Source organism: Ranitomeya variabilis, chromosome 2 (genome assembly GCF_051348905.1).
Source record: "Ranitomeya variabilis isolate aRanVar5 chromosome 2, aRanVar5.hap1, whole genome shotgun sequence".
NCBI lineage: Eukaryota > Metazoa > Chordata > Amphibia > Anura > Dendrobatidae > Ranitomeya > Ranitomeya variabilis.
This window is the reverse complement of record NC_135233.1, coordinates 730,903,600-731,191,957: the sequence shown is the minus strand read 5'-3', so window position 1 is coordinate 731,191,957 and position 288,358 is coordinate 730,903,600. Positions and strand designations below refer to the sequence as shown.

Genomic DNA, 288,358 nt, shown 5'->3' with positions numbered 1-288,358 from the left:
GGTGGTAGGGAACCATTTGTGTAGCTGAAGAGGTGTTGTGTACCAGTGGGTGATTATTTTGTAGCTATTTTCTTGTGCTCTAACACATTGTGAAGGGCCATATGAAGATTTGTAAATAAGTTTAATTTGGGAGTTAGTGAAAGAATGGCCTAAGTCCTTTTCCCATTTCAACAGAAATGCTCTTTTTGAAGGGATATCTCTTGTAAGTAGAGCATTATAAAGGACGGAGAACACTTTTTTTGGAGTTTTTATCTGAGAACATAGGGTTTCATAGGTGGTGAGTGGTTGTATCTGGTCTCCATCAATCACGGCTTAGCGCAGTGTCTTCTTGAGGTACTCATAATGGATGAAAGTGTAATTTAGACATTATGCGGAGTGCCTTCAAGTCTTGGAAGGATATGAAAGTACCTTCACTATATAACTGGTCTATTAGGGGTGATGAGTCAGTGAGCGTTGTAAGGTTTCTCTTACTGAGAGTGTTGGGGGACACTCACTTGGCCGCGATATTCAAGCACACGGGCACGGGTTTATAAAACAAAGCAGTCCATGCGGTTTATTAAGCCTCATAAACCGGGGTACGCACAGTTCATAACATGAAACACAACAGGCACCAACTGGTCATATTTACTTGCAGCTTCTAAAACTTCAGTGTACGGCTTTGCCTCACGGTCACTAACACGCTGGTCCTCCCTTAACCAGTTCCCAAGGGAGACCACACAGTTCATAGAACTTCACAAGCACTACCGGCCTGTACGATACCTGACGGGAGCTCCGGCTCCACCTGCTGACTCCTTGCCAGTCCGCACCTCCGGGTAAGCTGCCTTACAGGGATCACCAACTTGCCTGGCCGGCACGCACTAGTCAGTCCAGACCTCACAGAAGGACTCCAGCTTCCCCAGACTCCATTAACACTCTTCTGGGTAAGCTGCCTAACAGGGATCCCCAACTTGCCTGCCCGGCATACAGTAGTCAGTCCAGACCTCACCGAAGGACTCCAGCTTCCCCAGTTCCACTGTGCACTGCTCCGGGATCCGGTCCTCCTACTAGGACCTCCCACGCCAGCAGGTGCTTTCCAGGAAGCCTCCTCTCAGGCTTCCAACACAGGAACACACCGAGCCCTCAGGAACTCCCTCAGGGATTTTGCGCTTGGACCCTTCAGGTCCAAACACTGGAACCACACAGGAACATGTGACCCACACTCTGGTCACGTTATGTACCTGTAACCACACCCACAGTAATGGATCACATGGACTGGTCACGTGATCCTGACATCACTGCAGGTCAATTCTCACGGCCTCCATACAACTCCGTGCACATCCCGGGGAGACCATGCAGCGCCCCCTACCTGTTACAGGGGTTACTGCATCACATATATCACAGCGTAGATTTCACTAGATTAAGAGCAATGATGTCCGATACCCGGGTTAGTGGAGAGAGAGGCGGGGATAAATAGGATGCCACAGACTTCCAGCATTTAACCATTGCCCGGGAAAGCAGATTTGGAATCGCAAGTTTCTGCGATGTAATAGGAGATAGAATGATAGATCGCAATTGTGTTGAGGACATATGTTCTTCTATGGAGAGCCATAGTTTCCCCCCCCAGAATTCCTGACCCACTCAACAGTTCTTGACACTGTGGCAGCCAAGTAATAGTTATGGATATTAGGAGCTCCCATACCACCCTGTCTCTTAGGTAATGAGAGTGTGTGGGAGTTAAGCCTTGGACGGTGTTTATTCCAAATGTAATTAAAGAATGAACTATTGATCTGAGCCAGGAATGCTTTGGGTAATGCTACAGGTAGCATTTGAAATAAATAGATACGTTTAGGCAGAAGAACACTTTTAATCAGGTTTTTTCTGCCCATCCAAGAGAGATACAGAGCCCTCCATTTTTAGTATGATCTATAACTAGGGTGAGGAGTGGTTTGTAATTGAGGTTGAATAATTCTTTATAAGATGAGCTAATCCTAATATCAAGATATGATATATATTTACCCAGCCAGCGGAAAGTGAATTGAAATTTAAAACGGGTTAAAGTGCTAGCAGGTATATTTATTCCTATGGCTCCCAATTTGGATAGGTTTATTTTGAAATTGGTTAGAGAACCACATTTTTCTAAGATATGCATGAGAGCCTGTATACCTCTTTGAGGGTTTGTCATAGTAACTAGCAGGTCATCAGCAAAGGCCATAGTTTTATGAGATATTCCTTGTATATTCACACCTATTATGTCTTTGCTCTCATTGATGGATTTAATCAAGGGTTCCATTACCATTATAAATAACAATGGCGAGAGGGGGCAGCCCTACCTTGTCCCATTGTGGATAGCAAATGACTTGGTAAGGGAGTTATTAAGTTATTTTAGCCGATGAGCGAGAATACATCTGAAGTATGGCCGCTGTCATTAGGGGAGGGAAATTAAAGCAGTTAAGGATTTCTTGTAGCAAGATCCATTCCACTCTGTCAAATGCTTTCTCCTCATCGGTATCCAGAAGCACTAGTGGAAGTTTATGAAGATTAGAATATTGTATCAAATGAAGGACTCGCCAGGCGTTTTTCTTACCCTCTCTACCCTTAATGAAACCCGTCTGATCTTGGCAAATATTCCGCTATGCGCTTTGCAAGCATGGTAGCATAGGTTTTGAGATCCACATTCAGTAGGGAAATCAGTCTATAATTGCTACAAAGTTCTGGATCTTTACCCTTCTTGTGTATAAGAGAGATATGGGCCTCCAAGGTTTGAGGGGGGGGAAAGAATTGCCCTGAAATATTTCATTACACATTTTAAAGAAGTGTGGTTCGAGGGTCTCGGAAAAAGTCTTACAGTATAATAATGGGGAGTCCATCAGGGCCAGGGGTTTTCCCGTAGGGCTGTTTGCCAGAGTGGATCGGACCTCACCCAAGGTAAAAGGTTTAGAGAGGGACATTTGTTGTTCTGATGAAAGTTTAGGAGAGAATAGGCTTTTGAAGCATCACCCATTTACACTGTAGACTTGGAAAAAGGAAATGTACATACTCAAAAGGCATGCAGATAAACAAACACCCTAAAACACAGGTTTCACAAACAATTTCAGACTGCATGACATCTAATGTAAATCAACAGCTTGTCTAGTGAGATAATGTTTAATAGAGGGCATTGATAAAAAGTTTCCTAGGTCTTAACGATAACGAAGACTTATCACCACATTTAGAAAATTTAGAAAAGGGGATGAGGGAACAGTTAGATTAGAGAAATGAGGTGATAGACGTATCCAAAGAGATGTGTTTCAGAGCACGCTTAAAGGGAACCTGTCACCACAAATTGGCGGGATATTAAAATTAGTTTTTACCGGTCCGATGGGTGGCGTTTCCTCTTTTATCCACCCCATCCGTCCCTGTTTTCCACAATATTTTAGTGAATTAGAGTATGTGTGCGCCATAGTTGGGCAAAGCCGAAAAGCATTACTGCGCATGCACCCGCGCACTATGTCCTGGAAGTACCATCGGACCGGTAAAAACTCATTTTAATATGCCGCCAATTTGAGGTGACAGGTTCCCTTTAACAATGTGGGGTCTAAATAGTAATCAAGTTATCTGTGGTGGTGCATTCCAGAGAACTGGTGCGACACGAGAGAAGTCTTGGCAACGGGAGTGGGAGGAACAGATTACAGAGGATGTTAGTCTTAGATCAGATCCAGAATGGAGAGCACAGGTAGAGTGATAGATGAGAGAAGAGATGCATGGTAGTGCAGAACTGTAAAGAGATTTGTGAGTGAGAGAAATAAGTTTGTATTGTATTCTGAAGTGGATGGGCAACCAGTGTAATGACTGGCATAGGAAGGAGGCGTAAGTGTAGCAGCTGGACGGAAACAAGATCCTGACTACTGAATTCAGGATGGATTGGAGAGAGTGTTTAGTTAGAGGGAGCCCGATCAATAGAGAGTTGCAGCAGTTCAGACAAGAATGAATATGAGCCGATTCAAAGGTGAGAAAAGGTCGGATTTTGGAGATGTTTTAAAGGATGAAGTACTGAGCAATTAAATATAGGGAATAAATAAACATCTCCTTAGAAGGTCTTAAAATTAGAGAAATACAACCTCAAATGAATAACAGCGTGACAAATTATACACTGTCCTTATTTATTTAACAAAAATTAGGCCAAAATGTAGAAGCAGAGTGTGAAATATTAGGTAGACCCTTAATGCGTCCATTGGAATTAGGAGGGTAAGTTGCAGTCAGATGCTATTAATCAAATGCCACCACTATGAAAGCAGAAGTTTTGGAAATTTGCTGGTGTGGATCATTCAGGTGTGTGTTAACACAATGCTGGGAAGGAAATATGAGCAATGATCTTAGAGAAGCAATTATTGCTGCAAATCGATAGGGTAAGGGCTATTGGGCCATTTCCAAACAATTCAGAGTCCATCATTCTACCGTAAGAATGATTATTCACAAGTGGAAAACATTCAAGACGTCATATTCAGCTCGACATCAGCCCATGCACTGCTCAGAGAAACTGAAAAGAATCTACAGATTTTCCCATTTCTGGGATAATACATGGCAGTTCGTACTAATAAAATTATATGTAGATGGGAGAAGGAGGGAAGAGCTCTGCCAGAGGTGTATCTAGGGTTTCTGGCTCCCGGGGCAAGAATTCATTTTGGCGCCCCCCCCAGGACATATGCCCCCGTCAACCCCATCATTGCCCTCTCCCTGTCAGCCCCATCATTGCCCTCTCCTCCACCATCCCCATCATTGCCCTCTCCTCCTCCACCATCCCCATCATTGCTCTCTCCCCGTCAGCCCCATCATTGCCCTCTCCTCCTCCACCATCCCCATCATTGCTCTCTCCCCATCAGCCCCATCATTGCCCTCTCCTCCTCCACCATCCCCATCATTGCTCTCTCCCCGTTAGCCCCATCTTGCGCCCTCTCCTCCTCCACCATCCGCATCATTGCTCTCTCCCCGTCAGCCCCATCATTGCCCTCTCCTTCCCCCACACACACACGCCATTCACTTCTCTGCACATTCCCCTGCAGCGCGATACACACACACACACCCAATACTGAGCCTCACACACACACACATTCACATACACACATTCACATACACACATTCACATACACACACATTCACATACACACACTCACATAGACACACATTCACATACACACACACACACCTCTCACCTCTCCTCGCGCTCTGCCGCAGCATCTCATCGCCTTCCTCTGACACAGCCGGCCGCTGAATGATGACGTCATCCAGCGGCGCGTCTGTGTGAGAGGAAGCAGGAAGACAGATCGCTGGGCAGGGGAGCTGCGGGGATTTCTCCATGCCCGCCGCAGCCACCCTGCAGGGGCCCCCCTCTACCTCTGCACACGTTGGGAGCCGGCGCTCTGCAGCTTCTCTGTGCCGGCTGTCAGCTTGATAGTCGGCACAGAGAACAGCTGACTCCCAGACCAGGGGCGGCAGAATGCAGCCGCCGGGGGAGACACTGCGGACCGCCGAATTAGGCGGCCCGACTGCGCCCCCCCCTGCCGGCTGTGCCCGGGACACATGCCCCGGCTGCCCCCCCCTAGATACGCCACTGAGCTCTGCCCATAGTTTCTTCTCTCTACATAAAATCTCAGCAGCTCTAATCTCCTATTTCAGAAATGGGAAAGTCTGTCCTTATTGAATACAGATTTTACCTCAGATTTGAGAATTGTGATAGTGACTGATCACTCCTGGCAGAGAAAGAAGCAGATACAGTGGGGCAAAAAAGTATTTAGTCAGTCAGCAATAGTGCAAGTTCCACCACTTAAAAAGATGAGAGGCGTCTGTAATTTACATCATAGGTAGACCTCAACTATGGGAGACAAACTGAGAAAAAAAAATCTAGAAAATCACATTGTCTGTTTTTTTATCATTTTATTTGCATATTATGGTGGAAAATAAGTATTTGGTCAGAAACAAAATTTCATCTCAATACTTTGTAATATATCCTTTGTTGGCAATGACAGAGGTCAAACGTTTTCTGTAAGTCTTCACAAGGTTGCCACACACTGTTGTTGGTATGTTGGCCCATTCCTCCATGCAGATCTCCTCTAGAGCAGTGATGTTTTTGGCTTTTCGCTTGGCAACACGGACTTTCAACTCCCTCCAAAGGTTTTCTATAGGGTTGAGATCTGGAGACTGGCTAGCCACTCCTTCGTTGCCCTGGCGGTGTGCTTTGGATCATTGTCATGTTGAAAGACCCAGCCACGTTTCATCTTCAATGCCCTTGCTGATGGAAGGAGGTTTGCACTCAAAATCTCACGATACATGGCCCCATTCATTCTTTCATGTACCCGGATCAGTCGTCCTGGCCACCACCATGCTTTACAGTAGGTATGGTGTTTGATGGATGCAACTCAGTATTCTTTTTCCTCCAAACACGACAAGTTGTGTTTCTACCAAACAGTTCCAGTTTGGTTTCATCAGACCATAGGACATTCTCCCAAAACTTCTCTGGATCATCCAAATGCTCTCTAGCAAACTTCAGACGGGCCCGGACATGTACTGGCTTAAGCAGTGGGACACGTCTGGCACTGCAGGATCTGAGTCCATGGTGGCGTAGTGTGTTATTTATGGTAGGCCTTGTTACATTGGTCCCAGCTCTCTGCAGTTCATTCACTAGGTCCCCCCGCGTGGTTCTGGGATTTTTGCTCACCGTTCTTGTGATCATTCTGACCCCACGGGGTGGGATTTTGCGTGGAGCCCCAGATCGAGGGAGATTATCAGTGGTCTTGAATGTCTTCCATTTTCTAATTATTGCTCCCACTGTTGATTTCTTCACTCCAAGCTGGTTGGCTATTGCAGATTCAGTCTTCCCAGCCTGGTGCAGGGCTACAATTTTGTTTCTGGTGTCCTTTGACAGCTCTTTGGTCTTCACCATAGTGGAGTTTGGAGTCAGACTGTTTGAGGGTGTGCACAGGTGTCTTTTTATACTGATAACAAGTTTAAACAGGTGCCATTACTACAGGTAATGAGTGGAGGAAAGAGGAGACTCTTAAAGAAGAAGTTACAGGTCTGTGAGAGCTAGAAATCTTGATTGTTTGTTTCTGACCAAATACTTATTTTCCACCATAATATGCAAATAAAATGATAAAAAAACAGACAATGTGATTTTCTGGATTTTTTTTTCTCAGTTTGTCTCCCATAGTTGAGGTCTACCTATGATGTAAATTACAGACGCCGCTCATCTTTTTAAGTGGTGGAACTTGCACTATTGCTGACTGACTAAATACTTTTTTGCCCCACTGTATATCTGATAAGATATATTACAAAGTTGCTTATTTTCTTTGTGCTATTGATTTATTAAATAAAAATTTAAATGACAGTTACGGTTTAATCCCTCCAGCCCCAAGCCTGTTTTTACCTCCTTGACCAGGCCAAATTTTACATTACAATTCTGGCCAGTGCCACTTTATATGGTAATAACTCTGGAATGCTTTAATGGATCCCACTGATTATGAGATTGTTTTTTTCATGACTGAGGGTATGTGCACACGTCAGGATTTCTAGCAGAAATTTTCCTGACAAAAACCGGACATTTCTGCCAGAAATCCGCATGCGTTTTTTTTGCGGTTTTCATGCTTTTTTGACGCGTTTTTGACACGTTTTTTGTGCGTTTTTTTCCTAATGCATAGAATTGCAGGAAAAACGCGGAAAATCCGCAAAATTAATGAACATGCTGCTTTTTTTTACCGCAATGCGGTTTTTTTCGCAGAAAAAAACGCACCATGTGCACAAAACATGCAGAATGCATTCTAAATGATAGGATGCATAATGTATGCGTTTTTAATGAGTTTTTATAGCGTTTTTATCGCGAAAAAACCTGAACGTGTGCACATAGCCTTATTGTACTTCATGATAGTGGTAAAATTTCTTCGATACAGCTTGCGTATATTGGTGAAAAAAAAGAAAATTTGGCAAAAATCTTTCAATTTTTTATTTTTATGCCCTTAAATCAGAGAGTTATGTTGTACAAAATAGTTAATAAATAACATTTCCCACATGTCTACTTTACATCAGTACAATTTTGGAAACATAATTAACCCCTTCATGACCTTGGGATTTTCCATTTTTCCGTGTTCGTTTTTCACTCCCCTCCTTCCCAGAGCCATAACTTTTTTTATTTTTCCGTCAATTTGGCTATGTTAGGGCTTATTTTTTGCGGGACGAGATGTACTTTTGAAAGACGTCATTGGTTTTACCATCTCATGTACTAGAAAACAGGAAAAAAATTCCAACTGAGGCGAAATTGCAAAAAAAGTGCAATCTCACACTGGTTTTTTGTTTGGCTTTTTTGCTAGGTTCACTAAATGCTAAAATTGACCTGCCATTATGATTTTCCAGGCCAGTACGAGTTCATAGACACCAAACATGACTAGGTTATTTTTTATCTAAGTGGTGAAAAAAATTTTCAAACTTTACTTTACTCGTAGCGTCTCCATTTTTCATGCTCTGGGGTCGGTTGAGGGCTTATTTTTACAGCATTCTGTAATGCTGTAGATAAGCCCCGATGTATCCTGAAAGATGAGAAAAAGAGGTTAGATTATACTCACCAAGGGACGTTCCTGCTGTGGTCCGGGTCCGATGGGTGTCGCGGTCCGGTCCAGCGCCTCCCATCTTCTTATGATGACGTCCTCGTCTTGTCTTCACGCTGTGGCTCTGGCGTAGTTTGTCTGCCCTGTTGAGGGCAGAGCAAAGTACTGCAGTGCGCAGGCGCCGGGAAAGGTCAGAGAGGCCCGGTGCCTGTGCACTGCAGTACTTTGCTCTGCCCTCAACAGGGCAGACAAAGTACGCCTGTGCCAGAGGCCCAGCGTGAAGACAAGAAGAGGACGACATTGTAAGAAGATAGGAGGCGCTGCACCGGACCGCGACACCCATCGGACCCGGACCACAGCAGGAACGCCCCTGGGTAAGTATAATCTAACCTCTTTTTCTCATCTTTCAGGTTACATTGGGGGCTTATCTACAGCATTCCGGAATGCTGTAGATAAGTCCCTGATGCCGGTGGGCTTAGCTCACCTTCGATTTTGGGGGTGACAGGTTCCCTTTAACACAAAACTGAAAATAGTCTACGTTGACATTTGCGGCCTGCGCCGCAGCGTCGGGCGCCGCATGCGTCATGCGCCCCTATATTTAACATGGGGGCGCATGGACATGCGTTGTACTTGCGTTTTGCGACGCATGCGTCACTGCGGCGCACGCGTCCGGGCGCAGAGGACGCAGCAAGTTGCATTTTTGCTGCGTCCAAAATCAACCAAAAAAAGGACGCATGCGTCGCAAAACGCAGCGTTGTGCATGCGTTTTGCTGCGTTTTTGTTTGCGTTGTGCGTTGCGTCGCCGACGCTGCGGCGCACAACGCAAATGTGAACGTAGCCTTAAAGATTAAAAAACAACCACAAGATGGATTTAATCAACCAAGGTTTCATTACTGTGCACAATCCTGCTGACAGGTTCTCTTTAAGACCAAAATTTGGCTTTAGCCCCAGATTTTACATTTTCACATGGGGAAATGGTTAAAATGGCACCAAAATATGCCCCACAATTTATGCTGAATATAAAAATACCCCTTATGTGTCTGTATAATACTGCTTAGCCATATGGCGATACTCGGGAGGGACAGAGCGCTATTTGCCTCCGGAAGTGCAGATTTCCTAAAATAATTTGCAGACTCCATATACAGTGCTAGGAGAGCAGAATTCCCCTTCAAGTGACCCCATTTTGGAAATTATAACCCTTTGGGAATTTATCTACAGGTGTAGTGATGATTATGACTACATGCATGTTTTCCAGAAAGAAGCAGTAGTGGATGTTGCTGAGTGAGAATTGCAAACTGATGTTCTAGTGACCAGTACGTTGTGGTGCCCATCTCATGCTTCTGGAGACACGCACCCGTAAATTAGGCGGACTCTCATTGGTAGAGAAATGCCAATCATGTGGACGCTAAAATGGTTTAGGCACACTGGATTTCAGAAGGGACAGGGGCATTTGTATTTGGGAGTGCAGAATTCACTGAATTTCTTTGGGGGGGGGGGGGGGGGAGACAAGAAGCCATTTTGCTTTTCCAGAACCTTTGTACTACCAGTAACGTGGAAGCCCCTATATTTCCATTCAAAGACGACAGAGGGGCCTTGCATTTTTGTGGACTGAGTTGAAGCTTTTTTTAGGAACATTTTACATAACATTTATCCGGCCCTCTACTCTGACCACTTACATCGTTTACATCTAAATCTCTGAGTGACGTGATTCAGATGAAACACTTGAGGGATCCATTCACTATAATTATTCAGCAGAGTTATTCTGGACTCTGCCCGGCCTCTGTTCAGCAGTGTCATTCTTTTCAGAGGTGCACAAAACTGTAGCCACTGGCACTTTTATGCACTCCTAAAAAGACAGACACCGCCGAACAGGGCCGGTTTTAGACAAAGTGGGGCCCCAAATACTCACATATTCCACATCACACAAACATTTCGGCTGTATTTACAGGTGCAGAGTTCAGGCCATTAAACGAGCATGATCACCGGCATTGAAGTTGTGTGACTCTTGTTCCCGAGTTTCTTTACACCAGCTGAGGAAGAATGATGGGGACATATAGTCCTCGATACAGTATAATGCAGCTCCTCATTGTCCTTGATAGAGTATACCGCAGCCTCCCTCATAGAGTATACTGCAGCCCCCTTCAGAGTATACTGCAACTCCCTTCAGAGTATACTGCAGCTACCCACACATACTGTATAATGCAGCCCCACTCCACACACAGTATAGTGCAGCTCCCCTCAACACTTAGTATAGTGCAGCTCCCCCAACGCACAGTATAGTGCAGCTCCCACAACACACAGTATTGTGCAGCTCCCCATCACAGCATAGTGCAGCTCCCCCAACACACAGTATTGTGCAGCTTTAACCAACAGTATAGTGAAGCTCCCCCCCGCACAGTATAGTGCAGCTCCACCCACAACACACAGTATAGTGCATCTTCCCCAACACACAGTATAATGCAGCTCCCCTCCAACACACAATATAGTGCAGCTCCACCCCAACACACAGTACAGTACAGCTCCCCCAACATAGTATAGTGCAGCTCCCCCATCACACAGTATAGTGCAGCTCCCTCCCCAACACACATTATAGTGCAGCTCCCCCAACACACAATATAGTGCAGCTCTGCCAACACACAGTATAGTGCGTGCGCACACACACGCACAAACACAATAATGCATACACACACACACACTCGCACAATACTCACCCCTCCTCCTTGTTCCCCGTGCTGCTCCAGGCTATGCTGCTTTGGTCTCATCGGCTCCACTGCTGTTGTGAATTTGGATTCTGGGCTCCCCCGGTGGCCGCTTGTGGAATTGGACTTGTCATCCTCTTTCCTGTTTCACCTGGTTCCATCAGTAGTGGGTGTCGCTATTTAAGCTCATTTCTCTGGTGGTTTCTTGCCGGTCAACAATGTTATCTGATGCCTCTCAGTGCTTGTTCCTGCTTCTAGACAACTACTAGTTAAGTTGGACTTTTGTCCATGTTTTGTTTTGCCTATTTGTTCCAGTTCACAGCTGAAGTTTTGTTACTGTGTCTGGAAAGCTCTCGTTGATCAGGGATTGCTACTCTGGCGTTATGGGTTAATGCCAGAGTTTAAGGTAATCTCTGGATGGTGTTTTGTTAGTGTTTTTCTGCTGACCATGAAAGTATACTATCTGTCTTCTGCTATCTAGTAAGCGGACCTCAAATTTGCTAAGACTATTTTCCTGCTGCGTTTGTTGTTTCATCTGAACTCACCGTCATTATATGTGGGGGGCTACTGTCTTCTTTGGAATATTTCTCTAGAGGTGAGCCAGGTCTTATATTTCCCTCTGCTAGCTATTTAGGTCTTAGGCCAGAGCTGGGCATCTAGCGATAAATAGGAAATGCTACCTGGCTATTTCTAGTTGCGCGGCAGGCTTAGTTCATGGTCAGTATAGTTCCATCTTCCGAGAGCTTGTCCCTCTATAGGCTTGCTATGATCTCTGCCTGCAGAGATCATGACAGTTTGACCGGCCCAAGCTTGGGTTCGTCAAAGACGTCTTGATAATCAGAGAGGAACTCAGGGACTTCAGAGGGAATGGACGACGAAATAAAAACCAAAGGTACGTCCCCATGAATACCCTTACATCCCCAGCTCAACACAGACATTGCTCTCCAGTCCAAGACTGGGTTGTGAGACTGCAACCATGGCAATCCCAGTACCAAATCGTCATGTAAATTATACAGCACCAGGAAACGAATAATCTCCTGGTGATCCGGATTGATACGCATGGTTACTTGTGTCCAGTATTGTGGTTTATTATTAGCCAATGGGGTGGAGTCAATCCCCTTCAGAGGAATAAGAGTCTCCAAAGGCTCTAAATCAAAACCACAACGATTGGCAAAGGACCAATCCATAAGACTCAGAGCGGCGCCAGAGTCAACATAGGCGTCCGTGGCAATGGATGACAAAGAACAAATCAGGGTTACAGACAAAATAAACTTAGACTGAATGGTGCCAATGGAAACAGACTTATCAAGCTTCTTTGTACGCCTAGAGCATGCTGATATAACATGAGTAGAATCCCCACAATAGAAACACAATCCATTCTTCCGTCTAAAATTCTGTCGCTCGCTCCTGGACAGAATTCTATCACACTGCATACTTTCTGGCGTCTTTTCCATAGACACCGCCAGATGGTGCACCGGTTTGCGCTCCCGCAGACGCCTATCAATCTGAATAGCCATTGTCATGGACTCATTCAGACCTGCAGGCAAAGGGAACCCCACCATAACATCCTTAACGGCATCAGAGAGACCTTCTCTGAAAGTTGCCGCCAAGGCGCACTCATTCCACTGAGTAAGCACAGACCATTTACGGAATTTTTGGCAGAAAACTTCAGCTTCGTCTTGCCCCTGAGATAGTGCCATCAAAGTTTTTTCTGCCTGAAGTTCCAAATGAGGTTCCTCATAAAGCAAGCCCAAGGCCAGAAAAAACGCATCCACATCGCGTAACGCAGGATCCCCTGCTGGCAATGAGAAGGCCCAATCTTGAGGGTCACCCCTGAGCAAGGAAATCACAATCCTAACCTGCTGAGCAGGGTCTCCAGCTGAACGAGACTTCAGGGACAAATAAAGCTTACAATTATTTCGGAAATTCTGGAAGCTAGCTCTATTCCCTGTGAAGAACTCCGGCAAAGGAATTCTCGGCTCAGATACCGGAGCATGTACCACAAAATCTTGTAAATTTTGTACTTTCGTGATGAGATTATTCAAACCCGCAGTTACACTCTGGAGATCCATTATTGTCAGGTGCACACAGAGCATACAGAGATAAGGAGGAGAGAGAGAAAAAAGACTGCAGCAAGGCAGACTGGAGGAAAAAAAAAAAAAAAAAAAAAAAAAAAAAATTCCAGCAGACTTCTTATAACTCTCCTTTCTCAACCTGGGTCTTTAACACTTTATTGGCCGGTCAAACTGTCATGATCTCTGCAGGCAGAGATCATAGCAAGCCTATAGAGGGACAAGCTCTTGGAAGATGGAACTATACTGACCATGAACTAAGCCTGCCGCGCAACTAGAAATAGCCAGGTAGCATTTCCTATTTATCGCTAGATGCCCAGCTCTGGCCTAAGACCTAAATAGCTAGCAGAGGGAAATATAAGACCTGGCTCACCTCTAGAGAAATATTCCAAAGAAGACAGTAGCCCCCCACATATAATGACGGTGAGTTCAGATGAAACAACAAACGCAGCAGGAAAATAGTCTTAGCAAATTTGAGGTCCGCTTACTAGATAGCAGAAGACAGATAGTATACTTTCATGGTCAGCAGAAAAACACTAACAAAACACCATCCAGAGATTACCTTAAACTCTGGCATTAACCCATAACGCCAGAGTAGCAATCCCTGATCAACGAGAGCTTTCCAGACACAGTAACAAAACTTCAGCTGTGAACTGGAACAAATAGGCAAAACAAAACATGGACAAAAGTCCAACTTAACTAGTAGTTGTCTAGAAGCAGGAACAAGCACTGAGAGGCATCAGATAACATTGTTGACCGGCAAGAAACCACCAGAGAAATGAGCTTAAATAGCGACACCCACTACTGATGGAACCAGGTGAAACAGGAAAGAGGATGACAAGTCCAATTCCACAAGCGGCCACCGGGGGAGCCCAGAATCCAAATTCACAACACACTGCTGGCACAGTGTGGTGCACAATTAAGTGATGTCATCGCATGCCCACTGAGTCAGAGTCACAAGCAGAGCGGGAGTGATGGGAAAGGGAGCGTCAACAGGCGCTCTCTCCTCCATCACTGCTCTCAACTGTATTGGCATCTATGATGCCGATAAGTTGATTCATTGATGGGGGTGGCGCCGGGCCTCTCAGTGGCCATGTGGTGTGCCCTAGGCAGCTGCCTTGTCTGCCTGCCGTAATGCCTTCCCTGTTGCCGGATCATAGGCCAAACAGCATCCACAGTGCCTCTATCTGCCTCTTTAAAGAGAATCTTCTCCAGGGGTTCTGTCTGAATCACATATTTCAGAGATTTACACGGAAACCTCAGCGTAGAGCGCAGGATAAATATGTGCCAAGCCTTAATGCGATGGGACGCAGAATGAATAAAACAGTAAGTGAATTGGTTTTATTTTTTCTCTGTTTTTCATGCTGTATAAATGATTGGATAACAGTGTAAACTTTCACAATTGACACCACTTTGAAAACTAGACCCCTCAAAGAACTTATCTAGATGTGTGGTGAGCACTTTGAACCCCCAGGTGCTTCACAGAAATGGCTCCTCGACTTTTCAAAAGAAATTCAGCAAATTCTGCTCTCTCGAATCCAAATGCCACCTCCTTTCTGAGCCCAGTGTGCCTACACCACATTTAGTGGTGTGTCCACATGTTTGTCATTTCTGTAGCAATGAGAGCCCACATAATTTACGGGTGCATGTATCCAGAAGCACAAGAGGGGCACAATGAACTGGGTACTACAACGTACTGGTCACTACAATGGCTGACTTGCAATTTTCACTCAGCAACATCCACTACTGCTTGTTTCTGGAAAACACCCATGGAGTCAAAATTATCACTACACCTGTAGATAAATTCCCAAAGGGGTATAATTACCGAGATGGGGTCACTTGGGGGGTATTCTGCTTTTCTAGCACTAAGGGGCTCTGTGAATGGAGATCGCAAACTATTATAGGAAAATCTGTATGACCACACTTGTATGACCTTTTTGTTGATAACCGTGATTTTTCCGATTTGTCCGATTTTTGTAAAGCTAGGGGAAAGAATGTGTCTCAAACTGGGAGCTTTTTTTGCTATATATTTAATTGGTACCAAAATACTAAATATATAGTAAAAAAAGCTCACGTTTGATAGACATTCTTTCCCCTAGCTTTACATCAAAGAAACCACGTGCCCCCCATCAAATAAATGGGGGGAACCCCACGTCATTTTTTAAATTATTTATTTAGTAGGCTACTAGAAAGCTGTACAATAAGCTACACACGCAAGGCACTAATTATACATCTAATGGATATCTTTATATTAACTTTGCACATCTTTTAAGCACCACTTCACCAGGTTTTTTTTTTTCAGGCCTGGAGTGCCGAATTAAAAGTAAGCCCCCTGCCCCTGATCATATACTCACCCTCTGACGTCTTCACCAGTTTTTGGCACCGCTCTGGTCCCGCAAAGCCATCTTGTGACAGTAGCTTCTGACTGGGCGGAAGTCAGAAGATACGTCACAAGCTTTCGATGTAAGTCTATGAGAGCCAGAACAAGGCCAGAATGAGACTCTCATAGACCTGTATTGTAAAGTGACCTCCACACAGCTCCATGAAACACTGGAGCAGTCGGCAAGTCACTTATCGCCGGAGAAAAACAGAAGAAAACGCCGGAAGTATGATGCAAGGGGCTTACATTTAGGCTATGTGCACACAATGCATTTTTGCGGCATTATTTCGACGCGGAAATGGGCCAAAATGCTATGAAATCCTTTTGCGAGCTTATTCAATGACAATCCTGAAGTGTTGTGCACATGATCAGTAAATTTCCTTTGAGTATTTGCAGTGCGGTTTTTTCTGCAGCATGTCAATTCTTTGTGCGTTTCTGCAGCATTTTTCACCCATTGATTTCAATTGAGTCAGTCAAATCCGCAGCAAAAACGCAGGTATAAAATGTTAGCGGATTTGCTGAGTTTTAGTTTTGCGTTTTTCCGGCTTCCTATGCTGTTTCCCACGCTGTCATCTGTGTGACAGCGTGGGAAACACTGGCACGGAGGTTTTATCAGCGGTACCGCAACCACCGGTAAGACCGTCTGTCAGAGAGCTGTGGGGTCATGCTGTCAGATGTCAGTATGACTCCGTAGCTGTGACCCGCAGTGGTGACCTGCGGTAAAAAGCTTACCGCAGGTCAGCAGGCGTGGGCTGATGAGACTACTGCTCCCATCAGAATACGACTGGTCACTGATCACAGTGACAGCAGGTGCAGCTGATGGGAGACGCAGTCTCATCTGCAGGGGCCTGTGCTCACAGTTGAAAAAAAAAAGTTAATTACATACACATTCACATAAAAACCCATTAAACTCACCTACTGCCAAATCTCAGATGCCCTCTTGTCCTAGAAATAATGTAAAATAATAAACCACCATATACTCACCTGTCCGCCGTAGTCCACATAATTCAGAGTGTCCCACGTCAATCTAACGTGTAGAACAGTCACATCGGGAGATCTGACTGCTCGACCCGGCCACCGGCGATGCACTGACAGGAGGTAATAGCTCCCGCAGTGTATCACTGAGCTGCCATTAGAGAGTTCATCAGCTGATCAGCTCCAGTGCTCTCACAGCACCGCTGCGTGAGAACTTTCTCACGCAGCAGTGGTGCCATAAGGGAGATCACCGGAGCTGATGATAAACTCTGGTGAAATTTCTCACGGCAGCTCAGTGATACACTGCGGGAGCGATTACCTCCTGTCAGTGCATCACCTGCTGTCTTTGAGAGCAATGATATCAGTGACTGCTCTCAAAGTGATCAGGATCGTCGTGGGACATTATGGATTACCTTCTCTGCGGACAGGTGAGGATTTTTGTGGTTTATTTTATTTTTTGTTGCAGGAGACATTGGCATCGGTGGATTAGGCGTTTGGTGAGTATGGTTTAATTAAGATTCATTAAAGGAGTCTGTGTCATTTCAAATAAAGGACTTTATTCTCGGTGTCTGTTTTTATCAATATCACCATGGGGGCGTCTTATAGACACCTCTCCATTATTAACCTGCGGGTTTGATGCTTTCCCTCTGCTGGTCATGAAAATTAAGGTTGTGTTGAACCAAGAAATTACCTCACAAAACCTTTTTTTTTTTTTCTTAAATATATTTAGCTCAAAAAAGCTTTCATTGCTGTACAAAAACACAGCAAAAACGCATGTTTTTTTCTGATGAGTTTTTCCTGCCAAGAGATGCAGAAATCTTGCAAAAATGTCTGCAAGCAAATCCTCAGCCTGCACACATAGCCTAATGCTCCTCTCCAGAGCTGCAATATAAACTGCTGGAGTGGCGCTTTCACTCCTAAAAATCAGTGATCCGGTACAAGTCACAAGGACGGCCAACAGAACGGTAAAAACGGACCGTCTCATGCAGACTTCATCGTACGTACTGGATGTCCCCACGTTACAGGAGACGCTCCTGCTATAGTGAGCACTGCCGTGGTCTATGACAGAAAGTGACAGCACAGAACCGCTGCTCGAATGCTAGCTGCTTTTTTTTTTTTTTTACAACTAACTTTATTACTACAAGTACCGCGAGCACACACCTTCCGTCTGGATGGCTTCCCATGAGGCCGTGCGTCGGCGGGGACTGAATGACGTCCTTCCGGCGGTGTCATGGCGGCTGGGCTTGTGTCTTACAGCAGCGGGTCTGACTGTGAAGAAGACGAGCAGGCTGGGTCTCATTTACAGCCGGGCTGTGGAGTACTACGGGTGGTGGACTCCGCGCCCGAGGTGGCAGTGAAGGTAGGTGAGGGAACGGGCGCTCTGCTCACCGGTAGCCGCACGGTCCACATCTGAGGAACCGTGCTCTGAGCCGTGCTGCAGGAAGGAGGGGTCGCCTCTGTGGCCTAATTAAAGGGGTTTGCCAAGGATTGGACAGGCACTTCCTATGGGAATAGATCAGTGTCTGACTGTGGGGACTAAGGCTACGTTCACATTTGCGGTGTGCGCCGCAGCGTCGCCGCATGCACCCCTATATTTAACATGGGGGCGCATGGACATGCGTCGCACTTGCGTTTTGCGCCGCATGCGTCGCTGCGGCGCCCGCGTCTGGGCGCAGAGGACGCAGCAAGTTGCATTTTTGCTGCGTCCAAAATCAATTAAAAAAAGGACGCATGCGGCGCAAAACGCAGCGTTGTGCATGCGTTTTGCTGCGTTTTTGTTTGCGTTGTGCGCTGCGGTGCCGACGCTGCGGCGCACAACGCAAATGTGAACGTAGCCTAAAACTGTAGAGTGCAGCAAGGGGGCGCAGTACATGGCTGAACGCTGCCTTTAAAGGGGTTGTCCACTGCCAGGCCAATCTGTAATGCTGCTGGTCACAGCCGAGTGGTCCTTATCTCCATCAGTCCTATATAGTGTGGCGTTACACATGTGCTTTACATGTTCAGTCATTCCCACCGAGCACCACAACTAGGGGTCCCAAGCATTGAAACCCTTTTTTGACACATTATATCCCCTCTGCTGGGGGGTCTGTGCCCCACTGTGTTCCCATTCATTAGATATTTACCTCTGCCTTGCTGTTTCAGAGATCAGTGGGTTTCTCCTGGCTGTTGCAATTTAAAGGGAACCTGTCTTGTAAATAAATGCTATTAACCTGCATATATAGGGTTAATCTGCAGGTTAACAGTGTCCTGGAGGCCCCATTGCCGAGAGGAAATGAACTTCATTCCTCCCAGCAGCTTCAGGCTTTCAGTCATCACTCAGTGCATAGTGACTGTATCTGCGCCCCCCACATTGAGTGACAGCTGGGGTCCCAACCTTGTCTTTTGTAAATGAAGAGGCAATGTGTGTCTCATTATTGGGCTGATCACTCCCATAGGGGTTTTTCCAGGACCCTTGTTCCCACGACCCTTGTTCCCACAGTCAGTGGGGGTGGCTAGATAGGTGGCTACACCGCCCTGTCACCTCATCAAGACCGTTGTGAAAAACCCTTGCATTGATGTATTGGGACCTAAAGTCTTTTTTTTTTTTCCGAAACTTCCAATCTGTCATTCGCTGGTAGAAAAAAAATGATGCAATTTTGGTATCCTCATAATCGTACTGAGATGAAGAGTCACGTTGCCAGGTCAGTTATAACACACAGTGAACCCCATCAAAATAACGCCCAATAAGCAATGGCGAAATTCCTCACACGGCACTTGGATTTTATTTCCCATTCATCACTGCATTAAATGGTAAAATGAATGGTGACATTCGTAAGTACAACTCGTCTCACCAAAACAAGCTTTCATTTGTCTATATAAGCAGAAAATTAACGTACAGCGCTTGGAGGAAGGGGAGGTAAAACCGAAAATTGACCGCCATAGTTTTTTTTCTGATAGAAAAAACTGAGGTTTGGATCTGAATGCTTTATGATTTTTTTTTTTTTTTTCCACTGACCCATAGTATTGCATTGACAAGTTTAATCCAACACTCAGAACAACAGCGGACATATCTCCATGATTTTGTGTGGACCACTCCGCCACAAAAATGTATATGGACATGTGAACAGTTAGGATTTAATAGGTAAGAGTTCTATCCGTGAAAAGCACTGATGGAACTCGTATGAGAAAGACTAAAGCTGCATTGAGCCGTCCATATGCTGTCTGTATTTCTCTTGGACAGCTCATGGACGTGGAGGTGAATAGATCTGTTCACACATCAGTAAAAATCACGGATCTGAATGTGCGATCTATGGTTGCGGATGGTAACACTCGGGCATATAAATTAACGGATCCATCAGTGAAATATGTTACAAGTTGCTTCTGTATCTCATGGATTTTCTGCTTATTAATAAACTTGGATAAAAATGTGACTTTTCAGGGAAAACCCCAGTCCATTTCTCTCAATGCTAATACTCCAAGGGATGTATGAGTGCAGCCTATAAGGCATAGGTGCGGTCAGACACTGAGGTTGGATGAGAAGGTCAGTGGCATGTTGTTGCTGTTAGTTGATCCTAGAAGTGTATGATGGAGCTGAGTATGGGGTTCTCGGCAGGCCACTGAAGATCCTCCACACCAAACTTCTCATGCAATGGGGAATTTATCAAGACTGGTGCTTCATACACCAGACTTGAATCCAAAGCCCAGTGGTGGACGGTACTTGACATATCCTTGGGCCGTCTATATCAGTTGTGTGGAGTCAGTCGGTGTACAATGGTTCGACTCCGAATATATATATAATACATTGAGTACAGTAGTACAGCGCAATATAGGGAAAAAAATTTATTCAGCGCACCATTAGATGAATTTCTCTGGCTTTGGGTGCGGACTCCAGGATGGTGCTTGGAAAAAGCAGCTGTGTTGTAATCAAACAAAAAAGTTCCAGCAACAAACATCCAAAATCAGGTTATTGAGTGGACGTTAAAAACGTCATTTTATTGCAATTCCTTTAAAAACATGCTTTTAAAATAGTGAGTGCGAGATTACGCGTTTCAAACAAAAGTGTTCTTAATCATAACCATGTCAATAAATGCTGTAATTGTTTTCATACGAATTTGGGAAAGTGATGAAATGTCCTGTAAAAGTCTGTTCTGTTCCTGATCTAAGGATCTCTGCCTTTAGTTGAGCGGAGTCCTGCTGCACTTTATGTCCATGCTCAGCAGTGAATCTCTTCCTGCCAGTTCTGTGGAGTCGAAGGTTTGGCTTACCGGCTCCACAGCCCTGGCCTATATGTCAGAATATGAAACCTACGCCACCTATGAGTGGATGATATCCATGGGCATCCACTAAACGAAGATTTGTTTATCAGACAACCTGATGGTAAAATGCCAGTCATCACTTCAAAGGACATGTCTCCACCACCCCAGAGTTCATGGTAGCATGTTTTACACCACTCCAGCTGATCCTTACCATGAAGCTCCTGCCACAGTTCTGCTTATGTCATTTGCAGAGGCAGGCTTGAACACTAGTGGTGATGTGGCAGGGGGTAGCCGAGTGTTAGGGTATGCGCACACGCTGCAGATTTTGCTGCGGATCCGCAGCGGTTTTGACGCTGCGATTCGCAGCTGTCTTCCATGAGTTTACAGTACCATGTAAACCTATGGAAAACAAAATCCGCAGTACACATACTACGGAAAATACCGCACGGAAACGCTACGTTGTTTATTCCACAGCATGTCAATTCTTTGTGCGGATTCCGCTGCGGTTTACACCATAATAGGAATCCGCAGGTGTAAATCCGCACAAAAACCGCGGTAATTCCGCAGGTAATCCGCAGTGCGGTTTACCTGCGGATTTACAAAAACAGGTGTGGAAAAATCCGCAGAGATCCAACCTACGTGTGCACATACCCTTAAAGATCCTGTCACCAGGTTTTTATTCCCACTGCCCCCTCAGTATTCCATTGTATTATTTTTTGGTTTGCCATATGGTTTTAGATATGAGGGTTTATATTTAGTGTTCATTTTTAATTGTGCCAATGCTCACCGGATTCTCTGCAGGTGACTTTGGACTTCTCCGTATTACTACCCTGTGTGCCACACTTCCTTGTAAAGGGAATACTTCTATTTTTTCTCCTGTCACAGCTGTGGAAATTCTTGTACTTTTGATGCCATCCATTTCACCATGCTATGTACAGGAAAACGGGGAACAAAATTCCTAGTGAGGTAAAATTGCTAAAACAAAAATTCAATTGCAACTTTTTTTTTTATGGCACTCGTGCGGTAAAAATGAATGACCTGGAAATATGATTTTCCATGCTATTAAGATTATGGCAATCCCAAACTTGCATATTTAATAAATTTTGCTTATGTCAGCATTTTTCAAGACCTGTAATGTTTTCATTTTTGCTCTGTGTGCCGACCTTTTTATTGATCGTTATTAACTGGGGGTAGATCCTTGTTTTGATTGTTTCTTGTTTGCATTTTTTTTAAAGATTTGCATAGAATGCCAGTCACACAGGTATGTGCGGTGCAAAGTGTTCAACTTACAGCCTATTGATGACACCCATAGTATTATCAGGCGGGCTGCCCAGCACTATATATATATATGCACCCCACAGGGACAGGCACCCCAGTACACCAAGCCAACAAAAGAGGCTTAGCTGCATCCTGCAAAATAAATGATAAATAGTGCGAAAAATAAATGCATATGATAAATACATGAAATTAGGTATTTGTTAATACTTTGGCCAAAATAGATAAGCTCGCAGCCCAACGTCAAGGGTCTCCATGCTTGCGAGTCCTAACACTAATTTCAAAAACGTCTAACATAGAAAAATTAAAAAAAACACATACGAGCTTATCTATTTTGGCCAAAGTATTAACCCCTACCTCATGTAATGTATTTATCATATGCATTAATTTTTTTGCTTTTTTTATAATTTTTTTTTTTTGCAGGATGCAGTTAGGCCTCTTATTGTATTTGCTTGTTGTATTAGGGTGCCTGTCCCCGTGGGGTATGTGGGTATGTGTGTGTATATATATATATATATATATATATATATATATATATATATATATATATATATATATATATATATATATATATATATATATATATATATATATATATATATATATACATTATTTTAGTACTAGACGCCCATAGTATTATCAGGCGGGCAGCCATCAATAGGCTGTAAGCCGGACACTTTGCATGACACATACCTATGTGACTGGCGTTCTACGCAAGCCCTATTTGTGTGCAATTTGTCCTACTAGGCAGCCAACCGCTCCATAATCTGTTAGGTGTGTTGGGTGGCTGTTTTTATCAGTAGTTTTCACCTGTGCTGCCCCTGCCTTTATTAGTGGGGGCCTGCTGCATCCTTTTAGAGTGCATTTGTCATCAGACAGGATTTGGGAAGGCTGTATCTTTATGGTATGTGTTTTTTTTTTTTTTTTTTTTTTTTCTATGTTAGCCATTTTTCGTTCTTATTTGTTTTTCTTGATGATTTTTTTTATTCTGATAGATTAGACTTTCATGGACATGGCAATACCAAACATGTATTTTTTATTTTTTTTTTAGAACTTTCTTTGGTTGGGGTTGATTTTTTTTTTTTTTTTTAAACATTTTTTAATATTACTTTGGTAGTCCTCATAGAGGACCCGAACATTTGATTGTCTGATCATGTAGTAGTTAGCAAAAATTGCATAAAGCATAAGGCCGGTTTCACATTAGCTTTTGTAGCAGCTGCGGACTTCCTCCATGAAGCCCTGCCCTCGGCCGCACCTCCGCCGCTAGCTCCGCCTACTGCATGCGGCCTGCGTACCTATCTTTAACATTAGGTACGCAGGTTATGCGGCTGTATGCGGATGCTTCCGCATGCGTCGTTTTGACGATGCGGCGACCAGCGTAGAACGCAGATTGTAGCAATTTCTTTTTTTTTTTCCGCATCGTCAAAACGACGCATGCAGAAGCATCCGCATACAGCCGCACGACCTGCGTACCTAATGTTAAAGATAGGTACGCAGGCCGCATGCAGAAATAGGCGGAGCTCGCGGCAGAGGTGCGGCTGAGGGCAGGGCTTCACGGAGGAAGTCCGCAGCTGCTACAAACGCTAGTGTGAAACTAGCCTTAAGCACAGTCTGTTTTTTTTTTTTTTTTTAATAAAACAAACCACCTGGTGATGTGCTTTCTGAAGACAGGACACCTCTTTACATTTCTTTGATTTCATTGTATAGGACTTTAAACACCTGAACACAATAATGGATGCCCATATACTTTAGCCATATTATATCATGCGCTTCCTTTCTTTCGTGTCATTGGGATGTAGCAATGTTTAGTGCATGGCTTCACAAATACCCCCATTTATGTGTATGGGAATTGTATAAAAATTGCAGTCTAGCTGCTCTCAGATGTATTCAAAGCCCCACATCTGATGGACGGGTCCTGGAAGCAGCAATTCCCATCCTTGGATGTTGAAGGCTGAGATGGGAATAACCATTTAACCTTTTCCTGATACTATCATTTCTTATTTTTCACTTTCCCCGTCTTCCAAGAGCCATAAGTAACTTATTGTTTCCATGCTGTGGGAGCTGTAGATTTTATTGGTCAGGTATATACAATATCACTTTATATTACTTGTGATATTTTTGAGAGGTAAGGTAACTAGAAAATGACAATTCTGGCATATTTTTTTTCATTACAGTATTCACTTTGCAGGATATTTGAAAGATAACGTGACATAATAATAAATAATAATCTTTATTTTTATATAGCGCTAACATATTCCGCAGCGCTTTACAGGTTGCACACATTATTATCGCTGTCCCCGATGGGGCTCACAATCTAAATTCCCTATCGGTATGTCTTTGGAATGTGGGAGGAAACCGGAGTACCCGGAGGAAACCCACGCAAACACGGAGAGAACATACAAACTCTTTGCAGATGTTGTCCAAGGTGGGATTAGAACCCAGGACCCCAGTGCTGCAAGGCTGCTGTGCTAACCACTGCGCCACCGTGCTGCCCATAGACATTTTAAAATGTTGGAATTGCACATACTCAGCCATAAATATGTATCTCGTCTTTAGATTTTTGGTGGGTTTATTTGCATAATGGGAACACGGGGTTAGTTTGAAAATTTGCGGTTTTTATCATTTTAATATTCTGTGTTGCTGTGTATCGCCATGTTACTGATCTGCTATGAAGCTCCTAAGCCTGCTCAATACACCTGCATCTACCATTCCCCTTACATATACAGAAATTTATATACCGTAATTTTTTTTTCAGCCAGATTCATTTATGGCTTTGGCTTTAAAAAAAATCAACACCAAAAATGGCATAAAAACTGCACGTGATTCCATATGCAGAAGCCCCATATGTCATGCTTAGTTTGCTGATGCCTATAGTTTTGAGTTTGGATAAATACCTGTTTTTGAAAGGGTTCCTCTATCCACAGAAAATGTTCTTTTTGATGGAACAGTGGAATTTTAATTTGTCACCTTGGAAACACGCTGCTCAGTTAAAAGCCGCTCTCCCACGCACAGCAGTTAACAGCTTTTCACTTTGTGGAGGCTGATAATTCATTGCCTCGCTGTACACCTATTGTAACACTGACATTTGATGGATTTCAACTCTTCGGGGATATCTGTTGCCATTGTTGACCTCTAAAAAGAAGCAATGTTTAGCTGCTCGGAGAACTGGTCAACGTATAGAAGGTTACATGCTTCTTTTGTGTCATTAACATTAAACTAATTGAAGGAGTTATTAGACCAGAGACCAGGGTGGATAAAAATCAATGTTTTTTTAAAAAAATCAAAAAAATCGGATTTTTTTGATTTAAATCGGATTTTTTTGATTTAAATCGGATTTTTTTCAATAAACTGCTTTTTGAGGAAAATATTTTACCATCCAAAGGTTCTTCCATCATGAGATAAAGCTGAGTTGTTTAACTCAGTAGAATAAAGGCTGTATATGTGTAACATTCACAATGCCATGCTCTTCCAGAGGTTTCTGTAGGATTAGTGGGCAGTTTCTCTCCTATATTATAACAGACGCTCGCTTTACTTACGCAGTTCTCAAAACTGAATTTGACTCCGCAGAGGTCCCAGCCTCTTCTTCATGGCAAAAATGTTACAACATGAACAGAGTTGAGAAAAAGACCTTAATCCTATTGTTCTACAAACCTATGAATACAGAATCAACCCCTTCAGTGCCAAGTCCAAGAAGTTAGACAATATGTTTCTGATTGTTTGGAGTGGAATAGATCTGCACAACACAAGAAGAATGTGAATCTAAGTGTTTTGAGGAGGAAGGGCAAGCAGACAAAAAAATGAAAGTGAAACTTTGAGCACAATACTGCAGCATAGCCACAGACAGACAAGTCTGGATCTGTTTGTGTGTACGATCTGAGGTTTATTACATTCTTTCCTTATAATGGCAGCAGGCCGTAAAAGAGACCCAGTTTGGGAATATTTTAATGAAGCTCCTTCGCCTATCGGTAAGGCAGGCATGCGTGCAAAATGCAAACGATGCAACAAAGAGATGCAAGGCCTGGTGGCGTGAATGAGGCAACATCATGAGAAGTGCGGTGATGAAGATGACCAAAGAAACACTTCACTATCAACATCTTCATTTCCCTTCTGGTTGCAGTTTTCATAATGTGATTTTAAACGGCAAACAAGTCCTTGGATATCCTTTTGACAGTATTTGCACTTTGCTCTTGCACCTTTCTTTCCAAGATCTGCTGCTGGCATCTCAACAAAATGAACCCAAATAGGGTCTCTCTTACGACCTGCCATGGCTCACACAGATCACTTATGAAGTTTGATTGTTACTACAGCCAAGTACTGCTGACTATCCAACAAGTTTGGGCATGTCAACTGAATGGAAAAAGAAACTAAACCAAAAGTGAAACCAAGCTAGAAGTGTGGAATTAAAGGGGCAGTATGAACAAAATGTGGAGGCTATTAATAGTTTATACAATTAAGACATGCTGCTTTTAAACACCTACCTATTGCCATATAGTAAAACAAAAAAGATTTTTACTTACTTTGGGGTCCCCCCCTCACCCTGGCGTTAGATCGTTGCCCCTAGTTTCGTCCGTGTAACTATGGGCGCACATGCGCACTGCTCTCACTTCTCATTTTAATCGTGATTTATATTAAAAAAAAACCTTTTGATTTAAATCAGTGATTTAAATCATGATTAAAATCATGATTAAAATCGATCCGATTTAAATAGAAAAAAATCTTTTGATTTAAATTGTGATTTAAATCATGATTTAAATCGGCGTGATTTAAATCAATCCACCCTGCCAGAGACACCTCCTGTAATTCACTTCCATACGTGAAGGTGTTAGTGTTCCGAAATATTTCTTTTAAAAATGCAAAAGTGACAAGTTATTGGCCCATGCCGTCACTGAGGCTCAACTGAACTCCTCGTGTTCTCTCCCTCTACTAACCTACCTTTGCCTGACATTGCCATCTCCGTGTGCGGTTCCACCATTACTCCCAAGCAACATGCCTGCTGCCTTGGGGTCATCCTTGATTCCGAGCTTTCATTCATCCCCCACATCCGATCACTGGCTCGCTCTTCTTATCTGCATCTCAAAAACATTTCTAGAATTCGCCCTTTTCTTACTTTCGACTCTGCAAAAACTCTTACTGTCTCACTTATTCATTCTCGTCTGGACTATTGTAACTCTCTACTAATCGGCCTCCCTCTTACCAAACTCTCCCCGCTCCAATCTGTCCTGAATGCTGCTGCCAGGATCATATTCCTCACCAACCGTTACACCGATGCCTCTACCTTGTGCCAGTCATTACACTGGCTACTCATCCACTCCAGAATCCAGTACAATACTACTACCCTCATCCACAAAGCACTCCATGGCTCAGCACCACCCTACATCTCCTCTCTGGTCTCAGTCTACCACCCTACCCGTGCCCTCTGCTCCGCTAATGACCTCAGGTTAGCATCCTCAATAATCAGAACCTCCCACTCCCGTCTCCAAGACTTTACACGTGCTGCACCGATTCTTTGGAATGCAATACCCAGGTTAATACGATTAATCCCCAATCCCCACAGTTTTAAGCGTGCCCTAAAAACGCATTTGTTCAGACTGGCCTACCACCTCAACGCATTAACCTAACTATCCCTGTGTGGCCTATTAAAAAAAAACAAACAAAAAAAAAACAAAACACAATCAGGTCCCTCGCATCATGTTCTCATACACTTTATGCAGTTAATAGCCTCGGTGTCTGTACTGCTACATACTTAGGCAGTTAACTGGTTCATGCAGCTTTACATGAACACCTGAGCCTTACACCATGGCTGGTCCAAATAACTAAAGCAATTGTTACCATCCACCTCTCGTGTCTCCCCTTTTCCTCATAGGTTGTAAGCTTGCGAGCAGGGCCCTCATTCCTCCTGGTATCTGTTTTGAACTGTGATTTTCTGTTATGCTGTAATGTCTATTGTCTGTACAAGTCCCCTCTATAAGTTGTAAAGCGCTGCGGAATATGTTGGCGCTATATAAATAAAATTATTATTATATTATTGCTGTGCGAATTGGCTGTCCCAGGGCAAGTCTAAAAGTTATAGATGCCTGCTTAAAGGGGTTTAAGAAGAGAAATCTGCAGTCACTGTACATGACTGAAGATCGCACACTTACAGTTCCAGTGCTTTTCACAGTATCGCTTACATGTGGGCACGTGCTGACTAGTCTCATCTGGTTTCTATCAATTTTCTTCTATTGATTGCCAAATGTTGTGCTCACAGTGACTCTACCGGAAATAACGTTCTCCCATGGCACCTCAGATACAGTTTTTTTCCTATTTCTTGGCCTGTACGTACAGTATCATAAGTAGTGAACCATTAAAGACTGTAAGGGTATGTGCACACGTCCGGATTTCTTGCAGAAATTTCCTGAAGAAAACCGGAAATTTTCTGCAAGAAATCCGCATTTTTTTTCGCGTTTTTTTTTAGCATTCTGCAAGCGTAATTAGCTTGCAGAATGCTAAAGTCTTCCAAGCGATCTGTAGCATCGCTTGGAAAACTGACTGACAGGTTGGTCACACTTGTCAAACATAGCGTTTGACAAGTGTGACCAACTTTTTACTATAGATGCAGTCTATGCAGCATCTATAGTAAAAGAGAGAATGTTTAAAAATAATAAAAAAAATGCTTATACTCACCCAGACGATCTCCTCAGCGGCGTCCGTTCCTCTTCCTATAGCTGGTGTGTGCGCGCAGGACCTTCCATGACGTCGCGGTCATGTGAGCGGTCACATGACCGCTCACGACCAATCACAAGACAGTACCGAAGAAGAAAGTATTGGACCATAACAGGCACGCACGTTGTGCGTGCCTGTTATGGTCCAATACTTTCTTCTTCGGTTTGGTCTACATTATCATTGGACTAGGCACTGCACCCTTTTCTTTGATTATTTGCTTTATAGCCTAGGTGCACCCTTCCTCTAAATCTTCAATCACAAGACAGTGACGTCATCACAGGTCCTTCACCGCACACCAGCTATAGGAACCGAAGCGGCAGCATGCAACGGTGAGGTGGGAACACTGCGGGGGACATCGCAGGTGAGTATAGGACTATTTTTTTTATTTTAATTCTTTTATTTTTGACCAATTATATGGTGCCCAGTCCGTGGAGGAGAGTCTCCTCTCCTCCACCCTGGGTACCAACCGCACATAATCTGCTTACTTCCCGCATGGTGTGCACAGCCCCGTGCGGGAAGTAAGCAGATCAATGGACTCCTAGGTGTGCGGAATCCCCGCAATTCCGCATTTTTAATGAACATGTTGCTTTTTTTTTCCGCGATGTGATTTTTTTCGCGGAAAAAATTGCAACATTTGCACAAAAAATGCGGAATACACTGTAAATAATAGGAGGCATATGTTAGCGTTTTTCGCGTTTTTATCGCGGAAAAAACGCGAAAAAACGCAAATAATCCTGACGTGTGCACATACCCTAAGGCAGCTTTTGTTTTTCAAAGAATCGTAATTTCAGCAATGTTACACAGATGTGTTTTGCTTTACATAACACTCAAAAATTCCTATCACTGCTAAGCCTGTGTGCACACGTAGCAGATTTTTTTGCTTTTTTTTTTTTTGCAGTTTTCCGCTATAAAAACAAAAAAAAGGCATACATTATGCATCCCATCATTTAGAATGCATTCCGCAATTTTTGTGCACATGATGCATTTGTTTTCTGCGAAAAGAAAAAAAGGAATCGCAGTAAAAAACGCAGCATGTTCATTAATTTTGCAGATTTTTTTTGCGGATTTCCCACTATATTATTGCATTGGGAAGCTCTGGAAAAAAACGCACCAAAAATGTGGTAAAAACGTGAGTAAAGCGCATGCAGATTTCTTGCAGAAAACGTTCAGTTTTGCTCAGGAAATTTCTGCAGGAAATCCTGAACGTGTGCACGTAGCCTAATGCCCAGGATACTCTACAGTGTTTTCAAATCTGCAAAGTAGTGATTTTCATGTATTTCTTTTTAGATTTATATTTGCAGCATGTCATTTGTCAGTGTCTTTACTACAGATTTCATCAATATGGAGAAAAATCTACCCCCAAAAAATGCATAAAAAAATGCAGCATTTTTCCTGGCAAGAGACGCAGAAACTTGTGCACCAAATCTGTAACGTATGCACATACCCTTCCATAAACTAGGAGTGGACAGAAGTAAGCGCAGTCCCATCACCATTCAGCGGAGACCTACAAGTGTATAGAAGCCATGTGCTGTAATCCTGCAGTGTGCTGTAATCCTGCAGTGTGCCATATCCATCATTTTTCCATACTGAACATTTTGCTAGCACGCCTCCTGAATAGATCCAAGATTTGGGCAAAACTGTAATAAAATAATACAAGTATTGGAACGTAGCCCATGATTGTACATTGCATCCTATTATTTACTATGGACTTTGAAGAACATTATCCAAACTTGTATACAGTTTTCGATTTTGTTTCTATTTTCAGTAATAAATCTGACTATTGTGATGAAGCTCTGCTTATAATTTGTGCTTAGGATGTGCTGGATGGAAGCCGCTGAGCTCTACAAGCTGCCTGTTTCAGCTGGCTAATGCAATAAATACATGTTCTCGTTTATTGTAATTAAGCAGCTTGAATTTTAACTTTTCCTCTTTTAATCATTATGATACACTGTACTTTAGTGGTTGTTTTCCAGTGGTAATTATCAGCTTCCCATTACCGTATTTAATCATTGTCATGCAGAATAAGGCCTTCTTAATTTTATCTGCTTTCTACATGTGAATGATTAAGCGGGCATGCTCTGTAATTTTCATAGCTCCCATCCAAGGAAATACTGTAGGTTTTGGCCACCTCTTCATGACCAGCAGGGCAAGACGGGGCCCGGGAGTGGATAGATGCAGGTCCCAGTGGGGACACACTTATACCAGCCCTATCACCTAGCCTAGAATTGGCTACATTAGTCTCATTGAGAACAGAAGGGAGGTTTTACTTTGTGCTGTACGGAATATTATTGTGCATGATCAGTGCAAGTTCTACAACCAAAATTCTCAAATCTGCAATGTCTGAACGTGCCACAAAGGTCATATCTAATTCTATAAAAGCTCTAAAGCTACTTGTAAAGTAATGACCGGTGTTTCACCACAACCTTTTTTTTTTTTTTTTTCATACTATCTGATGTGCTTTCTTTAATGTAATTACTCTCGGATGTTTAGTTTCACTGCAGTGAACACAACCTTATTTCTTTTGCAGGAAAATGTTGATATCGGAATTCATCTTGACCCCTCTCTTAAAGAAGTACAATACAATCCAACATATGAAACCTTGTTTGCGCCTGAGGTGAGTTTCTAACTTTTCAAAATCACTGTCTCAAGCTCTGGGCTGGATCTTCTCCAGGCATTTTTTTCATTGTGAGTTTATAATTTTTTTTGTGTTCTTGATGAGAACACAATAAAATGCATCTTTAGAACTGCATTTTTATTTTATAAAGTCAGATTTTCACGGGTTTTGGCATGCGGTTTTGGGTGACATGGGTTCTTACAGATTAATCACACTTTTTGAATGTTTTTCATGTGTAAAAGCATTGTTTTTAAGCTTCAGCAACTCTCTGTAAAAACTGATGCAATGTGTAAGGTGAAGAAGCAAAACAAATGTAAGGCTATGTTCACATGCAGCATTTTTTGGTGCTTTTTTTTTTTTTTTTTTTTCATTGTCCTCAAAACTTGTTCTCTTTACAATTAAAACATTGCCTTGAAAACTTTTGTATTCCAAGTGTTTTCAGCGTCTTTGACTTTTTTTGTATAGGTTCTTTGGTGTGGATTATGCTTTGTCTACTGTCTATACTTAAAGGGAACCTGTCACCCCCCTCAGGCGTTTGTAACTAAAAGAACCACCTTGTGCAGCACTAATGCTGCATTCGGACAAGGTGGCTCTTTTAGTTATGATGCCTGCACACGCTGAAATAAACAATTATAAAATGTGCCCCCTCATACCGTGAAATCGCCAGGGAGGCAGGACTTTCCTTCCTAATCAGACGCAGCACAGCCATCACTCCGGGCCTGTGCGCTCCGGGCGGCGCCCCTTCTAGCTTCATTATCGACGATGATGAGGGGCACATTTTATAAGTGTTTATTTCAGCGTGTGCAGGCATCATAACTAAAAGAGCCACCTTGTCAGAATGCAGCATTTGTGCTGCACAAGGTGGCTCTTTTAGTTACAAACGCCTGGGGGGGGGTGACAGGTTCCCTTCAATAAAGTTAGTTTTGTTCACTAGAAACACCGCAAAACATACCATTTTGTTTATTTGCGACGCATTTTGCACTTTTCTCATTGTTTTTATGGGTGCAAAAATGCTGAATGGATTGACATACTGCAGATTTAAAATCCTATGCAGTTCACAAATTCAGTCAGGAACAAAAAAGCGTGTGCATGAGATCTCTGAAATCAGCTTTTGCTGATATTTTAATAAGCAGCTTTTAGGTTGCATAAGAGAGCTGCAAAAATGCAGCATGTGAACAGAGCGTAAGGGTACGGTCACATACGGTGAAATTACTGTGGGAAACAAATTCCACTCAAAACCACAAGGACATTCACTAGAAAAAATAGGCACAAAATCATCTCGGTTTTTGTAGTACTGTACATGGGTAAAAGTATGTATAAAAAAATAACTATACTTATCTTCCCTGGTAATACCAGCCCTTTTCCAGATTTTTGATAAACTTTGCCCTCTGTGGTGACTTTACTTAGGTGACCACTGCAGCCTGTGATTGGTATAAGCATTTATCTGGGTTTAGAGATTCAGAGGGAGTCAGGTTCTAAAGAGACTCCGAGAAGACCAGAGATGGGCGCAAGAGAAATCTCAAGGGAGGCAAATCTTAAATGTAGTGGTTTGTTTGCTTTTCCTTTTAGGAATTTTGAAGAATATGCAACAATTTACATTCGTAGGAGACTTTTGACTTTCCCCATTGAAATCAGTGGTTTAGAAGGGGTAAATCTGCAGGATTTCTGCAGAAGATTTCAGATCATCAATGGATTAAAAATTGCACATCGATTTCTGTGGGAATATACTACAATTATTTGGTATCACAGCATTCATAAAACCCATAAAATATATATATATACACTCACTGGCCACTTTATTAGGTACACCTGTCCAACTTCTTGTTAACACTTAATTTCTAATCAGCCAATCACATGGCGGCAACTCAGTGCATTTAGGCATGTAGACATGGTCAAGACAATCTCCTGCAGTTCAAACCGAGCATCAGTATGGGGAAGAAAGGTGATTTGAGTGCCTTTGAACGTGGCATGGTTGTTGGTGCCAGAAGGGCTGGTCTGAGTATTTCAGAAACTGCTGATCTACTGGGATTTTCACGCACAACCATCTCTAGGGTTTACAGAGAATGGTCTGAAAAAGAAAAAAAATCCAGTGAGCGGCAGTTCTGTGGGCGGAAATGCCTTGTTGATGCCAGAGGTCAGAGGAGAATGGGCAGACTGGTTCGAGCTGATAGAAAGGCAACAGTGACTCAAATCGCCACCCGTTACAACCAAGGTAGGCCTAAGAGCATCTCTGAACGCACAGTGCGTCGAACTTTGAGGCAGATGGGCTACAGCAGCAGAAGACCACACCGGGTACCACTCCTTTCAGCTAAGAACAGGAAACTGAGGCTACAATTTGTACAAGCTCATCGAAATTGGACAGTAGAAGATTGGAAAAACGTTGCTTGGTCTGATGAGTCTCGATTTCTGCTGCGACATTCGGATGGTAGGGTCAGAATTTGGCGTAAACAACATGAAAGCATGGATCCATCCTGCCTTGTATGGAGCATCTTTGGGATGTGCAGCCGACAAATCTGCGGCAACTGTGTGATGCCATCATGTCAATATGGACCAAAATCTCTGAGGAATGCTTCCAGCACCTTGTTGAATCTATGCCACGAAGAATTGAGGCAGTTCTGAAGGCAAAAGGGGGTCCAACCCGTTACTAGCATGGTGTACCTAATAAAGTGGCCGGTGAGTGTGTGTGTATATGTGTGTGTGTATATGTATGTATATATATATATATATATATATATATATATATATATATATATATATATATATATATATTTATTTTTTATCCTGGTTGGTCAAAAAGATGAATAACACTGTCAGAATTCCCATTCCTATATGTGTGTTGTTTCTGAAAGTTAATAGAAAGTGATCCAAAAGTCACAAGTACCCCAACTACTGCCCCAGAAAACTACTGCTAATAAAAACAAAACACAAAGCCCTCACACTTTTCTTTAATAGCTCTTAGATTATGATGACGGATACAATGTTTTTTTTTTTGTGTGTTCTTGTGAAAAAATAGCAAAACACAAAAAGAAAAATATAAATTGAGTATGAAGATGATCATTTGGAACCACCCTTACCCCACCTTGAATAAACGTAACATGTCAGTTATGCTGAATGCTGTGAAAAATAGGAACTCTAGATATATTTTCTCTTTATCAATCTTACAAAACAATGGAATTAAATGTGAATCTAAGTCTTATGTCCCCCAAAAATGGAGTCTGCGAAGACTACAGATTGTCCTGCAAGAAAACAAGCTGTTTACCAAAAAAAGGTTATTGTCCTAATTGAATGCACCCACAGAATAAAGTTACTGAATGAGTTGTTAAATAAAATCAAATTCAGAACTGATGTGTAATAAAGTGATCAGTCATGCATGCCACAAAATGCTATTCCACCATAAACTACATCTTGTCTTGCAGAAAATAAGCCCTCACACAGCCAAATTGACAGAAAATTATGACCACACAAGTGTCGTGGTCATGTCACTGGCCTGAACTGAGCACGTTCCCATGCTGCTAGTAGAGGTCGCTTTGCCTCTGCATTGCGCTGAGGGTTTTTTAGGCTGTGTGCCTACAATCAGTAATGTTAGCGTTCTGGATGCAGCATATTTTCGCTGCTTCCAAAATGCTTTGTTACACAATACAAGCACAGTGGATGGGATTAATAGAAATCCCATGCCCACTGTGCTTCTTTTTTACACTGCTTAAAATCACCTGCGATGCAGGTTTCCGAGCCACAGCATGTCAATTTCTCATTCGGGAGCGCTCAGTCTTCTATGCGGATTTCCCCATAGACTTTCATTATGCGTAAATCCCCAGTTAAAAAAAAAAAGCACAGGCGTTGTAAGTGCGTTTACGCAGGTGTTTTTAGCCTGGTTTAACCTAATAAATAAATTAAAAAAAAAAAAACAAACATGTGGAGCCCCCCCTCTCTTTTTTGCTAACCAGCCAAGGTAAAGCAGACAGCTGTAGGCTTATATTATCAGGCTCGGAAGGTCCATAGTTAATTTACCCTTCTGAGCCTAAAAATACTGGCTTGCAGCCACCCCAGAATTGGCGCATCACATTTTTTTATTAAGTTAATCCATGTACAGTAAACTACACACACACACACACACACACACACACACACACACACACACACACACACACACACACACACACACACACACACACACACCCAGCACTAATTATATATCTCACGGATATGTATCTAGCCCATATCTTTCTAGCAATCTATCTACCCCATAACTATGTATATCTTTGCACATCTAATAACATACCAAAGGGAGACACAAACGCAAGTGAGCTGAGGTGCAGGATTCATGCGGAAATTCAGCTGTGTCTGAACAAACACTGATCTTGGGAACGTACCATCAATAGAGGTAATTCACAAAGTTGCTTGTTTCTTGAAGGACTTGGCAACGTTAACCAATTAATACAAGTCTCTTACAGCATGCCTACACTTTCACAAGGGCTTTATCACAGGGCAGGACTTTGCAATATATATCTTTGTTTTCTTTTTAATCACTCTATTAGCAATTTTTGCTGATAACCCACAACATGAACATCCTGAAGTCTGTGTGGCATGCTATACAAAACTAGGTAGTATCCTGCTGCTAAGCTGCCGTCTTATAATAATAACTAGATTGTGGCCCGATTCTAACGCATCGGGTATTCTAGAATATGCATGTCCCCGTAGTATATGGACAATTCTGATTCCAGAATTCGCGGCAGACTGTGCCCGTCGCTGATTGGTCGAGGCAACCTTTATGACAACATCGTCGCCATGGCAACCATGGCAACCTGGCGGCCTCGACCAATCAGACGCGGGATTTCCATTATGACATCATCGTCGCCATGCTGTCCCCGTCGCTGATTGGTCGAGGCCTGGCAGCCTCGACCAATCAGACGCGGGATTTCCAGGACAGACAGACAGACCCTTAGACAATTATATATATATATATATATATATATATATATAATGTATTATGTTATATAGATAATGTTTGTTATATATAGCGCTAACATATTCCGCAGTGCTTTACAGTTTGCACACATTATCATCACTGTCCCCATTGGGGCTCACAATCTAAATACCCTATCAGTATGTATTTGGATTGTGGGAGGAGACCGGAGAACCCAGAGGAAACCCACGCAAACACGGGGAGAACATACAAACTCCTTGCAGATGTTGTCCAGAGTGGGGCTTGAACCCAGGACCTCAGCGCTGCAAGGCTGCAGTGCTAACCACTGAGCCACCATGCTGCCCCTGTCTTATATGCAGGAGTGAGCGACATAGTATGTTACTGCAAACCCACCCTGAAGTCAGTAGCTTTGCAGCAGGACTAGACCACTGCTTAGTTTATTGTAGCCGCAGCATGGTGAGAAATGAATATACTGCAGAGTGCTTGGCTGTAAGACTATGTGCACACGTTGCAGATTTTGATGCGGTTCCGCAGCATTTTTTGGACCCGCGGAATTGCATCAAATCTGCAGTGTAGTGCGCAGCCAATGTTCTATGTGAAATGAAGAATTGTTGTGCACATGCTGCGGAAAAATCAAATTTGCAGCGTTTTATTTTCCGCAGCATGTCAATTCTTTTTGCGGATCTTAAGTGTTTCTGTACCCATTGATTTCCATTGAGTCAGACACATCTGCAGCAAAACCGCAGGTTTAAAAAAAGATCTGCAGATTTGCTGCGGATGAGCCTGCGAGAAACACTGCAGATCAGGAGGAGGGAAGTGTGTGGGCGGAGACTGTGTCTGTGTGCGGGGATCTGTGTGTGTGTGTGTGTGTGTGTGTGTGTGTGTGTGTGTGGGGGGGGGGTCTGCGTGTATGTGTCCCTGTGTGCGCGGGTCTGTGTAAGCAGCCATTGTCTGATGGGACTACTGCTCCCATCCGGCTATGAATTCTTACAGTGACAACATTGCTGATGATGGGAAAGTAGTCCCATCAGACAATGCATGTGTTCAGTAGTAAAAAAAAAAAGAACATACAGCAGACATACATTACAGACAGTACATATAACATACAGTACATACTCACCAATCACCTAGTCCCCGAAGCCCTAGATCTCCTGTAATAAAAAATAACATAATAAACCAACCTATATTTCCCTTTCCGCCATAGTCCAGTTAATAATGAGTGTCCCACGATGATCTCCAGTGTAGAACAGTGACATCAGGCGATGTCACTGCTCTACAGGAGCCCTGCGATGAACTGACAGCGGAGGTAATCCTCCGTGATGTATCCCTCCGCCGCTGCCGGGAGAGAGGTCACCTGAGTTCTTTCTCTCACTGGCAGCGCTGTGTGAGAAAAGTCTGTCTGTGTCTATGTCTGTCTATGTCTGTCTATCTGTCTATGTCTGTCTGTCTGTCTATGTCTGTCTGTCTGTCTATGTCTGTCTGTCTATGTCTGTCTGTCTGTCTATGTCTGTCTGTGTCTATGTCTGTCTGTGTCTATGTCTGTCTGTGTCTATGTCTGTCTGTGTCTATGTCTGTGCGTGCTTGTGTGTAAACATTATTCTTCAGAGGAGTATGTAAATGAAGAGGTTGTACAAAGAAATGACATCACAATTCTTTTTTTTTTTTTTTGTTAAATAATAGATCTCTATTTAGGTTACAAATCCGCATCAAAAACGCGTGGATTTTTACCTGTGTTTTCTGCCAAGAGATCTGCACAGAAAATTCCACAGGCAAATCTGCAAGGTGTGCACATACCCTAATTATTTGCTTGTGACAGTGAAGGTACACTGTGAGAGGTTTGTGCTTTGATTTAAAGTAGTCTCACATTTGACAGCGGAGTCGAAGGACTAAAGACATCTCACATATTACTATCTATCTATCTATCTATATATATTGTGTATAAAAGCTTGATAAAATGGTGTTCAGAAAATTGTTTTTTGTCTCTGCAGCTTGGACCCAACAATCCATTTAAAAGTCAGCAGATGGCTGCTCCAAGGAACATGCTTTCAGGATATGCAGAACCAGCACACATAAATGACTTCATGTTTGAACAACAGAGAAGAACGTTTGCAACATATGGTAATCTATAGTTGTATATGAAAATCACTTTGCAAATATGAGAAGAAATTTGTTGATGTATATCTCTACTATGCATGTAGACTGGAAGTATGTTATGCATGATTCTGATATGCTTGATCTATTTGATCTTATCCAGTCTCTCCTTATGTTTAACCCCTTCCTGACGTCGGATGGGATAGTACGTCCGACGTCAGGTCCCCTGCTTTGATGCAGGGCTCCGTGGTGAGCCCGCTTCAAAGCTGGGACATGTCAGCTGTTTTGAACAGCTGACATGTGCCCGCAATAGCCCGAAATCGCGATTCACCCGCCGCTATTAACTAGTTAAATGCCGCTGTCAAACTCAGACAGCGGCATTTAACTACCGCATCCGGCCGGGCGGTCGGAAATGACGTCATCGCCGACCCCCGTCACTTGATCGGGGGTCGGCGATGCTTCAGTATTGTAACCATAGAGGTCCACCCTGTGGTCGGCGCTCACAGCACACCTGATTTTCTGCTGCATAGCAGCGATCTGATGATCGCTGTTATGTAGCAGAGGCGATCGAGTTGTGCCTGCTTCTAGCCTCCCATGGAGGCTATTGAAGCATGGCAAAAGTAAAAAAAAAAATGTGAAAAAAATAAAAAAACATAAGTTTAAATCACCCCCCTTTCGCCCCAATCAAAATAAATCAATAAAAAAAATCAAACCTACACATATTTGGTATCGCCACGTTCAGAATCGCCCGATCTATCAATAAAAAAAAAAAGCATTAACCTGATCGCTAAACGGCGTAATGAGAAAAAAATCCGAAACGCCAGAATTACGTTTTTTTGGTCGCCGTGACATTGCATTAAAATGCAATAACGGGCGATCAAAAGAATGTATCTGCACCAAAATGGTATCGTTAAAAACGCCAGCTCAGCACGCAAAAAAATAAGCCCTCAACCGACCCCAGATCATGAAAAATGTAGACGCTACGAGTATCGGAAAATGGCGCAATTTTTTATTTTTTTTTATTTTTTTTTTTAGCAAAGTTTGGAATTTTTTTTTCACCACTTAGGTAAAAAATAACCTAGTCATGTTAGGTGTCTATGAACTCGTACTGACCTGGAGAATCATACTGGCAGGTCAGTTTTAGCATTTAGTGAACCTAGCAAAAAAGCCAAGCAAAAAACAAGTGTGGGATTGCACTTTTCTCCTTCGCCTCATTGGGGGACACAGACCATGGGTGTATGCTGCTGCCACCAGGAGGCTGACACTAAGTATTACAAAGAAAGTTAGCTCCTCCCCTGCAGTATACACCCCTCTGCTGGCTCCCAGCTAACCAGTTCTTGCTTAGTGTCCGTAGGAGGCACACGGACTGGTCTGCTATTCAGACCCAAAGAATCTTTTTACTTTTACCTTTTACCGGACGAAGGGGCGACGGATTCTTTCATGTTCCGATCTCCCCCGAACCAACAACAGGCGAGCACGGGAGTTTCACCTCTCTGTATCCTCTCCTGCGACGTGGGAAGCCACTGCCTGAGCTGATTCTAGGGGCGACGGGCCCCTTCATGGCACCGATCTCCCCCCTCCCTTATCAGACGAGCACTGGAGTGTCACCTCCAGTATCCTCTTCTGCAGCCAGGCCTATTGCCGGACATCAGCCCTGACCACCAGGTTTTACCCTCGGCTGTTCAGAGGCACAATCCAATGTGGCGTCCGAGCAGCCCCCACTGCACCACCACTATTAAGAGCGGATGGTACAAGGAGGCGGACGGTTCCTCTCCTCCTCCCTAACAAACGGATGATGGATTGAGGTTTATCCCTGCACCGTCCACGCTGCACAGAACAGCGCTGAAACCCACATCCGCGGCGGCTCCATGCCGGGACGCACAACGATGGTGAGTGGATCCATCTTCAGAGGGATATCCATAAAGGCGCAGGCAGCCTTAGCCACTTTCCTGTGGCCCACCTCTCTGAGGTAACGCTCTGGCCGGCTACAAAAATTTAGCCCCTGGCTTCGGCCGATGTGTAGGCCGCATCCCGGAAGTCTCCTGAAACGCCCCGCTGGTGTCCCCGCCTGCTACAGAAATTTAGGCCCCGGCTTGGGCCTATTCAGCATCGTGTCCGTCGCTCCGCCCCCCGAGTTGGCGCTTCTCGCTCTCTGCGAGATTTTATCTAGTCTGCAGCTCACAGTGGCCATCTTGGTCCACCCGGCCGGCTCACACTGAGGCAACGATTTTTAGCATTAAGGGGGCACAACCACTCTACATCAAGGCATTAAACGCGCAAGTATTCTCTGTTCTTAAAGGCGCATGTAGTATTGTCTGGTTTTTAAAGGCGCATGTAGTATTGTCTGGTTTTAAAGGCGCATGACCAGTATTCTCTGTTCTTAAAGGCGCATGTCCAGTATTCTCTGTTCTTAAAGGCGCATGTCCAGTATTGGCTGGTCTTAAAGGAGCATGTCCAGTATTGTCTGGTCTTAAAGGCGCATGTCTAGTATTGTCTGGTCTTAAAGGCACGTGACCAGTTTTCCCTGGTCTTAAAGGCGCATGGCCAGCATACCCTGGTCTTACGCACATGGCCAGTATGCCCTGGTCTTAAAGGCGCATGACCAGTATTCCCTGGTCTTAAAGGCGCATGACCAGTACTCCTTGGTCTTAAGGGCACATGTCCAGTATTACCTGGTCTTAAAGGCACATGACCAGTACGTCCTGGTCTTAAAGGCACGTGACCAGTATGCCCTGGTCTTAAAGGCACATGACCAGTAGGCCCTGGTCTTACGCACTTGGCCAGTATGCCCTGGTCTTAAAGGCACATGACCAGTATGCCCTGGTCTTAAGGGCACATGACCAGTATGACCTGGTTTTAAAGATACATGACCAGTATGCCCTGGTCTTAAAGGCACGTGACCAGTATGCCCTGGTCTTAAAGGCACGTGACCAGTATGCCCTGGACTTAAAGGCACATGACCAGTATGCCCTGGTCTTAAAGGCACGTGTTCAATATGCCCTGGACTTAAAGACACATAACCAGTATGCCCTGGTCTTCAAAGCATATGACAAGTATGTCCTGGTTCTTACAGGCACATGACCAGCATGCCCTCCTCCTAAAGGCACAAGACCAGTATACCCTGGTCTTAAAGACGCACGACCAGCATTCCCTAGTCTTAAAGGCGCATGACCAGTATTTACTGGTCTTATGGGCACATCATCAATCCTAAGCTGGTCACTCTAACTGAGCTCTGGAGCCTTCCGCCGCTCATCCCTAACCGCAACCCAGATATACATGGTCCCTCTCCTACATGGGAGCGTCCGCTAGCAGGGGCCGCAAGTGTTCTAGAAAAACGTACAGGCGTCTGCAAAACGGAAGTTTTCATTTCCTAATCTCTCCCCTATGATTGGTTAAGAACAACGCTGAATATGGATCGCATATTGCCTTGGATTGCAAGAGCTTCAGAAAAAGAGGGACTCTCCTATTTATACCATCAACAAATCGACGAGCAATTCAATGGACAGAAGCCGCTAAGTAGGTTGCCATACCTGGTCTGATTTTTATGGGCGACGGGTCCTTTTAAGGGCACCGATTCCCCCCACATCTTCAACAGACGAACACATGCAGTGTCGCCTCCATGTATCCTCTTCTGCATCCAGGCCTAATGCCAAACAACCTGCCCTGTCCACCCGGGGACCTCAACTCTGGGGATGTACAGAGGCACACATCTTTGGCGTCCAAGCACCCCCCTTTGTATCAATTTAGGGGATGATGCAAGAAAGCGGACGATTCCTCTCCACGTCCCTGTTAACGGAATGGTGGATCGAAGGTTCCTAATTTTCTACTCTGCACGAAGATGGCAAGAGGCCTGCTGGTTGCAGCCCCGCATTCTGCCACTTGGCAGTCTAACCGGATGGAATTTCTTGTGGTATACCTACCAGTATCCCTGCCCGATGTATCATCAATTAAAAAACCACAGACGGTTGGATAGCAAATCTGGTTCGTTCCGTCTTGTGGCTTCGGGTTCAGCGCTCTACCCTTTAGCGCCACATGATGTTGCTTGACCAATAGTCTCCTGGTCAGAGACCTTAACTACTTCAATTCAAATCAAATCTTCTGAGCGGGAGACTAACAAGGGATCGTATTTTTTCTACAGACCCATCCAGCAGTAGAAGCATTGTCCTGGACAGTGTAGATCTAAGGGATCTTGGTTTCACGAAGGAGAAAATGAAAAGTATGATCATTCCTGGACCTCAAACTTCTAACAACCTTTGATAAGGCCCTCCTTTTTCAGATGCAGTTCCTCCGCTCAGCCATTACTTCAACAGAAGAAAAAAAAAAAAAAAAAAAAAGTGGAGTTTTCTGGCATCCATCGACATTCGGCTTTCTTACCCTCACATGCCTACTTTTTTCCCCTCTACAATTATCTCTTCTCCTTTCCATTCGCGAACAGCATTTTCAAGTCACGACCTTACCCTTCAGCCTGGCTACCGCACCACAGTGGTCGCAACGCTCATAGCAGTTGTCATGTGCTTCTTGCACCCTAGAAACATGGTCGTCCTGCCCTACTCGGTCGACTTTCTAGCCGCTCTACAAGGACTACGCTAAGTTGTCTATATCACTTGCAATACCCTCTCACTAGGAAGTTTTTTCCTCATTCCCAGCCCAGCAGATCCTCTTTGACGATGATCCTACACAAGAAGGATGGTAATTCTCTCTCTCGAGTCAAGGTCGTGGCCCTTCAACACGGAGCTTGTGCACTTGATCACTCATTCCCTCGGTTCATTCAATTAGCTAGGAGGGTTCTGAGCAATAAGACGAAAACGGAAGTAGTTTTCTTTTGCTCCGCTCGTTTTCAGCAAGTCAATCAGGCTTTCAAAAGGTAGTCTCTAAGCTCCTTCCTCATCCAGAGCCTTCTTCTGGTCCAATGGTTATTAGGGATACCAATGCCCGTCTTCTTCTCCCGATCATTTCTCTGGGGATCCGAACAGTACGGCTAATCCTACAGCAGGTCTACTGCCCTTAGGCGGGTCAACCATCCGTCTTCAATTTGGATAATGTCACGGCTGTGCCATACGTCAATCATCTCGCAGGTACCCACAGTCAAGCGCCATGGCCGAGGTACCTCGCACTCTCTGATGGGCCGAGATCTATCATTCGGTGATCTCAACAGTACATGTCCCTGGAGTAGAACACTGGGCGGCTGACATATTCAGCCGTCAGGGTTTTCTCCTCAAGTGAGTGGGAACTTCACTCGGAAGTCTTCCTTCACATCTGCCTTCACTGGAGTACTCCAGATGTAGATCGGATGGCGTCCAAGCTGAACGCCTATGTACTCCAGTTCATGGTTTGGCTTCAAGATCCAAGTCCATCGCAGTGCATGCTCCGTTTCTTCCACGGTACCAATTTCCATAACTCCTCTTCCACTACGTTTGAGATCTTTTTGGAAGCAGAAAAGGCCCCCAGTGATCCCGGGAGACCCGCACTGACCATGTCAGGTTTTCTCGCTTGCGGTACTAGTATTCTCCGTCTTATTTCGACAAAACTGGAAATATGGATCTTCTCGCAGGGAGCCTTCACCTGTAGTTCTTCCCTACCGCGTACCGTTAGATCTGGGGGACCTTAATGGTCCTGGGGATCTTACAGTAGACTCCTTTTTCGATCCAGAAAGACTTTACTATCAGGGAACGTCACTCCCCTTTTTTCTCTGCGTTCTTGTCATCCTGATGAGTCTTCAGAGCTTGCCACTCTGTTCCTTTCAGTCTTTTTTCCTTGTTACCATCAATGCATCGTTGCCCTCAAGCCATCCCCTTCCCTCGTTGCCAAGGTGGTTTTGTATTCCCACTGTTGCAGGGGCATCGTCCTCTCATCTCTTTCGGCTCCAGTCCACACAACGGAATGGGTTCTCCATAATCTGGAAGAAGTGAGTGCTCCAAGTAGGTACGTATCGAGGACGGCGTCCTTCCGAAGGTTGGACACTTTGCTTGGGCTTCTCGATGGTAAGTAGGCTTCCCGACGGTCACAGGAAGGGTTTAGCCGTGTTCATCGGCCACGTTAGCCTGGTGGATTCTTTTCACCATCCAGGAGTCCTTCCGTGCTAGAGGTCAGCCTATCTCCCTGTCTCAGGGCTCTAGGCACCAGGCGTCGGCAAGCACGACCGCAAGCTTGCGAATTCCTCCAGTCCGCATGCATTCTTGAAGCACTATAATTCACACACTTCCACAGATGTGAGTCTGGGCAGGCGGACTTTGCAGGCCGCCTTGGCGCACTTGTAAGTAGCGGTTACACGGCCTGATCTTATGTTGTCCCCACCCAGGGACTGCTTTGGGACATCCCATGGTCTGTGTCCCCCAATGAGGCGAAGGAGAAATAGGGATTTTTGTGTACTCACCGTAAAATCCTTTTCTCCGAGCCATTCATTGGGGGACACAGCTCCCTCCCTATTATTAGTTGTATTTGTTTTTATCATTTGATATGTTATACTCTCATATATAATGTGACATGCTATACGCTTATATGTTGTTATTGATCTCCTACTGCTTTTGCACCGAACTGGTTAGCTGGGAGCCAGCAGAGGGGTGTATACTGCAGGGGAGGAGCTAACTTTCTTTGTAATTCTTAGTGTCAGCCTCCTGGTGGCAGCAGCATACACCCATGGTCTGTGTCCCCCAATGAATGGCTCGGAGAAAAGGATTTTACGGTGAGTACACAAAAATCCCTATTTTTTGCAATTTCACTGCACTTGGAATTTTTTTCCCGTTTTCTAGTACACGACATGGTAAAACCAATGATATCGTTCAAAAGTACAACTCGTCCCGCAAAAAATAAGCCCTCACATGGCCAAATTGACGGAAAAATAAAAAAGTTATGGCTCTGGGAAGGAGGGGAGTGAAAAACGAATACGGAAAAAACGGAAAATCCCACGGTCATGAAGGGGTTAATGATGCTAATAACTGTATTCAAGGCTAGATGTGAAATTTATTATAGAACTGTTTTATATAAATGTAGCCGGAACAATAGTAAATGAGAAAACGCTGTTTTTGGTGACTCTCTTTAAAAAGCACCTTTCTTCAGTTTTAGAATGTTAAAGTGGCTGCATAGCTAAATAAAACATTTTTTTTTTCATCTTTGTTGTAGAGCTATTATTTATTTTTGAAAAGCAAGAAAATAAACGCAGCACTCACCGGCACCGTGGTCAAAATGTTCTCTTTATTGCGACATGTAAGGATAAATCTTCACGGCACGGGGGAGTCTGACAGGTAAGGAGTGTGCAGGACGGGACAACAGCCGTTTCGCGCTGAACAGTAGCGCTTCTACGGGTACATGTCGCAATAAAGAGAACATTTTGACCACGGTGCCGGTGAGTGCTGCGTTTTTCTTCTTGCTTTTCATACATGAAAGACTTCTTTGCTCCCACGCAAGCACCGCTGTTAAATACATCTGTGTGTTTACCCCACATCGACAGTACACTGTGATATATACCCTCTGAAAATAAGCTGTGCCACTTTGTTTTTTTTCTTTTTGTCTATTTATTTTACTCACTTATATAGTGCTGTAAATTCCACAGCGCTTTAGATATCATCACTGTCCCCATTGGGGCTCACAATCTAGATTCCCCATCAGTATGTCTTTGGAATGTTGGAGGAAACCCTGACAATCACGGGGAGCACATACAAACTCCTTGCAGAAATTGTTCTTGGAAGGAGATTGTATAGTTTAGAACCTATGGTAATTATTAGTGATGAGCGAGTGTACTCGTTGCTTGGGTTTTCCCGAGCACGCTCGGGTGGTCTCCGAATATTTGTTAGTGTACGGAGATTTAGTTTTCATCACCGCAGCTGAATGATTTATAGCTACTAGCCAGGCTGAGTACATGTGGGGGTTGCCTGGTTGCTAGGGAATCCCCACATGCACTCAGTCTGGGTAGTAGCTATAAATCATGCAGCTGAGGTGATGAAAACTAAATCCCCGAGCACTAACAAATACTCGGAGACCACCCGAGCGTGCTCGGGAAAACCCGAGCAACTACACTCGCTCATCACTAGTAATTTCCCCTTCAACCAAGCGTGGTGTTAGCAATGAGTCGCCTCCGGAGGGGTAGGCTTTTACTGTTTTCCCCTGTATGACGTTAACTAATTATAAGCAGGAGGTGGCATGCGGGGGAAAAAAAACACATTTTCCCAGAGGATTTCCAGAACCGTTTTCTGTGTGGGACGTGTATTGACACACAGCCCTGCTCTCCTCATTGGTCTCACTGCCAGCATGTACTGTGATTACAAGCTCAGGAAGGGAGTAGAGCAGAGATGGGCATCTTTAAACACCTGCATCTGCAGCTCTCATCCCACAGCACTGTTGGCTCTGTTCTACTCTCATTTTCCCCACGCTATCAGTGCTTTGAGATGAGAGCTTATGTGTGAATAGGTGATAACTTTTTTTTTTTTTCCCACTGAATAACCCTTCTAAGAAAAAAAAAAAATTGATCACAAAGGTGGGCAACCCTTTTAAGTTTGTGTGTTGTTATACCATAAGGAGATGGATGCTCTGCTGGATGTTTTTGTCATTGTTAATGTAGTTATATGATAAGTTATTTATGGGAAATCCTTTTTATCTAAAGAATAGATGACAAATGTAAGATTTCTGGGACCCTTATTGATTACTAGTGTGGGGTCCTCTGTTCCTCCTCCATGCACATTTTAAGTAAGAAGGTGATTGGATGGAGAGGTGGATTGAACCTGGACCCTGCCGCTTCATTCATTGTGATGGAAACTGCCTCGGATTGAGGAGCAATAGAGGACTTGAAATTTTTATGTTCTAGTGACTGGTGGGGTCTCATAAAGCTTGAAGATTTATGATCTAGCAGAGACTGTGGATAAATAAATGTTATTTGTTGGAAAACTCCTTAAATAAAAGTGTACATACAGTAATATAATTGTTAGGCTTCTTTCACACTAGCGTCGGGCTCGGCCTGTCGCAGTGCGTCGGGCCGAGGTCCCCGACGCTAGCGTTGTCTCCGCCGCACAGCGGGGGCAGCGGATGCATTTTTCCAGCGCAGCCGCTGCCCCATTGTGAGGTGCGGGGAAGTGCGTGGAGGTGGGGGCGGAGTTCCGGCCGCGCATGCGCGGTCGGAAAAAGCGGACCGTCGGGAGCAAAAAACGTTACATGTAACGTTTTTTGCTCCCGACGGTCCGCCACAGCACGGCGCAACCGTCGCACGACGGTTGCGACGTGTGTCATTGCATCGCAAATGCGTCACTAATGTTAGTCAATGCAGAAAAAACGCATCCTGCAAGCACTTTTGCAGGATGCGTTTTTTCGGCAAAACGACGCATTTGCAACGTAATGCAGTTAACGCTAGTGTGAAAGTAGCCTTACTCACATTTTATCAATAAAATCTTCTTAGAATTAAGATACTTTTACAAGAATAAATTTCTAGATATTTACAAAATTTTCAAAATAATTACATTCTAATCATTTTCTGTTCCAGGCTATGCCCTTGACCCATCACTGGATGTTCAAGAAACATCCACAAAATACATTGGCTCAGTTGATGATGCCGAGAAGAATCAAGGTAAGAACATATGTTGTAGCAATGTATTTGAAGACTATGTTGAGAACTCCACATTTATCAACATTTTAATTGTACACTCAAAAGTGAATTAACCACTTCACCCAAGGGCCATTTTCGCGCTTCTGTTTCTTGCTCCCGTTCTTCTCAGAGCCATAATTTTTTTTAATCTTTCCATCACTATGGCTGTGTGAGGGCTTCTTTTTTGCGGGACGAGTTGTACTTTTGAACGACACCAATGGTTTTACCATATAGTGTACTGGAAAATGGGGAATAAAAATTCCAACTGAAGTAAAATTGCAAAAAAAAAATGCATTTCCACAATTTTTTTTTACCATGTTCACCAAATGCTAAAACTGACCTGCCATTATGATTCTCCAGGTCATTACGAGTTTGTAGATCCTAAATATGTATAGGTTCTTTTTTATTTAAAAAAAAAAAATCCAAAGTTTGTTTAAAAAAAAAAAAAAATTGTGTAATTTTACGAGACCCGTAGCGTCTCCATTTTTCGGGACCTGGTGCTGGGTGAGGGCTTATTTTTTGCTTGCTGATCTGACGTTTAGTAGTGATGAGCGAATATACTCATTACTCGAGATTTCTCGAGCATGCTTGGGGGTCCTCCGAGTATTTTTTAGTGCCCGGAGATTTAGTTTTTCTTGCCGCAGCTGAATGATTTACATTTGTTAGCCAGCTTGATTACATGTGGGGGTTGCATGGTTGCTAGGGAACCCCCACATGCACTTATGCTGCGACTTTTACTTCCTCTAGATAGTCAAGTTCGATCGTCTTCTCGGCTCTCCGCCAGGGGCCGAACCAAGGACCTCACTAAACCATCCAATCGGTAGTAGAGACAGGCGGTGTGTACAAAGGGCAGAGACTTAATCAACGCGAGCTTATTACCCGCACTTACTGGGAATTCCTCGTTCATGGGGAAGAATTGCAATTCCCGATCCCCATCACGAACGGGGTTCAGCGGGTTGCCCGCACCTGTCGGCGAAGGGTAGACACACGCTGGTCCGTTTACCACATCATTGTATTAACATTTAATAACTGGCCATCAAAACATCGTGTCTACACCAAAACGAGTATCAATAAAAACTAGTGATGAGCGAATATACTCGTTACTCGAGACTTCTCGAGCACGCTCGGGGGTCCTCCAAGTATTTTATAGTGCCCGGAGATTTAGTTTTTCCTGCCGCAGCTGAATGATTTACATTTGTTAGCCAGCATAAGTACATGTGGGGGTTGCATGGTTGCTAGGTCACTAGTTTTTATTGATAACTCGTTTTGGTGTAGACATGATGTTTTGATGGCCAGTTATTAAATGTTAATACAATGATGTGGTAAACAAAAAAAACAAAACGTAATTCTGGCGTTTTGAATCTTTTTTTTCATATGCTGTTTACCGGATTAATTCTTTTTATATCTTGATCAGGTGATTCTGAACTTGACGATATCAAATATTTTTTTTCTCCTTTGCCCCATTGGGGGACACAGGACCATGGGTGTATGCTGCTGCCACTAGGAGGCTGACACTAAGTGAATATATAAGAAATTAACTCCTCCTCCTCAGCAGTATACACCTACCACTGGCTCCAGTCCAAACCAGTTCATGCTTAGTGTCTGTAGGAGGCATATGGGTCTGCTTTCAGACCACAATTTTTTTTAATCTTTTTTTTTATTCTATTTTTTACCTTTTTTAATATTTTTTCCAAGATTTATGGGGGTGACGGATCCCTTCAGGGTTCCGATCTCCCGCAACCAACAGGCGGGAACGCGGAGTGTCGCCTCCACGTACCACCTCCTGCACCTTTCAAGCCATGCCTGAACTATTTTAGGGGTGACGGGTCCCTTCAGGGCTCCGCTCTCCCCCAAACCAGCAACATTCGGGAACATGGAGTGTCGCCTCCATGTACCCCCTTCTGATCCAGGCTTACAGCCGGACAACTACCCTGTCCTATCCTAGGGGAGTGAAACCTTAGGATGCACAGAGGCTCTGATGGCGTCCGTGTGGCTCCCACTGCATCACCGCTGATAGAACAGCAGTGATGAAAGGAGGCGAACAGACCTTTTCCACCTCCCTGACAAAGGGATGGTGGATTGAGGGTTCCTGCAAAGTCTATACTGCAGCCCCCTGACCTGCAGGCAGAGCAATAGATCTGTGTTTCTTCTGCTCCGGCGAACATGTGAGTTCCTAGGTAAGGCTACTTTCACACTAGCGTCGTTTTGAATACGTCGCAATGCGTCGTTTAGGAGAAAAAACGCATCCTGCAAAGTTGTCTGCAGGATGCGTTTTTCCCCCATAGACTTACATTAGCAACGCATTGCGACGTATGGCCACACATGTGCGGCCGTAACTCCGCCCCCTCCTCCCCGGACATTACAATGGGGCAGCGGAAGCGTCGTAAGACTCCTTCCGCTGCCCACGTCGGGCATTACTTTCACAACGCGCGTCGGCACATCGGGCCGACGCATAGCGACGGCCCCGTGCTGACGCTAGTGTGAAAGAAGCCTTAGGAAGGCTCTCTCAGCGCACATCACGGCTCTCTGGGTGTGTTCCCGGCCGGCGCTGAAAATTTAGTCCCTGGCTTCTGCCTGTACTAGGCTGCAATCCAGTAGCTCCGCCCACTCGCTCTCGTCACGTCATCGTCTCCGCCCACCTGCTTGTCTCTTTTCGTTCAGAGCGAGAGTGCCTTACCCGATCCCTGTGGCCATCTCTACTCGCCGGCTGCCCCTATGGGAACCCTCTTCTGCACTGGATTCCCTGCGCTGCCGCAATCTGCTGATAATGTTCCCAGCGGATCCCTGACACCTGGAGGATCGCTCTCAGGGCCTTAGGACCTGGGTCAGAGCTGCGCTGCTACATCATGTCTCTCTAAATCATCCAGGAGAGCTAATAAAACACATACTGTGTTTTTCACCTTATGTACCACCTGTCAGACTTCCCTGCCTCTTGGACAGAATATCCCACATTGCGAAGCCTGTGATCCCGAACGCGCCCAGGAGCCCTCCGCTGCAACCGATTCCAGTATACATAGTCTGTTGTGAATTTGCTTTTTGCTCCCTCTAGTGGTTACTAGTTTTTTGACTCTGGTTTTTCTGTCATTCCTTTTATCCGCACCTGGGTCGTTAGTTAGGGGTGTTGCTATATAAGCTCCCTGGACCTTCAGTTCAATGCCTGGCAACGTAGTTATCAGAGCTAGTCTGCTGTGCTCTTGTCTACTGATCCTGGTTCCAGTTATATCAGCTAAGTCTGCCTTTGCTTTTTGCTATTTGTTTTGGTTTTGTATTTTTGTCCAGCTTGTTCCAAATCTATATCCTGACCTTTGCTGGACGCTCTAGGGAGCTGGTGTTCTCCCCCCGGACCGTTAGACGGTTCGGGGGTTCTTGAATTTCCAGTGTGGATTTTGATAGGGTTTTTGTTGACCATATAAGTTACCTTTCTTTATTCTGCTATCAGTAAGCGGGCCTCTCTGTGCTAAACCTGATTCATTTCTGTGTTTGTCATTTCCTCTTACCTCACCGTCATTATTTGTGGGGGGCTTCTATCCAGCTTTGGGGTCCCCTTCTCTGGAGGCAAGAAAGGTCTTTGTTTTCCTCTACTAGGGGTAGCTAGATTCTCCGGCTGGCGCGTGTCATCTAGAATCAACGTAGGAATGATCCCCGGCTACTTCTAGTTCTAGTATTCTGCAGACTTCCACGTTCCTCTGAGACCCTCGCCATTGGGGTCATAACAATAGTCCCCCTGAGTGCGCTTCATCATTGTCGCAGTCCATAGCTTCCCTAGCTAAAGTGATTGAGTCCCTTCAGGATCCCTTCTCGGGTCGGGGCATCCATCTGCCTGTCTAGAGAGTTCCTCTACCACATGGGAACCTTAGGCCTGCAGGGGCCATTCTCAGTCAGAATATACACAGGCATCTAGAAAACGGACTCCTAGCACGTCTCCCGGGCCTTCTTGTGCCTTGGCATCCGTGAGCTCCGTTTCTCGCTCCCCCTCACCAGGGGTTTGCAGCAAACAGAACAGAAGTGCAGTGGTTCTTCTGCTGAATTTTTTATACCTGGTGCATTACTCTGCTGTGCATTGCAGCAGAGAAAGCTAAGTGTTGTTTGCTTATACCTTGTTTGTCTAAACTTTCCCTTTGTGTTTTATTAGTGCAGCGGTGGGACCAGTGCTCTCACTAGCCAATTTCCTACCCAGGGATAGGTGCCCGGCGAGTGAGGGCTAAGGTATCCTGCTCGGCGACAGGTTGAAAGAACCTGTATAGGGACATCAGGAAGATTAGGGCACATCCTTAGGAGAGTGCAGGAGGTGTCTATTTCCCCGTTCCCTATCGCAGAGCCCAGCGTTGTTATTGTGTTGCCGGTGTTCCCTTGTGAGTTTCGCCGTTTTGTGACTGACCACCTGTTCGGTCGTGTCACGCTTGGACAGTCACTTCCTGACAATCGGGCGACGGTGGATAGTCTCATGGAGGCCATCAACCAGACGTTGAAGGTTGATGAGGACTCTTCTTCCACCCTGGATCACGCGGTGTCCTTCAAAAGGACCAAACGTTCTCATAGGGTGTTTGCCAATCACCCTGATTTTCAGGACACAGCTCGACGGCATAGAGAGAGGCCAGACAAACGCTTCTCAGGTCAGAAGCCTCTGGAGGCGAGATACCATTTCTCACCGGATCTGCGTAAGCAATGGGCGTAATCCCCTCCGGTTGACCCACCTGTATCTCGTATGGCATCCAAAACCCTTCTATCCTTACCAGTTGGATCCTCACTTAAAGATCCCACCGACCGTCTGATAGAGAACCTTGCCCGTTCGTGTTTTTTTTTTTTTTTTTTTTTTTTCTGAAGCATCGGGTTCAGCACTCTCTCCCTCTTTCGCTGCGACATGGGTAGCCAAAGCAATGGCCTCCTGGGCAGATACCCTGAGCAGAACCATACAAGGTAGTGATCTCCCCCCGGAGGCAGCGGATCTGGCTAATCAGATCGTTTTGGCCGGAGACTATTTGCTACATGCGTCTCTGGATGCGGCTAACTGTGCTGCGCTTGCGGCCTCAAATACTGTCTCTATTAGGCGGGCATCGTGGCTCAGGGATTGGCGAGCAGACTCTGCGTCCAAAACTCCCTAACCTCCCTGCCTTACCAGAGAGTGGTTGTTTGTTCGGAGAGAAGCTGCATCAACTTATCTGATGCCACAGGTTTGGAAGAGTAAAATCCTCCCCCAGCGGAAAGTTAAGTATCCCTTTCACCGCCCGCAACAGTCTTGTTTCCGATTCTTTCGTAGCAACCTGGTTGGTCCACCACAACCAACTCTTCTGGATCGGGGCTCTCCCCTCATAGGGACAAAGGTCCCCAGGTTTCGTGGAAGAGCCGACCTAAGCAGACCAGATCTCAGGGTTCCCGGTTCCATAGATTCTCGCCCAAATGACTCATGGCTTTACCCGATTGACACCAGCAGAGTAGGCAGCCATCTACTTCGGTTTCGTCGTGCCTGGCTCTCTGTCGTTCATGACGAATGGGTCAGGGACCTGGTGTCCTCCAGATAGAAAATAGAATTTTCTTCCCAGCCTCCAGCAAGGTTCTTCCACTCTCTCTCGAGATGGAACAGTGAGGCCCATACTGGACCTAAAACTCCTAAACAAATTTTTCAAGGTCCGGCACTTCAGGATGGAGCCAGAAATTCCTGCGCTTCGCTGTCCTAGAGGAACATTTTCAGTTCACAGCCTTGCCCTTCGGCCTCACTATCGCCCCCAGAGTGTTCAAGAAGGTCATGTCAGCCGTCATGTCCATTTTGCACTCTCGGGGTATGGTCGTGTTGTTTTACCTAGACCACCTTCTAATTAAGGTCCTGTCTTACCAGGCCTGTACGTGCGTATCACTATGGATACTCGTTCTCACCTGGGCTGGATGATGAACTTAAGCAAGTCTTCCCCGCCCCCCCCATCACAGCTCAGCAGGTATCCTTGACTCTGGACACTTCCCGAGGGTTGGTGACTCTCCCTCGAGACAAGGTCCTAGTCCTTCAACAGGGAGCCAGGGCACTTTGTCATCCTTATCCTCACCCCGTCCGCTTCGGCATGGGGGTCCTGGGCAAGATGGTGGCAGCAATGGAAGCTGTTCCCTCTGCCCAGCTACACCTCCACCCTCTGCAGCATGTGCTTCTGGCAGCCTGAGACAGGAACCCGTTCTCCCTCAACTGGCGGTGCGCTCTGGTGGTGGACGCGGCGGTCCTCCCTCATCCAGGGGAAATCTTTTCTCCTGGTTCATTGGCTGGTAGTCACTACTGACGCCAGCCTCCTCGACTGGGGAGCTCTCTACCACCACACTGCCCAGGGGCGTTGGTCACCTTGGGAATCGAGCCTTGCAATCAGCATACTGGAGATTCGGGCGATATGGTTGTCCATGCGACGTTTCCATCATCTTCCAGCGGGTCGTCCCATCCGAGTTCAATCAGACAATGCCATGGCCGTTGCATATATCAACTATCAGAATGGCAATGCGCAAGGTGGAACACATCCTCAGCTTGGCAGAGAGAAGCCCCTCTGTCATCTCGGCAGTTCACATCCTGGGTGTGGAAAACTGGGCGGCAGACTTCCTCAGTCGTCAGGGTCCGGCCTCGGGAGAGTGGTCACTTCATCTGGAGGTCCTCTAACAAATTTGTCATCGCTGGGGGACTCCGGGTGTGGATTTGAAGGCATCAAGACTAAACGCCAAGGTGCTAGAGTTCATACCTCGGTCCTCGGAGCCAAAAGCCATCGGGGCTGACGCGCTGGTTTTTCCGTGGCATTGGTTTCATTTCCGTACATGTTTCCCCCTCTTCTGTTGCTCCCAAGTCATCAGGAAGATCAAGGCAGAGGGGGTCCCAGTGACCCTGATCGCTCCGGACTGGCCACGCCGGGCGTGGTACACAGAGTTGATGCACCTTGTCGTCGACGTCCCCTGGCGATTACCAGATAGTCCGGACTTACTCTCCCAGCGCCTGATTTGCCACCAGAACTCAGGGACCCTGTGTTTAACGGCCTGCCATTGAATCCTGGGTCCTAACCCAAGCGGAGTTCTCCAAGGAGGTAGTGTCCACCATGATTAGAGCTCGGAAGCCTGTTTCAGTGCACATTTATCACCGCACCGGGAAAACTTTTTTCGCATGATGTAGAGAACGCGGTCATCTTCCTCTTGTCTTCTCCATTCCCACCATATTTGAGTTTCTTCAGTCCGGTCTGGACTCAGGTCTAGCTCTTAGTTCTCTCAAAGGTCAGGTTTCTGCCTTATCTGTTTTGTTCCAGCGCAGGATCGCTTCAAAGCCGCAGGTGAGGACTTTCATTCATGGGGTTTCCCACATGGTGCCTCCCTATAGAATGCTCTTGTATGCCTGGGACCTTAACTTGGTCCTGGGTGTTTTACAGGAGTCTCCTTTTAAACCTCTACGGGACGTTTCTCTAACCCACTTTTCATGGAAAGTCGCTTTCCTTATCATGGTGACTTCAATCAAGCGGGTTTCAGAGCTGGCCGCTCTGTCCCGTCGAGCGCCTTATCTAATTTTTCACCAGGACAAGGTGGTTCTCAGGCGGTCACCTTCCTTCTTACCCAAGGTGGTTTCCTCTTTTCACCTTAATGAGGACATTGTCCTGCCTTCGTTTTGCCAGGTACCAGTACTCCGGGTGGAGAGGGCTCTTCACTATTTGGATTTGGTGAGGGCTCTCAGGAGGTACATCTCACGGACAGCATCCTTCCGTAAGTCGGACTCTTTATTCATCCTTCCTGAGGGTCACAGGAAGGAACTCGCCGCTTCAAAACCCACTATAGCCAGGTGGATCCGCTTGGCTATTCAGGAGTCTTAAGGCCCCGTCTCACTAAGCGATTTACCAACGATCACGACCAGCGATATGACCTGGCCGTGATCGTTGGTAAGTCGCTGTGTGGTCGCTGGGGAGCTGTCACACAGACCGCTCTCCCCAGCGACCAACGATCAGGGGAACGACTTCGGCATCGTTGAAACTGTCTTCAACGATGCCGAAGTCCCCCTGCAGCACCCGGGTAACCAGGGTAAACATCGGGTTACTAAGCGCAGGGCCGCGCTTAGTAACCCGATGTTTACCCTGGTTACCAAAAAAAACAAACAGTACATACTCGCCTTTCGGTGTCCAGGTCCCTTGCCGTCTGCTTCCTGCTCTGACTGAGCCGCCGTACACTGAGAGCAGAGCGCAGCGGTGACGTCACTGCTGTGCTCTCACTTCTCACTGTACGGCCGGGAGTCAGTGAGAGCAGGAAGCAGACGGCAAGGGACACCGAAAGGCGAGTATGTACTGTTTGTTTTTTTTGGTAACCAGGGTAAACATCGGGTTACTAAGCGCGGCCCTGCGCTTAGTAACCCGATGTTTACCCTGGTTACCAGTGAAGACATCGCTGGATCGGTGTCACACACACCGATTCAGCGATGTCAGCGGGGCCTCAACGACCAAAAAAAGGTCCAGGCCATTCTGACACGACCAGCGATCTCGCAGCAGGGGCCTGATCGCTGGTACGTGTCACACATAGCGAGATCGCTATGGAGGTCGCTGTTGCGTCACAAAACTTGTGACTCAGCAGCGATCTCGCTAGCGATCTCGCTATGTGAGACGGGGCCTTTACCATCTCAGAGGTAAGCCTATCTCAGGGGGGATTAAGATTAAGGTGCACTCTACTCGGTTGATAGGCGCTTCATGGACCATTTGCCACCAGGCGTCGGCGGAACAGGTTTGCAAGGCTGTGACTTGGTCCAGTCTGCACACATTCTAGAAGTACTACAACAGTCACACATAGGCTTCCGAAGATGCGGGCCTGGGTAAGGCGAGTCTTGGAGGCGGCGGTAGTGCATCTATAAACAGCTGATACATAAGGTTTGATCTGTTGTATCGGTTCCCCTTCCAGGGACTGCTTTAGGATGTTGCATGGTCCTGTGTCCCCCAATGAGGCGAAGGAGAAACATGGATTTTTGTGTACTCACCGTAAAATCCTTTTCTCCGAGCCACTCATTGGGGGACACAGCAGCCACCCTATTGGCCTGACCGCTATGCTTGTTCTGCGGTTTGACATGTTGTACCAGTATTTGATAGTTTTGTTCTCTTACTGCTTTGTCACTGAACTGGTTCAGAATGGAGCCTGTGGTAGGTGTATACTGCAGAGGAGGAGGAGTTAATTTTTAATATATTCACTTAGTGTCAGCCTCCTAGTGGCAGCAGCAAACACCCATGGTCCTGTGTCCCCTAATGAGTGGCTCGGAGAAAAGGATTTTACGGGGAGTACACAAAAATCCATGTGTTTTCATTGTTTTATTTTGAATGGGGCAAATGGGGGATGATTTAAACTTTTTTTTTTTTTTATATATTTAAAAACTTTTGTTTTTTTTTTTTTTATTTAACACTTGCTTCAATAGTCTCCATGGGAGACTAGAAGCTGCAATCATCTATCTGATCGCCTGTGCTACACACAGCAAGGCTGTAGCTGTGCTCTGTGTAGCAGAAATGCTCACTTGCTATGAGCGCCGACTGCTGGGCGGTGCTCATAGCTATCTCCTGAAGACCCTGGGTTGTCATGCCAACCCATTGGCAACCCACGGTCATGTGATACGAGTGTGGATGGACGGGATTGGTGACGCGCTCCATGTTTAAATGCTGCAGTCAGAGATTGACAGCCGCATTTAACAGGTTAACAGCCACGGGTGGATTGCGATTCCACCCGCGACTGTTCGGGGCACATGTCAGCTGTTGAAATCAGATGTGGGCTCAGAGATGTGGGCTGAGAGCTGGAGCTCGCGTCAAACTGGGAGACCCGACATGCGCCGTACATGTATGGCGCATGTCATAAAGGGTTTAAGAATGACAACACCTTTATTTATTTTGGGATCCCCTGTTACTGTTGTTTGTCACAAACCATGTTTCCTACATCACACTTATTTCCCTTCATGTTGGTTCCTTGCATATTTGCTTTTCCCTTGCTTACTGCATTGTTTGTTGTCCCTTTTTAGGTTTAACAGTATTTGAAACTGGTCAGAAAAAAACTGAGAAGCGGAGAAAGGTGAAAGGAAGTGATGCTTCAGATATTGACGGCTTCTTGGGTCCTTGGGCAAAATACATTGACGAAAAAGATGTTGCGAAACCATCTGAGGTTAATATTGAGCCTTGCACATGCATATTAATACATTTCAGAACTGATTTTATACATATACTACTTTATTAATTCTAGGAAGAGCAGAAAGAGCTTGATGAGATAACAGCAAAAAGGCAGAAGAGAGGCAAACTGGAGGATGATAAACCTGCTGATGAGAAGACCATTTTACATGGTAACTTATTCATAAATATCCACTTTAGTTTTGTCTACAGCATATTTTTAGACCACCTTCTAGATACTATATATTTAAGCGATTAAAGTTTATTAGTAAAAAGCCCTGGTATTTGAATAAGGATGTGACTGTAGTCTGCTATTCCCAGCATAATTCTAGCTACCGCTTAAAGGGAATCTGTCACCAGGTTTTTGCTATGCCATCTGAGCAGCATGATTTAGGGGCAGAAACCCTGATTCCAGGGTTGTATATCCTACTTCACCAGGTTACTGCGGTTTTGATAAAATCACTGTTATATTCCTGCAGATCTTCTGTTTCTCTGAATTCTGAGCTCTGTATAACCTCATCCACACCACTGTTTGGCAGCTTTCTGTATACACTGTGCATAGGCAGAAAGCCGGCAATACGTTAACAAGTTTACTAGTTCTCTAGTGATAATTGCTTGCTGTTAAACAGTGATTTTCTCAAAACTTTACCAATCAGCCCAGTAAAAGATACATTGCTGGAATGAGGTTCTCTTTCTCTACATGATGTTGCTATCAAATTGGGTGGTGAAAACCTGGTGACAGATTTCCTTTAAAGGGAACCTACCACCCCGTTTTTTAAAAATTAGATAAAAATAGTGTGAAATAGGGGCAGAGCTGGGCTTTACATTAGGGCCTTTTCGGTGCCTTTACACCCCCGTTAGGCTGCCCAAATACCTTTGTGAAGTGGCCGTTTTCTGCTGTCACTCAAGTGGGTCAGGTCGGATGGGCGTGGTCACAGCGCTGTTTGTCCCCCAGGATCCTGCTCATCATTACGTTGGTGGCGTAGTGGTGTGCGCATGTCCAGCAGGCAAATCCACTGCCCAGGAGATGAATAACGGCGCGGTCTTCGCTATTCAGCCGTTTACCGGTGGGCGCGGCCATCTTTCCTGTGGCCGCGCCTGCGCAGATGGAGCGCTCTGCTGCCCGGGACTTCAGGAAAATGGCCGCGGGATTCCGCGCGTGCGCAGATGGAGATCGCGGCGGCCATTTTCCTGAAGCCCCGGGCAGCAGAGCGCTCCATCTGCGCAGGCGCGGCCACAGGAAAGATGGCCGCGCCCACCGGTAAACGGCTGAATAGCGAAGACCGCGCCGTTATTAATCTCCTGGGCAGTGGATTTGCCTGCTGGACATGCGCACACCACTACGCCACCAACGTAATGATGAGCAGGATCCTGGGGGACAAACAGCGCTGTGACCACGCCCATCCGACCTGACCCACTTGAGTGACAGCAGAAAACGGCCACTTCACAAAGGTATTTGGGCAGCCTAACGGGGGTGTAAAGGCACCGAAAAGGCCCTAATGTAAAGCCCAGCTCTGCCCATATTTCACACTATTTTTATCTAATTTTTAAAAAACGGGGTGGTAGGTTCCCTTTAACTTTGTTAGAAATTATCCACTGCTTAAATAGATGGTATACATTAATTTAAAAGGTTATTGAAACAAAATAAATAAATATATTGAGAAAGGGGTGAATACATATGCACGCACATGCCAAATTTTAGTTATTTCCTCCCATAAATTTAAAGGGCCACTGTCACCCCCTCCAGCCGTTATAAACTAAAAGAGCCACCTTGTGCAGCAGTAATGCTGCATTCTAACAAGGTGGCTCTCTTAGGTTTAGGTGCATGTATTCCCAAAATAAAGCTTTTTATAACTTCTCAATAATACCTGTCTTTCGCCAGGGAGGCAGGTCCTCACCCCCCTGCTTGAAACGCCACACTGCCGTCACTCAAATCTTCAGGGGCGCCGCCCCCATCGCGCTGTTTTCGCATGAAATCCGGCGTCTGCGCTGTGTAATACTGTCTGGTGCAGGCGCAGTGAGCTCTGGCCGTCTGACGTCACAGCCAGGCTTGCAGACTGCGCCTGTGCGGCCGCCCTGCTTGTGAATCCCAGCCCCGCGCATAATGCATAACACACTGCGGGGCTGGGATTCACAAGGTGGGTGGCCGCACAGGCGGTCTGCAAGCCTGGCTGTGACGTCAGACGGCCAGAGCTCACTGCGCCTGCACCAGACAGTACTACACAGCGCAGGCGCCGGATTTCATGCGAAAACAGCGCGATGGGGGCGGCGCCCCTGAAGATTTGAATGACGGCAGTGTGGCGGTTCAAGCAGGGGGGTGAGGACCTGCCTCCCTGTTGAAAGACAGGTATTTTGGAGAAGTTATAAAAAGCTTTATTTTGGGAATACATGCACCACTAACTAAAAGAGCCACCTTGTTAGAATGCAGCATTACTGCAGCACAAGGTGGCTCTTTTAGTTTATAACGGCTGGAGGGGGGTGACAGTGGCCCTTTAATTTATGCCTATATTTTTCCTCACTTCACCAAATTAGACCATTTAGTACTTATGCATGACACGCAAATCAGATTACGACCTGTGTTTAAATATTTTTGTAATGTAACAAATGGGATTCTTGTAAATGTTTTGGTGCAGCGTAGTCAAAACCCAGACCTTAATCCAACTGAGAATATGGGGTCATGCTTGAAGATTGCTGTTCACCAGAGGAAACCAACTACCGTATATATTCGAGTATAAGCAGAGATTTTTAGCCCCTTTTTTTTTAGGCTGAAAGTGCCCCTCTCGGCTTATACTCGAGTCATTGTCCTAGGGGGTCGGCGGGGGAGGGGGAGCGTCAGCAGTCACATCATACTCACCTGCTCCTGGTGCGTCTCTGCATGTCCCTGCTTCTCCTATAGTCTCTGGCGCCGTCAGCTCTTCCTGTGTTCAGCGGTCACGTGGTACCTCCCATTAAAGTAATAAATATGGACGTGACCCCACTTCGATAGGGGTGGAGCGCATATTCATTGCTTTAAAGAGCGGTACCATGTGACCGCTGAACACAGGAACAAGCTGCCGGCGCCAGAGTCCATCACATTGGAGAAGCATGGACCGCGCCGTGAGGGTGAGTATGACGGGGGAGGGTGAGCATTGCAATATCCACCTGTCCCCGTTCCACTGCCAGGCGCCGTCTTCCGTGTACTCTGGCTGTGACGTTCAGGTCGGAGGGCGCAATGACATGGTTAGTGCCTCCCCATCTGCCTAAACAGTCACTGCAGAGAGCCAGAAGACACAGCAGTGCGTGGCGGTGGAACGGGGACAGGTGAATATCGCAAGTGCCGGTGTCCCCACGTGCTCAGGACAAGAGGTGAGTACCGTATATCTTTTTTCTATATTCTATGGAGCATCTTATGGGGCCATAATCATAATCAACCTTTGTGCAGCATTACATGGGGCAAATGTTTCTATAGAGCCTCTTATGGGGCCATAATCAACCTTTGTGCAGCATTATATGGGCCAAATGTCTGTATGGCGCATCTTATGGGGCCCTTATTAACCTTTATGCAGCACTGTATGGGGCCATAATCAACCTTTGTGCAGCACTATATGGGGCGTATTTTGTATGGAGCATCTTATGGGGCCCATCATGAACTGTATGGAGCATTATATGGGGCTCCTGATTCAATATGGATATTCAAAAGCACTTAACCTACTGATGTCTCAATTAATGTAACTTTTATTGGTATCTATTTTTACTTTTGACATTTACCGGTAGCTGCTGCATTTCCCACCCTAGGCTTATACTCGAGTCATTAAGTTTTCCCAGTTTTTTGTGGCAAAATTAGGGGTCTCTGCTTATACTCGGGTCAGCTTATACTCGAGTATATACGGTAACTTGAAGCAGCTGATGCAGTGTTGCTTGAGGAATGGGCAAAAATCCCAGTGGCAAGATAAGGAAAGCTCATAGAGACATATCCAAATTAACTTGCAGCTGTAATTGGCACAAAAGGAGGCACTACAAAGTCATGACTTTAGGTTTGAATAGTTATGCACACTGAAGTTTTCATTTATTTTGTCTTATTTGTTGTTTGCTTCACAATAAAAAGAAAACTAAATGTTCGGAGTTGTAGAAACTAAATGTTCAGAGTTGTAGGCACGTTCTTCACATGAACTGATGCAAAACCCACAAAAATGGTGAAATTCCAGGTTGTGAAGTAACAAAACCCGAAAAATGACAGGGAGTGAATACTTTGGCAAACCACTGTAGATTTTGCTCTCCGCTCAGCCGCACCCCCAATCTGCACAGATCACCACATGCTCACTGCACTCTCTAATCCTCTCCAAGCTATAGGTTCTGATGGTCCACAAATCGGTTTCTAGTTTTAGTTAGTAGAAATATATATCTAGAGATATATTGGTGGTACATTCCCTCCTAAATTGTAAATATGCAGAGACAAGCTTTCTGCCAAGAGTCTTGTAGGGATTTCCCTTGTACTGTACATCTCATCTTGGTAGGCAGGTAAATCAACAGTACCGAGTGCTTGTTACACCTTTATGTGTATCATGTGTCTTAATACTGATGCTGAAACTGATGATTAGGGAAACTAGAAGATCACCATGTCTTGTCACTCTGCATTTGCTCCATATGTCCAATGTAAGGGCAAATATCCAGTAGACAAAAAGGAATTGTGGCACATGCAAGATAATCCGTAAAATTAGTTTTATCTGGAATCTATTAGGCTATGTGCACACGTTGCGGATTAGGCTTAGGAATTTCTGGTGCGGATTCTGCCTCTCCTGGCAGAAAACGCACCTGCGGTTTTTTGTGCAGTTCCGCAGCGTTTTTTTGTGCTGATTTGCTGCGGTTTTCTTGCGGATTTGCTGCGGTTTTTACCCCTGCGGTTTTCTATAATGGAGTGGGTACAAAAACGCTGCAGATTCACAAAAAAGAAGTGACATGCTACTTCTTTTAAACCGCAGCGTTTCCGCAGCGGATTTTCCGCAAAGTGTGCACAGCATTTTTTTTTTTCTCATTGATTTACATTGTACTGTAAATCAATTGCGGATCTGCAGCATTTCTGCACATCAAAAAATGCTGCGGATCCGCAGAGAATCTGCAACGTGTGCACATACCCTTAGGGTATGTTTCCAAGTTCAGGATTACATCCGGATTAGCTGCGGATTGAACGCTGCGTACAGCCGCAGCGTTCAACCCGCAGCGTCCAGATGTTACAGCATAGTGGAGGGGATTTTATGAAATCCCGTCTCCACTATATGTGTGAACACGCATCCGGCGGCCCTGCGTTTCCGGACATGCGGCGCCTCTTTTTAGAACGCAGCATGTCTGTTTACCTTGCAGTGACGCTCCGTCTCCGCAAGGTAAATCACAGGGCCCTATGTATAGGGTGCAGAGATTCCGGATATGTGCAATGAACATATCCGGAATCACCGCGCTTATAGAAGGGGGCGGCGCTTTGGTCGGAGCAGGGTTTCCGTTCCGTAAAAAAGCACCGACAATACGGCCCATGGAAACGTACCCTTAAAATCTCACATTTGTAAGATGAAAACTTGGCTTAAGGTGAACCTGTCAGCAGGATTTTGCTAAGTAACCTACAAACATTGTCAGGTTGGCGCTATTCTGCTGATTACAATGATACCTGGGTTGATTAAATCTGTCTTGTGGTTGTTGTTTAATCTTATTGAATAACAAAGAGGTAAAATATTACCTTTATTTATGTAAATAAAAAGGTTACCAATTAACCTCAGAAAAAAAAATGGATGTAAATTTCTCTTCAAAATCAGTGTGTGGGTTGACTTTTCTCAATAAAGCTTATATTCTTATTTTTACAGCTTTTTTAATAAACCACTGGCGAATGTACCAATCCAAATGTGTGTGTGTAGAGTGGTAAAGTCATTGTGATACAATGACCGAATGGGCATTTATTCAAAAAACTGCAAAAATAAGAATATAAGCTTTATTGAGAGCAGTCAACCCACACACTGATGTGGAAGAGAAAGTTGCGTCCATTTTTTACACATTAGTTTTACATATTATTGGCACATGAGCACTTTTTATTAGGTTAATCAGTAACCTTTTTATAATAAATTTTTTTTTCTTTTTTTTTTTTGGTGGGGGGTACACGTCTTAGCTAAACTATCATGTTGTTGTTTACTCTGTATACGTAGTTTTCAGTTAATGAGATTCTTGTGCTCCGGGGCGGCCTGTGGGGTGGATGTGGGCTTTGTGTGCAGCTCTGCATACATATGAATCAGTATGGGCTTATGACAGGTCACTGATCCTCAGTGACCCATCTCCTGTTTTATATAATGCATAAAATGTTTATTGTGTTGATAATGGATATAATATTGTTGGCTATTGTGCAGCTAAGATTTTTTTATTTTTTTTACCTCCAGCAAAATGGGGTCAGCACAGTAGCGTCTATCTCTTACCAATAGATGCCACTGTGCAAGCTCTGCCAGCATTTTTTTTTTTCCCCCTCCAGCGAAATGGCAGCCATGCATGCACAGTAGCATCTATTGGCAGATGCTACTGTGCATGCGCCATCGCCATTTTGCTGGAGTAAAAAAAATTGGCTGTAGCACAATGGCGCTGGCTCTTGCACATTAGCATCTATCGGTAACAGATGGATGCTGCTGTGCAGTCGCCACTGCTGGTGCAATTTTGCTGGTTGTAAAATGTTTTTTTTTTTTTTTTTTTAGTAAGCCTCACAATAGCCACAATTTTATATGCATATCAACAATATTATCAACACTATTATATGCATTATGTAAAATAGGGAGGGATCCGTGACCTGTCATAGGCCCATACAGATGCATATGTAAGCTGAGGACCACATGAAGATGCCCCGGAGCACGAGAATCTCATTAACTAAAAACTACGTATACAGATTAAACAACAACCACAAGACAGATTTCATAAACCCAGGTATTATTTTAATCAATATAACGGCGCCGACCTGACACTGTCTGTAGGTTACTGTGCACAATCCTGCTGCCCCCTTTAAGTTTTTATCTCTTGTATATGATATTTTAATGAAATCCAAATAAAACTGGGATTTTATGGATTATCGTGGATGTGCCACATTATTTTTTTCTCTACTGATGCTCCTGCTAATAAGATTGTGGATATATACTGCCCATGTCTGGAAGATACCGTGTATACAAGCTTATTGCAAGCGTATGTTACATTTCTGCAAAATGCATCACAAATATCATCTTTCACTTAATACTTACTATTCTCTATTACACACGTGTGTATGTATAATATATATCAGCAATGCATATAGCTGTAGATTTTTTTTTTTTTTTTCAGTCAAAGAAATGTATGACTATCAAGGTCGATCATATTTACACATTCCTCAAGATGTTGATGTTAACCTGCGTTCTACTGAACTGCCTGAGAAATGCTATCTACCCAAGAAACAGATTCATGTTTGGTCCGGACATACAAAGGTAGTGTTACCATTAATTCGTGTTAGGCTACTTTCACACTAGCGTCGTGCACTGCACGTCACTATGCGACATTGCGGCGCACCGACGCTAGCTGTGAATGCGCCGCACAACGGGGGCAGCGGATGCAGTTTTCCAACGCATCCGCTGCCCCATTGTGAGGTGCGGGGAGGCGGGGGCGGAGTTCCGGCCGCGCATGCGCGGTCGGAAATGCTGCAGACGACGCACCAAAAAACATTACAAGCAACGTTTTTTGGTGGCGACGGCACGACGCAACCATCGCACGACGGTTGCGACGTGTGGGCAATGCGTTGCACTGCGTCGCTAATAAGTCTATGGAGAAAAAACGCATCCTGCAAGCACTTTTGCAGGATGCGTTTTTTTCTGCAAAACGACGCATAGCGACGAGCAGTGCACGACGCTAGTGTGAAAGTAGCCTTACCACGAGTAAAGAAATAGGCACAGAATGTATTTTTATTAACAATTGAATTCTGTTTGACGGAAGCTGGAAAATATAAATATAATCCAACTATGAAACATAAATAAATACCAACACCGGACATATAATAGCCCCATAACTTAAAAATAATAATAATAAAAAGTAACAACCGAAGAGTAGACAAATAGTTAATAAATAATTAATGAAACCTACAATTGCTCAATACATAGTACAAAAATCCTTTTTAGAAGAAACCATTAAAGTACTGTACTTGGTGTCAGTATAATCTTAAAAATGGCACATAAAAACCCTTAGGACAGTGTGCACACGTATAAGCAGCACTAAATGCAATGTTAATTGCAATCATTATTTCTATACGGACGGCAAGAAATAGCTGTAATGCACAAGCAGCCTATGGGAACGCCATGAAATCCCGACTGATGACAAAAGCCACTTTGGCTTCCCATAAATCCCACGCTCCAGTATGGAGCCACCGAGCACCATCCCCGTGCTACATCTCACACACTGTCCAACATTATTAACACTTTATATACAATCTGCTTCAATCCATCAGCACCTTTTGATCTTTTTTTTTTTTTTTAGTTGCAAACAAAAAAGTCAATTGTTTTTTTAATATTTTCCTTTTGTTTTCTATGTTAATAGAAAAAGCAGGCCATTAAAAGATATACTGCTTTTTAGACTGTCTGAAAGTTTTGCGATCTGTCTAACCAGTAGGGAGTCGCTACCCCAGAATAGAATAAATCCTGTTGAGAGCGATCACAATTATCACAGCAATCCACTGAGACTTGATGTGTTCCATTAAAAAGTGCAGCCAGCAAAGTGTTGCCTCCCCGTGTGCTCATTCCTGTGTTCGGCACTACTTTTGACATCCTCTGAAGAAAAAGAGCCTTAGCAAAAAAAAAAAAAAAAAGAACAAAACGCATGTTAAAGATGAAGAATTAAAATAAAAGGAATAATTTCCCGCTTCTCCGCAAAACCCCTAAATATTATGGGACTGTCTCTCCCTGAAAGGGGGAAATGAATGCAAAAAATAAAACACTGTAGGTTGGGAAGTGAAAGGAGTTGCCCATTAAAAGCATGAATATTCTGACATGTTCCGTTTTAAATGTCTGTTTTTTGCTACTCTATGCATTTGCATCTAGGATAAAAGTAGATCCAAACTTACATTTAATTTGAAATTGTTTCTTGTTTTATTTATTCTGTTTTTCTTCCAGGGTGTCAGTGCTGTGAGATTATTTCCCCTCTCTGGCCATTTGCTATTGTCTTGTTCCATGGACTGCAAGATTAAGGTTAGTAATAATTCTCAGACATGCATTGCATTTTTAAATTAAAGTCCTTAATTGAGGTCAGCCTAGGTGTAAGGTCACCAAATAAAGGGTGTATTTGTCAGCCTGAGAGTATATATACACGCATAAAGGGGTTGTCCAGTCTAACAAGAAAAGTCTGCAGTCACGTTTTGGTATCTGCAGACTACTTAATCGTAGCAGTGTGTGCGTCGCCCATTGTCATGATTCGGCAGTCAGTGATTGCAGACTTTTCTCCTTGGACTGGACAGCACCTTATAAAACTTCTGTCATTTATGTATGCATTAATTAGCCTCGTTCCTGGTAAGCTTTAATTTTCCTGTATCATTCCACATTATCTGTTTGAGATGTTTTTATTATAAATCTATTCTTGTTACAGCTTTGGGAAGTGTACAATGAACGAAGATGTTTACGGACATTTATAGGTACGGTATGAATCTAGTAAATAAATATCTAAACGTCCATGCTGTATGCTTGTAAGAAACTTCTGCTTGAATATTAGTGTGTTTGTGGTCAATAGGGTCTCGCATGCAAACCACACTTTTTTTATTTTATTTTCTCTCTCCCCTTCCCCCCTCCCCTTTCTCTACCTCTACCTCTCCCTCTCCCTCCTATCCACAACTTCTTGTCACTGACTCCTTAGCAACCAGGCCACGATTTTTAAATCTGACCAGTATCGCTTTGTGGAAATAACTCCAGAACGCTCTTTGAGATTTGTTTTTTTCATGACACATTGTACTTTATGATCACGGTAAATTTGTCAATATTTTTGAGTTTATTTATAAAAATATCAGAAATTTTACAAAAATTAAAACAAAATAGCAATTTTCAAACTTTGAATGATCATCTCTTTAGTCCAGATAGTCATATCACACAAAAAAATGAATAAATAAAATTTTGAAGATACACTGCCGTTCAAAAGTTTAGGGTCACTTAGAAATTTCCTTATTTTTGAAAGAAAATCACAGTTTTTTTTTTTTTTCCAATGAAGCTAACATTAAATGATTCAGAAATGCACTCTATACATTGTTAATGTGGTAAATGACTATTATAGCTGCAAACGTCTGGTTTGTAATGCAATATCTTCATAGTTATATAGAGGCCCATTTCTAGCAACCATCACTCCAGTGTTCTTATGGTACTTTCTGTTTGCTAACTGTGTATGAAGGCTAATGGTTAGAATACCCTTGAAAACCCTTGTGCAAGTAGGTTAGCACAGCTGAAAACAGTTTGGCTGATTAGAGATTCTATAAACCTGACCTTCCTTTGAGCTAGTTGAGAATCTGGAGCATTACATTTGTTGGTTCCATTAAACTCTCAAAAGACCAGAAAAAAGAATTTTCATGTGAAACTGGACAGTCTATTCTTGTTCTTAGAAATGAAGGCTATTCCATGCGAATAATTGCCAAGATACTGAAGATTTCTTACAATGGTGTGTACTACTCCCTTCAGAGGAGAGCAAAAACAGGCTCTAACCAGAGTAGAAAGAGAAGTGGGAGGCCCCGCTGCACAACTGAGCAACAAGACATGTACATTAAAGTCTGTAGTTTGAGAAATTGACGCCTAACAGGTCCTCAACTGGCAGCTTCATTAAATAGTACACCCAAAATGCCAGTGTCAACATCTACAGTGAAGAGGCGACTCCGGGAAGTTCGGCCTTCAGGGCAGAGTGGCAAAGAAAAAGCCATATCTGAGACTGGCTAATAAAAGAAAAAGATTAATATGGGCAAACGAACAGACATTGGACAGAGGAATATTGGAAAATAGTGTTATGGACAGACAAATCCAAGTTTGAGGTACTTGGATCACACAGAAGAATATTTGTGAGATGCACAACAACTGAAAAGATGCTGGAAAGAGTGCCTGATGCCATCTGTCAAGCATGGTGGAGGTAATGTGATGGTCGGGGGTTGCTTTGGTGCTGGTAAAGTGGGAGATTTGTACAAGGTAAAAGGGATATTGAATAAGGAGGGCTATCACTCCATTTTGCAAAGCCATGCCATACCCTGTGGACAGCGCTTGATTGGAGCCAATTTCATCCTACAACAGGACAATGACCCAAAGCACACCTCCAAATTATGCAAGAACTATTTAGGGAAGAAGCAGGCAGCTGGTATTCTATCTGTAATGGAGTGGCCAGCGCAGTCACCAGATCTCAACCCCATTGAGCTGTTGTGGCAGCAGCTTGACCGTATGGTACACAAAAAGTGCCCATCAAGCCAAACCAACTTGTGGGAGGGGCTCCTGGAAGCATGGGGTTAAATTTCTCCAGATTACCTCAGCAAATTAACTGCTAGAATATCAAAGGTCTGCAATGCTGTAATTGCTGCAAAGGGAGCAGTCTTTGACGGAAGCAAAGTTTGAAGGAGAAAATTATTATTTCAAATAAAAATCTTTTATTTGAACACTAGGGAACACTAAAATCCCACATCCTAGATATCACTGAATGAAATATTCCCGTTGTAAATCTTTATTCATTACATAGTGGAATGTGTTGAGAACAATAAAACATAAAAATAATCAACGTAAATCACACTGAATATCCCACGGAGGTCCGGAGTTGGAATGATGCTCAAAATCAAAGTGGAAAATGAAGTTACAGGCTGATCCAACTTCAGTGGAAATGCCTCAAGACAAGGAAATGATGCTCAGTAGTGTGTGTGGCCTCCATGTTCCTGTATGACCTCCTTACAATGCCTGGGCATGCTCCTGATGAGGCGGCGGATGGTCTCCTGAGGGATCTCCTCCCAGACCTGGACTAAGGCATCCGCCAACTCCTGGACAGTCTGTGGTGCAACATGCCATTGGTGGATGGTGCAAGACATGTCTCAGATGTGTTCAATCGGATTCAGGTCTGGGGAACGGGTGGGCCAGTCGATAGCTTCAATGCCTTCATCTTGAAGGAACTGCTGACACACTCCAGCCACATGAGGTCTGGCATTGTAATGTATTAGGAGGAACCCAGGGTGAACCGCACCAGCATATGGCCTCACAAGGGGTCTGAGGATCTCATCTCGGTACCTAATGGCAGTCAGGCTACCTCTGGTGAGCACATGGAGGGCTGTGCGGCCCTCCGAAGAAATGCCACACCACACCATTACTGACCCACTGCCAAACTGGTCATGCTGAAGGATATTGCAGGCAGCAGATTGCTTTCTGCGGCATTTCCAGACTCTGTCACGTCTGTCATGTGCTCAGTGTGAACCTGCTTTCATTTGCCACTGGCACCCTGTGCTCTTCGCAGATTTGCCAATCCTGGTGTTCTGTGGCAAATGGCAAGCATCCTTCACGGTGTTGGGCTGTGGGCACAACCCCCATCTGTGAACGTCAGGCACTCAGACCATCCTCATGGAGTCGGTTTCTAGCCGTTTGTGCAGACACATGCACATTTGTGGCCCGCTGGAGGTCATTTTGCAGGGCTCTGGCAGTGCTCCTCCTGTTCCTCCTTGCACAAAGGCTGAGGTAGCGGTCCTGCTGCTGGGTTGTTTCCCTCCTACGGCCCCCTCCACGTCTCTTGGTGTACTGGCCTGTGTCCTGGTAGCGCTTCCAGCCTCTGGACACTATGCTGACAGACACAGCAAACCACCTTGCCACAGCTCGCATTGATGTGCCATCCTGGATGAGCTGCACTACCTGAGCCACTTGTGTGGGTTGTAGAGTCCGTCTCATGCTACCAAGAGTGTGAAAGCACAACCAACATTCAAAAGTGACCAAAACATCAGCCAGAAAGCATTGGTACTGAGATGTGGTCTGTAGTCCCCACCTGCAGAACCACTCCTTTCTTGATTGTGTCTTGATAATTGCCAATAATTTCCATCTGTTGTCTATTCCATTTGCACAACAGCATGTGAAGTTGATTGTCAAACAGTGTTGCTTCCTAAGGGGACAGTTTGATTTCACAGAAGTTTGATTTACTTGGAGTTATATTCTGTTGTTTTAGTGTTCCCTTTATTGTTTTGAGCAGTGTATTTTTACCACCTAAATGTTGATAACTACTGAACAGGCCACTCTAGTCGGCAGACTTTAAGGCCATTATTTGCCCATAAATTGCCATGGCAAGAATCAGGACCACACAATGAAGATCTCAGGGTGCCGATGTAGCTAAAGAGGAAGCCCCCACATGCTGTTAACCATCTAGCTGCTGTAGTCATTGACAGCAGCATGTAAGGGGTTAAACTACTATTGTTGGTACCAACACTGATCATGGCTGATGTAACAAGTTGTCAGCTATAGTGTACAGTTGACAGCTGCTGGATTGTCACCCTTTGGCGGATGCTAGTCTCTTATATCGCTTGTCAGTAAAAACATGTATTGGTGGTCACTAAGGGGTTAATAGCAGGGCAAAATTACATCCTTAAGTGAGGACACATCCATGTAGGACGAATTTATAGTCTAGATGACCTGATAAACTTTTAAAAGTTAGTGAAAATTGGGTGCTGAATTCATCTGTCAGCCTCACGGCCCTTCACCCACCATTTCTTGATTGGCAGCCCTTGCTTCCCTTTCACACATTGCTAGATGTTTGCCTTCTATCCTAGCTGGTCCAACTGGACTGAGGGATGTTGCTCTAGAAACCTTTTTTAAAGCTTTTTTTTTTCTGGATATCTAGACTACGAATTTGGAAACGCCAGGTATTATTATTTATAGGGAAAACTACCTTACACATCATGTCTTAGCTTTGTTATTTAAATAATCACTAGATTATAACAATATATTGTTTGTTAATTCACTACATTAGATATATCTAATAATTGCCTTTATTGGTTTTCAGGCCACAGTAAAGCTGTTCGTGACGTTTGTTTCAACAATGCTGGAACCCAGTTCCTAAGTGCAGCATATGACCGCTATCTCAAGCTGTGGGACTCTGAGACCGGTACTGGCTTTTATTTCTCTAGGGTTCCTTTTTATTGCTGCAAATTGTTCCTTTAATGTAAGGGTATATATTCCATGCTAAGACTATAGCCATGTGTCTTATCTTGTACGAGTCTGTACTTTAATGATGAGAATCTTCATTTCTGCATTCATATGGTCAGCTGTTTTTCCTGTAGACTGTTTTGGGGCTTACTGTAGGACATTCTATGGCTCATATGCCAGTCCTCTCCTATAAGAAACCTGTGTGTAGCTGAGGGGTGTTTCCTATGTGAGACATCCATGGCACATCTGACAAGTTGGACAGTCTCTCCAAACAGCAGCATCCAGGAGACCACTAAACAGAGGTTTCCATTGCTCTCATACTCTTCTTTGAGGCAGGAAATCCACTCTTCTGCTACTTTGTAGACTAGAGGGTCCTTGTGCAAGGACAAGGCGAATCAGGCTGGCCCTCCAAGCTACCCTCCCATCAGGATTACTAGACAACATAAGTTATAGCAAGGAATGTAGTATGTTAGGCTGCTCAGTTATCTTTTCATAAAAGGCTCTTCATCCACAGTGCAACAATAAGGTATATCTGCATGTATTGCTGTGTACGTGATTGTACCGGGGCAGAGTAAGCCCTCAGAAAATGACTGATGAAACAGAAGGGTTACACATTTCTCTGGAACTCCTCATGTTACTTGTAAGATGTAGTTTATACTTTTTATAGAAATGTGATAGTCACTGAAAATATAAATTATGTACGATCTTCGCACAAACTTTTTTTTTTTTACAATAAGTCTACATTACCTATGAAAATTTTAAAAATTCCATGTTAATTGATTTATTTGTTTATTTTTTTATCAGGGCAATGTATATCCAGGTTCACAAACAGAAAGGTGCCATATTGCGTTAAGTTCAATCCTGATCCAGACAAACAGAATCTATTTGTGGCAGGGATGTCTGATAAAAAAATAGTTCAGGTGAGTAGCAATGAAATTAATATATGGTAGATTTCTAGTAAGCAGCCACCAGGTTTTTACTAACCCATCTTAGAGCAGCATGATGGATCGACAGAGACCATGGTTTCTGTGAGGTCGCTTAATGGGCTGCTTGCTGTCATTTTAATAAAATCACTGTTTTATCTGCTGCACTCTGAATGCTGAGTTCTGTATAACTCCGCCCACATCACTGATTGGCGGCTTTCTGTGTACACTGTGCATAGGCAGAAAGCTGCCAATCAATGGTGTTATACAGAGCTTATTCAGTATGGAGAATTGCAATCACAATCACTAGCCCTATAGTGATAATCTTTTACTGATGTTGACTGATTTTATCAAAATTGCAGCAAGCAGCCCAGTGAAGGACACATTGCTGGGTCTCTGTCTCTACACTATGTTGCACTACGATTAGGTGCCAAAAACCTGATAGATTCTCTTTAACCCCTTAGTGACAGAGCCAAGTTTTTGAAATCTGACCAGTGTCCCTTTATGTGGTAATAACTCTGCAATGCTTCAACAAATCCCAGTGATTTTGTGATGGTTTTTTCGTGACACATTATTCTTTATGATAATGGTAAATTTAGGTCAATATGTTTTGTTTATTTATAAAAAATATCAAAAATGTGAGAAAAATGTTAAAAAATTAGCAATTTTCTAAATTTGAATGATTATACCTTTAATCCAGATAGTCATATCACAGCAAACCATTAATAAATAACATTTCCCACATGTCGGCTTTGCATCAGCACCATTTGTAAAATGTTATTTTATTTTGTTAGCATTTTAGGAGGTTTAAAAATGTAGCAGCAATTTTTCATTTTTTTCAAGGAAATTTACAAAATTTATTTTTTTAGGGACTTATCCATGTTTGAAGTGACTTTAGGGGTCCCATATATTGGGAAACCCCCAAACGTGATACCATTTTAAAAACAGCACCTCTAGACATATTGAAAACTGCTGTCAGGTAGTTTATTAACCCTTCAGGTGCTTTACAGGAATTAATGCAAAGTGGTATGACAGAAATGAAAATGTGCATTTTTACCACCTAAATGCCTCTAACTTCTGAACAGAATACTACAGCAGTCAGACTGTAAGGCCGCTATTTGGTCGTGAACTGCCACGGCAAACATCAGGACCACACAATCATGATTAGGGGCACCATTTGGGATAAAGAGGAAGCCCCCACACTTTAACCATTTATAATGATGTAGTCACTATTGACAACGGCATCTAAGGGGTTAAACAGATTTGGAAGGTGCAAATACTGATCGTGGCTGATGCAGCAAGTTGTCAGCTATAGTGTACAGCCGACAGCTGCTGGATTGTCACTTGCATGGGGATGCTAGTCTCTTATATCTCAGGTCAGTTAAAAGATATATTGGCTGTCATTAAGGGGTTAAGTGGGTTTTGTTGTCTTTGTGCAGCTTTTTTTTTTCATTAACCCCTTAACGACCGCCGATACGCCTTTTAACGGCGGCCGCTAAGGGTACTTAAACGACAGCGCCAAACGACAGCACCGTTAATTAACGGCGCTGTGGAAAAAGTGAATAGCGCCCCCCCAGAGTCGGATTTTCTCTGGGGTCTCGGTTGCCGAGGGTAGCCGAGACCCCAGAGAACATGATTCGGGGGTTTTTTACCGACCCCCGAGTTGCGATCGCCGGTAATTAACCGTTTACCGGCGGTCGCAACAAAAAAAAACGCGATGTGCCGTTTAATTTCTCTGTCCTCCGATGTGATCGCACATCGGAGGACAGAGAAATAGGGTCCCCGATGGCCTCCGGTAGCCCCCCAATACTCACCTATCTCCCTCGTGGGTCCCCATGGGCGCCGCCATCTTTTTTTCCGGGAAAAAATGGCGGGCGCACGCGCAGTACACCCGCCGCCCGGCACCCGGAAGATCTTTGGGGTCTCGGCTGCCGGGGGTAGCTGAGACCCCAAAGAACATGATCGGGGTCGGTTTGCACCGACCCCTGTTTTGCGATCGCCGGTAATTAACAGTTTACCGGCGACCGCAAAAAAAAAAAAAAAAGCGATCTGTATTTCTCTGTCCTCTGATGTGATCACACATCAGAGGACAGAGAAATAGGGGGATTCGGGGACCCTAACATACTCACCCGGTGTCCCTGGGTCCTCTTCTGTCTTCTCCTACCAGCCGGCTTTTTCCTTATGGCGGGCGCATGCGCAGTGCACCCGCCATCTGCTGCCATCTGCCGGCCGGCAGGAGAAGAAGAGTTGGGGCTAAAATTAGGGTTAGGGCTAGGGTTAGGGCTAGGGTTAGGGTTAGGGCTAGGGTTAGGGTTGGGGCTAAATTTAGGGTTAGGGCTAGGGTTAGGCTACTTTCACACTAGCGTTTTTTGGCTTCTGTCGCAATGCGTCGGAGAAAAAACGCATCCTGCAAAAGTGCTTGCAGGATGCGTTTTTTCTCCATTGGCTTGCATTAGCGACGCATTGCGACGGATTGCCACATGTCGCATCCGTCGTGCGACGGATGCGTCGTGCTTTGGTGGACCGTCGGCACAAAAAAAGCTACATGTAACTTTTTTGTGCGACGTGTCCGCCATTTCCGACCGCGCATGCGCGGCCGGAACTCCGCCCCCGCCTCCCCTCACAATGGGGCAGCGGATGCGTTGAAAAAACAGCATCCGCTGCACCCGTTGTGCGGCGCTTACAACGCTAGCGTCGGTACGTCGGCCCGGCACACTGCGATGGGCCGATAACGACGCTAGTGTGAAAGTAGCCTTAGGCTTCTATCACACTTGCGTCGGTACGGGGCGGTCGCAATGCGTCGGCCCGACGTACCGACGCACGTTGTGAAAATTGTGCACAACGTGGGCAGCGGATGCAGTTTTTCAACGCATCCGCTGCCCAGTCTATGTCCTGGGGAGGAGGGGGCAGAGTTACGGCCACGCATGCGCGGAAATGGCGGACGCGACGTACAAAAAAAAGGTTACATTGAACTTTTTTTGTGACGACAGGGCTAAAGTTATGGTTAGGGTTGGGGCTAAAGTTAGGGTTAGGGTTGGGGCTAAAGTTAGGGTTAGGGTTGGGGCTAAAGTTAGGGTTAGAGTTGGGATTAGGGTTTGGATTAGGGTTGGGATTAGGGTTACGTTTGGGATTAGGGTTAGGGGTGTGTTGGATTTAGGATTTTGATTAGGGTTATGGTTAGGGTTGAGATTAGGGCTGTTTTGGGGTTAGGGTTGTGATTATCGTTAGGGTTGTGATTAGGATTATGGATCGGGTTAAGATTAGGGTAGGGGTGTGTTGGAGTTAGGGTTGGAGTTATAATTTGGGGGTTTCCACTGTTTAGGTACAGCAGGGGGTCTCCAAACACGACAGCCAATTTTGCGCTAAAAAAGTCAAATGGTGCTCCCTCCCTTCTGAGCTCTGCCGTGCGCCCAAACAGTGGTTTACCCCCACATATGGGGCATCAGCGTACTCGGGATAAATTGGACAACAACTTTTGGGGTCCAATTTCTCCTGTTACCCTTGTGAAAATAAAAACTTGGGGGCTAAAAATCTCTTTTGTGGGAAAAAAGAATATTTTTTTATTTTCACTACTCTGCATTATAAACTTCTGTGAAGCACTTGAGCATTCAAAGTTCTCACCACATATCTAGATAAGTTCCTTAGGGGGTCTAGTTTCCAAAATTTGGTCACTTGTGGGGGGTTTCTACTGTTTAGGTACATCAGGGGCTCTGCAAACGCAACATAACACCCACAGACAATTCTATCAAAGTCTGAATTCCAAAATGGCGCTCCATCTCTTCCGAGCTCTGCCGTGCGCCCAAACAGTGGTTTACCCCCACATATTGGGTACCAGCATACTCAGGACAAATTGGACAACAACTTTTGGGGTCCAATTTCTCTTGTTACCCTTGTGAAAATAAAAACTTGGGGGCTAAAAAATCTTTATTGTTAAAAAAAAAATTATTTTTTATTTTCACGACTCTGCATTATAAACTTCTGTGATGCACTTGGGCATTCAAAGTTCTCACTACACATCTAGATAAGTTCCATGGGGGGGTCTAGTTTCCAAAATGGGGTCACTTTTGGGGGGTTTCTACTGTTTAGGCACATCAGGGGCTCTCCAAACGCGACATGGCGTCCGATCTCAATTCCAGTCAATTTTGCATTGAAAAGTCAAATGGCGCTCCTTTGCTTCCGAGCTCAGCCATGCACCCAAACAATGGTTTACCCCCACATACGGGGTGTCGGCGTACTCAAGACAAATTGTACAACAACTTCTGGTGTCCATTTTCTCCTGTTACCCTTGGTAAAATAAAAATTTGGAGGCAAAAGGATCATTTTTGTAGAAAAAATGCGATTTTTTTTTTTTTTTTTTTTTTTTTTTTTTTCACGGCTCTACGTTATAAACTTCTGTGAAGCACCTGGGGGTTTAAATTGCTCACCACACATCTAGATAAGTTCCTTAAGGGGTCTAGTTTCCAAAATGGTGTCATTTGTGGGGGGTCTCCACTGTTTAGGCACATCAGCGGCTCTCCAAACGTGACATGGCGTCCGATCTCAATTCCAGCCAATTCTACATTGAAAAAGTAAAACGACACTCCTTCTCTTCCAAGCTCTGCGGTGCGCCCAAACAGTGGTTTACCCCCACATATGGGGTATTGACGTACTCAGGAGAAATTGCACAACAACTTTTGTTGTCTAATTTCTCCTGTTACCCTTGTGAAAATAAAAATTTGGGGGCAAAAAGATAATTTTTGTAGAAAAAATGCGATTTTTTATTTTCACGGCTTTACGTTATAAACTTCTGTGAAGCACTTGGGGGTTCAAAGTGCTCACCGAATATCTAGATAAGTTCCTTAAGGGGTCTAGTTTCCAAAATGGTATCACTTGTGGGGGGTTTCCACTGTTTAGGCACATCAGGGGCTCTCCAAACGCGACATGGCGTCGGATCTCAATTCCAGCCAATTCTGCATTGAAAAAGTCAAACGGTGCTCCTTCACTTCCAAGCTCTGCGGTGCGCCCAAACAGTGGTTTACCCCCACATATGGGGTATTGACGTACTCAGGAGAAATTGCACAACAACTTTTGTGGTCTAATTTCTCCTGTTACCCTTGTGAAAATAAGAATTTGTGGGCGAAAAAATCATTTTTGTGAAAACAAATGCAATTTTTTTATTTTCACGGCTCTACGTTATAAACTTCTGTGAAGCACTTGGGGGTTCAAAGTGCTCACCACACATCTAGATAAGTTCCTTAAGGGGTCTAGTTTCCAAAATGGTGTCACTTGTGGGGGGTTTCCACTGTTTAGGCACATTAGGGGCTCCCGAAACGCGACATGGCGTCTGATCTCAATTCCAGCCAATTCTGCATTGAAACAGTCAAACGGTGCTCCTTCACTTCCAAGCTCTGCGGTGCGCCCAAACAGTGGTTTACCTCCACATATGGGGTTTCGGCGTACTCAGGAAAAATTGCACAACAAAATTTGTGGTTAAATTTCTGTTTTTACACTTGTGAAAATTAAAAAAAATGGTTCTGAAGTAAAATGTTTGCAAAAAAAAGTTAAATGCTCATTTTTTTCTTCCACATTGTTTCAGTTCCTGTGAAGTACGTAAAGGGTTAATAAACTTCTTGAATGTGGTTTTGAGCAGCTTGAGGGGTGCAGTTTTTAGAATGGTGTCACACTTGGTTATTTTCTATCATATAGACCCCTCAAAATGACTTCAAATGAGATGTGGTCCCTAAAAAAAAATGGTGTTGTAAAAATGAGAAATTGCTGGTCAACTTTTAACCCTTATAACTCCCTAACAAAAAAAAAAATTGTTTCCAAAATTGTGCTAATGTAAAGTAGACATGTGGTAAATGTTATTTATTAACTATTTTTTGTGACATCTCTCTGATTTAAGGGCATAAAAATACAAAGTTTGAAAATTGCAAAATTTTAAAAATTTTCGCCATATTTCCATTTTTTTCATAAATAATCGCAAGTAATATCGAAGAAATGTTACCACTAACTTGAAGTACAATATGTCACGAAAAAACAATCTCAGAATCAGTGGGATCCGATAAAGCGTTCCAGAGTTATAACCTCTTAAAGTGACACTGGTCAGAATTGTAAAAATTGGCTCGGTCATTAAGTACCAAATTGGCTCTGTCACTAAGGGGTTAAACCTTCAGTTACTGCAAAAACATCTAGCTATACTAGAAATAGAATAGTGTTGGCTTGATTACCTGCTTTGTGTTCCCCAGCGCTATTACTGATAATCAAAGGTAATTCTAATAAAAACTTCCAGGTCAGGTAAAGATCAAATATGTTAGTTTCAATTACTATTTTACTACCTTGACACATTCCCGCTGTAGCCAATTTTGTTTTTTTCTGACTAGACCTGATTTTTCCAATATGACATCTCACTTCTGATGTGCGGTATCAAGAGAAAGTGAGAACTGCGACTGGGCGCTCACTTCCTCTTGATTACTTGCACGTCCGAAGGCGGGGACAGTGACCCAAGCGCTCATTGGGTGCATTTCTCATGTGACATAACAACCTGACGTGCGCCCAGGAATGGGGTCTGCACCAGAGGTGAATACAAGTGTTTTGTTTTTTTTAGTTTGTTTATTTATTTATTTTTTTACAAGGTCTAACATTCCGATTGAGATTGGGTTGTCCTACTAGTGGACATCTTTTTTCTTGTTCGTCTTCTGGAGGGACACAGAATCATGGGATAGTCTGCTGCCACCTGGAGGCTGACAATATTATTGCAATTAAATAACATTGGCTCCTTCTCAGTAAACTATACCTCGCCTACTGGAACAGGCTTCCTCAGTTTAGTATAGTGTCAGTTGGAGGCAAGGTCTGTCTCGGACCTCAATTAGTCTAGGCGCTAACTGGTTTTGTTTGTATGTGTTTTTGGCTGTCTCAGGGTAATTGTGCACTCTGTTTCATCCACATAGCGACGGAGAGTACAGGCTGTAATTGCTCAGTCCGTATCCTCTTGCGTCGGTGTAGCCGGATTAAGGTACCTTGACACAGTTGGTGCAGGTACTGGGGCGGGGGGCCGTAAGCCAACCAGCTCTTGCCGTCTGCCCCACATAGTCACATGTGCATAGAGCAGAAGATGGAGGGATTCGGAGCTTCAGGACTGGTAAGTATAAGCCTGTCTCCCGGCCCCCACCCACTCTCCTCCTTCCATGGCCCCATGCCCATGGTGCTTTCTGGCTTCGACGTGGCACTATGGAACGATGTGGGGCACAGAAGTGCCTCTGCGTCTTCCTCCTCGTTGGATAGCAACCTTACAGGGGACATAGATTCCTGCACGTGGACGTGTTAAGCTGTTGGCTACTGGGGGCTGATTCTAGGCACTCTTAACCGTTTATGTCACCGTTTATTGGAGTCTGCTATTTTTTCTTTGTCTTTTCTCGATCACTCTTAATGTCTGAGTCTAGAGAGGACCATGCATGTCTATGAGCTCAGTGTGCACTTGTCACTCACTATGCTTGTGTGACTTAGTAAGTTTTCCACTGGCCTATTGTTCTGCCTGTACCCCTCCTGCTTCCTTGCTAATAGCCGCACAGGGACATCTATGACAGCTGAGGAGAATTATGGTCTGTTCTGCCTGGGCTCATGATTTAGCTCAAATATAAATGAAGAAAGGACAGCGCCACATCAGGATGTGAAGAAAGCAACTCACATTTTAATCTACCTCCTGCGGCAACGTTTCAGTCCGAGGACCTTTATCAAGCACAGTACAAAACACATTTCAACCACCATTATATATCTATAGACACACCCATTAATTAACCAACAACCAATAGGGTGACTATCTCCCTTTGAAAAAAACACAATATAATACGATATACCCATACAAATATAAAAACAATCCCACAAAAGCAGTCCCACATGTGTCCCACTAACTAACATAGTCCAACTACTCCTGATCATTCCCCAATGTATACATACGTTCATAAATCCCATAAAACATAACCAGCTTTTAGGATGTAAATAAACCGCATCGCACCAATCAGAATAATGCATTAGCAGTTGCCATTGCAGTACAGGCGTACATAGGACAGGAATAATCCAATCCCAATGTCACGCAGCCATATCACAAGACCAACCCATAACCAGCATGCAGCGCTCAGCACCGCGTCAGCTCATAGGCTGTTTACCGGAAGCAATGGTGCCGCGCCAACGTCTTCTGCAGAAACTGTATTGCGCATGTCGGAAATCCATTTAATAGTCAAACCGCGCATATCCGTGACGTCACCTCACTCAAAGGCTGTACTGCGCATGTCCGTGACATCACCTCACTCAAGGGCTGTGCTGCGCATGTCAGGATTCCAATTGTCACCGGTGCCAATGCGCACAACCTCAGCTGTCCATATATCCACACTGCGCATGTCCAAGTTCCAATTTACGCCGATATTGAAGCGCATAACTCCGCCGGTCCACATATCATAGGTCAGCAATCCATGTGCAAAGCATAACAGGAATATCTCGGGTATTCTTCCATTTTTAATCAAGAACGTATCACATAATGGGGTACATATTTAGATACTGTCAAATAACAGCTACATCTTCTCAAATATTCTTATTCCATTTGGAGCACTATCACAGTGTGCAACGTATAAATAACCCAAATGCCACCTCCCAAGAGATGTAGACAGACCTGTAATGCAATATTATATGTTGACCTAAAAATACAACATCAAACATATAGAAGGAGAAAAACCATTGATCACATAAAAGAAACATACAACAAGTGCTGTCAATATCATATGGGACATTAGTTTCTTAGGGGAACCAACCTATCAGGGACATCACTTATCCTACATAAATATCAATTATTACATAAAAACAATATATAATAGGTTAAAAACAATATACCGATTTATGCATCACAAGAACCATAAGACACTATATAAAAAACAACTCTGATATTCAATATTTAATCCCCTAGGGGAAAGAGTGTCAAGCTCATATATCCATTTGAGCTCTTTTTTCTTAAGGATAGCAACACGATCATCTCCTCGTCTCAATACAGGAACATCATCTATAATTCTATATCTGAGTTGATTGACCGAATGTTTCAACTCATGAAAGTGCCTTGGTATCGGAAGGTCAATAAGCTTTGTTCTAATTGTGCTTTTATGTTTAGAGATCCTTGACCTGATCTCCTTTGTGGTCTCGCCTACATAGTAAAGGCCACAAGGGCAACTAAGAACATAGACCACAAAACTACTCTTGCATGTGTATCGTTTGTGTATCATATACTTTTTTCCGGTACGGGGATGATAGAAACATGCCCCTTTCAACATATTGTTACAACATGCGCATCCGAGACGAGGGAAATTACCCAAGCTCGGACGACTAAGAGTAGTTTGTAAGTCTATCTTTGAACTCCCCACATCCGATACCACCAACTCATCCTTTAGGTTTCTATTCCTCCTATAGGAAAAAAGCGGAGGCCGCTGAAATTCATTAACATTGGCATGTCCCTTGTTCAACAGAGGCCAATGCTTTCGTATTATACCCGAAATCTGACGACTCTGACCATTATATGCTGTAACAAATGGTATCCTTTTCTCTGATTCTACAACCACCTTGGGGGTAAGAAGCTCATCCCTATTTTTGGATAACACCTTAGTCTTAAACTTATCCAAATCAGACTTAGGGTACCCTCTCGCAAGAAATTTTTGGCACATTTCATCAAGCCTAACCTCAATCAGAGTGTCATTAGAAACAATTCTTCTTACCCTTAAAAGCTGGCTCCATGGGAGAGACTCCACCATTCGCCGTGGGTGTTCACTAGAAAAATGTAACAGATTGTTCCTATCCGTCTGCTTAACAAACAGATCGGTGTACAACAACCCATCACTTTTATACACACTTGTGTCAAGAAACTGCATCCTAGTCTGGGAACACTCCATCGTGAAACCCAACCCAGGGTATATGTCATTCAAAAATAGATGAAAAAGCTGAAGCTCATCCCGGTCACCGTCCCATATCAGGAAGACGTCATCAATGTAGCACCGCCAGCCCCTAACATGGCCCCAAAACCGAGAACTGTACACGTACTCGCCCTCCAGGACAGCCATGTAGATGTTAGCATAAGTGGGGGCCACATTGGACCCCATGGCTGTCCCGCGGCGCTGCAGGAAAAATTCATCCCCAAAAAGAAAAAAAATTCTATTGAGGACGAACTCCAGCAGCGCCAGGACGAAACGTGCACAGTCCGGAGCCATGTCGGAGCCGGCTAGCGCCACACCAACTGCCGACATCCCCCTGACATGTTCAATGGACGTATACAATGAAGTCACATCAAAGGAGACCAACCACGTGGAATCCTCAACCCGCACACCCTCCAAAGATCCAATGAAGTCGCTTGTATCCCTCACATAGGATGGTGCAGCAACTGCAAACCTCCTCAACAGGTGATCCAGGAAAATTGCCACTTTGTTGCATAAGGAACCCCTGCCCGACACAATCGGGTGACCAGGGGGCCTCTGAAGATCCTTGTGGATCTTCGGAAGGGTGTACAGGACGGGAACCACCGGGTGTTTAACCTTAAGATTTTCCGCCAACTTGGCATCAATGAGACCATTGATATGTGCTTCCTCTTTCAATGTGTCCAATTCCACTTTAAACCTCTGAGTTGGGTTCACCTGGAGTCTCTCATACACATTAATGTCCGAAAGCTGTGACCTTATCTCATCAACATATTGGGCCGTATCCATCACCACCAAGGCCCCGCCCTTTTCGGCAGCCTTGATGGTGATGGATTTGTTGTTATTTAAAATATCAATCTCCCTACGTTCCACATAGCTCAAATTTGAACGACCCTTTCTCCTCCCCTTTTGCTTCAATCTGGCTACATCAGCCTTCACAAATTTGCAAAAAGTCTCTATAACAGGGTCCTGTACCGGAGGCACAAAATCACTCCTGTTATAGAGACCAAACATGTCAAGGGAGAGCTATGCGTGAGACTCCAAGGGCACAGCCTTCTCTTTACCTGAAAAAAATAATGCCAACTTCAAACGTCTGAAAAAAGAAAACAAATCATTGTCAACATTAAACCAATTAGTGATGCCCGTAGGACAAAACGAAAGCCCTTTGGACAACACTTTCACCTGTAAATCTGAAAGGGTTAATGAATAAATATTTACCACCAAAGAGGGTACTCCGTTCACTTCCTCTTCCCCTTGGATCTGGTCACCGACCCTTGGTTCTCTCTTCCGATGTTTCCTGCCACCCCTGTGGCCCCTCCGTCTCCTTGGGATGTCCCCACCCCTTTGGCTAAAAAACGAGATGTATCTGGATTCATCACGCTACCATCATCCGTGGAGTCGGATTCACCACCTGTGAATCCAAAGGCCGCTTGTGCATTCATGTTCTTACGAGGTCTCCTCGTTCTCTTAGGAGCACCCCTAGGCCGTCCAAAGCCCGACGTTGGTCTGACTGGCAATGAATTTCTGAATTGCCACCCATATATCCTGCCATCGTTGTAATCGTCCAGATTCCTAAACCATTTGGATCTCTTAATATCCTCCAATCCAACTTTAAACTTGAGAAGATTTTCCTCCATCTTAACATTAATATTTCCAAGTTCATCGACTGAAGTGGCAGACAAAAGGGCATTTTTCGTCTCATCCTGTTTAATCTTTAAGCTCTCAATTTCTTTTTTTAGAAATTCTATATTCAGTAGCATGATGTCAAATGCATACTTGTTGCCAATCGCCTCAAACTTAGCACAAAATTGTACATTGTTTGGCATCAGGGTGGGCCTTAAATTAGACCCCAATCCCCTAGGGATTCTCTTGGCCTTAAAATACTCCACCAACGTTCCTGCATGTAACTCTAGTGAGATGATTTTTCTCCTTTCCGCCTCCCACCTCGTTTTCAGCATTTCAACAGAGGGCTGTTGCAAATATGAGTTGTCAGTCCTAGTGTCTGATATGATCCTTGCAGCGTCCTCATCGATATAGTAAAAACAGGCAGATGCTGGTTCACCACCACTCAATCCAGCACATACAGGTCCTTCTCAAAAAATTAACATATAGTGTTAAATTTCATTATTTACCATAATGTAATGATTACAATTAAACTTTCATATACTATAGATTCATTATCCACCAACTGAAATTTGTCAGGTCTTTTATTGTTTTAATACTGATGATTTTGGCCTACAACTCCTGATAACCCAAAAAACCTGTCTCAATAAATTAGCATATCAAGAAAAGGTTCTCTAAATGACCTATTACCCTAATCTTCTGAATCAACTAATTAACTCTAAACACATGCAAAAGATACCTGAGGCTTTTAAAAACTCCCTGCCTGGTTCATTACTCAAAACCCCCATCATGGGTAAGACTAGCGACCTGACAGATGTCAAGAAGGCCATCATTGACACCCTCAAGCAAGAGGGTAAGACCCAGAAAGAAATTTCTCAACAAATAGGCTGTTCCCAGAGTGCTGTATCAAGGCACCTCAATGGTAAGTCTGTTGGAAGGAAACAATGTGGCAGAAAACGCTGTACAACGAGAAGAGGTGACCGGACCCTGAGGAAGCAGTGGACTGAGTCTGGTGTGGAAACATCCAGAGCCACCGTGCACAGGCGTGTGCAGGAAATGGGCTACAGGTGCCGCATTCCCCAGGTAAAGCCACTTTTGAACCATAAACAGCGGCAGAAGCGCCTGACCTGGGCTACAGAGAAGCAGCACTGGACTGTTGCTAAGTGGTCCCAAGTACTTTTTTCTGATGAAAGCAAATTTTGCATGTCATTCGGAAATCAAGGTGCCAGAGTCTGGAGGAAGACTGGGGAGAAGGAAATGCCAAAATGCCTGAAGTCCAGTGTCAAGTACCCACAGTCAGTGATGGTGTGGGGTGCCATGTCAGCTGCTGGTGTTGGTCCACTGTGTTTCATCAAGGGCAGGGTCAATGCAGCTAGCTATCAGGAGATTTTGGAGCACTTCATGCTTCCATCGGCTGAAATGCTTTATGGAGATGAAGATTTCATTTTTCAGCACGACCTGGCACCTGCTCACAGTGCCAAAACCACTGGTAAATGGTTTACTGACCATGGTATTACTGTGCTCAATTGGCCTGCCAACTCTCCTGACCTGAACCCCATAGAGAATCTGTGGGATATTGTGAAGAGAAAGTTGAGAGACGCAAGACCCAACACTCTGGATGAGCTTAAGGCCGCTATTGAAGCATCCTGGGCCTCCATAACATCTCAGCAGTGTCACAGGCTGATTGCCTCCATGCCACGCCGCATTGAAGCAGTCATTTCTGCCAAAGGATTCCCGACCAAGTATTGAGTGCATAACTGAACATTATTATTTGATGGTTTTTTTGTTTGGTATTAAAAAACACTTTTATTTGATTGGTCGGGTGAAATATGCTAATTTATTGAGACAGGTTTTTTGGGTTATCAGGAGTTGTATGCCAAAATCATCAGTATTAAAACAATAAAAGACCTGACAAATTTCAGTTGGTGGATAATGAATCTATAATATATGAAAGTTTAATTGTAATCATTACATTATGGTAAATAATGAAATTTAACACTATATGCTAATTTTTTGAGAAGGACCTTGTATATCCATTATTAGAAATATATATCATTTATATTTGGATTTGTGGACTGGGATGGACCCCCCGGTAAGGACTTGCGCCTATATGTCCAGAGAGACTATATATTTTTAGGGTGCGGCCCTACGACTACATGATTTAGCTCAGTCTGTAGCCGACCTAACCAGGATGTCCAGGGCTCTGGTTACTGTTGTGGAATAATTACTGCTGCCGTGGGAGCTATGATCACAGCTGTAAGTGAATCGGATCCTTCTACCACCCCGTACCAATATGGCCGGTCACGAAAAGGGTTCAGATGGCCACGAGGTACTTCCTCATCCTGGTCACCTTCACAGGGGAGGTGCCCAGATCCTTTCTCCTTCGCCTCATTGGGGGTCACAGACCGTGGGTGTATGCTGTTGCCACTAGGAGGCTGACACTAAGTGATACAAAAAAAGTATGCTGCATCTAAGAACCCTGAGGGTATGTGCACACGTTGCAGATTTGCCTGTGGAATTTTGTGCACAGATTCTGCATCTCTTGGCAGAAAACGCAGGTAAAAATCGGCACGGATTTGATGCATTTGATGTGGATTTTCATGCAGATTTGTATGCATTTTTGTAGGCTAAATAAAGATCTATTATTTAACAAGAAAACAAAAAAGAATTGTGATGTCATTTCTTGTCCAGGCTCTTCATTTTCATGCTCCATTGAAGAATAATGTTTACACACACAGATATAGATAGATCTATAGATAGATTATAGATAGCTAGTTCTATAGATAGATCTATAATACCAAGCCCGATGTTTAGTAATAAACATAATAAAATGGTACATAAACAGTTAAATAAAGACACACACACTCACTCACTCACTCACACTCTGCGTTAGGCCGGCGTCACACTTGCGAGAAACTTGCACTAGTCTCTCACCTCGATACCCGGCACTGCTGCCAGCACTCGGACCAGAGCCGGCAGCAGTGCCGGGTATTGAGGTGCGAGTTTCTCGTAAGTGTGACACCAGCCTTAAACGCAATTTATGGTTAATTTATTTTTTCTTTTTAAATGGCGTGGGCTCCTGTGCAATTTTCTGCGCCAGAGAGGGAAAGCCGATGGCTAGGGGCTGATGTTTCTAGCCTGGGAAGGGGTAATACCCATGGAGCTTCCAAAGCTATGAATATCAGCCCACAGCTGTATATTTAGCCTTTACTGGCTATTAAAACAGGGGACCCCCTCAAGAAACGACGTGGGGTTCCCCCACAATTAATAGCCATAAAAGGCTATGTAGACTGCTGCGGGCTGATATTCATAGCCTGGATATTTGACAACCCCCCCCCCCCCCCCCCCCCCGGCTACAAACACCAGCACGCAGCCGCCCTAGAAAGGCGCATCTGTAAAATGCGCCAATTCTGGCACTTAGCCTCTCTCTTCCCACTGCCCTGTAGTGGTGGCATATGGGGTAATAAGAGGTTAATGTCACCTTTGATTGTAAGGTGACATTAAGTCCGGTTAGTAATGGAGAAGAGTCAATAAGACACCTATCCATTACTAATCCTATAGTAGTGAAAGAGTTAGACACAGCCAGAAGAAAGTATTTTAATATTCTTAATTTCACCATACTTACAACAACGCCTAATTCCCCGGAGCAATCGATCACCTGCAAAAAAAAAATAAAAATAATACTAAACCAACACAAATACTCCCTGGTCTGATGCAGTCCAATTAATAACGAGTGTCCCACGACGATCTCCCCTATAAAGCTGTCACATCAGGCCTCCAGTGACACACTGACGGGAGACAATGGCTCCTGCAGTGTTATCACTGAGGGTTCAATGGCCTCACTTTACGGCACTGCTGCATGAGAATTTTCCCACGCAGTGGTGCTGCAAGTGACAGTATGAACTATACTGTACTCATAGCAGTGGAGGGATACAGTGTGGAAGGATACCTTTCATCACTGTCACACTGGAGTCCTGGGAGAGCGGTCGCATCTGCCGATGTGACAGCTCTCCACGGAAGATCGTCGTGGGACACTCATTATTAAATGGATCAGGGAGTATACTGCTGATTTTTACATTTTTTACAGGTAATCGAGGGCTTCGGGGATTAGCTGTATGGTGAGTACATACTGTATGTTGTATGTCTATATGTATGTACTGTATATGTGTTGTTGTGGGTTTTTTTTCTCGGTCTCCCATGACAGCACTACGGAGAGAGGGGATCCGCCCTTCAGGGACAGGAAACCTACAGATAAAAGGGTGGTACCTCTCCCTCGCATCAGTTGGTTTCCTGTCCCTGACAAGGGAACCTCTCTTCGGACGGTACCTGTATGAAGACCGTTGGACCGGGACCGGGCGGTCGAGTTCCGGCAGCGAGGAGGCTCCTGCCGCGGCTTGTCCGGCTCCCGAAGCCGCCACCGCTGGGACTGAGGGGTCCTTCAGGGTGAGCGAGGGGAGAACGCCGCCGAATCTAATGAGGAAGGGGCGCTGGATCACCGGAGCTCTTGTGCTGACAAGCGCACACTCCGGGTGTACAAAGATGGCCGCCGCTCCGGAAATGGAGGACTGGCAGGACTTCCGGGTCATCGCCGCGCGCATGCGCGGTAATATCTTCTCCCTGGGAGGACGGCAGGAACCGGAAGTGCGGCAAACGCCGGGGGATTGGCGCCGGTTACAAAAAGGGGGGATTGTGCGCACATGGGTGTCGCACTTTCTCCCTGTAACCATGGAGGACAGCGATCCACAGGAGCTGCAGCCAGGACAGCAGCGCCACACAAAGAGCACCAGGAGTGGATCTAGTAGCCGTTCCACACGGCGCAGCAGATCCGCTGCGAAGACTGATACTCCTTCTAAAGGACCTTCCTTACCAGGCCCGAGTCCCCCTCCAGAACCGGTACCTGCCTCCACATCCGAGTGGTGAGTGATCTCCGTGAATGTACATATTTTATAATGGGGCTCCCTCTTCTCCCTTACTAGGGTAAGAAGAGCCTGGAGAAAAGGAAAAATAGGGTCTGCCCTACCTGTAACAAAGCTTTACCAGTAACCTGGGAGAAAAAGCTTTGCAAGACATGCATCCAGCGCTTACTATGTGAGGAGACCCCCGACTTCGCTTCTGAACTTAAAAATGTAATCAGGTCTGAGGTTCAGAATGCCCTTCTATCCTCCAAAAAAGAGGTGAAGAAGGTGAAGGAGTCGGTACATTCCCACTCGGCCCGATCGTCATCTGAAAATGCTGATTCGGACGATTCAGATTCCCCCCTATCCTCTTCTGAGGAAGAGTCGGGCCGACATTGTTTCCCACTAGAAGAAGTAGATTCTTTAGTGAGAGCAGTTAGGGCTACTATGGGGGTAGAGGAACCCAAACCTGACAAAACCGCCCAGGACGTAATGTTCAGAGGTTTGGGACAAAAAAAGAGAAGAACTTTTCCCCTAAACCCTAATGTCCAGACATTAATTAAAAAAGAATGGGAGAAACCGGATAGAAGAAATTCCTCGGTACCCTCCCTTAAAAGAAAATATCCCTTCGAGGATGAGGCTTCCTCCTTTTGGGATAAGGCACCAAAACTAGACGTTGCAGTAGCCAAAGCCTCGAAAAAATTTGCACTGCCATTCGAGGACATGGGTACCCTCAAAGACCCATTAGATAAAAAAGCGGATACTTTCCTTAAGGGAGCATGGGAATCGGCGGGAGGTAGCCTGAGACCTGCAGTTGCAGCTACTTGCACCTCCAGATCCCTTATGGTGTGGATCGACCAGCTGGAAAGTCAGATTAAAGACGGGTTACCCAGAAATAAATTGCTGGATTAATTCCCTGCAATGAGAGCAGCAGCAGCGTTCCTAGCGGACTCCTCGGCGGACTCCGTACGCTTAACATCTAAGGCCGCTGCTCTTTCCAACGCAGCCAGAAGAACCTTGTGGCTCAAGAGCTGGCCGGGAGATCTACAAACGAAATTGAAATTATGTTCTATCCCATGTGAGGGAAATTTTTTATTCGGCGAAACCCTGGATGACATCCTCCAGAAAGCGGGAGACAAGAAAAAAGGGTTTCCAAATCTGGGTCCGGTTCCATTTAAACAATCCTTTCGGAGCCGCAGATTTTTTCGCCGTAGACCCCCCAGAGAGCAGAATAAGTGGGAAGAAGGAAGGAGAAGGGATAGGGGTTACTTCTTTGGCAACACCTCCCGTGATAAAAAGCTCTCCAAATGACATTTATCCTCCGGTGGGAGGAAGGCTAACATCATTCCTTCCCGCCTGGAAGAAAATTTCCAACAACATCTGGATCTTAAATATCATACGGTATGGTCTAAAAATAGATTTTGTCTCTTTCCCTCCCCGGAATTATGTAATAACAAAAACAAGATCTTCGGCAGCAGAACAAACTGCATTAGAGGAGGAAATTATTTCCCTACTACAAAAATCGGTGATTCGGGAAATATCTCCTCAGGAGATAGGGGAAGGTTTTTTCTCCCCTCTATTTTTAGTACCAAAGCCCGACGGGTCCTTTCGGACGATCATAAATCTAAAAAACTTAAACAGATACGTCGTAAATTACAAATTCAAAATGGAAACAATAAGGTCCACTATAAAGATTCTCTTCCCGAACTGCTACATGGTTGTAATAGACCTAACCGACGCATACTACCATGTGCCCATCCACGATCATTCCCAAAAATTCCTCAGGATGGCAGTCTCCATAAAGGGTCAAATAAGGTTTTTTCAATACAAAGCTCTTCCATTCGGGATTTCAATAGCTCCACGTACACTCACCGGCCACTTTATTAGGTACACCATGCTAGTAACGGGTTGGACCCCCTTTTGCCTTCAGAACTGCCTCAATTCTTCGTGGCATAGATTCAACAAGGTGCTGGAAGCATTCCTCAGAGATTTTGGTCCATATTGACATGATGGCATCACACAGTTGCCGCAGATTTGTCGGCTGCACATCCCAAAGATGCTCCATACAAGGCAGGATGGATCCATGCTTTCATGTTGTTTACGCCAAATTCTGACCCTACCATCCGAATGTCGCAGCAGAAATCGAGACTCATCAGACCAAGCAACGTTTTTCCAATCTTCTACTGTCCAATTTCGATGAGCTTGTACAAATTATAGCCTCAGTTTCCTGTTCTTAGCTGAAAGGAGTGGTACCCGGTGTGGTCTTCTGCTGCTGTAGCCCATCTGCCTCAAAGTTCGACGCACTGTGCGTTCAGAGATGCTCTTAGGCCTACCTTGGTTGTAACGGGTGGCGATTTGAGTCACTGTTGCCTTTCTATCAGCTCGAACCAGTCTGCCCATTCTCCTCTGACCTCTGGCATCAACAAGGCATTTCCGCCCACAGAACTGCCGCTCACTGGATTTTTTTTCTTTTTCGGACCATTCTCTGTAAACCCTAGAGATGGTTGTGCGTGAAAATCCCAGTAGATCAGCAGTTTCTGAAATACTCAGACCAGCCCTTCTGGCACCAACAACCATGCCACGTTCAAAGGCACTCAAATCACCTTTCTTCCCCATACTGATGCTCGGTTTGAACTGCAGGAGATTGTCTTGACCATGTCTACATGCCTAAATGCACTGAGTTGCCGCCATGTGATTGGCTGATTAGAAATTAAGTGTTAACAAGAAGTTGGACAGGTGTACCTAATAAAGTGGCCAGTGAGTGTATATTTACGAAAATAATAGCGGAAATGATGGCCCACGTGAGGCTATTATATACTAATAATCCCTTACCTGGACGATTTTCTTATCGCAAGCAACTCAGCACAAAGTTGCAGGGAAAAGAGAGACCAAGTGATGACCATCCTGACGAACTTGGGATGGCTTATAAATGTAAAAAAATCGAAATTGGAACCCTGTCAAGTACAAGAGTTCCTAGGACTGACATTAGACTCTCGGGTCCAAGAATGCCGACTTCCGGGTCCCAAAAAGGACAACATATTGTCCATGATAGCGCGAACATTACACAATCCCTCAATGACTCTAAGGAGAGCAATGTCGCTTCTGGGCTCTCTGTCCTCATGCCTACCAGCGATACCCTTCGCACAATTTCACACAAGAGAGCTTCAGTGGCACATCCTGGAATGGCAATTGTTACTAAAAAACAAATTGGAAAGCCGGCTCATCCTAGATTCATCAGTTATTCGTTCCCTTCTTTGGTGGGGAAAATACCAAAACCTGTCAAAGGGAGTCCCTTGGGTACCAAATATCTCTCGGATAATAACAACCGATGCGAGCCCCAGAGGGTGGGGGGCCCACCTGGTGGACAAAGTAGCTCAGGGCAATTGGTCAGATCAAAAACTATTAGCATCCTCAAACCAAAAGGAACTTTGGGCGGTATATCATGCTCTTCTTTTTTTCCTAGCCGACATTCAGGGACACCATGTCCGAATTCTTTCAGACAACAAAGTGACTGTAGCCTATATAAACCACCAGGGGGGGGAACAAGGTCTCGTTCACTGATGAGTTCTTCAGCCAAGATTATCAAACTGGCAGAAGAAAACTTACTATCCCTCTCGGCACTACACATCCAGGGTTCAAACAACGAAAGGGCAGATTACCTGAGCCGGACTCAGTTGAGACAAGGCGAGTGGTCCCTAAACCAATCCATCTACAATCAGATCACAACAATGTGGGGGACACCAACAATAGACCTGTTCGCCAATTGCAAAAACAAAAAAGTAGGCAAATTTTGTTCTCTAAGCCCAGAAGGGAATCCCCAGGCTCTGGATGCTTTTCTGATTCCATGGACACACAAACTGGCATACGCTTTCCCACCAACCATTCTGATTCCGGCAGTCATTCGGAAAGTCAGAGAGGACAAAACAAAAATGATCCTTATTGCCCCATTCTGGCCAAAAAGGGCATGGTTTTCCTGGCTAAGGATGCTATCGATATCAGACCCGTGGGTTCTACCGGATATGCCAGACCTTCTACATCAAGGACCAATCTTCCACCCATAGGAGTCGAACCTCCATTTGACAGCCTGGTTTTTGAACGGGGACTATTAAGAGAAAGGGGTTTCTCGGATAACTTAGTGGCTACGCTGTTAAAAAGTAGAAAGCCCATCACTACTAAAATATATGGGAAAACATGGAGGAAATTCCTATCTGTCTCCAAGGTAAAAATCCAGGATGGGCCCTCAATTCCTAAAATCCTTGAGTTCCTACAAAAAGGTCTGGAGCAGGGGTTGGCAGTCAGTACTCTTAAGGTGCAAATAGCAGCTTTAGGAGCTCTATATAACCAAAACATTGCAGCTAACCCTTGGATAATAAGATTTATCAAGGCGGTTACAAGATCAAAACCCTTAGTTATTCAAAAGATACCCTCATGGGACCTAAATTTAGTCCTTTCAGCATTAACGGGCCCTCCATTTGAACCTATACAAACGATTCCCATAAAAACATTATCACTCAAAACTATTCTTTTAGTAGCATTAACATCTGCGCGCAGAATAAGTGACATTCAAGCCCTTTCCTCTAATCCACCTTTCACTAAAATCTTGGATGATAGTCACTCTTAGACCCGACCCAGCCTATTTGCCAAAAATGGCATCAAAATTTCATAGGTCACAAGAAGTATCCCTGCCATCTTTCTGTCCAAACCCGAAAAACGAGAAAGAACTAAACTTCCATAATCTAGACGTTAGAAGATGCCTAGTCCAATACCTAGATTCCACCAGGGAGTATAGGAAGGAAGGCTCTTTGTTTGTCTGTTTTCAGGGTCCCAGAAAAGGATTCCGGGCTTCCAAGGGAACTTTAGCCAGATGGATTAAGGAGGCAATAGCCCTGGCATATTCATCTTCGGGGAATACAATCCCGGATGGTATAAAAGCGCATTCCACAAGAGCAGTAGCTACCTCATGGGCTGAGAGGTCAGAGGTATCAATAGAGCAAATCTGTAAGGCGGCCACCTGGTCATCACCATCAACCTTTTTTAGGCACTATAGACTAAATCTAGCCTCTGTATCTGACTTAACCTTCGGACGAAGGGTCCTTGAGGCGGTGGTCCCTCCCTAAGCTTAAATCTCTGCAATTCTCTCCGTAGTGCTGTCATGGGAGACCGAGAAAGTCATAGTTACTCACCGTTAACGGTGTTTCTCGGAGCCCATGACAGCACCTGCTTATTCCCTCCCATCACGAGTGCGGTGAGCACCTTTCTAAATATAATTTATATAATTTATATGATGTATATACTATAGGTTTAGGCACGGGGTTCCTCTTTTAAGAAATGTTATAATATAATGTTCTCTCTGTTGTAACTAACCTGGAGGTCCTCTGATGCTCTGTAAACCAACTGATGCGAGGGAGAGGTACCGCCCTTTTATCTGTAGGTTTCCTGTCCCTGAAGGGCGGATCCCCTCTCTCCGTAGTGCTGTCATGGGCTCCGAGAAACACCGTTAACGGTGAGTAACTATGACTTTTTTGCTTTTTTTTACACTTGGACACAGTAGCCGGATGATGGGACTACAGCTGTCCCATCATCCGGCTAGCTGTCACTGTAGCAGGCATAGCTGGAGTCCCATCGGACAATTCCTGCCTACACACAGACCCGCACGCACACACATACAGCCCCACACAGATACACACTAACACCCACACACACAGCCCCACACATCATCCCCGCACACACACAGCCCTGCACAATCCCGCAGACACACACAAACACCCGCACACAGCCCCGCACATCTTCTCTGCACACACAGAGTCTCCGCCCACACATACAGTATCCGACCATACACTCTCCCCCCTCCCGATCTGCAGCGTTTCTCGCAGGCACATCCGCAGCAAAACCACAGATCTTTTTTTTAAACCTGCGGATTGACCTGACACAATGGAAGTCAATGGGTGCAGAAACGCTGCAGATCCGCAAAAAGAATTGACATGCCGCGGAAAAAAAAGCTGCTATTCCGCGCTTTTCTTACCGCAGCATGTGCACACCAAATGTCAATTTCACATTGACCAACATTGCTTGTGCACTATACTGCGGATTTGATGTAATTCCGCACGTCCAAAAACGCTGCGGATCCGCATCAAAATCCGCAACGTGTGCACATAGCCTAAATTTGATCTATAAAATCTGGGATAGGGGCAAGGACCTTCTTTGTATCAAGGGATTCACAAACGATTCCCCCTGTGGCACAATTATAAACTAAGCAAAATGGCTAAATTAGAGGGCTTTGGTGAAGGGGATCTCAGAGGGATTTTGCTATTGACCCAAATAATACGTGATTGATCAATCCAGAGTTTTGATCAGACTCGCTCTGGGTTTGGCATTCCACATAGAGTCTTGTATCAGTATTTGCAGCTTCATCATGCCTTCCAGACACAAATTAAGACTACTAAGGTAGATATCACTAATCACTATATCTTAGATTTAATCGCTACAGCATCTAATATGAAGGGCCTTATGTCCTCCCATTTACAGGATATTACCCTTATATCTAGGCAAGCATCCAATGTTGGTCAGATCAAAGTGGGAAGACTATGTTGGCCCCATATCTGAAGAACAATGGAATGAAATACTAGAAACACCTATACTACCTTTGAGTCCCAAAGAATGTCCCAAATTTTCCTTATCCACAAGGTATATAAGACACCTAATATATTATTTAAAATTGGGGCTCTGATTGAAGACTCATGTCCGAGATGCGGTATGAAAGGGGCCCATCTGATGCATATGCTAAGGGAATATGTTGATATAGGCCACTACTGGGTGGGGGTGACCTCCCTGATTAAACGAGTATTTGGCATACACATACAACTTGATCCTAGGGTGTGCATACTGAGCCTTTTGGGGGTGGAGGTAATTTAACCCCTTCCTGACCTATGACGCCACGATCTATGTGGCGTCATGGCGGGAGCGCGTTCCTGCAGGTCGGGTCACCGGGGTCACAAATGTCACCCGACCAGCAGGTACAGGGGGACCTGTACTTGACCCCAGGGGGTGGTGGCTTTGTACCCCCACCAAGCAACCCCCCCCGGCTACGATCGCTCCAGGTGACCATTTTTGTCACCCCCTCCAGATCTGATTGGAGATCCATGTGACGCTAGCTCTCCAATCAGATGTGGAGGGGCGGAGTAAATTATGGCTGCCCTCGTTCTCCAGCCTTATCCCGTCTCGTCGCTGCAGCCTGCTGCTGCCATCCAGTACTCCCCTCTGCTGCCCTCTACCGTCTGACTCCACCTCCGCTCCCTTCCCCGAACCCCTGCCCCAGTGATCACCCCCCCGGCTGCTGGTTCAACCTCTGCCTCCATCTGCTGCTGCATCTCCTCAGCCCCCTCCTGCCCCCCCCGGAGATGACCCCCCCCACCCTAACCCCCCCCCCCACCCGTTGCTGCTGGTCCCATCTCTGCCTGCTGCTGCTTATCCTCAGCCCCCGCACCTGACAGCCCCCTCGGTGATCAGTGATCACCCCCCCGCTGCTGGTTCCATCTTTTTCCAACTGTTGCTGCTGCTCCATCTCCTCAGCCCCCCTCCTGTCCCCCCGGTGATCACCCCCCCCCCCCCTGCTGCTGCTGTTTCCATCTCTGCCTGCATCTCCTCAGCCCCCTCGCGCCTGACAGCCGCCTCCTGCCCCTCTCACGCCTGGAAGCCCCCTCGTGAATTAGAAAGTTTCAAACACTTGCACATACACACACGCACACTATAATAAAGTTTAGGTTTTTTTTACACAAGCACACACACCACACACACAATGTCCCCCTCGTCCCGCTCATCCCAGTCATAAAGGGTGTACTCAGCTGAGGAGGCATATTCCTTTATTCCTCCCACTCTTCCTCCTCCAGTGACACGGACTCGCCACCACCAAGATGTCGGAGAACGAGAAATCGTCCGGAGCCCAGGGGAGAAGACCCACAGCCAAGTGTAAGTAACCCCCAACCTAGTGCTAGTCATGCCCCGTCCCTGCCCTGAAAATTTTGTTCCACGGGTTCCTGATCCCCAATCAGGAATCCAGTTCAAGATTGCCAACCTCAGGGAAATAGACTTATTCAAAGTCTATTTCTCTGAGTCAATTATCAGTCTTATGGTGGAGTAAACTAACTTGTATGCCCTGCAATTTTTTGCCGAAAACCCTAATTCATAATTTTCTACTTGGAATCCCGTTGACGCCGTAGAAATGATGAAATATTGGGGACTGGTCCTTCACATGGGGATTGTGAAGAAACCAGAAATTCGCCAATACTGGAGTACTGATATTTTATATCAAACTTCAATATATGGCATGGTTATGATTCGCAAGAGTTTTGAGGCGATTCATAAGTTTCTTCATTTTAGGGACAATACGGACATGTTCAAAATTCAGCTGGTCATCGAACACTTCAGCAACAAGTTTGGTGGTGTACATTCCCCAAAGGGAAATTTGTGTGGATGAATCCCTCATCCACGTCAAAGGGAGGCTTCAGTTTCGTCAGTACCTGCCCAGCAAGAGGGCAAGGTACACGGGATAAAACTCTATAAGCTGTGTGAGAGTACCTCAGGGTACACTCTCAGCATTAGAGTTTTACCAAGGGAAGGACTGCAGGATCCACCCCCCAGAATGTCCACCTGCTCTGGGGTGAGTGGGAAAATAGTGTAGGATTTGGTCCACCCACTGCGTGATAAAGGTTACCATCTGTACGTTGATAACTTTTATACAAGAATCCCACTCTTTCAATCCCTCTCTGCCAAAGCTACCGCAGCTTGCGGTGCTGTGCGCAGAAACAAGAGGGGTCTCCCTTTGTCGCTAATTGAGCAGACTCTCCCAAAAGGTGAGAGCCGAGCCCAATGTAGCGGCAACATGCTTGTGGTCAAGTTCAAAGACAAAAGGGACGTCTTTTTCTTGACAACAATCCATGGTCCCGGCACCACGGCCATTGCCGTTCGAGGTACCCAGCACAGGTTCAAAAACCGGACTGTGCCCTGGGGTATAACAAACACATGGGGGGAGTTGATCTTTCTGATCAAGTCCTCAAGCCCTATAGTGCCATGCGGAAGGCGAAGGTGTGGCGTAAAAAACTGGCTGTGCACATCGTACAAATGGCACTGTATAACGCATACGTGCTATCACGATGTGCAGGCCAGACCAACAACACCAGGAGACGGGGATAAAGGCCCTGATGTTTGGAGACGAGGAAGGAGAGGGCCCCAGCACTCAAGTTTCCCATATGGTACCAGGGCAACATTTTCCCTGTGAAGTGAGAGCAAAAAAAAGGTGCCGGGTGCTATAAAAGGGGGATAAGAAGGGAAACTCGTTTCCAATGTGAAACTTGTCCTGACAAACCTGGACTGTGTTTCAATGAGTGCTTCAGAATTCATCACACGTCCGTGGACTAAACACATCCTGACATTCCCCTACAGAGCTCACCCACACCAGCCTGACATACACAACACACCACACACACCAACCTGACGTACACTAAACCACACACACCAATCTGACGTACACTACACCACACACACCATTCTGATGTAGTGTCAGGTTGGTTTGGTGTGGTATAGTGTACATCAGGTTGGTGTGTGTGTGTGGTGTATATTACACTACATACTTTACAAACGCGACATGGTGTCCGCTAACGATTGGAGCTAATTTTTCATTCAAAAAGTCAAATTGCGCTCCTTCTTTTCCAAGCCTTGCCGTGCACCCAAACAGTGGTTTACCCCCACATTTGAATTATCGGTGTACTCTGGAGAATTTGCCCAACAAATTTTAGGATCCATTTTATTCTGTTGCCCATGTGAAAGTGAAAAAATTGAGGCTAAAAGAAAATTTTTGTGGGGGGAAAAAAAAGTACTTTTTTATTTTTACGGATCAATTTGTGAAGCACCTGGGGGTTCAAATTGATCACTATGCATCTAGATAAGTTCCTTGGGGGGTATAGTTTCCAAAATGGGGTCACTTGTGGGGAAGCTCCAATGTTTAGGCACATCAGGGGCTCTCCAAACACGACATGGTGTCAGCTAACAATTGGAGCTAATTTTTCATTCAAAAAGTCAAATGGCGCTCCTTCCCTTCCGAGCCCTGCTGTGTGCCCAAACAGTGGTTGCCCCCCACATATGGGGTTTCCGCGTACTCAGGACAAATTGGACAACAACTTTTGGGGTCCAGTTTCTCCTTTTACCATTGGGAAAATTAAAAAAATGTTGCTAAAAGATAATTTGTGACTAAAAAGTTAAATGTTCATTTTTTCCTTCCATGTTGCTTCTGCTGCTGTGAAGCACCTGAAGGGTTAATAAACTTCTTGAATGTGGTTTTGAGCACCTTGAGGGATGCAGTTTTTAGAATGGTGTCACTTTGGGGTATTTTCAGCCTTATAGACCCCTCAAACTGACTTAAAATGTGAGGTGGTCCCTAAAAAAATGGTTTTGTAAATTTTGTTGTAAAAATGAGAAATCGCTGGTCAAACTTTAACCCTGAACTTCCTAGCAAAAAAAAAATTTAGTTTCCAAAATTGTGCTGATGTAAAGTAGACATGTGGAAAATGTTATTTATTAACTATTTTGTGTCACATAACTCTGGTTTAACAGATTAAAAATATAAAATTTGAAAATTGCAAAATTTTCGCCAAATTTCCGGTATTTTTCACAAATAAACGCAAAAATTATCGACCTAAATTTACCACTAACATGAAGCCCAATATGTCACGAAAAAACAATCTCAGAATCAGTGGGATTGAAGCGTTCCTAAGTTATTACTTCATAAAGGGACACTGGTCAGAATTGCAAAAAATGGCCAGGTCATTAAGGTCAAAATAGGCTGGGTCATGAAGGGGTTAAGATCCCCTGTGACAACCGCCATTCTGAGAATACTGTTTCTGGCCAGGAAATTATTAACATTGCGCTGGCTAGACCGTAATCCCCCAACATTGGAGAAATTAAAAGCTAAAGTTAATAAAACCCATATGCCTGGAGAGAGGTACTTACATTAAAAGGAACTCAATAAAAAAGTTTATAAATATGTGGCAATGGTGGCTGGTCACCCCTGGGGTGGCATCTGTGGACCTACTCAGAATAACTGTACTAGACCGGTTGGCTATTTCGGCTTTTTAAATATTGTATGGAGATACCGATTATTTTCTGTTTTCTGTAGACTTGTTTTCAGTGAACATACAACCAATACTAGTTTTGGGATAATCCCTGTATTTAATAACGTGTCACCAGTCTGGGAAAATCTTCATTTGGACAAAATGGGAAAATCTTCATTTGGACAAAATTGATAACTTTGTTTGGTATAGACTACCTTGGCAGGTATAGAACTATATAAACTTTTAGGGTTAAACTTGTTAAGTTTATTGTGTTTGTACTATAATGTATAATGTATGTAATTGTTTATAAAATCAAATAATCAATAAAAATTATTTGATTTAGAAAAAAAAAGAGGCCATGTCACCCGGGCAAAAGTGAACAGTTTTTGGCTTTGTTTTATTCTAACTGCTCCTCTGTGTAATCCCAGTTGTTTATTATTTTTAATCTCCAGCCATATTGTGTGTGGTTTTTTTAGTTAGTTTTCATTTTTATCAAGGGGGTGGTGCTTATAAAGCATGCTAAATACATCCCCCATCCCGTGCCCCGGGGAATCCTTTGAGCCATGCCCCTTGTAAAGACAATACAAATGAGTGTTAAATAAAAATACATATCTCTTGAGCCATTTGGCATATTTGAAAAAAATAAATAAAAATCCAATACTCACTGGAGCAGTTGGAATAAAAGAAAAGCATTTTGTTCTGGAGACAGGTCCCCTTTGGAAATTGTCACAAGCCACTTACTTGCTACAGTTGTAAAGGCTTTCTGCATTGATCTGCTAGCATAGGATCACACATACAACTGTGGATGATTAGTGTGAAATACAGTGCTGACGAGTTAGTGTGAGACACAGGAAAGATATATACCTTTGTACCGTTAGGCAGTAGATAAAATATTTAGAATTGAGTCTTCAGTGGTTGATACCTTTTAATGACTGAAAAGATGGTAACAAATTGCAAGCTTTCGAGGCTACTCCCGTCCCTTCATCTTGTAAGGGTATGTGCACACGTTGCAGATTTGACTGTGGAATTTTCTGTGCGGATTCTGTATTTCTTGGCAGAAAACGCAGGTCAGAATCTGCGCCTTTTTTTGGTATGTGCAGGTTTTTGTGCGGATTTCTTCCTTTTTTTTACCCCTGCAGATTTCTATTATGGAATGGGTGCAGAAACAGCCGATCCACACAAAGAATTGACATGGTCCTACTTTGAATCTGCTGCCTTTTCCGTGCAGATTTTTCCACACCATCAGCACAGCATTTTTTTTTTTGCCATTGATTTGCATTGTACTGTAAATCACTCGCAGATCTGCAGCGTTTCTGCTGACCCCTGGACTGTCCTGGAGTACATTCATGTTCACGTTGGGCAATGATGTCTTCACCATTCAATCTTACAGTGGGATATTCGAAGTGGAGAGATTGTCCAGGAGTACGACAGGCATCTGGGAGCTGTCAACACAATTACTTTTGTGGATGAGAACAGGCGTTTTGTAAGCACATCTGATGATAAGAGCTTGAGAGTCTGGGAGTGGTAAGTTCCATATTTAATCACTCATCTGCAATATTGAGAGGTTACCATATAAAATGGAATGGTGCAGGCATAAACTGTTCTTGGGGAGAAGCAAACCTCTTTCCCATCTAAACATATGCTTTAGCCTTCCAGATGGTATTGATTGTAAATTTCACAAAGTTTTGTTCATTTTTTTTTCTTTTTGCGTTCCAGTTCTGCATACATTTGCATGTGTAATTAATGTTGAACAGCTTGTGCCTGTTTTGACAACTGCAGTGTATTGACTACAGTACTTGAATCATGTGCCTGTTGCGGAGCCGGTTTGCTAAAATGTCGTTCCTTGGCGCAGTCTAGAGTCTATATTTGTGCATGGTTAGGAGTCTGTCTCTGGAGATGAATCTGTATTTTTATAGTCCTTTTTGTTTGCTCATGAAATTTTTCCATTGCTTTTAAAACATAATCCCTCATATTTCTGCGCTTGTCCATGATACTGGCCCCTCAAATTGTAGTAGACAATTATCTGGTTAGCAAGTGAGTTGACCAAGTCTTTAAAGGGGTTGGCTACTTTCTGACACAATTTTGGAAAAGCCACAAACTGATGCCTAATGGTATATGTAAATGCTAAAATATGTAATCTCTCCTCCAGGTTGAAGCCCATGAGCCCCCATGTGGCAGCTTCTCTGTCTGCCTGTGCAGGAACAGGCGGCATAATCCTTTGACTGTGCATGTGGAATGTGTAACCCGGGCCTTTTAGGCAAACAATTATAATTACAATGTTGTGCATTTTTCACATATTACTTTGCAATTTTGAAATAAACTTGTAAAAGTTTATTTATTTGAATTCCTCCATATGATTTGCACAAAGGCCTAAAAGGCCCGGGTTTTGTGAAAGTGTATATTTCAGACGTCACGCCTTCTAGGGTTAAACATTGTTAGTTTTTACACGTCATGTGGGTAAATCGCCTGATTCCATCTTTGGAGCTATTGCCACATTTACTGCTTAGACATGGTATACATGGGCAGTGGCAGAACTTTGTGAGTACTCCAGTAAGAAATGAGGCATTTTAGCCATTTCACATCAGTTCATGATGACCTTTCCGAAATATTGTCAGAAACCGGTCAGTCCGTTTAACTCATTAACATGTACGGTAGTTGGAGCAACATACCTTACATATAGCAATCGTAGTATTGTCTCATTTTGGAAATTTTATACCAGAAATGCTTTGGTTTTATCACCAATTGTTTTGTGGGTTTTTTTTTTCTTTTCTCTTTCAGGGACATCCCTGTAGATTTTAAGTACATAGCAGAGCCAAGTATGCACTCAATGCCTGCTGTTACCTTATCACCTAATGGTGAGTACAGAGTACAGTTTCTAATGAATAGTGATGAGCGAATATACTCATTGCTCGGGTGATCTCCGAGTATTTATAACTGCTCGGAGATTGTTTTCCTTGCCACAGCTGTATGATCTGTGGCTATTAGACAGTTTGATTACATGTGGGAATTCTCTAGCAACCAGTCAACCCCCACATGTACTCATGCTGGCTAGCAGCTGTAAATCATGCAGCTGTGTCAACAAAAACTAAATCTCTGATCAGTTACAAATACTCGGAGACCACCCGAGCGTGCTCTGGAAAACTCGAGCAGCAAGTATACTCGCTCATCACTACTAATGAACGAAGTACAATAGATATCCTTTCTACATATTACATGCATTATGTACATCTTACTGGAAGCCGACTGCCAACCATACCTCCCAACTTTTGAAGAAGGCAAAGAGGGACAAAGGTAGCTTTGCACTGTGGCAAATTTTAGGCCACGCCCCTGACCGCACCCATTTCACAACTAGTTACACCCATATCCACACCCCAAACCACACCCATTTAGCACTGCTGATCACACTGACCACATGATGCTCAATACTGTATAATGGCCACACAGTGCTCCATACTGTATAATGGCCCTACATGATGCTCAATACTGTATAATGGCCACACATGATGCTCCATACTGTGCAATGGCCACACATGATGCTCAATACTGTATAATGGCCACACATGATGATGCCAGTGTCGGGGCTGTAGAAGTGTCCCAGCAGCTCTGCTTACAATGCAGGCAAAGATTTCACCACCTGTCGCTGTCCACACTGCTGCCTCACAGATCTGCACATTGCAATGTAGTCCAACTCTGTGAACTCTGCATGCACACAGACAACAACACTATCTACTGGCTCCACTCCATAACTGCTGTAGTATATAAAGGAGAATATATATATATATATATATATATATATATATATATATATATATATATATATATATATATATATATATATATATATATATATATATATACACTAGCTGAAGAGCCCGGCGTCGCCTGGGCATAGTAAATATCTGTGGTTAGTTATAGCACCTCACTTCTCTTATTTTCCCATCACGCCTCTCATTTTCCCCATCACATCTTTCATTTTCCCCCTCACATCTCTCATTTTCTCCCTCACTCCTCTCATTCCCCCCTAACACTTGTCATTTCGACCTCACATCTGTCATTTTTCCCTCACTCCTCTCATTTTGCACTCACACCTTTTCATTTTCACCTCACACCTCTCATTTTCACCTCAGTATATACATGTTTGTCATCTCCCTTATATATAGTATACACCTGTATGTCATCTCCTGTATATAGTATATACCTGTATGTCATCTCCCCTGTATATAGTATATACCTGCTGTGTCATGTCCCCTGTATATAGTATATACCTGTATGTCATATCCTCCTATATATAGTATATACCTGTATGTCATATCCTCCTATATATAGTATATACCTGTATGTAATCTCCTCCTGTATATAGTATATACCTGTATGTCATCTCCTCCTATACATAGCATATACCTGTATGTCATCTCCTCCTGTATATACTATATACCTGTAGGTAATCTGCTCCTGTATATAGTATATACCTGTGTGTCATCTCCTCCTGTATATAGTATATACCTGTATGTCATCTCCTGCTGTATGTAGTATGTACCTGTATGTCATCTCCTCCTCTATATAGTATATACCTGTGTCATCTCCTCCTGTATATAGTATATACCTGTGTGTCATCTCCCCTGTAAATAGTATATACCTGTGTGTCATCTCCTCCTGTATTAGACCTCGTTCACACGTTATTTGGTCAGTATTTTTACCTCAGTATTTGTAAGCTAAATTGGCAGCCTGATAAATCCCCAGCCAACAGTAAGCCCACCCCCTGGCAGTATATATTAGCTCACACATACACATAATAGACAGGTCATGTGGCTGACAGCTGCCGGATTCCTATATGGTACATTTGTTGCTCTTGTAGTTTGTCTGCTTATTAAACAGATTTTTATTTTTGAAGGATAATACCAGACTTGTTTGTGTTTTAGGGCGAGTTTCGTGTGTCAAGTTGTGTGTGTTGAGTTGCGTGTGGCGACATGCATGTAGCGACTTTTTGTGTGTCGAGTTGCATGTGACAGGTTAGTGTAGCAAGTTGTGTGCAGCAAGTTTTGCGCATGGCGAGTTTTGCGCGTGGCGAGTTTTATGTGTGGTGCCTTTTGAGTATGTGCAAGTTTTGTGTGAGGCAACTTTTGCATGTGTTGCAACTTTTGTGCATGTGGCAATTTTTCCGCGTGTGGCGAGTTTTCCATGAGGTGAGTTTTGCACATGTGGCGAGTTTTGCATGTGGAGAGTTTTGCGCGTGGCGAGTTTTGAGCGGCGACTTTTGTGTTTCGACTTTTATGTGGCGAGGTTGGTGAATGTGTGGTGAAATGTGCGCTGAGGGTGGTATATGTGTTCGAGCACGTGGTAGTGTGTGGCGCATTTTGTGTGTGTGTTCATATCCCTGTGGTGGTGTGGTGATTATCCCATGTTGGGGCCCCACGTTAGCAACTGTACAGTATATACTCTTTGGCGCCATCGCGCTCATTGTTTAAGTCCCCCTTGTTCACATCTGGCAGCTGTTAATTTGCCTCCAACACTTTTCCTTTCATTTTTTCCCCATTATGTAGATAGGGGCAAAATTGTTTGGTGAATTGGAAAGCACGGGGTTAAAATTGCACCTCACAACATAGCCTATGACGCTCTCGGGGTCCAGACGTGTGGCTGTAGCTGCGACGTTTCAGATGCCAATCCCGGGGACACACACACACACACACACACACACACACACACACACACACACACACACCTTTATATATTAGACTAGCTGAAGAGCCCGGCGTTGCCTGGGCATAGTAAATATCTGTGGTTAGTTATAGCACCTCACTTCTCTTATTTTCCCCCTCACATCTCTCATTTTCTCCCTCACACCTCTCATTCCCCCCTAACACTTGTCATTCCGACCTCACATCTGTCATTTTCCGATCACTCCACTATTTTCCCTCACTCCTCTCATTTTGCACTCACACCTTTTCATTTTCACCTCACACCTCTCATTTTCACCTCAGTATATACATGTTTGTCATCTCCCTTATATATAGTATACACCTGTATGTCATCTCCTGTATATAGTATATACCTGTATGTCATCTCCTCCTGTATATAGTATATACCTGTGTCATCTCCCCTGTAAATAGTATATACCTGTGTGTCATCTCCTCCTGTATATAGTATATATCTGTATGTCCTCTCCTCCTGTATTAGACCTCGTTCACACGTTATTTGGTCAGTATTTTTACCTCAGTATTTGTAAGCTATATTGGCAGCCTGATAAATCCCCAGCCAACAGTAAGCCCACCCCCTGGCAGTATATATTAGCTCACACATACACATAATAGACTGGTCATGTGACTGACAGCTGCCGGATTCCTATATGGTACATTTGTTGCTCTTGTAGTTTGTCTGCTTATTAATCAGATTTTTATTTTTGAAGGATAATACCAGACTTGTGTGTTTTTTAGGGCGAGTTTCGTGTGTCAAGTTGTGTGTGTTGAACGGCGTGTGGCGACATGCGTGTAGCAACTTTTTGTGTGTCGAGTTGCATGTGACAGGTTAGTGTAGCAAGTTTTGTGCAGCAAGTTTTGCGCATGGCGAGTTTTGCGCGTGGCGAGTTTTATGTGTGGTGCCTTTTGAGTATGTGGAAGTTTTGTGTGAGGCAACTTTTGCATGTGTTGCAACTTTTGTGCATGTGGCATTTTTTCCGCGTGTGCAAGTTTTGCGTGTGGCGAGTTTTCCATGAGGTGAGTTTTGCACGTGTGGAGAGTTTTGTGCGTGGCGAGTTTTGAGCGGCGACTTTTGTGTTTCGACTTTTATGTGGCGAGGTTGGTGTATGTGTGGTGAAATGTGCGCTGAGGGTGGTATATGTGTTCGAGCACGTGGTAGTGTGTGGCGCATTTTGTGTGTGTGTTCATATCCCCGTGGTGGTGTGGTGATTATCCCATGTCGGGGCCCCACCTTAGCAACTGTACAGTATATACTCTTTGGCGCCATCGCTCTCATTCTTTAAGTCCCCCTTGTTCACATCTGGCAGCTGTTAATTTGCCTCCAACACTTTTCCTTTCATTTTTTCCCCATTATGTAGATAGGGGCAAAATTGTTTGGTGAATTGGAAAGCGCGGGTTTAAAATTTCACCTCACAACATAGCTTTGACGCTCTCGGGGTCCAGACGTGTGACTGTGCAAAATTTTGTGCCTGTAGCTGCGACGCCTCCAACACTTTTCCTTTCACTTTTTCCCCATTATGTAGATAGGGGCAAAATTGTTTGGTCAATTGGAAAGCGCGGGGTTAAAATTTCACCTCACAACATAGCCTATGACGCTCTCGGGGTCCAGACGTGTGACTGTGCAAAATTTTGTGGCTGTAGCTGCGACGGTTCAGATGCCAATCCCGGACATACACACACACACACACACACACACACACACACACACACACACACACACACACACACACACACACACACACACACACACACACACACACACACACATTCAGCTTTATATATTAGATATCTAATATATAAAGCTGAATGTGTGTATGTCCGGGATTGGCATCTGAACCGTCGCAGCTACTGCCACAAAATTTTGCACAGTCACACGTCTGGACCCCAAGAGCGTCATAGGCTATGTTGTGAGGTGAAGTTTTAACCCCGCGCTTTCCAATTGACCAAACAATTTTGCCCCTATCTACATAATGGGGAAAAAATGAAAGGAAAAGTGTTGGAGGCAAATTAACAGCTGCCAGATGTGAACAAGGGGGACTTAAAGAATGTGAGCGATGGCGCCAAAGAGTATATACTGCAGTTGCTAAGGTGGGGCCCCGACATGGGATAATCACCACACCACCACGGGGATATGAACACACACACAAAATGCGCCACACACTACCACGTGCTCGAACACATATACCACCCTCAGCGCACATTTCACCACACATACACCAACCTCGCCACATAAAAGTCGAAACACAAAAGTCGCCGCTCAAAACTCGCCACACGCAAAACTTGCACACGCGGAAAAATTGCCACATGCACAAAAGTTGCAACACATGCAAAAGTTGCCTCACACAAAACTTGCACATACTCAAAAGGCACCACACCTAAAACTCGCCACGCGCAAAACTTGCTGCACACAACTTGCTACACTAACCTGTCACATGCAACTCGACACACAAAAAGTTGCTACACGCATGTCGCCACACAAAACTCGTCTCACAAAAGTCGCTACATGTATGTCGCCACACGCCGTTCAACACACACAACTTGACACACGAAACTCGCCCTAAAACACACACAAGTCTGGTATTATCCTTCAAAAATAAAAATCTGATTATTAAGCAGACAAACTACAAGAGCAACAAATGTACCATATAGGAATCCGGCAGCTGTCAGTCACATGACCAGTCTATTATGTGTATGTGTGAGCTAATATATACTGCCAGGGGGTGGGCTTACTGTTGGCTGGGGATTTATCAGGTTGCCAATTTAGCTTACAAATACTGAGGTAAAAATACTGACCAAATAACTTGTGAACGAGGTCTAATACAGGAGGAGACGACATACAGATATATACTATATACAGGAGGAGATGAGACACAGGTATATACTATTTACAGGGGAGATGACACCGGTATATACTATATACAGGGGAGATGACACACAGATAAATACTATATACAGGAGAGATGACACACAGGTATATACTATATAGAGGAGATGACATACAGGTACATACTATATACAGGAGCAGATTACCTACAGGTATATAGTATATACAGGAGGAGATGACATACAGGTATATGCTATGTATAGGAGGAGATGACATACAGGTATACTATATACAGGGGAGATGACATACAGGTATATACTATATACAGGAGATGACATACAGGTGTGTACTATATATAAGGGAGATGACAAACATGTATATACTGAGGTGAAAATGAGAGGAGTGAGGGGGAAAATGAGAGGAGTGAGGGGGAAAATGAGAGGAGTGAGGGGGAAAATGAGAGGAGTGAGGGGGAAAATGAGAGGAGTGAGGGGGAAAATGAGAGGAGTGAGGGGGAAAATGAGAGGAGTGAGGGGGAAAATGAGAGGAGTGAGGGGGAAAATGAGAGGAGTGAGGGGGAAAATGAGAGGAGTGAGGTGCTATAACTAACCACAGATATTTACTATGCCCAGGCAACGCCGGGCTCTTCAGCTAGTGTGTATATATATATATATATATATATATATATATATATATATATATATATATAATATTTTTATAATCATACATACATACATACATACATACATACATACATACATACATACATACATACATACATACATACCCTATGACTATGAGGCTGCACTGGATTGCTCTAATTGCTGCCACTACTCCTGGTTATAATGACTTTTACTGTAAGCAGAGCAGGTCAGGGCCAGCTACATGTATGTGTGCAACACACACACGTACCTCAGAATGTCCTCTCTCCCTCTCTGAACACTGTCCCGGAAGAAGATACAGAGGGGGCGTGGCCTAATACAAGAGGGCGTGCCAGCTCCTGCTGGCTGTGCGGGACAGGTAGAGTCCTGTGCAGGACTGCAGGGCACAGCCTCAAAATCGGGACAGTCCTGCAGTATGAGGGACGGTTGGGAGCTATGTGCCAACTAGTAACAGGGTTAGAATGCCACGTGGCAGTATGCTGTTCATATATACAGTGCCTATTCTGCCCCCTGGAACTTTTCAACCTTTTCCCACATATCATGCTTCAAATATAAAGATACCAAATGTAAATTTTTGGTGAAGAATCAACAAGTGGAACACAATTGTGAAGTTGAACGACATTTATTGGTTATTTTACATTTTTGTGGAAATTCAAAAACTGAAAAGTGGGGCGTGCAATATTATTCAGCCCATTTAACTTAATACTTTGTTGCACCACCTTTTGCTGTGATTACAGCTGCAAGTCGCTTGGGGTATGTCTCTATCAGTTTTGCACATCGAGAGACTGAAATTCTTGCCCATTCTTCCTTGGCAAACAGCTCGAGCTCAGTGAGGTTTGATGGAGACCGTTTTTGAACATCAGTTTTCAACACTTTCCACAGATTCTCGATTGGATTGAGATCTGGACTTTGACTTGGCCATTCTAACACCTGGATACGTTTATTTGTGAACTATTCCATTGTAGATTTTGCTTTGTTTGGGATCACTGTCTTGTTGGAATACAAATCTCCGTCCCAGTCTCAGGTCTTTTGCAGACTCCAACAGGTTTTCTTCAAGAATGGTCCTGTATTTGGCTCCATCCATCTTCTCATCAATTGTAACCATCTTCCCTGTCCCTGCTGAAGAAAAGCAGGCCCAAACCATGATGCTGCCACCACCATGTTTGACAGTGGGGATGGTGTGTTCAGGGTGATGAGCTGTGTTGCCTTTATGCCAAACATTACGTTTGGCATTGTTGGCAAAAAGTTTGATTTTGGTTTCATCTGAACAGAGCACCTTCTTCCACATGTTTGGTGTGTCTCCCAGGTGGCTTGTTGCAAACTTTAAATTACACTTTATATGGATATCTTTAAGAAATGGCTTTCTTCCTGACACTTTTCAATAAAGGCCAGATTTGTGCAGTGTACGACTGATTGTTGTCCTATGTACAGACTGCCCCACCTCAGCTGTAGATCTCTGCAGTTCATCCAGAGTGATCATGGGCCTCTTCGCTGCATCTCTGATCAGTCTTCTTGTTTGAGATGAAAGTACATCGGAACACCCCCTCATCTCAGCCTGCGGCTTGCAGCAACGGTACCATTCTAAGACGCATCCCCATTTTCCCCAAAAAATTTTTGGTAAAAATGGGCGTCTTATAATCCGAAAAATATGGTAGTTTAGTAAAGTGCTGTAAATCTTGATAAATTTGTCTTGGGCTACTTTCACACTAGCGTTGGGCTCGGCCCGTCGCGTCGCAGTGCGTCGGGCCGAGGTTACCGACGCTAGCGTTCTCTGAGCCGCACAACGGGGGCAGCGGATGCATTTTTCCAGCGCATCCGCTGCCCCATTGTGAGGTGCGAGGAGGTGGGGCGGAGTTCCGGCCGCGCATGCGCGGTTGGAAATGGCGGTCCGTCGGCCGCAAAAAACGTTACAAGCAACGTTTTTTGCAGCCGACTGTCCGCCACAACACGGCGCAACCGTCGCACGACGGTTGCGACGTGTGTCAATGCGTTGCAAATGCGTCGCTAATGTTAGTCAATGGGAAAAAAACGCATCCTGCAAGCACTTTTGCAGGATGCGTTTTTTTGCCAAAACGACGCATTGCGACGTATTGAAAAAAACGCTAGTGTGAAAGTAGCCTTACCGGTTTAGCAAAACTGACTGGGACTGACAGAAATGCCAAAAGTTGCAACATTTTTGTGCAACTTTGTGTTCTGCAAAAGCCTGCAACATTTGAAGGTGTTTTATAGCAGAATTCTGTGAAACAGCGTTTTGAATCGGACACAAAGTGTATAGCTTTCGATTGCCTTGGTTGCAGAGAAAGCTTCCTTGTGTTCACATAAATAGAGCCTAAGTAGTGATGAGCGAGGGTGCTCGGAGCTTGCTCCTGTGCGAATAGTGTCTTTGTCTTGCTCGAGTCCCCGTGCCTGCAAGTCTTTCGGCTGTTCCACAGTAGCAATCCATGCAGTGCTGGCCTGTTTGTTGGGCAATTCCTGCATGTGTTACAGCTGGTGAACAGCCGCCAGACACGGCCTTATCTAACCACGGTCACTCATTAACTAAGCCAAATTGATGAAGCCCCCTAGTGTGGAAGGGTTGACTGCCCACTGTGTGTGAATGGTGTCTGTCTGGTATCTTACGATATATGTGAAACATTCTTCTCTGGTATGTCTGAGCATCATGTGGAAGCAAAATGTTAGGTCAAAGTTTACATGCGAACAGTATTTGGTGATAATCTCTCAGAATACGCATTTACTTTTTCTTCACATTGATTAACAGGTAAATGGTTGGCTTGTCAGTCCATGGATAACCAGATCCTTATTTTTGGAGCGCAAAACAGATTCCGATTAAATAAAAAGAAAATATTCAAAGGCCATATGGTGGCAGGTTATGCTTGTCAAGTGGACTTTTCACCAGACATGAGGTAATATTCGGTTACAATTCTGATTTTATCATACCCTTTTAAAACAATACAGATTTACCTTGGCATTAGTTAGTTCACATATAATCTTAAAAGGGTGGTCCTGTAGTGGACAATCCCTCTTCAATGTCTCTATTATGCCACTGTTTGTCACATGGGTGAGGCAGTAAAGGAATGGAGGAAGTCAGAGCAGTTCTCATTTCTTTCGAATGTAAGTGTTGTCTGAAGGAATTGAGCGTGAAACAGTCACCGATTCCCTTCGGGGCTCATGTCATCACAACATCATGCGGGCCCCAGCGCTGATGTTGCTGCAATGGTGGTCCTGGTAGTTTTCTCTCCTGCACTGTGTTAGACTGATCAATATCAGGCAGGAGTAGAAAGAACTTTGAACCCCAATCATGAAAACTTTCACCCCAGAATTCTGTCGTAAAAGCTTTTGAAAAGTCACAACATTTTAATTTTGCTACTTTTGGCATCTTTACTCCATTTTCTTAGCAACCACCCCTTGTCAAATTCATGATGAGCGGTGGAATTCGCCACACCAAATATCTTACTTATGGTGAGGTGTACACACGTGTAAACTGCTCTTCCGATGTTCCTGATTCACTAAGAAGTGTTGGCCTCTTCTTGAAACGGGATCATCTAACTCCAGCACGTCCCCTCATCAACACCGTCGTGAACAATGCCAGACTTGATTAATTGGGCCTGATGTTGCCACATAGTTTTATCAGTGATTAGGAAGGACACTGTACACATCTTCTAGTCCGGAAGAAGCTTCCTGTGATTGTGGAGACTGCTGACAATGTTTAGCAAGAAACAAATCTTACTAAAGAGTTCATCTTATGGTCTAAAAAATGTGCTAAATGAAAAATCAGTATTTCCACCCACTGTTTAACTCTTCATTAATTGAGATTTGAAATAATTCTAGGAGCTATTGGTGAAATGATCATAACTACTCAATTTCTTTTTTTACCAGCTATGTGGTGTCTGGTGATGCTGATGGAAAGCTGAACATCTGGGACTGGAAGACTACTAAGCTATACAGTAGATTAAAGGCCCATGATAAAGTGTGTATAGGTGCAGTATGGCACCCTCATGAAACATCCAAAGTGATCACCTGTGGATGGGACGGTCTCATCAAACTATGGGACTAAATCACAAGTGCCTGTGTCGGATGAATGAACTGTTTTTATTTAACGTACTTTAAACTTTGTGTGGGCGAACTACTAAGATTAAAGAGCTGGTATTTTGAAAGTGAATTACCCACCTTGAAAGGTGTAGATGGGCCCACCCACCTCTATCATCTTTTTGAAGATTTTTTTTTTTTCATTTTTTTTAGTGAGAATGTAAATTCCTTGAAATGTCAATTCTAAGCGTTGAGTGGCATCATGCAAGATGTGTGCTCTGTACTGTGTGTAGATGGAGAAGTACCGTCCGCAGCAGGTGCAGTGTTTGTTTCCATCTGTAGCCCTGTATGTGTATATGGAAGCTCAGACAAGCACATTATTTATCTGTACAGATGTTTTATTTTTAAGTGAAAAATAAAATTGTAAATTGCTCTTTTCTACATTCTGGCTTCTTTGCAGTTGATCTAATTTTATTTATACAACTTCTTTTTCTGCAGAGGAAAAGCATTTTGTCATCTGTTAGGACCTATGTTTTTTTTTCTAGTCGCACTGATAAAGGCAATAAAATATCCATATGGATTCTGCTGGTGGCTGGTTAATATGCTAGTAATTTTTCCCAAATGCAAATATCTGATTATATACACTGCTCAAAAAATAAAGGGAACACTTAAATAACACAATGCAACTCCAAGTCAATTACACTAATGTTAAAATAACCTGTGAAGCAACACTGATTGTGAATCAATTTCTCCGGCTTTTGTGCAAATGGAACAGACAACAGGTAGAAATGATAGGCAATTAGCAAGACAACCGCTATACAGGAGTTGTTCTGCAGCAGGTGACCACAGACTATTTCTCTGTTCTCATCATTTTTGGCTGTTTTGGTTACTTTTGTCATTGCTCTCACCCATAGAGGTACTGTACTGTAGCATGAGAAGGTGTCTACAATCCACAGAAGTGGCTCAGGTAGTGCAGCTCATCCTGGATGACACATCAATGCAAGCTGTGGCAAGAAGGGTAGCTGTGTCTGACAGCAGTGTCCAGAGCATGGAGAAGATACTAGGAGACAGGCCAGTACACCTGGAGACATGGAGGGGGCCGTAGGAGGGTAACAACCCAGCAGCAGGACAGCTACTTCCTCCTTTGTGCAAGGAGGAGCAGTGCCAGAGCCCTGCAAAATGACCTCTAGTAGGCCACTAACATCCATGTGTCTGCTCAAACTATCAGAAACAAACTCAATGAGGGCCCCACCTCCACAAGTAGGGGTTGTGCTTACAGGCCTACACCTATAGGCTAGGAAGGGACCATGGATATATGCCCCCTCCCAAACTAAGAACATCAGCCCTCGGCCACCCCAGAAATGGCACATCCATAAGATGTGCCAATTCTGGCGCTTACCATCCACTCTTCCCCACTTACACTGGGCGGTGGCAAGTGAGGTAATTGAGTAGGGGTTGATGTCAGCTGTTTTATGGTTGCTGACATCAAGGCCCAGGAGTTGGTAATGGAGAGGTGTCTATTAGTGATGAGCGAGTATACTCGTCGCTCGTGTTTTCCCGAGCGCGCTCGGGTGACCTCCGAGTATTTGTTAGTGTTCGGGGATTAAGTTTTCATCGCCTCAGCTGAATGATTTACAGCTATTAGCCAGGCTGAGTACATGTGGGGGTTGCCTGGTTGCTATGGAATCCTCACATGTAATCAAGCAGGCTAGTAGCTGTAAATCATTCAGCTGTGGCAATGAAAACTTAATCTCCGAACACTAAAAAATACTCGGAGATCACCCGAGCGTGATCAGGAAAACCCGAGCAACGAGTATACTCAAATCCAAAAAAACTTGGCACTCTAGCCCCTTCATGACCTTGGGATTTTCCATTTTTCCGTTTTCGTTTTTTGCTCCCCTCCTTCCCAGAGCCATAACTTTCTTATTTTTCCGTCAATATGGCCATGTGAGGGCTTATTTTTTGTGGGACGAGTTGTACTTTTGAATGACATCATTGATTTTAGCATGTCGTGTACTAGAAAACGGGAAAAAAATTCCAAGTGTGGTGAAATTGCAAAAAAGTGCAATCCCACACTTGTTTTTAGTTTAGCTTTTTTGCTAGGTTCACTAAATGCTAAAGCTGAAGTATATCGTGGCACTACTGTGTTGGTGCACAAGGTAGGTTCCCCAAACCAGTAGATATAGACAAAATAAAGTAACTTGGCACTCAACTTGGATATGTAGATGGTTTTGAATATGCTTTTTTATTTCAAATAGCAGTCCCAAAATTAAACGTTTCGGTCTACCTAGACCTTCTTCAGTAGACTGCATTGGAAAATATATATATATATATATGACAAACATTGTACAGTAATTGTATCAGAATCAACAGAAAATAACAAAAATGTAAAAAAGCAAACAAACTAACAAGGTAAATCTAACAATGGTGAGTAGTGATGGATAAGGGAATAGGATAATAAGGAAGGAAAATGTTGACACATACCCGACTGCTCAGGGGATAGATGGAAAATATATCTCAGGATATAACGTGAGTCCATATATTGGACCAGTGAGGAGAATTAGAGGTGGTCGCTCTGTGATGTGGAAGAAATATATCCAGTTATAAGGTGTGCAGTATGAAGAGTACAGCATGTTGTGATTCCATGTGTATATACTGACCCGTTATGGTCTGAAGGATCGTGTTGTAAGTGGATAATGGAATTCCAACCAGGAATGGCGTAGCTGTAAGACAGTGTACTATCTGTTATTATTGTCTGGTATAGGAAGGGGTGAAGTATTAGCTGCTAGTGAAGTGACCTGTAAAAAGGGTGTAATCTCACCTATTAGCAGTAGGAATCCTTATGCATGACAACTGGACCATACAGGACATGTAAATGTAGCCATGTGATACGGTATGTAGCTATAAAGAAACAATAGCCGTAAGATAACTAGGACTGTGAGCTGAATAGAGCTAATTAAAAGGAAGTGTCATTGCTCACCCGTAATGTAAGGGTCTCCAGAGTGTGGTAGAGTATACGTGGGACCTGAAATAAGAGGCGTACCTGTAAGCGAAAGTAGTATATAGGATAACCTGGTATGGACCAGTATCTGTGGGATAAAGTAGTGCTATAGCTGAAAGCTTACCTCTATGTGCCTGGTGCTGAAACGCCACACAACGCGGTGTCCGCCGCTAGTTGCTGGCATGTTGTAAGGTGAGGGAGTGTAAATAGACAGGAGGCGGGATTAGGCGTTTGGCCGGTAACCGGAAGTGCGTCACGGGTGTGACGCTAACTTCCGGTTTGAGCTGTGCTCAGTTGTCATGGATACTGACAACAAGAGCGGTGTCTGAAAGGAGTGAGCATATTGCGCCTAGTTATATAGAAGGGGTATGCGCTACTTGGCGAAAGTGTATCCCACTGATAGATGTGTAGATATAAGAAGAAATAAGACAGGTCCTAGATAGATATAGACGGTCACATGTATAAACAAGACGGTCACATGATCGCATGGTATACTGGAAGTGCCTGTATGGTGGCCTACACATAGGGTACATAAGGATGAGATATACTGTATACCTAAGGAGACAAAATAGCAGCAGTCGGGTGGAGGAAGGAGGAAGGGAAAATCCGAGGGTAGGGAGGGATGAGGAGGTGACTTGAGTGAAGTAGTCAATACAAGCGACTCTGCAGAAGAAGATAAATATATTAGTAACATGATCTCATTAAACAAAAAGGAAGGTACAGGTGACAATAATGGTATATAAATGTGTAGTCGATCTAATACCTTAATTGCTTGAAAACGGCCTAATGGTCATGAGCAGAAATAGTAACCCCTTAGAGTAAATCATAGACATTATATAAAGGCTAGTGGATCATAATCTCTGTTGAGACCTCTTGGTGCCAGGGTCTGAAGCTCATGAATCCAAAAAGCCTCCCTTTTCTTAAGGGCATATATTCTGTTACCCCCTCGTCTCGGTGTTGGGATGTGTTCCAGAATCTGGAATCTTAATTGGGATATGTTGTGTCCCATAGAAATAAAATGGAAAGGGAGTGGCAGTAACATATTTTTGCAACGGATCGTCGACTTATGCTTAGAAATGCGGGTTTTGATGGCCTGTGTGGTTTCCCCGATATAGAGAAGGCCGCAGGGGCATTTGATGGCGTAAACGACAAAGGAGGTATCGCAGGTAGAGAAGCACTTGATGTCATACCTTTTACCGGAGTGGGGGTGATAAAAGTGATCTCCCCTTATGACATTATTACATTGATTGCAATGTAAGCAAGGAAAAGTGCCTTTCTGGGGTGTGCCTAGAAAACGTTGTGTAGAATCCTCTTTTTTGCCCCCAAAATCTGCTCTAACTAGAGTATCTCGTATGTTGGAGGGGCGTTTGTAACAAGGGAGGAAATGTTCCTGGAATTCTGCAATGCCTGGATGGGCTGTACGTAACATATTCCAGTGTCGTCTTATTGTGTGGTGTAGGATATGTACATAGGGATGGTATACATGGACAAAAGGCACTCTTTTGTTAACGGGTGTACGTGTCGTCCTTGAGGGATTCATGGCATCCGTGAGTAGATCAGGAGGGTAGCCTCTTTCTCTAAATTTAGAGTACATTTCATCAGTTCTGATTTTGATAAGATTAGGTTCGGTAACTATTCTTTGTACTCTTTTGAATTGAGAGCGGGGAATAGATCTCTTAGTCGCAATCGGGTGCAGACTCTGAAAGTGTAGGAGGCTGTTCTTGTCCGTCGGTTTGGTGTATAAGTCCGTTTTTAGGGTGCCCAGTCCATCTCTCTTAACCAGTGTGTCTAGAAAATTAACCTCCTGTGTGCTGCTGGTAATGGTAAAAGTGAGGCCAGGCCATGCTGTATTGAGAGAGTGAAAGAATAGATCTAGGGATTGTGATGTGCCCGTCCACAGGCAGAACACATCGTCGATATACCGTTTCCAGAAAGGGCAGTAAGCCTGGAACAATGGGTCAGGATATACAATCTCCTCTTCAAACAGGGCCATATAGCTATTGGCATACGGTGGGGCTACATTAGACCCCATCGCGGTGCCCTTCGTCTGCATAAAGTAGCGGTCCTCAAACATGAAGTAATTTTTAGTTAGGACTAATGTCAAGAGGTCCAGGCACAAACTGACAACATCTGGATTTAGTTGTGAAGAACGTAGTAAGTGTTTTACGCTATGGATCCCCTGGGAGTGTGGGATTGATGTATAGAGATCCTTGACGTCAAGGGAGACTAATAACAGTTCCCCTGGAAGGGAAGTTAGTTCTCGCAATTGTTGTAAAAAGTCACCCGTATCTAATAAAAAGGATGGTAGTTTACGTATCAGAGGGGTAAGAATCTTCTCAAGGAAGATGGCGAGTGGAGAAAGAATTGACTCAGTAGAGGCCACGATAGGGCGGCCTGGGGGTCGCTCAAGATTCTTATGAACTTTAGGTAGTATATAGAATACTGGTGTGATAGGGTAGGATTTGGTCAGATAATCCCGTGTTTTTTCATCGATAGTGCCTCTCCTAACATAGGGGGTAAGGGTATCCCTAATCAGGTCCCTAATCATGTTCGAGGGGTCGGCTGGCAGTAATTGATAGACTGAATTGTCATGGAGTTGGCGATAGACTTCCTTTATGTAGTCAGTTTTATTCATCACCACAATCGCCCCGCCTTTGTCGGCTGGCTTAATTATTATATCCTTATCACTGCGTAATGACTGTAGTGCTTGAAAGTCTATGGCACTGAGATTAGGAGAGGTGTGTAATCTATGTGTCTCAATATCATGGCGGATTTTATTAAAGGCCTGGTCGACAAAACCAATAAACGCTTCCACCGCATGAGAGCCCTTAGGGGGCCTAAATGTGCTTTTGTTGCGTAAGCCCAAGCCTTGAGCAGTGATGATCGGGACAGCAGGATCCACAGAAGAGGTTGGCGTATCTGAGTCCTCAAAGTGTACAAGAAGTCTTAAACGGCGATAGAACCGATGAAGGTCCATGTCCATGTCAAAGGTATTCAGTTTGTATGAGGGACAAAACGAAAGACCCTTCTGTAATACCATATGTTCGGCAATACTAAGAGTCCTGGAAGATATATTAATTACCAAAGGTGATTTACCTGGGACCGAGTCACTCTGTAGTCTGTGTCTCTTCTTTCGTTGGCTCCTGCGGGTCCTCTTCTTCTTTGTGGTTGTCGACGTCTTCTTTGGCCTAAAAAATTACTGCTGGGTCCGCTGGCGAGGTCACGTCTATCCGATTCGGAACCTGAGGTAGAAGGATCATTAGAGGAATGGTAATCTGACCGAATAGTAATGGGACGGAAAGAGGATCGATCTTGCCAGTGATAAACCCGGTTGTTATCGTAATCATCCAGGTCTCTCTGGAATTTGATCCTCTTTCTATTTTCAGTGTCCCGTCTATGTTGATCAGTGACTGTTTTAATTCTGGCTTTCAAAGTGTCCCACTCCTCAGATGTGCTTGAGGAGGTTAATTGTGATTCAATGTTCTGAATAGTCTCTTTATTTGAAGAGATGGCTCCTTGAAGGTGCTCAACAGTAAGAGTCATTAAGTCAAATGAACACTTGTTCAAAATTTGTTCATACTTGGAACAGAATTCTTGACAGTCACTGAATAAAGTAGGACGGAGAGGGACCCTAAGTCCTCTTGGTATTCTTTTCACACGTAAGTATTCCGTAAGGGTGGCACAATGAAGTTCCAAATTAATCTGGCGTCGCTGTTCGCGCTCCAGATCTCTCCCTCTCGATTCTCTCGGTGGTATTTTGAGGAAGTCACTAGAGAGATTCAACTTGGACAATATGTTATTGGTTTCATCAAGATTATAGGAAAATGTCAAAGATGACATACTAGGACAGTGTGCTCACGGAAAGGAAGATAAATAGTGAAGTATAAGCATAACCCTTACATTACGGGTGAGCAATGACACTTCCTTTTAATTAGCTCTATTCAGCTCACAGTCCTAGTTATCTTACGGCTATTGTTTCTTTATAGCTACATACCGTATCACATGGCTACATTTACATGTCCTGTATGGTCCAGTTGTCATGCATAAGGATTCCTACTGCTAATAGGTGAGATTACACCCTTTTTACAGGTCACTTCACTAGCAGCTAATACTTCACCCCTTCCTATACCAGACAATAATAACAGATAGTACACTGTCTTACAGCTACGCCATTCCTGGTTGGAATTCCATTATCCACTTACAACACGATCCTTCAGACCATAACGGGTCAGTATATACACATGGAATCACAACATGCTGTACTCTTCATACTGCACACCTTATAACTGGATATATTTCTTCCACATCACAGAGCGACCACCTCTAATTCTCCTCACTGGTCCAATATATGGACTCACGTTATATCCTGAGATATATTTTCCATCTATCCCCTGAGCAGTCGGGTATGTGTCAACATTTTCCTTCCTTATTATCCTATTCCCTTATCCATCACTACTCACCATTGTTAGATTTACCTTGTTAGTTTGTTTGCTTTTTTACATTTTTGTTATTTTCTGTTGATTCTGATACAATTACTGTACAATGTTTGTCATATATATATATATATATTTTCCAATGCAGTCTACTGAAGAAGGTCTAGGTAGACCGAAACGTTTAATTTTGGGACTGCTATTTGAAATAAAAAAGCATATTCAAAACCATCTACATATCCAAGTTGAGTGCCAAGTTACTTTATTTTGTCTATATCTACTGGTTTGGGGAACCTACCTTGTGCACCAACACAGTAGTGCCACGATATACTTCACTATTTATCTTCCTTTCCGTGAGCACACTGTCCTAGTATGTCATCTTTGACATTTTCCTATAATCTTGATGAAACCAATAACATATTGTCCAAGTTGAATCTCTCTAGTGACTTCCTCAAAATACCACCGAGAGAATCGAGAGGGAGAGATCTGGAGCGCGAACAGCGACGCCAGATTAATTTGGAACTTCATTGTGCCACCCTTACGGAATACTTACGTGTGAAAAGAATACCAAGAGGACTTAGGGTCCCTCTCCGTCCTACTTTATTCAGTGACTGTCAAGAATTCTGTTCCAAGTATGAACAAATTTTGAACAAGTGTTCATTTGACTTAATGACTCTTACTGTTGAGCACCTTCAAGGAGCCATCTCTTCAAATAAAGAGACTATTCAGAACATTGAATCACAATTAACCTCCTCAAGCACATCTGAGGAGTGGGACACTTTGAAAGCCAGAATTAAAACAGTCACTGATCAACATAGACGGGACACTGAAAATAGAAAGAGGATCAAATTCCAGAGAGACCTGGATGATTACGATAACAACCGGGTTTATCACTGGCAAGATCGATCCTCTTTCCGTCCCATTACTATTCGGTCAGATTACCATTCCTCTAATGATCCTTCTACCTCAGGTTCCGAATCGGATAGACGTGACCTCGCCAGCGGACCCAGCAGTAATTTTTTAGGCCAAAGAAGACGTCGACAACCACAAAGAAGAAGAGGACCCGCAGGAGCCAACGAAAGAAGAGACACAGACTACAGAGTGACTCGGTCCCAGGTAAATCACCTTTGGTAATTAATATATCTTCCAGGACTCTTAGTATTGCCGAACATATGGTATTACAGAAGGGTCTTTCGTTTTGTCCCTCATACAAACTGAATACCTTTGACATGGACATGGACCTTCATCGGTTCTATCGCCGTTTAAGACTTCTTGTACACTTTGAGGACTCAGATACGCCAACCTCTTCTGTGGATCCTGCTGTCCCGATCATCACTGCTCAAGGCTTGGGCTTACGCAACAAAAGCACATTTAGGCCCCCTAAGGGCTCTCATGCGGTGGAAGCGTTTATTGGTTTTGTCGACCAGGCCTTTAATAAAATCCGCCATGATATTGAGACACATAGATTACACACCTCTCCTAATCTCAGTGCCATAGACTTTCAAGCACTACAGTCATTACGCAGTGATAAGGATATAATAATTAAGCCAGCCGACAAAGGCGGGGCGATTGTGGTGATGAATAAAACTGACTACATAAAGGAAGTCTATCGCCAACTCCATGACAATTCAGTCTATCAATTACTGCCAGCCGACCCCTCGAACATGATTAGGGACCTGATTAGGGATACCCTTACCCCCTATGTTAGGAGAGGCACTATCGATGAAAAAACACGGGATTATCTGACCAAATCCTACCCTATCACACCAGTATTCTATATACTACCTAAAGTTCATAAGAATCTTGAGCGACCCCCAGGCCGCCCTATCGTGGCCTCTACTGAGTCAATTCTTTCTCCACTCGCCATCTTCCTTGAGAAGATTCTTACCCCTCTGATACGTAAACTACCATCCTTTTTATTAGATACGGGTGACTTTTTACAACAATTGCGAGAACTAACTTCCCTTCCAGGGGAACTGTTATTAGTCTCCCTTGACGTCAAGGATCTCTATACATCAATCCCACACTCCCAGGGGATCCATAGCGTAAAACACTTACTACGTTCTTCACAACTAAATCCAGATGTTGTCAGTTTGTGCCTGGACCTCTTGACATTAGTCCTAACTAAAAATTACTTCATGTTTGAGGACCGCTACTTTATGCAGACGAAGGGCACCGCGATGGGGTCTAATGTAGCCCCACCGTATGCCAATAGCTATATGGCCCTGTTTGAAGAGGAGATTGTATATCCTGACCCATTGTTCCAGGCTTACTGCCCTTTCTGGAAACGGTATATCGACGATGTGTTCTGCCTGTGGACGGGCACATCACAATCCCTAGATCTATTCTTTCACTCTCTCAATACAGCATGGCCTGGCCTCACTTTTACCATTACCAGCAGCACACAGGAGGTTAATTTTCTAGACACACTGGTTAAGAGAGATGGACTGGGCACCCTAAAAACGGACTTATACACCAAACCGACGGACAAGAACAGCCTCCTACACTTTCAGAGTCTGCACCCGATTGCGACTAAGAGATCTATTCCCCGCTCTCAATTCAAAAGAGTACAAAGAATAGTTACCGAACCTAATCTTATCAAAATCAGAACTGATGAAATGTACTCTAAATTTAGAGAAAGAGGCTACCCTCCTGATCTACTCACGGATGCCATGAATCCCTCAAGGACGACACGTACACCCGTTAACAAAAGAGTGCCTTTTGTCCATGTATACCATCCCTATGTACATATCCTACACCACACAATAAGACGACACTGGAATATGTTACGTACAGCCCATCCAGGCATTGCAGAATTCCAGGAACATTTCCTCCCTTGTTACAAACGCCCCTCCAACATACGAGATACTCTAGTTAGAGCAGATTTTGGGGGCAAAAAAGAGGATTCTACACAACGTTTTCTAGGCACACCCCAGAAAGGCACTTTTCCTTGCTTACATTGCAATCAATGTAATAATGTCATAAGGGGAGATCACTTTTATCACCCCCACTCCGGTAAAAGGTATGACATCAAGTGCTTCTCTACCTGCGATACCTCCTTTGTCGTTTACGCCATCAAATGCCCCTGCGGCCTTCTCTATATCGGGGAAACCACACAGGCCATCAAAACCCGCATTTCTAAGCATAAGTCGACGATCCGTTGCAAAAATATGTTACTGCCACTCCCTTTCCATTTTATTTCTATGGGACACAACATATCCCAATTAAGATTCCAGATTCTGGAACACATCCCAACACCGAGACGAGGGGGTAACAGAATATATGCCCTTAAGAAAAGGGAGGCTTTTTGGATTCATGAGCTTCAGACCCTGGCACCAAGAGGTCTCAACAGAGATTATGATCCACTAGCCTTTATATAATGTCTATGATTTACTCTAAGGGGTTACTATTTCTGCTCATGACCATTAGGCCGTTTTCAAGCAATTAAGGTATTAGATCGACTACACATTTATATACCATTATTGTCACCTGTACCTTCCTTTTTGTTTAATGAGATCATGTTACTAATATATTTATCTTCTTCTGCAGAGTCGCTTGTATTGACTACTTCACTCAAGTCACCTCCTCATCCCTCCCTACCCTCGGATTTTCCCTTCCTCCTTCCTCCACCCGACTGCTGCTATTTTGTCTCCTTAGGTATACAGTATATCTCATCCTTATGTACCCTATGTGTAGGCCACCATACAGGCACTTCCAGTATACCATGCGATCATGTGACCGTCTTGTTTATACATGTGACCGTCTATATCTATCTAGGACCTGTCTTATTTCTTCTTATATCTACACATCTATCAGTGGGATACACTTTCGCCAAGTAGCGCATACCCCTTCTATATAACTAGGCGCAATATGCTCACTCCTTTCAGACACCGCTCTTGTTGTCAGTATCCATGACAACTGAGCACAGCTCAAACCGGAAGTTAGCGTCACACCCGTGACGCACTTCCGGTTACCGGCCAAACGCCTAATCCCGCCTCCTGTCTATTTACACTCCCTCACCTTACAACATGCCAGCAACTAGCGGCGGACACCGCGTTGTGTGGCGTTTCAGCACCAGGCACATAGAGGTAAGCTTTCAGCTATAGCACTACTTTATCCCACAGATACTGGTCCATACCAGGTTATCCTATATACTACTTTCGCTTACAGGTACGCCTCTTATTTCAGGTCCCACGTATACTCTACCACACTCTGGAGACCCTTACATTACGGGTGAGCAATGACACTTCCTTTTAATTAGCTCTATTCAGCTCACAGTCCTAGTTATCTTACGGCTATTGTTTCTTTATAGCTACATACCGTATCACATGGCTACATTTACATGTCCTGTATGGTCCAGTTGTCATGCATAAGGATTCCTACTGCTAATAGGTGAGATTACACCCTTTTTACAGGTCACTTCACTAGCAGCTAATACTTCACCCCTTCCTATACCAGACAATAATAACAGATAGTACACTGTCTTACAGCTACGCCATTCCTGGTTGGAATTCCATTATCCACTTACAACACGATCCTTCAGACCATAACGGGTCAGTATATACACATGGAATCACAACATGCTGTACTCTTCATACTGCACACCTTATAACTGGATATATTTCTTCCACATCACAGAGCGACCACCTCTAATTCTCCTCACTGGTCCAATATATGGACTCACGTTATATCCTGAGATATATTTTCCATCTATCCCCTGAGCAGTCGGGTATGTGTCAACATTTTCCTTCCTTATTATCCTATTCCCTTATCCATCACTACTCACCATTGTTAGATTTACCTTGTTAGTTTGTTTGCTTTTTTACATTTTTGTTATTTTCTGTTGATTCTGATACAATTACTGTACAATGTTTGTCATATATATATATATATATTTTCCAATGCAGTCTACTGAAGAAGGTCTAGGTAGACCGAAACGTTTAATTTTGGGACTGCTATTTGAAATAAAAAAGCATATTCAAAACCATCTACATATCCAAGTTGAGTGCCAAGTTACTTTATTTTGTCTAAATGCTAAAGCTGACCTGCCACTATCATTCTCCAGGTCAGTACGAGTTCATAGACACCTAACATGTCTAGGTTATTTTTTTATCTAAGTGGTGAAAAAAAATTCCAAACTTTGCTAAAAAAAAAAAAAATGCGCCATTTTCCGATACTCGTAGCGTCTCCATTTTTCATGATCTGGGGTCGGTTGAGGGCTTATTTTTTGCATGCCGAGCTGGCGTTTTTAATGATACCATTTCAGTGCAGATACGTTCTTTTGATCACCGTTATTGCATTTTAATGCAATGTCGCGGCGACCAAAAAAACGTAATTCTGGCGTTTCAAATTTTTTGCTCGCTACGCCTTTTAGCGATCAGGTTAATGCTTTTTTTTTGATAGATCAGGCGATTCTGAACGCGGCGATACCAAATGTGTAGGTTTGATTTTTTTTTTTTTATTATTGATTTATTTTGAATGGGGAGAAAGGGGGTTGATTTAAACTTTTATTTATTTTATATTTTTTTTTTTCACATTTTTAATTTTTTTTTTTTTTTTACTTTTGCCATGCTTCAATAGCCTCCATAGGAGGCTAGAAGCAGGCACAACTCGATCACCTCTGCTACATAGCAGCGAACATCAGATCGCTGCTATGTAGCAGAAATGCAGGTGTGCTGTGAGCGCCGACCACAGGGTGGCGCTCACAGCTACCGGCGATCAGTAACCATAGAGGTCTCAAGGACCTCTATGGTTACTCTGCAGAAGCATCGCTGACCCCCGATCATATGACGGGGGTCGGCGATGCGCTCATTTCCGGCCGGAAGCGCCGGTTAAATGCCACTGTCTGCGTTTGACAGCGGCATTTAACTAGTTAATAGCGGGTGAATCGCGATTTCACCTGCCGCTATTGCGGGCACATGTCAGCTGTTCAAAACAGCTGACATGTCCCGGCTTTGATGCGGGCTCACCGCGGAGCCCTGCATCAAAGCAGGGGATCTGACCTCAGACGTACTATCCCGTCCGAGGTCAGAAAGGGGCTAGATGAATAATTATTCATATGCAAAAGGTTTATTGATGTGCATCCATAAAGGCAAGTCGAACGTTTTCGGTCCACATCCGGACCTTCATCAGAACAAATATAAGATATGGTGCGGGGAGAAACGTTAATCCTGTCTCTCTAAATTCCAATATTGGTAGGGTAGCCTGGATGCAGCAAGAAGTCCTGTCCACGTAGGCGCATGTGTGATGCGACTGGAGTTGCTGGGTAAATGGCGCTCTATTATTACAACGAGTATACTCCATCACCAGTGTCAATAAGACGTGGCCGGCGTTCAGAGATAATTTCTGCTACATATAGCAGAGCTGAAGCGCTTCTATGTGTTGCACAAGCGATCGGATGATCACAGCTTCAAGTCTCCTAAGGAGACAATTGAAGTCAGTAAAAAGTGTAAAAGAAATGTTTTACTAAATATTTAAAAAAACAGTTCAAGTCACCCCCTTTTGCCCCCATTCAAAATGACTAAAAAAAAAAAAAAAATACACATTTGGTATTGTTGCGTTCAGAAACTTCTGATTAAAATACAGCTAAATTAATCCTATCGGTAAATGGCGTAACGAGAAAAAAAATGAAAACATTACAATAATAGGCGATTAAAACATTGTGTCTTCCCCAAAATAGTATCAATAAAAACATCCGCTCGGCATGCAAAAAAAAATAAGCCCTCACCCAGCCCCAAATCTTGAAAAATGGAGATGCTATGGGCATTGTTTCGTTTTTTTTTGTTGTTTTTTTTTCTTTTTATACAAACTTCGATTATTTTTTTGCCGTGTTATATGATCGTGAGAGCGAAGTAAGACCCTTTATTCCCCCTGCAGATCTTCTCCAAATAGCCTTTAAAGCTGAAGTACAGCCTCAATTACCTTTTTGTTTGTTTTTGCAATACTGTAAAATTTTTGCATACATATACTGTACTTGTGATGTGTACACTATACATATATAGTGTTTGTTTCCATGACATCTCTGGAAGGTGAATCTATTTGTCTGCTATAAATCCTGATGTGCAGTGTCCTGCTCACCCCTCCCCCCCTGCAGAGACACGCAAGACTGCTGTGCCCCATCTGCCCACTGACAGGCTCATTTCTGAAGACTGAAGTTTTTCAGAGCAGTTTGGAGAGTAAGGCTATGTGCACGCTTTGTGGTGTGCTCTGCGGGTTCTCCCGCAGCGGATTTGATAAATCTGCAGGGCAAAACCGCTGCAGTTATCCCTGCAGATTTATCGCGGTTAGTTTTGCGGTTTCCGCTGCGGGTTTACTCCTATACTATTGATGCTGCATATGCAGCATCAATAGTAATGTTAAAAATAATAATAATTGGTTATACTCACCCTCTGACGTCCCGATCTCCTCGGCGCTGCACGCGGCGGTCCGTTTCCAAAGATGCTGTGCGAGAAGGACCTTCGTGACGTCACGGTCATGTGACCGCGACGTAACCGCAGGTCCTGCTCGCACAGCAACCCTGAGACCGGACAGCCGCGTGCAGCGCTGAGAGGTGAGTATATCATTATTTTTTTTATTATTTTTTTTTAACACTAATATGGTTCCCAGGGCCTGGAGGAGAGTCTCCTCTCCTCCACCCCGGGTACCATCTGCACATGATCCGCTTACTTCCCGCATCGTGGGCACAGCCCCATGCGGGAAGTTAGCGCATCAATGCATTCCTATGGGTGCAGGATCGCAGCGATTCTGCACAAAGAAGTGACATAATGCGGAATGTAAACCGCTGCGTTTCTGCATGGTTTTTCCCGCAGCATGTGCACAGCGGATTGCGGTTTCCATAGGGTTTACATGTAAATGTAAACGCTATGGAAACTGCTGCGGACCCGCAGCATCAAAATCGCCGCGGATCCGCGGTAAAACTCGCAAAGTGTGAACATGGCCTAATGCTACCTGTGGGAATCTTGAGAGGGGGCTGCCATGTCCTGTCGGGGCAGATTGGGCTCAGCAGCCTTATGCTTCTCTGCAGGAGGGGAGGGGTCACCAGCACAGACCGCACTGTGCTCTCATCAGGATCTATAGCTGACAGACAGGGGTCAGGGTATAGCAGCGTCCTCAGTGAGCTGGCTGCTGTGCTGATAGTATGGCTGATGCAGTGACTGAGCACACCAGCCATCTCACTGACTATGCGTCTGCTGCACTGTGGACTGGAGCCTGTCAGGACACCATCCATCAGCACAGGCTCAGGCACTCACCCGGCGGGGGCTGCACTTCTCCGGCTGCTCAGTGATGACTAACTGGAAATAATAATACTACAGGAGCCCACGCTCTGCGGGGATTGGATGGTGGAGCCCCGCCCTCCTGTGGCTCAGCACTGGCTGCCTCTCCCAGCTGTCTGTCACATTGACGCTCCTCCTACTATTCCCTCCACACACCGCTCCAGTTTATGAAAACCCTGACTCTGGGCCCCTCCAGCTCACGGGCCCCCATACACCAGTAAGGGTAATAATTCCCTGATAGTGACCCTGATGGCAGGTCAGTTTTAGCATTTAGTGAACATGGTAAAAAAAAAATTGTGGAATTGCACATATCAAATAAAAAAAAAACCTGTGACATTGCACTTTTTTTTTTTGCAATTTCACCGCCCTTGGACTTTTTTTTTCCCATTTACAGTACACTATATGGTAGAATCATTCAAAAGTACAACTCATCTTTCAAAAAACAAGCCCTCACATGGCCATGTTGACTGAAAAATACAACATTATGGCTCTGGGAAGAAGGGGAGCAAAAAATAACTGAAAATCCCAAGATCGTGAAGGGGTTAATGACCTGTATATAAAATGTCACATGTCCCGTGAGGGTGTATGGAGCAGGCTCAAAAGGTAAACCTGCTCCATATACTGTATGTGCCACCGCTGTATTATACATCTGGCACTTGCCTCTAAGAGTTTTAACCCAGGCTAGGTCTGATTGCTGCTCTTTACCCATTTAGATGCAGCAGACCATCTCTAACGGGCATTTAAATGGTTTCGCGCCCAATAAGCTTTTTGTGATGCAACAATGAGATTCAAAGGGTTATGATGGCAGCTTGAGGTCTGTTGAAAGCCCTGGTTGCTGCTGTAACACCCCAGACAGCCAGATGTTACAGTGGTATTGCCTTCCTCACGGGGAGGATGGTGCCATGCCTGGAAGCGACAAGGATCCCTGTAACAGGTAACATGTACATACAACACTGTTCTGACTCCAGGCCAGAAGGGGGAGCGCTGATCCAGTTTGTGGGTGGCTTCCCTATATATTCTGGCTGGAGGAGTTAGCGGGTCAGTCTAGAGAAGAGCTGGGGCCATGCAGACACGAGGTTCTGCATCTCCTGACAGCAGATTGTAGGAGACACTGAGGGGAGAAGAAGCAAAGGAGAAAAGAGGAAAAATACTGAAAGTGGAGCTGCGAGTGGGCTCGCTCCAAAATCGGCACAAGAAACCGGAGGCCGGAATTCCGAGGTTGTGGGGAACTGTATGCTCCACAGCAGAAATCGGCGGGCAGGAGATTCCAAGTCTCCTGGCCACCATTACACCTGAAGACACAGCAGCAGATTAGAGCGCAAAGTCACAACTAGATGGGACACCTGAAAAAAGGCTCAAGTGGCCTGCCACGCGGGTAGTGTCCACCTAAGAGGGACAGAGAGGACTTTGTGTGAAGCCTTAGGCAGCATGGGACGCACACTTCAGCGCAGTAAGGAATGCTTCCAGCCCCACCTGGCTAGGGGGATTCCAAATCGCTTCCAGGCTGGCTGGACTTCACCATCACCTGTTACCGGTACCCTGGACTGTGGCTGCATACTACCAATAAAAGGTAAAGAGACTGCAACCTTGTGTCCTCCAACTCTTTCCAGCACTACACCGTCTGTCATCTTTACCCACTACACTGGGAGCCCTGGGGATCAAGCTTCACCTGTGGGAAGCCAAACCATCCCTGCTGCAATAACATCATCCCCAGTGGACTCTTTTAAGCAGTCGGTCATCCCTGACCGAATACCACAGGTGGCGTCATGAACATTCTTTATCTTCTACAAACCATTCCCTTTAAAGACCTTCCCTTTAACTTGGAAGCCCAGGGCCACGGACCGGGTCACTGCCACAGCATGTCAATTCTTTGTGCGGATTCCGCAGTGGTTTACACCTGCTCAATAGGAATCCGCAGGCGTAAAACCGCAGGTGGAATCCACACAAAAACCGCAGTAAATCCGCGGTAATCGGCAGTGCATTTTACCTGCAGATTTTGCAAAAACAGTGCGGAAAAATCCGCACACCAATCTGCAACGTGTGCACATAGCCTAAGAGAATAGCATCCCCACACTGGTGACAATCCAGCAGCTGTCGGCTGTCCACTATAGCTGACAACTTGCTGCATCAGCCACGATCAGTGTTGGCACCAACCATATCTGTTTATCCCCTTAGATGCTGCTGTCAATAATGACTATGATAATATAAATGGTAATACACTTTCACTCTTGTCATGTCACATTGTATTAATTCCTGAAATGCACCTGAAGCGTTAATAAACTACCTGACAGCTGTTATCAGTATGTCAGGGGGTGCTGTTTTTAAAATGGTATCACTTTTGGGGGGTTTCCAATATATAGGACCCTCAAAGTAACTTCAAACCTGGATAGGTCCCGAAAAAAAATTTTTTTTTGTAAATTTCTGTGAAAAAATGAAAAATTACTGCTACGTTTTTAAACCTCCTAACAAAATAAAACATCATTTTACAAATGCTGATTTAAAGCAGGCATTAGGGAAATTATATTTATTAATGTTTGTGTGGAATGACTGTCTGGATTAAAGGGATAATTATTCAGTTTGAAAATTGCTATTTTTTTTACATTTGCAAAATTTCTGATATAAATAAAACACAAAACATTTCGACCTAAATTTACCATTATCAAAGTACAATGTGTCACGGAAAACAAATGTCAAAATCATTGGGATTTGTTGGAGAGTTCCAGAGTTATTACCACATAAAGTGACACTGGTCAGATTTTAAAAGTTTGGCCCAGTCACTAAGGGGTTACATCCATTTCAATCATTCTATGCATTTTCATATTGCCAACATACGATAAAGCACATGGTATGGAACTGCAGGGATACTTTTGTGCCACCATTCAGCATCTGCCATGTTAATGGGGTGTGATCTCTACGAGCAATAAATACCTCTCTTATGTCCAACCCACCAATAAATTAGTAAATAATTCTGTACAGACACCGGAAGTCATGTGAAATTGTAAGTTTATTTTTTTTCAAATAATTACAAAGTATTTATATTTCACTGCACAATGCTGATCGGTGACGAACTATCATAAATATTGAAACAAATACTTAGCCAACACAATCCAGCTGTGTTATTACATAGCAATCTCTACACATTGTCCTCAGACAATCTGATATACAGTACTGTGCAAAAGTTTTAGGCAAGTGTGGAAAAAAATGCTACAATATAAGAATTCTTTAAAAAAAAGTGTTAATAGTTTATGAATTAACAAAATGCATAGTGAATGAACAAAAGAGAAATGTAAACCAAATCAAAATTTGGTGCGTCACCACCCTTTGTCTTCAAACAAGCACCCGTTCTTCTCGGACCTAGAATCTAGGTAGACAGGCAAGTCTTGGTTTTGTAGAATGATAGCCACATGTATGATATCCTATTCATATGTAGGAGAAATACAGTCAGAAACAACTGTGTAGGAGGCTTTAAATTAGGTGAGGAACAGCCAAACTATAATATAAAGGTGAGGTTGTGGAAGACCGCTTTATGTCACCGATTCTTCACCATGGCAAGACTGAGCATAGCATTAAGACACAAGGTAGTTATACTGCATCAGCAGTAATGAGTGTCTGCAGGTAACAGTGAAGCACGGAGAAGGTTCTTTGTAAATGTTGGGCTGCATTTCAGCCAACAGAAGTGTGGATTTGGTCAGAATTATGTCCTCAACGCTGAGAAATACAGACAGATAATTATCAATAGTGCAATATCGTCAGAAAGACATCTGATTGGCTCCAAATGTATTCTTCTTCAGGACCATGACCCCAAAAATACAACCAATGGCATTAAGAGCTATGTTCAGCCTAAAGAAGAACAAATCATCCTGCAAGTGATGAGATGTCGCTCACAGAGCCCTAATCTCAACATCAACTCTGTCTAGGATTACAGGACCAGACAGAAGTTTTTGCACAAGCCTCCAACTATAGAAGATATGTGATTAGTTGTTCAAGATGTTGGGATAAAACACCCCTGCCGATTTCCTTCAAAAACAGGTGTAACTAGGAGAATTGATGCAGTTTTTGGTGGTCATGCCAAATAGTGATTAGATTTTGATTTATTTTTTGTTCATTTTGCATTTTATTAACCGATATAAATAACTATCAATACTTCTATTTTTGAAAGCTTTCTTAATTTGCAGCATTTTTTTTTCATACATCTCCCTAAAACTTTTGCACAGTTTTATGACATTGTTTGCTGTACACAGGTTAGAGGCCACAATAATTCCTTTAGTATACAATTTTACAAATATTTATAAAAACAAAACTAAACTGGGAACGTTGCTCCAGCTGAAGTTCCAATGTGGCTTCGAGTCACCAGGTTATGCAGCTATTGCATCACTGCGGCAGGCTTCACACAGCGCTACAGCTTTGCATTTATTTATCTTATCTTTTTTAAACCCAAACCACAAATTCATTTGAAAGCAAATCTGCCTTTTCTTTCAAAACCCGAGTATAAACATGGTCTCGCTGCCCACAAGTTAAAACTGCTTTTGGTGAACATAATGGTCTAGTCTAATCAGGCGAGTTACTTGTGATTCTCATGCTCGGTAACTTTCTATCCACAGTGGGTAGTTCCTCTTCATCCGCATTCTCCCACCACTACCGATACTAGGATTTTGGCCTCACTTCCCACAATGCACTCATCTGCCACTGTTCTAAAGCCCACCCTAATATGTCAGAATGCAGTTTGACCGAAATTGAATACCTTTGACAAAAGAAAAACAGTGGCTGGCATGTGGTAGTTTTTGGGTGGTATTTTTTTTTTTAATAAAAATGCCATCACAGATAAAGAATATTGTTATTTATTGCACAATGGACGTAATTCTGCTAACTACAGGCAGCATGATCTAAAGCATTTTTGTCTTTTTGTCATTTTTTTTTTAATTATTTTTAAGTGCCAGAATATAAACTTTTTACAAATTGCATCATGTACATTGCAGGCATTATAGACTATACATTATTCTTTAATAGCAAAATAATTTAATTTGTTTTATTTAACAAATGTTCATAAATGCAATAATACAGCTTCTGTAAAATTGTGTTGTCCGATTTCGAACAGTATTGATTATTTGTACTTATAATCCCGCAGGATGAGGGACACTGCTTTTATATGAACTGCAGGGGGCAGTATAGATACAACTGAAGCACATGTTAGAAGCAGAAAGCATTGCATGTCCATTCATTATATAAACGGATACTGTTACTTTCATTTCAGAAGAAACCTATTTACTTGAAAATGTCACTTCTCTTAGTAACCATGTCATTAGGTCAAAATATACTGACTACTTTTTAGAATACCTTACATTGGAAGGGTCCCAATTACATATGGCGATTTTAGGGTGTCCTGTCCAAAACGAGGCACTCTCCAATAAGACAGAGTACGAGGCACTCTCCAATAAGACAGAGTACGAGGCACTCTCCAATAAGACAGAGTTCTCTAACGGCTATTTTGAAACTCGTTTTTAAGTCACGTAATTCATTCATATTAAGATTCAGAAACTTTTGCCTTCGCTCATGTTTTGTCTGTTTGAAAGTCTACAAAAATGACACCTGCCAGTTAAAATCACAATATTTTCTTAAATTGACTAATTTGAAATGATTCAACTGAGAATATCTGGAAGGCCATTATTTTACCAGCAGGTGAACTTTAAGGCCTCCTAATCTATGAGAGACATTTTCCTAAAAAAGACAAGTTGGCTGATGAGAATTAAGAAATAGGAATTACTCACTTTACAGAATATACGCAAGTCCTCGTTGATTTGTTCATTTATGAAGCAGCATAACAACAGCAAGTTTAATTCTGGGCAAGTATTCTGGTATCTTTGTATTATATCCACCTGGTATTTACCCAGCTTAGTATGTAGCAACTACTTGCATTAAAAACATCTTTTTTAAGGAACATTTGTGGTTTCGATAAGTCCTTGAATGAGTAGAAAAGTTTAAAGTCCTTGCGCTCAAGCTCTTTGAACAAGCTGTACCAGTACCTGACCACACTGCTGTCATTTCCACTGACCTCGAACCCAGGCCAATGGAGGTGGATCTCCAAAACAAGCTGTCCAATTTGCTCGATGACGCCCTCTAGAATGAGATTTTCCAAGATCTTCCACTCTGCGCTTTCCATGTCGGCTTTAAGAACATCTATCTGAATGAAATACACATTATTAGGTGAGTCATATCACTTATATCTGTCTAAAATATGTTGTTTTACCCATAATTTCAGTTTAATTAACTAACTTTGTCAGGCAAAAATGCTCAAAATTTAATAAAGGGTTGTTCGAGTCTAAATATCCATCTTTACACCCCAACCTCTTTTCTAAGTAGCTTTATTATAAAATTCCTTACACTTATCCCGGTCTAGCTAATCCCTGAATGTGTTTGTCATTACTTTACGTCTTGTGACCTTTCATTTGAGAGGAGTGTCAAACGGAACATAACAGGAGGCTGGGGCTGCACTCGCTCTCTGCAGAGTCCATCGCCACTCCTGGAAAAGGATGTCATCAGGTGGCGGAACTGCAGTTATACTACGGTTTCTTGCATTAACGTCCTCTGAAGATGTACCGAATCCATGGTCATTGTGACAGAATCTGTAGATGATCTGAGTGCAGCACTCACACTTTGGTAGAAGCAGGGAGTCCACACCTGCGCCGCCCCCACAGCTTCTATGACACGAACCGTCATCCGGGGACACTGTTTTTATCTATGCCCCCTGATGACTATTTGTGGGATGTGCTGTACGCTGTGGGGCCGTGCCGGTGTGACTCACTGCTTTTAGCAGAGTACGGGTGATGTACTCAAATCTCCCAAAGATTCTATCGCTATGAATATGGAGTCAGAACATCTTTAGTGGGTGGTGACACAAGAAATTGTAGCAAGTAACTGCAGTGTCGCACCCTGATGATGTCCACTGTCAGGAAGAGGTGATGGACACTGCAGGGAAGGGAGTGGAGTGGATCCCCAGCCTCCTGTGACATCCTGTGCATTAAAAAAACCTAACATTTAAGGATTGCTAAAGCTAACTACAAAATTGGTTAGGGTGTAAAGGTAGGTATTTAAAAAGGCCATTTTAGATACTGGCCCACCCCTTTAAAGTGTTATTCCCATCATTAAAAATCATCACCTATCCACAGATGAAGTGGTACACGCCTCTTAATGAATCAAGAGAGTGAAGAGTTGTGTGCACCACTCCAAAAATCTCACTCCGCCCCTGAATAGAGAACGATATCTGGAGTAGGGCACTCCCCAGCTTATCATGAATTAGACAAGCTGGGGCTTCATGCTCCTGCAACACTCCCGTCCATTTTAATGAAGCTGGGAGAAACTGGAGTAAACTGATCTGAAAAGTTAACTTTTTGCACAACTCAGAGTTGCACAAAAATGTTGGAACTTTATAAAGCAATTTACACCAGAACTGATACTACATTCTGTTGGGAGTGACAGAGCCAATTTAGAGTCTTTTACAACGAGATACAAAATTCGTCTAAAAAAAAAAAAAAAGGAAGACATACCAGGCCCCAGCTGTCTCTACTGTTCCTCCTACACCGTAACAGGTTGAGAAACACTTTTAAGCAACAGTTAAAAGGTGAGAACTCACTCATTGGGAACCTGAGTGAGGTTCCGCAGCACATGTCTTTTCTTCTTTATTCTAATCTATGCTAGTTATGGAAAAAAGTGTATTAATTTTATTAATATAAATTTGACTTCTCTGAATCTGAATTATTACAGATAGTCAATAAGTTTAACTAATTTGTATTTCTCATAAATGTATAATATATCCATGAAATATAATTAATCCCCTATATATTTCTAAGAGTTCAATTTAAATATATCCATTATATGCATGTTATTTGGCGGTTATAGGTTATTTTCATTGAATATTTTTGTCAAGGATTTACTTTCAGGCTCACAATTTGTCTTGAGAATATATGGACAGTGCTTTATGAACTCCTGCCTCACCACACCTTGCATGTCAAGATAAGAATCAGATAATTACTACAACTTAAAAGTGTTTAATTTTCGCCCTGTAGGCATGGCTGATAAGTTGAAGGTCCATAAATTAGTATAAATTCACAACTGTGAAATACAAAACTAAAATCAAATATTGAGGCCTGATTAGCATGTCAGTTTCATAGTCCCAGCATGAGGCAAGTCATGTGGATAGCAGGATATGGCCATTGTGTGAAAGAAGTCATGCAACATTTCCCTACTTCAGTTGCACTTTTATAAAAAGTTAGTTGCACAGTAGATCAAAATGCAACTCTTGCATGTATACATATTGACAGCCGTATATACAGTGGCTTGCAAAAGTATTCACCTCCTTTGTGTGATGCGGCGGCAGTGCAGTGTAGCGCAACCTCCACCAGGGGGTGCTGGCGAGGAAAGAGAGACTGCATATTCACAGCGCAGCAACACTGAGCAGCCACACAGGTGTCGCAGGTAACGAAAAAGTGGTCAGACGAGCCAAGTCAAAACCTGTCAGGAGCAGAAGTACCAGAAGTAACAACAATGCATGTAGTCAGAGACAAGCCAGAAGTCAGAGCCAAATGGGAGCGCGTTATCCAAAACGTGGGATGTAAGACGAAGTCGGGGTACAAGCCAGAGAGTCGAAGCCGGTCGGGGAACGTGGTATCAGTGACGGAAACCAGGGAAACAACCAGACAAACACTAAATCAGGGATAGGGAATGGGTCTAATACAAATACGGGAAGTCAAAGGCAGAAGGATCACCAAGGTATACGGGTCAGCTGTTCTAGCCTGGAAGCATGAACTATCACTGACGCTGGCCAGCAGACTGCAGAGGACTTAAAAAGCCAGTTCCAAAACGAGGCCTAGGGGATTAACTCCCACATGACCAGTCTAGAGAGATGATAGCAGAAAACAAACCCCGAACTGGATCATGACACATTGGCATTTTCCATGTTTTGCTACTTCACAACCTGGAATTTCACTGTTTGGTTTGCATCAGTTCATGTAACAAACATGCCTACAAACTGTAAACATATGGCTTTCTTTTTATTGTGAAGCAAACAAATAGTACAAAATAAATGAAAACTTCAGTGTGCATACCTATTCAACCTCCTAAAGTCAGTACTTTGTAGATCCTCCTCCTGCAGCAATTACACCTGCAAGTCGCTTTGGATAAGTTTCTATGAGCTTTGCACATCTAGCCACTGGGAATTGTACCCATTCCTCAAGGCAAAACTGCTCCAGCTCATTAGATGGTTTCCTCTGGTGAAGAGCCATCTTCAAGTCTGACCACAGACTCTCAATTGGACTAAGGTCTGGGTTTTGAATACGCCACGTCAAAACATTTACACGTTTCCTCTTAAACCATTCGAGTGTTGCTTTAGCAGTATGCTTTGGGTCATTGTTTTGTTGGAAGGCAAACTCCCATCCCAGTCTCAAATCACTGATAGACTGAAACAGGTTTTGCTCAAGAATATCCCTGTATTTCGCATTATCCATCTTCCCCTCGACTCAGACCATTTTCACTGATGCTGCTGTGGAAAAACATCCCCACAGCATGTTGATGCCACCACGTTTCCCTGTGGGGATGGTGTTCTAGGGGTGATGAGTTGTGTTGGTTTGGCACCAGACATAGGGTTTACCTTGGTGACCAAAAAGTAAAATTCTCATCTGACCACAGCACCTTTTCCTCCATACATTTTGGGGAGTCTTGAACACATCTTTTTGCAAACTCAAAACAAGCCTTACAATTTTTGTGTGTAAGTAAAGGCTTTTTTTCTACCCACTCTTTCATAAAGGCCACCTCTATGGACTGTACGGCTTATTTTGGTCATATGGACATATACTCCAGTCTCTGCTCTGCAGCTATTTCAGGGTTAACTTTGGTCTCTGTGCTGCCTCTCGGATTAATGCCCTCCTTGACCGGGATGAGAGTTTTGGTGGGCGGCCCTTTATTGGCAGGTTTGTTGTGGTAACATGTTCTTTCCATTTGATGATAATGGATTTGATGCTGCTCTGTGGGAACATCAGAGATTGGGATATTTTTTGTATAACCCAATCCTGACTTGTCCATGACTTGTTTGGAGATCTCCTTGGTCTTCATGGTGTTTGGTTAGTGGTGCATCTTGCTTAATGGTGTTGTAACCTCTGTTGCCTTTCAGAAACGGTGCGTATATACTGTCAGACCATAGAATGTAAGTCCGCAAGGACAGGGACCTCTCCCCTCTGTACCAGCCTGTCATTGTAAATTTATTTACTCTAAACGATATCTATAATTCTGTACGTTACCCCGTTCTCATGTACAGCACCATGGAATTAATGGTGCTATATAAATAAATAATAATAATAATGTAATACTTAAATTGTACACTTTGTACACTTCCTTTTCACCAAGTATGTCACTTATGAAGTTAATTGCTTGCACCAGACATTTTCTGGGTCTTCATAGCAAAAGGGGTGAATATATAGGCGCATGCCATTTTTTTTTTGTTTGATGCTGTAAATCACTTCACCAACTTAGATTATTTAATTCTGATGCATCGCACACAAATCAGATTACAAAAATTTTAAATACAGGTTGTAATGTAAAAAAAATAGGTAAAAACACACAGGTGAATACTTTCGCAAGCCACTGTAGCATGAAATTCAATGTATTCTAGAAGCTTCTAATATAAAAATATAAAAGCTATTGTGTAACCTAAGCTTTAGTATACTGAAGCTGAATGCAAATAGGTATACTCAACATGGGCGTACCAAGGATCAAAACTAGGGGGGGTTGGGCAAGCCATGGTTGTTCAGGTTGCAAAATTTTAGAACAAAAAAGGTGAATGAAACGAAAATATTAAGAAAATTATATGTAATTATAGTAGTGCTTTATTAGTTATTACAATTATTTGCTAGCAAAAAAATTTAGATTTTTATTCTAATTACATGTCTTATACTAATATAGTAAATAGGAAGGAGATATCCAAATGTTTAAATGATATAGGCAGCGCATGGATATTTAAAACTTAACCGTTATTAGGTACTATAGGTTAAAAAATAAGGTGAGGTGTATAATTAAATAAAAAAAACAAAGTGCTGGGGAAACCCTATACCAACATACAAAGAGTGGGGAAAAGTGAATAAAAACTGACTAAATCCAAGACCCTTTTGGAATCTGTTGGATAGATTATACCGTGGCATGTTGGGAGGGAATAGTATATACTCACTACTATGTGCACACAAACAGCAATTCCTATACTTAGAAAATATGCTTCCAGTGGCTTTAAAGAAAAACTCCTAAACCAGGAGTATATATGCCCGTATGTTAGGGGTCAAATGTATTTTGCCATCACGCATTTATCATTAAACAATATTGCCAGCTGTGTAGAAACATCAATTAACATGGATGAGACCAAATTTGTTATTCCCTAAAAAAGTCCCAAAAGAACACCTATTAATGAAGAAGCTTTTCATATATCACAGAGATACACTGCTCAAAAAATAAAGGGAACACTTAAACAACAGAATATAACTCCAAGTAAATCAAACTTTTGTGAAATCAAACTGTCCACTTAGGAAGCAACGCTGTTGACAATCAATTTCACGTGCTGTTGTGCAAATGGAATAGACAACAGATGGAAACTATTGCCAATTATCAAGACACAATCAATAAAGGAGTAGTTCTTCAGGTGGGGACCTCAGACCACATCTCAGTACCAATGCTTTCTGGCTGATGTTTTGGTCACTTTTGAATGTTGGTTGTTCACACTCGTGGTAGCATGAGACGGACTCTACAACCCACACAAGTGGCTCAGGTAGTGCAGCTCGCTCATCCAGGATGGCACATCAATGCAAGCTGTGGCAAGAAGGTTTGCGGTGTCTGTCAGCGTAGTGTCCAGAGGCTGGAGGCGCTACCAGGAGACAGACCAGTACACCAGGAGACGTAGAGGGGGCCACAGGAGGGCAACAACCCAGCAGCAGGACAGCTACCTCAGCCTTTGTGCAAGGAAGAACAAGAGGAGCACTGCCAGAGCCCTGCAAAATGACCTCCAGTAGGCCATAAATGTGCATGTGTCTTTACAAAAGGTTAGAAACTGACTCCATGAGGATGGTCTGAGTGCCCGTCGTCCACAGATGGGGGTCGTGCTCACAGCCCAACACCGTGCAGGACACTTGGCATTTGCCACAGAACACCAGGATTGGCAAATTCGCCACTGTCGCCCTGTGCTCTTCACAGATGAAAGCAGGTTCACACTGAGCACATGTGACAGACGTGACAGAGTCTGGAGACGCCGTGGAGAGCGATCTGCCTGCAACATCCTTCAGCATGACCGGTTTGGCAGTGGGTCAGTAATGGTGTGGAGTGGCATTTCTTTGGAGGGCCGAACAGCCCTCCATGTGCTCGCCAGAGGTAGCCTGACTGCCATTAGGTACCGAGATGAGATCTTCAGACCCCTTGTAAGACATATGCTAGTGCGGTTGGCCCTGGGTTCCTCCTAATGCAGGACAATGACAGACCTCATGTGGCTAGAGTGTGTCAGCAGTTCCTGCAAGATGAAGGCATTGAAGCTATGGACTGGCCCGCCCTTTCCCCAGACCTGAATCCGATTGAACACATCTGGGACATCATGTCTCGCACCATCCACCGTCACGTTGCACCACAGACTGTCCAGGAGTTGGCGGATGCCTTAGTCCAGGTCTGGGAGATCCCTCAGGAGACCATCCACCACCTCATCAGGAGCATGTACAGGCATTGTAGGGAGGTCATACAGGCAGGTGGAGGCCACACACACACTACTGAGCATCATTTCCTTGTCTTGAGGCATTTCCACTGATTTTGGATTAGCCTGTAACTTAATTTTCCACTTTGATTTTGAGCATCATTCCAACTCCAGACCTCTGTGGGATATTAGTTGTGTTTCACATTGATCATTTTTAGGTTTTATTGTTCTCAACACATTCCACTATGTAATGAATAAAGATTTATAACTGGAATATTTCATTCAGTGATATCTAGGATGTGGGATTTTAGTGTTCCCTTTATTTTTTTTGAGCAGTGTATTTTGAATTTTCATTATAACAATAAGTGTCCATAATATGCCACTTTAAACAAATAAAAAATCAGTATACACAGGCAGCAAGTGAGTGAGACAAATTAACCTTAACTAGAGGCTATGGTGTGCATAATCAGGTAAACGGGATCACGCTGCCTCGTCACAAAGATGAGCATCCCCAGTCAAGATTAATGACACCAAAGAAATCTCAGTGGTCACATAACCAAATTCAATATCAATATGCTCCAAAGACCACCAACATGCAGAGCAAAAAATATCATTGCTAAGATCTCACCCACTTCGAAGGGGGTCCTATATAAAGCTATGCTTCTCCTCATAAGGGTAAGATGAACAACTGACTCAATCACATGTGGCATCTCCCGACGCATTTCGTCCTTTGTGGACTCATCAGGGGATAAAGAGACATACACTCACTGGCCACTTTATTAGGTACACCATGCTAGTAACGGGTTGGACCCCTTTTGCCTTCAGAACTGCCTCAATTCTTCGTGGCATAGATTCAACAAGGTGCTGGAAGCATTCCTCAGAGATTTTGGTCCATATTGACATGATGGCATCACACAGTTGCCGCAGATTTGTCGGCTGCACATCCCTGATGCGAATCTCCCGTTCCACCACATCCCAAAGATTTCATGTTGTTTACGCCAAATTCTGACCCTACCATCCGAATGTCGCAGCAGAAATCGAGACTCATCAGACCAAGCAACGTTTTTCCAATCTTCTACTGTCCAATTTCGATGAGCTTGTGCAAATTGTAGCCTCAGTTTCCTGTTCTTAGCTGAAAGGAGTGGTACCCGGTGTGGTCTTCTGCTGCTGTAGCCCATCTGCCTCAAAGTTCGACGCACTGTGCGTTCAGAGATGCTCTTAGGCCTACCTTGGTTGTAACGGGTGGCGATTTGAGTCACTGTTGCCTTTCTATCAGCTCGAACCAGTCTGCCCATTCTCCTCTGACCTCTGGCATCAACAAGGCATTTCCGCCCACAGAACTGCCGCTCACTGGATTTTTTTTATTTTTCGGACCATTCTCTGTAAACCCTAGAGATGGTTGTGCGTGAAAATCCCAGTAGATCAGCAGTTTCTGAAATACTCAGACCAGCCCTTCTGGCACCAACAACCATGCCACGTTCAAAGGCACTCAAATCACCTTTCTTCCCAATACTGATGCTCGGTTTGAACTGCAGGAGATTGTCTTGACCATGTCTACATGCCTAAATGCACTGAGTTGCCGCCATGTGATTGGCTGATTAGAAATTAAGTGTTAACAAGAAGTTGGACAGGTGTACCTAATAAAGTGGCCAGTGAGTGTATGTTTGCTGCTATCTAACACAGCTGGCATGTACCCTGTATGGAGTGGGCTCAGCTCCTGAGCACGCTTCATACACGTTTCTGTGTATGATGTACATCCCAAGGTGCAAGAAGGGGTTTAAGAATTATCTCATGTGATACATTTATGGTATAAGTTCAGACTGGTGCACTGACTCATGCTGCTGGGAAAGGACAGGTAGTACACCTGAAAGGCAAGTACAAAGCTGTAGGACTTACATATTTTGCATCCGTTGAACCTGGTTACTGATTTCTAAGAGGTCCTTATCCCTTAATATTTTATGTTGTTTCAGTCATAGGGTCAGACCATGTGACTGCTATGGTGCTCATGAGTCAGGGGTGCCCTGTACCGGCAACCCATCCAACCTCTGGCGTCAAACTTTCAATTGTATCTGTAAATACATCACCAGCCCAGCACCTGTATATATATCACCAGCCCAGCACCTGTACATACATCACCAGCCCCAGCCCAGCACCTGTATATACATCACCAGGCCAGCCCAAGTATACGTCACCATCCCCAGCCCAGCACCTGTATATACATTACCAGCCCAGCATCTGTATACGTCACCAGCCCAGCACCTATATACATCACAAGCCCCAGCCCAGCACCTGTATACGTCACAAGCCCCAGCCCAGCACCTGTTTATACATCACCACCAGGCCAGCCCCTGTATACGTCACCAGCCCTAGCTCAGCACCTGTATATACACATCACCAGCCAAGCACCTGTATACGTCACCAGCCCAGCACCTATATATACACATCACCACCAGGCCAGCCCCTGTATATGTCACCAGCCCAGCACCTGTATATACACATCACCTGCCCAGCACCCATATACACATCACCACCAGGGCAGCCCCTGTATACATCAGCAGCCCAGCACCCGTATACGTTACCAGCCCAGCACCTGTATACGTCACCAGCCTCAGCCCAGCACCTGTATATATATCACCACCAGGCCAGCCCCTGTATACATCACCAGCCCAGCACCTGTATATACATCAGCCCCACTGTATTACAGGTGCTGGCCGCTGGGGGCTGGGCTGATGAATTTTACTTTAAACATCTTTCTGGGGTCAATTATTATTATACACATACATTCAGTCTGGGTGACTCACTCACCCAGTTCCAGAGAGACCGGCGTCAGTGTCACTGATGTGATTGAATCAGAATGTGATATTTATACCCGGCGTCACCAGACCTAACGCCACGCGACTGCCGTAGGCGCGAGGGCACGAGCGGGTAGGGAGGCTGCAGCGCTCACACCTCACAACAAACTGCTGCAGGCCTGCAGCCAGAGACGGGAGAGCAGACCGCGCTCTCTCCACCCACAAAGAACGTCTTGACGTATAACGTCAGGACGTTCTTAACCCCTTACCCCTATGTGCATTGCAGCCAAGCACCTTTTAAGGGGCCGGCAGAGGAAAAATGGGCCGGGTGGCCTCATCATGATAGGTGCACGTGCGGTGCACCCCTGCCCCACAGTGGGTACGCCCACGATACTCAATACTCATTTTAGCAGTGTTCGGTAATCTGTCAGTAAGATCAACCCTCCTAAGCCAAATATATGGTCATGTAGGTCATATGAAGCTGAATAAAATGATACCTTGATATCTATGATCAGATGTCGTATTCCAGAGAAATACATAGTGTAATTACATTCTTACATGTAAATGACCTGTTAGGATCTATGGTCTGATTAGAACAAGAATCTGGCTAAAGAGCTTATTTTTAATAAAAGAGGGTGTTATTAGTGTGAGACATGTATCTATCACAGAGAAGCAGAGCTGATCTTTCTTCCAAACACATTTGGTGCAGCTGTCACATCTCTGAAGCACTGAGGGAACCTGCAAATGTGTCCGCTATAATCACACATAGCTCTCTTCTTTACACACATAGCTCACTCTTCTTTTGCAAATTGCATCAGGTCTCTCATATTTGAGTGGTGCATGCTCCCAACAGCAATTTCTTCATTTATTTACCAGAAAAAAGCCAAAGGTGTATAGCTCTATCACATCATATACAATATATTTTCCCAAAGAAAAAAGTGAGTCAGAGCAAAATATAATAAAATATATTATTTTATTGAAATAATCATTAAAAATCCATAACAAAAACACAGTAAAAAATGAGTAACAGGGATAGTGACATCTCTAAACAGCAAAAGCACAAAAAGAGGATTCTGAGATCCTCCAAAAATAGAAAAAACAGCAACAAAAGGCAGAGATTCTTACCTGCCTAGGCCTCCAAACAAATGCACTAACAGGATGCAGTGGACCCATGTGGTTAAAATGGAAAAAACACAGGTGCAGCAAAACCGATGAGGCAGCCACTCACCAGCTACCAAATTAATGGAGGGGGTGGCTGCTTGGCACATTGCTGCACATAAAAACTTGTATGTGGCGCTGTTCACATGACGTGCGTTTCGTGACGCCCCCCAAGGAAGCATTGACAGCGAAACGCGCATCGGGGCCTCTTCTATGCTCAGCATTTAGGTCGGTATCACCTCCATTACTTCCTTGTACCATGTAATACTTATGGGTATACCCACTGCGGATATTGGGTTTTTTTGTTTACCACCTATGATTTTCTTGCATTATGTGTTGGCTCTATATATTTTGAGTAGACTGATTCATATTATGTACTAGCTATTTGTAGCAGTTGTGCACTGGTGTAGACAGGCATATAGGCCACTATTTTACTTCATGCATACGTCAAACTTTATCTCCCCCAGCCTCATGGGCTTATCTGTTTGAATTTATCTTGGATATACTTGGTACTATATATTTTGCTGAGCATTGATCATTTGGTGTCACTATCCCTGTTACTCATTTTTTACTGTGTTTTTGTTATGGATTTTTAATGATTATTTCAATAAAATAATATATTTTATTATATTTTGCTCTGTGACTCAGTTTTTTCTTTGGGAAAAAAAATTCTTAATTTAGTGACAAAATGAACAATTTGTGGTGAAAGGCTGAACTTCAGGGACCTACAGTGGGGAAAAAAAGTATTTAGTCAGCCACCAATTGTGCAAGTTCTCCCACTTAAAAAGATGAGAGAGGCCTGTAATTGACATCATAGGTAGACCACAACTAAGAGTCAAAATGAGAAAACAAATCCAGAAAATCACCTTGTCTGATTTGGCAAAATTTATTTTGCAAATTATAGTGGAAAATAAGAATTTGGTCAACTAAAAACATGCAAGATCTCTGGCTCTCAAAGACCTGTAACTTCTTCTTTAAGGCTACTTTCACATTTGCGTTAGAATCCGCAGCGTTTAATCCGCAAACGCAAGTACAGGAAAAACGCATAAAAGCGCGTACAAACGCAGCGGTTTTTATGCGCATGCGTAAACGCATGCGACTTTAAAACGCTGCGCTTACATGCTTTATTATGCGTTTTTTCATGCGTTTGCGTTTTAGTGCTCATGGTGTAAAATTTTACAGGAGAAAAACTAGATAACCAGACCCCGCCAATGGGACTACAGAGGGCGTGTATTATGGGATCTCTATATATAGACCCTCGGACTGGTGAAATCTTAACAGTGTGCTACTGTATCCTGTGTCATGATGGACCTTCACATGGATAGCTTTTACTTCAACCTGGATAGAAGCATCAAGCTTTTTATTGCCTGTGCGTTTGCTTGGGAGCAACACCGAAACCGTGAAAGACGGAGAAGGACACAGCGTAGGCATTTTTGGAAACACCCCATTATAGAACTACGGGAGAGCCGTGGTGCATATCACACACTGTATGGCGAGCTCAATGACAACCCGGACAAATTCCCTGAATATACCAGGATGTCGCAAGACTCTTTTTTGGAGTTGCTTGCTCGTATTCAAGGAGTGATCCGGAGACAGGACACCCAGCTCCGTAGAGCAATTCCAGCAGAGGAACGTCTCCTGGTTACCTTAAGGTATGTAATAATTCTAAACAAATGCCAGTCATAATTATTGTTGGTCTGACATGTATTCTTTGCATTTTTGTAAATTATTTTTTCTTTATTTTATTACAGATTTCTTGCAACTGGAGAGAGCTTGTCATCCCTCCACTTCCAGTACCGCCTTGGAATTTCCACCCTGTCCGGAATAGTTTTTGACACCTGCCGGGCTTTGTGGAATGTTCTCCGTGAAGAATTTATACCCATACCCACCGAGGACATGTGGATGGAAATAGCTGATAAATTCTGGACTGTGTGTGATTTCCCCAACTGTTTGGGTGCGGTGGATGGGAAGCACATCCGGATTATCAAACCAGCCAGAACGGGATCACAGTTCTTCAACTACAAAAAATATTTTTCAGTAGTTCTCATGGCAATAGCCAATGCGGACTGTCGCTTCATTGCTGTGGACATTGGTGCTTTTGGCCGTGGCAACGATTCACAGACTTTCAAAAACTCGGATATGGGCCGACGTGTTTATGGCAAAAATTTTACTTTTCCACAGCCATGACATCTCCCCAACACTCAAGGCCCACCGATGCCATTTGTAATGGTTGGGGATGAGGCATTTCAGATGAGTGAAAATCTACTGAAGCCCTATTCAAGTCGGGACTTGAACCGCACAAAACGGATCTATAACTACAGACTAACCAGGGCCCTCAGAACAGTAGAGTGTGCTTTGGGATTATGGTGTCAAAATAACACATTCTTGCAACAGCCATATATCTAAAAATGGAGACAGTGGATGAGGTGGTAAAAGCCTGTGTGGTTCCCTACAATTACATTCTGGCTAACGAGCGACCCACCATTGAACTTGATGAACAAGTTGCAAACCCTTTGCCTGATTACCGGCATCACCCGCTGCGGTCAACTGTTGAAGTTGGCCACATGCGGGACAAATTTGCTGCCTTTTTTGATTCTGACATTGGACGTGTGGCATGGCAGGACAATATGGTGTAAAATGTCCTGTTGGCTTCGGGTCTGTAACAGTTATGTTTTAAATGTTAATAATCTTTGTTGTAATAAAATAATTGTGTTTTATTATCTTCACCATGTCTCCTATGTATTTCGTTTACAAACCACTTTGGGTTTTTTGGCTTAGGTTGTTGACGTCATTGCGTCCTGAATCGATTCACCAGTAGCTATTTGACGCAGACTGTAGAGACGATGGCTGTTTGGTGCCGTCACATTCGCAGTATTTGTTGAGTTCTTAACATCAGTATTTGTAAGCCAAAACCAGGAGTGGTTGTTAAATGCAGAAGTGGTGCATATGTTTTTATTATACTTTTCCTCACATTGTTCCACTCCAGGTTTTCGCTTACCAATAGTGATGTAAAATACTGAGCAAATACTGACAGTGTAACGGCAGCCTACACAACAGATCTATAGTCATCAAGTCAGGTGTCAGAAATAATGAATTCATGATGCACAACTAAATGCCTCATGAATTCATTATTTCTGACACATGTCCTGGTGAGTATAGAAATGCCTTGTATCACCTCCATCGTCCCTTCCCTTTGTGTGAAATAGGTTTAATGTACAAAGAAGATAAAATGGAGGTAATACAAGGCATTTCTCAACTCAGCAGGTCAGGTGTCATAACTAATGATTTTGTGAAGACACGACCTGTTGAGTATAGTTCTGCTGTGTATTCAGCTGTGTATTACCATCATTTTGTCTTCAGTCTGCGACAAAAAGTCACAGAGTAAACAGAAAGAAGAGGTTTTGGAGAAAATACAAGTGTTATTTTTTTGGGCAACCTCATATCTCTATACCAAACACACACAAAGCTTCAGTGTTGTACTAACTACTGGAGCTAGGAGGTGGCCCAAAAAAAAGCGTTCGGCGCATTTTTGGATTTGGCACACGGTGTGTGTTGCCGGCGGCGAAATACACAATTAACTAAACCTTATTGGGGGCAAAAAACATGATTATTTATTTTAACAAAATAAACTAAAATAAAAAATTAACTGCGCCTGCTTGGGGTTGATCGACGAAATTGGGGGGTGTGGAGCTGTGAGGGCTGGCTAACTGTCGATGACGCAAGGGGTGGCTGGAGAAGGTGCTATAAAATTACTCGGGTCTGGAAATTCGGGGATTGGACTAGTCACATGAGAGGGCAGAGACACACTGGAAGGGTGAGACAAACCAGACATTACAGACACATTGGGAGGTGAGGGGGGAGGGATAGCTATCGTCTTTTGTTTTTTTTTTTGCCTTTCCCATTCTTGAATCGGCGCAGCTGTCCTGGGAGCCTCGTTGGGCTCATTGGTATTGGCCTGGCCGTGGTGGCCGACCTGTCACGGTCCGTGTGCCTGTGCAGCGGCATTGTTGTGGTGGCGGGGAACGCCAGGGCAGGGTCCGGCAGCGGCATTGCTGTTGTGGTGGCGGGGAACGCCAGGGCAGGGTCCGGCAGCGGCATTGCTGTTGTGGTGGCGGGGAACACCAGGGCAGGGTCCAGCAGCGGCATTGCTGTTGTGGTGGTGGCGGGGAATGCCAGGCCAGGGTCCGGCAGTGGCATTGCTGTTGTGGTGGCGGGGAACGCCAGAGCAGGGTCCGGCAGCGGCATTGCTGTTGTGGTGGCGGTAGTGAAGGCCATGCCAGGGTCCTGCGGCTGCCGCATGGTGGTGGCAGTGGAGGAGGTCCAAGCAGGAGCAGCGGTTGTCATGGTGGTGGCGGTGGGCTGTCCTACAGCACTCGGCACGGTGGTGGTGCTATAGTGGTGTCCGGCAGTGCTTGGAATGGAGGTGGCCGTGCAGTGGTATGCAGCAGAGGTCGGCATTGAGGTAAAGCGTGACAGTGTGGGCACAGGTGGAAATGCCCCCACTGTCTGCTGAAAATACCGACTCTGCTGCATAGCCTGCACGTAAGCAGCATTGCAGGCCTACATAACACTAATCTGGAGATCGGGGGTAAGGTGTTCCGACATGCCATATTCAATTTGATTAAAAAAATGATGTGCTGGCCTCTGGAGGTCGGCTTTCACTTGGGAAAGGGCTGTGGTAACATCCTGGATACGTGTACTCATATAGCTAATGGCAGTTTCCAGTCGGTCACCCATCGCCTTGAGTCCCTCGTGGAAGACCGAGCTCAAGTGCAAAACATGGGCATGAATGACCTGTCCGCAGCCCTCTGCCGCTGCCGGGAGGAGCCCCCCAAAAAATGGGCAGAGGCAGAGGACTGGGGTAGGGGGATCACCTGATGGACCAGCTTCCTGGTCTCCAGTTAGTGTGGCAGGCCCATTTGCTGCAGCGCTGGAGGATGGCTGGGACGGGTCCGTGGCTGACTGATGAAGGACCGCTCCAGAACCTGGGCCAACAGTGGTGCTCCATGTGCTGTGAAAAAAGAATGAAAAAAATGTAAGACCAAACATTTACAAAACACAAAGTCCTGTGGAATATAAGCATAGAGATTAAGGCTGAGGTCACACTAGCAGTATTTGGACAGAGTTTTACATCAGACTTTGCAAGCCAAAATCAGGAGTACTACAGTACGAGGAAAAGTATAATAAAAACATATGCTCCACTTCTGCATTTATCAATCACTCCTGGTTTTGGATTCCAAATACTGATGCAAAATATGAAGGGACGATGAAGGTGATACAAGGCATATCTATACTCACCAGGACATGTGTCAGAAATAATGAATTCATGAGCCATTTATTTGTGCATCATGAATTCATTATTTCTGACCCCTGACTTGATGACTATAGATCTGTTGTGTAGGCTGCCGTCACACCAACAGTATTTGCGCAGTATTTTACATCACTATTGATAAGCCAAAAACAGGAGTGGAACTATGTGAGGAAAAGTATAATAAAAACATATGCTCCACTTCTGCATTTATCAATCACTCCTGGTTTTGGATTCCAAATACTGATGCAAAATAGTGGCCAAAAAATGCTAGTGTGATGGCAGCCAAATGCATTACAAAACATCTTTTTTTTCACCAAAAATATACTTACATTCTCTGGGCAAGGACCGGTCTCAAAAATGCAAGGATGCGGTGGTATTTGTATTTTCGGATCCTTGCTCCAGAACCACTAGGAAGCCGGCTCTCTTGACGAATGTCCTTGTTGAAGCGGTCCTTCATCGATCGCCAACGTGTTTTGACTTTGGCCACTGTTGAAAAAACAAAACATAATGTTAGACAATGGTCTTTTGACCGTGCTCACACAACTGTGTGTGCTGAGAGAAAATTTCATGACTTTCTTTCATCACACACAGTTGTGTGAGCACGGCCAAGGTCTTGCCTGCATCACACTGCATTGCAATACTTACCAAATGCATTTCGGACCCGTGTCGGGGCGTTGTCCCAGCCATCCCACAACGCTGTGGCCACCTCATTCCATAGGCGCCGGATCGTCACATTGTTGGAGTGCAGTGGATCCCGGGTGTCCCACAACGGGACTCGCTCATGGACCAGGGAGATGAGGTGGTCATTGTCTATGAGGTCCTCATCCCGTTCTGGAACCTGGAAAAAAAAAAAAAAAGGACATTAATGTTGGAGACATTAACATAAGGAAGAAAGAAAACAGAAGCAGAGAAATGCATGAATATTGAAAGTAAAAAAAAATTAGTGCAGAAGCAAAAAGGGAAAGAAAGAGAAAAGTAAAGAAATGAAGATTTAAGAATTGTAAAGTGAGGATACAATAAACAGTCAGCCAGGTATACTTACACGCTGCCGCCGTGCCACCCGACCGTGACTCCGCTGCTCCTGCCCAGTCTCTGCCGCAGTAGAAGAAGTGCTCTGAAAAAAAGAAAAAATAAATTGTCATATGTGTAGATGTGACAGTGAATACTTACCAATCTGAGGAGATGAGTACTACTCACTTCACTGACATTTTCCACTTGTGCAGGCGTTTGATCCTCATCAGAAGAAGAAGAAGACATTCTGATGCATGCAGAAAGAAAGAAATGGCAGAAATTAGGACATGTAGAGACAGAAAATAGAAAATATAGGCATTGGCTAGGATATACTCACATTGTTCAGAGGCTTGTTTGCTCCAAGGTGCTGTGGTCTGTCTGCTCTGCTTGGCTGTCTGCTGAGTAGTGACCTGCAAATGTCCACTCCCTCCCTTTATCACCTTGTATGTGGGGGGGTGAATAATTAGTGTCTAGACATGTTTTTCTCTGGTGTAACGCATGTGCTTGTGAACGCATGCGTTCATATAGACAGTAATGCTTTTTTTGGCGCATTCCTTACGCAATCGACCACATACGTTTCCAGGCGGCAAATTGACGCCTCTAAAATTACTACATGTAGCGTTTAGCGGGCCAAACCGCAGACGACGAAACGACGCATGCGTCGTCAAACGCGGCAAAACGCGAACTATCACAGATGCATGCGTCCCTAATGTTAAATATAGGAATACACAACGCATGCGGATATTTGCGGAAGAAACGCTGCGGACACAACCGCACATGTGAAACCGGCCTAAGAGATTCCTTTGTCCTCCAATCATTACCTGCAGTAATGGCACCTGTTTGAACTTGTTATCAGTATAAAAGACACCTGTCCACAACCTCAAACAGTCTCAGTCCAAACTCCACTATAGTGAAGACCAAATAGCTGTCGAAGGACACCAGAAACAAAATTGTAGCCCTGCACCAGGCTGGGAAGACAACCTGCAATAGGCAAGCAGCTTAGTGTGATGAAGTCAACTATGGAAGCAATAATAAGAAAATGGAAGACATTTAAGACCACTGATAATTTCCCTTGATCTGGTACTCCATGCAAGATCTCACCCTGTGGGGTCAAAATGATCACAAGAATGGTGAGGAAAAAGTCCCAGATCCACACGGGGGGGGGGGGGGGGGGTTGCTAGTGAGTGAGCTGCATAGAGCTGAGACCACGTAACAAAGGCTACCATCAGTAACACACTACGCCGCCAGGGACTCAGATCCTGCAGTGCCAGACGTGCCCCTCTGCTTAAGCCAGTATATGTCTGGGCCCGTCTGAAGTTTGCTAGGGAGCATTTGGATTATCCAGAAGAGTATTGGGAGAATGTCATATGGTCTGATGAAGCCAAAGTAGAACTGTTTGGTTGAAACAAAGCTCGTTGTGTTCGGAGGAGACAGAATGCTGAGTTGCATTCAAAGGTCACCATACCTACTGTGAAACATGGGGGTGGCAACATCATGCTTTGGGGCTGTTTCTCTGCAAAGGGACCAGGATAAATGATCCGTGTACATGAAAGACTGAATGTGGCCATGTATCGTGAGATTTTGAGTGCAAACCTCCTTCCATCAACAAGGGCATTGAAGATGAAATGTGGATGGGTCTTTCAGCTTGATAATGATCCCAAGCACATCGCCAGGGCAACGAAGGAGTGGCTTTGTAAAAAGCATATGAAGGTCCTGGAGTGGCCTAGCCAGTCTCCAGATCTCAACTCCATAGAAAACCTTTGGAGGCAGTTGAAAGTGTGTGCTGCCCAGCGACAGACCCAAAACATCACTGCTCTAATGAAGATCTGCATGGAGGAATGGGCCAACATACCACCAACAGTGTGTGCCAACCTTGTGAAGACTTACAGAAAAAGTTTGAACTCTGTCATTGCCAACAAAGGATATATAACAAAATATTGAGATGAACTTTTGTTAATGACCAAATACTTATTTTGCACCATAATTTGCAAAATAAATCTTGACAAAAAAGACAAGGTGATTTTCTGGATTTGTTTTCTCATTTTGACTTTCATAGTTGTGGTCTACCTATGATGTCAATTACAGGCCTCTCTCGTCTTTTTAAGTGGGAGAACTTGCACAATTGGTGGCTGACTAAATACTTTTTTTTCCCACTGTAGGTCTTATTTTAAACATATGTAACTATGTTCAGGTGCTTCTCACAATATTATAATATCATAAAAAAGTTAATTTATTTCAGTTCTTCAATACAAAAAGTGAAACTCATATAGCGTTATTACAAACAGAGTGATGTATTTCAAGTGTTTATTTCTGTTAATGTTTATGATTATGGCTTACAGGCAATGAAAACCCAAAAGTCATTATCTCAGTAAATTAGAATACTGAACAAAAAACACATGCAAAGGCTTCCTAAGCATTTAAAAAGGTCCCTTGGCCTGTTTCAGTAGGCTCCACAATCATGGGGAAGACTGCTGACTTGACATATGTCCAGAATTCAGTCATTGATACACTCCTCAAGGAGGGTAAGTCACAAAAGGCAATTGTAAACAGCCAGCTTCTGTAACAGAGTGCTGTATCCAAGCATATTAATGGAAAGTTGAGTGGAAGGTAAAAGTGTGGTAGAAAAAGGTGCACAAGCAAATGGGATAACCACAGCTTTGAAAGGATTGTTATGAAAAGGCTATTCAAAAATGTGGGGGAGGGGGGGAATCACAAGGTGTGGACTGCTGCTGGAGTCATTGCTTCAACAGCCACCACACACAGAGGTATCCGGGACATGGGCTACAAGTGTGGCATTCCTTGTGTCAAGGCCCTCATGACTAATAGACAACGCCAGAAGTGTCTTACCTGGGCCAAGGAGAAAAAGAACTGGACTGCTGCTCAGTGGTCCAAGGTGTTGTTTTTGGATTAAAGTAAATGTTGCATTTCATTTGGAAATCAAGGTCTCAGAGTCTGGAGAAAGAGTGGACAGGCAAACAATCCTAGCTGCTTGAGGTCTAGTGTGAAGTTTCTACAGTCGGTGATGTTTTGGGGAACTATGTCATCTGCTGGTGTAGGTCCACTGTGTTTTATCTAGACCAAAGTCAGCGCAGCTGTCTACCAGGATATTTTAGAGCAGTTCATGCTTCCCTCTGCTGACAAGCTTTTTGGAAATGGAGATTTCATTCTCCAGCAGGACTTGGCACCTGTCCACACCGCCAAAAGTCTTATTGCTGGCCACTTCAGAACTCTCCAGTGCTTTGTTTCCATTCATTTCTGAGTGCTTCTTGAAGTATATTTGGGGTCATTGTCCTGCTGGAAGACCAATAATCTAGGACACAAACCAGCTTTCTGACACAGGGCACACTACATTGCCACTCAAAATCCTTTGATAGTGTTCAGATTTCATGATGCCTTTCAAACAGTCAAGGCACCCAGTGCAAGAAACAGCAAACCGACCCCAAAACATCTTGCAACCTCCACCATATTTGACTTTAGGTCCTGTGTTCTTTTCTTTGTAGGCCTCACTCTATTTTCGTTAAACAGTAGAATTATGTGCTTTACCAAAATCTCTATCTTGGTTTCATCTGTCAATAAGACACTTTCCCAGAAGGATTTTGGCTTATTGATGTACATTTTGGCAAACTGCCGTCTAGCTTTTTTATGTATGAGTCAGCAGTGGGGTTCTGCTGGGTCTCCTGCCATAGCGTTTAATTTAATTCAAATGTGAACAGATAGTTCACATTGACATTGATGCACCCTGAGCCTGCAGGACAGCTTGAATTTCTCTGGAACTTGATTGGGGCTGCTTATCCACCATCTGGACAATCCTGCATTGCAACCTTTCATCAATTATTCTCTGCTGTCCATGTATAGGGAGATTAGCTACATTGTCATGGGTTGTAAACTTCTTGATTATGTTGTGCACTGTGGACAAATGATCATCAAGATCTCAGGAGATGGACTTGTAACCTTGAGATTGTTGCTATTTTTTTAAAATGTTGGTTCTCAAGTCCTCAGACAGTTCTCTTCTCTTTGTGTTCACCACGATTAGTGTGGCACTCACATGCACACTATGCAATGACTAAGTCAACTTCTCCCCTTTTATTTGGTTTCAGGTGTAATTTTCATATTGAACACGCCTGTTATTTGCCACAGGTAAGATTGAATGAGCATCACATGCTTGAAACAAAGTTGTTTACCCACAATTTTAGAAAGGTGCCAAACAATTTTGTCTGGCCTATTTTGGGAGTTTTGTGTGAAATAATTTCCAATTTGTCTTTTTTTTCTTGTGTTGTTCCAATACACACAAAGGAAATAAATGTGTTTAACAAAACATGTGTAATTGAAATAATTTTATTTGAGAAATATTTCATGACTGTATGGCGATGGTAATGCTTTCATCTGGTTAAAGGTGGCCACAGTCACCAAATGTAACTGTTTTTAGCAGTCGTTCTTGTACTTCTCCATCTGATCTAATCTGATCATCTAATGTGTATGGGGGTCTGTAGTTGCTCTGGCAGTTTACTGCATTGAAACTATACAGTTTTATCTATATTAGCTATTGGTTTATTGTCTATTAACAAAAAGAAACATACACACAGTTCTTCCAAAACACAACACACAAAAGGGGCTCGTATTTTTGGTGGCCCAATTTCTAGGTCTAACGTCTCTCAGATTTCGTTTGTGTAACTTGAATCATATCATTCCAAACTTTAACGGTATGTGCACACGTTGCAGATTTGCCTGCGGATTTTTCTGCACTAAATCCGCAGGTCTTGGCAGAAAACGCAGGTGCGTTTTTTGCTCGTTTTTTGATGCGGTTTTGTAAGCTAAATAAAGATGTATTATTGAACAAAAAAAAAAGATTTGTGAGGTCATGTTTTGTCCAACCTCCTCTTTTACATTTGTCCAACCCACACTCCATTAACACACATAGATAGACAGACAGATAGATAGACAGATAGATACTTACATAGATAGACAGAAGGAATGAGATAGATAGATGTAGATAGATATATGGATAGTTAGGCTACTTTCGCTCATCAGGTTTTTGCCGTCAGGCACAATCCGGCGAGTTTTGAAAAAAACGTGTTTTGTTTTTTTTTCTCAGAGTTGTATTAGCGACCGGATTGCACCAGATGGCCACATGTTTCATCCGTTTTTTGCCGGATCCGTACAAAAAACTGTTTCCGCCGGATGGAGATAACATACAGAGGAAAGTTTTTTCTGTCCGGTGAAAAAACGCACAGCGACGGATCCGGCAAAAAATGTATGAAACAGATGTGAAATGATGAATTCGGCCTCCGAATTCGGGTTTTCATGAATTTTTTCCATTGAAATCATGCACATTTTACGTTCTCTCTCTCTCTCTCTCTAAAAAATGGATCAGTTGCATCAGTTTTTCACCATTTGCAACTGATCCGTTTTTCCACAAATTCAACGGATCCTGCCTGACGGAAACAAACTTGATGTGTGAAAGTAGCCTAACTATCCATATATCTATCTACATCTATCCATCAGGCAGGATCCAGCGAATTTTTGAAAAAACCTATCCGTTGCAAATAGTGAAAAACTGATGCAACTGATCCGTTTTTTTTTTTTTAGAGAGAGAGAATAAAAGATGTGCATGATTTCAATGGAAAAAATGCATGAAAAACCGGATTCGGAAGCTGGATTCTTCATTTCACATCTCTGTTTCATACATTTTTCGCCGGATCCATTGCGGAGCGTTTTTTCGCCAGACAGAAAAACCGTTCTTCTGTACGTTTTTTCCATCCGCCAGAAACAGTTTTTCTGACGGATCCAGAAACAAACGGATGAAACGTGTGGCCATCAGGCGAAATCCAGCGCTAATACAACTCTATGAGAAAAAAACGGATCCGGGGGAAAAAACGAATCTGTTTTTTTCAAAAAATCCCCGGATTGTACCTGACGGCAAAAACCTGATGTGTGAAAGCAGCCAGATATATGGATAGATACATTTATGTATCTATAGATATATCTATCTATAAATCTATCTATAGATAAATATATCCATAGATATATAATAGCAAGGCCGATGTTTCTTAATGAGCGTTTAATTAAAAAAAAAAAAGGAAAAAATGGCGTGGGCTCCCGCGCAATTTTCTACGTCAGAGGGGGAAAACCGACGGCCGGGGGCCAATATTTGTAAGGGGTTAATACCCATGGCCCCTCTCTAGGCTATGAACATCAGCCCGCAGCCTTTACTGGCTATTAAAATAGGGGGACCCCCCCAAAAAATAAGGTTGGGTCCCCCTATATTTTATAGCCAGAAAGGCTACGCAGACAGCTGCGGGCTGATATTCATAGCCTAGAGAGGGGCCATGGATATTGCCCCCCCCCCCCCCCCCCGGCTACAAATACCAGCCAGCAGCCGACCCAGAAATGGCGCATCTGTGAGATGCGCCAAGTCCGGCACTTAGCCCTTCTCTTCCCACTCCCGAGTAGCGGTGGGATATGGGGTAATAAGGGGTTAATGTCACCTTGCTATTGTAAGGTGACATTATGCCGGGTTAATAATGGAGAGGCGTCAATAAGACGCCCATCCATTATTAATCCTAGACTAGTAAAAGGGTTAAAAAAAAAAACACAGCCAGATAAAAGCATTTTATTATTCTTAATTTAACCATACTTACCATACTCGATCGCCTGTAAAAAACGTAAAATAATAAACCGTATACTCACTTTCCGACGTAGTCCAATTAATGAGTGTCCCACGACGATCTCCCCTATCGAACAGTGACCTCAGGAGATGTCACTGCTCTATAGGACCTTCAGTGATACACTGACAGGAGACAATGGCTCCTGCAGTGCATCACTGAGAGGTTACTGTAGTTCACTGGTCTCACTTTATGACATTGCTGCGTGGGAACTTTCTCACACAGCAATGCCACAAGTGAGACTAGGGACTATTTTTTACAGTGGCGGAGGAATACAGTGTGGAAGGATATCTTCCTCCCGTCATTGTATTCCTGAAGCCCCTGGAGAGCAGTCGCATCAGCTGATGCTGATGCTCTCCACGGGAGATCGTCGTGGGTCACTCGTTTTGGATTTCTGCGGATCAGGGAGTATATTGTTTGTTTATTATTTTAATATTTTTTACAGGTGACACTGGCTTCGAGGATCAAAGTGACAAGTGATGGTGAGTATGTACTCTATGCTATATGTACTGTATGTCTATATGTATGTATTGTATGTAATGTATGAATGTATTGTATGTAGTATGTATGCAGTATGCATGTAGTATGTATGTTGTATATAGTATGTTGTATGATGTATGTAGTGTGTAGTATGTATGTAGTATGTATGTAGTATGTATGTTGTATGTATGTTGTATGTATGTAGTATGTTTGTATGTACTATGTATGTATGTAGTATTTATGTAGTATGTATGTATGTAGTATTTATGTAGTATGTATGTATGTAGTATATTGTATGTAAGTAGTATGTATGTTGTATGAAGTATGTTGTATGTAGTATGTATGTTGTATGTATGTAATATGTATGTAGTATGATGTATGTAGTATGTTGTATGTATGTAGTATGTATGTATGTATATATGTAGTATGTTGTATGTACACTCACTGGCCACTTTATTAGGTACACCTGTCCAACTTCTTGTTAACACTTAATTTCTAATCAGCCAATCACATGGCGGCAACTCAGTGCATTTAGGCATGTAGACATGGTCAAGACAATCTCCTGCAGTTCAAACCGAGCATCAGTATGGGGAAGAAAGGTGATTTGAGTGCCTTTGAACGTGGCATGGTTGTTGGTGCCAGAAGGGCTGGTCTGAGTATTTCAGAAACTGCTGATCTACTGGGATTTTCACGCACAACCATCTCTAGGGTTTACTGAGAATGGTCCGAAAAAGAAAAAAAATCCAGTGAGCGGCAGTTCTGTGGGCGGAAATGCCTTGTTGATGCCAGAGGTCAGAGGAGAATGGGCAGACTGGTTCGAGCTGATAGAAAGGCAACAGTGACTCAAATCGCCACCCGTTACAACCAAGGTAGGCCTAAGAGCATCTCTGAACGCACAGTGCGTCGAACTTTGAGGCAGATGGGCTACAGCAGCAGAAGACCACACCGGGTACCACTCCTTTCAGCTAAGAACAGGAAACTGAGGCTACAATTTGCACAAGCTCATCGAAATTGGACAGTAGAAGATTGGAAAAACGTTGCTTGGTCTGATGAGTCTCGATTTCTGCTGCGACATTCGGATGGTAGGGTCAGAATTTGGCGTAAACAACATGAAAGCATGGATCCATCCTGCCTTGTATGGAGCATCTTTGGGATGTGCAGCCGACAAATCTGCGGCAACTGTGTGATGCCATCATGTCAATATGGACCAAAATCTCTGAGGAATGCTTCCAGCACCTTGTTGAATCTATGCCACGAAGAATTGAGGCAGTTCTGAAGGCAAAAGGGGGTCCAACCCGTTACTAGCATGGTGTACCTAATAAAGTGGCCGGTGAGTGTATGTTTGTGTTTTGTTTTTTGTTTTTTTTTACATTCAACACATTAGCCGGATGATGGGACTACTACTGTCCCATCATTGGCTAATGTGTCAATCACTGTCATTGTAGCAGGCATAGCCCGATGGGACTTGTAGTCCCATCGGACGATGCCTGCACACGCCCGCACAGACCCCCGGCAGCCCACAGCCACCCGGCAGCCCGCACAGACACCCGGCAGCCCGCACAGACCCCCCGGCAGCCCACACAGACCCCCGGCAGGCCCACACAGACCCCCGGCAGGCCCGCACAGACCCCACGGCAGCCCGCACAGACCCCCGGCAGGCCCGCACAGACCCCCGGCAGGCCCGCACAGACCCCCGGCAGGCCCGCACAGACTCCCGGCAGCCCGCACAGACCCCCGGCAGCCCGCACAGACCCCACCCGCACACACAGACACGCTATGTCTCTGCCCACGCACCGCCCACTCTTCCCCCCTCCGGTTTTGCTGCGGAAGTGCCCGACTCAATACAAGTCAATGGGTGCAGAAACGCTGCAGATCCGCACAAAGAATTGACATGCTGCGTTTCCGCACAGTTTTTTTCCGCAGAATGTGCACAGCGGATTTGGTTTTCCATAGGTTTACATGGTACTGTAGACTGCATGGAAAACTGTTGCAGATCCGCAGCGTCAAAAACGCCGCGGATCTGCAGTAAAAACCGCAACGTGTGCACATGGCCTAAATGTGAGAAAGAAAGAAAATGTAACACGCTCTGCAGTTATTATCGGCATATGGTATTAATTACCCACATCTTCTGCAGACTTTAGTTTGGCTACAAAAACTCATAGCTTCTTCTATCCAGTGAACTCCACTCTGGGCAATTGTGCAATCCTAACTGAAAGCAGAACTGTTAATTCTGCACATTTAATATTAATCATTTTTTAATATAATAAAAACTACAAACTCCAAGCACCAAATATAAATGTCAATTTCAGTTCCAATTAAAATCTCAGTCCTGGGCTATGTTGTAAATAAAAGAAACAGTGCTCCTTTTTGAGACACACAGGGATAAATATAAGTGAACACATTCGGAGACCATAGTTTATGCCATTAGGTTTCCACATATATCCTAATATTTATATGTGAACTGTAACTGTTATTGGTGAGCTAGAAAAATTAAACTATCATCTAAAACACTTATCTTTCTTGCTGAATATATTATACTTTGGACAGAAAACAGGAAGAAAGATCATGAAGCCAATACTATTTTAGAACAATAAAACCTTTGGAATGTTAATTTTAACAAAGCAAGAAGTGCCCTATATGAGGGCCACGCAAAAACCTCTGAATTACCCTAGACCATTAGGGATATAACTTTGTATAGTGTTCTAGCAAGTATTCAATCTAAACAAATGTTGATGCAATTGCAAAAGATACAAAAATGTAGAAATAGTATATTTTGTGAGTTTGAGAAAGTCAATTTTTAGGGAACCTGTCAGGTGAAACAAGGCTATTAACCTTCAGATATGGGGTTAATCTGGAGGTTATTAGCGTTATGAACCTGCCAAGCACCCACACGTAGACCTCCGTTCGCATTTGGGAGGGAATTAACTTTATCCTTCTTGACAGCATCAGTTTGCACTCATGGGGGCGGCTCCTGCGTGGTTCAGTCATTACAGAGTGAGATAGCTGTAACCACAACCCGTCACTGACAACACTTCACTGATTCTCATTGACTTTGCTGGCATAAGCATTCCCTAGCGTTTTTGGGCCAATTCCGCACTGAAAAAAAAACGCATTTAAAACGCAACATGTTCAAACAAACGTAACCTCCAAATTAAGCCTATATCTGCAGCTTAATAGCTTTTTTCACATGACAGGTTCCTTTTAATATTAAACCCTTAATGACCTACGACGTGTATATCTGTCATAAGTCGCCTCCCCCTCTTTTGGTGCAGGCTCTGGCGCTGAGCCCACACCTTTTCCAGCACATGACAGGTTATCCGATCAGCTGAAACGTGCCCCCAACAGACGCGGGTGGAATCGTAATCCACCCACAGTTGTTAACTAGTTAGATGCTGCAATCTCTGACAGCGGCATTTAACTTGCGCAAACCGGATGCACATCTTAGCTCCGCCCATCGCGCCTCTATCACATGATCACTGGGCACCGATGGATTGGCATTGGCCTGCAGGAGACCCCTGTGGTTGTCACTGCCGAACTGCTATGAACATTTTTTCTGCAGCTCTGCTATATGTAAAACAAAAGGTCAGATGATCGCAAATGACATTGAAGTATGCAAATTAATTTAAAAAAAAGGGGTTTTAGAAATAAAAAAAATAGAAAATATAAAAAATTAAAATCACCCCTTTTGCCCCATTTAAAATAAAACAACTTTAAAAAAAACTTATTTGCTATCGCCGTGTTCAGAAATGCTTGATCTATCAAGATATAAAAATAATTAATCCGATCAGTAAACGGCGTAAAGAGAAAAAAATCAAAACACCAGAATTATGTTTTTTTGGTCGCAGCAACACTGCAATGAAATGCAATAACACGCAATCAAAACATCATATCTATCCCAAAGTAGTATCAAGAAAAAAGTCAGCTCTCACCCAGATCCTGAAAAATGGAGACGCTGCGGGACTCAGAAAATGGCACAATTTTTTTTTGGGACAAACTTTGGATTTTTTTTTTCTATACATTTTTGGTATCTACCATCTCGTAATAAGCTGGGGAATCACAATAGCAAGTCAGTTTTGGCATTTAGTTCACAAAAAAAAAACCAAAACTATTTTTTTTGCACTGCACTTAGAATTTTTGTCCCTGTTTTCCAGTACACAATATGGTAAAACCAATGGAGTCGTTCCAAATTACAACTCGTCCTGCAAAAAACAAGCCCTCACATGGCCATATTGACTGAAAAGTAAAAAGGTTATGGCTCTGGAAAGAAGAGGAGCAAAAACAAACACAAAAGCAGAAATACCCCTGGTTGTTAAGGGGTTAAAAAGTTCACCTGAAACCTAATAGTGAATCTAAGGCTGGAGTCACACTAAAAGTTTAAAAAAAATAATAAATAAAATAATTCGATCCAATTCTCACTGCCGAGAGTCGCACAAGTGTTATGCGAGTACAATCCGATTCTTCACACCTCGCATCTGATTCACATCCGAATGCGGTGCGATTGCAATGCGATTTTAACATGAGCCTTTACATAGAGCAATTCTGTCATTTACACATTGTATTCAAAGGAAATATTCTTCAAAAACACACACATATATATGGATAGATAGATAGATAGATAGATAGATAGATAGATAGATAGATAGATAGATAGATAGATACAAAAAAAATAAAGGGAACACTAAAACAGAATATAACTCCAAGTAAATCAAACTTCTGTGGAATCAAACTGTCCACTTAGGAAGCAACACTGTTTGACAATCAATTTCACATGCTGTTGTGCAAATGAAGTAGACAACAGATGGAAACTATTGGCAATTATCAAGACACTCAATAAAGGAGTGGTTCTGCAGGTGGGGACCACAGACCACATCTCAGTACCAATGCATTCTGGCTGATGTTTTGGTCACTTTTGAATGTTGGTTGAGCTTTCACACTCCTGATAGCATGGGACGGACTCTACAACCCACACAAATGGCTCAGGTAGTGCAGCTCATCCAGGATAGCACATCAATGCGAGCTGTGGCAAGAAGGTTTGCTGTGTCTGTCAGCATAGTGTCCGGAGGCACTACCAGGAGACAGGCCAGTACACCAGGAGACATGGAGGGGACAGTAGGAGGGCAACAACCCAGCAGCAGGAGGCCACACACACTACTTGGCATAATTTCCTTGTCTTGAGGCATTTCCACTGAATTTGGATCAGCCTGTAACTTCATTTTCCATTTTGATTTTGAGCATCAATCCAACTCCAGACCTCCGTGGGATATTAGTTGTGATTTACGTTGATAATTTTTAGGTTTAAATGTTCTCAACACATTCCATTATGTAATGAATAAAGATTTACAACTGGAATATTTCATTCAGTGATACCTAGGATATCAATTCATCTGCCGCGTACAGTAATATCACAGCAAATATATAGATGTCAGTGACAATATTATACATATGTATATATATTACAAAGATAGATGTAAGAAAAGCTGGCAATTTAAGGTAACAAGGTAGAAAAGTAAAAAAATAAATAAAATTGTAAATATATTATAAAAAAAATCACAAAATAAAGAACAAGAAAAAAATAAATATTATGGCATTAATTAAGAACACATTTATGTAAAAACAAAAATACACAAATAAAGTACACATATGTGATATGGCCACATCCAGAACGACCCAATCTATAAAACTTTCACACTACTTAACCCCTTCAGTGAATACCATAAAAAAGTATACTTTTTCATCAAAACAACAACATAAATCTGTTATCATTGTAATCATACCAACCTGAAGAATAAAGTCGCCTCATCACAAATACAGCACAAATGAATGGTGTAAAAAATAAATGAAAAATTCTTGACCCGTTGTTGATTTGTTTATTCTTCTCAAAGATCGCAGTAAGGCCGGAGTCACACTTGCGAGTGCAAGGCAAGAAACTCGCGTGAGTCTCTTGCATCAATTCCTGGCACTACCACTGGCAGTTCGGACCGGAGCATTCAGCTGCATAGAAATACATGCAGCCGCACACTCCGGTCCCGAGTGTCGGGAATTGATGCGCGAGTTTCTCGCATTGCACTCGCAAGTGTGACAACGGCCTGAGGCTTGGTTTACATTTATCCTGCACCACTTACACCAGGGTTTCTGTGTAAATCTCTGAAATAAATGATTCATATGGAACCTCTGGTGGAAAATTACCTATAAGGAGGCATATGGAGATACTGGACGTTGTCTCTCAGGTGTCTATCTTTTTAAGCTTGAATAAAAGCACAGATACCCACAGTTTTTTGTACCACTGAACAGATGCCAGACTGAGCCCAGAGTAACTCTGCAGCCTCTTTATAGTGAATCGATCCCTCACGGGTTTAATCGGAATCACGGTCAGAGATTTAGTGGGAAACCCAAATGTAAGTGCTAAGCGTAGAGAGCAGTATAAATGTGATCCAAAATGTTATGTAAAATGTTCCCAATAAAAGCTTAAACTCAATCCACAAGAAAAGCAAGTCCCCACTCAGGTCTGTCACCTGTCAATGGAAATATATTGAGCTTCCATGTTACTGGTAGCACAAAGGCTCTGAAAAGGTGCTGTGGTTCCTCACCCCCTGCCCCCCCAAAAAAATGCAGTGAATTCTGTGCTCTCAAATCAAAATGTCCCACTCCCTCCTGAGCTCCACAGTGTGTCTAAACCACATTTAACATCAATATTTGGCATTTCTGTAGCAATGAGAGCCCACTTAAATTATTTGGTGAATGTCTCCAGAAGCAGGAGTTGGGCATAATGTATGGGCACTACAATGGCAGATTCGCAATTTTCACTCAGCAACATCCACTACTACTTGTTTCTGAAAAATACCCATGTAGTCAAAATCATCACTACACCTGTAGATAAATTCCTAGAGGGGTGTAATTTCCAAAATGGGGTCACTTGAGGGGGATTATATATATATATACCCGTGGTGTCAATATGATCACTACACCCTTAGATTAATTCATTGATGGGTATAGTTAGTAAAATGGGGTCACTATCTGGGTTTCTGCTGTTCTGGCACTTCAAGGGCTCTGCCAATGAGACATCCCATTAGCAATTTATTACAGCAAAAATTGCTCTGCAGAATTCACTCCCTTTCTTCAGTGCCCTGCTGTGTGCCCAAACAGTAATTTTCCACTACATATGGGGTATGAATGTACTCAGGATAAAATGGACTGTACAATTTTTTTTTGCAATTTCTCCTGTTACCCTTGTGAAAATTAAAAAATTTAGGCTGAAGCAACATTTTTTTGTGGGAAAAATTTATTTTTTCATTTTCACAGCTTAAAGGGAACCTGTCACCACGTTTTTGGAAGATGGGATAAAAATAGCGTTAAATAGGGGCAGAGGTGGGCGTTACATTAGTGTGTTTGTTATGCGTTTATTACCCACCTAAGTTGCCGAAATACCTTTGCAAAGTCTCCGTTTTCGCCTGTCAATCAGGCTGGTCTGGTCAAAAGGGCGTTGTCTTCCCCCAGATTTTGCGTAGTTTTCCGTTGGTGGCGTAGTGGTGTGCGCATGCCCAAGGTCCCGAATCCTCTGCCAGGGGATTTAAAAGAGCGCGCTGTTCGTTATTTCATTGGTGATCGGTGGGCGCGGCCATCTTCCTTTGGCCGCGCGTGCGCAGAAGCGGCGCTCTGCTGGCTGCGGCTTCAGGAAAATGGCCGCGGGATGCCGCGCGTGCGCAGATGGAGATCGCGGCGGCCATTTCCCTGAAGCCGCGGCCAGCAGAGCGCCGCTTCTGCGCACGCGCGGCCAAAGGAAGATGGCCGCGCCCACCGATCACCAATGAAATAACGAACAGCGCGCTCTTTTAAATCCCCTGGCAGAGGATTCGGGACCTTGGGCATGCGCACACCACTACGCCACCAACGGAAAACTACGCAAAATCTGGGGGAAGACAACGCCCTTTTGACCAGACCAGCCTGATTGACAGGCGAAAACAGAGACTTTGCAAAGGTATTTCGGCAACTTAGGTGGGTAATAAACGCATAACAAACACACTAATGTAACGCCCACCTCTGCCCCTATTTAACGCTATTTTTATCCCATCTTCCAAAAACGTGGTGACAGGTTCCCTTTAACATTATATAAAATTCAGTGAAGCAGCCATGAGTTCAAGGTGCTCACCACACCTCATGACAAGTCCCTCAATGAGTGTAGCTTCCAAAATGGGGTCACTTGTTTCTACTGTTTAGGCACATTAGGGTCCCTGCAAACCCGACATAGTGTCCGCTATCTATTTCAGCCAATATTGTGCTCCAAGAGTCAAATGGTGCGCCTTCCCTTCCGAGTACGGCCATGTGCCCAATCTGTAGCTTTCCACCACATATGGGGTATCGGCATACTCAGGAAAAATTGCACAACAAGTTGTATGGTCCCCATTTTCTTCTGTTACCCTTATGAAAATTAAAAATTTGGGGTTAAAGTAACATTTTACAGGAAAAAAATGAAAATGTAAATTTTCTTCCTTCCACATTGCTTTCCAAAGGATTAATAAAATTATTGAATGTGGTTTGAGCACTTTGCAATCTTTAAAGTTGTGTCACTTTTGGGCATTTTCTGTCCTAAAGGCCCCTCAAAGTCACTTGAAATGTGATGTAGTCCCTAAAAAAATGGTTTTCTAAATTTTGATGGAAAATGAGGAATTGCAGATAAACTTTTAACCCTTCTAACTTCATAACAAAAAAAAAGAATCTCAGAATCTCTGGGATCCGTTGAAGTGTTCCAGAGATACTACCTCATAAAATGACACTGGTCAGAATTGAAAAAATTGGCCTGGTCAGGAAGGTGAAAACAGGTTTCATGGCAAAGGGGTTAAATAAACATTTTATGTTAAAAAGTTAGCCCCACAATCACATTATTTTTCACATAGCACAGTAAATGTAAACTTATTGGTAACATACAGACTAGGCCCAACATAGTTTCATTCTTGCATCTTTATGTATTCTTTCATCTCTTTCAACTCTTGTGCATGCCCTCATCATCTCCCGCCTTGATTACTGCACCACCCTCCTCTGTGGCCTCCCCGCTAACTCTCTTGCACCACTCCAGTCTGTCCTCAGCTCTGCTGCCCGACTAATCCACCTCTCTCCTCGCTACTCCCGTTTCTCCCATCTGCAAATCCCTCCACTGGCTCCGAATTCCGTAATGAATCCAGTTCAAACTACTAACACCTACAAAGCCATCCACAACCTGTCCCCTCCCTATGTCTCTGAACTAACCTCCCAATATCTTCCCTCGTGTAATCTTCAATCCTCCCAAGACCTCCTACTCTCCTCCACACTTATTCGTTCCTCACACAACCGCCTTCAAGATTTCTCCTGAATATCCCCCATCCTCTGGAACTCCACGCCTCAGCACGTCTGATTATCCACCACCCTCGGATCCTTCAGACGGAACCTGAAAACCCATCTCTTCAGGAAAGCCTACAGCCTGTAATAACCATTCTGCCGCCTCACCACCACCCGAGCTGCTGCACCCCCGACCTTCTGACTCTTCCCCATTATCCCTTAGAATGTAAGTCTCCAAGGACAGGGTCCTCTCCCCTCTGTACCAGTCTGTCATTGTAAAGTTGCTCACTGTAAATTATATCTATAACTTTGTATGTAACCCTTTCTCATGTACAGCACCATGGAATTACTGGTGCTATATAAATAAATAATAATAATAATCTCTATCTGCCCATCTGTGAATCCAGCTTCTCATACATGAATGGGCGGACTTATTCTTACAATGCTAAAACTAAGGGTATGTGCACACGTAGTTTTGAGCCCTGCGGATTTTTCCGCAGCGGATTTGAGAAATCCGCAGGTAAAAGGCACTGCGTTTTACCTGCGGATTTACCGCAGATTTTATGTGGATTCCACCTGCGGTTTTACACCTGCGGATTCCTATTATGGAGCAGGTGTTAACCGCTGCGGAATCCGCACAAAGAATAGACATGCTGCGGAATGTAAACCGCAGCGTTTCCGTGCGTTTTTTTCCGCAGCATGGGCACTGCGGATTGCGTTTCATAGGTTTACATTGTACTGTAAACGCATGGAAAGCTGCTGCGGACCCGCAGCTGCAGATCCACAGCAAAATCCGCAACGTGTGCACATAGCCTCAATGTCTCAGCAGCACTTCCATCCATAGTTTGTGTTAGCGACTAGATCCATCTCTCTGAATTATCAAACTAATCAAAGTTTAATATTCCCCATATGCTTCTGTGCTGCCATTTTAGCAGATTTTCTCTCAGAGCCCATATCCATATATAACAACAAAGCAACATTTGCTGTTTCAGATCATTGATCTGTCTGCAGCAGGCAACAAACACAGCTCAGCTCTGCCCTGCCTAGTAAATTACAAAGTCTATAGTGTAGGATAGTTGATATAGTGTAGGATAGTTGAGCTCGGAGAGAAACCAGCTAACAATAATGCGAAAACATACAGGCAGCTATAATGATATAGATGGCAGAAGCCAAAATTGGTCAGGTAGAGGATTGTAAAGTAGTGCACATATGTATAGTGCAGTGCACAGATGTATAGAATGAATTCTAAAGGTAGAATATACTCTATATTAGTGCTGTAGGCAGAGCCACACTGGCACAAAGTCAGCTGAGACACACTGCAACGTGCATAATTGACCATGAGCACTGGAACTACAGCAGCATGGCTCCAATGGCAACTGGATGACAAATACAGCCTGGAGGTGAATCCTTTGGATGACGTTATTTGACAAAATGGAGCAGATTTAAATATGACAATGAATAAATATGTGTGTACATTATTATAAAACCACACTGTGATAAGGAAAGTAAGCTTTGACATTAATTGTTTAAATATATTTAATTTTCAGTATCCCCAGTGTTAATGAATTGGTCCCTAAGGGTACTGTCACACAGTGCAATTACGATCGCTACGACGGTACGATTCGTGACGTTCTAGCGATATAGTTACGATATCGCAGTGTCTGACACGCAGCAGCGATCAGGGACCCTGCTGAGAATCGTACGTCGTAGCGGATCGTTTGAAACTTTCTTTCGTCGCTGGATCTCCCGCTGTCATCGCTGGATCGTTGTGTGTGACAGCGATCCAGCGATGCGTTCGCTGGTAACCAGGGTAAACATCGGGTTACTAAGCGCAGGGCCGCGCTTAGTAACCCGATGTTTACCGTGGTTACCAGCGTAAAAGTAAAAAAAAAAAAACCGTACATACTCACCATCTGATGTCCGTCAGGTCCCTTGCAGTCTGCTTCCCGCTCTGACTGTGAGCGCCGGCCGGAAAGTGAGAGCAGATCACAGCGGTGACGTCACCGCTGCGCTCTGCTCTCACTGTACGGCTGCACTCAGTCAGAGCGGGAAGCAGACTGCAAGGGACCTGACGGACATCACATGGTGAGTATGTACGGTTTGTTTTTTTTTACTTTTACGCTGGTAACCACGGTAAACATCGGGTTACTAAGCGCGGCCCTGCGCTTAGTAACCCGATGTTTACCCTGGTTACCAGCGAACCTCGGCATCGCTCCAGCGCCGTGATTGCAAAGTGTGACCGCAGTCTACGACGCTGGAGCGATACTCATACGACGCTGCGACGTCACGGATCGTGCCGTCGTAGCGACGAAAATTGCACGGTGTGACGGTACCCTAAGTGTATAAGTTAATACTTTATAATACAAAAAATGCATTCAGCATAAAAACCTTTTGAATTGTAGGTACACTAATTAACTTTACATTACAAATTCCTCTTTAACCCCTTTCTGACTGTTGACATGTGTCCACAATAGCCGCGGGTGGAATCGCGATCCACCTGTGTCTATTAACTAGTTAAATGCCACTGTCAAACGCTTTCAGCAGCATTTAAATGGTGCCTCCGGCAATCGCGCTGGAAATACGCACACCGGTGACCGGCGTCACGTGATCGCGGGTCACCGGTGTGTCGGCATGACAACCTGAGGTCTCCTGGAGATCTTTATGGTTATCAGTGCCGGATTGCTGTGAGCGCCAACCCAATAAAACAATAAAAATAAACATACACATATTTGGTATTGCCGGGCTCAGAATTCCCGGATCTATCAATAAGAAAAAAGGATTGACCTGATCGCTGAGCGGAGTAGTGAGAAAAAAAGTCAAAACGCCAGAATTACGTTTTCTTTTTGTCACTGCGACATTGCAGTAAAATGCAATAACGGGCGATCAAAAGAAGATATCTGCACCAAAATGGTATCATTAAAAACACCAGCCTGGCACGCAAAAAATAAGCCCTCACCTAATCCGAGATCATGAAAAATGGAGACACTATGGGTATTGTAAAATTGTGCAATAGTTTTTTTGTTTTTTTTAACAAAGTTTGGGGTTTTTTTTCCACCACTTAGATAAAAAAGAACCTAGACATGTTTGGTGTCTATGAACTCGTAATGACCTGGAGAATCATAACATCAGGTCAGTTTTAGCATTTAGTGAACCTAGCAAAAAAGCCAAACAAAAAAACAAGTGTGGGATTGCACTTTTTTTGCAATTTCACCGCACTTGGAATTTTTTTCCCATTTTCTACTACACAACATGGTAAAAACCAATGATGTCGTTCAAAAGTACAACTCGTCCCGCAAAAAATAAGCCCTCACATGGCCATATTGACGGAAAAATAAAAAAATTATGGCTCTGGGAAGGAGGTGAGCGAAAAAAGAAAACGCAAAACCGAAAAAAGCTCCAGTCATTAAGGGGTTAAACATATGCCAACCAATGCATGCATGTTGTCACCATATACAGAAAAAGATGGACAGCGTGATATCAGACCCTCTGGCAGCATTTATTTCACAGGAGAAAAAAAAAAAAGGTTTGGGAATGTGGAAATCCAGTATGTGCTATTTTTGTTCCCTGTAATTGTCGCACATTGTGTAAATGAGATTTATCTCTATTTACTGACTGCACCTACTTATTAGGACTGCAGCATTTATCCCATCAAGGCTACGTTCATTCTGTGCTTGCAGCTCTCGTTCAGAGTATGTGTCATGTGTAGGTCACATGTACCCAGAAACTCTCATTAATAAGCGGTCAAAAGTCTGTCCTTTTCTAAAACCGCTCATTCACATTAGGTGGCTGTTGGCCTAAAGATGCTTTGGCAGACAATTATCTCAGACTACCATCGTTCAGCTGAACATTCCTGTGTTCTCTATGCAAATGCTGCCAGCTGACATGTCGGCTTGTCTCCAGTAAAACAATGTGATCAGTATTTCAAAATAGGACATGTGTAATCGACATCGCAGATGATCAGTTAGGCGGCGACCCCATAAACTTTAGATTGTCGGCGAAACCCGCCAATATCAGCGAGATCGACCCTCCTTAGACTATTGTGTATTGGGCTCTTAACTATTTTGAAAAGCTCAGTTGACTGTATTTTGTATGCAGCGGCATTCTGAAAAAAAGCATACTGCACCACAGCAAAAACTTTTTTAAATATTACAGGTGCTGGGTGAGGTATGCCACTGGCATACATGAAGTCTCAGCCTACCATATACTTTGGAAGGCTCGTGATGCAGCTGCAGTGCAGTTTAGTGCAGCCCCCATCAGGGGGTGCTGGTGAGGGAAGAGAGGCTGCACACCCACAGTGTAGCAACACTGAGCAGCCGCACAGGTGTCACAGATAACGAAAGAGTGAGCAGACGAGCAGAGTCAGAAATTGTCAGGAGCATAAGTACCAGAGGTAACAGCAAACCACGAAGTCAGAGACAGGCCAGAATTCGGAGCCAAACGGGACCGTGATATCCAAAATCTGAGATGTAAAACAAAGTCGGGGTACAAGCCAGAAGTCAAAGCCGGTCGGGAAATGAGGTATCAGAGACGGAAAGCAAGAGGCGGGGGTTCAGAGATTAGGCCGAGTCATACACTGTAAGGAAAATCACCAGACGAACACTAAGTCAAGGATAAGGAACGGGTCTCACACAAATACAGGAAGTCAGAGGCAGAAGGATCACTAGGGTATATGGGTCAGCTGCTCTAGCCTGGAAGCATGAACTATCAATGATGTTGGCCAGCAGACTGCGGAGGACTGAAAAAGCCCAGACAGCTCCAAAACAAGGCAGAGGGGGTTAACCTCCGCATGACCAGTCCAGAGAGAGTGCAGCAGAAAACAAACTCCAGACTGGATCATGATAGCTCATCTGTGAAGTAAGCAGGGACAAAGATCTTCACAATATATGTAGATAGTATTCATAGTGAAGAACTGGAGAGAAGATGGCCACAACACCACAAGTTAATTGTGGTTAGTATCTTGATGGAAAAATAGCTTCAGGGAACTCTGATTTTGTGCAAACAAAAGCAATCTTAGCGATTACTTTGATGACCTGCGATGAATCATTTTATTCTTTGTTAAATCATGTAATTCCTGACGCCTTCGGTTTTAGGATGGGTTATTTGTCTAACTACCAAGCAGTCTTGTGCAGGAGTTGGTAATGTTTGTACATGTAGCCACTCAGCTTCTGTGGTATGAAGTATATATATATAATAATTATTTTTACAATTTTTTTTTTAATAAAATGGTTTCCACACTTTACAAGGCAACTCATTTTATATAGCTTTCGGGTTTTTAACCCTCTGCAGTACTGTTTTTGAGTGACATCACGTTTTCTTTTCTCTTCAATTGCCAATCCCACAATTCTACTGTTCTCAGTTAATGATTGGTTTGTGTTCGCTCATATTACAAGGGGCTGAATGCAAATACATGTCACAATTGTCAGATTTATATTTTTAAAATAATTAGAAAACCATGTGTCATTTCACAAATGCTTGATACTTTGTGTTAGTATATCACATAAAATCCAAATTAAATACATATAAATTTGTGAGTGTAACGTGAAAAAAAATGTGGAAAAGTTCACAGGGTATGAATACTTTTTCAGGACACTGTATATGTCATACCTTCCAATGTCCAAAGTCATTTAGGATGGTCTTCAGCTTCTTAGTATTACTATGTAATCTATGTGGAGCTATGGCTGGGTTGGGATCTCTCCAATCTACAGACAGACGATGATGCCAGAGTCGTTCGGCTTCATGGATGTGAGCAGATGGGATGCCCGGATCAAACCGATGAACTTCACACCCTCCGGAGGCCATTTTTAATTCAAATATGTTGTCATCTTCACCTAATCTGAAAATATTGTAATTGAATAAATATTATTTATGGAATACAATACACAACATAAAATTGTGATATAGCTATTTTCTTTAATACGTTTGAAAGTTAAGAAAACGTTTAATGATTCTGATTGGTGACTGTATTGTACTATATTCCAGATTATTATAAAGGAGAAGGGTAATAAAATATTTCAAGTGATACACATTACCTAAGCAGGGAGACTTAAACTGCCCAACCTCTAATAAAAAAGCAACACTGCTAAGAACCCCTTGGCGACATGCATTGCATATATACAGCGCTGTAGTCAGGGGGTTACAGACAGCCACTGTATACAAACTCCACTGCACGGCGGGAGCGCAGGATGTGATGTGAACATGAATGTGTCTATGGTACTTACTGTCAGCAAACAGAGAATCTGATGATAGCGAGGAAGTGCAGCTAAGAGCAGGGTCACACTACCATAGAATACGGGCTAGTGCTATGCAAGAAAACATCGCACAGACTAGTGTTAAACTATGGGGCAGATCACACCACCATATTTTTCTCAGGCGTATTCGACGTACGTGTAGAATCGCAGCCAAGACTCGTATATCGTCCAAGACTCGCCAATGCAAGCCTATGGGTGCGAGGAGAACTCGGACACCTCACAAACCATCCGTGTGAATTGTGAGAAATACGCAAACATTTTCCTCATTTTTTATTATTATTATTATTATTATTATTATTAATTTATTTAGCACCATTAATTCCATGGTGCTGTACATGAGAAGGGGTTACATACAAAGTTATAGATATCATTTACAGTAAACAAATTTTCGACGACAGACTGGTACAGATGGGAGAGGACCCTGCCCTTGCGGACTTACATTCTACAGGATATTGGGGAAGAGACAGAAGGTTGGAGGTGCGGCAGCTTGGGTGGTGGTGAGGCGGCAGCTCAGGTGGTGGCGAGGCGGCAGAGTGGTTATTGCAGGCTGTAAGTTTTCCTGAAGAGATGGGTTTTTAGGTTCCGTCTGAAGGATCTGAGGGTGGTGGATATTCGGACGTTTTGAGGGATATTTGGAAGAAATCTTGGAGGCAGTTGTGTGAGTATCGAATAAGTGTGGAAGAGAGTAGGAGGTCTTGGGAGGATCAAAGATTACGTGAGGGAAGATATTGGGAGTTTAGTTCAGAGATATAGGGAGGGGACAGGTTGTGGATGGCTTTGTAGGTCAGTGTTAGTAGTTTGAACTGGAATCATTGGGGAATTGGGAGCTAGTGGAGGGATTTGCAGAGGGTAGAAACAGGGGAGTAGTGAGGAAAGAGGTGGATTAGTCGGGCAGCAAAGTTGAGGACAGACTGGAGTGGTGCAAGAGAGTTAGCGGGGAGGCCACAGAGGTGGGTCTTGCAGTAATCAAGGCTGAAGATGATGAGGGCATGCACAAGAGTTTTAGTAGATTGAGGGCTGAGGAAGGGACGGATTCTGGCAATATTTTTGAGTTGGAGGCGACAGGAGGTGGCAAGGGTATGGACGTGCAGTTTAAAGGACAGGGCAGAGTCGAGTTACTCCGAGGCAGCGGATTGCAGGTGCGGGAGAGAGCATGATGCCATTTACCATAACAGATAGGTCGGGTAGGGGAGATACGCGAGGTGGAGGAAAGATGATGAGTTTGGTAATATCTACATTGAGTTTTGGGAAGCGAAAGGTGAAGAACGAGGATATGGCTAATAGACACTCTGGGATTCTGGACAGCATAGAGGTGACATCTGGGTCAGAGAGGTAGATCTGAGTGTTGTCCTCATACAGTGGTACTGGAAGCCATGGGACTTTATGAGTTGCCTTAGGCCAACTGTATAGATGGAAAAGAGTAGGGGCCCCAGGACAGAGCCTTGAGGGACACCAACAGAGAGAGGGCGGGATGAGGAGGTAGTGTGGGAGTGGGAAATACTAAATGCGCGGTCAGAAAGGCATGAGGCAATCCAGCACAGGGCAAGGTCTTTGATGCCAAGGGAAGAAAGAATCTGTAGCAGTAGGCAGTGGTCAACTGTGTCGAAGGCAGAGGACAGGTTGAGAAGGAGGAAGATGGAGAACTGTCTGTTAGCTTTGGCTGTAGGTCATTAGTAATTTTGGTCAGGGCAGTTTCGGCGGAGTGGTGGGGGCGGAAGCCAGATTGGGGGTTGTCAAGGAGAGAGTTAGATGAGAGGTTGGAGGAAAGTTGAGTATGCTGCTCAAGGAGTTTGCAAGCAAATGGGAGCAGTGATATGGGGCGATAGATAGACATAGCAGTTGGGTAAAGGTTAGGTTTTTTGAGGATGGGTGTGATGGTGGCATGTTTGAAGACAGAGGGGGAAGGTACCAGAAGATAGCAATAGGTTGAAGAGATGGGTTAGAGCTGGAATGAGCGTATTAGTGAGGTTGGGGAGCAGGTGGGAAGGGGTCAAGTGCAAAAGTGGTGAGCTGTGATTTGGAAAGGTGAGAAAGCTCTTCAGTGATGTTGGAGAGGAAGGTTATTAGGGAAGGGCAGAGGTCTGGTATATGGAGTGGTTGGGATGGTGGAACAGTAAAGGTTTGCCTTGTTTGGTCGATCTTATTTTTGAAGTAGGTGGCAAAGTCCTCGGCAGAGATTAGGGGAGTTGGAGGAGGGAGTGGTGGGCGGTGGAGAGAGTTGAATATACTGAACAGTTGTTTTGGGTTGTAGGATAATGAAGATACAAGGTTTGTGAAATAGGTCTGTTTAGCAGAAGTGAGGGCTAATTTGAAGGCAAGTGTAGCTTGTTTGAAAGTGGTGAAGTTGTCTGGCAGGCGTGTTTTCTTTCAACGGTGCTCTGCGACCCTGGATGCTTGTCAAAGTTTTTTGGTGAGATTGTTCTGTCAGGGTTGCCTATTGATTTGTCGCATTTTGCCATGCATGAGAGGAGTGACTGAGACTAAGGCTGATGTGAGGGTAGCGTTATAGAAAGCCCATTGAGCAATTCAATTCAATGGGGAAAAGCAGTGATAAATGTAAAGCCATACACATGTCATACGGATGTCATACGGATACATACAGGTCCTTCTCAAAAAATTAGCATATAGTGTTAAATTTCATTATTTACCATAATGTAATGATTACAATTAAACTTTCATATATTATAGATTCATTATCCACCAACTGAAATTTGTCAGGTCTTTTATTGTTTTAATACTGATGATTTTGGCCTACAACTCCTGATAACCCAAAAAACCTGTCTCAATAAATTAGCATATCAAGAAAAGGTTCTCTAAACGACCTATTACCCTAATCTTCTGAATCAACTAATTAACTCTAAACACATGCAAAAGATACCTGAGGCTTTTAAAAACTCCCTGCCTGGTTCATTACTCAAAACCCCGATCATGGGTAAGACTAGCGACCTGACAGATGTCAAGAAGGCCATCATTGACACCCTCAAGCAAGAGGGTAAGACCCAGAAAGAAATTTCTCAACAAATAGGCTGTTCCCAGAGTGCTGTATCAAGGCACCTCAATGGTAAGTCTGTTGGAAGGAAACAATGTGGCAGAAAACGCTGTACAACGAGAAGAGGTGACCGGACCCTGAGGAAGATTGTGGAGAAGGACTGATTCCAGACCTTGGGGAACCTGAGGAAGCAGTGGACTGAGTCTGGTGTGGAAACATCCAGAGCCACCGTGCACAGGCGTGTGCAGGAAATGGGCTACACGTGCCGCATTCCCCAGGTAAAGCCACTTTTGAACCATAAACAGCGACAGAAGCGCCTGACCTGGGCTACAGAGAAGCAGCACTGGACTGTTGCTAAGTGGTCCCAAGTACTTTTTTCTGATGAAAGCAAATTTTGCATGTCATTCGGAAATCAAGGTGCCAGAGTCTGGAGGAAGACTGGGGAGAAGGAAATGCCAAAATGCCTGAAGTCCAGTGTCAAGTACCCAGTCAGTGATGGTGTGGGGTGCCATGTCAGCTGCTGGTGTTGGTCCACTGTGTTTCATCAAGGGCAGGGTCAATGCAGCTAGCTATCAGGAGATTTTGGAGCACTTCATGCTTCCTGGCACCTGCTCACAGTGCCAAAACCACTGGTAAATGGTTTACTGACCATGGTATTACTGTGCTCAATTGGCCTGCCAACTCTCCTGACCTGAACCCCATAGAGAATCTGTGGGATATTGTGAAGAGAAAGTTGAGAGACGCAAGACCCAACACTCTGGATGAGCTTAAGGCCGCTATTGAAGCATCCTGGGCCTCCATAACATCTCAGCAGTGTCACAGGCTGATTGCCTCCATGCCACGCCGCATTGAAGCAGTCATTTCTGCCAAAGGATTCCCGACCAAGTATTGAGTGCATAACTGAACATTATTATTTGATGTTTTTTTTGTTTGTTATTAAAAAACACTTTTATTTGATTGGACGGTTGAAATATGCTAATTTATTGAGACAGGTTTTTTGGGTTATCAGGAGTTGTAGGCCAAAATCATCAGTATTAAAACAATAAAAGACCTGACAAATTTCAGTTGGTGGATAATGAATCTATAATATATGAAAGTTTAATTGTAATCATTACATTATGGTAAATAATGAAATTTAACACTATATGCTAATTTTTTGAGAAGGACCTGTAGGTGCGAGAAAATCGCATAATCGCATTGCAAAAGCATTATCCATGGATGACCAAACGGAGAACATGTGTGCGACTCTCGGCAGGCAGAGTCGGACTACTTTTCCATATGTTTAGTGTGACCCCGGCCTAAAAGTATATATTGTAAAGTATCTGTACTTATGTAATTGAAAAAAAGATATGGCTCTTGGAATCATTCAAATCATTACGTATACCCCAAAACTGTGGCATTAAATTACCACTCATTCCACACAAAAAAAAACATTAACTAAATAAAAAAAATATATGGCTTGTGACGTGTGGTAATGGAAAAATAAATAGGGGAGTCCTTAATAGGTAAATACTGACATTTTATAATAATATTTTTCATATAGTGCCAACATACTCCGCAGTATTGTACAATTAATTTCACCAGAAAAATAAGAGTTATGGAATGTACATGGAATGGGTACTTCAGTAACGAACATGAATCATTGCCATAAATTTATGTTCTATCTAGTATTCAAGAGCATATTCGTAAGCAACAGGTTTATAGAACGCTCCAATAAGACATATGTTTCCAATAATCCGAGAAATGTGTGGTGTAAACTGTGACTGCCGTTGCAGTTGCTAAGAAGAGTGGCGCCAAGTGACAACATCTCACAGTATCCCTTCAGATGACCCTTGGCATTTACTGAAACATTTTCCAGGATATATTTCTGGAATTTCCTAAAAGTAATAGTGCAAAGGGAAGTAGTATAAATCACTAATCTCAACTCATGTCACAAGTTAAGTTGTGCATACCTCCCATTATAGACAATATAATAATATAGCAGTACCCCTTCAAGCAAGTATGTTTTAGGCCCCCTTCACACGTCCTGATATTTCCTGTACTGGAAAAGCCAGTATCGGAGCTATCCGTGTCCATGTGTTACATACGTGTGGCATGCCACATCAGTGTGACATGTGCCAGCGCCTGTGAAAAGAAGTACAGTTTGCACTGTTCCCAGGCGCCGGGTGCTGAAGGAAGCTCTCATCATTGAGATCAGCGCGACTAGGCGACAATGATGGGAGTTGTATTCAGCACCTGCTGTGTGCATGGTGAGTAAAATAAATAATTATAAAAAGAAATGTCATGGGCTCCATCTAATTTTCATAACCAGCAGAGGGAAAGCCCATGGCTGGGGACTGATGTTAATAATCTGGGAATGGAGACAATATCCCAAAAGGTTCCCAGGCTGTTAATAATAGCTCACAGTGGTTTGCTTAGCCTTTACTCACTAGTTTACGGGTGACCCAAGAAAAAAAATTATGTAGGGTCCCCCATAAATTCTAACCATTCTATACTTTTGCCTAAAATACACAGTAAATGTGTCACCTTTAACCCCTTTCTGACCTCAAACAGGATAGTACGTCCGATGTCAGAACCCACGCTTTGATGCGGGCTCCGGCGGTGACATGGGACATGTCAGCTGTTATGTACAGCTGACATGTGCCCGCAATAGCGGCGAGTGGAATCGCGATCCACCCGCCGCTATTAACTAGTTAAATTCCGCTGTCAAACGCTGACAGTGGCATTTAACTAGCGGTCCAGCCATCGGGCTGGAAAATGAGAGTATCGCTGACCCCATCACGTGATCGGGGTCAGTGATGCGTCGGCATAACAACCAGAGGTCTCCTTGATGCCGGATTGCTATGAGCGCCACCGTGTGGTCGGCGCTCATAGCAATGCAGTAAATCTACTACATAGGAGCGATCTGAGCTTTGCTCCTATGTAGCAGAGCCGATCAGGCTATGCCAGTTTCTAGCCTCCCATGGAGGCTATTGAAGCATTGCAAAAGTAAAAAAAAAAAGTTTTAGAAAAAAATAAAAAAAATATATAAAAGTTTAAATCACCCCCCTTTCGTCCCATTCAAAATAAAACAATAAACAAATAATCAAATATACACACTTAGTATCGCCACGTTCAGAATCGGCCGATCAATAAAAATAAAGGATTAACCTGATCGCTAAACGGAGTAGCCAGAATTACGTTTTTTTGGTCGCCGCAACATTGCATTAAAATGCAAGAACTGGCGATCAAAAGAACATATCTGCACAAAAGTGGTATCATTAAAAACATCAGCAAGGCACGCAAAAAATAACCCCTCACCCAACCCCAGATCACGAAAAATGGAGACGCTACAGGTATCGGAAAATTGCGCAATTTTTTTTTTTTAGCTATTACTGGAGAGCTATTGACAGAAACTAATGAGCATATGTTGGAATTGACAACCAACACATGCTCATTAGATCAGGGACTAGTCCAGTCCCTAAAACGGACTTCTCAAATGACGCTTCGTTTCAGGGAAGGAGCAGAGGCAATGGCAGCGATTGCAGCTTCTCTTCCCTCATAATGCCTCATTTGACTATCCCAGCAAGCACAGGGATTCTCAAAATAAAGCGTAACAAGAGGAAGCAGTTAAAAAAAAAAAAAAAAGCACTTAAGAGTAGGGAGGAAACGGTAGGGAATTTTTAATCAAAGAATATTAGAAAAGTGATTAAAGTATTATATTAAATACAGGTACTTCTCACAAAATTAGAATATCATCAAAAAGTTCATTTATTTCAGTTCTTCAATACAAAAAGTGAAACTCATATATACAAACAGAGTGATCTATTTCAAGTGTTTATTTCTGTTAATGTTGATGATTATGGCTTACAGCCAATGAAAACCCAAAAATCATTATCTCAGTAAATTAGAATACTATATAACACCAGCTTGAAAACTGATTTTAAAATCCGTAATGTTGGCCTACTGAAATGTATGATCAGTAAATGCACTCAATACTTGGTCAGGGCTCCTTTGGCATCAATTACTGCATCAATGCGGCGTGGCATGGAGGCAATCAGCCTGTGGCACTGCTGAGGTGTTATGGAAGCCCAGGTTGCTTTGATAGCAGCCGGCAGCTCATGTGCATTGTTGGGTCTGGTGTCTCATCTTCTTCTTGACAATAACCCCATATAGAATCTATGGGGTAAGGTCAGGCGAGTTTGCTGGCCAATCAAGCACAGTGATATACTGTTTTTAAACCAGGTATTGGTACTTTTGGCAGTATGGACCGGTGCCAAGTCCTGCTGGAGAATTTCCAAAAGCTTGTCGGCAGAGGGAAGCATGAAGTGTTCTAAAATTTCCTGGTAGATGGCTGCGCTGACTTTGGTCATGATAAAACACAGTGGACCTACACCAGCCGATGACATAGATCCCCAAACCATCACTGATTGTGGAAACTTCACACTAGACCTCAAACAGCTTGGATTGTGTGCCTCTCCACTCTTCCTCCAGACTCTGGGACCTTGATTTCCAAATGAAATGCAAAATTTACTTTAATCTGAAAACAACACCTTGGACCACTGAGCAGCAGTCCAGTTCTTTTTCTCCTTGCCCCAGGTAAGATGCTTCTGGCATTGTCTATTAGTCATGAGTGGCTTGAGACAAGGAATGCGACACTTGTAGCCCATGTCCTGGATACATCTGTGTGTGGTGGCTCTTGAAGCAATGACTCCAGCAGGAATCCACTCCTTGTGAATCTCTCCCAAATTTTTGAATGGCATTTTCTTAACAATCCTTTCAAGGCTGAAGTTATCCCGGTTGCTTATGCACACTTTTTCCTTCCACTCAATTTTCCATTAATATTCTTGGATACAGCACTCTGAACAGCCAGCTCCTTTAACAATGACCTTTTGTGGCTTATTGTGGAGCCTACTGAAACAGACTAATGGACCTTTTTAAACGCTTAGGAAACCTTTGCAGGTGTTTTTTGTTAATTATTCTAATTTACTGAGATAATAGCTTTTGGTTTTCATTGGCTGTAAGCCATAATCATCAACATTAACAGAAATAAACACTTGAAATAGATCACTCTGTTTGTAATGACTATATGTGAGTTTCACTTTCTGTATTGAAGAACTGAAATAAATTAATTTTGATGATATTCTAATTTTGTGAGAAGAACCTGTATAGATATTACTTATGTACCACCCCTTTAATAAATCTACCACTGTTTTTAAAACTATTTATTTATATGTGTTGATGATATTATATATTTATTGTGTTTTCAATTTAACTCTATAGCCTCATAGAGGCTATAGAGTTAGGCTATAGAAGGCCAGGACTCGTGGAAAACTGGGGATTTAGGCTTTGAGTGCTACCCCAACAGCTTGTTGTACTAGATAGGTCTATATGTGGTCTCAGCCGAGTTACATTTACCATTTAATTGTATTAATACATGTAAATATCAATTACTGAGAACTCTTGTTTTATTTTCTGTCACATTAAAAAGATTTATTTTATATGAACAAACTGGAGGTTATAAAATATGTGCCACAACATCATGGAATGTATCCATGATTTGTTTTATTTATCACACTACTCATATTTCCTTTTGCATATAAATTAGTGACTCTTAATATTTGGTGTTGAACTATGAATGATGAACACCTCCGTAGTTTCAAAACGTGTAATTAACCTCTCAGTTGCTCATTAAAGGGAATTAATGAGTTAAGAGTTGGGAAAGTAAATATTTATTCAACAGCTATGTTATTGCATGGCTAGATTCTACATGCCAATTATGTCACACACCTTTACCAGTATTATAGCATTTATTCTTTAAATATATACGTATCTTGCAGATCTGGTGGCTTACAATATATGGAATATTAAAAGTCTATTTCCAAACAGTTGGAATAAAAATATCTTTTTGGCTTGATACAGCTTCACAAAAGATTATGCCAAATCTTAAGACTGCCAACAGTCAGTGCTGCCAAACGTCTAGATGGCTATGATGCAGTCCACAGGGAATTAATAGGCTTCAGAGCTGTCAATGTGAAGGAACACATAGCATAAACATTCCCTGCGTTCTGCCACTTGCAGGATTCTTGAGCCCAGCTCTTACTTCAGACATGGTAATGCTTCCACACAAATAGCACATTCATGATCAAGCTCGGCATGTAATGTCAGAATTCTTTAATCCTTTGTGGTACAGGAGAACATTACAGACTTTATATGAGAACACACAGCACATCTGAAATTCAATACCTAACAATCTAATAGACTGTTGGGCACCCAGGAGAGAAGAGGGAGACAGATTTTCTATCTTCTTTATTTTTTCCATATAAAGCTCTCAGTGTCTGCTGTGTGTAAAATAGAGGTAGTAGCAAAGCATGTGACATCTATCCTATTAGAGGTAAGAATCTGCTAGGGCCAGCTTTGATAAAGTGGGGTGTTGGGCAAAAGTTAAAAATGGGGCCCCAACTGCTAACATATTGCACCATTACACACAAACATTAAAGGTATGTGCACACGTTGCGGATTAGGCTTAGGAATTTCTGGCGCGGATTCTGCCTCTCCTGGCAGAAAACGCACCTGCGGTTTTTTTGTGCGGTTCCACAGCGTTTTTTGTGCGTTTTTGCTGCGGATTTGCTGCGGTTTTTACCCTTGCGGTTTTCTATAATGGAGTGGGTACAAAAACGCTGCAGATTCACAAAAAAGAAGTGACATGCTCCTTCTTTTAAACAGCAGCATTTCCGCGGCGGATTTTCCGCAAAGTGTGCACAGCATTTTTTTTTCTCATTGATTTACATTGTACTGTAAATCAATTGCGGATCTGCAGCGTTTCTGCACCTCAAAAAACGCTGCGGATCCGCAGCAAATCCGCAACGTGTGCACATACCTTTAAGATGCATTTACAGGACCCGATTTGAGACCTTCATACAAATGCAATGGACTTCATTAAAATCATCAGGAACTTGTGTATCATCAGCCTTCTCACACAGACTAACAAACAATAAAGGGGTTAAAACGATCACCAATAGATCACTCTGTCCCCACACATATCATGTTATAGGCAGCACATCTCCCATTTACATCGGGCGATGTACGGCTGAGAACAATAGTTCTGAATCATTAAGGGTGGCTGCAGACAAGTGTACGAAAAATTGTCAGATTTTCACCCAGAAAACTCAGAAGATTTTTATCTAATTTTCATTAGATTTTCACCCATGTACCATCCGTGCGTCCATTTTTTATGTCCGTGTGATGTCCATGTGCGATCAGTTTTCATAGAACGACATTGAAAAAATATACATGATCAAATACGGCTTCCTACACCATGTTCCAAATTATTATGCAAATTGGATTTAAGTGTCATAAAGATTAAATTGTTTTCTTTTTCAAATAAACTCGTGGATGGTATTGTGTCTCAGGGCTCAATGGATCGCTGAAATCAATCTTAAACACATGTGATAATTAGTTTTCCAGATGATTCTAATTAAAGGAAAACTACTTAAAAATGATGTTCCACATTATTAAGCAGGCCACAGGTTTCAAGCAATATGGGAAATAAAAAGGATCGCTCTGCTGCTGAAAAGAGTTAGATAGTGCAATGCCTTGGACAAGGTACGAAAACAATACATATTTCACAAAAACTTAAGAGTGATCATCATACTGTGAAGAGATTTGTGACAGAAACAGAGCACAGACAAAGTTCATGCAGATAAAGGCATAATGAGGAAGGTTTCTGCCAGACAAATTCATTGGATTAAGAGAGCAGCTGCCAAAATACCATTACGAAGCAGCAAACAGTTATTTGAAGCTGCTGGTGCCTCTGGAGTCCCTTGAACCTCAAGGTGTAGGATCCTTTAAAGGCTTGCTGTGGTGCATAAACCTACTATATGGCCATCCCTAAACAGTGTTCACAAACAGAAACGGTTGCAGTGGGCCCAGACATACATGAAGACTAATTTTCAAACAGTATTGTTTACTGATCAGTGTCAAACAACCCTGGATGGTCCAGATGGATGGAGTAGTGGATGTTGGTGGATGGCCACCATGTCCCAACAAGGCTGCGACGTCAGCAAGGAGGTGGAGGAGTCATGTTTTGGGCCGGAATCATGGGGAAACAGCTGGTAGGGCCCTTTAAGGTTCCTGAAGGTGTGAAAATGACCTCTGCAAAGTATACAGAGTTTCTGACTGACAACTTTCTTCCATGGTATGAAAAGCAGAAATGTGCCTTCAGGAGCAAAATCATCTTCATGCATGACAATTCACCATGTCATGCTGCAAAGAATACCTCTGAGTCATTGGCTGCTATGGGCATAAAAGGAGATAAACTCATGGTGTGGCCACCATCTTCCCCTGACCTCAACCCTATAGAGAACCTTTGGAGTATCATCAAGCAAAAGATCTATGAGGGTGGGAGGCAGTTCACATGAAAACAGCAGCTCTGGAGGCTAGTCTGACTTCATGCAAAGAAATACAAGCAGAAACTCTCCAAAAACTCACAAGTTCAATGGATGCAAGAATTGTGAAGGTGATATCAAAGAAGGGTTCCTATGTTAACATGTAACTTGGCCTGTTAGGATGTTTTGGAGTTAAATAACTTTTTGTTCAGTGTTTTAAACATCACAGGAATAAACTTTTTTTCTTTTTTTTTTTTTTAAAAAAAGCAGTAGTGTAAAAACATTACATTAATCACCAGGGCCGGACTGGCCATCTGGCAAATGCCAGAAGGGTCTGTCTTGTCATGGGCTGCCTTGTCTGCTATGTTGTTAACAGAATCGGTGTTCTCAAGACACCCATACTGTTAAGAGTTGTGTAGGTCACAAAGTTGCTGACTCCGTCACTTACCCCAGCAGGCCGCAGGTATCATTAGAAATATTGGTCTGTGTGATTTCAAATGCCAGGACTGAATTTCAGCCCTAGTCCATACCTGTTAATCACTGTGTGTAGGGTTTAATGAACCTCACACTGCTGACATTAGACGGGTAAGGTTATTCTACTGAAAGATCCACTTTTATTGTACATATATTGAGGATGTTTATGCCAATTCCCCATTTTATAGGACATCCCAGAGATATTTGAATTACCCCAAGAATGTGATTGAAATAAAAAAACAACACTTTGTTTCTCAGTTATACAGCAATAGTGGAAATAAGACCTTCATAGTACTTCAAGAAAAAGTGAAAGTCCCCTTATTGCAATTCTTAAGCTATTTGGGAGTTAGGCACACTCTAGCCACTCAATTTCAGATGTGGTGGAGTTTCTAATCACTAACTGTCTACTTAACACATACCATACACTTTATTCCCCATTTCTACTCAATGCTCCTAAAGAATGGGCTAGAGCGCTCTCCTCTCCAAAAGCACGCTCTTCCATCCACAGTGAACTTCTCACCAATTACATGGGGTGTATTATACAACTTCTAGATTAAGTACATGTCGTCCTATATTACCAAGCCCAATTCCGTATAGCGCCAGGCACCTTTTACCATCTTGGAGCTGTCCTAAAGTAAGAGGCTGGGAAATTCCTACATTATAATGGGCATAATCATTTTATTTTGCAACAAAAATACTTACTATTATTATACAGCTCTGGCAAAAATTAAGAGACCACTGCAAAATGATGTTTGTCTGATTTTTCTCTTTATCAGGTATATTTTTGAGTAAAATGTAAATTGTTCTTTTATTCTATAAACTTCTGACAACATGTCTCTGAATTTCCAAGCAATACATTTTGTATTTTTTTTCTGACAAAGAAAAATGGTCAAAATAAAACAAAACAAAACAGTGCTTTCAGACCTCAAATAATGCAAATAACACAAGTTCATAATCATTTAGAAACAACAATACTAATGTTTTAACTCAGGAAGAGTTCAGAAATCAATATTTTGTGGAATAACCATGATTTTTAATGACAGCTTTCATGCGTCTTGGCATGCTTTCCACCAGTCTTTCACACTGCTTCTGGGGCAAAAATGTAAGCGGTTCTTCTTTGTTTGATGGCCTGTGACTATCCATCATCCTCTTGATTACATTCCAGAGGTTTTCAATGGGGTTCAGGTCTGGAGATTGGGCTGCCCATGACAGGGTTTTGATGTGGTGGTCTCTTAATTTTTGCCAGAGCTGTATATTTGGAGAAATGAGAATCAAAATATCCATATCTTTTTTTCAACAAACTCTTCATTATAATATCATGCCAAAATAGTTATAGCTAAAAATTGCTTGGCATCCTGTTCTTCACCTTAATAGAGGGTAAGACACTTATAAATACGCTACCTCACAAGAAATGTATTTACCACTATAGAGATAAACCAGATAAGTTCCATAAACTTTGGGATAGATGCTCTAGAGGTCTCCTTTGTGAATTTTCCCCATTCTATGCTAAAGGATTCACTCCTTGTTCTAGGACACTGAAAATAAAGTCTTGGTGTATACCTTACTGTATATTAAATGCTGCCCATATTGGTTATACCAGCGGTACTCTCTCGTTATGGTACACTTTAATGCTATATTTTGTATACTTAAATCTGTTCAGAACACACAACTATGCCCACACAACTGTGCGTTTCGCGTTGCGGGCTTCTTCAGGGGGCCGTGTTCTCTTTTCCCCAAAATGTACTGATGTCCAATACTTCTACTATACACTGGTTTTTTTTTAGCCCAATCTATGTATTTTGTATATGTGTGAACTTAATAAAGATTATATTTGATAAAATCTATAAGGGTGTCACACTAGAACTATACTTTGAGTATGGAGCTCCTTTTTCTCATGTAGGTTATATATGTCTTTGCTGAATGCAAATCTGAGTTATTTAGGCATTTCCGCTATGTCAGGTCTTGTTAACTATTCTTTAGAATGTGTTGTATGTTTTGGGCACGGCTTGGGCGAGACTTTTAAGCCACAAGCAGTTGGCATTTTATTTTTTTTTACAAGACGTTAAGATTTGATGCAAAATGTTATGAATGAACCCCCATGAGAGAAAACTAGGAAACAAAAAGCACCACAATATGGTCTTATCTGGTAAAAATAAAAGCGTTTTAAAAAGGTTATGTAACTGATTTAGGCTACTGTCACACTTCCGTTTTTTTTAATCCATCACAATGCGTCGGCGCGACGTATCGATGGATGCGTCAAAAATAGTGAAAATCGGATGCAACGCATCCAGTATTTCGTCGGATCCGCTAGACGGTTCCGTCGAAAAACTGGATCCATTGCATCCGTTTTGTCCGTTTTTACCATCTGTTTCATCCGTTTTTTTGACGGATCCGTTTTCCATGCCTAAAAATGGGAGTCTCCCAAATGTGATTGGCTACTGGAAAATAGGGAAACCAATATATTGACTGGCTGGCTGTCTTCAGGCTGGCACATATGGGGGTGACGCCCCAGGCCAGGTTTATATAGATTTGGGGCCTGTCTGGCCAATTGGCTACAAATTCCTGATTCTGAGCATGCTCAGTGTAAAAAAAATGGATTCCAGCGCTGGATTCCGTCATACGACGTGTCACGACGGATCCTGCATCTATAGGCTTCCATTCTAGTCAACTACGTATGCCGCAGGATCCGTCGCGACACGTTTTCCCGGCGCAGACAAAAAACGTTACATTGAACGTTTTTTTCCAGACGACGGTCCGCCAAAACACGACGTATCCAGTGCATGACAGATGCGACGTGTGGCCATCCGTCGCGATGCGTCGCTAATACAAGTCTATGGGAAAAAAAACGGATCCCGCGGGCACATTTGCAGTATCCGTTTTTTTCCCAAAACGAAGCATTGCAACGGATCTGAAAAGACGGAAGTGTGAAAGTGGCCTTAACTGTGTATACACAACATATCCATGACATACAGATCCAGCTGCTGCAGGTCCAACTGCAGGTCCAACGGGTCATCAGACCTAGGAAACACAGTTAAGGAGAATCTGTGGATGATCCGCGCTCTTGGTCAACAATATAATAGATCCAAGTCCAGACAAGTGGTAATGGCAGTTTCTTTATTTAACTGGATATAGAAAATCTCCATTACCACTATGGACTTGGGTCTATCATATTGTTGACCAGAAGTGCGGATCATCCACAAATTCTCCTTATCTGTGTTTCTTCGGTCTGACCTACTCCATGAGAGTAAAGCACTGGCTGGCATGAGGGTATAATTTTTTTTTTTTACTTTAAAATTCATAATTTTTTGTGTTCACCAAAAGTGTAAAATTATCAAAATTGACACACTAACAGCTCACCACTGTTACCGGTATATTATTTACCAAAGTGTTTTGCAACATAAATTCAAAATTAAAATCAACCAAAAAAGAAATCACAATCCTAAAATTATTATAAGGTTTAAATATTTGGTGAACTAAATATATAGCTCTTACCCCAAGGAGTAGACACGACATTGCTTACTTCTGATCTGGTGTGTTAAACTGAATTTATTATCCAGACACACTGTCCAGGGCTTCATGGAGTCTACATAATTATCAGTCAGTCCATTTGTCACCAAATGAGAACAAGAGATCTATGGAGGAAGAATATCTTGTCATTCTTTTCCATTCGGTAAGTAATATATAACTGAAGAGAAGTCACTCTTATATACAGCACATAGTGTAAAAGTCCCATTTTAACTCCTTCCCTAAATGGGCCACTTCTGTTTTAATTGTCTCTCCCCCTTTTTCCCTTTTTTATTTTTATTTCCACATAGACATGTGAGGGCTTGTTTTTTGTGAGATGAGTTATAGATTTAAATACCACCTTTCATTTTACCAACTAATGAACAGGAACAAAATTCCAATTGTGGTGAATTTGTAAGAGTAAAAACTCCACAATTCTGACATTATTTTTTTGGGAACTGCTTTTACAGTGTACATTTTGTGGTAAAAATGATCTGGCAGAATGACTGTCCTCATCAATACGACAGCGGGGATACCAAACTTGTCAAATATTTTTATTAGTTTGTCAAACAATATATATATTTTTTATTGTGTCGCCATTTTCATTTTTCAGTCGATAGAGCTGTGTCTTTGTGGGGTTTATTCTTTGCCAGGCGAGACAATGTTTTTCTTTTTTATACCATTTTGGGATAGATATCTCATTTTGATTGCTTCTTCTTACAGCATTTTCTGCAGCATTGCAGCAACCCCAAGAAAGACAATGTTGGCATATATGCACGGCGGATGTCAGGTTAAAGTATGTAATGATAGATTGTATTGTCTAGAACACCATTACAATGCCTTGCGAAAGTATTCGGCCCCCTTGAACTTTTCAACCTTTTCCCACATATCATGCTTCAAACATAAAGATACCAAATGTAAATTTTTGGTGAAGAATCAACAACAAGTGGAACACAACTGTGAAGTTGAACTAAATTTATTGGTTATTTTAAACTTTTTTGAAAATTCACGGTGGCTTAGTGGTAAGCACTGCAGCCTTGCAGCGCTGGAGTCCTGGGTTCAAATCCCACCAGGGACAACATCTTCAAAGAGTTTGCATGTTCTCTCCATGTATGCGTGGGTTTCCTTCGGGTACTTCGGTTTCCTCCCACATTCCAAAGACATACTGATAGGGAATTTAGATTGTGAGCCCCATTGTGGACAGTGATGATAATGTCTGTAAAGCACTGCGGAATATGTTAGCACTATATAAAAATAAAGATTATTATTATTATTTATAATTGGGGCGTGCAATATTATTCGGCCCCTTTACTTTCAGTGCAGCAAACTCACTCCAGAAGTTCATTGTGGATCTCTGAATGATCCAATATTGTCCTAAATGCCTAATGATTAGTTATGAGTGACTATACTCGTTGCTCGGGTTTCCCCGAGCACGCTCGGGTGATCTCCTAGTACTTGTCATTGCTTGGAGATATACCGTAGTTTTCATCGCCTCAGCAGCATGATTTACGACTGCTGAACAGGCTGAATACATGTGGGAATTCCCTAACAATCAGGTATTCCTCACATGTATTCAGCGTATCTGGAAGCCGTAAATCATGCAACTGAGGCGATGAAAACTATATCTCCGAGCAATAACAAATACTCGGAGATCACCCGAGCATGCGAGTATACTCGCTCATCACTACTAATGATGATAAATATAATCCACCTGTGTGTAATCAAGTCTCTGTATAAATGCACCTATTCTGTGATAGTCTCAGGGTTCTGTTTGAAGCACAGAGAGCATCATGAAGACCAAGGAACACAACAGGCAGGTCTGTGATACTGTTGTGGAGAAGTTTAAAGCCGGATTTGGATACAAAATTATTTCCAAAACTTTAAACATCCCAAGGAGCACTGTGCAAGCGATCATATTGAAATGGAAGAAGCATCATACCATTGCAAATCTACCAAGACCCGGCCGTCCCTCTAAACTTTCATCTCAAACAAGGAGAAGACTGATCGGAGACGCAGCCAAGAGGCCCATGATCACTCTGGATGAACTTCGGAGATCTACAGCTGAGGTGGGACAGTCTGTCCATAGGACAACAATCAGTCGTACACTGCACAAATCTGGCCTTTATGGAAGAGTGGCAAGAGGGAAGCCATTTCTCAAAGATATCCATAAAAAGTTTTGCTTAAAATTTGCAACAAGCCACCTGGGAGACACACCAAACATGTGGAAGAAGGTACTCTTGTCAGATGAAACCAAAATCGAACTTTTTGGCAACAATGCCAAATGATATGTTTGGCGTAAAGGCAACACAGCTCATCACCCTGAACACATCATCCCCACTGTCAAACATGGTGGTGGCAGCATCATGGTTTGGGCCTGCTTTTCTTCAGCAGGGACAGGAAAGATGGTTAAAATTGATGGGAAGATGGATGGAGCCAAATACAGGACCATTCTTGAAGAAAACCTGTTGGAGTCTGCAAAAGACATGAGACTGCTGTAGGTAAGCCCCCGATGTATCCTGAAAGATGAGAAAAAGAGGTTAGATTATACTCACCTGGGCGGACGGTCCAATCCGATGGGCGTCGCGGTCCAGTCCGGGGCCTCCCATCTTCATAGGATGATGTCCTCTTCTTGTCTTCACGCTGCGGCTCCGGTGCAGGCGTACTTTGTCTGCCCTGTTGAGGGCAGAGCAAAGTACTGCAGTGCAGTGCGCAGGCGCCGGGCCTCTCTGACCTTTCCCTCAACAGGGCAAAGTATACCTGCGTCGGAGCCGCAGTGAGAAGACAAGAAAAGGACATCATCATAAGAAGATGGGAGGCCCCGGACCGCGACACCCATCGGACCAGAACCGCAGCGGGACCGCCCCTGGGTGAGTATAATCTAACCTCTTTTTCTCATCTTTCAGGATACATCAAGGGCTTATCTACTGCATTACAGAATGCTGTAGATAAGCCCCTGATGCTGGTGGGTTTAGCTCACCTTCGATTTTGGGGGTGACAGGTTCCCTTTAAAGGGGCCGAATAATATTGCACGCCCCACTTTTCAGTTTTTGAATTTCCACAAAAATGTTAAATAACCATTAAATGTCGCTCAAATTCACAATTGTGTTCCACTTGTTGATTCTTCACCAAAAATGTACATTTGGTATCTTTATGTTTGAAGCATGATATGTGGGAATAGGTTGAAAAGTTCCAGGGGGCAGAATACTTTTGCAAAGCACTGCATGTTGATGTCAGAAACAACACTAAAGTACACATTCAAGTCAAGATTGCTTTTAAATATTATTTTGCGCAATACTTTAGCTGTGAATTCACTCATTATGCATGCATACCCACTTGCATAGATACTGTGAGGCAGGGACCCCTGTTACAGCTAGGGGGCCGTTGTATATGCTCCTCAGAATATGCATGGAGGCGTATTGAGGCCATAGGACTGCATGGCAGTCGCAGAAGTATCTGTGATTATGATGGTGAAACAGTGACCGGCAGGATTGTAAATGACCGTTATGTGTCGCAGAGGTCCTCTGCGCTGTAAGCCCAAAATAATATTGTTGTGCTGGGACTTGTAGTTCCATGAGTTTTGCTTAGTCTATAATAGGGGGGCTTATAGGGTTAGTCGGGGGCTTATAGGGTTAGTCGGAGAGCTGGGCGTGAATGACTAACCACACATACACCGCCCACCTATGGGGGTGGTTTCAATTTCAGCTATATAATGTGACTGCGGTCTGGTCACATGGGGGGAGAGTGTGTAAGGTCCTGGAAGGTCTATGTGTTGGAAGGTCCCAGGTGGGGACGGACTTCCTGAAGAGCACAGGGTGAGGCCTTGGACCTAGAGACCTATGTGTTGGACGGTTCCAGGGAGGAATGGACGTCCTGAATAGCGCATGGAGAGGCCATGTCTGCAGAGTCTGTGATGGCACTGCACTGGGGGAGCTGCCATCCGACTGAGGAACTGGAACTGTCAGGTGGCCTGGTGAGCAAGGCATAGTCCGGGACGGTGATCCCAGTTCGGCAGCTTCCCTGGGAGAGAGAGTACTGACAGAAGTCAGCGTGTGGAGCAGGAGCTCCTGGAAGGTAACCCACAGTATGGGGGAACTGTGTGCACCGACAGGGGGTCAGTTAATGAACTGTGCGGTCACCCGTGGTAACTGGACGGAGTAAGGTCCAGCATGTTTAGAGACTGCAACCTAATGTCCTGTGTTGGTGCCTGTTGTGTTCCATGGACATTAATGAACTGTTCAGCGTGCGGTCGCCCACGATAACTAGACAAAGAGGTCCGGCGTGTTTAGTGACCGCGTCTCAAAGCCGTATACTATGAAGTGCTAAGGACTATGTGAGGTCTGTGATGGGTAACATGGCCTACAGCGGTTTATGATGCTTGAATAAACAAAAATAGACTGTTGTATGTGAAAACCTATGCCTGTCTATGTTTATCCTGTTGCCAAGCGAGTGTCCCCCAACACAAGCAGTAAGTGCTATCTTACAATATATAGAAAAGAATAGATAAAATTCCATGAAGCTTTCGGGAAAACTAATAGATCTCAATGGTACATATAGAAATGTCTTTTTTCTGTTTACCTGAGATCTTGTGATATAGTGTAGAAATCGTTTTGCTTCCTCTTCAAGAGAATGGGAAGAACCAGCCCACGGCTGCAGGTCAATATGCCAGCGCGCAGCCTGAAAAGAACAACAAATGTTAAGCAATTAATATACACTTTATGTCTAAATAGCAGCATTCTCTCCACATCTGAACTTTTTAGGGTACATACTCATGATTGGGAAGTAGCAGTGCTTTGGATGCAGCATATTTTCACTGTGTGCAAAACGCTGAGTTCTATTCATGCAGGTAAATCCGCATGTGTTCATTGAACCATGCAGATTTACCGCATCCAATACATTCTATTGTGGAAATATCTGTTGCTGAGATTGGAGTCTCCACAACAGAAATAGACATGCTATGGCTCGTAAACCTGTGCCATAGGCGATTTTACGCAGCGTCAAATAGAAGCACAGTGGGATGGGATTTCTATAAATCCAATCCACTATGATAGTATTATAGAACGCAGTGTTTTGGACGCAGCGCAGGTGAGCTGCGTCCAAAGCGCCGCTATTTTGGATTGTGGGCTTGTACCCTAAAGCTTGAAAGCCACAATACTTTATAGGAGGTATATTATTTGCACACTAGCAGGATCCCATGACAATCGGGTGACTGTAGATAACTTGTGGGACACCCTGTAAAGAAGACATCTAGTGGCTCTGCAGAGAAAATAGTCCATTTTGATCTCTTAGGCCGGGGTCACACTTGCGAGTGCAATGCGAGAAACTTGTGCGAGTCTCTCGAATCAATACCCGACACTGCTGTCAGCACTCGGGACTGGAGCATGCAGCTGCATAGGAATACATGCAGTCGCACTCTCCGGTCTAGAGTGCCGCGGCGGCAGTGCCGGGTATTGATGTATGAGTTTCTCAAATTGCACTTGCAAGTGTGACACTGGCCTTACGGGTATATGCACACATTAAGTATTGCTGCAGTCATTTCTGCATCGAAACTGCATTACATCTGCAAAGAAAAAATAAGCAACATGTCCTTGATTGCAGAAATCTCATTCACTTTGCTGGGACAGTAATATGATGAATTTTTTTGTAGCAAAAATGAGACGTGTGAACCTAGACTAAAAGGAACCAGTCAGGTTTGGGGGCGGTGGTGGCGCTGGTTCAGTCTTCGCTCTGAGTATACAGGGCGGCTGCTGTAACCGCGCCCCTGGCTCAGACTGACACTGGCTCTAGATTGAGGCTGTCAGTCAGGGCCAATGGGAGCTGTTTCAGTGACCGCTCTGTATTCCCAGAGAGATGACTGAACCGGCGCTGCCCCGCCCCGATGACTGAAACTGAATGCTGCCAAGAAGAATAAAGATCATTTTCTGCCCGCAGCATTCAGCTGCATGCAGGCGCCGGATGGCATCATAATGCTGTTAACCTGCAGGTAAACCACATATCTGCAAGTTAATAGCGTTATTTAGAGTGACAAGTCCCCTTTAAGGACATTTGAGTTTATTCAATGATATATGGCAACACCAAAGCACATATTCAGCAAATAAAAGAGCGAAAGAACTCCATGTTTACATTATAGTCAATGAGAACATAAAAATATTATTTTCCAGTAACAGTTACGTGTTCAAGCCAAAAGAGTGATGTCAGCATTTGTAAGCAATTTTGGACAAGAAATATGTTTTAGCACATTGCAATGCATAAAAAGTAGTTGTAGTTTTTATTATTAATGCATGTGTCCTTCTTTTAAAAAGTTTTCTATTTTATAAGGCCTAACTATTATATCATACACATACATTATATTGCCTAACAGCATACACACAAGCATTTATTGCACTGTCAATAACACAGTGATCTGTAGCTACCTACACAATACTATATTGTTAACCGATAACTGTGAGAGCCTAACACGGATAGTTTTTTGAACAATGACAAAATAAATGTCATGATTATCTATTTATATAATTGCCTTGTAATGTTTTCATTTCCTCTTCTGTCCAGATGTATCCCAGAATTTCAAGCGGAGGAAGTTCACCGACTGCCATATTGGGACACCTAAGTGATGGGAGTCTCAATATGGAAACTGCTGATGGTACCAACCTATTGCGCGGTACCACCAGCGGAACACAGTCACACCACACACTCTATATGCCCATGCAGTACACACACTCTCACACACTCTATATGCCGTACACACCGCACACGCACTCACACACACTCTATATGCCGTACGCACCACACATACATACACACACACTTTATATGCCGTACGCATCACGCGCACACACACTCACACACATACTCACACAGCCTCTTGCACGGAACCACCAGCGGAACACCGACACGAACAGGCCGCCGCGATTAGCCGAATGATTCACTGACTGCCACCATCTTTGTACAGGAGGAGTGCATGCGCAGTTTTAATGTGACCACCGCTTTTTGTCTGCACAAAGATGGCGAAGACAAACACATGAGCCATGCACACAGTGAACAGGCCTGGGTGTCTGTGTGCGGGTCTGTGTGGGTGTCTGTGTGTGTAGCCAGGCATCGTCTGATGGGACTACTGCTTCCATCCGGCCACGTGTGGTGTCACATATGACAGTGACAGCATGAGCTGGTGATGGGCAGTAGTCCTATCATCAAGCGACTGTGTTGAAGTGTTAAAAAAAAAAAAAAAAAGAAAATACATTTACATAATCATGCACAACATTCATACTCACCAAAGTCCTACTTCCCTGACGCCCTCGATCTCCTGCAGTAAAAATAAAATAACCCACCATATACTTACCTTTCCGCCATAGTCTGTTTAATATCGAGTGTCCCTCGGCGATCTCACGTGTAGAACAGTCACATCGGGAGATGTGACCACTCTACACGGCTCCGGAAATGCACTGCGGGAGGACGGCTCCGGAGATGCACTGCGGGAGGACACCGCCTATCAGTGTATCACTGGCCACCGTCAGAGTTCAATGGAGTTCGTGCTGTCCCTTGCGGCACCGCTGCGTGAGAAAATTCTCATGCAGAGGTGCCGTAAATGAGAGCACGAACTTTGGTGAACTCTCAGTGTATCACGAGAGGCCGTATAGAGAAGTCACATCTCCTGATTGATGTCACCTGACAATATAAAAGTGACATCAACCCCAAAAATATTACCCCACTTGACACCGCTACAGGGCAAGTGGGAAGAGCGAGGCTAAGTGCCAGAATTGGTGCACTGAGAGCTGATATTTATAGCCTGGGAGGGTGCCAATATCCATGGCCCCTTCCCAGGCTATTAATATCAGCCCGCAGCTGTCTGGCTAGCCTTTGCTGGTTTGATTTTATAGGGGGACCCCATGTCATTTTTTGGGGGGTTCCCCTGTAAACTAGCCAGTAAAGGCTAAGCAAAATCTGTGAGGAGATATTAAAAGATTGGGAACTTTATGGCTATTGGCTCCTTTCCAAAATATTAATATCAGCCCTCAGCCGTCGGCTTTCCCTCTGCTGGTTAAGAAAATTACGCTGGAGCCTACGCAATTTTTTTTTAGGGTATGTTCCCACGGTCATGAACCGGCAGCGCTTTCAACGCAGCACATGTCGCTCTGTCCGAAGCGCTGCCGGCAGGTGATTCTGTATGTGTTCATTGAACCGTGCAGAATCACTGCACTCAATACATTGTACGGAGATGTTTATCGTGCGGATACTGAGTGTCTCCGCAAAATAAATAACCATGCTGGGGTCTGGAAAGATGTGCCGCATGTCAGTCTCTCCGGGTGCACGCATAGTGATGGGATTTCTTCAAATCCCATCCTCTATGCAGTAACATCTTGCTGCTGCGTTTACTGACCGAGCTAGCCATAGTAAAAAGTAATGTAAGCTCACCCATCTACATATCCGATATATGGACATTTGTGGCACAACCAGAGTAAGGCTAAGTTCAGACTTGCGTTCGGCAGCCCTGTTTACTTTTTCCCTTAAGCTCTGCCTACTTCTGCATGCGTCCTGCATACCTATCTTTAACATTGGGTACGCAGGGACATATGGATGCGCCCACATGCGGCGTTTTGACATGCGGACGAAGGCAAGAGAATGCAACATGTTGCATTCGCCCGCACGATAGAACACAGCATGTGGACACATAAGCATACAACCACATGTCCCTGCGTACCCAATGTTAAAGATAGGTACGCAGGAAGACGCAGGACGCATGTGGAAGTAGGCGGAGCTTAAGGGAGGAAGTATGCAGGGCTGCCGAACGCAAGTGTGAACCCAGCCTAACTATGAAAATAGATAAATTCCAACATCAGGATCTTAAGTAAAAAAAGCCATAATTACATATACATATACATACACTACCGTTCAAAAGTTTAGGGTTACCCAGACAATTTTGTGTTTTCCATGAAAACTCATACTTTTATTAATCAAATGAGTTGCCAAATGGATTGAAAATCTAGTCCAGACATTGACAAGGTTCGAAAAAAAGATTTTTATAATAATTTTCTCCTTCAAACTTTGCTTTCGTCAAAGAATACTCCCTTTGCAGCAATTACAGCATTGCAGACCTTTGGCTTTCTAGCAGTTAATTTGCTGCGGTAATCAGGAGAAATTTCACCCCATGCTTCCAGAAGCCCCTCCCACAAGTTGGTTTGGCTTTATTAGAACTTTTTGGGTACCATATAGTCGAGCTGCTCCCACAACAGCTCAATGGGGTTGAGATCTGGTCACTGCGCTGGCCACTCCATTACAAATAGAATACCAGCTGCCTGCTTCTTCCCTAAATATTTCTTGCATAATTTGGAGGTGTGCTTTGGGTCATTGTCCTGTTGTAGGATGAAATTGGCTCCAATCAAGTGCTGTCCACAGGGTATGGCATGGCTTTGCAAAATGGAGTGATAGCCTTCCTTATTCAAAATCCCTTTTACCTTGTACAAATCTCCCACTTTACAAGCACCAAAGCCATCCCAGACCATCACATTACCTCGACCATGCTTGACAGATGGTGTCAGGCACTCTTCCAGCTTCTTTTCAGTTTTTCTGCGTCTCACAAATGTTCTTCTGTGTGATCCAAACACCTCAAACTTGGATTTGTCTGTCCATAACACTTTTTTCCAAACTTCCTCTGTCCAATGTCTGTGTTCTTTTGCCCATATTAATCTTTTCCTTTTATTAGCCAGTCTCAGATATGGCTTTTTCTTTGCCACTCTGCCCTGAAGGCCAGCATCTTCACTCTAGACGTTGACACTAGCGTTTTGCATGTACTACTTAATGACGCTGCCAGTTGAGGACCTGTGAGGCATTGATTTCTCAAACTACAGACTCTAATGTACTTGTCTTGTTGCTCAGTTGTGCAGCGGGGCCTCCCACTTCTATTTCTACTCTGGTTAGAGCCTGTTTGAGCTCTCCTCTGAAGGGAGTAGTACACGCCGTTGTAAGAAATCTTCAGTTTCTTGGCAATTTATCGCATGGAATAGCCTTCATTTCTAAGAACAAGAATAGACTGTCCAGTTTCACATGAAAGTTCTTTTTTTCTCGCCATTTTGAGAGTTTAATGGAACCAGCAAATGTAATGCTCCAGATTCTGAACTAGCTCAAAGGAAGGTCAGGTTTATAGATTCTCTAATCAGCCAAACTGTTTTCAGCTGTGCTAACATACTGGCACAAGGGTTTTCAAGGGTATTCTAACCATTAGCCTTCATACACAGTTAGCAAACACAAAGTACCATAAGAACACTGGAGTGATGGTGGTTGGAAATGGGCCTCTATATACCTATGAAGATATTGCATTACAAAACAAGACGTTTGCAGCTAGAATAGTCATTTACCACATTAACAATGTATAGAGTGCATTTCTGAATAATTTAATATTAGCTTCATTGGAAAAAACTGTGCTTTTCTTTAAAAAATAAGGAAATTTCTAAGTGACCATGAACTTTTGATAGTGTATATATATATATATATATATATATATATATATATATATATCTCCAAAAAAATTACACAATCTTCCACCACACCTCACTGTATGCCCAGTGACTGAGGACCATCATCTGAAAAGCGTTTGATTTTCATTTTTATTTTTTTCTGAGGTGTTGTGGTGTGTGACGCTAGTCACTACTCATGGATAAGCCATGAATCTGGGTAGTCAAGAGGTCCATAAGAACCAACGAAGAAGAAAAGACCGAAAAAGATAACTTTTAATAATAATGATTAAACCTAAAAGGCCGTCAAGCGCTTCACGTTCCTACTAAAGAACTGGAGGGCAGTGCAGAGTGTGAACTACCTGCAAAAGGGAAAGTGCGCTGAAAAAGGAAAAATCAAAGTGTTAGTAAAGAAAAGAGCACGAACTGTTAGATTATAGGCTGCCTACTTCCTAACATCAAACAGAAGGTAGGTGCAAAGTAAACAACAGAATAAGCAAAGAGATATACTATAGCTGGAGTTTTTTGGACTGGTTCCAAACTACAGAAGAATGGATGAACATCCAAATGAAAACTTTCACCAGTAGGAAATGCGAGTTAGGGGAAAGAATATAAAGCCACACCCGAAAGGTGATAGGACATACAAATTAAAACGCTAAACAGACTGTAGCCAGAATAGCAGAACCAAACATCTAGAGAGAAGGTGTGTCCGTTGTGGCTTGGCAGAAAGAACTTGCCCACAAAACACAAGGTCAAGGGTTCAAACCCAGAAGCATGACATGAGATCAAAAGCCAAGAGTACATCAGACAGAGGGGCAGACAAAAGCGTAGTCAGGAAACAATCCAAGGTCACTATTCCATGAAGGTAGCGGATCACAACAAAAGGGCTAAGCAAGCTGATGGTCAAGACAAATCCTAGGTCAAGCAGCAAAGATCAGAAAACCAGACAACAAGCCACAGCGCAAGCACACGCCTCACAAGGAACGCTATAATTGGGAGCAAAGGAGAGCTGGTTAAATAGCCTGGTAATTACCCCAGATAAGAGACACGTGGATGAAGCCACAACACAACCTGGTCCTGACTGCATGACTAAACTGTCACTACAGACAGTTCAACACTCACCATTCCTTGAGTGGATGTCAGAACTGTCATTTACTGCATCTATACACTCAAGATAGGAGGAATCGTGGCATGACATGGTGGAGGATAGCTTTATTTTCTTGTATTTACCATATATATATATATTTTTTTGTACCAATGTCGTTTTACTGAAGATCCTGAAGTTGGAATTCATCTATTTTCGTACAACTCCTAAGTATCTTCATTGAATGTTGGAACAATTTGAAAAAAATCCTCATCAGAATAAGGCTCTGTGCACAAAGAATCTACGGCTTTTGTTGGCAATTTATATAGAGAAGATTTCTCCAAGTTTACCACCGACAAAATAAGGTTCTAAGAGAAAATAGTCAATCACGCTGTGCTGGGTGGGGAAAAGCCAAGGATTTCTGATCCCATACCAAAATTATTCATTCTTCTAGTACCCAGATGATTTTTTCAAATTATGTTGTTAGTTTTTTGCATCATTTCAGAGTAAAACATAATTAAACTTAACTATATTTAATGCGGTGATTGATTCGGGCTGCATGAATCTCCTAATAGGTTTTGTGTTAGCGGTTGTCCAATTTACAGAAAGTAGCTGCAAGGCAAGTATATTTATCTAGATATTTTACATTCCATGCTTATGTTTTTACCGTACTGGTAAATACTGAATAGTTATGCATTAACACGCACATTCCATAGTTACTTTTAATGAGAAGAGTCAGTCCATTCACTTTTACTGCATTACCTTACTTTAATCCTTCTACTTCTCATGTTAAGCTAGAATACAAATTGGCAACTGTTAAACAAAAAACAATAACAAATTTCCCATACTTGGCTAATCAGTTATGTCCAAAGATGAGCCATTTATCAACATTCTGTAAAATGAGTAAGATTGTAATTCAAACTATACCCACAGAACATTATTACACACTAATAATATGCACAGGGCTTTATTATTCATAAAGCTGACCAAGCTGAAACCAAGGGGCCGCGCGAGGACTAGGGATCTGTCCATCATTTTTTTTTCTGCTGAGGCACTGTTACCTGTGCATTAGAGCTCCAATGGATAAGAGGCACTTTGTACTCTGTGCAAGTATTTAACAAAGCAACATAAAATAGCATTAATGGCAGGGCTGTGATTCGCTTGATCAGTCCCAAAGGCCATTGAGATATACACAGGTACAGTTCTTGTTAAGGCCAGAAGTGGCAGGCAGAAACATTACTGTGTCCAACAGTTATTAGATATATGAAACTGAAATAGCTGTTGCAAAAAAAAACAATTTTTATAAAACATTAAGCTTAAGATTAATAGGGGTGCCCAAACTTTTTCATATAACTGTATATACAGATATATATACACATTTTAAAAGATCAAGCAGTACCCAACATGTTCCAAAACAAGTCAAAATTTCAAATAAGAGAGATTGATTGCGAGGTGAGAAAAGAGGTCAACACTTTATTTCAACTGGGTGCTTGTGTGAGTACTGAAAATGCAAATGGTGGCAGAAATTTTGCTTCCTAAATATCTTCCTATGAAGGTGACAGCTATGAACACAAGTTCAAAACTGTGGTTGGGTGAAAGACGGAAGTACTAGAGGAGCAAAATGTCTGAAAGCCTAGGGGCCCTGCCAAAGGTTAATACAGCATTATCAAATATCAATAGGAATTACATCAGCAGGGAGCAACATTAGTTGGTTCTCTTAGCCCAGGTGGATTTGCTGCAGATTTTCTTTGCATAGTATTCACAGAAAATCAGCAGCAAATTACAATGCAATACATGTGAATGGTGTTTTTTAAAATCCAATATAGAGAAAAAATTGAATGCAGGTTTTGTCATAGATACATGGATTTCCATGGTGAATTTTCTCATCTCTATATGAGGCTTAGACCTCATCCAACATTAAGACAACCTGAAGGCCTAAACCTCAAAGATGATAAACACTTGCCGTGATATGAATTGTATCCTGCCTCTATCGATAATCTTCATTTGTCTTGTCTGTGGAGACTAAATGTTAAGATACGTACCAGACACTGAGGCATGAGGGATTCTAGCCCTGCTGTGCCTAGGTTTAAAAGCAGTAGCATAGGGGGCATGATACATTAATACTGAGCAGTGTGGATGTGAATCCAGCTATAGGGTGAAATAAACATTAAGAAGCAGCAGAAACGATTTGTGTGTCTGGGTCTTCATTTCTCACTACCTCCTATTCATCTCTTCATCTTTGTTTTAAGCAACAATAACTCAGCTGTTTTCAGAGTGAGTGACGAATTCAGGAAGTAGCTTATACAAGTGGAGCAATACGGTAAGTATAATTCACTGATAACATACAGTCAAGGCCCCAAGTGTTGGCACTTTTGAAATTTCTCTATAAAATGAAGTATCACTCCAAGAAAATTATTGCAGCTATACTCTGAGGATTTGAGAACCAAAATTGTTGAAAAATATCGACAACCTGAAAGTTACAGTGCATTCACTCCCCCCCTCTTCACATAGCATTTCCAGTAGGAGAAAGAGCTTACATTCTAAATCTCTTCTGGTAGTAGAACCACAAGTTTAACATAGGGAAGTGAGGAAATTATGTATAGCTAACACGGGACAAAATTAAAACTCCCTTTGAGGCTAGGGCTGCATGCAGTGACCCAAATAAGTAAGGCAGGATATCTATTGTGTGAATGGACATGAATTCTAGGATTTGTAGATTCAGGAGGCAGAGAAGCAGGTAATCCAACACTGTTATACACTGAGGTAACTTTTGTCCCCTTTAGATAAAATTGGACATATGCAAGTATACACTGGGGCACCAGTGGAAAGTAATGAATATTGGCATTTGTATAGATCCGATATTGATGGGACATACATTTTCAACTTCAGGACTAAATCGGTGAAGACTATGTATATTTTTTCATAACTGTGACACATGCCTATAAGCCCCAAATCAATAGTGGCCAGATCGCTGACAACAGACATGCCATATTTTCTATGAAAAGGTAAAATCCCAATAAAAAATATGACAAAGATATCGGATGCCTGTGATCATAATTGATGAATATCATAGTTTTCTGAAACTGACGCCTCATCCCATAACCAGCCCTGTTATGAGTCATCAAGGAGAAGTGTGTGGGCGTAACGTAGGTGCTGATAAAAGGACAAGGCGAATTATGATGTTTTCCATGCAGAGAGATAATATCTGTGTAGGCATGATCCACATTCACTGGACATTTCCAATCGAAGTGTTCCCATTCACTAATTTCTGAGCTATGTCTGTGACCAGCATTTAGTAAGTTCTTTTGTTAATCCTGTTTATTCTATGCAATTGTATATGGTGTATTGTGTCGTCCCCTTTGTAAAATATGTTGTATTTTTTTTTTATAAACACTGCCTATCATTCTGGAATAAATTTAACATTTAATAGTTCTGTTCTTTTTGTTCTGTAAACCACACCCCTGAAGCCATACACTACCTTTCAGGTGTCCAATCGGCCTGTAAAAGATTGCAGCTGGCAGCTAATAATCTCTTTTGGGTTATTGTGGAGTTAGCAGTGATAGTACCGGGGTATATATATATTCCATGCGTTGGAATTGGAGGTGTATATAGAATGGGTAAGGAAAGTATTAAGACTCCTTTAAATTTTTCACTCTGTTTCATTGCAGTCATTTGGTAAATTCAAAAAAGTTCATTTTTTTACATTAATGTAAACTATGCACCCCATCTTGACTGAAAAAAACCCCAGAAATATAGAAATTTTTGAAAATTTAATAAAAAAGAAAAACTGAAATATCACATGGTCATAAGTATTCAGACCCTTTGCTCAGACCCTCATATTTAAGTCACATGCTGTCCATTTCCTTGTGATCCTCCTTGAGATGGTTCTTCTCTTTCATTGGAGTCCAGCTGTGTTTATATAATCTGATCTGATATTGATTTGGAAAGGCACACACCTGTCTATATAGGACCTCACAGTGCATGTCAGACCAAATGAGAATCATGAGGTCAAAGGAACTGGCCAAGGAGCTCAGAGACAGAATTGTGGCAAGGCACAGATCTGGCCTAGGTTACAATAGAATCTCAAGGTTCCTAAGAGTACAGTGGCCTCCATAATCCTTAAAGAAGAAGAAGTTTGGAACCCCCAGAAGTCTTCCTAGACCTGGCCGTCCAGACAAACAGCAATCGTGGGAGAGGAGCCTTGGTGACAGAGGTAAAGAAGACCCCCAAGATCACTGTGGTTGAGCTCTAGAGATAAAGTAGGGAGATTGGAGAATGTTTACTGTGTGGAACTATCACTGCAGCCCTCCACCAGTTGGGTCTTTATGGCAGAGTGGTCCGACAGAAGCCTTACCTCAGTGCAAGACATATGACAGCCCGCATAGAGCTTGCTAAAAAACACATGAAGGACTCCCAGACTATGAGAAATAAGATTCTCTGGTCTGATGAGACGAAGATAGACCTTTTTGGTGATAATTCTAAGCGGTATGTGTAGAGAAAACCAGGCACTGCTCAACACCTGCCCAATGCAATCCCAAAACCGAAACATGGTGGTGGCAGCATCATGCTATGGTTTGTTTTTTTTCAGCTACAGGGACAGGACAACTGGTTGTCATTGAAGGGAACATGAATGCCACCAAGTACAGAGATATCCTGGATGAAAACCCTCTTCCAGAGTGCTCTGGACCTCAGACTTGGCCGAAGGTTCACCTTCCAACAAGACAATGACACACAGCTAAAATAACAAAGGAGTGGCTTCAGAACAACTCTGTGACTATTCTTGACTGGCCCAGCCAGAGTCCTGACCTAAACACAATTGAGCATCTCTGGAGAGACCTGAAAATGGCTGTCCGCAAACGTTCACCATCCAACCTGACTCATGGTTGTACTAGCTCAAAAGGGTGCTTCTACTCAATACTGAGCAAAGGGTCTGAATACTTATGACCATGTGATATTTCAGTTTTTGTTTTTTAATAAATGTACAAAAATTACTACATTTGTTTTTTTTCAGTCAAGATGGGTGCAGAGTATACACTCACTGGCCACTTTATTAGGTACACCTGTCCAACTTCTTGTTAACACTTAATTTCTAATCAGCCAATCACATGGCGGCAACTCAGTGCATTTAGGCATGTAGACATGGTCAAGACAATCTCCTGCAGTTCAAACCGAGCATCAGTATGGGGAAGAAAGGTGATTTGAGTGCCTTTGAACGTGGCATGGTTGTTGGTGCCAGAAGGGCTGGTCTGAGTATTTCAGAAACTGCTGATCTACTGGGATTTTCACGCACAACCATCTCTAGGGTTTACAGAGAATGGTCCGAAAAAGAAAAAAAATCCAGTGAGCGGCAGTTCTGTGGGCGGAAATGCCTTGTTGATGCCAGAGGTCAGAGGAGAATGGGCAGACTGGTTCGAGCTGATAGAAAGGCAACAGTGACTCAAATCGCCACCCGTTACAACCAAGGTAGGCCTAAGAGCATCTCTGAACGCCCAGTGCGTCGAACTTTGAGGCAGATGGGCTACAGCAGCAGAAGACCACACCGGGTACCACTCCTTTCAGCTAAGAACAGGAAACTGAGGCTACAATTTGTACAAGCTCATCGAAATTGGACAGTAGAAGATTGGAAAAACGTTGCTTGGTCTGATGAGTCTCGATTTCTGCTGCGACATTCGGATGGTAGGGTCATAATTTGGCGTAAACAACATGAAAGCATGGATCCATCCTGCCTTGTATGGAGCATCTTTGGGATGTGCAGCCGACAAATCTGCGGCAACTGTGTGATGCCATCATGTCAATATGGACCAAAATCTCCGAGGAATGCTTCCAGCACCTTGTTGAATCTATGCCACGAAGAATTGAGGCAGTTCTGAAGGCAAAAGGGGGTCCAACCCGTTACTAGCATGGTGTACCTAATAAAGTGGCCGGTGAGTGTATATTAATGAGAAAAAATGAACTTTTTTGAATTTACCAAACGGCTGCAATGAAACAAAGAGTGAAAAATTTAAAGGGGTCTGAATACTTTCCGTACCCACTGTACCATATGCTGTTAGTTCTCCAATAATTGGCCTATTAGCGGGAAGAGCCTTGGCCTCTTCCATTAATTGTTGGTCAATCGCACAATTATCCTGACAATAAGGGGCAGCGGAGGGCTTTTTGTGACAAAAAGATAACTGCAGGGTGGGCTCAGCATGGCCTTTGACACAGCACGACAATGACCCTAAACATAGTTCAAGAAGCATCCAGAAATGGATGGGGAACAAACGCTGGAGAGTTCTTACGTGGCCAGAAATGAGTATGAATCTAAATCCCATTGAACACCCTTGGAGAGATGTCAAAATTGCTGTTGTGAGAAGGCACCCTTCAAATATGATGGCCCTGAAGCAGTTTACGAAAGAAAAGTGAGCCAAAATTCCAGTTGAGAGATGTAGGAAGATTGCTGATGGTTATAAGAAGCGATGGATTGCAGTTATTTTTTCAAAAGGGTGTGCAACCAAATATTAAGTAAAAAGTGCCAACAATTTTGTCTGGCCCATTCTGGTGTTTTGTGTGAAATTATGTCTAATTTGCCTTTTTTTCTGTTTTTTTTTTTTTTTTTTTAGATCCAATACACACAAAGGAAAATCATGTTACATGTTTATAACAAAACAGGTGTAATTGTAATAACTTTCTGGGAGCAATACTTAATTTTCTGGAACAATTTCAAGGGTGCCAACACTTTCGGCCTTGACTGTATATGTATATTAATGTTTCCTACATATATTGCCGTTATATTCAAAGTGATGCATTCTTATGATGAAACAGAGGGGCAGTGTATAATATCTCATGCTAAAAACAGTTGTAAAGTGCAATTGAACTCAAACAATTTTCTGTACAACAGAGAAAAAAAACTGTTAATTGCTGAAGAATCCCAGATCCAGCAAGAAGAGTTATCTGCACTGGGACATTTTCCACCCCAGGCAGATAAACTCCTGTCTTGTACACTCACCTACACTGTCAATCTTTTTTTTTTTTGTTCAGAACATATATTTCAACAGACATGGGCCACCCTGGAAGTGAAAAGAAGCTTAGCATAACAACTACAACATGATTCTCAGGGCGTCCTAGAATACTACTGTTAGAGAAAAATTACATGAGCACTTGGGATATAATATTACAAAGAATGAAGTCTACATAAAAAGCTGAATAACTTGTCTCATTAAGGCTGAATTCACAAGTCATTTTTTATAATGTCTGCAAAAAAAATAACTGATCAATTTGCACCACTGCTGAATCCAATTTCCATCCGTTTTTGGCCTATTTTTACTAGCCGTGCATAACCGGTTTCTAGACGTGCGGTGCGTTTTTCTAATACGCAACATATCAATTTCTCTTGGGGGTGCGCTGAGTTTTATGAGCGGATTTTTCACATAGACTTGCATTATATGCATAAAATCCTTAAGTAAAGAGCGCACATATGTTTTTAGTGCGTTTCCGCAGCAGAAACGCATCACAACACATATAATCTGCACATTACCATATAAATAAAGTTTTGTCAAAGCCAAGTACCAGGAAGTATCAAAAACAAAGCAGCTTTATTTATAGTATGACATACCAACAAGAGACCAAAAGCATAGCATAAAAGACGCATGTAAAAAAATACTCAAAAACACAAGTAAACTAATTTATATAATAAGTACATAAATGGTGCAGAAATTCTGCACCATTAAAACTCTAAACTTCAAAGCTTAGCCACAAAAAGAGGAATAAAAATCCTGCAAAAATTCAAGAATTAACACAGCAGAAAAGAAGCAGCAGTGTTTACCTGCCTAGGTCTCTGAACTAATGCACATGATGCAACAAACTCACGTAGTAAAGATGGCGGTAACAAAGGTGCAAAATACTGATGAGACACCACTCACAGCCTACCAATTCATGGAGGGGGTGATTGCTTAGTATTAAATTGCACAAAAGGGGCTTGTATAGGACGCTGCTCACACACAAGTAATCAACAGTGTCTGGCGTCCCCTTAAGCCAGTCTCACACGTCCAGATAATTCCGGTACCGGAAAAATCGGTACCGGAGTTATCCGTGTCCGTGTGCTCACGTGGCACATCAGTGTGGCACACGTGCGGCAGCCGTGTGCCGCCCGTGTGCCGACTGAGTACCACACGGACCGTGCAGGAGACAGCGCTACAGTTAAGCGCTGTTCCCTGCTTTGGGTGCTGAAGCCGGAATTCATTCCTTCTTCCCAGCAGCGTTCGCTGGATAGAAGGAATGAAAAATCATTGTTTTTTAATTTTTTTGTGGTTAAAATAAAGTTCCCGGTAACCTCCCCCCTCCCACCCCCTGTGCGCCCGCCCCCTGGCATTAAAATACTCACCCAGCTCCCTCGATGCTTCCTCTCAGCGTCGCAGCTTGTCCTGTATGAGCGGTCACGTGGTGCCACTCATTACAGTGATGAATATGCGGCTCCACCCCTATGGGAGGTGGATCCGCATATTCATCACTGTAATGAGCGGTACCACGTGACCGCTCACACAGGACAAGGTGCGGCGCTGAGAGGAAGCATCGAGGGAGCTGGGTGAGTATTTTAATGCCAGCGGGCGGGCGCACAGGGGGTGGGAGGTGACAAGGAACTTGATTTTAAAGACAAAAACAATAAAAAAAATTGATTTTTCATTCCTTCTCTCCAGCGAACGCTGCTGGGGAGAAGAAATGAATGGCGGCTTCAGCACCACACGCTGGGGGGACAGTGCTTACTGTAGCGCTGTCTCCTGCACGGCACACGGACAGCATCCGTGTGCGGTACGTGTTTACACGGACCCATTGACTTTAATGGGTCCGTGTGATCTGTGCACTCCCACGAACACTGACATGTCTCCGTGTTTTTCAAACGGACACACGGTCCGTGAAAACACGCTGACATGTGCAGAGACACATTGATTTTAATGTGTCTACGTGAGTCAGTATCTCCGGTACGTGAGAAAACTGTCACCACACGTACCGGAGCCACTGACGTGTGAAACAGGCCTTAAGGTGTAAAAATGGACAGAAATTGGAAGCAACATGGATGGCATCTGTTGGCTTTACTTTTTTTTTCACAAACCCATTGACTTGAATTGGCAATTTTCATCTGCAAATTGGACGTCTCCCTTTCTGGACTGCAAAAAAAAACAAAACAGGAAGGTATACACTATCATAGACTACAACAGGTATGAATTCTACCAAACAAAAAAACAAAAACGAACCAAAACAGAAAACGTTAGTGAAACATGGAACAATGGGGATGTGTGTTTACACAATGATATATTCGGTCCGAGTGTTGTCCGTGAAAGAAAGGACAATACTAGGACCAATATAAGTCAATTGTTCAGATGAGCATTTTTTTCATTGATCGAATCTGCAGGTGACAAAAATACTAGTTTCTTTCATTTGTCAGGTCAGGCGTGTCCAATCAAGGCTATGAGTGTGCAGAAAAAAACAAATCCCATATGGAACATCTTTATAGCATCTGCTTTTTTATGGATACATTGCAGACTCCGTAACATAAGAAATTGTAAATGATCTTGTAAAGTATTAATAGCTGCTACTGTAAAAAAAAAACAGATTACATACAGTCTGTTCACAAGTGAGAAAAAAAATATATCAACATTTCTGAATGAAACTGATGATTTGTTATACACACTTGTGAACCCAGCATAATGAAAAGTAAGATGTTTCCAATGATAACCAGCAGAATTGAAAATGCAATTTTAGGACAAAATATACCGTACGCTGTACCTCCGGAGCAGAGCAGAATAATGCAACGTCTTTTCAAAGTTACATAACTTTTGACTTCGATTACATTTATATTAATTACTGAAATGATGCAGAAATATCAAACTCCAGCTATGATTCTGCAGACATCTTAATGAGAACATCAGGCCAGACAGATATGTAATCCAGCCAGACGCTTATTTAGCAACTATCTACCTACAATATAACTGGATATATTGTACCTTTTTCATTAAGTCTGAGTCACATACTGGGCTCTCTATGAAATTACATTTACATCACCGACTGTGTGTTGCAATTCACGAGAATATCAAAACAATCCTTTTTATAGACAGAGACAAAGGTACTGAAATTCCTTACTAGTAACAAAAGAAACCCATTTAAAACCACCTCCTGAGGCCAGAAAGAAGAGTGCAGCAGATTTTGCCAGTCCTAATTATGGCTGTCAGCGACTCCTTCGCAGTGAGTCAGTGAATTGTGTCTGCAGACACACCTGGCATGTGTCTTCAGGAAAGGTGTGCTCAGCCTGGCACATGTTCTTACATTATCATCACTGGCTGGTTGGCAAGTCTGCTATTCCTAGTTATTTCAATAACTCCTACATGTTCGCAGCATTACTCTCCATCATCCATGACTCAGCTGTGCTAACGAGTACTATCAATCTCAATTTAATATCACCTTGCAAATAATTTATCAGTTTTTGGCTACGGTCACCCCACTGTATATTCTCTCATCCAAGAGAATCAAGCCGATTATGCTAATCACACACTGATACCAGTTTAATTCAAGGGTGATACGATTTTCTCAGATGAGGAGATGATGGGGGGGGGGGACATTTCCATCCTCTCCAAGGCATCAGTGCGTGGAAATCAGATGGCACTCAGATGTCATCTGAGTGCAGCCTATTTTCCACGGACTCACTGAATTGTATGTCTGAGAGAAATCAGATTATCAATTCAGTAATGCTACGATCATTTCCTCAGGACACGATCAGAGTTCAAATGAACTCTATAGGTTTCTGTGCCCATCTGAACAAAAGTAGCCTGCTGTAAAGGGGATTCAGACAGAATCACCCAAATGCACTGCAGAAATAAAGTGTGAACAGGGCCTTACAGAAACTATCTATGACACCTTACAGCATGCAGTCAGCGCTTAGCACTGGGCAGTACAGCACACAGTACAATCCACAGTTACATTTTTTAGATACAATGCAACTCACTAGGCTGCTATTTTACTTAAGTCTTTGGTCACTGAAGAAATGAATGGTGAGGGCCATAGTTTCACTCAGTCTTAGGCCATTTTCTCTTAGGGCTCGCCGACACGACCGTATAACACGACCAAATGCTATGAAATATTTTATCGGATTGCACTCGGACCAGTGTAATAATATGGGCCAGCTCAGATGTGCAATTATTTTCTCATTCCCATTCAGCATGAGAAAACAATAGCAGCATACTGCAAGTGCATCCAACAATCGGATCGCACTCACTCATACAAGCCGATGGGTGCATCTGAAACATTGGACTGCACTCAGATGTCATCCGAGTGAACTTCCAATTACCGTGGGCGCAGGCAATGGAGGAGATGGAGAAATTACTTTCTCTGTCTCCTCCGTACCCGTGCTGCCATTCTTTCATGCGAGAGGATCAGAGCACAGTGCACTGACACTTGGATTAAACTCTGACAAAATTTGATCTGAGTGTCATTTGCATAGTAGGCTAAATTCTCTGGCACAAGACAACATACAGCTCTGGCAAAAATTAAGAGACCACTGCACAGTTTTATAAAAATCAGCTTCTCTACATGTCTGACAGCCCTTCCATTCCAGTGTCAGTTGAATTCCAACCAGAGTACACCTCATTCTACTTAATGTGCTTCTGATTGGTGATCACCTGAACCAAATCTTATTTAATGAAGGAAAGTATAAAAAACCCTGCTGTGGTGTTCACAATCCACAATAGGACAATCTGGATGGCAAAACAAGTGCTAGTAATATCCCAAAAGTAATAGGAATGAAAAAATAACTTTTAACCATGCCAAAGGAGTTGAAAAGAAAAAAAGTCTTGAGTGAGGAAAAGAAGGGCTCAATTCTGGCTTTACTAGCAGAGGGACACAGTGAGCATCATGTTGCCTCCATAGGACACAATGACCATCATGTTGCCTCCATCCTTAAAATTTCTAAGACAGCAGTCCATTACAACAAGGTCAAGCAGCAGACATTGGGGATAACGAAGCTACAGACCGTCAGAGGGCGAAAACGACTCTCCACTGACCGGGATGACCGTCATCTTATTCCAATGTCACTCAGCAACCGCAGGATGACATCAAGTAACCTACAAATGTAATGGCAAATGGCAGCTGGGGTGAAGTGCACAGCAAGAACAGTTTGTAACAGGCTCCTAGACGTAGGACTCAAGTCATGTAAAGCTAGAAAAAAGACTTTCATCAATGAGAAGCAAAGGAGAACAGGTTGAAGTTTGCCAAAGACCATAAGAATTGGACCATAGAGGACTGGAGTAACATAATCTTCTCTGAGGAGTCTAAATTTCAGCTTTGCCCAACACCTGGTTGTCTAATGGTTAGACGGGGACCTGGAGAGGCGTACAAGCCACAGTGTCTTGCACCCACTGTGAAATTTGGTGGAGAATCGGTGATGATCTGGGGATGCTTCAGCAAGGCTGGAATTGGGCAGGTTAATCTTTGCGAAGGATGTATGAATCAAGCCGCATACAAGGTTATCCTGGAAAAACAGTTGATTCCTTCTGCTCAGGCAATGTTCCCCAACTCTGAGGAATGGTTTTTCCAGCAGGACAATGCGCCATGCCACACAACTAGGTCAATCAAGGTGTGGATGAAGGAGCACCACATCAAATCCCTGTCATGGCGAGCCCAATCTCCAGACCTGAACCCCATTGAAAACCTCTGGAATGTAATCAAGAGGATGATGGATAGTCACAAGCCATCAAACAAAGAAGAACTGCTTACATTTTTATACCAGGAGCAGCGTGAAAGACTGGTGGAAAGCATGCCAAGACGCATGAAAGCTGTGATTAAAAATCATGGTTATTCCACAAAATATTGATTTCTGAACTCTTCCTGAGTTAAAACATTAGTATTGTTGTTTCTAAATGATTATGAACTTGTTTTCTTTGTATTATTTGAGATCTGCAAGCACTACATTTTTTTTGTTATTTTTACCATTTTTCATTTTCAGAAAATAAATACAAAATCTATTGCTTGGAACTTCGGAGACATGTTGTCAGAACTTTATAGAATAAAAGAACAATATACATTTTACTCAAAAATATACATACATATAAAGAGAAAAATCAGACAAACTGAAAATTTTGCAGTGATCTCTTATATTTTGCCAGAGCTGTATGCTCGTGTGACCTCGGCAGGCAGGCAACAGTAGCAGGTCACTCCAGGGTACACTGAGCTAAATTTGTGTTTTCTTCTTTCAATTAGTAATCTATATAGTGGTGTAGTTTTCTAATAATTTAATTAGGATTTTAGTTCATACTCCATAGTATACTAGTAATTACCTGCATCACACCAGCACCCATTGGACTAAGAAGAAAAATTGTTTTAATGGCTTTGATGCTTTTTAGAATAACTCAACCTTTCCTCCAATGGTGTGGACTATTCTGTAAGATGCACAAATCACCAAGACTATTACAAATAAAATACAATGAGATTTTAGCCCTTTCCTTCATTCTCTTTATGCATCCAAGTGTATGACAACACAGCAAATGCATGCCAAGAGTTTCTGTGCTGACGTAGAAGATACATCTGCTTCAAATACTTCAGTGTTAAGCTCATAGACCATTTTAATACTAGTTTTTCAAGGAAATCTATGTTAAACTATAACATACTACCTGTACATGTTTCAAACGCACATGAAGACAGCCTTTGCGGCACACAGCAAATAACAGGAATGACCAAACCTCGACCAGACAGGATCACTTACACAACATGTGCATTCCTGCCTTATATTCCACTAGGAAAGTGACTGGATACTATGCAGCTAGTAAACAAATGCAGAATTCAGGGTATAGGACCACGTTAGGCTGCGTGTTCACGATCAGGAATAGCAGCGGTTTGGCGCAGCACATTCTACATTAGAAGCACAGTGGATGGATTTATAGAAATCCCATGCCCACTGTGCTTCTATTTAATGCTACACAAACTCCACCGGCATTGTGGGTTTACGAGCCACCTTCGCCAGTCTCTGCTGCATAGTTCCCACCCCATAGCCAGTCATTAGACGCAGCAAGTCTGCATGGTACGTGTATTTACCTGTGTGATTAGAACGCAGTGTTTTAGATGCAGCGAAAATAAGCTGCATCTCAGACACTACTACTCCTGATCGTGGGCACATACTGTAGCCTTAAAGGGAACTTATCAAGAGATTCATGCTGTAAAAAGCCACAGACACCATGAATCCGACACTGGCCGCCTCATTGCCACTGGGTATGTTTTACCCTAAATAGATGCGATGTTTGAGAGAAAGAAAACTCTGAAAAGCTGACTGGGGACTATGCTTCTCAGATGACTAGTAAGAATCAGGTCACCTGAGGATTCTCCCAGCCCCAGTCCACTAGTCTGACAGTTCTCTCTTCCACATTTCACATGTGACTCACATATTCATGTCGCAAAAATAAATGAATCCCGTATGGATAGTATAGTGTCTGATTTTCACAGATAAATTGCAGTTCTTAACATAGAAAGTATTTGGTCTTCAAAATTGTTATCAACTGACGATGCAGAAAAACAAATGTAATGCGAATTGTATACAAATCACAATAAAAATGAAAAATTGGCTTTTTCTGGATGAAAATTGGGTGATTTTTATACACTTGTGAGAAAGGCCGTACTGGGCCTACGGCCCTCAGGGGAGGCCGCCATGACAGGGTGACGTGCGATAATAAGGAGCTCATAGGAAGGTTGGGGGTGATAGGGTTAACAGGAGCTGAGGGGAGGGACGGAGTTTTTTGAATTTGAAAAGGAAAGAGGGGTCGGACACAGGGCAAGGGGGAGGGACCTTATAAAAGGTAGTGGTCACGTAAAGGGGACAACCATTTTGGGTACTGACCTGCCAGTGAAGAGAAGCTCCGCAGTACCCAGGCGATGGACGTAGAGGCCTTATTACAGCAGCTCCGGAGGGAAGCAGCCACCCAAGGGACGGACTGGTTACAGGCTTCGGTCAACAGCCTGCTTCAGGGGTCGGTAGCCGGAGCCTCCATCGCCCCTCCAGCAGGACCCCGGCCGCGGAGGTCCCGTCCTCCGGCGCGCCTTAGTCCTGAGGCTACCCCCCGGGTCCGGCGCCGAATTCGGAGCCCCTCCAGGGACCCTCCAGCCAGGGCCGGTGGACGCGTCCCCCCTGCTCCACGCCCTCAGGCTGGGAGGAATCCAACTGCTAGGCGGGACCTTCAACAGGGGCCGGGTTCCTCCCCCCCCGCGGCACAGAGACGAAGGGATCCGGGACCAGGAGCGGCGGGTGTCAGCGTCCCTGCAGGCCCCGCTCGGCGTGGAGGATCGAGAGGAGCCAGGGGGCGGGCCCCTGTGCGGCGACGCGATAGCGGCCGGCAGTCGGCCGGCCTGTCTGCGGGCACATCAGCGGTGTGCGGGAGTCCCTCAGCCCGGGGAGCGGTGGGGGCGGCTCCGGGAAACAGCGGGCAGCATTCGGCTGCCTCGGTCAGCAGCGCTGCAGCGCCGCAGCTCGCCCGGGACTCCATCCAAGATGGCGCCGTTCCAGGAAGTGCGGTGCCTCGTGGAGAAGGTCTCCGGCAAGATGGCGCCGGCTTCTGGGACCCGGCGCCTGCGCACCAGCACCCGGGACTTCTCCAAGATGGCGGCGCGCTGTGGGGACCTCCCCAGGATAGCGGCGCTTCACGGATCACGGCGGCAGCTCCGAGGGGCCCTGCGATTCTTGCCGGTTCGCCTGCTTCTGGCGGTGGGCAGCCGGTGAGGCAGGTTGACCCGGGAGCTGCGGAGCCTCCAGCGGACGGAAACGGCCCGGGATCGTCACGGCTGCACCAGGAATCAGGATCTTCGGCTGCTGGGTTCACAGCGCCCAGGCAGCCAGGTGAGAGCCAGCGTTTTACTAATTTTAACCCCTTCATAGCTCCCAGTGATAGAAGGGAACAGGAGTCATTCATGGGGGGGGCTAGCGGGGGTATGGGTTTGATATTACATGGCCTTAGAGACTTAGCTAGGATATGGTATGGGGGCCCTCAAGGTGGGGGGTCACCTGCAGCGGCGTGGCTGGGAAACGCGGAGGGGCTAGCGGGGATTGGGGGCTTACCAAGGTATGAGGTGGTATCGCAGTGTGGGGGCCAAAGCACAGTGGTCCCAACTGCGTCAGGGGGGGGCAGCAGTGTGACAGAAAAGGGGTCAGGGTCAGTTGACGCGGGAGACCATAGTGATGGGGCGAACAAAGATAAGGAAAATGAGGAGTCGGTGCGTTTAGATGATTCCGCTAGGACCGAGGTATATGTTTGTTTTGAGGGGCCGCTGGGGTCACATTTGAAGGATGAGGTGAGAGAAAAGATCTGGAAAGGGGATTATGTCGATATTTTTTCGTTACTGCCGTTGGAAAGATTTAATCTGGATAGATTAAGGAGGGATGATTCCAAAAAAGATGACGAGGAGAGGAGGAGGTACCGTCTGATCCCTCGTACATTCGCCAATTGGTTGCAGGCGTTTGCCATATTGGCGAGTGTAATAGGTGAGAAGGCGCCCGAGAATTGTTCGGGACTTTTTTGTTATATGGACGCAATTGGGGAGGCTTACAGGGTTTATGGTGGTTTCGGATGGTTAAGGTATGACGAGCAGTTTAGGCAGCGTAAAGCCATACGACCGAGCATGCGTTGGGAACATAAGGATATAGCCTTATGGATGAGACTTACGGCACCGGTTAGAGCAAATCAGGGATCTCAGCCATTTCAGGGGGGCGCCGGGAGTTCAGGGCAGTCAGGACACTCGGTCGCAATGCAGAAGGGACTGTGTTTCTCCTTTAACGAAGGGGCATGTAGGTTTGGGAGCAAATGTAAGTTCAAACATGAATGCTCCAGTTGTGGGGGCACACACGGGGCGTCTAGGTGTTTCAAGGGGGGAAAAACAAGAGGGGGAGATAGTCTTGAAAAAAGGGGAGACACCGGTACGGCTGGACGCGATGGAAGCGTATCTAAATAGATACCCCGATGTAGCGGCAGCGTCACTTTTAAGGGAAGGTTTTGGTTATGGTTTTAAAATTCCGTTTATTGAACAGGATGTTTGTCTGTCAAAAAAGAATCTAAAATCGGCTTTGCAATTTCCTGATGTTGTGTCTGAAAAATTAAAGAAAGAGATTGATCTGGGTAGGATGGCCGGACCTTTTCCAGCGGCTCCACTCAGTAATTTGCGGGTGTCACCGTTGGGAGTGGTTCCAAAAAAAGAGCCCAATAAATTTAGGCTTATTCATCATTTATCCTTCCCAAAAGGTCTGTCAGTGAACGACGGCATTGATCCTCAACTGTGTGCAGTTTCTTACACGTCTTTTGATGTAGCAATGAATTTAATGCGGCTGTGTGGTAGGGGAGCTTTGATGGCGAAAACGGATATCGAGGCGGCGTTTCGCCTGTTACCAGTGCACCCTGAGAGTATGCACCTGTTAGGTTGTTTTTGGGATGGAGGTTTTTTCATTGATCGTTGTCTTCCCATGGGCTGTTCATTATCATGCGCCTATTTCGAAACGTTCAGTACATTCTTGGAATGGGTTGTTAAGGATGTATCTGGTTTAAATTCTTGTCTACATTATCTAGATGATTTCTTGTTTGTAGGCCCGCCACAGTCTGCGGTTTGCTCGATTCTATTGCACACGATGGAAAGAGTAGCAAAAGGTTTTGGAGTTCCTTTGGCGGCTGATAAAACTGTCGGGCCTGTGACGTCACTAAGTTTCCTAGGCATAGAGATTGATTCCATGGCTATGGAATGTAGATTGCCTGTTGATAAATTAGTTGCGTTTCGGGAAGAAGTTGGAAAGGCAATTACACGGCACAAGATAACGTTGCACGATTTGCAGTCTTTATTGGGCAAGCTGAACTTCGCTTGCAGAATTATGCCAATGGGCCGTGCATTTTGCAGGCGTTTATCTTTGGCGACGGTGGGGGTAAAGTCCCCCCTGCATTTTATCAGATTGACCAAGGAGTTGAAACAGGATTTAAAGGTGTGGGCGCGGTTCTTAGAAGAATACAATGGTAAATCCATTTGGATTCAGACAGTTGAGAATGCAGTTGATCTAGGTCTTTTTATTACCGTGATTGAAAAGCGTGGCTTTCATTTGCAGTTTCGCGGGCAGAAGGTGGTGGCGGAGTGGCCACTCAGTTGGCGCGAACGAGGTTTGGTACAAAATCGGGTGCTATTGCAGTTATTTCCTCGAGTGGTGGCGTTATCAGTGTGGGGCGACATGGTTAGGAATAAAAAGATCTGTTTTTCTTGTGAACATGCGAATGTGGTGGAAGCCATTAATACGTTGTCTGCGGCGACTTTTGAAGTTGTTAGGGTGCTGCAGCACCTGGTTTTCTTGGGCCTAAGGCTTAACTTGTGGATAGTGGCGGATTGTAAGTCAACCGGGCCTACCAATGCTGATGATGTCCTTTTCCATTCACAGTGGGACCAATTTCTGGGGCCGAGGACTTACTTCGACTCAGCGTGCCGGGAATGTCCAGTGGAGCTGTGGAACCTGCCTTTGGGGCCGTGAGGGATCTGTTTGTCAGATCACTATCAGACAGATCTTGGCTGCAATATGAGCAGGCCTGGAGAATATGGGAAGATTGGAAGGGGTCTTATGGGTCTGGCATTGACGACGAGGGTAGATTGTTGTTGCTAATAGGTCACGTGTGGGAATCAGGTTGGTCGGTGTCTAAGGTGACTAAGTTCTTAGCTGGATTAGCGTTCGGTTTTAAGGCTAGAAATTTGCAGGATGAGACGAAGTCATTTATGGTTTTGCAAGTGGTAAAAGGTTTAAAGAAAGGGCAGAAGTCGTTCGACGGTAGGCGACCGGTCTCTTTTGAGTTGTTGTTAACGATTGGAAGGCAATTGCAGGGTGTTTGTTTTTCTGATTGGGAGGTGGATTTATTTCAAGCGGCGTTTTCATTGGCGTTTTTTGGAGCATTTCGCTTGGGCGAGCTGGTTAGCCCCTCAAGATATATGGGAGGGGGTTTGCGGAGAGAGGACGTGGATGTTACGTTTGATAAGGTGGTGGTGTTTATTAGGTCATCAAAAACGGATGTGTTTGGTAAAGGTTGCAAAGTGGTTTTATTTCAGGTTCCAAATTGTTCATTGTGCCCGGTAACCTGCGTGGATAGATTGATGAGTAGGGGGGGTGTATTATCCGACCCACTGTTGGTTCATGCAGATGGTTCTTTCCTGTCACGGTTCCAATTTGTTTCTGTGTTTCGGAAGTGTTTAGTGTCCGGGGGAATTCCGCCCGCTAAATATAGTGGCCACTCATTTCGGATAGGGGCTGCAACAGAAGCGGCCAGGAGGGGTTTAGGCGAGGAAATGGTTAAAAGAATTGGGCGGTGGGAATCAGAAAGATTCCGGTCTTATGTTCGCCCGGATTTGGTTTAATTTTGCGGGGATATATGTTCGGTAGAATTTTCTCGTTTTGATGGGTGTTATTGTTTATTCTCTTACAGACCACGGAACATTACTGGTGTGGATAATGGGACACTCATTTGTGTTCTGGGCGGCGGAGCGGGCAGCGGTTCGTCCAGATGGCCGGCAATTGGGGTTTTCACGGGACGTCGCGTCATTGAGATGGATCGGAAAAAGGGGAATGACTTGGAGTCAATTTTTGCCCGAGTTTCATCGCTTTGTGCGTTGGGATCAGGTCCCACAAATTGTAGTTATTCACCTGGGGGGTAATGACTTGGGGAAGAGGCCGTGCAGGGAGCTTATAAAGGATATTAAGTTCGACATGTTGAGGTTGTGGGCAATGTTTCCAAAGATTTTGGCGGTCTGGTCGGACATTGTCCCGCGGAAGGTTTGGCGAGGAGCTCGTTCACCGGAAGGGATAAACAAGGCGAGGATCAAGGTGAACAAAGCTGTTTCGCGGTTCATGGCAAGGAATGGAGCAGTGGTGGTGCGGCATATAAATCTGGAATCCGGCACTGGAGGCTATTGGAGGTTGGATGGGGTACATTTAAATGCAGTGGGTACCGATATGTGGTGTCTGGCAATCCAAGAGGGCATCGAAACAGCTTTGAAGGTGTGGGGGGACATAAATGGCTAAGGGATTAGTGCATTTATGTTTGTGGCAGGGGGTGGTGGTCCTCGAAGTTGGTGGAGGTGGAAAATGGCGGATTGATGGGGGGGGGATCTCAATAGGTCCTGGACTCCCCGGGGTGCTTTGAAATCGGAGAACTGGTATCGATAATCCCGTGGAGGGGATTATCAGGGGACCCACAAGCAGGTGTGCGGGTTTTGGCCTGGCGGATGGAGTTTGCCTCCGAGCTGGTGCATAGCGGCTGGGGGTAAGGCGGATAAAAGGCCAAAATTGGTGGGACGGTTGGCAAAATATTTAATACAGTTTTCGGGCTTCGAGGATCATCCACTTCCAGGGTTTATTGTTATATCATTTTTGTATGTTAAATGTTAATAAACGGCTGCTGTGGCCAATTAATCCAACCTATTTGTCGTGTGTTTTAATAGGGGGTATTCTTTGGCTGCAAAGAAAGGGGGAGGTGGCCGTTATCCCAGGGGGTCTTAAGGTAAGGTAAGAAGTTTTTATATCAGAGCTCACAGGAGTCACGGATACCCGTTGTCAAGAAAGGCCGTACTGGGCCTACGGCCCTCAGGGGAGGCCGCCATGACAGGGTGACGTGCGATAATAAGGAGCTCATAGGAAGGTTGGGGGTGATAGGGTTAACAGGAGCTGAGGGGAGGGACGGAGTTTTTTGAATTTGAAAAGGAAAGAGGGGTCGGACACAGGGCAAGGGGGAGGGACCTTATAAAAGGTAGTGGTCACGTAAAGGGGACAACCATTTTGGGTACTGACCTGCCAGTGAAGAGAAGCTCCCACCCACCCTCCCTTTGTAGTTACGGTTTGAAGTTAGGATTGATGATTGTTTTATGAAGTCAGGGCTGGGGTTTTCTAACACTACGATTATACTTATGTACAATTTTTGTATGGAAGATATTATGTCGCGGCAGCATGGCAGGGGGTGGTGGTCCTCGAAGTTGGTGGAGGTGGAAAATGGCGGATTGATGGGGGGGGGATCTCAATAGGTCCTGGACTCCCCGGGGTGCTTTGAAATCGGAGAACTGGTATCGATAATCCCGTGGAGGGGATTATCAGGGGACCCACAAGCAGGTGTGCGGGTTTTGGCCTGGCGGATGGAGTTTGCCTCCGAGCTGGTGCATAGCGGCTGGGGGTAAGGCGGATAAAAGGCCAAAATTGGTGGGACGGTTGGCAAAATATTTAATACAGTTTTCGGGCTTCGAGGATCATCCACTTCCAGGGTTTATTGTTATATCATTTTTGTATGTTAAATGTTAATAAACGGCTGCTGTGGCCAATTAATCCAACCTATTTGTCGTGTGTTTTAATAGGGGGTATTCTTTGGCTGCAAAGAAAGGGGGAGGTGGCCGTTATCCCAGGGGGTCTTAAGGTAAGGTAAGAAGTTTTTATATCAGAGCTCACAGGAGTCACGGATACCCGTTGTCATGAACTTAGTATGTGTATGAAGAGGGAAAGACCTGTCCAACTTGAGGAGCAATGCAAGGAAATGCCTTGCCATCCAAGAACTCCCGCCTTACCCGTTACCTCTCCACTCACTCCCTCCTAGACCCTTCACAGTCCGGCTTCTGCTCCCTACATTTGACAGAAACTGCACTCATCAAAGTGACCAATGACCTTCTGAAAGCAAAATGTAACAGTGACTACTCTGCTCATTCTTCTCGACCTTTCTGCAGCTTTCGACACTGTTGACCACCCTCTCCTACTTTCTAGGCTCCAGTCATTAGGTATTAAGGACACTGCTCTCTCCTGGTTCTCCTCCTATCTTTCTGACTGCTCCTTCAGTGTTTCGTTCGCTGGCTCCACTTCGTCTCCTCTTCCTCTCACTGTCGGGGTACCTCAGGGCTCAATCCTTGGCCCCCTTCTCTTCTCCCTCTACACGGCCCCAATTGGACAGACCATCAGCAGATTTGGCTTTCAGTACCATCTTTATGCTAATGACACACAACTATACACGTCATCCCGACCTTACCCCCACTGTACTACAGAACGGCAGTGACTGTGTCCGCAGTCTCCAACATCATCCAACATCATGTCCGTTCTCTATCTGAAACTCAGCCTCTCCAAACCTGAACTTCTTCTGCTCCCGCTGTCTACTAACCTCCCTAAATCTGACATTTCCCTCTCCGTAGGTGGCATCATAATAACACCCCGGCAGCAGGCACGCTGTCTGGGTGTTATGTTTGACTCCGATCTCTCCTTCCCATCCCATATACAATCTCTTGCCCGCTCGTGCCGCTTACACCTAAAAAACATCTCTGGAATCTGTCCTTTTCTCACCATGGAAACAACAAAAACCATCACTGTCGCCCTAATCCACAACTGCCTGGACTACTGTAATGCTCTATTAATTGGCCTCCCCCTTACTCGACTTTCCCCTCTCCAGTCTATCCTTAATGCAGCAGCCAGGGTTGTCCATCTAGCTAATCGGTATTCAGACGTGTAAGCTCTTCGCCAGTCGTTACCATTCATTATAGAATCCAAAGTACTTGTTCTCACCCACAAAGCTCTCCACAGTGCGGCACCCCCGTTACATCTCCTCCCTCATTTCGGTCTATTGGCCTAACCGACCACTGCGCTCTGCAAATGACATTCGACTAACCTCTGCACTAATCCGTACCTCCCACTCCCGACTCCAAGACTTCTCCCATGCTGCGCCAATCCTCTGGAATTGATATTAGGACCATCCACAATTTGCATAGTTTTAGGCACTCCCTCAAAACACATTTGTTCAGCGCGGCCTATCACGTTCCCTAATCAAAGTCATTTTATGTGTAAGGGCGCGTGTGTAGCCAATTCACTACTTCCATCTATCCCCCACCCCCTGAAGATGGCTGGACCATCATTGTAAATAGATCATTGTAAATACACAGCTGTACTTTGTATCTCCCCCACCTCATTGTAGATTGTAAGCTCTCACGAGCAGGGTCGTCTTATTTTGCTTTAATTATTGTATTGTTAACGTTTTTACTTATGACTTCTGTTTGAAACTGTTAAACTGTAAAGGGCTGCGTAATATGTTGGCGCTATATAAATAAAGATTATTATTATAGTCACTGGCCGACTGCTTAAACTATGTTTTCTCTGAAACACTGCAGTGTTTCACAGTAAAACATACATGCCTGAAATAGCGAAGCCGGTATCAGATTCATGTTGCCCATGGTTCAGTTCTGCATACAAATCTGTGGTTCATATAAATATTGCAGATTTTATTATTTTGCATTGAAAGAGACAAGCATATGGAGTTAAAATAAGGACTTCTAAGCCAAGCTCTTTTTATGAACTGAAGCCCTACTAGTTTCCTGTGAATAGATTGTAGATAAGTTGCCTCTGTTGGATTTGTAAAAGGCTGCCATCAGGATATGGGTATGTGCACACGTCCGGATTTCTTGCAGAAATTTCCTGAAGAAAACCGGAAATTTTCTGCATGAAATCCGCATTTTTTTTTTGCGTTTTTTTTCCGTTTTTTTAGCATTCTGCAAGCGTAATTAGCTTGCAGAATGCTAAAGTTTTCCAAGCGATCTGTAGCATCGCTTGGAAAACTGACTGACAGGTTGGTCACACTTGTCAAACATAGCGTTTGACAAGTGTGACCATCTTTTTACTATAGATGCAGCCTATGCAGCATCTATAGTAAAAGATAGAATGTTTAAAAATAATAAAAAAAATGGTTATACTCACCTGCAGGCGTCCGTTCCTATAGATGCCGGTGTGGTTCAGGACCTTCCATGACGTCGCGGTCACGTGAGCGGTCACATGACCGGTCTCGACCAATCACAAGACGGCGACGTCATCGGCAGGTCCTTCACCGCACACCAGCTATAGAAACCGAAGCGGCAGCATGCAGCGGAGAGGCGGGAAGACATCGAAGGTGAGTATAGGACTATTTTTTATTTTTATTCTTTTTTTTTGACCAATTATATGGTGCCCAGTCCGTGGAGGAGAGTCTCCTCTCCTCCACCCTGGGTACCAACCGCACATAATCTGCTTACTTCCCGCATGGTGTGCACAGCCCCGTGCGGGAAGTAAGCAGATCAATGCACTCCTAGGTGTGCAGAATCCCCTACAATTCCGCATTTTAATGAACATGTTGCTTTTTATTCCGCGATGTGATTTTTTTCGCAGAAAAAAAGGCTACATTTGCACAAAAAATGCGGAATACACTGAAAATAATGGGAGGCATATGTTAGCGTTTTTTCGCGTTTTTATCACGTTTTTATAGCGAAAAAACGCAAAAAAAACGTGAAAAATACTGAACGTGTGCACATGGCCTATGGGTTAGAAAGGTTGAATTTTATTTGTCCTGTCTTGCTGTTTTACCCTGAGATAAGAGGTGCTTGACACACACATAAAGGTACCGTCACACTAAGCGACGCTGCAGCGATAGCGACAGCAATGCCGATCGCTGCAGCGTCGCTGTGTGGTCGCTGGAGAGCTGTCACACAGACCGCTCTCCAGCGACCAGCGATGCCGAGGTCCCCGGGTAACCAGGGTAAACATCGGGTTGCTAAGCGCAGGGCCGCGCTTAGTAACCCGATGTTTACCCTGGTTACCAGCGTAAAAGTTAAAAAAACAAACAGTACATGCTCACCTGCGCGTCCCCCAGCCTCTGCATCCTGACGCTGACTGAGCTCCGGCCCTAACAGCAGAGCGGTGACGTCACCGCTGTTGCTTTCACTTTCAGTTTAGGGCCGGCGCTTTAGTGTCAGGAAGCAGAGGCTGGGGGACGCGCAGGTGAGTATGTACTGTTTGTTTTTTTAACTTTTACGCTGGTAACCAGGGTAAACATCGGGTTACTAAGCGCGGCCCTGCGCTTAGTAACCCGATGTTTACCCTGGTTACCAGTGTAAAATATCGCTGGTATCGTCGCTTTTGCTGTCAAACACGGCGATACACGGCGACCTAGCAACCAAATAATGTGCAGACCTTCTAGCAGCGACCAGCAATTTCACAGCGGGATCCAGATCGCTGCTGCGTGTCAAATACAGCGATATCGCCATCCAGGTCGCTGCAACGTCACGGATTGCTGGCGATATCGCCTAGTGTGACGGTACCTTAAGACAGCTGTCCAATGAATGCTTGTTCAGCTGATGGTTATCTCTCCCAGTCACAGACAAATCCAACAACCCCCACTCCTGCCATCTAACATGTCTGATCTTTTTTACCCCCTAATTTTAATGCCAGGGGCCTGTGTAGTTGCACTCATGTATTAGAGCAGCAGGTTCAATGATTCCTTCATAAATTCACGAGATAATGGGAGTCATGAAGAATGATGCTTAGGATGACACTGTTGGAAGGTTGCACTGGATTAAGGCCGGGTTCACATTAGCGTATCTGTGCGCAGCATTATGATCCATATGCGTCATGCATACATATCTTTAACATGGTGTACGCAGGGACATGCATTTGCATGCGGATGCGTGCGCATGGGTTGTTTCGCGGTGTGCGGCGGTGTCCGGCAAACGCAACATGTTGCATTTTTTGAGGCATCAAATATTGTGCTTTCATGCGCATGTGGATGACTGCGTCAAAAAACACATTACTGTCTATGGGAATGCATTGATACACAAGGACATGCATACGCATGCGTTCGATACGCATGCGTACTTTAGACTGCGCATGTCCAGAAAATGATGTCACCAACTCCACCATGCGCATAAAAAACACAAACGCACGGCAAAACGCATTTAAACGCATGCACATGTAGTCTTTTTTGCGTCATGCGTAAGATGATGCAGAGGCGTAAGCATGCGTTGACATGCTTTTGCGCATGCAGATGATACGCTGTGTACAGAAACGCTAATGCGAACCTAGCCTAAGATGTGTCAAATTCATTACAATTCTAATGAATTTGGCCCATCTTTCAGCTGCAGTTCCCCACCACAAGAAATGTAGTCCAATTTTATGGCGTAAATTCTGAAGAATTTGTTGGCTGTGCTTAGCTACTCCATCCCTGGATAAGCCTTTCTTACTTTTGAAAAAGTAGTGGGACCTCCAAAAGTCACAAACATAGTGCACAATTACGAGTTGTGCAAAACTTTCCGGAATTACAAATAGCTTTACACACAGATTCTGGTGAAAACTGTTCTTCAGCACCCACATATTAGCACATATTAGTAGGTGCTATAGGTATCATTATCAAGCTATGCTACTCTAGTAACTTTGCAACTCACCTACCACCTCCCATAAAAATCCCAGTGCTGCCCACTTCATCTTTTATCTACACTACTAGAGAATATACCTCATTGTACTATGCTGCATTCACAGAAAACATCATATTAACAGATTAACCATTAAATCACATACGCACGTTCAGTATCTGAGCAGTTTTCACCTCATTATCTGCAAGACAAAACCAGGAGTGTGACATGTTTCTATTTAGATTGTGAGCCCCATCAGGGACAGCGATGATAATGTGTACAAACTGTAAAGCGCTGCGTAATATGTTAGCGCTATATAAAAAAAATAAAGAAAAAAAAATAAAGATTATACTTTTCCTCTGACTGTTCCACTCCTGGTTTGGGCTTACAGATACAGAGGTAAAAACTCACTAAATATTCAATGTGTGCAGGTGGCCTAAGGGTAGGTGGGGTCTCCCTATAATTAATAGCCAGAAAAGGCTATGCAGATAGCTGCGGGCTGATATTCATAGCCTAGGAAGGGACCATGGATATTGGCTTCAAACACTAGCACTCAGCTGCCCCAGAAATGGCGCATCTGTAAGATGCACCAATTCTGGCACTTAGCCGCTCTCTTCCCACTGCCCTGTAGCAGTGGCATATGGGGTAATAGGGGGTTAATGTCACCTTTGAATTGTAAGGTGACATCAAGCCAGCGTAGTAATGGAGAGGCGTCAATAAGACACCTATCCATTACTAATCCTATAGTTGTTAATGGGTTAAATACACACATACACACACGCAGAATAAAGTATTTTAATGAAATGAACCACCACACAGTTTTGCCATCTTTATTTTTCTGCCAGTTCATGCAACGCCCTCTATCTCCTGGAAAAAATGAAAAAATAATAAACCAACACAAATACTCCCTGGTCCGATCCAGTCCATTTCATAACGAGTGTCCCACGACGATCTCCCCTATAGAGCTGTCATATCAGGAGATGTGACAGCTCTATAGGGCCTCCAGTGACACTCTGACATGAGACAATGGCTCCTGCAGTGTTATCACTGAGGGTTCAATGGCCTCTCACTTTACAGCACTGTTGCTTGAGAATTTTCCCATGAAACGGTGCCGCAAGTGACAGTATGAACTCTGCACTCACAGCTGAGGAGGGATACAGTGCGGAAGGATATCTTCTGTCATTGTCATTATGTCTATATGTACAGTTATATGAAAAAGTTTGGGCACCCCTTTTAATCTTAAGCTTAATGTTTTATAAAAATTGTTTTTTTTCAACAGCTATTTCAGTTTCATATATCTAATAACTGTTGGACACAGTAATGTTTCTGCCTTGAAATGAGGTTTATTGTACTAACAGAAAATGTGCAATCTGCATTCAAACTAAATTTGACAGGTGCATAATATGGGCACCCTTATCATTTTCTTGTTTTAAATACTCCTACCTACTTTTTACTGACTTACTAAAGCACTTTTTTTGGTTTTGTAACCTCATTGAGCTTTGAACTTCATAGCCAGGTGTATGCAATCATGAGAAAAGCTACTTAAAGTGGCCACTTGTAAGTTGTTCTCCTGTTTGAATCTCCTCTGAAGAGTGGCATCATGGGCTCCTCAAAAAAACTGTCAAATTATCTGAAAACAAAGATTATTCAACATAGTTGTTCAGGGGAAGGATACAAAAAGCTGTCTCAGAGATTTAACCTGTCAATTTCCACTGTGAGGAACATAGTAAGGAAATGGAAGAACACAGGTACAGTTCTTGTTAAGGCCAGAAGTGGCAGGCTAAGAAAAACATCAGAAAGGCAGAGAAGAAGAATGGTGAGATCAGTCAAGGACAATCCTCAGACCACCTCCAGAGAGCTGCAGCATCAACCTGCTGCAGATGGTGTCACTGTGCATCGGTCAACTATACAACGCACTTTGCACAAGGAGAAGCTGTATGGGAGAGTGATGCGAAAAAAGCCGTTTCTGCAAGCACACCACAAACAGAGTCGGCTGAGGTATGCAAAAGCACATTTGGAGAAACCAATTTCTTTTTGGAAGAAGGTCCTGTGGACTGATGAAATCAAGATTGAGTTGTTTGGTCATACAAAAAGGCGTTATGCATGGCGGCAAAAAAACACAGCATTCCAAGAAAAACACTTGCTACCCACAGTAAAATTTGGTGGAGGTTCTATCATGCTTTGGGGCTGTGTGGCCAATGCCGGCACCGGGAATCTTGTTAAAGTTGAGGGACGCATGGATTCCTCTCAGTATCAGCAGATTCTTGACAATAATGTTCATGAATCAGTGACAAAGTTAAAGTTACGCATGGGATGGATCTTTCAGCAAGACAATGATCCAAAACACCAAAGCTCCAAATCTACTCAGGCATTCATGCAGAGGAACAATTACACTGTTCTGGAATGGCCATCCCAGTCCCCAGACCTGAATATCATTGAACATCTGTGGGATCATTTGAAGAGGGCTGTCCATGCTCAGCGACCATCAAACTTAACTGAACTGGAATTGTTTTGTAAAGAGGAATGGTCAAAATACCTTCATCCAGGATCCAGGAACTCATTAAAAGCTACAGGAAGCGACTAGAGGCTGTTATTTTTGCAAAAGGAAGATCTACTAAATATTAATGTCACTTTTCTGGTGAGGTGCCCATACTTATGCACCTGTCAAATTTTGTTTGAATGCAGATTGCACATTTTCTGTTCGTACAATAAACCTCATTTCAAGGCAGAAACATTACTGTGTCCAACAGTTATTAGATATATGAAACTGAAATAGCTGTTGCAAAAAAAAACAATTTTTTAAAAACATTAAGCTTAAGACTAATAGGGGTGCCCAAACTTTTTCATATAACTGTATGTACTGTATATGTGTGTATGTGTTTTTTTTTGTTTACATTTGAACACAGTAGCCAGATGATGGGATTACTACTGTCCCATCATCCGGCTAGCTGTCACTGGGACTAGTAGTCCCATCGGACCATGCCTGCCTACATAAAGCCCTGCACACAGACACATACAGCCCCGCAGACACACACGAACACCCGCACACAGCCCCGCACATCTTCTCCACACACACACACACAGTCTCCGCCCACACACACACAGAGTCTGCCCACACTCCCTTCCCTCTCCCGAACGTCAGCGTTTCTCGCAGTCACATCCACAGCAAAACTGCAGATCTTTTTTAAACCTGTGGCTTTGCTGCGTATTGGCCTGACACAATGGAAGTCAATGGGTGCAGAAACTGTACTGAACAGTACTGAAACATAGTAACTACAATATCAGAACTGGTCCTATGCCATAGTAAAAGACCAGTAGGGGATATAATTGGACACTCCCAATAACATGGGTCCTACAGAAAACATGGAGTTTGAGTCCAAAATGTATAATACAAATTGCATTTTATTCAACTAAGAAGCATAAAATAATTTTACACACAATATGTATAGGAAAAGCAAAAACTCGGGTGTGAAGGAAGTATACACATCACAGATGTATACAGGGTTAGGATAGTGCTAGACCTGAATAAATAGCGCTAGTGTCCTATTTCATATGTAAAGTGCTTGTAGTGCCAATAATGTGCAATATGGTTGCCCAGGGATACCGCCAAAAAAAAAACATTAGTTTAGCCCTCAGTTTATATAACGAGCATGCTATCACCAGGTGGTGCCGGCTTCCCGGTCTTTGAAAGCATGCGGGAACTAATGTACTGTAGCATATACTTTGCTACCTGTGAAAAAAACTGACAGCAAACCACTTGGATGTGAAAAACTGACATAAAAATGAGGCCTACATAGGCTGCTGATCACCCATTGAATGAACAAAACGCTCATTCATTGAGTGAAATCATCCTTCTCAGAGGAGCATCGTCCTGTGTAAACATGACTCACATTGGCAAGAACAATGGCTGCTTATGCGCCATGACAAATCTATTACTTATCACTCAGTGCACAACATTAACCATGGTCTACTTATGTAAACCGGCTAATAGATTACCAACGATCGATAAATATTTATTATGCCTTGCTTATATAGCACTATCATATTTTGAAGCACTTTACATATATTATCAACACTATTCCCAATGGGGCTCACAATCTAAATTCCCTATCAGTATGTCTTTGGAGTGCGGGAGGAAAAGAGAGAACACCCACAAAAGCACAGGGAGAACATTCAAACTCCTTGCAGATGTTGGCCTTGGTGAGCTTTGAACCCAGAACACCAGAGCTGCAAGGCTGCAGTGCTAACCACTGAGCCACCATGCTGATCAGCAGTTCATAAGTGCCACTGGTCGGTCAGTAAAAATGGATTTTTAGGCTTCAGTACATAGTTCTTAGATTAACTGTTATGTTTTTAGGTAAAATATCAGTGATTTTTATTATTTCTTTTTTTTTAAAGACTTTGGTTCAATCTCGAGCCATGGCAACTTGATGGATGAACGATCTGTAGGAAGATGGATCTTGTACAAGCCTAGATAGGTTCAACAGAGTCTTCTAAGACCTTTTCTTGATAGTATCAAGCCAATCGGGATGATTCTATAATAACATTCTTTAACATTTAAGTTTAAGTTACTCAATAGACATAAGACCCAATATCGATGATACTGATGGGTTCGGGCGACAGTTGAATGTGTATGGAAGACTCAGACAATTCATTCTTGTGGGAAATATTGATCTTACATATCCGATTTCGGACTGCTGATCGCACTGTCTTCAAAAGGTAAGCTGCCACCAGACGTGTGGGCGATGGCTCTCTCACAAAGAACACAGGAGTGCTCAGCCAAACGAGCACTCTTGTGTAGAGATGAGCGAATATCTTCGGCTCCCTCCGTATTTGGCAAGCTATACAGTGCCTTGCGAAAGTATTTGGTTCCCTGGAACTTTTCAACCTTTTCCCACATATCATGCTTCAGACATAAAGATACCAAATGTAAATTTTTGGTGAAGTATCAACAACAAGTGGAACACAATTGTGAAGTTGAACGAAATTTAATGGTTATTTAAAATTTTTGTGGAAATTCAAAAACTGAAAAGTGGGGCATGCAATATTATTCGGCCCATTTAACTTAATACTTTTTTGCCACACTTTTGCTGGGATTACAGTTGCAAGTCGCTTGGGGTATGTCTCTATCAGTTTTGTACATCGAGAGACTGAAATTCATGCCCATTCTTCCTTGACAAACAGTTCGAGCTCAGTGAGGTTTGATGGAGATCGTTTGTGAACAGCAGTTTTCAGCTCTTTCCACAGATTCTCGATTGGATTCTGGACTTTGACTTGGCCATTCTAACACCTGGATACGTTTATTTGTGAACCATTCCATTGTAGATTTTGCTTTATGTTTGGGATCATTGTTTTGTTAGGAGACAAATCTCCGTCCCAGTCTCAGGTCTTTTGCAGACTCCAACAGGTTTTCTTCCAGAATGATCCTGTATTTGGCTCCATCCATCTTTCCATCAATTTTAACCGTCTTCCCTGTCCCTGCTGAAGAAAAGCAGGCCCAAACCGTGATGCTGCCACCACCACGTTTGACAGTGGGGATGGTGTGTTCAGGGTGATGAGCTATGTTGTCTTTACGCCAAATATATCTTCCATAAAGGCCAGATTTGTGCAGTGTACGATTGATTGTTGTCCTATGGACACACTGTCCCACCTCAGCTGTAGATCTCTGCAGTTCTTCCAGAGTGCTCATGGGCCTCTTGGCTGCATATCTGATCAGTCTTCTCCTTGTTTGAGATGAAAATTTAGAGGAACGTCCGGGTCTTGGTAGATTTGCAGTGGTATGATACTCCTTCCATATCAATATGATCACTTGCACAGTGCTCCTTGGGATGTTTAACCCCTTAAGCCCCGAGGGTGGTTTGCACGTTAATGACCGGGCCAATTTTTACAATTCTGACCACTGTCCCTTTATGAGGTTATAACTCTGGAACGCTTCAACGGATCCTGGTGATTCTGACACTGTTTTCTCAAGACATATTGTACTTCATGACAGTGGTAAAATTTCTTTGATATTTCCTGCGTTTATTTGTGAAAAAAAACGGAAATTTGGCGAAAATTTTGAAAATTTCGCAATTTTCCAACTTTGAATTTTTATGCCCTTAAATCACAGAGCTATGTCACACAAAATACTTAATAAGTAACATTTCCCACATGTCTACTTTACATCAGCACAATTTTGGAAACAAATGATTTTTTTGTTAGGGAGTTATAAGGGTTAAAAGTTGACCAGCAATTTCTCATTTTAACAACACCATTTTTTTTAGGGACCACATCACATTTGAAGGCATTTTGAGGGGTCTATATGATAGAAAATAACCAAGTGTGACACCATTCTAAAAACTGCACCCCTCAAGGTGCTCAAAACCAAATTCAAGAAGTTTATTAACCCTTCAGGTGTTTCACAGGAATTTTTGGAATGTTTTTAACAAAAATGAACATTTAACTTTTTTTCACACAAAATTTACTTCAGCTCCAATTTGTTTTATTTTACCAAGGGTAACAGGAGAAAATGGACCCCAAAAGTTGTTGTACAATTTGTCCTGAGTACCCCGATACCCCATATGTGGGGGTAAACCACTGTTTGGGCGCATGGTAGAGCTCGGAAGGGAAGGAGCGCTATTTGACTTTTCAATGCAAAATTGGTTGGAATTGAGATGGGACGCCATGTTGCGTTTGGAGAGCCACTAATGTGCCTAAAAATTAAAACCCCCCACAAGTGACACTGTTTTGGAAAGTAGACCCTTTAAGGAACTTATCTAGAGGTGTGGTGAGCACTTTGACCCACCAAGTGCTTCACAGAAGTTTATAATGTAGAGCCGTAAAAATAAAAAATAATATTTTTTCACAAAAATGAACTTTTCGCCCCCAATTTTTTATTTTCCCAAGGGTACCAGAAGAAATTGTACCCCAAAAGTTGTTGTGCAATTTGTCCTAAGTATGCTGATACCCCATACGTGGGGGTAAACCACTGTTTGGGTGCATGGCAGAGCTCGGAAGGGAAGGACTTAATTCCCAGGGACGGGATATGGGATTAAGAGGTTAAAGTTTTGGAGATCATTTTGTATCCAAATCAGGCTTTAAACTTCTGCACAACAGTATCACGGACCTGCCTGTTGTGTTCCTTGGTCTTCATGATGCTCTTTGTGCTTAAAACAGAATCCTGAGACTATCACGGAGCAGGTGCATTTATACGGAGCCTTGATTACACACAGGTGGATATTTATCATCATTAGGCATTTAGGACAACATTGGATCATTCAGAGATTCACAATGAACTTCTGCAGTGAGTTTGCTGCACTGAAAGTAAAGGGGCCGAATAATATTGCACGCCCCAATTTTCAGTTTTTGAATTTCCACAAAAATGTTAAATAACCAATAAATTTCGTTCAACTTCACAATTGTGTTCCACTTGTTGATTCTTCACCAAAAATTTTCATTTGGTATCTTTATGTTTGAAACATGATATGTGGGAAAAGGTTGAAAAGTTCCAGGGGGCCGGATACTTTCGCAAGGCACTGTAGCGCTTACCGAAAAAGCTGCCGTGGAAACCCAGATCGCTCCGGCTGATCAGCTGTTCTGCTCTGCAGCTGCATGTGTCGTGGCTGTGTGACAGTCACAACACGTGCATTGACAATCCAACAAATAGGCATGCCTGTGTTGTGACCATCACATGCAGTTGCAGTGCCGAACAGCTGATCAGCAGGAGCGATCCAGGTCTCTGGGTTCCCGCGGCGGCTTGTTTGGTAAGCGCTATAGCTTGCTGAATAAGGAGGGAGCCGAAGATATTCGCTCATCTCTACTTCTGTGTATAGGAAAGCCTTCTGAGATGGCTGCCAGCCAAATGAAAGGCCGAAGCATCATTCCAGCAACAGCCATCTAACGTGTATAGATGTTCTTAACTCTTGAAATCAAGGACAAACAGTTCATTGTGAGACATAGTGTCCCAAGGTTACTTGAAGCAGACACTTATCCGTTGGGCATTCTAGAATTTATCTGTATGCATGACCTTCATTTAGTATAAACTCCATGCTCCACAGCTATTTCCTACTGTTTTGCTCACATCTGTTTAGAGTGTGTGTACTTTGATGAACAGATTTTTGGCCAGTGTGCTGACCATATGCACAACGGACTTAGGAAGAACTGACCAATGTAAGTCAATGTGCTATGTGCAAGTGCAACCAGACCTCAGACACGTGTCATGCAGTGGGAGAGTTTAGATGTAAGAGTGTCAAGAGGTGGAGTTTTAAGATAATACACAGTTGGCCATATAGCAAAACTGTCCGTTGCCCATAGTAACAAGCTTTCACTTTTCTAGAGCAGCTTTAGAAATGGTTGCACTCTGTTGCTATGGACAGCTTTACTGTTAGGCAGTGTTGATAAATGAGGCTCACATATGCAGCACATTTTCTTTATGGTCTGCTCATCTAAATACAAACATTGAACAAAAACATAAATAAAGCAACAAGTAGGTGCCTCTTATGCCTCCATATGTTCACCTATACCCTGCATATTAAAATTGGTATGTGCCAGACCTTTGCAAAACGCTTTGATTTGTATTTGACTGAATGTGAAAACTTTAGTATTTCAGAAGATTATTACATTTCAAAGTAACTTACACCATGTCATGTATTTTATCATACTAATGGAAAAATCAAATAAGGCACAATACTGTGGTATATATGAAGAACCAAGGCTGTGCAGTGGAAACTATACCGAGAAATAAAAGGAGCACATGTAGGAACAGGGCAGCATTCCTATGCCTGGAGTGATTATTGGAGGCTGGATGACTGCCGGGAAGGATACAACAGAGGTCATATACGGTACTTGTGTGTGTTCTAAGTGTTTGCAAGAGGACAGAGAGAAAATATCTGACCTATTACCATTCTGGGGCTGCACTTTAAAGTTAGAAAAGAATGGGTAGCCCTAAACTACTGATTTTCCTATAAACAGAAGTGTTCAGAAGTAACCCAAATATCCTCAGAAAGGACCCTACTTTCTAGCAAAAATTGTGTCCGACCTGTCAATGACAGCGGCGGGGAATGATTTTAGCCACCTCTCATAGTATGAGCTACAACATTCTGTGCACCACCTCCATGAATGAAAGCCAGTGGTTCTCCAGAAGATATATGTTGATTTCCTTCCACTAGCCAAACTATCAGGCAGCATTTTAGCCCTATATCGGCAGGTAAATATCTTTCTGCACATGACAAATTCTCTTTAACCCCTTTACCCCCAAGGGTGGTTAGCACATTAATGACCGGGACAATTCTTACAATTCTGACCACTTTCCCTTTATGAAGTTATAACTCTGGAAAGCTTCAACAGATCCCGGTGATTCTGACAAGGTTAACAGGAGAAATTGGACCCCAAAAGCTGTTGTACAATTGTCCTGAGCACGCCCATACCCCATATGTGGGAGTAAACCATTGTTTAGGCACACGGCAGAGCTCGGAAGGGAAGGAGCGCCGTTTGACTTTTCAATGCAAAATTGGCTGGAATTGAGATAGGACGCCCCTGATGTGCAGTGGAAACCCCCCACAAGTGACCCCATTTTGGAAACTAGACGACCCAAAGAACTTATCCAGATGTGTGGTGAGCACTTTAAACCCCCAATTGTTTCACTAGTGTTTATAATGTAGAGCCATAAGAGTAAAAAAAAAATCTTTTTTTTTTCCCACAAAAATGATTTTTTTAGCCCCCAATTTTGTATTTTTACAAGGGTAACAGGAGAAATTGGACCATAAAGTCGTTGTCCAATTTGTCCCGAGTACGATAATACCACATATGTGGGAGAAACTACTGTTTGGGCACATTTCGGGGCTCAGAAGGGAAGTAGTGACGTTTTGGAATGCAGACTTAGATGGATTGGTCTGCAGGCGTCATGTTGCATTCGCAGAGCCACTGATGTGCCTAAACAGTAGAAACCCCCCACAAGTGACCCCATTTTGGAAACTAGACCCGCCAAGGAACTTATCTAGATGTGTGGTGAGCACTTTGAACCCCCAAGGACTTAACAGAAGTTTATAACGTAGAGCTGAAAAATTAAATGATCTTTTCACCCCAATTTTAATTTTTCCAAGGGTAACAGGACCCCAAACGTTTTTGTGCAATTTATCTTGAGAACGCTGATACCCCATATGTTGGGGTAAACCACTGTTTGGGGGCACGGCAGAGCTCGGAAGGGAAGAAGCACCGTTTGACTTTTTCAAAGCAGAATTGCTGGAATTGAGATTGGACACTATGTCGCGTTTGGAGAGCCCCTGATGTGCTTAACAGTGGAAACCCCCTCAATTCTAACTCCAACCCTAACCCCAACACACCCCTAACCCTAATCCCAACCCTAACCATAATCCTAACCACATCCCTAACCCGAACACACCCTAATCCCAAACCTAATCACACGCCTAACCCCAACACCCATAACCCAACACACTCCTAGCCCTAATCCCAACCCTAACCATAACCCTAACCACACCCCTAACCCTGACACACCCCTAACCCTAATCCCAACCCTAACCCTAATCCCAACCGTAAACGAAATCCAAACCCTAACACCAACCCTAACTTTAGCCCTACCCCTAACCAGGGCCGGCGTCAGCACCCGGCTTACCCGGGCAAGTGCCGGGGCCCTGACGAGACAGGGGGGCCCACTCACACAGTCATAGATCCATCTGGCCACTTTAACCCTTTCTACCCTTTCAATTTGAGCTGGCACAAGCATCTTCTCACTGTCAGTGCAGGGCCAGGCACATAGGGGTTAAGGACACAGCCAGCGTGACATTGTGGGCGGAGAGAGCACTTCTGCTCTGCTCTCAGTGCTGAACTTATCAGGCACAGTCAGGCAGATTCCGGAGGAGACAGAGTTCCTACCAGCACCTGAGTGAGTGCAATGCAATGCTATATCGCTGTATGTTCTGACAGTGTGGGTGATCTAGGGCAGCCATGGGCTGGGCGGCTGCAGCTGACATATATATACTACAGCAGCCGCCCAGCTCAGGCCCCCAGCACAGCCTGTATAGATACAGTGTACCTCTCCCCTGTATATATACACTGCACAGTACCGCTCCTCCTGTATATATACACTGCACAGTACCACTCCTCCTGTATATATACACTGCACAGTACCACTCCTGTATATATACACCGCACAGTACCACTACTGTATATATACACTGCACGGTACCACTCCTCCTGTATATATACACTGCACAGTACCACTCCTGTATATATACACCGCACAGTACCTCTCCCCTGTATATATACACTGCACAGTACCTCTCCCCTGTATATATATACCGCACAGTACCACTCCTGTATATATACACTGCACAGTACCCCTCCTCCAGTATATATACACTGCACAGTACCGCTCCTCCTGTATATATACACTGCACAGTACCACTCCCCTCTATATATACACTGCACAGTATAACTCCTCCTGTATATATATACAGCACAGTACCTCTCCCCTGTATATATACACTGCACAGTACCACTCCTCCTGTAAATATACACTGTACAGTACCACTCCTCCTGTATATATACACTGCACAGTACCACTCCTGTATATATACACCGCACAGTACCTCTCCCCTGTATATATACACACTGCACAGTACCTCTCCCCTGTATATATATACCGCACAGTACCACTCCTGTATATATACACTGCACAGTACCACTCCCCTCTATATATACACTGCACAGTACCGCTCCTCCTGTATATATACACTGCACAGTACCACTCCTCCTGTATATATACACTGTACAGTACCGCTCCTCCTGTATATATACACTGCACAGTACCACTCCTCCTGTATATATACACTGTACAGTACCGCTCCTCCTGTATATATACACTGCACAGTACCGCTCCTCCTGCCCTGTATATATACACTGCAGAATTTACAATAGCTATCACTCATGTATATACCCTCTTCTCCTGTTATCACGCCGACCTTTTTAGAAAACACCAGTGATTGTCTTACCGCTGTCTCTAACATCATGTCCTCCCTCTATCTGAAACTGAACCTGTCAAAAACTGAACTCCTCGTGTTCTCTCCCTCTACAAACCTACCTTTGCCCGACATTGCCATCTCTGTGTGCGGTTCCACCATTACTCCAAAGCAACATGCCCGCTGCCTTGGAGTCATCCTTGATTCCGAGCTTTCATTCACCCCCCACATCCGATCACTGGCTCGCTCTTCTTATCTGCATCTCAAAAACATTTCCAGAATTCGCCCTTTTCTTACTTTCGACTCTGCAAAAACTCTTACTGTCTCACTTATTCATTCTCGTCTGGACTATTGTAACTCTCTACTAATTGGCCTACCTTTTACCAGACTCTCCCCGCTCCAATCTGTCCTGAATGCTGCTGCCAGGATCATATTCCTCGCCAACCGTTACACCGATGCCTCTACCTTGTGCCAGTCATTACACTGGCTACCCATCCAATCCAGAATCCAGTACAAAACTACTACCCTCATCCACAAAGCACTCCATGGCTCAGCACCACCCTACATCTCCTCTCTGGTCTCAGTCTACCAACCTACCCGTGCCCTCCGCTCTGCTAATGACCTCAGGTTAGCATCCTCAATAATCAGAACCTCCCACTCCCGTCTCCAAGACTTTACACGTGCGGCGCCGATTCTTTGGAATGCACTACCTAGGTTAATACGATTAATCCCCAATCCCCACAGTTTTAAGCGTGCACTAAAAACTCATTTGTTCAGATTGGCCTACCGCCTCAACGCATTAACCTAATTATCCCTGTGTGGCCTATTAATAAAAAACAACAACATAATCACGTTCCTCCATCATGTTCTCATACACTTTATGCAGTTAATAGCCTCTGTGTCTGTACTGTTACATACTTAGGCAGTTAACTGGTTCATGCAGCTTTACATGAACACCCGAGCCTTACACTATGGCTGGTCCAAATAACTAAAGCAATTGTTACCATCCACCTCTTGTGTCTCCCCTTTTCCTCATAGATTGTAAGCTTGCGAGCAGCAGGGCCCTCATTCCTCCTGGTATCTGTTTTGAACTGTGATTTCTGTTATGCTGTAATGTCTGTTGTCTGTATAAGTCCCCTCTATAAGTTGTAAAGCGCTGCGGAATATGTTGGCGCTATATAAATAAAATTATTATTATTATTATTATTATGTAAGAAGTGAAATCTGGCATTGTACTATACCTATATTTCTCTGCTGTATCTGGGCATCATGAATCGTGGTATGTGTTAAAGGGGGGGGGCCCACTGAGACTCTTTCGCCCGGGGCCCTCAAAAACCTGGAGCCGGCCCTGCCCCTAACCCTAATGGAAAAATGGAAATAAATACTTTTTTTTATTTTATTATTTTTCCCTAACTAAGGTGGTGATAAAGGGGGGTTTGATTTACTATTTATAGCGGGGTTTTATGACTGGCAGCTGTCACACACTAAAAGACGCTTTTTATTGCAAAAAAATAGTTTTTGCATCACCACATTTTGAGAGCTATAATTTTTCCATATTTTGGCCCACAGAGTCATGTGAGGTCTTTTTTTTTGCGGGGCGAGTTGACGTTTTTATTGGTATCATTTTCGGGCACATGACATTTTTTGATCGCTTTTTATTCCGACTGTTGTGAGGCAGAATGATCAAAAACCAGTAATTCATAAATTTCTTTGGGGGGGGGGGGGTTATACCATCCGCGTGTGGTAAAATTGATAAAGCAGATTTATTCTTCGGGTCAGTATGATGACAGCGATACCTCATTTATATTTTGCATGTTTTGGTGCCTTTATACAATAAAAACTATTTTGTATAAAAAATAATCATTTTTGCATCGCTTTATTCTGAGAGCTATAACTTTTTTATTTTTCCTGCGATGGAGCTATATGGCAGCTTGTTTTTTGCGGGACAAGATGACGTTTACAACGGTATCACCTTTATTTATATCCATCTATTTGATTGCGTGTTATTCCACTTTTTGTTCGGCGGTATGATGATAAATTGTTGCATTTTTTTTGCCTTTTTTTTTCCACTGGTGTTCACTAAAGGGGTTAACTAGTGGGACAGTTTTATAGGTCGGGTCGTTATGGATGTGGCGATACTAAATATGTGTACTTTCATTGTTTAGATTTTTTAATTCAAATATTTATTTATTGATGGAATAAATATTGATTTTTTATTATTATTTTCTTTTAATATTTTTACAATTATTATTTTTTTTTAAATTGTGCAGGCTGATCGCTTCTATAGTATACAGATCTGCATGCTATAGATGCTGTCAGCGCTGCAGCTTCTGTACACTGACATTGAGAGACTTCCTGACATACACTCCGCATGATAGGAAGTCTCTGAGCGCTGGTAACCCAGATGTTGTCACGACGACATCAGGTTACCATGTGAGCGATCGGGACCCCGCGTCATGCCGGCTCCGAAACACTGCGATCATGCTTGATCGCGGTGTTCCGGGGGACAAAATGCCGGGAGCGGTCCGTGACCGCCCCTGGCACTTAGTGACGGGTGTCAGCTGTGAGACTCAGCTGACATCCGGCCGCGATCAGCCACGCTCCCCCCGTGAGTGTGGCTGATCGCATTGGATGAACTATTCCGTCTATGGGAATTAAGTCACAGGTCACATGGATGGAATAGTACGTCCAATGCCAGAAAGAGGTTAAACATATATATTTCTTACATCTTCCAATTTTCTGAATGAGTATATTAAAAAATATTATAAATCCTCCATTTTACACACATGCTCTTAGAACCACATAATTCCTTTTTTTGTATAGAAATGTTTCCAGTAACCCTATTATTATCACAGGCAGGATTACAATGAAAGGTAACCCCTCTATTCACAGCTAATAATACAGGATAGACTTTTCACACATGTTCATATATTACTAGTAAAGGACAGGTGAAGAACAAAATGAAGGAACCTAATATTACGTCTAATGCCCTGTATGAAAATAGAGTCATGATATGAAAAAAAAAAGAGGATCAAAGATTCCAAAAGTTTAACTTAAAGGGCCACTGTCACCCCCCTCCAGCCGTTATAAACTAAAAGAGCCACCTTGTGCAGCAGTAATGCTGCATTCTAACAAGGTGGCTCTTTTAGTTTTAGGTTCAAGTATACCCCAAAAAAAGCGTTTTTATACTTAGCCACAATTCCTGTCTCTAGCCAGGGAGGCGGGTCCTCACTCCCCAGCTTGGCCAGCTCCTCTGCCGTCACTCCAATCTTCCTGCGCTTTCGGCGCCGCCCCCTCAGCGCTGTTATCGTTTCAAAACCGGCGCCTGCGCTGCGTACTGGTGTCCTGCGCAGACGCAGTAAGCTCTGGCCGTCTGACGTCCCAGCCAGGCTTGCACACTGCGCCTGCGCTGGCATTGCGGCCAGCCACCTTTGGAATCCCTGCCCCGCACTGTGCATAATGCATAACACAGTGCGGGGCGGGGATTCCAAAGGTGGCTGGCCGCAATGCCCGCGCAGGCGCAGTGTGCAAGCCTGGCTGGGACGTCAGACGGCCAGAGATTACTGCGTCTGCGCAGGACACCAGTACACAGAGCAGGCGCCGGTTTTGAAACGATAACAGCGTTGAGGGGGCGCCGCCGAAAGCGCAGGAAGATTGGAGTGACGGCAGAGGAGCTGGCCAAGCTGGGGAGTGAGGACCCTCCTCCCTGGCTAGAGACAGGAATTGTGGCTAAGTATAAAATCGCTTTATTTTGGGTATACTTGAACCTAAAACTAAAAGAGCCACCTTGTTAGAATGCAGCATTACTGCTGCACAAGGTGGCTCTTAGTTTATAACGGCTGGAGGGGGGTGACAGTGGCCCTTTAAGATAAAAACTTATCGCATTTTAAACGAAAAGTCATTTTCTGTTGACTAATTCCTTTTAAGACTTTGCTCTTATTTTAACCCCTTAACGACCACCGAATACGCCTGTTAACGGCGGCAGTTAAGGGTACTTAAACCACAGGGCCGCTTTTTAATGGCACTGAGGAATAAGTGTATAGCGCCCCCCCCCCCTTCCCGGAGTCGGAATTTCTCCGGGGTAGCTGAGACCCCAGAGAACATGATTCGGGACGGTTTTTACCGACTCCAGTGTTGCGATCGCCATTATTAACAGCATAACAGCGACCGCAAAAAAGAAAAAAAAAATTCCATTTAATTTCTCTATACTCTGATGTGATCGCACATCAGAGGAGAATGAAATAGGGTTCCTCGATCCACCACGGTACCTCTGTTGTTCCTGCAACCCCCCGTGATGTCCCCCGGGGAGAAAATGGTGGGCGCATGTGCAGTGCGCCCGCCGAGATCTGCCGGCCGGCACCCGGCAATAAGTAATTTTTCCTATTGATTCAAATAAAAAATAGTAAATAAAACCCCCATTTTATCACCCCCTTAGATAGGAAAAAATTATGAAATAAAAAAAATATATATTTATTTCCATTTTTCCATTAGGGTTAGAGTTGGGCTAAAACTAGGGTTAAGGTTGGACTAAAGCTAGGAGTAGAGTTGGACTAAAGCTGGGGTTAGGGTTGTGGTTATGGTTGAGATTATGGTTAGGGTTGGGATTAGGGTTAGGTTTGTGGTTAGGGTTGGGATTAGGGTTAGGGGTGTGTTGGGGTTAGAGTTGGAGCTAGTGTGCGTTTATTGCATACACACACAGAAAAGGATTGGGTTAAAAAGTTTGATATGAGTCTATGATAAATTAGAAATTATATTATGCCTGCATGTGCTCTATGGGAGAGATTTTGATGTATATTTAAAAACTACATGGATGCTGTGTGCCATTTCTATATTAGCAAAAAGAGCAATTTTCTATGTTTCAGCAACATTACTCTTGTTTGTCTCTGTCAGCTGCAGAGATCTGAATATCTGAGACCATTTGTCACACTCACAGATGTAAAGTCTTTTCAAAATACTGTGGGTTTTTGTTTCAATATACCAATGCTTACAGAAAAAGCCACACAAACAACAGAAGACATCTCCAGCACAGATGTTTTCCATTACATGTTCTAAAAGCCCCTAAAACTTTTGGCAGAGGGCAGACTAGATAAGCAGAACATAGCACCTCCATATGGAATATGTAACTAATGAACAGTAAAATGAAATAGAAGATAGCAGGAGACACAGTTCATTACCCTTCCGCTCTCCATTCTCCAAGAAGAACTTCATGCAATGTTCAGTCATCACAAACTGCCTAGGCAATCATATACTTAGCTGTCAAAAGCTGCCAAAAAATGACATGGAGTTAGAAGCCTACTAGAAACAGATGTTGGCCTTGGTGTATAGAGAGGGATGCCACTTAGGGACCACATCTACAAACACAGCATGGGGTGAAGTACATTTTCTATATCAGAAAACCATTGTAAAGGGTCGGAGATAACAGAAATTGATGGTATAGTGATAGAATATGATCGATGGGGGGGCTTCTGACCACTGCAACCACCACCCATCTAAAAAATGAAGGGGCCACAACAAAGCTGATCACTAGCTTCCTAGGCAGGGAAAAAATATAATGGAGCACCAAAAGTAAACCAGTATTGTGGACCTTCACTATCAGAATGAGTAAGTGGAGGGGGTACATATTTTATGATTTCATGTTCTGTAATTGAAAAAAAATCATTTCAAATCTGAAAACAAAATTTAATTTTGCCTTATTACATGAATCTGTATTTAGAGTGTGTTTCCCATAAGTTTGTTACCTAGAGTGGCAATCCTCTGTTCCACCTCCTGTGACTATAAGGCTAGCTGCGGTGGGCAAGAATGGCATGGAGTAATGGCCAACTATTGCCGCTTTTTACACATCTATACAAACATAATGTTACATTGCTGTCTATTAACGGGCATATAAAACATTTGCTGATATATACCATGGATACATGGATGTAAAGACATGTAGGTGTTTCTTGGTGGAGCCTTTCAGATGCCCTAATAAATATTTTTTGCTCATCTATAACACAGGGGAACACAATTTTCCTTGAGTTAGATCTGTCACTTGTTTTTGACTAACTTTTGGCATCTGAATCCAAAAGTGACCCCAGTTTTTCTATATCTCAACAACTTGGTAAGGTATGGAATACCCTCCCTCTGTCTTCAAAACTATACTAAATGTATATACAATGGTAAATAATGCAAAACATTATTTGAATGCAATGACTATTTAAAGCAATTTCATGCAATGGATATTGTAGCATGGCTAAACGGTGTGTAGTCGACGGCAGGTATGTGCCACATAAGTGCCTTGTTGCTGTAATGTAGCCCGGAGTATTTCTTTATTGTATATAAACATGTATATATATGCCTTACAGGACCTGTGGTGATGTCAGACCACATGGCTAATCATGTGATGGGTCACTGGATGTTGTTAGCTCTATATAAGACAGGCTAATGTTTAACCCCTTCACCCCCAAGGGTGGTTTGCACGTTAATGACCGGGCCAATTTTTACAATTCTGACCACTGTCCCTTTATGAGGTTATAACTCTGGAACGCTTCAACGGATCTTGGCGATTCTGACATTGTTTTCTCGTGACATATTGTACTTCATGTTAGTGGTAAAATTTCTTCGATATAACTTGCGTTTATTTGTGAAAAAAACGAATATTTGGCGAAAATTTTGAAAATTTCGCAATTTTCCAACTTTGAATTTTTATGCCCTTAAATCACAGACATATGTCACACAAAATACTTAATAAATAACATTTCCCACATGTCTACTTTACATCAGCACAATTTTGGAACCAAAATTTTTTTTGTGACGGAGTTATAAGGGTTAAAAGTTGACCAGCAATTTCTCATTTTTACAACACCATTTTTTTTTAGGGACCACATCTCATTTGAAGTCATTTTGACGGGTCTATATGATAGAAAATACCCAAGTGTGACACCATTCTAAAAACTGCACCCCTCAAGGTACTCAAAACCACTTTCAAGAAGTTTATTAACCCTTCAGGTGTTTCACAGGAATTTTTGGAATGTTTAAATAAAAATGAACATTTAACTTTTTTTCACACAAAATTTATTTCAGCTCCAATTTGTTTTATTTTACCAAGGGTAACAGGAGAAAATAGACCCCAAAAGTTGTTGTGCAATTTGTCCTGAGTACGCTGATACCCCATATGTGGGTGTAAACCACAGTTTGGGCGCGTGGCAGAGCTTGGAAGCAAAGGAGCGCCATTTGACTTTTCAATGCAAAATTGACTGGAATTGAGATGGGACGCCATGTTGCATTTGGAGAGCCCCTGATGTGCCTAAACATTGAAACCCCTAACAAGTGACACCATTTTGGAAAGTAGACCCCCTAAGGAACTTATCTAGATGTGTGGTGAGCACTTTGACCCAACAAGTGCTTTACAGAAGTTTATAATGCAGAGCCGTAAAAATAAAAAATCATATTTTTTCACAAAAATGATCTTTTCACCCCCAATTTTTTATTTTCCCAAGGGTAAGAGAAGAAATTGGACCCCAAAAATTGTTGTGCAATTTGTCCTGAGTACACTGATACCCCATATGTGGGTGTAAACCATTGTTTGGGCGCAGGGCAGAGCTCAGAAGGGAAGAAGCGCCATTTGACTTTTCAATGCAAAATTGACTGGAATTGAGATGGGACGCCATGTTGCGTTTGGAGAGCCCCTAATGTGCCTAAACATTGAAACCCCCCACGAGTGACACCATTTTGGAAAGTAGACCCCTTAAGGAACTTATCTAGATGTGTGTTGAGCACTTTGACCCAACAAGTGCTTTACAGAAGTTTATAATGCAGAGCCGTAAAAATAAAAAATCATATTTTTTCACAAAAATGATCTTTTCACCCCCATTTTTTTATTTCCCCAAGGGTAAGAGAAGAAATTAGACCACAAAAGTTGTTGTGCAATTTGTCCTGAGTACGACGATACCCCATATGTGGGTGTAAACCATTGTTTGGGCGCATAGCAGAGCTCAGAAGGGAAGAAGCGCTATTTTACTTTTCAATGCAAAATTGACTGGAATTAAGATGGGATGCCATGTTGCGTTTGGAGAGCCCCTGATGTGCCTAAACATTAAACCCCCCCACAAGTGACACCATTTTGGAAAGTAGACCCCCTAAGGAACTTATCTAGATGTGTTTTGAGAGCTTTGAAGCCCCAAGTGTTTCACTACAGTTTATAACGCAGAGCCGTGAAAATAAAAATTATTTTTTTTTTCACAAAAATGATTTTTTTAGCCCCCAGTTTTGTATTTTCACAAGGGTATCAGGATAAATTGGACCCCAAAAGTTGTTGTCCAATTTGTCTGGAGTACGCTGATACCCCCTATGTGGGGGGGAACCACTGTTTGGGCGCATGACAGAGCTCGGAAGGGAAGGAGCGCCATTTGGAATGCAGACCTAAATGGATTGGTCTGCAGGCGTCACGTTGCATTTGCAGAGCCCCTGATGTACCCAAACAGTACAAACCCCCCACAAGTGACCCCATATTGGAAACTAGACCCCCCAAGGAACTTATCTAGATGTGTTGTGAGAACTTTGAACCCCCAAGTGTTTCACTACAGTTTATAACGCAGAGCCGTGAAAATAAAAATTATTTTTTTTTCACAAAAATGATTTTTTAGCCCCCAGTTTTGTATTTTCACAAGGGTATCAGGATAAATTGGACCCTAAAAGTTGTTTTCCAATTTGTCCTGAGTATGTTGATACCCCCTATGTGGGGGGGAACCACTGTTTGGGCGCATGACAGAGCTCGGAAGGGAAGGAGCGCCATTTGGAATGCAGACTTAAATGGATTGGTCTGCAGGCGTCACGTTGCATTTGCAGAGCCCCTGATGTACCCAAACAGTACAAACCCCCCACAAGTGACCCCATATTGGAAACTAGACCCCCCAAGGAACTTATCTAGATGTGTTGTGAGAACTTTGAACCCCCAAGTGTTTCACTACAGTTTACAACGCAGAGCCGTGAAAATAAAACATATTTTTTTTCCCACAAAAATGATTTTTAGCCCCCCAAATTTTTATTTTCCCAAGGATAACAAGAGAACTTGGACCCCAGAAGTTGTTGTTCAATTTGTCCCTAGTACGCTGATACCCCATATGTTGGGGTAAACCCCTTTTTGGACGCACGGGAGAGCTCGGAAGGGAAGGAGCACTGTTTTACTTTTTCAACGCAGAATTGGCTGGAATTGAGATTGGACGCCATGTCGCGTTTGGAGAGCCCCTGATGTGCCTGAACAGTGGAAACTCCCCAATTCTACCTGAAACCCTACCCCTAACCTCACCCCTAACTGTTTACTGAACATTTTCTGACAGTCATAAGTGCCACGTATATAAGTGCCACGTATATAAGTGCCACGTATATAAGTGCCACGTATATAAGTGCCACGTATATAAGTGCCACGATATTTCAGTGCCACGTATTTTAGTGCCACGTATTTTAGTGCCACGTATTTTAGTGCCACGTATTTCAGTGCCACGTATTTCAGGCACTGAAAAATACGTGGCACGTAAATACTTCAGTGCCACGATATTTCAGTGCCACGATATTTCAGTGCCACGTATTTCAGTGCCACGTATTTCAGTTACACGTATTTCAGTGCCACGTATTCCAGGCACTGAAAAATACGTGGCACTGAAATACGTGGCACTGAAATACGTGGCACTGAAATACGTGGCACTGAAATACGTGGCACTTAAATACGTGGCACTTAAATACGTGGCACTTAAATACGTGGCACTTAAATACGTGGCACTTAAATACGTGGCACTTAAATACGTGGCACTTAAATACGTGGCACTTAAATACGTGGCACTTATATACGTGGCCACTGAAATATCGTGGCACTTATATACGTATATACGTATATAAACGTATATTTCAGTGCCACGTATTTCAGTGCCACGTATTTCAGGTTAGGGGTAGGGTTAGGGGTAGGGTTAGGGTTTTTTGTTTTTTTCTTGTTTTCTTGTGTTTTTCTATAAAAACGCATGCGTTTTACCGCGTTTACATGCATTTTTTCACACATGTGGTTTTTTTAAAAAACGCATGCAGATAAAAACGCAAGTGTGAAACCAGACTAAAAGACGCTTTTTATAGCAAAAAAGTTTTTGCGTTACCACATTTTGAGACCTATAATTTTTCCACATTTTGCTCCACAGAGTCATGTGAGGTCTTGCTTTTTGCGGGACGAGTTGACGTTTTTATTGGTAACATTTTCGGACACGTGACCATTTTTTATCACTTTTTATTCCGATTTTTGTGAGGCAGAATAACCAAAAACCAGCTATTCATGAATTTCTTTTGGGTGAGGCGTTTATACCGTTCTGCGCTTGGTAAAATTGATAAAGCAGTTTTATTCGTCGGGTCAGTACGATTACAGCGATACCTCATTTATATCATTTTTTTATGTTTTGACGCTTTTATACGATAAAAACTATTTTATAGAAAAAATAATTATTTTGGCATCGCTTTATTCTGAGGACTATAACTTTTTTTTTTTTTTGCTGATGATGCTGTATGGCGGCTCGTTTTTTGCGGGACAAGATGACGCTTTCAGCGGTAACATGGTTATTTATATCCGTCTTTTTGATCGCGTGTTATTCCACTTTTTGTTCGGCGGTATGGTAATAAAGCGTTGTTTTTTGCCTCGTTTTTTTTTTTTTTTCTTACGGTGTTTACTGAAGGGGTTAACTAGTGGGCCAGTTTTATAGGTTGGGTCGTTACGGACGCGGCGATACTAAATATGTGTACTTTTATTGTTTTTGTTTGTTTTTTTTAGATAAAGAAATGTATTTATGGGAATAATATTTTTTTTTTTATTATTATTTATTTAGGAATTTTTTTTATTTTTTTTTACACATGTGGAAATTTTTTTTTTTACTTTGTCCCAGGGGGGGACATCACAGATCGCAGATCTGATAGTGTGCACAGCACTCTGTCAGATCTGCGATCATACTTTCATCGGAGCAGCCTGCAGCTTTCATCTGCAGCCTGCTCCGACCCGGAAGTGCTCCCTGCAGGACCCGGATACAGCCCCTCGGCCATTTTGGATCCGGGGCCTGCAGGGAGAAGACGTTCGGTACGAGGTGAGTACATCACCTTGTACCGATCGTCTCAGGGAAGCCCGCAGGGAGCCCCCTCCCTGCGCGATGCTTCCCTGTACCGCCGGTACACCGCGATCATGTTTGATCGCGGTGTGCCGGGGGTTAATGTGCCGGGGGCGGTCCGTGACCGCTCCTGGCACATAGTGCCGGATGTCAGCTGCGATATGCAGCCGACACCCGGCCGCGATCGGCCGCGCTCCCCCCGTGAGCGCGGCCGATCGCGTATGACGTACTATCCCGTCGGCGGTCATGGGGGCCCACCCCACCTCGACGGGATAGTACGTCAAATGTCGGGAAGGGGTTAACACAGGGGGACATGTGTGGAGGTGCTAGCCTCCAGTGTGTTAAGGCTCCAGCACTGAGCCTGAAGGAATGGACACTTGCTTTTTCCCTTTTGCCTGAGTTAAAGGCTATTTGTTTTCCTGTTGATGCTAAACTGGTTTATGAAGCAATAAACCTTTGAACTTTTGTTGGAACTTGCCTCCTAAGTGTCAGCCGTCGCACCTGAGTGAGTGAAATCCCTATAATTGGTGGTAGACGTGCGGGCAGCGTTCCCAGCGGAGACGAAGAATCTGTTATTGGATGTCCTGGGTCAAGTCTGTTGTAAGCCAGCAAGCTTTGCCGGGGAAAATGGAGGATCTGCTGAAACACGTGCTCCAGTCGCAGCAAGAGACCAACAGGCTGTTGATGCAGCAGATACAACAGAGCCAGCAGCAGATACAACAGAGCCAGTAGGAGCAACGGCAGCAGATTCAACAGAACCAGCAGGAGCAACGGCAGCAGATGCAGCTTATGGCGACCGCCATCCAGGGCAAGACGAGCGCCCCAACCCCAGGTCTGGCTGATGACACCCACGTCCGGAAGACGGTAAGACGCGCATTGCAAAAAATGACTCCCGGGGATGATGTTGAGGCCTTCCTGATGGTGTTTGAGAGGGTCGCTGAGAGGGAAAAACTTCCGCCAGAGCAGTGGGCAGAGGTACTGGCGCCATACCTGACGGGAGAACCCCAGAAGGCGTTCTATGATTTGACCTTGCAGGATGCCAAAGAGTATGACAAGATGAAAGTCGAGATTCTCGCACGTTTGGGGGTGACACTGACTGTCAGGGCACAGCGAGTTCACAGCTGGGCCTATCACCGGGACAAACCGCCTCGCTCTCAAATGTTTGATCTGTTGCACCTGGTCCAGAAATGGCTGCAGCCATTGTCATGTACACCTGCACAGATGGTGGAACGAGTAATGATGGATCGGTTTGTGCATTCCCTCCCGAGGTCCATACAGACTTGGGTTGCCCAGGGTGATCCCCAGAATGCCGACGAACTGATCGGACTGGTCGAGAGATACCAAGGGATGGAAGGCTCCTTTGGGAGGCAGCCCATGCCGTACTGGGGGTCCCAGAAAGCTGCCGAGTCCCAAAAAGGGGTGGCGCGTCCAAGGTCACAAAGGGCGGGGGAGGTGGTGCCCAAGGTCCCTACGGGTGATATTATTTGCTGGAAGTGCCACGGGCCAGGACATATAGCTGCCCGTTGTTCCCAGACCTCTGAGCAGATGGACTGCAGCATGGGACGCCGTTGTTCATACTATGCGTATCCAGCCTGCAGTGTGAACTCTCCGCCCAACGAGGGACCTCAAGCGTGTCCCGTAAGGGTGAACGGTCGAGCAGCAACGGCGCTGTTAGACTCAGGGAGCTTAGTGACCCTGGTGAGGGCCACTTTCCCTCTCCACCTGCTCCCGGGAAAGAAGGTCGGCGTGCGGTGCATACATGGTGATGCCAAGGACTACCCTTTGGCCAGGGTGGACATTGAAACGGCATGTGGCACTGAGTCCCACATAGTCGGCGTCGTGCAGGACTTGTTGCACCCTATAATTATTGGCCGGGATTTCTGTCTATTTTGGGATTTGTGGGGAAAAGGTTCTGAGCTCCCTAGCAAGAGTAGGGAACCAGTGAACCCTGGAAGGGTGTCACCACACCCAGAGACAGACAGGTTTCCTTTTTGTGTGCTGGTTGGGGATGAGGAAGTGTCCCCTGCATCTGACACTATGGAGTTAGAGGTAACCGGTGAAAATTTTGGGACTGCCCAACATAGGGACCCCACTCTGAGGGAAGCCTTTAATAATGTCACAGTTATTGACGGGGTGGTACAGGAGCCGGGGGCAGACACAAGGTTTCCCCATTTTCTGATGAGTGGGGAGTTGTTGTATCGGGTCACGAAAATAAGGGAGGAGTTGGTAGAGCAGTTGGTAGTGCCGGGTCCATATAGACGGAAGGACATGGCCCATTCACACATCTTGGGTGGACACCTAGGGGTGGAAAAAACGCAGGAACGGGTTGTGCAGAGATTCTATTGGCCTGGGTGTCACCGAGAAATAGTGAACTATTGCAGGTTCTGCCCTACATGTCAGCTAACTGCTCCCACTCCTCATTTCCGGAACCCCCTTGTGCCACTGCCCACTATTGAGGTGCCGTTCGAGAGAATTGCCATGGACTTGGTTGGTCCCTTAGTTAAATCAGCCCGGGGCCATCAGTATATATTAGTCATCCTGGACTATGCCACACGCTATCCTGAGGCAATTCCCTTGAGAAATTCTTCCTCGAAGAGTATAGCCCGCGAGTTGGTCCATGTCTTTTCCCGGACAGGTCTGCCGAAGGAGATCCTGACTGACCAGGGGACACCTTTCATGAGCAAGGTGATGAGGGAGTTATGCAAAGCCCTGAAAATCTCCCAGTTGAGGACCTCGGTGTACCATCCCCAGTCAGATGGTCTTGTTGAGAGATTTAACAAGACACTGAAGAGCATGCTGAGAAAAGCTATAGAGAAAGACGGTAGAGACTGGGATTGCCTCTTACCCTACCTGATGTTTTCCATTCGTGAAGTTCCACAGGCCTCCACAGGGTTCTCACCGTTTGAGCTTCTATATGGCCGACATCCGCGAGGACTCCTGGATGTAGCCAAGGAAGCCTGGGAAGCCGAAGCCACGCCCCACAGAAGCGTCATTGAGCATGTGGCCCTGATGCAGCAGAGGATTGCAAAGGTGATGCCTATCGTGAAAGAACACCTCCTCCAGGCACAAGAAGCTCAGGCCAGAATCTACAACCGGTCTGCAAGAGTGAGGCAGTTCAATCCGGGAGACCGAGTTCTTGTGTTAGTTCCGACGGTGGAAAGCAAGTTCTTGGCCAAATGGCAAGGGCCATATGAGGTTGTCGAGAAACTTGGTGAAGTAAATTATAAAATTCACCAACCAGGAAGACAGAAACCATTCCAAGTGTACCATGTCAACCTCATCAAGCCGTGGCAAGATAGAGAGCCGACAGTAACTCCATCGTTGTTAAGCAACCCAGAAGGTGAGGTTGGAGCGGTTACTATAGCGGAGACGCTATCGAAGACCCAGAAACAACAGTGCCGGGAGTTACTCCAGAAAAACAGGGACCTGTTTTCAGAGTTGCCAGGACACACGAAGGTCATAGCGCACGAGGTCCTAACAGAGCCACATGTCCGGGTGAACGTGAAGCCCTATCGTATTCCTGAGGCTCGTCGAGAAGTTATCTCCAAGGAAGTGGAGCGTATGTTGAAGCTTGGAGTCATTGAGGAATCCAAGAGCGGTTGGTCGAGCCCAATTGTCCTGGTCCCAAAACCTGATGGAGAGTGGAGGTTTTGCAACGACTATCGGAAGTTGAATGACGTCTCCAAGTTTGACGCTTATCCCATGCCCCGCGTTGATGAGCTCATCGAAAGGCTTGGGCCCGCCAGGTACATAACCACCTTGGATTTGACGAAGGGGTATTGGCAGATCCCCATGGCACAGGAAGCCAAGGAGAAGACGGCGTTTTCTACACCAGATGGATGTTTCCAGTATGTCCGGATGCCGTTTGGCCTACAGGGAGCTCCGGCTCCTTGCTTTTTCCCTTTTGCCTGAGTTAAAGGCTATTTGTTTTCCTGTTGATGCTAAACTGGTTTATGAAGCAATAAACCTTTGAACTTTTGTTGGAACTTGCCTCCTAAGTGTCAGCCGTCGCACCTGAGTGAGTGAAATCCCTACAATATATTGTTACTGCAAGTCAAATTGTCTGCAAATACAGTAGTAAACGTAGGTAGCAGTTAAGGCAAAAATGTACACTTTTCCTAGATTGTTCAATCTGTGAACAATCTTGCCCGATACCATAAAACGTACATCCCATTTACCCTGATACTGTCCCTCCATGACCTTCAAATCTTTATATAATCGTTCTCCTTGCTCATCATAGACTGCACCAATGTTTTCAGGGAAGATAGCAAGAGGCTATGCAGAAAACGTACCTTGATGCTCATGTTGCAAGCATCCATTTCTGGGCAAGATCAGGTCTTTGAATGATATGCAAGCATTCTTTTAAAGTTCTGACACTGTTCCGATGAAATATTCATCTTTGATGAACTGCCAAAATCTATATACCCCAGTCTTCACTTTTTAAATGACAGGCTAGGAAAAGCCAAAATGTGATATTTAAAAGTCTCCTTCAGGTGGCAAAGCTTTACGAGACCCAGTTTTATGTGCAGAGGTGGAAATATAATGTCAACAATTGGCTCATGTAGAATGTTTGGATCTCCAGGTTTGAGGTCATATCTTGGAGGCCAATTCCTCTCCACCCAATGCTTCTCACAAGTTTTGCTGTTCCACATGCACAGAAAACAAGGACACTTGGTGTGTCCACATTGCTAACCAAGAAGTAAGCATACCATTTTAAGGTTAAGACAAACGATCCAATTGTGTTTGTGATGTAGCAACAACTCAATAATTGTCTTTTTGTCTCCGTATCATTCGCAAAGAGAAACCGAATAGATAAAGGGAACTGCACCAAATAAATTACCATTGTGGAGGACACACTTTAAGCTCTGCTTTGAGTTATCGATAAATAGTCGCCATTCATTTCAGGTATAGATTGGAATTCCCAAATCCTCAATTAAACCATGTATGTTATGGCAATGCTCAAATTTCTTACAGTGAAATAACTGAACTCAGCAGTGAACTGTGAGACTTTTCTCACTTTGCTAGCGGTGATCTCACTAAGGTCACTGCAGTACATCAGCCCAGCTCACACTGAAGTGAGCTGGGAAAGCAGCCTCAGTGACTTGCTGTAACCACTGTTAGTTACTGAGGCTGCGCTTGCAGCAGCTCATTCTCCCGTGGTTTTCAGCCTGGATGATCGCATCTTGGCATCGTCCAGGTTGAAAACTAATTAGTGCACACATTGATTATGGCGTAAGACAGCATGTTGGACAGGTAAGGCTACGTTCACATTTGCGTTGTGCGCCGCAGCGTCGGGCGCTGCAGCGTCGCCGCATGCGTCATGCGCCCCTTATATTTAACATGGGGGCGCATGGACATGCGTTGTGTTGCGTTTGGTGACGCATGCGTCTTTTTGGGCGCACGCGTCAGGGCGCAGAGGACGCAGCAAGTTGCATTTTTTTTGCGTCCAAAATCATGCAAAAAAAGGACGCATGCGTCACAAAACAATGCGTTTTGCATGCGTTGCGTCGCCGATGCAACACACAACAACGCAAATGTGAACATAGCCTAAGGGATGTTGTTTTTTATTTCTGCATAAGGTGAGTATAACTGTGTTTGTTATTTTTAAATACATTTGTAAAACGGTGTGTATTTTTATTTCAAATAAAGAACTTTATTCTGGATGTTTTTTACCGACAATATGACTATGGTGTTAGTTATGAATAGGCGTCTCATAGATACCTCTCCATTACTAACTGCTGGGCTTGACGTCACCTGAAAATAGAAAGGTGACATTAACCCCACAAATATGAACCCACAAAGTAAGTGGGAAGAGCCGATAAAAACGCCAGAATTGGCGCATCTAATAGATGTGCCTTGCGGGTACGGGCTACTATTTTTAGGCTGAGGGGGGCCAATATCCACGGTCTCTTACAACACTAGCAGGCCTCCACTGTCTTCTTTGACTTGGCAGGTTGTCAAGAATGGGGGACCCTACCCCATTTAAATAATTTTTTATTTTTTTTAACGGCATGAAGACCCCTCTATTCTTGATAACCTACTAAGATAAAGCTGACATCTAAGAGTTGCAGCCCACAGCTGTCAGTTTTCCCTCGCTCGTTATCAAAAATAGAAAAAGCCCACGTCATTTTTTAATTTATAGGCTGAAGAATACTCCCATCAACCACCCCTGCTCTCGCTGTTATTAGCGGCAGCAGGTGTAGGCCGATGGCAGTAGTACTCACATCCGCCAACGCCTGTGACCGGAGGTAAACTTTTTACTTGGCGCTCTGACCGGCGGTAATAATTTTACGGCCGATCAGAGGTGCCGTGGGAAACTACCAATGTACGGGGTACTGAACCCAAACAGTAAGTCTATGGTCACACCAACAGTATTTGGTCAGTATTTCACATCAGTATTTGTAAGTCAAAACCAGCAGTGGGTCAAAAATGTTGAATTGGTGCACTTAGGCCGGTTTCACAATTGAGTATCTGTGCGCAGCGTTTGATCCGCATGAGTCATGCGTACATATATTTAACATGGTGTACGCAGGGACATGCGGTTGCATGCGGATACATACGCATGCGTCGTTTCGCAGTGTGCGGCGGTGTCCGGCGAACGCAACATGTTGCATTTTCTGAGGTGTCACTTATGGGCATGATTGCGGTTTGAGTGCGTCAAAAAACGCATTACTGTCTATGGGAACGCATTGGTATGCAAGGACATGCGTACGCATGCGTTCGATTTGCTTGCGTACTTCGGACTGCGCATGTCCAGGAACTGTTTTCAGACACGCCCTCCTGGAAATATCGAACACATGCGCATAAACAAAGCAAACACAGGCAAAAACACATACAAATGCATGCACACGCGTTTTTTTGCCGTCGTGCGTAAGCTGATGTGGATAAAAAACGTTGCGTTAACATGCGTTTGCATGCAGATGTTACGCTGCGCACATATATGCAAATGTCAACTTAGCCTTACAGTATTTCTATTATACCTTTTCTTTAGTTGTTGAACTCCTGGTTTTGGCTTACCAAATAATGATAGTGTGACCGTAGCCTAACACAGACTTCCTGGAGAAGTGTCTGTGCCCAAATAATAGGTGTGGACATGCTGCATGTCAGTGTCTGCGGGTGATCCACGGCGTCTGTGGACGCAGAGTGGACATGGGATTTCTTGAAAGCTCATCCATTATGCTGTAACATCTGGCCACTGTGGGTTTGACACTGCATAAATACGCAGTTCCTGATCACAGGCACATACCCTGAGGGTTCATTCAGTAGTCAGGATTTTTACACGCATAAGAAAAACGGACCGAGTCTCATCAGTGTAATTAGTTCATCGTTTCACCAGATTTTCATCTTAGCTTGGTTAGTTTTTCACCGATAACAAAAAAACAAAATTCTCCACTTTCTCCTATCAGTCCGTGAAAAACCTACAACACACGTATGGCATCACAGTAATATCCGTTTTTTTCACAGACGTGTGAATGAGCCCTAACCAGTCTGTATGGGATCAATAAAGGAGCAAAGGAGACAATGTCACTAAATAGCAGATGCTCGGTTTATCATCCTGCGCCATTTCACCTCTTTGCGTGTTGCTCGTGGCAAAGAATCCACCCGTACCCTACCATATAGGTGGTAGGTGGGCATGCAGGGTGGCAAACCCCGTGGACCTGCAATGGCATCCACCTTGCGAGCAGGGCCCTCATTCCTCCTGGTATCGGTTTTGAACTGTGATTTCTGTTATGCTGTAATGTCTATTGTCTGTACAAGTCCCCTCTATAAGTTGTAAAGCGCTGCGGAATATGTTGGCGCTATATAAATAAAATTATTATTATACTGGCAGAAATACTGATTGGCACCCAGCTTTCCCATAACCAGACAAGCACCTAGATAAAAGTGAAGCTGTATGGCCGACAGAATGCTGGAAGAGCCCTTCCTATGTGATTATTGGGGGTCTCTCCCAGGGAGGCACTGACCTGTAGGCTGTCCTTCCTGCCGCTCTCCCCCTGCCTCCCGGAGCTGGCACCCTTGCTGCTCCTTCTCACATAGATCACCTGCCTCTTGCTGGGCACGTCCTCCAGTCTCCGGTTGTACACCTCTGCTCCTGGCACCTTAGCTGCGAGCCCGGGCTGGGACAATGCCCTGCGCTTGAGCTCAGCAGTGAAGTGAGTGCACAGCAGGGCGGCCAGGCACAGGGCGAGGAGGCGCAGGGTGCATGTTCTCCAGCGCAGCCTCAGCTCCCTCCACAGCATCCTCCGCTGTGTGCGCACCGCATGGAGGACGCGCTGGAGACTCCGTGTATGGACTCTGGGAGCCCCGGAGGTGACAGTCCACACTCAGGAGGAGGGAGGAGAGACTTTACCTCCTGTGGAGCTCGGAGCCTCCTCTCCTCAGCCTCTCCCCGCCCCGCACTCATCACTGAGCCGCCTCACACCAGTCCTGTCCCACAGCGCAGCGCCCTCGCTGACTTCTGCTTGCCCATAATCTCTCTGGTGTCCTAGTGCTCCCCTCTCAGCACGGGCCGTCACTGGACCCAGCTCCCCTCACAGCACGGGCCGTCACTGGACCCAGCTCCCCTCACAGCACGGGGCCGACACTGGACCCAGCTCCCCTCACAGGGGGCCGACACTGGACCCAGCTCCCCTCACAGCACGGGCCGTCACTGGACCCAGCTCCCCTCACAGCACGGGGCCGACACTGGACCCAGCTCCCCTCACAGCACGGGCCGTCACTGGACCCAGCCCCCCTCACAGCACGGGCCGTCACTGGACCCAGCTCCCCTCACAGCACGGGCCGTCACTGGACCCAGCCCCCCTCACAGCACGGGCCGTCACTGGACCCAGCTCCCCTCACAGCACGGGCCGTCACTGGACCCAGCTCCCCTCACAGCACGGGGCCGACACTGGACCCAGCTCCCCTCACAGCACGGGGCCGACACTGGACCCAGCTCCCCTCACAGCACGGGCCGTCACTGGACCCAGCCCCCCTCACAGCACGGGCCGTCACTGGACCCAGCTCCCCTCACAGCACGGGCCGTCACTGGACCCAGCTCCCCTCACAGCACGGGGCCGACACTGGACCCAGCTCCCCTCACAGCACGGGGCCGTCACTGGACCCAGCTCCCCTCACAGCACGGGGCCGACACTGGACCCAGCTCCCCTCACAGCACGGGCCGTCACTGGACCCAGCCCCCCTCACAGCACGGGCCGTCACTGGACCCAGCTCCCCTCACAGCACGGGCCGTCACTGGACCCAGCTCCCCTCACAGCACGGGGCCGACACTGGACCCAGCTCCCCTCACAGCACGGGGCCGTCACTGGACCCAGCTCCCCTCACAGCACGGGGCCGACACTGGACCCAGCTCCCCTCACAGCACGGGCCGTCACTGGACCCATCTCCCCTCACAGCACGGGACCGTCACTGGACCCAGCTCCCCTCACAGCACGGGCCGTCACTGGACCCAGCTCCCCTCACAGCACGGGCCGTCACTGGACCCAGCTCCCCTCACAGCACGGGGCCGACACTGGACCCAGCTCCCCTCACAGCACGGGCCGTCACTGGACCCATCTCCCCTCACAGCACGGGACCGTCACTGGACCCAGCCCCCCTCACAGCACGGGGCCGTCACTGGACCCAGCTCCCCTCACAGCACGGGCCGTCACTGGACCCAGCCCCCCTCACAGCACGGGCCGACACTGGACCCATCTCCCCTCACAGCACGGGGCCGTCACTGGACCCAGCTCCCCTCACAGCACGGGCCGTCACTGGACCCAGCTCCCCTCACAGCACGGGGCCGTCACTGGTCCCAGCCCCCCTCACAGCACGGGGCCGACACTGGACCCATCTCCCCTCACAGCACGGGGCCGTCACTGGACCCATCTCCCCTCACAGCACGGGGCCGTCACTGGACCCATCTCCCCTCACAGCACGGGGCCGACACTGGACCCAGCGCCCCTCACAGCACGGGGCCGACACTGGACCCAGCGCCCCTCACAGCACGGGGCCGACACTGGACCCATCTCCCCTCACAGCACGGGGCCGTCACTGGACCCAGCTCCCCTCACAGCACGGGGCCGTCACTGGACCCAGCTCCCCTCACAGCACGGGGCCGTCACTGGTCCCAGCCCCCCTCACAGCACGGGGCCGACACTGGACCCATCTCCCCTCACAGCACGTGGCCGTCACTGGACCCAGCTCCCCTCACAGCACGGGGCCGTCACTGGACCCAGCTCCCCTCACAGCACGGGGCCGACACTGGACCCAGCGCCCCTCACAGCACGGGGCCGACACTGGACCCAGCGCCCCTCACAGCACGGGGCCGTCACTGGACCCAGCGCCCCTCACAGCACGGGGCCGACACTGGACCCAGCGCCCCTCACAGCACGGGGCCGTCACTGGACCCAGCCCTCCTCACAGCACGGGCCGACACTGGACCCAGCTCCCCTCACAGCACGGGGCCGACACTGGACCCAGCTCCCCGCACAGGATGGGGCCGTCACTGGACCCAGCTCCCCTCACAGCACGGGGCCGACACTGGACCCAGCGCCCCTCACAACACGGGGCCGACACTGGACCCAGCGCCCCTCACAGCACGGGGCCGACACTGGACCCAGCGCCCCTCACAGCACGGGGCCGTCACTGGACCCAGCCCTCCTCACAGCACGGGCCGACACTGGACCCAGCTCCCCTCACAGCACGGGGCCGACACTGGACCCAGCTCCCCGCACAGGATGGGGCCGTCACTGGACCCAGCTCCCCTCACAGCACGGGGCCGACACTGGACCCAGCTCCCCTCACAGCACGGGGCCGTCACTGGACCCAGCTCCCCTCACAGCACGGGGCCGACACTGGACCCAGCTCCCCTCACAGCACGGGGCCGACACTGGACCCAGCCCCCCTCACAGCACGGGCCGACACTGGACCCAGCTCCCCTCACAGCACGGGGCCGACACTGGACCCAGCTCCCCTCACAGCACGGGGCCGACACTGGACCCAGCCCCCCTCACAGCACGGGGCCGACACTGGACCCAGCTCCCCTCACAGCACGGGGCCGTCACTGGACCCAGCTCCCCTCACAGCACGGGGCCGACACTGGACCCAGCTCCCCTCACAGCACGGGGCCGACACTGGACCCAGCCCCCCTCACAGCACGGGCCGACACTGGACCCAGCTCCCCTCACAGCACGGGGCCGACACTGGACCCAGCTCCCCTCACAGCACGGGGCCGACACTGGACCCAGCCCCCCTCACAGCACGGGGCCGTCACTGGACCCAGCTCCCCTCACAGCACGGGGCTGACACTGGACCCAGCTCCCCTCACAGCACGGGGCTGACACTGGACCCAGCTCCCATCAGTGCACGGGGCCGACACTGGACCCAGCTCCCCTCACAGCACGGGGCCGACACTGGACCCAGCCCCCCTCACAGCACGGGGCTGACACTGGACCCAGCTCCCATCAGTGCACGGGGCCAACACTGGACCCAGCCCCCCTCACAGCACGGGGCCGACACTGGACCCAGCCCCCCTCACAGCACGGGGCCGACACTGGACCCAGCCCCCCTCACAGCACGGGGCCGACACTGGACCCATCTCCCCTCACAGCACGGGACCGTCACTGGACCCAGCCCCCCTCACAGCACGGGGCCGTCACTGGACCCAGCTCCCCTCACAGCACGGGCCGTCACTGGGCCCAGCCCCCCTCACAGCACGGGCCGACACTGGACCCATCTCCCCTCACAGCACGGGGCCGTCACTGGACCCAGCTCCCCTCACAGCACGGGCCGTCACTGGACCCAGCTCCCCTCACAGCACGGGGCCGTCACTGGTCCCAGCCCCCCTCACAGCACGGGGCCGACACTGGACCCATCTCCCCTCACAGCACGGGGCCGTCACTGGACCCATCTCCCCTCACAGCACGGGGCCGTCACTGGACCCAGCTCCCCTCACAGCACGGGGCCGACACTGGACCCAGCGCCCCTCACAGCACGGGGCCGACACTGGACCCAGCGCCCCTCACAGCACGGGGCCGACACTGGACCCATCTCCCCTCACAGCACGGGGCCGTCACTGGACCCAGCTCCCCTCACAGCACGGGGCCGTCACTGGACCCAGCTCCCCTCACAGCATGGGGCCGTCACTGGTCCCAGCCCCCCTCACAGCACGGGGCCGACACTGGACCCATCTCCCCTCACAGCACGGGGCCGTCACTGGACCCAGCTCCCCTCACAGCACGGGGCCGTCACTGGACCCAGCTCCCCTCACAGCACGGGGCCGACACTGGACCCAGCGCCCCTCATAGCACGGGGCCGACACTGGACCCAGCGCCCCTCACAGCACGGGGCCGTCACTGGACCCAGCGCCCCTCACAGCACGGGGCCGACACTGGACCCAGCGCCCCTCACAGCACGGGGCCGTCACTGGACCCAGCCCTCCTCACAGCACGGGCCGACACTGGACCCAGCTCCCCTCACAGCACGGGGCCGACACTGGACCCAGCTCCCCGCACAGGATGGGGCCGTCACTGGACCCAGCTCCCCTCACAGCACGGGGCCGACACTGGACCCAGCGCCCCTCACAACACGGGGCCGACACTGGACCCAGCGCCCCTCACAGCACGGGGCCGACACTGGACCCAGCGCCCCTCACAGCACGGGGCCGTCACTGGACCCAGCCCTCCTCACAGCACGGGCCGACACTGGACCCAGCTCCCCTCACAGCACGGGGCCGACACTGGACCCAGCTCCCCGCACAGGATGGGGCCGTCACTGGACCCAGCTCCCCTCACAGCACGGGGCCGACACTGGACCCAGCTCCCCTCACAGCACGGGGCCGTCACTGGACCCAGCTCCCCTCACAGCACGGGGCCGACACTGGACCCAGCTCCCCTCACAGCACGGGGCCGACACTGGACCCAGCCCCCCTCACAGCACGGGCCGACACTGGACCCAGCTCCCCTCACAGCACGGGGCCGACACTGGACCCAGCTCCCCTCACAGCACGGGGCCGACACTGGACCCAGCCCCCCTCACAGCACGGGGCCGACACTGGACCCAGCTCCCCTCACAGCACGGGGCCGTCACTGGACCCAGCTCCCCTCACAGCACGGGGCCGACACTGGACCCAGCTCCCCTCACAGCACGGGGCCGACACTGGACCCAGCCCCCCTCACAGCACGGGCCGACACTGGACCCAGCTCCCCTCACAGCACGGGGCCGACACTGGACCCAGCTCCCCTCACAGCACGGGGCCGACACTGGACCCAGCCCCCCTCACAGCACGGGGCCGTCACTGGACCCAGCTCCCCTCACAGCACGGGGCTGACACTGGACCCAGCTCCCCTCACAGCACGGGGCTGACACTGGACCCAGCTCCCATCAGTGCACGGGGCCGACACTGGACCCAGCTCCCCTCACAGCACGGGGCCGACACTGGACCCAGCCCCCCTCACAGCACGGGGCTGACACTGGACCCAGCTCCCATCAGTGCACGGGGCCAACACTGGACCCAGCCCCCCTCACAGCACGGGGCCGACACTGGACCCAGCCCCCCTCACAGCACGGGGCCGACACTGGACCCAGCCCCCCTCACAGCACGGGGCCGACACTGGACCCATCTCCCCTCACAGCACGGGACCGTCACTGGACCCAGCCCCCCTCACAGCACGGGGCCGTCACTGGACCCAGCTCCCCTCACAGCACGGGCCGTCACTGGGCCCAGCCCCCCTCACAGCACGGGCCGACACTGGACCCATCTCCCCTCACAGCACGGGGCCGTCACTGGACCCATCTCCCCTCACAGCACGGGCCGTCACTGGACCCAGCTCCCCTCACAGCACGGGGCCGTCACTGGTCCCAGCCCCCCTCACAGCACGGGGCCGACACTGGACCCATCTCCCCTCACAGCACGGGGCCGTCACTGGACCCATCTCCCCTCACAGCACGGGGCCGTCACTGGACCCAGCTCCCCTCACAGCACGGGGCCGACACTGGACCCAGCGCCCCTCACAGCACGGGGCCGACACTGGACCCAGCGCCCCTCACAGCACGGGGCCGACACTGGACCCATCTCCCCTCACAGCACGGGGCCGTCACTGGACCCAGCTCCCCTCACAGCACGGGGCCGTCACTGGACCCAGCTCCCCTCACAGCATGGGGCCGTCACTGGTCCCAGCCCCCCTCACAGCACGGGGCCGACACTGGACCCATCTCCCCTCACAGCACGGGGCCGTCACTGGACCCAGCTCCCCTCACAGCACGGGGCCGTCACTGGACCCAGCTCCCCTCACAGCACGGGGCCGACACTGGACCCAGCGCCCCTCATAGCACGGGGCCGACACTGGACCCAGCGCCCCTCACAGCACGGGGCCGTCACTGGACCCAGCGCCCCTCACAGCACGGGGCCGACACTGGACCCAGCGCCCCTCACAGCACGGGGCCGTCACTGGACCCAGCCCTCCTCACAGCACGGGCCGACACTGGACCCAGCTCCCCTCACAGCACGGGGCCGACACTGGACCCAGCTCCCCGCACAGGATGGGGCCGTCACTGGACCCAGCTCCCCTCACAGCACGGGGCCGACACTGGACCCAGCGCCCCTCACAACACGGGGCCGACACTGGACCCAGCGCCCCTCACAGCACGGGGCCGACACTGGACCCAGCGCCCCTCACAGCACGGGGCCGTCACTGGACCCAGCCCTCCTCACAGCACGGGCCGACACTGGACCCAGCTCCCCTCACAGCACGGGGCCGACACTGGACCCAGCTCCCCGCACAGGATGGGGCCGTCACTGGACCCAGCTCCCCTCACAGCACGGGGCCGACACTGGACCCAGCTCCCCTCACAGCACGGGGCCGTCACTGGACCCAGCTCCCCTCACAGCACGGGGCCGACACTGGACCCAGCTCCCCTCACAGCACGGGGCCGACACTGGACCCAGCCCCCCTCACAGCACGGGCCGACACTGGACCCAGCTCCCCTCACAGCACGGGGCCGACACTGGACCCAGCTCCCCTCACAGCACGGGGCCGACACTGGACCCAGCCCCCCTCACAGCACGGGGCCGTCACTGGACCCAGCTCCCCTCACAGCACGGGGCCGTCACTGGACCCAGCTCCCCTCACAGCACGGGGCCGACACTGGACCCAGCTCCCCTCACAGCACGGGGCCGACACTGGACCCAGCCCCCCTCACAGCACGGGCCGACACTGGACCCAGCTCCCCTCACAGCACGGGGCCGACACTGGACCCAGCTCCCCTCACAGCACGGGGCCGACACTGGACCCAGCCCCCCTCACAGCACGGGGCCGTCACTGGACCCAGCTCCCCTCACAGCACGGGGCTGACACTGGACCCAGCTCCCCTCACAGCACGGGGCTGACACTGGACCCAGCTCCCATCAGTGCACGGGGCCGACACTGGACCCAGCTCCCCTCACAGCACGGGGCCGACACTGGACCCAGCCCCCCTCACAGCACGGGGCTGACACTGGACCCAGCTCCCATCAGTGCACGGGGCCAACACTGGACCCAGCCCCCCTCACAGCACGGGGCCGACACTGGACCCAGCTCCCCTCACAGCACGGGGCTGACACTGGACCCAGCCCCCCTCACAGCACGGGGCTGACACTGGACCCAGCTCCCATCAGTGCACGGGGCCGACACTGGACCCAGCTCCCCTCACAGCACGGGGCCGACACTGGACCCAGCCCCCCTCACAGCACGGGGCTGACACTGGACCCAGCTCCCATCAGTGCACGGGGCCGACACTGGACCCAGCTCCCCTTATGTACGGGGCCAACACTGGACCCAGCTCCCCTCACAGCACGGGGCCGACACTGGACCCAGCTCCCCTTAGGTACGGGGCCAACACTGGACCCAGCTCCCCTCACAGCACGGGGCCGACACTGGACCCAGCTCCCCTCACAGCACGGGGCCGACACTGGACCCAGCTCCCCTCACAGCACGGGGCCGTCACTGGACCCAGCTCCCCTCACAGCACGGGGCCGTCACTGGACCCAGCCCCCCTCACAGCTTGGGGCCAACACTGGACCTGAATCTCTCTCCCTCATTGAGCCTGACCTATAGTGTTAAATTTTCGCTACCAAACGCCTCATGGCTGCACACCAGTGATAGGGCTCTGGGTAATTTGAAACAGTAGCTCTCCGTGTGCAACCAAAGCTATGAGCTGTACCCCAATTTACAACATTTAAAGGGGTTGTCCACTGTCGATGATAATTGCTCTGAAGACTAAAAAAAACAACTTAACAAAATAGCTGTTATTCACCTTGATATTGTTGATTGCATGCAGTTGTACCCATAAACAATGCTGCAACCAATCACTGAACTCTGCACAAATTGTACATATGACTATTTTATCACACCCAAAATTTAAATGAACACTAAAAAGTAATTAAGCACCAGGTTTCCTAACACTGTACAGGTCCCCTAAACTAATAAAGACCGAAAACTACTACAGGTCTCAGAGCGGACTCCTAAACGTATACAGATTAGACTAGGCCCCCTGAAGTAATATAGATCAAGTGGTCTGTCTCTGGTGACCACTGCAGCCATGTCAACAAAGATTGGCAGCAGCAACTAAGAGCTAATTTAAACACAATTCCTCCCCATAGTTCATGATCTCAAGACTTTCCCTAGGCAGTGGGCACAGACCATATACAAGACCTCCTAAAAAATGCAGACCAAATACCAGACCCCCTAAATAAATACAGCCCTCCTCAATAAATACCGAACCCAGACCAGTCACCCAAAACAGATACAGTCTACAGACAAGGCTCCCTAGACAAAAGCAGACCACTCAGTAGGCCTCCTAAATAAAGACATGCAGCTTTCCTAAATAAATATAGACCGTTCCCTGACATAGTTATTGTCCCCCATGAGAGGCGTAGCTAGGGTTTTGGTTCAGGGGGGGTGAAATTTCTGAGTGTGCCCCTAACCTGATAACCTTGATTACATCTGGGTGACGCACCCTAATAGTACATGTAGGAGAACCTCAGCAGATGGCTGCGCTGTTACTGAAAATAATCTTTATATAAAGACCAATATTGATATTACCATATGCCATATGGTCAGTGGTATATACCAGTCCTATAAAACATATAAGAGATCACAGTATAGTTATTGATGGTGACTTACAGCGGATGTTCTTTCTGATGGAATCGTTCACTTTTTCCGTCTTTTCCATCTGGACCAAACCAACATGGCAACTTCTTCCAGGCAGGACTCAGCTGCAGAGATCACAACAAAGACACATTTCACGTCTCATATTTTCAGCACCGTCACCATCTATTCCCAACCTGCACAAACTCCTTATCCTGCTGATACCGCAATGCTGAGCCACTGCTGCCTTATGTGTCCCTATAAGGCTACTTTCACACATCAGGATTTTTGTTTCAGGCCCAATCCGGCAAGTTTTTAAAAAAACGGATCCTTTTTTTTTGCGCCGGATCCGTTTTTTTCTCATAGAGTTGTATTAGTGCCGGATTGCTCCTGATGGCCAGACATTTCATCTGTTTTTTTCCGGATCCGTCCAATTAGTAATTTCCGGCGGACTGAGAAAATGTCCAGATGAACGTTTTTTCGTCCGGCGAAAAAAGCACACTGCGACGGAACAAGCCAAAAACGTGTGAAACGGACATGTGAAAAGATGAATCCGGCCTCCGATTCCGGTTTTCCAAGCACTTTCCATTGAATTCATGCAGATTTTCCGTTCTGAGGTCTCTCCCTCTCCCTCTCCCCTTCTTTTTCCAGGTTTTTACACTATTTCCAACGGATCTGTTTTTTAAAACATTAGCCGGATTCTGGCTGAAAGAAAAAACCTGATGTGTGAAAGTAGCCTTACTGCACTCGCTGTGTGGTTTTCTGTGTCCTCTAAATTCTAAAGCAGCCCTCTAAAATATAGTAATGCCGGGTGCAAGTGCCCTAGAAAACATTGACAACATTTTGTCCCCTAGAAAGTAACAATGCCCTCTGTGTGCCCCTTTGACAGTCACAGTAACCTGAATTCCCCTATAACATTAAGGCTGTGTGCACACGTAGATTTTTCGCGTTTTTTCGCTATAAAAACGCTATAAAACCGCGAAAAAAACTGCTCACATTAAGCATCCTATTTAATAGAATGCAATCCGCATTTTTTGTGCACATGCTGCATTTTTTCCTGAGCGGAAAAATATGCAGCATGTTCATTAAATTTGCGGAATCGCGGGGATTCCGCACACCTAGGAATGCATTGATCTGGTTACTTCCCGCAGGGGGCTATGCCCACGATGCGGGAAGTAAGCAGATCATGTGCGGTTGGTACCCAGGGTGGAGGAGAGGAGACTCTCCTCCACGGACTGGGCACCATATAATTGTAAAAAAAAAAATAATTAAAATAAAAAATCATGATATACTCACCTTCGATGGCCCCCGGAGTCTTCCCGCCTCTCAGCGGTGCACGCGGCCGCTTCCGTTCCTATAGATGGTGTGTGTGAAGGACTTGCGATGACGTCGCGGTCACATGACCGCGATGACTTCGCGATCACGTGACCGCGACGTAATCGAAGGTCCTGCACACACACCATCTATAGGAACGAAAGCCGCTGAGGAGTTTGGCTGTTTGCGGAAGGTGAGTATAACCATTTTTTAAATTATTTTTAGCATTCTATCTTTTACTATTGATGCGGTATAGGCTGCATCAATAGTAAAAAGTTGGTCACACTTGTCAAACACTATGTTTGACAAGTGTGACCAACCTGTCAATCAGTTTTCCAAGCGATGCTACAGATCGCTTGGAAAACGCTAGCATTCTGCAAGCTAATTATGCTTGCAAAACGCTAGTTTTCTGCGGGAATATGCATGCCAATCCCGCATGCGATATACCCGCGGCAGGAGTTGCAGAATTGCCGCGGAAATTTCCGCGGCAATTCTGCAACGTGTGCACTTAGCCTAAGTGTCCCAAGTCTCCCCCCTGTACATCTCCCCTATACACAGTATGATGCTCTCTTATACACAGTATAATGCCCCCTCACTGTATATATACTGTATATATACTGACCTCTTAGTATCCCCCAAACTGTTTGATGGCTCCAACACTGCATGATGGCCCTGTCAATATGATCTCCACACTGTATGATGGCCCCCTATATAGCCTCCATATAGTATAATGCATCAGATAGTCCTCGGTATAGTATAATGCACTCCCAATAGGCCTCCATATAGTATAATGCACTCCCGATAGGCCTCCATATTGTATAACGCACTCCCCATAGGCAGACTCTATAGTATAATACACTCCCCATAGGCAAACTATAGTATAATGCACCCCCCATAGACTCTATATAGTATACACCCCCATAGGCAGATTCTTTATAGTATAATGTGCCCCCATAGGCAGACTCTATATGGTATAATGCACCCCCCATATGCAGACTCGATATTATAAAGCTGGCCCCCGTAGGCAGACTATATAGTATAATGCACCCCTCCATAGGCAGACTCTAATATAATGCAGCTCCCCATAGGCAGACTCTAATACAGGGGTGGGGAACCTTTTTCCGGCCTGGGGGCATTTGCAAATTTCTACCATCATTCGAGGGGCACACAAAAATGATCACCTTGAAAATTACCCCGCTCGCTTTGGTGCAATTGTGATGTTAGGTGATGCAAGTTGCTTCTCACAGCTGCTTTTCCAGGTTTGTGTCGGCCAGGAGAGAAGTCAACTTTTTGCCATAAGTTTTGTAAATCATATACATCACCATAGGAGACTGTTGTGGATTCTGTTTGTGGGCTCCCTCTGGTGGTTGCTGCTGGTACTGGGTGACTTTGGTGGGTTGCGGCCTTTGGTTTCCACCTGTCCATCAGAGGCTGGGTGTTTCCTATTTTACCTGGCCTTTCTGTCATTCCCTTGCCGGCTATCAATGTATTCAGATGTGCTCTGTTTGGTTCCTGCCTACCTGCTCCCAGATCTTTCAGGATAAGCTAAGTGCTGATTTTCAGTTGTTTGGTTTTTTGTCCAGCTTGCTTATTATGTCTCTATGCTAGCTGGTAGCTCCAGTGGACTGAGGTTCTCCCCATGTGCCATGAGTTGGCACATGGGTTCTTGTAATCTCAGGATGGTATTTTTGATTAGGGTTTTTTGCTGACCGCTCAGTCCCCTTTTGTATCTTTCTGCTTTCTAGTTTACAGCGGGCCTCAATTTGCTAAAGCTATATATATCATCTCTATGTGTGTGCCTTCCTCTCATTTCACCGTCAATACATGTGAGGGGGCAACTATATCTTTTGGGGTTCATTCCTCTGGAGGCAAGTGAGGTCTTATTTTCTCTGCAGTACTAGTTAGCTCTTAGGCTGGTGCGTGGCGTCTAGAACCAACGTAGGCACGCTCCCTGGCTATCTCTAGTTGCGTTTGTCAGGCGTAGGGCAGCGGTCAGCCCAGGTTCCATCACCCTAGAGCTCGTCCGTTATTTATTTGTACTTTGTTTGTCCTGTGCTATCCCTAGCCATTGGGGATTCATGACAGTATAGCCGGCCCACAAAGTGTTAATATTTTGGGCTGAAGCAGGAGAAATAGAAGTGTTTAAGGGAAATTTTTTTTTTTTTTTCCCTTCAGAGTTTTGCTGCCTAGCCCTTAATTGCTGTCTAGCTGCTTCTTACCTCCTCTTAACCCTTGAATGGCTCTGATCTTAGCTGTTTAACATGGATGTCCAGAGTTTGGCTTCCAGCCTGAGTAATCTCGCGGCAAAAGTTCAAAACATACAGGATTTTGTTGTTCACACTCCCATGTCTGAACCTAGAATTCCTATTCCAGAGTTCTTTTCTGGAGATAGATCTACCTTCCTGAATTTCAGGAACAATTGTAAATTGTTTCTTTCTTTAAAATCTCGCTCCTCTGGAGACCCTGCTCAACAGGTCAAGATTGTAATATCTTTCCTGCGGGGCGACCCTCAGAATTGGGCATTTGCATTGGCACCAGGGGATCCTGCATTGCTCAGTGTGGATGCGTTTTTTCTGGCATTGGGATTGCTCTATGAGGAACCTAACCTGGAGATTCAGGCTGAAAAGGCTTTATTAGCCCTCTCTCAGGGGCATGATGAAGCGGAAATATATTGTCAAAAATTTCGGAAATGGTCGGTGCTTACTCAGTGGAATGAGTGCGCCCTGGCTGCAAACTTCAGAAATGGTCTTTCTGAGGCCATTAAGGATATTATGGTGGGGTTCCCTACGCCTACAGGTCTGAATGAGTCTATGGCTATGGCCATTCAGATTGATCGGCGTTTACGGGAGCGCAAACCCGTGCACCAGTTGGCGGTGTCTTCTGAACAGGCACCTGAGACTATGCAATGTGATAGAATTCAGTCCAGAAGTGAACGGCAAAATTATAGGCGGAAAAATGGATTGTGTTTTTATTGTGGTGATTCAGCTCATGCTATATCAGCATGCTCTAAACGCACAAAAAGGGTTGATAAATCTTTTGCCATTGGTACTCTGCAGCCTAAGTTCATTTTGTCTGTGACTCTGATTTTTTCACTGTCTTCCATTTCCGTCGATGCCTATGTTGATTCGGGCGCTGCCCTGAGTCTTATGGATTGGTCATTTGCTAAACGCTGCGGTTTTAGTCTGGAGCCTCTGGAAGTTCCTATTCCTCTGAAGGGAATTGACTCTACACCATTGGCTATGAATAAACCGCAGTACTGGACACAAGTGACCATGCGCATGACTCCCGTTCATCAGGAGGTGATTCGCTTCCTTGTACTGTATAATTTACATGATGTACTAGTGCTTGGTCTGCCATGGTTACAAACTCATAATCCTGTCCTGGACTGGAAAACAATGTCTGTGTTAAGCTGGGGATGTCAGGGGGTTCATGGTGATGCACCTCCGATTTCAATTGCTTCATCTACTCCTTCTGAGATCCCTGCGTTTTTGTCTGACTATAGGGATGTTTTTGAGGAGCCTAAGCTCAATTCGCTCCCTCCTCATAGAGAGTGTGACTGTGCTATAGAATTGATTCCTGGCAGTAAGTTCCCTAAGGGTCGTTTATTTAATCTGTCACTGCCAGAGCATACTGCTATGCGGAATTATATTAAGGAGTCCTTGGAAAAGGGACATATTCGTCCATCTTCGTCCCCTCTGGGAGCAGGTTTTTTTTTCGTGGCAAAAAAAGATGGTTCCCTGAGGCCTTGTATAGATTATCGCCTTTTGAATAAGATTACAGTCAAATATCAGTATCCATTGCCATTATTAACTGATTTGTTTGCTCGCATTAAGGGGGCTAGGTGGTTCACTAAGATAGATCTTCGCGGTGCGTATAATCTGGTGCGGATAAAACAGGGTGATGAGTGGAAAACCGCATTTAATACGCCTGAGGGCCATTTTGAGTATTTGGTAATGCCTTTTGGACTCTCCAATGCTCCGTCAGTCTTTCAGTCCTTTATGCACAATATTTTCCGTGAATATCTGGATAAGTTTATGATTGTGTATTTGGATGATATTTTGGTGTTTTCTGATGACTGGGAGTCTCATGTTCTACAGGTCAGGAAGGTGTTTCAGGTTCTGCGGGCCAATTCTCTGTTTGTGAAGGGCTCAAAGTGTCTCTTCGGAGTCCAGAAGATTTCTTTTTTGGGGTACATTTTTTCTCCTTCTACTATTGAGATGGATCCCGTCAAGGTTCAGGCTATTTGTGACTGGACACAACCTACATCTGTTAAGAGCCTTCAGAAGTTCTTGGGGTTTGCTAATTTTTATCGTCGGTTCATTGCTAATTTTTCCAGTATTGTTAAACCTTTGACTGATTTGACTAAAAAGGGTGCTGATGTTGCTGATTGGTCTCCTGCGGCTGTGGAGGCCTTTCAGGAACTTAAGCGCCGGTTTTCTTCTGCTCCTGTGTTGTGTCAACCAGATGTTTCACTTCCTTTTCAGGTTGAGGTTGATGCTTCCGAGATTGGAGCGGGGGCGGTTTTGTCGCAGAGAAGTTCTAATGGCTCGGTGATGAAGCCATGTGCATTCTTCTCTAGAAAATTCTCGCCCGCCGAGCGCAATTATGATGTGGGTAATCGGGAGCTTTTGGCCATGAAGTGGGCATTTGAGGAGTGGCGTCATTGGCTTGAGGGTGCTAAACATCGTGTGGTGGTCTTGACTGATCACAAGAATCTCATTTACCTTGAGTCTGCCAGGCGTTTGAATCCTAGACAGGCTCGTTGGTCGTTGTTTTTTTCTCGTTTCAATTTCGTGGTTTCATACCTGCCAGGTTCAAAGAATGTAAAGGCAGATGCTCTTTCCAGGAGTTTTGTGCCTGACTCTCCTGGAGACTCTGGGCCTACTGGTATCCTTAGGGATGGGGTAATATTGTCCGCCATATCCCCAGACTTGCGACGTGCATTGCAGGAGTTTCAGGTGGATAAACCGGATCGTTGTCCACCAGAAAGACTGTTTGTCCCGGATGATTGGACCAGTAGAGTCATCTCCGAGGTCCATTCTTCTGTGTTGGCTGGTCATCCTGGAATATTTGGTACTAGAGACTTGGTGGCCAGGTCTTTTTGGTGGCCTTCCTTGTCTAGGGATGTGCGTACCTTTGTGCAGTCTTGTGAAGTGTGTGCTCGAGCTAAGCCTTGCTGTTCTCGGGCCAGTGGGTTGTTGTTATCCTTGCCCATCCCGAAGAGGCCTTGGACGCACATTTCCATGGATTTTATTTCTGATCTCCCGGTTTCACAGAAAATGTCCGTTATCTGGGTTGTGTGTGACCGCTTTTCTAAGATGGTTCATTTGGTGCCCTTGCCTAAGTTGCCCTCCTCCTCTGAGTTGGTCCCGTTATTTTTTCAGAACGTGGTTCGTTTGCATGGGATTCCGGAGAATATCGTTTCTGACAGGGGATCCCAGTTTGTGTCTAGATTTTGGCGGACGTTTTGTGCCAAGATGGGCATTGATTTGTCTTTTTCGTCTGCATTCCATCCTCAGATGAATGGCCAGACGGAGCGAACTAATCAGACCTTGGAAACTTATTTGAGGTGTTTTGTTTCTGCTGATCAAGATGACTGGGTTGCTTTTTTGCCACTGGCCGAATTTGCTCTTAATAATCGGGCTAGTTCCGCCACGTTGGTCTCTCCTTTTTTTTGTAATTCGGGGTTTCATCCTCGTTTTTCCTCTGGTCAGGTGGAGTCTTCGGATTGTCCTGGAGTGGACGTGGTGGTGGACAGGCTACATCAGATTTGGAATCAGGTGGTGGACAATTTGAAGTTATCTCAGGAGAAGACTCAGCAGTTTGCTAATCGCCGTCGCCGCGTGGGTCCCCGACTTCTTGTTGGGGATTTGGTGTGGTTGTCTTCTCGTTTTGTCCCTATGAAGGTCTCTTCTCCTAAGTTCAAGCCTCGGTTCATCGGTCCTTATAGGATCTCGGAGATTCTTAACCCTGTATCTTTTCGTTTGGATCTCCCAGCATCGTTTGCTATTCATAATGTGTTCCATCGGTCGTTGTTGCGGAGGTATGAGGTACCCGTTGTTCCTTCGGTTGAGCCTCCTGCTCCGGTGCTGGTGGAGGGAGAATTGGAGTATGTTGTTGAGAAGATCTTGGATTCTCGTGTTTCCAGACGCAAACTCCAGTATTTGGTTAAGTGGAAGGGTTATGGTCAGGAGGATAATTCCTGGGTGGTCGCCTCCGATGTTCATGCGACTGATTTGGTCCGCGCCTTCCATAGAGCTCACCCTGATCGCCCTGGGGGTTCTCGTGAGGGTTCGGTGACCCCTCCTCAAGGGGGAGGTACTGTTGTGGATTCTGTTTGTGGGCTCCCTCTGGTGGTTGCTGCTGGTACTGGGTGACTTTGGTGGGTTGCGGCCTTTGGTTTCCACCTGTCCATCAGAGGCTGGGTGTTTCCTATTTTACCTGGCCTTTCTGTCATTCCCTTGCCGGCTATCAATGTATTCAGATGTGCTCTGTTTGGTTCCTGCCTACCTGCTCCCAGATCTTTCAGGATAAGCTAAGTGCTGATTTTCAGTTGTTTGGTTTTTTGTCCAGCTTGCTTATTATGTCTCTATGCTAGCTGGTAGCTCTAGTGGACTGAGGTTCTCCCCATGTGCCATGAGTTGGCACATGGGTTCTTGTAATCTCAGGATGGTATTTTTGATTAGGGTTTTTTGCTGACCGCTCAGTCCCCTTTTGTATCTTTCTGCTTTCTAGTTTACAGCGGGCCTCAATTTGCTAAAGCTATATATATCATCTCTATGTGTGTGCCTTCCTCTCATTTTACCGTCAATACATGTGAGGGGGCAACTATATCTTTTGGGGTTCATTCCTCTGGAGGCAAGTGAGGTCTTATTTTCTCTGCAGTACTAGTTAGCTCTTAGGCTGGTGCGTGGCATCTAGAACCAACGTAGGCACGCTCCCTGGCTATCTCTAGTTGCGTTTGTCAGGCGTAGGGCAGCGGTCAGCCCAGGTTCCATCACCCTAGAGCTCGTCCGTTATTTATTTGTACTTTGTTTGTCCTGTGCTATCCCTAGCCATTGGGGATTCATGACAGGAGACGCTGGGACTACTGTGGATAGAGGGACACTTTTGGTGACGGCGGATGTTGAGACACTGTACAGCTGTATAAACCATGATGATGGTTTGCAGGTGGTCCGTTTCTTCCTCGAGGCCTCCTACCTGGACGGCCCTCTTTGTGAGCTCATCCTTGAACTTCTGCACTTTGTCCTGACGCACAATTTTTTTTACGTTTAAGGATCAATTTTACCAACAGAAGCGCGGCGCGGCCATGGGTGCAGCCTGTGCCCCCGGGTACGCCAACCTTTTCATAGGGTACTGGGAGAGGTTGGTGTTTGGGGACGCGGGGGACGCTGACCATGTGCTGTGCTGGTTACGCTATATTGGTGATATTTTGTTATTCTGGCGAGGGACGGTGCAGCAGTTGGATGATTTCATGGCTGTATTGAATACTAATACTTTAAACATCAAACTAACTTATAGGCATGATTCGATTAAAATTGACTTTTTGGACATCAGTTTGGAGGTTGATTCTTCCTCATCTGTCCAGACTGATTTCTTTCGTAAAACAACATCTGTCAATGCTTTAATACAAGCCAAGTCTGCATACAGCCATGCCACCATCAAGGCCGTCCTGGTTGGACAGTTCTTGAGGGTGAGGCGGATCTGCTCGACAAATCAGAGGTTCGAGACACAGGCTCTGGATTTAAGGGAAAGATTTAAACAATGAGGTCACAGTAAGAAATGTGTCAGAAATGGATACAATAAAGCCAGGTCAGTGTCGCGAGATTCGCTGTTATATAGTAGCACCAAAAGAGAGGAAAGACGAGACCATACGGTTCATCTCTGTATTCAACCATGAATGGGATAGTATGTGGGCCATTTTAACTAAACACTGGCCTGTTCTTAGTGCCGAACCCTCCCTGGGACCTTTCCTTACAGACCGACCATCAATGACCCCCCGTAGATCCAAATATCTCAGGGACCTATTAACATCAAGCCATTATGTTGCACCGAGAGCAAATCCATTTGGCATGACAAGATCAGTGAGGAGTTCCTTCAAGTGTGGCCATTGTCTGGCTTGCACCAATGTCCTTCGTACATCATCTTTTTGCTTAGTAGATGGTAGCAAAGAATATGAAATCAGAGAATACATCTCCTGTAGTACAAGTAACGTAATTTACTATGCTACATGTGTCTGTCCTCTCATACACTGTGTGCAGAATTATTAGGCAAGTTGTATTTTAGAGGATTATTTTTATTATTGATCAACAACTATGTTCTTAACCAACCCAAAAGACTCATAAATATTAAAGCTTAATATTTTTGGAATTTGGAGTGTTTTTTTTTTTTAGATTTGGCTATCTTAGGAGGAAATCTGTTTGTGCAGGTAACTATTACTGTGCAGAATTATTAGGCAACTTAATAAAAAACAAATGTATTCCCATCTCACTTGTTTATTTTCACCAGGTAAACCAATATAACTGCACAAAATTTAGAGATAAACATTTCTGACATGCAAAAACAAAACCCCAAAAAATGAGTGACCAATATAGCCACCTTTCTTTATGATGACACTCAACAGCCTTCCATCCATAGATTCTGTCAGTTGCTTGATCTGTTTATGATCAACATTGTGTGCAGCAGCCTCCACAGCCTCCCAGACACTGTTCTGAGAGGTGTACTGTTTTCCCTCCCTGTAGATCTCACATTTTATGAGGGACCACAGGTTCTCTATGGGGTTCAGATCAGGTGAAAAAGGGGGCCATGTCATTATTTTTTCTTCTTTGAGACCTTTACTGGCCAGCCACGCTGTGGAGTAGCCACGCTGTGGAGTAGTTAGAGGCATGTGATGGAGCATTGTCCTGCATGAAAAAAAATCATGTTTTTCTTGAATGATACCGACTTCTTCCTGTACCACTGCTTGAAGAAGTTGTCTTCCAGAAACTGGCAGTATGTCTGGGAGTTGAGCTTCACTCCATCTTCAACCCGAAAAGGTCTCACAAGTTCATCTTTGATGATACCAGCCCATACCATTACCCCACCTCCACCTTGCTGGCGTCTGAGTCGGAGTGGAGCTCTCTGCCCTTTACTGTTCCAGCCTCTGGCCCATACATCTGGCCCATCAAGAGCCACTCTCATTCCATCAGTCCATGAAACCTTTGAAAAGTTAATCTTAAGATATTTCTTGGCCCAGTCTTGACATTTTATCTTATGTTTCTTGTTCAAAGGTGGTCGTTTTTCAGCCTTCCTTACCTTGGCCATGTCCCTGAGTATCGCACACCTTGTCCTTTTTGTTACTCCAGTAACGTTGCAGCTCCGAAATATGGCAAAACTGGTGGCAAATGGCATCTTGGCAGCTTCACGCTTGATTTTCCTCAATTCATGGGCAGTTATTTTGCGCCTTTTTTGCCCAACAGGCTTCTTGCGACCCTGTTGGCTATTTGCCATGAAACGATTGTTCGGTGATCACGCTTCAAAAGTTTGGCAATTTCAAGACTGCTGCATCCCTCTGCAAGACATCTCACAATTTTGGACTTTTCAGAGCCCGTCAAATCTCTCTTCTGACCCATTTTGCCAAAGGAAAGGAAGTTGCCTAATAATTAAGCACACATAATAATAATCTTTATTTTTATATAGCGCTAACATATTCCGCAGCGCTTTACAGGTTTGCACACATTATCGTTGCTGTCCCTGTTGGGGCTCACAATCTAAATTCCCTATCAGTATGTTTGTTATGACTTAGGGATAAGAGAACAAAATTAGGTGAACCCACTGGACCGCAACAGCGAACCTCCCCAGGACGAGTGGACCAGGTAGACCACCCCCAATACAGGGAGCGTTAGGAGCAGGCCCAGGGGAGACTACTGTGCGGCAGCTGGTACCAAAAGAGGGAGGAAAAGAAAAACACTAGGCAGGGACTGCGGGAAAAAACATGAAAGAGGACGAGACGAGGAAACGGGAGACTGACGAAAGACAGATGGGCGACGGGAGACAAACCAGAGGTAAAGATGAGGAAGCAGGACTATGGATGAGCAGGGGGCGACGGCAGGAGGACCAAGCTGAGAAACCGGAGCACCAGGGAAACGGAGACACAGGAGGACTGGAGCTGAAAGGGAACAAGGAAAACACACAATGATAAAGCACAAGAGGCGGTAACTAGAAACGGAAGACTAGCCACAGAGAAAACGCAGAGCACGCAGAAAAGCGTGGGAGCCAGAGACACTTACTAAGAAACAAATGATAATCAGGCACAGCCGAAAGGAAGAGGCGGCCTGATATGCAGAGCGGCAGCATACCTTCCGGGTCAAGGTCCTCCAGGGGCATAGAGAACGGCGGAAGGAGCGGCAGATCATAGAGAAGAGTGTGCGAGTGCGCAGTAAAACCTAGTGCGCGCGCGCCCGACAGGAAGCAGGAGCCGGAGGTGCGAGCAGAGGAGCCGGCGCTGGAGAGAGAACAGGAGCGCACCGGAACGCCGTGGAATAGTAAGTAAGAGCGCGCAGCAGGGACAGCAGCGGTAACGGCTAGGAGGGCGGTGACCTGACAGTACCCCCCCACCTCCCCCCTTCCTAAGACCGGAAAGAAATTTAGCCAAAACGCGGGGAGCCTGAATGTTCTCCCGAGGCTCCCAAGACCTCTCCTCAGGACCCAAACTCTTCCAAATCACCAGAAAAAAGGTCCTCCCTCTCATTCTCTTCATGGCCAGGATGTCCTTGACCTCAAAAACATCATTAGTGGAGGCAGGCTGAGGAGAATGAGCAGTAGAGGCATGAAATCGGTTGAGAACAAGTGGCTCCAGGAGGGAAACGTGGAAAGAATTAGGAATACGGAGCGAAGGAGGAAGCTTTAACTTGTAAGAGACATCATTAATGCGGGTTAAGACCTCAAAGGGTCCAATATAACAAGGACCCAATTTACATGAAGGAATCTTTAAACGAACAAATTTAGAGGACAACCATACCCTATCACCAGGATGATATAACGGAGGGTCTAAGCGCCTCTTGTCAGCATGCCTCTTCATTCTGTCACGCGCAAATTCCAGAGCGGTCTTGGTCTCCTGCCAGATCCTGGAGAACTCCCCGGACAAAAGATCAGCCGCCGGCACCCCCGAGACAGGAGGAACCGGTAGAGGTACACCAGGATGTTGCCCGTAGACAACAAAGAAAGGCGACTTGGAAGAAGATTCACTGGGATGGTTGTTGTAAGCGAATTCAGCCCACGGAAGTAAATCGGACCAGTCACTGTGATGGGAATTAGAAAAATGACGAAGAGACCAGAGACTGATTAGTGCGTTCCACTTGACCGTTGGTTTGTGGGTGGTAGGCAGAGAAGTCAAGCGAGATGTTCATAAATTTACAAAGAGCTCTCCAGAACCGAGAGGTGAACTGAACTCCTCTATCCGAAATGATATACTGAGGAAAGCCATGGATACGAAAAATATGGTGAAAAAAAACTTTTGCCAATTCAGGTGCAGAAGGTAAACCAGGAAAGGATATGAAATGTGCCATTTTAGAGAACCTATCCACAACCACAAGGATGACGGTGCAGCCTTAAGAGCGAGGCAAACCGGTGATAAAATCCATTGCAATGTGTTGCCACGGAGCCGAAGGAACTGGAAGCGGATGAAGAAGTCCACAGGGCCGTTGCCTAGGTATCTTGTTCTTGGCACAAGACAGACAGGAGGCAATAACATTTTGGACATCTTGGGAAAGGGTTGGCCACCAATAGTAGCGAGACACAAACATGAGAGTCTTCTTAAAACCAACATGACCAGCAAATTTGGAGGCATGTCCCCAACGTAAAACCTGCCTCCTGTTGCGCTCAGAGACGAAGGTTTTGCCCGGAGGTAAAGAAGACAGATTGACGGGAGCTACTACGATGACTTTGGAGGGATCCAAGATGTGCGTGGGTTCTTCCTCCGAATCGGTAGATTAAAAGAATCTGGAGAGGGCATCGGCCTTAAGATTTTTATTGCCAGGATGGAAATGTAATTCAAAATTAAAACGAGCAAAGAAGAGAGACCATCTAGCTTGCTGGGGATTAAGTCTTTGTGCCGAATGAATATAGGCTAAGTTCTTGTGGTCCGTATAAATCTTGAACGGGTGAACAGCTCCTTCCAAAAGGTACCTCCACTCTTGCAACGCCAACTTGATGGCCAACAACTCCCTGTCACCAATAGAATAGTTTCGTTCAGACGAGGAGAAAGTTTTGGAGAAGAAACCGCAGGTGACGAATCGCCCAGACGTAGATGTTTGAGAAAGTACTGCTCCGGCTCCTATAGCGGACGCGTCAACCACTAGAATAAAAGGTTTATTAGCCTCAGGGCGATGAAGCACGGGAGCTGTGGAGAAGGCTTGTTTCAGCAACAGAAAGGCATCTTCAGCCTCAGAAGACCAGTTGTGAGGATTGGATCCCTTGCGAATCAAAGAGATGATGGGTCTGGTCAGAGAAGAAAAGTGAGGGATGAACTGTCGATAATAGTTCGCAAAACCAAGGAATCGCTGGATAGCTTTGACACCAAGAGGGCGAGGCCAGTTGAGCACGGCGGATACCTTTTCCGGGTCCATACACAAACCAGAGTCGGAGATGATGTACCCCAGGAATGGAAGAGACGACAGTTCAAAGGCGCACTTCTCGATCTTGGCGAAAAGTCAATTCTCCCTCAGACGCAGAAGAACAAGACGAACGTCCCTTCTGTGAGTAGACAGATCAGGAGAGTAAACGAGAATATCGTCCAAGTATACCACCACGCAAGAATACAAAAGGTCTCGGAAAATGTCATTCACAAATTCTTGGAATACTGTGGGGGCATTGCATAAGCCGAAGGGCATGACCAGATACTCATAATGGCCATCTTTGGTATTGAAAGCAGTCTTCCACTCATCTCCGGAACGAATTCGGATTAGGTTATAGGCTCCACGAAGATCCAGCTTAGTAAAGACTTGTGCTCCTCGAAGCCGATCAAAGAGTTCAGGAATGAGAGGAAGTGGATACTTGTTCTTAATAGTTATAGAGTTGAGACCTCGGTAGTCAATGCAGGGACGGAGGGTTCCATCCTTCTTAACAAAAAAGAAGCCCGCGGATGAAGAGGACTTTCGGATGAAACCCTTGGCCAAATTCTCCTGTACGTACTCGGTCATGGCTTGAGACTCAAGAGGATTCAGTGGATAAATTCGTCCCCTGGGTGGAGTTGAACCAGGAACCAGGTCGATCGGGCAGTCATATGGACGATGCGGGGGCAAGTTCTCCGCTTCCTTCTTGTCGAAGACATCCACAAAGGAATGGTAGGCCGAAGGCAGACCCGTCGGTGGAGTGGTAGACTCAGGCGACCTCTTAGGAAGAACTGAGCGCAGGCATCGAGTTTGACAGGAATGACCCCATCGGAGGACATCACCAGACCGCCAATCCAAAACAGGCTCGTGTATTCTTAACCAAGGAAGGCCTAGGAGAAGCGTATGAGACAACGATGGCAGGATGTAGAAGGCAATCTTTTCTCGATGCAAAGCTCCGATTTGCAGCTCCACTTCTTCGGTGACCAGGGTAACGATCTCCCGCAAGGGCCGGCCGTCAACTGAAGCTAATTGCCGAGGAGACTCCAAGGATCTGACAGGAATTCGGAACTTTCTGACTGCCTCAAGTTGAATGAAATTCCCTGCAGCCCCAGAATCAATATAAGCCACCTCAGAAAAGCTACTAGAACCAAAATGCAACAGGACAGAGAGAGTAAAGGGTAGAGAGGTATCATTATCACCTAGGTAGGCCTCCCTTACCTGTCCTAGGCGGAAGCGTTTCCCGGCCTCACCGGACACGAACGAAGGAGATGAGAGGCGCTGCCACAATAAAAGCAGAGACCCTGTGCGAGTCTCTCCTTGCAACGCAGTTCCGCTGGCTTGAGACGGTCCACTTGCATGGGCTCAGGTGTCGATGCCGTTGAAGGAGAGACCTGAAGAAAACGAGGAGGACTGCAAGAAGGTGGAGCTTGTCGGGGCAACCTCTTCTCCCTGGCAGATTCACGGAGACGTTCCTGAAAACGCAAATCAATACGGGTCGCCAGGGAAATAAGATCCTCTAAGGATGTTGGAGCGTCCCTACCCGCCAACTCGTCCTTAATTCGACCAGAGAGACTGCGCCAAAAAGCTCCCACCAAAGCCTCATTGTTCCAACCCAGCTCGGAAGCCAAGGTACTAAAACGAATGGCGTACTGGCCGACAGAAAGGGTGCCCTAGTGGAGACTAAAAAGAGACTCGGTAGTAGAAGCTAGTCGCCCTGGCTCATCGAAGACTTTACGGAAAGTCTCCAAAAAGGTAGAAAGTTGGGAGACGAGAGGATCGTCTCGTTCCCAAAGGGGATTAACCCAGGCCGAAGCCTCACCCTCCAAGTGCGACACAATAAAATTCACCTTAGCTCGGTCAGCGGGGTATTGCTGTGGCAGTAATTCGAAGTGTAACTGACATTGATTTAAAAAGCCGCGACATAATTTGGGGTCCCCAGAATACCACGGAGGTTTGGCCAGACGAGGAGGTGGATGTGAAGTAGGGACAGCAGTTTGAAGGGAGAGTAGACGGTTGTCCACCGAGGCCATATAATTAAGTATGTGGCCCTGAGTATCACGTTGCTGGGCGAGCTCCTGCTGGAGACTGGCCAGCTGGACTGCGCTCCCCGGGTCAGAGGGCTGGAGGGCAGTTAAACGAGATTCCATAGATTTTAAAAAACCCATGATCCTGGTTTGGTTCTCCCGTAGAAACGTCAGTTCCTTTTGGGTGGCAACAGAAGTACCAGCGGGGTCCATGGCCTGATTATACTGTTATGACTTAGGGATAAGAGAACAAAATTAGGTGAACCCACTGGACCGCAACAGCGAACCTCCCCAGGACGAGTGGATCAGGTAGACCACCCCCAATACGTTAGGAGCAGGCCCAGGGGAGACTACTGTGCGGCAGCTGGTACCAAAAGAGGGAGGAAAAGAAAAACACTAGGCAGGGACTGCGGGAAAAAACATGAAAGAGGAAGAGACGAGGAAACGGGAGACTGATGAAAGACAGACGGGCGACGGGAGACAAACCAGAGGTAAAGATGAGGAAGCAGGACTATGGACGAGCAGGGGGCGACGGCAGAAGGACCAAGCTGAGGAACCGGAGCACCAGGGAAACGGAGGACTGGAGCTGAAAGGGAACAAGGAAAACACACAATGATAAAGCACAAGAGGCGGTAACTAGAAACGGAAGACTAGCCACAGAGAAAACGCAGAGCATGCAGAGAAGTGTGGGAGCCAAAGACACTTGCTAAGAAACAAATGATACTCAGGCACAGCCGAAAGGAAGAGGCGGCCTGATATGCAGAGCGGCAGCGTACCTTCTGGGTCAAGGTCCTCCAGGGGCATAGAGAATGGTGGAAGGAGTGGCAGATCATAGAGAAGAGTGCGCGCGTGCGCAGTAAAACCTAGTGCGCGCGCCCGACAGGAAGCAGGAGCCGGAGGTGCGAGCGGAGGAGCCGGCGCTGGAGAGAGAACAGGAGCGCGCTGGAATGCTGTGGAATGGTAAGTAAGAGCGCACAGCAGGGATGGCAGCGGTAACGGCTAGGAGGGTGGTGACCTGACAATGTCTTTGGAATGTGGGAGGAAACCCATGCAAACACGGAGAGAACATACAAACTCTTTGCAGATGTTGTCCTTGGTGGGGCTTGAACCCAGGACTCCAGCGCTGCAAGGCTGAGGTGCTATCCACTGCGCCACCGTGCTGCCCACACATTATATAGAGTTTTGATGTAATTAGACAACACCCCTCCTCATTACAGAGATGCACATCACCTGATTTACTTAACTGGTAGTTGGCTCTCAAGCCTGAACAGCTTGGAGTGGGACAACATGTATAAAAAGTATCATGTGATCAAAATACAACTTGCCTAATAATTCTGCACACAGTGTATATATCACGTGAATTAAGGGTGCGTGTAAGAGAACACGTATGGGACATTGGTGCAGCTAGGCCGGTGGAAGATGTGTCAACTCTTAAGACCATCCCAAGACATTTTAGGATGGTCCTCAATTGTAACCCAAAAGATTTTAAGGTCAGGGGAATAGATGTGGTACATGTTGGAATTAGGGGGGGAAATGTTAAAAAACTCCTAGCACAACGTGAGTTGAAGTGGATCGTGACGTTGGAGACTATGAAACCTTCTGGCCTTAATGAGTCCCTGAATTTTGCCCCTTCTTATGATATTGATATTTAGCAATATTTAGGACTCTTAATGACCCTTCCTATTTGTATTTTTAACTGATCTGTGTGTGTTTGATTTTAAAAATATCTTTGTTTTTGTGATATGTTATATATAGGTTCTTATCGGATCATCTTATTCATCACATTTTTTTTTTTGCTTTTTGGACTGGATTATTCTTAATGAGCACATGAAGATTCATGCCATGGGAACAAGAATGAACTATTACATTCTGCGGATGTATGGACAGAATATAATCTTTATGTGCTGTATTATTATTAGTTTTCTTATTATTTATCGTTACTTGTTCTTGAGGACATATTGTTTGATGGTTTTATAAAAGGTGCCTGTCATGGCTGTGGTGCACGTGCGCGTCGCTTGAGACTGCCCCCCTCTGTCCGGCATTGTCCTGCTGCGTGCACGACTGGGACTTGTCAGGTACCTGCTTGTGTGTGCGTCTGGATGCGACCGGGCGGGGGTGGTGTGTCTCGGGTGGCCTCGTGCACATGCGCCACATTCATGCAGCCATGAGTCAGTCAGGTCATGTGATATCCATGTGACCAGTATACATGGATACTTAAGGTCCTCAAGTTGAGTCAAGCCACACCCCCCTTGAGAAAGCGAGGCTGACGGTGGCGAGCGTCGGGGTGCGTTCAGCGAGCATCACAGCACATGGTGAGAGATTTCCCTTCCCTCTCTCCCTTGTGTTCACCAGGTTGGGCATATTTAAACTGACATAACGCCTCACAGTATAGGTGGACATGTATGGGAACTTATCCCCAGGTGGCCATTAGTGATTATCATGAATGAAAGGGCCTTGACTCACTCTAAAGAGGGATTTATTGTTTGGGATATTTTAGGGAAGGGATTATTTTCACCTATTATTCTCACCTATTACTAGATAACAGTCATGATTAGTGTTGAGCGATACCGTCCGATATTTGAAAGTATCGGTATCGGATTGGATACCCGATACCAATACAAGTCAATGGGACACAAATATCGGAAGCTATCCTTGATGGTTCCCAGGGTCTGAAGGAGAGGAAACTCTCCTTCAGGCCCTGGGATCCATATTCATGTAAAAAATAAAGAATAAAAATAAAAAATATGGATATACTCACCCTCGGACGAGCCCTGGCTGTCACCGCTGCAAGCGTCTGCCTCCGTTCCTAAGAATGTAGAGAGTGAAGGACCTTCGATGACGTCGCGGTCACGTGAGCGGTCACATGAGCGGTCACGCGACCAATCACAAGACCGCGACGTCAGCGCAGGTCCTACACTCACTGCATTCTTAGGAACGGAGGCAGACGCTTGCACCGGTGAGGTCCAGGGTCCGTCGGAGGGGTGAGTATATCCAGATTTTTTATTTTTATTCTTTATTTTTTACATGAATATGGATCCCAGGGCCTGAAGGAGAGTCTCCTCTCCTCCAGACCCTGGGAACCATACGCACTGCACACGCCTGGGAGCTTATAGGAACTTCCGATTCCGATTTCCAATATCACAAAAATATCAGAACTCGGTATCGGAATTCCGATACAGCGAATATCGTCCGATACCCGATATTTGCAGTATCGGAATGCTCAACACTAGTCATGATATAACGTAAATTGTGTGCAGGGTGTTCCAACCTTTTTGGTGTTTTTTCTATAACACATCTGTTTACATTGTCTATGTTTTTAATACTTTTTGTATTGTCACAAATAAAATTTTGCTGTGTTTTTGCATTGTTAGTTTATGGAGGTAAACGTAGTGACCTAGTATTATGCATGGGTCACACTATGAGTCTGGAAATTGGGATATTAATGTGTATACATCACATAGGAGAAGCTGAGACAGCTGTATATACACCACATAGGAGACTATGGGACTGCTGTCTATACATCACATATGAGACGCAGAGACTACTGTATATATATTACATAGCAGAGGCTGGGACTACTGTATATACATCACATAGGAGACATTGAGGCTGCTATATATGCATCACAGGAGACTCGAGTCATATAAATTACAGAGGGGCTGGGGGGCATAGACATCACAGGAGATGCTGAGACATATTCATCACCGGAGAGGCTGGGGTGAAGGGACATCACTGAGGGGCTATATACATCACTAGGAAGCACAGACAGCAGTGAGGATATACGTATATGTCCTTGGGGGGATATACATCACTGGTTGGGTCACATCACTGGGGGCTATATACATC

General features: G+C 44.7%; 2 protein-coding genes across 3 annotated transcripts; one reads left to right on the top strand and one right to left on the bottom strand.

Annotated features, from left to right (window-relative positions):
• Positions 1-17,829: 17,829 nt before the first annotated feature.
• CDC40 (cell division cycle 40) lies at positions 17,830-114,440 on the top strand. Its single transcript, XM_077289558.1, has 15 exons — positions 17,830-18,035; positions 31,415-31,501; positions 38,414-38,543; positions 47,983-48,066; positions 58,061-58,200; positions 58,279-58,375; positions 65,514-65,653; positions 67,325-67,399; positions 67,794-67,839; positions 72,186-72,287; positions 73,133-73,248; positions 102,185-102,318; positions 103,573-103,649; positions 112,732-112,876; positions 113,850-114,440. Exons 1-15 carry the CDS (start codon positions 17,907-17,909, stop codon positions 114,025-114,027), a joined length of 1,680 nt encoding a protein of 559 aa, XP_077145673.1. The 5' UTR covers positions 17,830-17,906; the 3' UTR covers positions 114,028-114,440.
• An 18,250-nt stretch (positions 114,441-132,690) lies between these two features.
• Positions 132,691-259,915, bottom strand: METTL24 (methyltransferase like 24). Of its 2 annotated transcripts, none has more exons than XM_077289560.1 (5): positions 259,444-259,881; positions 195,286-195,384; positions 190,699-190,838; positions 174,734-174,962; positions 132,691-135,881 (listed from the first exon to the last, which is right to left on the bottom strand). In XM_077289560.1, exons 1-5 carry the CDS (start codon positions 259,717-259,719, stop codon positions 135,567-135,569), a joined length of 1,059 nt encoding a protein of 352 aa, XP_077145675.1. In that variant the 5' UTR covers positions 259,720-259,881; the 3' UTR covers positions 132,691-135,566. The 2 variants fall into 2 exon arrangements, with proteins under 2 accessions (XP_077145675.1, XP_077145676.1); XM_077289561.1 differs by having other exon boundaries at positions 132,697-135,881; positions 259,830-259,915.
• Positions 259,916-288,358: the final 28,443 nt, after the last annotated feature.

What these genes read in the sequence shown, in the direction of transcription:
- CDC40 (XM_077289558.1), top strand. Translation starts at nt 17,907, where the DNA reads ATGGCGGCTGGGCTTGTGTCTTACAGCAGCGGGTCTGACTGTGAAGAA. An exon ending in CCATGGACTGCAAGATTAAG is followed by an intron (nt 67,400 to 67,793) that starts GTTAGTAATAAT and finishes TTCTTGTTACAG; the next exon opens with CTTTGGGAAGTGTACAATGA. An exon ending in GACTTTTCACCAGACATGAG is followed by an intron (nt 112,877 to 113,849) that starts GTAATATTCGGT and finishes TTTTTTTACCAG; the next exon opens with CTATGTGGTGTCTGGTGATG.
- METTL24 (XM_077289560.1), bottom strand. Translation starts at nt 259,719, where the DNA reads ATGCTGTGGAGGGAGCTGAGGCTGCGCTGGAGAACATGCACCCTGCGC. An exon ending in GCAGGAAGGACAGCCTACAG is followed by an intron (nt 195,385 to 259,443) that starts GTCAGTGCCTCC and finishes TGTTCTTTTCAG; the next exon opens with GCTGCGCGCTGGCATATTGA. An exon ending in ATGACTTTGGACATTGGAAG is followed by an intron (nt 135,882 to 174,733) that starts GTATGACATATA and finishes TATTTCATTCAG; the next exon opens with ATAGATGTTCTTAAAGCCGA.